The following is a 260,318-nucleotide window of genomic DNA, read 5'->3' as shown; positions in this document are numbered from 1 at the left end:
AAATAAAATAAAATAAAATAAAATAAAATAAAATAAAATAAAATAAAATAAAATAAAATAAAATAAAATAAAACACCTGCTGCACAACAGTAGCTGGGAGAGAAAAGTGAGAAGCAGCTCTGCAGCCCCCAGGTCTGTGCAGCAGGAGGGCAGGAGGTGCTCCAGGCATGCAGCAGTTCCCCTGTGGCCTGTGGAGAGGCCCCTGGTGGAGCAGGCTGTCCCCCTGCAGCCCATGGGTCCCACATGGAGCAGATCTCCACGCTGCAGCCCATGGAGGAGCCCCTGGTGGAGCAGGTGGATGTGGGCTGGAGGAGGCTGCGGCCCATGGAGAGCCCCCACAGGAGCAGGCCCCGGGCCGGAGCTGCCGCCCGTGGAGAGGAGCCCACGCAGGAGCAGGGGGTGTGGGGGGAGCTGCCGCCCACCCATGGGGGACTCGTGCTGGAGCAGTTTGCTCCTGGTGGATGGACCTTGTGGTATGGAGCCATGTGGGAGCAGTTCTTGAAGAGCTGCTGCTTGTGGGCAGTCCCCACAGGCTCAGTTTGGTAAGGACAGCATCCCGTGGGAGGGACCCTGCGTGGAGCAGGGGCAGAGAGGGACCCCGAAGGAATGGTGGAGAAGGATCAGGGACTGACCACAGCCCCCATTCCCCATTCCCCTGCACCACTCAAGGGGGAGGATGGAGAAGAGGGTGGATAGGGGGGAAGGTGTTTTTAGTTTGTTTCTCACTTTCCTATCTTGTTACCAATAGGCAATACATTTCTTTAATGTCCCTATGCTGGGTCTGTTTTGCCCTTGACAATAATTGTTGAATGACCTCCCTGTCCTTTTCTCAGTCCTTGAGCCTTTTGAGTTGTATTTTGTGGTGCTCCGCTGCCCAGCTTCTCTGGGCGACCTGTTCCAGTGCCTCCCCATCCTCACAGTAAAGAATTTCCTCCTTAGATCTAATCTAAACCTACCCTCTTTCAGTTTAAAGCCATTCCCCCTTGTCCTATCCCCACATCCCCTGACAAAGGGTCCCTCCCAAGCTTTTCTATAGCCCTCTTTAGGCACTGGAAGGCCACTGCAAGGTCTCCTTGGAACCTTCTCTTCCCCAAGCTGAACAACCCCAACTCCCTCAGCCCGTCTTCACAGCTGAGGTGCTCCAGCCTCTGATCCTCCATGTGGTCCTCCTCTGGACCCTCTCCAACAGGTCCATGTCCTGCCTGTGCTGGTGCCCCAAAGCTCAATGCAGGGCTTCAGGTGGGGTCTCACGAGAACAGAGCAGAGGGAATCTGATCCCTCGCCCTGCTGGCTATGCTGCTTTTTGTGCAGCCTAGGATATAGCTGACCTTTCACCTAAGGTACATGGCTCTTCTTCAGTACTTACAGGGCACATGGCAAGTAAATGAAAAGCATGTCTCAAGATACATCATGTAAAAACTTTTCACAAACAAGCAAAGAGAGACAACACAGAGCACAACAGCTGTGATTTGTAGATATGTGGCAAGGCATGAGAAAAGAACAAAAACCTGAAGCAAAATCAAAGTACTCTAAAAAAGCAATCAGTTTTAAGTCTCCTTAACTTCAACTCCATCCAAGAAACTAAGGAGCGTGTCTAAAGATAAGTCATTGTACAGTCATGTTCTTCAGTTTGTAGAAGACGAGGGTTATGGGACATCTCAGGTTATACTAATGCAATATAATCTTGTATGCCCAACATACGCATCCCCAAATACACCCCCAGACCCAACCAAATTCCCATTCTGCTTTCATGAAAACTTCTCAATAATGTTGAATTGGGTCCAGACACAGCTGAAGGTAGGGAAGCATGCTGTTCTTTAGGCAGTAAACAAGCTTGTGAATACTTGTGAGTGAGCATCATCAAAAGCTGGACTAGAGGTAGTCATAATGGCCAAGGGGAATGAAGGGAAACCGTGGAAAAGAATCTTGTAAAATTAAACACTGGTGGTTTTGGCTAGGCAAGGCTGAACATAGAGACTTCAGACTCAAGAACTGGGAATAAAAAACATTGCTAACAGTGAAGATAAAAAGAAAGAATGAAACCTAGGAAGAAAAAGACTGGATATAACTGAGAAGCAATTTTATGCTTGGGCCACATTAATCTGCAGAGAGTGTATGGGTTTATTCTCTTAAAACTAGCAGAGATGCTTAGTTCAAATTCTTAAAATACAGAAGCCACAGAATATAGGTGTTTGGTGAAGTAATATATTTTATCTGTCATGAATGACTGCTTATACTTGTAGTGAAGAGGTTGAGAGCACTTCAAGGATGGACTGGGACTTCAGTTGTAATCAGAGGAGTGAGATCTGCAAAAAAAAAAAAAAAAAGACAGTAAAAGGTATGAATTCAATGCATGGTGTATATAGTACAGTTCTATCAGCTGTATTGGGCTGACTTCCAGGCTAATTCTGGGGGCAAGTAAAGAAACAATAATGATTCATCCAAATAGCTCCAGAGGCCGCAGTAGCACCCAGTGAGGCAGCTGGGATGGAAAACTGGACTGGCAGAGAGCAGAAAGCATGTGTGGAGCTCCAGTCCGTGCCCTTCTCAAGGGGATCCTGGGACTGCTGACCTGGAGGAGACTGGGGTGAGAGGGTAGAGGGCTTGGGCCAGAGGTGATGTGAAACAGGGCTGGAAGGCGAGGAGAGAGGAAGAAAAGCCTGTTGTGAATTGGGAGGCATGGGGTAGACCCTCAATGGTTATGCAGAGACTACCTCCAACTTTCATCAGAGGGCACTGTAACACTGCCCCTCAGCTTGCAGGCCCCCTGGTGTCAAAACGAATGTTGAAAAGCAGACTGCACACTTACACTGCAGCATAATAGTTTTAATGTTTAGAAATTAAGCCGCACCAATTTGTAATTGGAGACTAAACAGTCTCCTAACAAGGCTTTCAATTTCTTAACTACAATTTCACCTAGCAGCTGCAAATGCTTTTGGGCACACTGGCACCCGTATCACGCAGAGGGACTGAACAACCCTCAGTGAATTGCTCCTGGTACAAAATGCTGTCAGGGAACATACAATGTCCTTTTGTTGTTGTTGCTAACAGCGACTTGGAAGAGTTGCTGGATGCCCTACATAACCTGCAGGCAGGCTGGACCCTCCTGCATGCTGCTTTATGCTGTAGCCTGCCCTTTGCATTTTTATTCGGCAGCACATGTTCCTGATTAAAGATTCACGGGAAGCAGCTTTCCCATTCTGCCCAAGCCTTTGTAGTTTCAAAAGTGTTTCCATTCTCTGCTGGAATGAAAACAAGAACTGTGCAGTTTTCTTGTTTGTTTGTTTGTTTTTGTGAAGAGCCAGGGAGAATCCTTCCAGAAAAGCCTGGTTTTCACAGCCTTTGGCCACCTGGAGTGATTCTGGATCATCACAGTGTACTCCCAGCTGTCTTCTCCTATCCAAGACAAGTGCTACAACCAGTGTACCAGGGTCAGATAAGATTTAATGTTTGTTTACTTATACACCATTTCCACTTTCCAGGCACTGATATTTTCTGAAGGAAAACTCTTCAGAAGAGTGTTGTCAGTGAGGGATCCCTTTGTATCCAGTGGAGATAAACGTATCAGGAGAGTGGTTAATCACAACTATCTTGGAATGGCCTTAACTGCTCTCCAGAAGTACCCATTACTCTCAAATGACCCACCAGAGAGTGCAGAAAGTTCATTTTAGACACCTAGAGTGAGGCAAGATGAACACAGCCGTCTGAGGTGTGGCTGTGTCACAGAGGATGGGCATGCACCATCCCTCTGGCCTTCTCAGAGGGGTACCTGCCCACCAGGCTGCTGCCTGCACTAGAGAGCTCTTTGCCTTCTTCTGCCCTTTCCTGCCTCCTTTGGCAGAGCAGAGCAGCTGCACACATTCCTGGCAAAAAAATGGAGCCTCAGGAGGAAAGCTTTGGATCAAAAACTCCTACCTATTTGTCATGGTCCAAAAATAACAGCTTCATTTTTCAAACCACATTTTTCTTAAATAGAAAGGGATACAGGAGTGTTTGCAAATAGCAACACCATGAAGAAAGATATCTTCAAGACATGGAAGTATAATCTGGCCTGAAAATCTTGATCTTTTGGGTTAAGAGAATCAAAATTATCCAAAGAGGTTTATACTGGGTATTCAAAAATCCGGTATAAAATCACTAGACATTTAAAAATTTAAACACTGAAATAACTAGACATTTAAAAGTCTTGTTCCTGAAATAGATGGCTCTAGAGATTTGCTTATTACCCTCATTGTTCATGCTTTCTGTATAAACAGAAGAGTATTTACTTACTCTGTTCCAGCTGGGATTCTAATAATATGATACTGTACCTTCAAAATCAGCAAAAATAAAAAGATCATCATTTTTGAGGAATTTTTTCCAGTGCAGCTCCCTGTGTGTCAGGAATGTATTCCAGCCAACACCTGGGCTCATGTAACAATTGCAGGCAGAAGAAAAACTCCCCGTGATAGATGGCTTGTCCCACTGCAGGGTATCATTTCTGCCTGTTGTGCAAAAATATACAAATAATTAAAACCGATCTCCAGTGAAACCAGTAGCGTCACATGCAGGACAAATCTGTCTCAGTCTCTCAGCTTTCAGCACGTTTCTCCAGCTTGACAAAACCTCCGTGTTTGCATGTTTCTCCCTGAAGCACTCTGACTTACCGTACACGAGCTGCTTTGGGTCTGTAGTAAAGCTAAGGCTGAGGGACATCCTGTGGATTACATCAGGGTCTTGATCCAGAGCAGACAAGATGACCTGTCTGTGGCCGGCCGGCCATTCCAGAAGGCCATCATTCTGACTGCTGCAGAGATGGAAAGTGATCCCCATGTAGTTCACGTAGGGCGATGAATTTCTCCCATGAGGATAGAGCTGCAAAGCAAAGGCGTAGCCTTCCGAACTGTAAAACACGGGGCTCGTGATGTAGTCGCCTTTTGATGTCCTGTTAAAAAGGGATGTGAAGTTTCTGATGTGCCAGATGTTGGTGGGGCAGTTCGTCTCCGTCAGGCTGGTGTCGTCGATGGCAATCCCGCCTGCAGACGTGGCTGGATCTCCTCTGATGCCCTGAAACCCATAGCGGAATTTGGTTTGGACACTGAAGGGAATGTTGGCCAATTTCCAGTGATGTTCTCCATCGGCTGGAGGGGAAAATAAATATATGTGAGAAAGGAAAGTCCAGGACATGGCCCTAAATCAAACTGTGTCTTCCTCAAGCTCCCTGTGATCTGTTTGGATGGTAAGCGATGCCTGGCACCCACACTAATGCAGGAATTGTCTTAAGGACTCTGCCTCTGGGCCACATTTTGTGCTCACGGGCACTAAATCTGGAGTTGCTCAACTGAAGTAAGTAAAGGTTGGATTTACACTGGGCACTTGAGCAAGCTTTCATATGATAAACCATGCCAGCATTGTCTTGCATCAATGTTTGCCAGCACACAAAAAGCACTTCCACTTACCTGTAATAGTGTGCAGCTTTTCCATCCTCCTAACATTTCCAGTTCCATCATCTTTCTTCACCCAGATAACTAGTTTATCCTGTGGGCTTCCATTTAACCTGTAGAAAAACTGAAGGCATTTTTCTTTCCTCCTGGGATAAAGGATGCGCGACTCCAGAAGAGCTGCCTGACCAGCATGTCCCAGTTTTGTATCGAAGCGCATGAAATATCCTCTATCTGGTAAGCACAAAAAAAGTGTTGTGAAAAAACTTTTTGATCCATTCAGTAATGAAATGAGTGTTAAATAAACTTTAGTGCAGTTTCCAATCGCCAGAGCTAGAAAGTTATTTTCAAAGAAAAAAAAAAATCAATCGAAAAGAATTCTCCCTACATTGCAAATCAGTATTAAAATGAAAATGCATTGAAATATGACTTGCAAAGTAGTTTGGTTGATTAGATAGGGTGCAAGTTTGGTTCTGCTCTTTAGAAATGAAGTGCTAACCATACATACGCAAGTCCTGTCAACGTGCAAATGTAAGTGAATGCACTCAGCCAGGGATTTTTTGGAAGACAAACTAGGAATGCATTGGAAGGGTCCTGTCAGGCCAAGGGCTTCATTCTGCAGCTTTCCTGGAAACCGTGCCTGGTTAGCCCTCTATTGATAGATCAGACTCCCCCATAAAAGTATCTAAAGCCTTATTTGCCTTCTATGGGTAAAGAACTGATAGTAATTATTTCCTCTCTTTCGTATTTAGTCTGCTCTTCTGTCTGTGGGCCAGAGCAACACCTCGTCCAACTCACTGATCTGTCTGGTTACAAAGGTTGGCCACCTCTGCATCAGTCCTAGTCCATATATTGCAATTTTAATCAGCTTCTTGAAAGTGCCTGAGCAACTCTGGGCATCAGCTTCACCTAACAGCCTCTACACGTCCCCTCCTTACAGGGGATGCATTTTCCAGCTGCACCACTCTGGGCATTTCCAAGTACCCTGGGGCTGTATGTATGGGTTTGCAGTTTTCCCTCCGGGAGCCAAGCGATGCAAGCAGCAGAGACCACATGGAGAAGGCTCTGGAGTTGCTGCCCGATGCTGCTGTGAGCTCCAGTGCTGATCCCAGCTGCGTGCCTGTGCCTGGATCTGCTCCCACCAGCACTGCTGGCCTTCTGCACTCAGTTCCCCTACAAATACCCAAGCAAGCTCCCCCTTTCTCACCAACTGTGACCCGTCTATTCTCAGGAAACTTGTAAGGCAGACTGCTTAGGCTCTAAACCTTCTTTCTTTTGCCTTCCCCCTGCTCGAAGCCAGGCAGTTAGCTGTCTGTCAGCAGCCACGAGCGGCAGGAAGCTGCTGTCAGCTCCTCTGCCACATGCTCCATCACACAGCCCGCACACTGTCAGCAAACCGCAAGCAGCAGCCCAGAGAGCAACAGCCAGCCAGACTCATTTCTCTAGAAAGAAGAAATTTCTCTTTCCTTGCCAGCAAGCCGATTCATTTTGCACAGTGGTTCTTCCAAGTGCTGGTTTTTGCATTCAGCCTTACAGCAGCTGCACGTCTGCCCTCTCGCCCAGGCTGATACAAACCCACATGTGGGATGAGAGCAGCTGCATGCCGTCACCCAGCCTGCTACCCGCCTGCTCTCCCTCTCACTGAGCAAAATTTCCTATAGCCACCAAATCTACAGGCTGTAGCCAAACACAGCGTTTGGCAACAAACATGATCCGTGACCTCCCAGAGCCATCTCTTGCTGTCTCCTCCCTTGGAACAAGTCCCACAGAAATGACTTTCACTTCTTTCTGGTGTTTTTTTTTTTCCTCTTGAACCACGAGGGACTTTTGTGAGCAACCACAACTTGCATTTTGGGAAGCAGATGTGCCTAACTGTGACCGCTTGTACCCAGACCGGATAGGCTCATGCCTATGACTTTCATAAGCTTTTTTGCTAGAGGATTTTGGGGACTGTCTATGTGTTACATCTCTGCAGTGTCTAATTTTTCCCCCTCTGCCTTTGAAAACACCAGACCCCTGCACAATTCCTGTATCCTGACAGCACACAGAGCTCAATACGCTCATCTTTGTTCAATACATGTTTAAGTGCAGTCAGAGCCAAAGCCCTGATCAAAAGGACCGCATACAACACTGTCCTCGGAAGAGGGGTAATCACTGCTGGATTGTTTCTCAGGTAATTCTTCAGCCTCCCCGTGTGGTGCAGCTTGAGCAGGCTTGGAGCAAGCAGCAGCTCCACCTTCCTGATGCGGCGCTGCATCACACAGCACACCTCCCTTGGAGAAGTCTCCTGGGGATGTTTTTTCCTGCTCCGCGACACACTGCTGAAAGTCAGCTTCCTATTTTGACCATCCAGGACTGGTTTCAATATCGGAATTTGTTTATAAACAAGGTCTGTGTTTTGTGATATTTGTCTATGCACAGACTTCTGCAATGATGCCTGAAGTGAACTCCTGTACAAAGGGGAAGTGTTTCTTAGCTTCAGTTTAAAAAAAAAAGAATAATAATCTCAAAATACTGTAATATATGCATAAAAGGAGGAGAGTCTCATCTGACTTAATTCTGTGGAGTTTCACTGAAGTCAGTTGTAGCACACTGGTGAGAATCCCTGAGTTTCTATAGAACTGCTACGAATTTGCAGCAGCTAAATCTCAAGCTCTCATTTCTTCATGATGTTATAATGTAGAGAGGAGATTTAAGGAAGGATTAAACATTTCATATGAAAATTATTAGTCTTCCTATCTGAAAATTCAGGGGTCATGTTTAGCATCATACATATAGTGATTAACATTAATAGTACGGTATTTCTAAACACTTAATTACCTCTGTCCATCTCACATCTTATTTTCACATCTTACATTTTCACATCTTTTAAAAGCATGGTGAATTCTAATGACAATCTAAAATATACATCTGTTACCTGCACAGTTTCCCAACAAAGTATGGTCTTCTTCTCCTGATTTGCCCAATGTGTGGTCCCAATCAGCATCATCTTGTCCACTTTGCACCATCCCACAGATATTGATGTATTCAAAGGAGCACTGGTCCAAGAAGGTGAGGCTTGAAGCTGCCAGGAACAGAGAAACATATGTTTTGTTCATTAATATCAAAAAAGCCTTGCCCTGTTAGCTCCATTCCAGAGTGCTTACATGCTGCACTTAAATTCATGAAATATGTTGTCAATACAACTGAAAACTACACAGACTTTCACATCTACCACTCTGTTACCACAAATAAATTATGCTTTCCGCTAAAAGAAGCATGTTATCTCTTTTTCCCACTCTAAGCTGGATATTTCCTTGCATGAACCACCTTGACCTCTGCATGCCAGTTCTTCCTTTCAGATATTTATCATTTTCTCTATGCCTGTTGGGACTAGGTTCTCTGTCCTGTTTCTCACTTCAGGGTGTAAATCAGAAGTAGTTCTGCTGAAGCTAGTGGAAATGTTCAGGTATATGTTAACAGTGAGTCAGTGCCATACAAAATCTGGAATGTTTACTTTCATGCTTTGCCAGTGAAGCTGGAGACATGATTAACCCAACTCATGCTTCTGAACATCACATAGGGAGAAAAAGGAACTTGAAGTACCCTGATTTCAGAAGCCCTAATTCCAGACTCTCATTGCTTGAAGATTTTATCATCAACAACAAGAGATCATCATCCATGTTACTATTACAGGTAATCTTACAGGAATGCCTGGTTGAACAAAATCTATTAAAAGACTCTTGATTCACTCAAATGGTGTTCTGTAACGAAATGGGGATCCAGCCACCATGGAGCTCGCTGCTGCATAAGAACTATAGCTTCTTTTAGCACTGTGAAAGGATCCCAAGAGGGAAGCGTTCTTGCTCCTCTCCTGCGACTCCATCCACGTTACCATGAATCTTGAGAAAGGGTTTTCAAGTCTATGTGTGAGAAGATGAACTTACTGCAGTTGTACATGCGATTCAGCTTCAGTAAATCGATCCTGCTCAAGTCCAACCTCTGCCCAATAATCTCATTAAACTCAGGGATTTTTGTTGTAATGGAAGGGACATTGCTGTTGATGTTGAAAGAATATGGTCCATAGTGCAGGACTGACTCGTAATCATACGGGGTATTGAGATCATCAAGGAAACTATCATTATGTTTGTCAAAGGCATATGCAAAACCTAGACAAAAACATATGCACATGATTAGGCAAGACCAGAAATAAAACTTACCACATAACACTATTTCAAAATGCTTTACCCATGGCTAAATAATGGTCCAGTTGTCAGCAACTGGGCAGTCATTCTCAACCAGAGATATCTGAAATCAGCATTTTGAAAAAGGGGCATGCATCTACAGATAATTCTCGAGCGTGTCAGACCTGCATAGTACCTTCAATAATTTCGTCCCACCATATCTGAACATAGTCGTCACGATCTGTCCGGGATTGCTCGTGGTAGAATCCCAAGGCATGCAGGAGTTCATGTTCCACTATAGCTTTATAGTCACACCTCTCCCCTATAGACACCGTCTGGCCCCTCTGAAGATCCCCCACATAAGACCAGCACCTGTAAGGCAAAGACTGAGATACTGCACCCATTTTGCATAATACCTTCTATGATTTGTATTTATATTGAATAGAGCTGTTAATCTACATGGGATTTCTAGACAGTAGCTGTTGGCCCCAGCTTCCTGATGGTCCCACCCAGCGAGCAGGGAGATCCCCCACCTAACTTCAGACTCTCACAGTGCTGGCAGCTGCTGCTGAGTTAGCTTCCCTGGCACCTTTACAGTCCCTGGCTGGTTACAGGCATTTGGGATGGAAGCTGTCACACCTATTTTAGACTTCTATTTTAGGCGAGAGGGTTTATGGCTTGGAACAGTCACCTCCTCCCCACTGAGTGCCAAGACAGCCTGCAGTGAGCTGCAGAGCCTGGGAGGTGCTGGGTTCAACGTTTGGTCAGGTATCCCCCAAGTTCAGCCCCTGAAAGCAAGGAGACATCCCCTGCCCCTGCCCCTGCCCTTAACAAACACCAGGAGAAACTTGATTGTTTTCCTGAAAGAATTCCAAGAAAGGGGTTCACTGCAGTAGCCAGGATGTGAATGGAAATAAAACATTATTATAAAATAATATATTAAATATATATTATATATAACATCATATATAATATATTTAATACATAAAATTTATATTATATATATATATATATGTATTGTATATATACATATATATTATCAAATATTATATTAAGAGAACATCAAATGCAGATAGCACCTTTGCCTGGTTAGTCTGTCTGCATTGGCTTCAGCATACCACAAATAAGCTCTGGGCCAGAAATGTGATTCAGGCATTTATGCCCTGTGTAATAGCCAGAATGAAAGGAAAGTCTCCTCATTGGAAGAAAATCAGATGGTACGAGCCAGGCCGTTAATACAAAATTACCCGTCCAGCTTCTCAAATTTCAAGTAAGTCTGCTCCCCTTCGTAGGGCTTGAAATCAATGCAGGACTTCAGCCTGAACATGTCTAACGCCTGCAGGACAACACCTTTAGCATTCAGATCTGAAAGATACAGCAGATAACAGTAGCAGTTGTACTTCTTTTATAAAAGTATAAATAGCTATAATTCTAAATACGAACAAGCATGCATTAGAAATCTGAACATGTATAAAAATATCTACTTGGATCAAAGAGCAGGAGGCTGTTAGCAGAATTTCCCAACTAGCATAATTTTGTAAGATCCCATAGGGAAAGATAATAATTTTATTATCTTTATTAGATAAACTGAGAGAGCTGGAAAACAAACAAAAAATATGCAGTCTTTTGGACATCTGAGGCATTGCTTGGGTTTTTCTAGGTACTTCTAGTGCATATCATTGTATTATCTGAGCTGTCAAGTATTGTAAACTTCGAACTTGGGACTGGCAAACACAGGAGAGATCCAAAGGATTTTAACACTGTTTTACTATTAGTTTTATACCTGAAGTGTTCAAACTTTTAAATAATACCTAAAATTAGATGAAAACAAAAAGGGAAAATTCTCTGAATGTTTTCATTTATAAAATATCTGCATTTCCCTGGACTGGGACTGGAGCCGGAACTGCTACGAAGAGATAAGGCATGAAGGGTACAGTAGATCAAGACACGTGTCCTTGTGATTAGGATTTCCTGACTCCATTATCTGGAGACCCCAGCCAGATACACCAATATTAGTTAAATTGGCTGCTCAATTAGCATCAGGCTCATTACTGGGACTGTCACATTGACCACAAGATGTGCTGGAGCAGAGTTACATCGCTCAGTCTGGCCAAGAGTAACATAACATTAACAGGGCATAATTCAGTAGCAAATGAAACAAAAGCAGCCCAGAGAGCTGTACAAAACCAGAGCACATATAATGGAAGCCATACAACCCTACCACAATAAAAAGACTTATTACCCAGGCTGTCAGCCAGGATGTAGGGGATGGGAAATTTCCATCTGTAGGAGTTGTTTCTTAGAGCATTCCTCTCCAGCTGTGGATGATATTAACACACTGGTGTTAACATTTCAGCCCAGCTCACACTCTTACTGGAGTTAGTTTAGATCAGCAATGCTTACCGGTAAGATAATATCACCCTCAAAAAGCTGCCTTCCTGTTTCTGAAAGGAGATAAACAGGCATTTTGGTTAAAGCAACATATCAAGAACTGCAGTATGTTGTGTTCTTTTTCAAAGACCACACAATTTATCATGAAACTGCCTCATCAGCCAACTCATCTCTCCATAAACAGCGACCACCCAGAAACAGGCAACAAATAACCAACACCACCCTACAGCATGCTCATCCGCCACCTGCAACAAGGAAGGATTTGGGGTTGAATGAAGATTTCCATAACCATTCCAAAACACCTGCCCAGAGGAGAATTTTACTCTTTTTCCTAGGCTTGTATCCTGAACCCATCATGGACTTCAGAGCATTGCAGATATTTAGGTAAAATGGGATTTGTCCAGAAGTTAGGCATCTAGTAACCTGATGACTTGGCTAACCTAGGCTAATCATCTGGGATCCTTATACGATCACAAGAGAAAGACAAGGATTCTGGAGAGGGAAGGGGTTCATCCTCGTTTTTCAAAGCCCTGAGCCTGAACTAAGCTCAGATTCAAGCAATTCAATCTAAATGCCTACCCTCGGTATGTGCTATATGTCTCAGACCCACATGCAGCCATCCACATGCAGGAGACTTCTTCACCTTCTAGAGGTGCCACAGGAGATGGATTTGAACTGGCAACAGGCACCTGTGATTTAAGCAGCTTATCCACATCTGCAGCTTATCCGCATCTTCCATGCTTTAAAAGCACAGCACTTGTGACTCTTATTTTATACTTTGGGTTTTTTTTAAGGTGACAAATTCCCTGTCCAAATATGAGTCCAAGCTCCAGCCACTGTATGGTCCTGTGAGTGCAAAATTAATTAATGTCCTGGTATAGGCACAATCCCAGCACAGACAGTTCATCCATAATCTATTTCTATAACCTTTTGTTATAGAAATTTCTATAACCTTTCGTTACAGAAATATCCTATTTTCTTCACATATATACAGAGAGAAGAAAAAAATAATTTAGTCCCATGTGCTCTGTTCTACCAGCAAAATCAGAGGAAAGCTACCCCAGAGCATAAAGCAGATAACAGTCCATGGCAGGAAATGAAAACTCTCTCAAGGTAACAGCGCTGAAGCTCTGTGGCAGGGCTGAAGGTACTTTAGATTTGTATCTTGGCCATTGGTGGTGTGAAACCCAGCAGCTCACTTAGGATGAATGCACATCAACAAAACAGAGGTTGAATTAGAAACACTGCCAAGGTTTTTCTGGTGGTGGTATTGCAGAAGAGTGCAGGGGTTGATGCAGGTTTGGTCCAGCACAGAGGCTGCTGAGCCTTGCCCAAGAGCTGTTGAGTATTTTTCCAAATTTAAGAGTAAGGTATTGGGCTTCCTACAATATTAGCCTTATGGAAATTTCCCAGCCTTAGTGATATGGTTTAGTGGAGGACTGGTTAGTGTTAGGTCAGAGGTTGGACTAGGTGATCTTGGAGGTCTCTTCCAACCTAGATGATTCTGTGATTTCCTTTCCTACACCAACCTTTGTGGACATTTCTGTCCTCTGCCCCATGCCCTGCTCCTGCCTTGCCAGCATCTCCTACTGCTACCAGACTATACAAGGGAGGTCTCCCCCCTTTTCCCCAAAAAGAGCTGGGGGTCATCCCACACATTTTTAACTGCCCTGCAGTACTTACACCTTGGGGACTTTGCTCCCATAGGAGGGGTCTTTCAGACCCCTGACATCTGCCAGACTTGTAGTCACCCAAAGGCTAGCTCAGATCTCTGTAAAAATTCAGCACTCTGCTTACTTACTCTCCTGACTTACCTGAGTTTATTTCTGGGATGTCCTTTCTAAGCTGCCCTCCATCAACAACATACACTGTCAAAAATAAAATAAAATAAAATAAAATAAAATAAAATAAAATAAAATAAAATAAAATAAAATAAAATAAAATAAAATAAAATAAAATAAAATAAAATAAAATAAAATAAAATAAATCCCTAAATTAGTCACTAAACGACATGAATTGGTGTAAATCCCCACTTGATGACTGATAATTTTCCACTAACATAAAAATATTGTGTCCTTACCTCTGTCATCAACAGAGTTTTGGATCTGAAACATAGAAAGCACAGTTTCAAAATCACAGACAAATGCAGTGAAATCTCACCCTGATCACGAACCAGAAAACAGAGGAGAAGATGGGAATACCGTAAAGGCAAAGGAGCAGGTAGCCAGTGCTGCGAAACAACATAACCTCCAGGGATCCATTTCAGAAGACAATCTGGTGCTGCCGGCCCAAGTAGATATAGTGTCCTGGGGGGGATTAACCTTCAGAAGAACTGATAAGCCATCAGAAAAGATGAACTTTGAAAGGAAGAGCAGATTTTTATCTTATATATAGCCATAAGCAAAAACTGATAAGCAATCTGCTTCCCCATAACAATCACACTTAGCACATTAACCCTTGTGGCATTCAGGAGATACCAAACTCGTTAGTATTTCTGTTACTTCTTCAGAGACAATCTCACTTTTTTTATTTTGCTGCTTTAAAAACTATCCTGGCCCCATCCTGACATGAGGCCAACAAAGCAGCTGAGAATGGAAGCAACCCTAAGAGGCTTAGGGTTTGCAGTATGAACGAATAATTCACTTTAACAAAATGGTTTGGTTGTTGGTGGTTTTTTTGTTGGTGTTTTGTTTTGTTTTGTTTGTATTCCTGAAGAAATCTTGATGTAAACACTTACATAAACACACTTAGCTTTTTTTTTTTTTTTTAGTTCAGGGTGAAGGGAGCACAGCATGGTCCCATCCCCTAAACTCCTCACATCACTCCCAGAGACTTTACTTGGCATATGGGTTTTAGAACCTGGCACAGGGACTCATCCTTATATTTACCCCTTTCCTTCATATGCTTTAGTTTAAGCTTTTAAAAGAAATTCCTCCTTATCCTGAACTGCCTTCCCCCTACCACGTGCCTGTTCACTTACAATTAAAGCTCTACCACGGGGAAAATGAAGATGGGTTTCGGTACCCAACAAGAGGAAAATGTCAGAACAGCACCTACACTGTTTGTGTCACCAAACACAGCTCCTCTGGGCCAAAATTCAAATATTGAAGATTGGCACTGATCCCAGGTAAGGGCATACCTGCCACATTTACATTCCTGCACCTGCGCTGCTCTGAAGAGGAGAAGCACCGAGATCTTCCCCCCCACCACAAGCTCTATAAAACTCCTCTTCCCAGGCGTGATGCTCAGGGAACAGCATCTGCCATCCTATGCTGAGCATCGGCACAGCAGCCTGCGTTTCCACCACCCGTTGTGCAGGATGGAAGCTTCCCACTCGCAGCAGCAATTTAACACCACTTCATACGATATCGCCATTACGCTCGTCATCACACTTCAGGCTTTTGCTGGCATGTGGATCAATGCTTTCATTGTGGCTGTGTCTTACCTTACCTGGGTTAAAAAGAAAAGCTTTAACTCCAGTGAGAAGATCTTGCTGTTTCTGGGATGTTCCAGGTTTTGGTTTTTGTGTGTGACATGGGCATATACCATTACTTCCATGATTTTTCACTGGCAAACTTATATCAGCGGGGTGACACCAATATTTTCACCTCTTCTGTGTATTTCAAATACTTCCAACCTGTGGGCTTCTGCCTGCCTGTATGTTTTTTATTGTGTAAAAATTGCAAACTTCAGACACATCTTCTTCATCTACCTGAAAGTAAAAATTGACAGGATTGTGCCATGGCTGCTCTTGGGTTCAGTGGTTTTGTCCCTGGTCATGTGCGGCCCCATCTTAAACATTACTGATGAACTAAGGGGTAGCAACCTCAGTTCCAACTCCCCAGGATATGTCACAAAAGTGAATGAGCAAATAAGCAAACAATATTCCTCTATTTTTTTTATCTGCAGCTTTGGGTTTTCCATAGCATTCATGATAGTCATGTTCTCTGCCCTTCTCCTCCTCTTTTCTCTCTGGAGACACAAGTGCAAGATGCAGACAAGCTCAGCAAAGGACCTCAGCATGGATGCCCACATCAAAGTCATGAAATCTGTGCTGTACTTCTTCATCATCTACGGCATCAACTTCACATGTTTGATCTTGACAATGATTTATACCAGCCCGGAGAAAAATCCTATGACGTTTCTCCTTTTAGTACTCCAGTATGCTTTTCCGTCTGTTCATTCCCTTATCCTGATTTTCAGTAGCCCCAAACTGGAAAAGATAGTGCTGAGGATTCTGCCCTGTGTGAAGCGCAAGCTTTGCATGTGCTAGGAAGTATAATAAGGGATGGAGCCCGGGAAAAATTCTCACTTTTTCTGCTTAAAACCAAGTCACTCCATCTTTAGTGCAGTTCTCCAGCCAGTGCAGGTGATGTCGATGTGCTAACTTCTCTAACTAAATTAAAAACATTTCATTGAAATTCTTTGAATTAAATCTTTGTGAGTTATATAAATTATTGTTATCATTTCATTTAACTAATTCTTTGAGTTAAATTACAGTCAATAAAATAATTTAGATCCGGTCTATGGGCTACCTGTGAAAGGGGGACAACAGTATAAGAGCACTGTGTACCTAAAAATGCTTCTGTATTTGCTGACTGAAACTACTTAGCTAAACTTATTCATACCCACTTTGTTTTCCAAATCATTTCTGCTGTGGCTGTGCACTCTGCAATATTATCAGTTGTACAGTTATCATGCACTGTGTGTGAATATGCAAATCACTCTTATTTATCAGAGCTGCGAGGGAAAAAGAGTGGCAGCGAGAGGTGAGGAGCGATGAGAGAGGAGCAGCCCTGGGACCCCAGGTCAGTGCAGCAGGAGGGCAGGAGGTGCTCCAGGCATGGGGCAGAAGTTCCCCTGCAGCCTGTAGAGGACCACATAGGAGCAGATCTCCACGCTGTGGCCCCTGGAGGGCTGAGAGGAGGAAGAAGTGGCAGAGACGATCTGTTATGGGCTGAGCACAACCATCATGCCACATCCCCTCTGCCACTTGGAGGGGAGTTTTAGGAAGAGTTGGGACTGAAGGAGTAAAGTTGAGCTTGGGAAAAAGGACAATGTGGGGGAAGATGTTTTAGTTTTGTCCGTTTCTCACTATCCTGTTCTATTTTTAATAAATGAAGCTAATTTTCCAAAGGCCTTTTTTTTCTTTTTCTCCTTGATGGCGATTGGTAAGCAATCTCCATGCCGTTATCTCCATCCATGAGCTTTTCCATCTCATTTTCTTCCCCCAGCCTGTTGAGAAGGGGGAGTGGGAGAGCAGCTGAGGGGGGTCTACCAGCCAGTGAAGGCCAACCCATCACAGCAGATTAGCTCAATGTGGAATAGGTGCAGCACAAGGAGAATGTTTTTCATGATGTTACACTTCAGGTGTTACACCTCAGGTGTAACATAATCCCAGCCGGACACGGATCTACTCAGTAAGTTATCAAGCTTTCCCTCTGCTGTGTTTTCTAGGATAAGATTTGTAGCATTCCTACTAGCAGAAAGCTTCTCAGACATTTACCCCAGGTAAAGGAGGTGTGGTCATCCTGCAGGACAGCAGTGTGAAGGGCTCATTGATTTCTACATGCTCTCTATTAGAAATTGGTCCAGAGGAGTAGCTCTCCTCAGGGAGCACTAGTGGTCTCAGGACACTAATATGAAAACATGAAATAAAGGACAAAAGCTTGGTTTGTAAGCTCTTTATTTTAAGGGTTGCTTCTTCCATGGGCAAAGAACATTCCCATCCCTCTTCCTCTCCACCCCCACAACAAGGAAAGGAGAAGACATTAAAAGAAAGGGTTTTTTTTTTGTTTGTTTGTTTTGTTTTGTTTTACCAACCATTAGCTTTCACTCTTTTCTGGCTTCTCCTGCACTAGTAAAGCGAAAAATTACATTGATCTTGTTCTGCTACATAGAAAGAAAGGGCCCGAGGCGTCTGATCAAAATTAGCCAGTCAGAGCACATGGCCTTTAGCTGTTTTCCTTTAGCTGCAATTGCACTTCTCAAATCAGATGCCAAACCCCACTGAGTCCAGTTCCACAACAGGACACACTGCACCACCCACATCCCCCAAGACAGGTGGGTCTGGAACATCATCTGGACACATCTCCCCACCTAAAGGCCTTTCAAGGACAGGCACCACCATGCCTCCCTTCTTTCCCTGATATTGCTCACAAAGTTGATCCTTTAACATGAAGTCCCAATCGCTTTCACCAAAAGGCCACAGAGTGTCCTTACTCCCTACAACCCATGTCACATCGCCCCTCAAAAGCTTGCATACCACAAGGCTCAGCTCCAGCAAACCACGCTGAAGATACCTTCTTCCATCTCTGAAAGTCCCAAAAGGGGAGGGAAAGCAGACACACAGGTGTCAGAGGTCAGTAGGAATGGCTGCCCAGTGCTAGCATGAAAAACTGCCTTGGATCAAATTCCAAATATTTTTTTTCTCAATCGAGAAATGAAACAATTCAAAAATGCTTTTACCACTTTTTGATAAGAGTAAGGGATGAAAGAGAGATAGCTCAGGAGTGGTTCCATGGATTCCTGTGAACACAGATATAAAAATGGCTGGGGGCACTGCTAAAAATAATGCAGTGCTCTAACTGTCTTGGCAGTCACAAATGGCTGAAACCACTAACGAGGGAGCACGTATTCCCTCCTGCTGGACTAAGGATGGTAGATATAGGCTGTTAAGCTCATGTCCACTAAAAGGTCAACGCCAGAGTTCCCTGCAACCAGAAGAAGCAACTATGTCCCACTGCCAAAGAAAAGAGACAGGCACCACCAGAGCCTACGAGCCCCTAAAAGAACCTCAGGCTGACTCAGGACCAGAAGCAAACAAGCAAAGGGCATGGACATCACTTCAGTGAGCAGAACCACAGTCTCAGGTGCTTCCCTCAGTCAAATAGGAACAAAAAGATTTCCCTCCCAGGCAATATGGGTAGATGCTGCCATTTCTATGACTATAGCTCTATTTCAGTGAATTACAGTATTAGTCTATCATACACCTTCTGTAGTTTTCTGGTATTTGAGGACTGATACATATAGACACACACATGGACAGAAGCTCTCACTCCTACTCCCTAAGGACATCTTGATGCAAACACTTAGATAACACTTAGATTTATATATGTGATTTTAGGGGTAAAACATCATCTTTAAATTAAAAAAAAAATGTGTTAACTTTGTAATCAACAGAACATTGGCCATAGAGTTCAAACAAAGCATCCTAGTTTGGGTTTCCTCAGGAGACCTCAAAGCTTTGTCCATCAGGTCAGAGGTGCCACGAGGGGTCCTGGCTTGGTCCTACTGTCGTGCCTATGAAGCTAACTGCTCCCACTGCTTTGCGTGGGGATCCCACCCAGAACTTTCTCTGTGGACACAAGCCACACAGGCCAGGGTGAAGCAGGACAGGATATGGATTTACTCATGCAAAAACATTCCAACAGGTTAATACTGTAGCTAGGTCTTAGTGAAAAAATAAATGCAAATAGAAGCATGTGATAGCAATACTCGGTGAGCGGTACTTGCATTTATATCCCCCAGAAGACAGGGGCTTCATTCTGAAAAGACCAGATGCTGGTGGTAAATTCCTTGTAGCTATAGATCTATTTGATGAGAATTAATTTTTTTTTCTACTTCCATCACAGCATCAGCCATGATCTGGTTGGTTATTGTCGTCTCAATGGGAAAGGCTCTTTACAAACCCAAAGTCTTTAGGAAGTCTGTGCTCTACAGAGCTTTACACAACTTGCTTGTTAGAAAAGAAAATAAAGGAAAGGAAAACAAACAAGCAAAAAAAAGAAAAAAAAAAAAAAACCGGTTTTCAGTACCTAAATACTTCTGGAAGCTTGAGAGAAGTTCAGGGTGAAGGAGCACAGCATGGTCTCATCCCCTAAACTCCTCACATCACTCCCAGAGACTCTACTTGGCATATGGGTTTTGGACCCTAGCACAGGGACTCATGCTTATGTTTGCCATTTTCCTTCATACGCTTTTAGTTTAAGGCTTTAAGAGAAATTCCTCCTTTATCCTGAACTGCCTTCCCCCTACCACGTGCCTGTTCACTTATGATTAAAGCTCTACCACGGGGAAAATGAAGATGGTTTTCGGTGCCCTCTGAGAGTAAAATGTCAGAGCAGCATTTACGCTGTTTGTGTCACCAAACACAGCTCCTCTGGGCCAAAATTCAAATATTGAAGACTGGCACTGATGCCAGGTAAGGCAATATCTGCCACATTTACATTCCTGCACCTGTGCTGCTCTGAAGAGGAGCAACACCAAGATCTGCCCCTGCCACCAACTATAAAACTCCTCTTCCCAGGCGTGATGCTCAGGGAACAGCATCTGCCATCCTATGCTGAGCATCAACACAGCAGCCTGCGTGTCCACCACCCGTCGTGCAGGATGGAAGCTTCCCACTCGCAGCAGCAATTTAATGCCACTTCATACGATATCACCGTTATGGTCGTCATCACACTTCAGGCTTTTGCTGGCATGTGGATCAATGCTTTCATTGTGGCTGTGTCTTACCTTACCTGGGTTAAAAAGAAAAGCTTTAACTCCAGTGAGAAGATCTTGCTGTTTCTGGGATGTTCCAGGTTTTGGTTTTTGTGTGTGATATGGGCATATACCATTACCTCCATGATTTTTCACTGGCAAACTTATATCAGCGGGGTGACCCCAATATTTTCACTTCTTTTGTGCTTTTCTAATTCTTCCAATTTGTGGGCTTCTGCCTGCCTGTATGTTTTTTATTGTGTAAAAATTGCAAACTTCAGACACATCTTCTTCATCTACCTGAAAGTAAAAATTGACAGGATTGTGCCATGGCTGCTCTTGGGTTCAGTGGTTTTGTCCCTGGTCATGTGTGGCCCCATCTTAAACATTACTGATGAACTAAGGGGTAGCAACCTCAGTTCCAACTCCCCTGGATATGCCACAAAAGTGAATGAGCAAATGAGCAAACAATATTCCCCTGTTTTGTATATCTGCAGCTTTGGGTTTTCCATAGCATTCATGATAGTCATGTTCTCTGCCCTTCTCCTCCTCTTTTCTCTCTGGAGACACAAACGCAAGATGCAGACAAGCTCAGCAAAGAACCTCAGCATGGACTCCCACATCAAAGCCATGAAATCTCTGCTGTCCTTCTTCATCATCTACGGCATCAACTTCACATGTTTGATCTTGACAATGATTTATACCAGCCGGGAGAAAAATCCTATGACGTTTCTCCTTTTAGTACTCCAGTATGCTTTTCCGTCTGTTCATTCCCTTATCCTGATTTTCAGCAGCCCCAAACTGGAAAAGATAGTGCTGAGGATTCTGCCCTGTGTGAAGCGCAAGCTTTGCATGTGCTAGGAAGTATAATAAGGGATGGAGCCCGGGAAAAATTCTCACTTTTTCTGCTTAAAACCAAGTCACTCCATCTTTAGTGCAGTTCTCCAGCCAGTGCAGGTGATGTCGATGTGCTAACTTCTCTAACTAAATTAAAAACATTTCATTGAAATTCTTTGAATTAAATCTTTGTGAGTTATATAAATTATTGTTATCATTTCATTTAACTAATTCTTTGAGTTAAATTACAGTCAATAAAATAATTTAGATCCGGTCTATGGGCTACCTGTGAAAGGGGGACAACAGTATAAGAGCACTGTGTACCTAAAAATGCTTCTGTATTTGCTGACTGAAACTACTTAGCTAAACTTATTCATACCCACTTTGTTTTCCAAATCATTTCTGCTGTGGCTGTGCACTCTGCAATATTATCAGTTGTACAGTTATCATGCACTGTGTGTGAATATGCAAATCACTCTTATTTATCAGAGCTGCGAGGGAAAAAGAGTGGCAGCGAGAGGTGAGGAGCGATGAGAGAGGAGCAGCCCTGGGACCCCAGGTCAGTGCAGCAGGAGGGCAGGAGGTGCTCCAGGCATGGGGCAGAAGTTCCCCTGCAGCCTGTAGAGGACCACATAGGAGCAGATCTCCACGCTGTGGCCCCTGGAGGGCTGAGAGGAGGAAGAAGTGGCAGAGACGATCTGTTATGGGCTGAGCACAACCATCATGCCACATCCCCTCTGCCACTTGGAGGGGAGTTTTAGGAAGAGTTGGGACTGAAGGAGTAAAGTTGAGCTTGGGAAAAAGGACAATGTGGGGGAAGATGTTTTAGTTTTGTCCGTTTCTCACTATCCTGTTCTATTTTTAATAAATGAAGCTAATTTTCCAAAGGCCTTTTTTTTCTTTTTCTCCTTGATGGCGATTGGTAAGCAATCTCCATGCCGTTATCTCCATCCATGAGCTTTTCCATCTCATTTTCTTCCCCCAGCCTGTTGAGAAGGGGGAGTGGGAGAGCAGCTGAGGGGGGTCTACCAGCCAGTGAAGGCCAACCCATCACAGCAGATTAGCTCAATGTGGAATAGGTGCAGCACAAGGAGAATGTTTTTCATGATGTTACACTTCAGGTGTTACACCTCAGGTGTAACATAATCCCAGCCGGACACGGATCTACTCAGTAAGTTATCAAGCTTTCCCTCTGCTGTGTTTTCTAGGATAAGATTTGTAGCATTCCTACTAGCAGAAAGCTTCTCAGACATTTACCCCAGGTAAAGGAGGTGTGGTCATCCTGCAGGACAGCAGTGTGAAGGGCTCATTGATTTCTACATGCTCTCTATTAGAAATTGGTCCAGAGGAGTAGCTCTCCTCAGGGAGCACTAGTGGTCTCAGGACACTAATATGAAAACATGAAATAAAGGACAAAAGCTTGGTTTGTAAGCTCTTTATTTTAAGGGTTGCTTCTCCTATGGACAAAGAACATTCCCATCCCTCTTCCTCTCCACCCCCACAACAAGGAAAGGAGAAGACATTAATAAGAAAGGTTTTGTTTGTTTGTTTGTTTTGTTTGTTTTACCAACCATTAGCTTTCACTCTTTTCTGGCTTCTCCTGCACTAGTAAAGCGAAAAATTACATTGATCTTGTTCTGCTACATAGAAAGAAAGGGCCCGAGGCATCTGATCAAAATTAGCCAGTCAGAGCACATGGCCTTTAGCTGTTTTCCTTTAGCTGCAATTGCACTTCTCAAATCAGATGCCAAACCCCACTGAGTCCAGTTCCACAACAGGACACACTGCACCACCCACATCCCCCAAGACAGGTGGGTCTGGAACATCATCTGGACACATCTCCCCACCTAAAGGCCTTTCAAGGACAGGCACCACCATGCCTCCCTTCTTTCCCTGATATTGCTCACAAAGTTGATCCTTTAACATGAAGTCCCAATCGCTTTCACCAAAAGGCCACAGAGTGTCCTTACTCCCTACAACCCATGTCACATCGCCCCTCAAAAGCTTGCATACCACAAGGCTCAGCTCCAGCAAACCACGCTGAAGATACCTTCTTCCATCTCTGAAAGTCCCAAAAGGGGAGGGAAAGCAGACACACAGGTGTCAGAGGTCAGTAGGAATGGCTGCCCAGTGCTAGCATGAAAAACTGCCTTGGATCAAATTCCAAATATTTTTTTTCTCAATCGAGAAATGAAACAATTCAAAAATGCATTTACCACTTGTTGATAAGAGTAAGGGATGAAAGAGAGATAGCTCAGGAGTGGTTCCATGGATTCCTGTGAACACAGATATAAAAATGGCTGGGGGCACTGCTAAAAATAAGGCAGTGCTCTTACTGTCTTGGCAGTCACAAATGGCTGAAACCACTAACGAGGGAGCACGTATTCCCTCCTGCTGGACTAAGGATGGTAGATATAGGCTGTTAAGCTCATGTCCACTAAAAGGTCAACACCAGAGTTCCCTGCAACCAGAAGAAGCAACTATGTCTCACTGCCAAAGAAAAGAGACAGGCACCACCAGAGCCTACGAGCCCCTAAAAGAACCTCAGCCTGACTCAGGACCAGAAGCAAACAAGCAAAGGGCATGGACATCACTACAGTGAGCAGAACCACAGTCTCAGGTGCTTCCCTCAGTCAAATAGGAACAAAAAGATTTCCCTCCCAGGCAATATGGGTAGATGCTGCCATTTCTATGACTATAGCTCTATTTCAGTGAATTACAGTATTAGTCTATCATACACCTTCTGTAGTTTTCTGGTATTTGAGGTCTGATACATATAGACACACACGTGGACAGAAGCTCTCATTCCTACTCCCTAAGGACATCTTGATGCAAACACTTAGATAACACTTAGATTTATATATGTGATTTTAGGGGTAAAACATCATCTTTAATTTAAAAAAAATGTGTTAACTTTGTAATCAACAGAACATTGGCCATAGAGTTCAAACAAAGCATCCTAGTTTGGGTTTCCCCAGGAGACCTCAAAGCTTTGTCCATCAGGTCAGAGGTGCCACGAGGGGTCCTGGCTTGGTCCCACTGTCGTGCCTATGAAGCTAACTGCTCCCACTGCTTTGCGTGGGGATCCCACCAAGTGTTTTCCCTGTGGACACAAGCCACACAGGCCAGGGTGAAGCAGGACAGGATATGGATTTACTCATGCAAAAACATTCCAACAGGTTAATACTGTAGCTAGGTCTTAGTGAAAAAAAAAAAATGCAAATAGAAGCATGTGATAGCAATACTTGGTGAGCGGTACTTGCATTTATATCCCCCAGAAGACAGGGGCTTCATTCTGAAAAGAGAAGATGCTGCTGGTTTATTCCTTGTAGCTATAGAGCTATTTGATGAGAATTAATTTTTTTTTTCTACTTCCATCACAGCATCAGCCATGATCTGGTTGGTTATTGTCATCTCAATGGGAAAGGCTCTTTACAAACTCAAAGTCTATAGGAAGTCTGTGCTCTACAGAGCTTTACACAACTTGCTTGTTAGAAAAGACAATAAAGGAAAGGAAAACAAAAAAAAAAACAGGTTTTCAGGACCTAAAGAATTCTGGAAGCTTGAGAGAAGTTCAGGGTGAAGGGAGCACAGCATGGTCCCATCCCCTAAACTCCTCACATCACTCCCAGAGACTCTACTTGGCATATGGGTTTTGGACCCTAGCACAGAGACTCATGCTTATGTTTGCCATTTTCCTTCATACGCTTTTAGTTTAAGGCTTTAAGAGAAATTCCTCCTTTATCCTGAAATGCCTTCTCCCTACCACATGCCTGTTCACTTATGATTAAAGCGCTACCACGGGGAAAATGAAGATGGTTTTCGGTGCCCTCCAAGAGTAAAATGTCAAAGCAGCATATTTGCTGTTTGTGTCACCAAACACAGCTCCTCTGGGCCAAAATTCAAATATTGAAGACTGGCACTGATGCCAGGTAAGGCAATATCTGCCACATTTACATTCCTGCACCTGTGCTGCTCTGAAGAGGAGCAGCACCGAGATCGGCCGCCCACCACCAACTATAAAACTCCTCTTCCCAGGCGTGATGCTCAGGGAACAGCATCTGCCATCCTATGCTGAGCATCGGCACAGCAGCCTGCGTGTCCACCACCCGTCGTGCAGGATGGAAGCTTCCCACTCGCAGCAGCAATTTAACGCCACTTCATACGATATCACCGTTATGGTCGTCATCACACTTCAGGCTTTTGCTGGCATGTGGATCAATGCTTTCATTGTGGCTGTGTCTTACCTTACCTGGGTTAAAAAGAAAAGCTTTAACTCCAGTGAGAAGATCTTGCTGTTTCTGGGATGTTCCAGGTTTTGGTTTTTGTGTGTGACATGGGCATATACCATTACTTCAACGCTTTTTCACTGGCAATTTTATATCCGCAGGGTACCCCGAATATTTGCACCTCTTCTCTGTATTTCAAATTCTTCCAACTTGTGGTTTTCGACATGCCTGTATGTTTTTTATTGTATAAAAATCGCAAATTTCAGATATATCTTCTTCATCTACCTGAAAGTAAAAATTGACAGGATTGTGCCATGGCTGCTCTTGGGTTCAGTGGTTTTGTCCCTGGTCATGTGTAGCCCTGTTTTTGACATTACCAATCAAGTGAGCTGTTGCAACCTCAATTTCACCTCCCTAGAATACTCCAGAAAACTGAATGAGAAAATAAACAAACAATACTCCTCTATTTTTTACATTTGTGGCTTTGGCTTTTCCATAGCATTCATGATAGTCATCTTCTCTGCCCTTCTCCTCCTCTTTTCTCTCTGGAGACACAAGTGCAAGATGCAGACAAGCTCAGCAAAGGACCTCAGCATGGATGCCCACATCAAAGCCATGAAATCTCTGCTGTCCTTCTTCATCATCTACGGCATCAACTTCATATGTTTGATTTTGACAATGATTTATCCCAGTCGGGAGAAAAATCCTATGACGTTTCTCCTTTTAGTACTCCAGTATGCTTTTCCCTCTGTTCATTCCCTTATCCTGATTTTCAGCAGCCCCAAACTGGAAAAGATAGTGCTGAGGATTCTGCCCTGTGTGAAGCGCAAGCTTTGCATGTGCTAGGAATTATAATAAGGGATGGAGCCCGTGAAAAATTCTGAATTTTTCCAGGAAAAATTCTAACTTTTTCTTCTCGAAACCAAGTCATTCAATCTTTAATGCAATTCTCTAGCCAGTGCAGGTGATGTTGATGTGTTATCTTCTCTATCTAAATTAAGAACATTTCATTAAAATTCTTTGAATTAAATCATTGTGAGTTATATAAATTATTGTTATCATTTCATTTAACTAATTCTTTGAGTTAAATTACAGTCAATAAAATAATTTAGATGCGGTCTATGGACTAGCTGTGAAAGGGGGACAACAGTATAAGAGCACTGTGTACCTAAAAATTCTTCTGTGTTTGCTGACCGAAACTACTTAGCTAAACTTATTCATACCCATTTTGTTTTCCAAATCATTTCTGCTGTGGCTGTGCATATATACACACAGATGGACAGAAAGTCTCCTACCTACTCCCTAAGACCAAGAAAATTTACAGTACATTATAAAGATGCATTGTTGTGGCCAGCTGCTTCTGTTGTTCTTCCATATTTCACCCTGCATCTTAGGTCTGCCAGTGTCTTTGCTCTGCACTGCAAGTTCTCAGTGGTACCAAACAGGCAGGGCACATTACCGCTTCCCCATTTTCTTTCGATTCTTCTTTTGAACAGAGGATGTGTAGGTCTGGCGAGCACATAATGAGTTTCTCTCAAACTCTTCTTTCTTGAGTTCCCAGTCTTCATCTGTCTGGTCCACAGGAATTCCTTTCATTGCAGCTGTCCTGCGGTAGTTTCTGCTCTCCACCTCTGCTCTGGGGAAGAAAGCAAGAGTTTATCTTCAAAAACAGAGCATGGCATAGTCACAACACCGCTCATGAGCAGCCCATCCAAAGCAACAGATCATGGTCAAAATGCTATTGCCAGCAATCCATGAGAAAACCCTCAGGGTCACCCCAAATCCAATAGCATTCATCACCCCAAGTGATCAGGTATTCATATGGATTGAGGTGAAAAACCTTTGGTAAGGATCTATGGTGAAATTCACGCTGTAATCATTGGAAACACAATTGTATTTTTACACAAATAATGCAAAACTCTCAGACCGATCTTGCCAGTTTTTGTGCTGTTAAAAAGACTTAAGCACATTGTAATGCAATTGTACACAGCAATTTAATTCACAACAACCACAACATTTCCATTTTTAAAAATGTTTTGTACTGCTCATTCATGGGTACTAGATTTTTTTTTTGTGCCAAAACATCAGATCTGAAGACCACTGGAATCTCGGAGAATTTGGACACAGTTATTCTTTACAGATGATCTTTTAACCTCACAAATGCTTTATGCAATTCAGTCCTAAAATTTTCCTAAAATTTGCATTCAAAAGCAGATTTAAACTTAAGAATTCATGCCTATATCTGTTTTTAAAATAATAACTAACATCAAGCAATGTCATAGAACTAAGGCTGTCTGTAGAGGTTCAAATTTTGCATGGAAAAACATTAATTTATGCGAAAGATACCACTTTCTCTAGCCCTGTGTCTCCATGGACAGATAATTCACAACTTTATTCTGTCTGCTAGGGGTCTCACATGTGTCTTTCAAGTTATTGTCATGATTTCAAGTGTGTGAAATATGGATTTCAGATATTGAGCCATCATCCACCCAAGCCCTGGTATTTCCAGCTCAGCAGTGAGCTGGAAATTGTCCTCTGTAATTTTTGTTCTCCATAAAAAGTTCTCATTTTTTCATGATACTCGTATGTTTTCTATCAAACAAACATAGTCCCACATCTTCACTGAATGACACTATACGGGGTGTCACTATATATATATATATATATATATATATATATATATATATATATATATACGTGCTGTCACTATATAGTGTCATTCAGTGTCAGACTGGAAGACTGAAAATAAGCATACTTCACTGTGTTTTTTCCTACAGTCTTGAAACAGCAGCTGATTTCATTACATTTTCCATTGCAAACAAGCAAAGCAAATTTAAAAACACTTTAATCAAGACCAAAATGAATATGTTTATCTGGGCAGAAAAAATATGGAATATGGTTTTATTATTATTATTATTATTATTATTATTATTATTATTATTATTATTATTATTATTATTATTATTATTATTATTATTATTATTATTATTATTATTATCATCTTAGTTATGGTTTTGTTAATCACAGCTTTCAAATATTTTTCCTATTAAGTGTTAACTTTATAATCTTGATACGTGCCAAGGCACTGACACAGTCAATTACCTTAGGAAAAAGTGACCCCAGCTATAAAACAGACAGCTACTTTCTGCATTTTGTAGGCAGTGAGGAATTTTAGAAGAATGAATATGCCTATCCTTCATGTCCAAAGGTAAAACATCTATCTTTCAGAAGTACCAAAAGAAGCAAATCAGACCTTTTCTTTCTCACGGTAGTGGTTAGCATGAGACAGTACTGAAAAAAACAGGAGCCGCTGTGGTGGGCTGACCTTGGGCAGCTGCCAGACACCCACCCAGATGCTCTTTTACACCTCTTCCTCTCCATGGGCTGCAGCGTGGAGATCTGCTCCATGTGGGACCCATGGGCTGCAGGGGGACAGCCTGCTCCACCAGGGGCCTCTCCACAGGCTGCAGGGGAACTGCTGCGTGCCTGGAGCAGCTGACACACTGACAGCTCACCCAGTTGTAAGAACAGAGTAGTTCTGGTGGCAGGGACCTACTCATACCATCGAGTCCGGATTCCTGACTGCTTCAAGGCTGCCCAAAAGTTGAAGCCTATTAACTGAGGGCGTTGTCCAAATGCCTGTTGAGCACTGACAGCCATGGGGCATCAACCACCTCTGTAGGAAGCCTATTCCAGTCCTTGACCACCCTCACAGCAATTTTTTTTTCCTAAATCCCAGACAGGGAGCAGAGGCCAGCACCGCCCTCTCCATTCCCCTCCTAGGAGGCTGCAGAGAGTGCTGAGGCCACCTCTCAGCCTCCTCTGCTCCAGGCTGGACAACCCAAGTGTCCTCAGCCTTTCCTCACAGGACATGTCTTCTAGCCCTTTTACCAACTTCATTGCCCTCCTCTGGATGCATTCAAGGACATTAATATCCTTTTTATCTTGTGAAGCCCAGAACTGCATGCAATAGTCAAGGTGAGGCCACAGCGAACGCTAAATATAGCTGTAAGGCCTGTCTTGTTGCTGGCAAACCATTTTGTCTCCCTGCAGAGTTCTGGTTTTGTAACGGTTTATGGAGCCCTGATGAAAATATTGCCAAATATCTGCAAAAACTTGTTTTTCTGCCATGCAGCAGCACCCTCACATCTGTGCTGGGGTGTCCCAGCTGAGAGCACAGAGCCAAGCCAGCAGCTCTGCACAGAGATGCGCTGCACAGTGTGGGTTTAGTACATATGTTTGTGCATATATATATATATATGTATATACATATATGTGCCCTGGGTTCATCTAGAGGGAGCCTCTGCTGCAGTTTGGACTCGGCTCTTTGCAGGCAGGATGGCAGCAGGCATAGGCCACTGGTCTCAGGGCTGCCCTGGCGCTGCTCCCAGCAGCTCCGAAAGCATCCGAGGTAAAACCGTGGTGCAGAAAAAAAAAAAAAAAATGATGCAAATTGTTATTCAGAGGCAGCTCTGCATTTGAAGGCTGGTTTCAATGCTTTGCATGTCCATGCAAACCTCAGTGAGTGGTGCAGATACTCTGTAGCAGAACATTCCTAATATTTATGTGTTAATAATATTAATGTGTTGATACGTGTAATATTTACATGTGGATGCAAACAGCCCTCAGCACGGAGCAGTCACTCTGGCCACATGTGGAAGCGTGTGTTCATGCAGCCAGCAGCACCACGGGCAGGCACACAGCGTGCAAGGTGCGTGGTGGTGGTGGCAGAAAGGCTGAAATGGGATCTAGGAAGGATTTGGGTGCTCCTCTCACTGTTTAGATATGCACTCCAGCCCTGCATTTCGCACAGCCCCTCAGGCTGTTATTCTATAAATTGCCTTTTCTCTCTTCATACTATTTTGCATGACAGGCAAATATTCAAGACTGACAGTGCTGCTGTGTAACAAAATATTCCTCACATTTACATCCCAATGCAGCCAACAGGGTGACTAGGTCTACTCTGCACTGCGCAGCATTAGCATACACACACAAACTTCATTTTGTGTCTGCAGCCACAGCAGTACTGCCCAGCTCCTGCCAGAGCCTCAGCAATCCCTGAAGATGGACATAACTGCTGGACCTTCTGCACATCTGCAGAAGCAGAAGGTAATTTAAAAATACCAGTAATTCCTCCTAGATAACTCTATCTGCTGATGTGAGGAGGTGGAACTGTTGCATGAGGGTGAACACCTTCACCGTGGCTGTAAATTACAGAGGTTGGGCTTATAAAAATGGCTCCCAAACTCCGTTGACAAAGTTTTGGCTGCTCTGGCTGCCTGCAGGCTGCATTGTTCCTGTGCAGTGACCATACATTGCAAACTGTCCAAGGCACAGGCATTCAAAGTCTTTCTGGTTTGTAAATTGTCACAGCCCTTAATCCTGCACCTCTCTCAGGTCTCCATGGTGGGAGATTTGCAGCCCTGCTTGGTCTGGATTCCTGAGTCCCCCAAGGGACAGACACTGGGTCCATCTCACTTCACTGCACTGTCACCTCCTCTGTGTCACGGTCACCGAACCTTTTGCAGCTTTGCTGTAGCTCAGCACAATAAGCACTCACACCCTTTCCTCCTGCGAGCCATGCTTCTGCCTGAGCTGTGCATGGCCACAGGGTGACTCAGACCAGCACATGGCTCTGAACAGCAACTATTCACTTTTTCTGCCCTAAATTAGTCATTCACCTCAGAAAACCAGTCACAAGCTACATGAGTCGCCTTAGGCTGTCGCCTCTCTGTTCATCTGGTGCCTCAGACTGGATGTCAATCATCCCATCAGTCCTCCTGTCAATCATCCCATCAATCATCCTGTCAATCATCCCATCAATCTTCCTGTCAATCATTCTTCCAGCTGCCTCCACCACCCATCCCAGCCATGCAGGCACCTCCACCTGCCATGGGCATTGTGTGATCCAGGCAACATCCCCCTTGCTGTCACCTCACCACCGTGGCTCTCAGGCACAGTCAAGTGTGGAGCAAATTCCACACCCTTGGCAGAACTCGATAAACAGGAGTTTGTGCTGAGATTCATGTAAACACGACAGCAGCTGAACTGGGAGTCAGCTGCTATAAATGATTCATTGAGGGGAACAAGTCTGCAGACTTTTCACTCTCTATGGAAGTATTTACTTGTTCGGATACAGAAACTATGCAAGCAAAGACCCAAGGACAGTATAAAGAGAAAATCCTCATTAAGATGAAAGCATTAGGATAGATGTGGGATGGGCAGGTAACATGCAAAGGTTGCATCCACTTCCACAATAACCAGAGCTTAGAAACATGAATGTGTGGCTCTCCTAGAAAGTTGTTTGCATGATAGTTTGGCACAGTTCAGGTGTCTGTACCTATGGGAGGACACTGATGCTGTGTCAAGAAAAAAGGGGGGAAGGAGCACTTCAGCAGGAACCAATAAGCTGCAGAAGTACAGTAGAAAGCTAACAGGTTTATAGGGTTCATGAAAGACGATGCTTGGAGGAAACTGGCCACCACAGATGTTTGCACAGCCTCATTTTGAACGTGGCAGCATCTGTGCTGAATTCCTTGATGATGAGGACGTGGCAACAGGCAGCCATGAGCCTGGGAGGTGGAGAGAAGGGGAGAGACCTTGCAAAAAGGACAGTCAGCACCAAATCTGCACCACGGACCTGTATATGTAGTTTGTACGTGGTCTTCAAGGCAAGCTGGAGACATTGGGTTGGATATGTGCATATAGGTGATTTCATGGTGCCAAAGCAGTCTTGATAACATCACAACGGTAAGAAAGATTCCAGTTACAAACTGCAGCAGGGCTGCAAAATCAGAGAAAACTTCAGGGGAGGAAAAAGCCTTTGGGTGCTCTCAGCCTTGGGACTCTCAGGGAAACACAAATGAGATCTCTTGCCCAGGGGCCCCTGCTGGGCATGTTGTGGAGTCCTGTAAAAGGCTCTGAAATCAAACTTATCAGAAAAACAAATAAACAATCAAACAAACAGACTTGTTCCAGTAACTGAAGTTATGTATGCCAAGACTGAGACTTGAGATCTATTTCAATACAGATTCACAATTCACACAGATGAAAATAATTTTGAGCCAGATCAGTGGGGATATGTCAGCTGAAAAACACAGCGGGTTATTTGGAACTATTAAAAGCTTAATACTAATTGCATACGATGGCACAATGATAACTGTAAGGGTTAAGACAATCAGGACTTTTCCAGAATTGGAAAGCAATACCTTCTAATAATGTGGCCACTTTACTAACAAATCAAATGGTAAAATTTTCAATAGTTATGTAAAAAATAAATAAATGTATGTCAGTTTTTACTACAAATCCTGAACATACACTATCATTACCTGCTAAAGGGCTGTTCTTACACAATTTAACCTGTGCAGTCAGCGGTCACCACTCTAAGAGGTTAATATTCGTGGCATTGTTAGTTCTTCCTTTCACTTCATTGCTCAATAATCGCTTTGTAACATCCTTACAAAAACAATGATGTCATGAAGTTGTAATGTTTTTGAAAACATAGCAAGGCAAACCATGGAAGGCAGTGCAATAAGAAAAGACTTCCCAATGGCTTCCCTGTGACAAAGAACTGCATTTGCTTATCTCTTATGCATTCAGAGAATCACAGAACCATTAGGGTTGGAAAAGCCCTCCAAGATCATGTGCTCAAACCATCCCCCTACCACCAATGTCACCCGTATGTCCCTAAGCACCACGTCCAACCTCTCCTTGAACACCCCCAGGGATGGTGACTCCACCACCTCCCTGGGGAACACATCCCAGTGCCTGACTGCTCTTCCTGAGAAGAAATGTCTCCTCATTTCCAACTTAATTCTCAACAGCTTTGACAGCTTTAGGCAGAAAGATTAATAATGCACTCATATTCATTCTGGCCCTATATATACCACTCAGCATCATCGTTGCCTACTGTGCTGGGAACAGCTATTGCTACTCACGTTTCTAAGAACTTGACACACTCCTTGTGTCCGTAGATTTCCGCGAGCCTCCTGGGAGTGTCACCGAAGAGGTCTTCTGCATCCATGGCCACGTGCAGGGAGTGAAGGGTGCGAAGCACACCCAGTCTGCCCGACTCGGCCGCAAAGTGAGCCGGGGTCCAGCCCACGTCACTCCTCAGACAGGGCCGGGCACCGTGAGCCACGAGGAGCTTAATCATCTCCGATTGCCCTGGCGTGGAGAGAAGAATGGGGAGAAAAGCACCAAAATGAGGCTTTATGCTTTCAGGCTGAAGGAGACAGTCACCGCACACTTGGTCATGATTCCCTCCAGTAATGTTTTACCTGTGGCCTAGCCATTTTATTTTTCAAATAAAGAATACTCATTGGAAAATGCTGATTTCTTTTTTTTTTTCCAAAGTAAATAGCTTCCAGAAGTATTTTACAAAAAGAACAGCAACAAAATCAAAAAGCTTTCTGCTGCTTTCTGAGCAGTACATCCCAAGTGGCAGGCTTGGCAGTGCTAGGCTAATGGTCTTAGAGGTCTTTTCCAACTTAAATGATTCTGTAACTGCAAGTAGTCCTTGACTAATTGTCCGTTTACTGTTCTATTTTTTCATTTTGTTTTTTAGCTCAAGCCAAAATAAAATTTAACATTAAAAAGTTGTGAGCAGCTTTAATTAAAAAAAAAAAAAAAAAAAGTTTGATATGAGAGAGAGAAATAACTTGTTTTATTTCAGCTTCACATTTTTCTAACTTGTGGAGTTGCCCAAAGAAGCAAAAATAAAGTTATTTCTACCCTGCTGAGCATGGCCTTTGCTGAGTGAGGCTGTTCCCAGTGGCATGCAGGCCACGCCAGCATCTCACCATCATCCCACAGTAACCCACCGCTGTGTACATGTGGTTTTCCCTGGGGAAACAGACTTCACTGCTTGTTGTTTTGGATTTATCAGAGGGCAATCATAGCATTTATCAGTCCTCCTTCCCTGATTTCACATTTTTACAGTTTACATTTTACAGTTTACATTTTTACAGTTTGCATTTTAGCCACATTAACATTTTACATATAACGGTTATGTAAATTTATACATAGATGAAACAGCTTTATGAAAATCACTCGGTTCCCTATTTTGTTGCCCAAATGAGAAATCCGTCAGGTGTAAAACTTGGTACCAGCTGCAAAGCAGCAAACTGATTTCTGAGCAAAGGCAGGCATCAGGATCCGAGATCCCAGCATATACCAAACACTGAAGCACACGTTTTACGCTGTGTACAATTATACAGCATATGATTGTTGTGTTCACATTTTTCCAGGGCTGTAAAGGGATATTTGACCTTAACTGTGTAAAGGGATAAGGGATATTTAACTGTGTTAAAGATCTCTTTGATGATAATCCCATAAATTATCTTGTGGGCACAGATCCTGTTCGAAATTATATTGTCTTTCTCTTTTTCCTCATTAAGGACAAAGGGATCTGATACAAACTGTGATGATCGCCAGTATTAATTGCTATCATAGCAAGACAACTGCAGTCGTGATGCCTTTTAGGACACGGTTTGCAGAGGTGACAGAGCAGGGACACGCTTACCCTTCGCAGCAGCCCAGTGCAGCGGGGTCCTGTCGTTCCAGTCCACATCCTTGTGATTTGGGTCGCAGCGCCCCTTCCTCAAAATCTCTTTCACCAGGTCGTAGTCGCCCACAGCCACAGCTTCGTGGAGCTCCGTCATGCTGCACACGTCAGAAAAAATCTGGGAAAGGGCAACGTCATTTAGTGCGTGCTTGTTGATGCATCAGCTCCTCTCATCTTCAAGCAGTTTTACTGGGTCAGGCAGTGTCTGGATTGAAAACAAGACGTGCACTGTAAGAAGCCAGGATTTATCCAGAAAAAAAAAAAAAAAAGAAAAAAAAAGAAAGAGAAATGAGAGAGGAAGAAAAAAAAGAAGTATTTATTATCAAACCAGCGATCAGAGACTGATGGTGACGTTTATTTTACAGTCGTGGAAATCTGGAGCAAAGTGCAGCCCTTTTTTTCAAGACTCGTAGGCAAAATCATGTTGCACTTCTCAAGAATGTTGCTAAAGAGCTGCCAGCTCAGGCCAAACATTGCCATCGATCTGTTGTCACGCACTTACCCTGGAAACTGGCTCCTCCCTTGCCAGTACTTCAGATTCGTTATTGGCAGCATTTTAGTGTAAGGAAAGAAATGTCTGGCGAGTATCTTCTGTGCTCTTTTGTGCAGAAAGCCTAGCTGTGCCATGTCACTTAAAATGCTCATCTCCATAGCTGTGATTTGCACTTTCCAGTCCCATAAAACAGACCCAAATCAAGACATGCAAGCAGATCTTCAACCCCTACAAGGCTGTGGGCTTCAATGAAAAGGGGAGACCTTTTCTAGCTGCTTTGCTGGCAGGGCACTGAAGCAGCTTGCAAAGATCCCTACAGGACCCCATCACCCTGCGGATGGAACTACTGCGATATTTTCTCCAGTCTGGCCCAATCAACAGGGACAAAGCTTTTATATTCCCGTACCAACACCTAGTCTTGAGCCAATTAGTCCAGTCCCCTTTAGAAACTGGAAGAGTTTTAGGACTTTATCCAGTTTCTGCTTCACTGACATTTACTTCATGGAGCACCATTCACAGCTTGCAGCTTGGAAGAGTGTAATTTCCATGCTGAGCACGTTATAAAGGACTAGTATCAGGGCTTGCAGAGGCTGATGCAGGGAGGTTCCCAACGCTAGGGGCTGTATCCTGGGAGCCAGAGGTAGATGAGGAGGACGCATACATGACAGGGGAACATGTGTACACAATAAAAAATATAATGGGTTTTGGTGCTCCTCAGTGGGTCACAGAAGTAATATTGGCTCGAACATATCTGTTACTTCAATCATTCATTCACCTCCTCCTCCTCGCCTCTCACTTGCCTTGAAAAACCTGTTCCATGATTAATCAGAGGTCTTCACATTAGTCCTCCGACACCTCTCATTGGCATTAAACCTACACTGAAAATGATACTGAAGCGTGCATCCAGCTCTTCACTGAAATGAGCATTGGACAAAAATACAGATTAAAAAAATAATAATAAATCATATTTTCACATACTTTTCTTGTTCCTTTCCAAGGAAATGCCAACAAAATTCAGCAAAATGTAACTGGAACTTCAAGAACCCATTTTTGGTAACTTCAGATCGTGCTGACACACACACGAAGGGTGAGGAACTAAACCCAATGAGCCCACCCCACGAGCTCAGCAGCTCTCCAAAGACAGTCCGTGGGTTCAGTTTCCTAAGCAATTCAGGCCAGTCTGAATTTTACCTACCCTCCATGCCTCCCTTTGCTAACCCTAAGGCTCACGGGGCCATTGTTCCCTCTGAAAGCTGACCTTTTGCTATCAGTGCTGGGTTTAGGGTTAGTTCCCGGCCTGCAGACCACACTCATGCACTGGGCCAAGCTGTCACCATCAAGGAGGCAAACACTGGGGCTGTTCAAAGAGGGATGGGGGCAGATCTGCACCATCGGTAGGGACCTGAGCTCAAAATCCACCTTAAACCACTCCAGCAGTGGCACCCAGAAGTGGGACTCGCTTCCTCAGGGCGCTGCTATCCCCTTTTTATGTGATTTTAAGATCGTATTGAGATTTTTGTGCAGAGACCTTGAGCCAAACGGAGCTGCTCTGACCTTCCCCATCCTCCCTGGGATGTCACGGGGGGTCCAGGTGCTGCGCCCAGCCCCTGTTAAAACTCATCCCTGACACACAGAGGGGACACCCAGCATCTGAACAACAGCGGGGTCCTCTTGTGAGTGCAACATTTTATTTTTTGGGAGGGGTTGGAGGTGGGATGGCTCCATGCGGGAGACTCGTTTGCAAGGCCTGAGGAAAGGTCTCTCCCAGGAAGATTGTCCCGTCTGGAAAGTAAGGCAAAGTTTGGTCCCTCCCCTTCGGGAAGAGCCCGGCAGCCGCTCTGCCTGCTATGGGAGACGTCCTCCTGCGGGATCAGCCACCAGCCACTGCACTCTGCAGGGCCACAGGCAGCCAAAGGGGCCTTTGAGCTTCTTCCCAAGCCATCAAGCTCCTTCCCGAGCCAGGGACAGGAGCAGAGGGTGGCCAGGACACCACACAGCAGGTACGGGGAGCGGCAGGCACTGGGGAAGGGGGAAAAAAAGAGCCTGGGAAGAGCGCAGGGAGGAGCGACGGGGCTGGCAGGGGGATTTTAAGGAGTTCTGCGCCGGACGAGGGCTCGCAATCTTCCTCTTATCTGACCCCAAATCCCCGCATGTCCCTGCAGGAAGGGGAGAGGGTGCGTGCCCTGCTGGCATTTAGGGTGTCGGGGTGGGGAGCAGCAGCGCCGGGCTGCAGCAGGGGAAGCACAGACTGGAGGGAAAGGGAAAAAAAAAAACCAAACATATCACAACGATTAAACGCTGCTCAGGGCTTCCGGGGAGTGAAGATAGCATTGAGATAGTCAAAACTGAGACAAGAAACTGAGCTCCCTGCTCCACACGTGCCCCGCTTGCGGCAGGGTTTGGGGTAGATGTCCTCCAGAGGTCCTCCCTGACCCAAGTTCTTTGGGGAGCTCAGTGCCAGCACCCTCCTCACCCCATCGCCTGTCTGCAAGGCCGAGCGCTAGTCCCGGCTCCTGCCAGGGCTGTCGGGGAGAGGAGAGGGTGTTTTGGGGCCGTGGATTCCCCCGGTGGGCTTTGACCCTGCAGGTGACTACGTGGTGGCTTCAGGCATTAGTCACAGCAGGACCTGCCCCGTAACCAGCCTGGACCTTACCCGGTGACACAGCACCTCCAGCCTGCACCAGGGCTGAGCCTGGGGGAAGGATTTTGGGGCAGAAACCAAGGGTAAAACACAGCCTGGGCTTACACCAACTGACTGGGGATGTGGTTGAGAGCAGCCAGCAGCTGTCAGGACGTCCTGCTGGGGACATCACCCTCCGACGGGCAGCTCTCAGAGTGGGCTGGAGATGCTCAGATCTCCAACTCTAGCATCATTGTTGGTGTCCCCCCCATACTTGAAGCAAAGAAAAATTGTTTCAATGACTAAAGGAGGACATTTAAGAGCAGGGGCCGGAACTGGGGCCCTCAGGCTAACGCTGTCACACTGCTTTGGGGTGTTTTTTCCCTAGCCCCAGTGATGTTCACACTTCAGTTTAGTTTTTGGGGCAGGAATTAAGAGGCAGCCCCATCCCTCAGTGATGAGCATTGCTTTTTGGTTCAATCTCCGGTGCCAAATCAGCAGGGGATGTACTTAAACCTCAGTGATGCCTCTAGCCAGTGGGGAATAGCTCGTGTGGCACTTGGCTATGGGGTTACACCGTCCTTCCCCAGCCTGTGGTGCTGTCCGTGCTCACAGCAATGGGATATCACTGGTTACTGAGGGGGACATCATCCGAGTAAACCACCCCAAGATGCCCGATTTGGCAGGCCACTTCCACGTGCAGTATTGCTGTTTACTGGAAAAAGCAGCTGAGATCAGCACATTTGCCTTTCAATGACAGCCTGGGCCATTTAGTCCCCGCGACACAAAAGGCAGCAGTGTGAAGGACTCCTTATTCCACGCTCCCACACATTCCCCGGACTCCGTTCCTCCTCCCCTTGGCAGCCTCCAAATAGAGAACGGGCCAAGGCCAGGGAAAAAAAAAAAAAAAAAAAGCAGAAAACAAAAGCCCAAACCCAGCGGCACTGGCAAAACCTCCCTGACCACTGCCTGCTCTGGTACGTTTCCTAAAAGGACCACAAGAATTTCATTTCTGAGGCCGTGAGAAGAGAGCAGGAGCGTTGGATGCTCCTGCCGCACAGAACGGCTTTGTAGGGGCCAATTAGCCCTGAGGCAATTAGTCACCATTTAACAACTTACGCTCTGGTGTCTTGTTTCTCTCCAGCTGCAGAAGACACTGGAGGCTCACGAGCAAACAGCGTGAAGCTGTTTTGGGGCCAAAGGAGGAGGGTGGTGAGGAAACACTGCTGAGGTTACCAGCCCGCCTCTGTGCTCGAGACCTGAGATTTCCTTTTCTGCTCTTCCTTCGAGGGGCGGACGAAGCAGCTCAGCATCCGAGCAGCAAAACGCCCTGCTCAGGCTCCTGGACAGCAGCACACATCACTGCGCCCTTACTGAAACTCTCCTGGAAGAGTAAAGCGGAGCAGACCCCGTTTTCACCCGCACCCGGCTTGGGCACCTCCTGAATTCCCCAAGACACGATGACTTCGTTCTGGACAAGGGCTGGCAAGGTGTTCACGAAAAGTCGTGCTTCAGGTAAGGAACATCTTCTCCATTTGTATTTTTTACCTGAGCAAAGCGTGTGCCCCAAGAAAGACTTCTTAAGGTGTTACAGGTAACGTTTTAGCAAAATAAATGTCAGCATAAATTGGAGTTGTTCATATAATCAAGTGTAGTGGGGAAGTCCCATCTCTTTTAGGGAGATGTGCCCCTTTCTTAACACTTATTATTGCTCTAAAAGCTAACACAGTTTAATACATCTGGCTTATGACACTGGTACAGATATTAACATTTATTTTGCTTTCTAAAAAACCTTCTTAAGAGGGTTTTTGGTCCTGCCTCGGCCCCAAACACCGCTCACCCAACGCCCCTCCTGCTCAGGGCAGCCACACCAGCGCGGCCAGACCCAGAGCAGCCACAGCTCCCACAGCTCCGCTCCTGTTCTGCTGCCAAATCCTTTGGTCGCCCAGGGTAACAGCAAAGAAAGCACTTCTAGAAAGAGCACTTTATAATTCTGTAATAGCCTGTAGCTGGAAAAAAAAAAGTTACGTAAAAGTTACATAAAAAAAAAGTTCTGTAAGATGACAAGCAGGGCTCACTGGAATGTTTTAGAATTACTACGAAGACTCAGGTAAACTCCATCATAAGTCAGCACACGCATTTCTTCAACACCATAAACCAACTTGGTCTATTTTTGCTCTTCTGTCCTTTTTCCAAAGGGGAATGAAGCTCCTGACAGCCCTCGAACTGCTCAGGTTTGCTTTCACCACAACCCTCCCCAGCCAGAGCCCCCACAGCCACAGGGCTCAGCCCTGCCAGTCAGGCTTCCCCTTGTGACTTTACACAAAAACAACATTAGCTTTTACTCATGTATTTATTCTGTTTGGGGCTACAACTTTTAACAGTCCCAGAAATTCACTCTTCGGCCTCTTTGCTGACGGCAAACCCCCCTGAGTTGCGCTGGGTGAAAGCAGAACCTCCCAGGACGAGGCTGCTTTTGGAAAGTGGCGTCCAGGTCACCAAGCAGGGTGGCATCAGCGCTCTGTCCCCAAACAGGAGGCTTAATGAAAGCGTCCTCCTGCTGCTTGGCATCTGAGGCATTGAAATGGCAGCGCCAGGCTCGCAGAAAGCTCCCTGAGTGCGCTGTCCTTGCGGGATGCATGGGGCCAGGTGTTTTCGGAGTGATGTCTGAGCAGTTTGTGGTGCTGTCTGCCCACGTGGCGTGGTGTTAAAGAAGGAATGTCGATGGTAAAAGCAGCTGTGCCGACAGTGAGCGAGTGTCCTCCTGGGCTTGTTTTGGGGGATTTCAGGTGTTTGGCGGTCGACGTCTGCCCCTGGTGCCATCAATTTGTGCGCTGTGGCAGTCAGCGTTCCCCCCAGAAGCCAGCAGGCCGGCAGCCACCCCCCGACCCACACATCCCTAGGCGGCCAGGTCGAAGTCGTCGCGCTCCTGGTTGTAGTCGAGGACCTTCTGGCGCAGGCGCGAGCCGTCGGCCCAGGTGATGAAGTCCTCGACGGCGCGCGGCACCAGCAGCGCCGGGTCGGTCACCACCTCGGGCCCTACCCGCACGTGGCCCTGCTCCACGAAGGTGACGGCGTGCCTCAGGTCCTGCGCCATGCGCAGCTTCAGCAGCACGCAGGGCAGGCGGCGGCGGCAGAAGGAGGCGGCCGACACCTTCTCGCACAGAGCCAGCGAGCGCCGGGAGCTCAGCACCCCCAAACCATACAGCTTGCCCAGCAAGGCGGCGGCGCAGCGGGCTCGGAAAGCGTCGCTGGACGGCCCCAAATCGCGGAGGCGCCGGGCTAAGCCCCGCACGGCCCGGGCTAAAGCTTTATAGCGAGCCCAATCCTCTCGGCGACCCAGGCGGTAGCGCCGCAGCGCTCGCACCTCGGCCACGCCGCTCGCCGCCTCCCAGCTCACCAGCGACAGCCGCCTCAGCAGCTTCTGCTCCGGGTAGCGCAGCCGCCGCACCATGGCTGCGGCACGGAAAGGGCGAAGTGGGGCGGAGACCGCGGCACCTTCCGGGGAGGAGCGGGTGGGAGGCAGCGGCGCTGGGTCTGGAGGGGTTGGGCCCGGCCCGCTTGGGCTGGGCTCGGTTCGGTTCCGCGATTCGCTTGGGCTCGATTCGGTGCAGGTCGATTGGGTTCGGCGCGATCCGGCTCCATTCGCTGCGGCTCGGCTCTGCGCGGCTCGCCGGCGCTGCCCCCGGGCAGATGGTTGGGAATTCGGTGGTTTGTGCGTGCTTTAATTGCATCCTTCTCTCCGGTTTTTAGTTGGTTCTTATTCCTAAATTAATTCTTATTTTTATTTGAAAGCCCCACCTCCAAGTTCAAATTGTATAATATGTTTATTTAAAAGCTTTATTTCGAAATTTGTTCTTATTTTTACGTCTTATTTTTAAGCCTATTTTGAGGCTTTATTTTTAATTTTATTCTTGTTTTGAAGTCTTGTTTTTAAGCTTGATGTGAGGTCTTATTTTTAAACTTATTATTATTTTTATGTCTTATTTTTAAGCTTATTTTGAGGTTTGTTTACATTAATATATTAGTATATAATATGATCTATGTAATATAATATGATCAACATATGTAATGTCAATATAATGCTATATATACTATTAATATCATTATTGTTGTATTAACAATTTAAGCTTATTTTGAGGTTTATTTATACTAAGCTCATTTTGAAGTTTTACTTTAAGTTTATTTTGAGGTTTTATTTTAAAACTTGTTCCTATTTTGATATTTTATTTCTAAGCTTATTTTGAAGTTTTATTTTGAAGTTCCATTTTTAACTTTAATTTTATTTTGAAGTTTTGTTTTGAATTTTATTTTCATTTTGAATTTCATTCCTGATTTTAATTTTATATTTCTATTCATTTTTATTTTATATTTACGTTCACCTTGTTTAATTTTCCAACATGCCTTATGTCATTGTCCTACCCTGCGGGTGGGATGCAGCCTGGCCCCCCAGGCAGGGGCAGTGCACCCATTGCCCCCCGCAGCTGCCCCGTTCCCCACCTCCTGGGTGCCGGGAGGGTCTCAGCCCCTTGCCCCAGCCGTGCAGGCCGGGCTTGTTTACAGGGAGCTGCAAAAACCCCAAACTTCCCCTCCTGCTTCCCGCACCGGGAGTGGGTCTTGGCGCAGGGAACCCGTTGACCCATGGCTTGGGCGCCCTGCTGGGCCCTGCGCTGCCACCTCTGGGTGCCCTGCGGCCTCTCCGCTGCTGGGTGTCGCTCTGCCTGGGGCCTGCCACCACCAGCACTGCCACCACTACCATGCCGAAAGTGTCAGATCAGTGTCTTGGGGTTTCAGAGCGCAGATCCTCAATAGCAGCTGCTGTTATTGGCCTAATCCTCAGTTTGATCAGTCCCGGTCCTTTAACACGCTGTATTTGTTTTATCTCTCAGGGCATACGGTCTGCTAACGGACATCACAATGAGTACAGATGCCACAAAGGCCCCAAATTCTTCTGATTTGTGTTTTTTTTTTCTTTTTTTCCTCCCCAGGCCTGTCGGCGAAGGCGCCAAAGGAAATGGGCAGCAACAGCGCTGAGAAGTTTTACAGGATCCCCGAAGGGAAGGGGCCGCACTCTGTGGGCTGCACGGACCTGATGACAGAAAACGCAGCTGAGGTAAGCACTGGGTTCACCCTCTTTTGGATTTAAGGCTCAGCGCCAGCCTCACGACTCTGGTTTTATGGGGGAATCGGGCAAAAGGTGTGAGCAGAGGTGCAGGATGCATGCAAGGCACGCTTGGTTGCCTCCAGGACATTAAAGGAGGGAGACACCACGATGGGAAGGCAGGGGCAGTGAATAGCCACCTGGTGGGCTCGCTTTCAAGTTTCTGTTTCAAATCCTCTTGGTTTTGAGTGTTTTTTGTGGGAAGACTGTGCATTTGCAGTACAGATTTGCTCTTTGGAACAGCTAGGTGGGATTTGTGGCCTGTTTGCAGTGCTTATTTGTAGGTTTTCCTCGGCTCTGCTGAGCTTCCGCTCTATTAGCACCCAAGAGTGATTAGCTTCTCTTTGCAATCAGCCCCCGTGTTTTTTGTGGATGAGCAATCTGCATAATGGCAATTCTCTCGGGGATAGGTAATGAACCTCTTTCCTTTCCTGGTAAACTGTCACCTGGAGAAATTCAGCAGGACTATTCTAGGATTGAATTGATGTCATTACCAGCCTGGTTGGAGGCTCCGTGGTGTCCTCCTTAGTGCTCGTCGTGTCAAAGGCTGATTGAAGCTTGATGAGTAAATGGAAACAAGATTCATTAAACAAGCTTTTGGTGCACGCTGTGTGTGAAACTGATACATTTGTGCTCAGAGGAGCAGACTCAATTCCAAAGCTCATGTTCACGCTGCTCTCCCTGGCTCATGCACTTTGCCTGCAGTTTTAGACAGAACGTATTTAAATAAAGCCACAGCAGGAGCCTGGTGGTGTGTTCAAGCAGCGTCTGGCACACACCTTGTCTGCTGGGAGATGTCCTTGAAGAGACCACGTTGGTACACTGCTGTGTAGGAAAAATACTGGCGAGGGGAGGACGGGGAGCCTGCGTGGTTCCCCCACAGACTTGGCGTACAAATGGCAAGAGGAGACCCAAGGCAGCGGTAAGAAATGGAGGCAGAGGAACACAAGTAATAAAATTGGTTAGAAAGATGGACTTTACAGGCTTGTAATCATCCTGGTGAGGAGATACTGGAGGAAGAACAGTAGTTACTGCACTCCTTTGCTGCTCTGCTGTCCAGATGCTTTGCTGATGGCAGAAGGAGCTGTTTGCTCGAGTTAGCTGGGAGCACGATGGCCACGTTGAGGCCGTGCCCCTGGCTGCCCAAACCTCATCTGCTGGGCCACACATCCAGATACTGGTCTCGGAGGAAAATCTGACCTAATCCAGTGGAAAACTGTACTTCTGGGAGGGTCGGTTACCTTTCCCCCAGGTTAGCAGGGTGAATGAGCTTGGTAGCAGCTCCATGAGACATTTGTGTGAGCATCACTGCCAGGATCCCAGCAGTTGTACTGCTTCAAGTCATTGTGGGGACAAAATGACAGCGACATAGGACTGCCATCAAAGCTCAGCCTGCATTGAATAATAATATTCTCATGAGATTCTCCAAATTCTCTTGAGCTGTTTTTCTTGCAACTGAAGCCCTTGACATAAATGTTTTTATCTTCCCTCTGTTTTGTCATATATTAAGAAATAAATATATATATATATTTTTTTTTTTGATCCTAGGGAAGCTTCTTACGCCTGTATTACCCTTCATGCAATGCCACAGATAACGAAGAGGCACCGTGGATTCCAGATAAAGAGTACTATCAAGGACTCTCCGACTTCCTTAACATGTACCGGGTTGTAGGAGAAAGGCTTTTCCAGTACTACGTTGGTGAGACTGGTTTGGGCTTTATTTCTTGACAAGGGCATGAGCTGTGTATGTGAGCAGCGTGTTTTTGACTGAAAACTAGTTTCTCCCAATGAGGAGCGTGTGTTTGGGAAGGGTTTGGGTGGTGAGGCTCAACGCTGGACATGACCCACTTTTGCAGGACCACGGTCCGTGATCGCTGTATGTGGGAGTGTCTGGGTGGTGATGGGGAAGCTGCCCCTATTTCAGGATTCAAATCACAAGGGGAACTTTGCAGACATACAAAAGTCAGATAGATGCAAAATTCTGAATACAAACAGAACTTGGATGCCTGGCTGCTCCTAGAAATCTGTTCCTGCAGGGTTTAAAGGGTTGGCCTTGTGCTAGGCTATGGACAGGAGAAATAAAACATCTTTTTGTAGAATGTGTTTGCAGAATTGTGTCTTCGTTTATCTTCTGCATTTTAAGATTTGCTACCTTAATCTTTAGATGACCTTTCTGAAATCACTAGGCTTGTTCCTGTGGGATCTCTCCCACAGGAACAAGTGCTGTTTCTCATTTAAGTGATAATGACACACGCTTCCATTTTTATGTAGGTTCTGTGACCTGTCCTGCAAAACCAAATGCTGATTTTAAGCCAGGAGAAAAATACCCACTCCTCGTTTTTTCCCATGGACTTGGAGCTTTTCGGTAATTCAGCAGTTTGTTGACAAACTATTTTTGTCGTCCGTGGAGACAACAGTCTCTAAGAATGGTTCTGAACAGATTTTCAGTAGGGGGGTGTGATCCCTGTGGAGTCAAAAGAGATGTGAAGAACAGGCTGCTGTGTATCAGCATGCTTCCACTGAAATCAATGCCAGGAAATAAAGGCAGGGTTGGTTTCTTTATTTCTGCTTCCCAGTTATATATATTTTAGGGGTGCAGGTATTTACCCATGCATAAATACATTGTGAGGACTAGGTAGTTATCTTTGGACAGCTCTTTGAAAATGCAATATGTCCCATGTGCTACTTTAAGAATTATTAACATTTTCTGATGAATAGGTACTGAAACAGTAACAGGGTGTAGTGCAACAAAAAGCACCCTTGGGTGACTGGCATACAACAGCCTGCTCTGCTCGTTAGCAAATTAAAGCAGAGAGAAGAAATACAGAATGGGGGCTAGCACATACAGGGTGCAGCGTTTAAGGAGCAGTGCAACTGAACTCGTTATGAGTGTGTGTGTATCACCAGTGTGGTTCTGATTGCAGGACAATCTATTCTGCTATTTGCATAGAGATGGCTTCTCAAGGCTTCATAGTGGCTGCAGTGGAGCACAGGTGGGTACATTGTGTGCTCTTCAGTTGGATGGAGAGACGCTTTCTCGTAATAAATAGTTACATGTAAAGATTTTTTTTAAAGGAGTAACTAGTATCTCACATTCAGCCCCAACCCCTTCCGTAGCTTACTTCCTAGCTAACCAAAAGGAGATAAATTTGAAGCCCTTTAATGCAAAGTCCTGTGGCACGTATCATTTGTCATTCTTCAAGCACACTATTTTTCTCTTTTATTGGTAGAACCTAGTGAACATAACGGTGGGGGGAGTTTTGGTGGGGCGGCACTGGTTGGGAGCTTGGATTTCTTGAAGAAAGTGAAAGCTAAGGCTTCTTTTGATTTCATCCCGAAGAAATGGAATACATCCTCAGAAATAACCTTCTGTCGATATTACAGAGATGAATCAGCTTCAGCAACATATTACTGTAAAAAAAAGTCTGTTTCTGAAACAGAGGAAGAGTCTACACCAAACATGGAGAAGGAGTGGATCTACTACAGGAAACTAAAATCGGGAGAGGAAGAACGTTGCTTGCGTCACAAGCAGGTACCCTCCTGGGGCTGCGATCAAGGAATTGAGGCAGGATCAGTGTGTGTTTAGGACTGACACTTGCAGACTTCTTCACTTTGGCCATGCCTGCAGTCTTCTGCCATGGCTCGGTGGATATCCAAAATAGCCTGAAGCTATATTCTTGAAGATGGCAACGCCAACAGAAGCTTTCTTAGCATTAACCACTTCCTTAACAAAGCTTTCCTATGAGGTTGCGCTGTCATTCTTTGTCTGCTGTGTCACCTGTTTCTCCTCTGCTTTCTGTTTCTCCTCTGTCTCCTGTTTTGCTGCCCAGCCCTGTCTTTAAGCGTTGTTTGTGTGGCCCTAGGCTTGCTGTAGCTTTTGTTTACTGCTACCAGCAAGATGAATTGTTGCTGCTCTAAGGGGGATGTTTGCTTCACCACCTCTGACACACTTTGACATGGATTATAGCAGTGTAAGCAGTGCAGACTTCCTGATTATAAGCAGCATCCATGCTAGATGTCATGTGGTCATGGCGATAAGCTCCTCCAAGCACAGACCTGACCTTTAAAATATGGGAGTGCTTTCTTCCACCCAGCACAGACTCAAACAGGGAAGTGTTTATCTTGCAGGGCCACACAGACAGCAGCATGAGTGTCCCTTCCTGTGTGCATTCAACATCCTTCTTGTGAGTCCAACTGCACAACATCTGAGCTTGCAAATAACGTGCAGGAGCTGTTGCCTGTATGTTTCTCTAGTAGAGAAGCCAGGAGGTTGAGATTTACTTGAAATTCAGTAATAAAGAGATGTCTCGCTGGCTGGCTACGCTCAGTTGTTCCCAAGGATGCTGCTGCTTGTTGGTTCTTTTTGAAGTTTTGTGTTTTGTTTTGTTTTTGTTTGTTTGTTTTTAACTAAACATGAAAATCCAGAACACTTCTTACATTGAAAACTTGTATTGGCAACAGCTATGTTACATTTTTTTAGTAATGTGTATGTATGTAAAATAGGAAGGGCTTTGAGGCAGTTTTTTGCTGTACATCCAGCATAAAGATGCTTTCAGAGCTATTGTGCAGATGGGACAAGTGGAGGATCTACACAAGAGCTTCAACAATTTGGGGCCCCCAAAATTCACATTTGATCAAAACTTCTCAATGTTTTGTTTTGTTTTATAGATCCATTCTACAGTTCAGAATAGTGCTTATTGTACCAGTCCCTTATATTTAAAAAAAAAATAAACTAATTTTTGTGTACAACAAGCCAGAAAACCCAGCAGTTGTCTGGTAATTCATTCTACTTCTGTCCCATCTTTTCTGTCTCCCAGGTGCAGCAGAGAGCACAGGAGTGCATCAAAGCGCTCAACCTCATTCTAAAAATCAATTCAGGGGAGGAAGTAATGAATGTGCTGAATTCAGACTTTGACTGGAATAAGCTAAAGGTGAGTGAAAGTTGACGACTTCAATCTGTTAACCACCTAATAAAGCTTCTGGGTTTCCTCTTCCGTTTCTAAACTGCTTCCTGTAGACTATTCTGAAGATCACACAGTAGATGAAAAACTTATTTGAAAAGAAAAAAAGGGGAAAGAAAGTCTCTTACAGCACCTGGATTTTTTTTAACAGGATTCTGTTGATACTAGCAGAATAGCTGTGATGGGACACTCTTTTGGTGGTGCTACAGTTATTGAGAGTCTCAGCAAAGAAATTAGATTCAGGTAAGTATGTGAAACAAAGAAAGGGACATTTGGCACTCGACAAGCCTGGAGTAGGGAGCCTTACCTAAGATCCCTCAGCTACAAATTTAGCTCTTGAAGAAAAAATGTTTGGCATGTCTCATTTTCTTCAACTTGTGCTTCCTTCAGCTTTGGGGATGCAGAGGAACACAATAGCTGTATTGTATTTTCCCATGACATTGTGGAACCTTGCAGAAGCTCCTGTGCCCAGCTGCACCTGGCAGCGGAGACCAACAAATGCAATAATGGATTAATCCTCTTCCCCCAGAGTAGAAAACATTATCGCTACAAAGTGATTCATTAACGCGTTTACCTGTTCAGTATCATCAGTTTCCCCATGTCTGCTGCAAACCAAAGCATGCTGAAAACGTCCGCACAAAGCTCTCTACCTGTGACAATATCCAGATGTTGTTTTTGGCAGGTGTGGCATTGCCCTCGATGCGTGGATGCTCCCAGTGGGCGATGACACTTACAAGAACAGTGTCCAGCAACCGCTGCTTTTTATCAATTCTGAAAAATTCCAGTGGGCCGAAAATATCTTGAAGATGAAGAAGCTTAGCTCCAATGACTCAAACAAGAAAATGATCACCATCAAGTAAGTGCCAGGGATGCACCATTTCTGTGGTCAAGGATGAATCTTTGTTTACAGAACTTACTCTCTTGTCAGAGCTGTTCAGTTACAGGTAGCTGCAGGACAGACAGACAGTCACTACTTCCTCAGGGCCCACGTTTGCACTGCGCATTTAAATTAGATAGCAATACGTCTGCTACAGAGGAGACTGAGACCTTTCTCAGTACAGGTGATAATATTAAGACACTGCAAGGTGTGCGTTCCTCTTCTGGGCACAAGTGTTGCTCCGTACCTCACCCATCTGCATTTGGGCATTTTAAATAGCCCTCTGGGTGCAGTTGTACACTCCCCTAATAAAAGCACCACGCACAGGGGAGCAGACACCTGTATAATGCACTTAGGGCAAAGAGACAACCTGTTGATCTCAAAGTTTTGCTAAGCCTTCTTACTGCTGTTGTGGTTATATAGGCTAAGCACAAACAGAACTTCCTCCCTTCTGTGGTTATGGCACAATTTACTGCTAACCTTGCATGCTCCTGAAACTAACCTTTGCTTGATAAGATAGCATAAGATGTGTCTGGCTTTCAGGAAGCCTCTGTCATCTTTTAATCTAACTCCTACATTCTTATGAGCCTGTTGATCAATTCTGTATTTGCAGAGGGTCAGTGCATCAGAGCTTTCCTGACTTTACCTTTGTGAGCGGAGAAATCATTGGAAAGTTTTTCAAACTAAAAGGAGAAATAGATCCCAATGAAGCTATCGATATAAGCAATCATGCTTCATTAGCCTTCCTGCAGAAACATTTGAGTAAGTATCTGTTGATTCATGTCATGCTTTGATATAAACATGTAACTCCTTTTTTTATAACCACCATTTACTACAAGTTAAATCTCAACTTACTCTTCACTACAAGTAAGTCTCAGAAAAGTCTAAGCAGAAAAAATGCAGACTTGAATAAAACTCTAGAAAACGTTACTTCTATAATATAAGCAACTCAGAGGAAGAACATCTGAGTTTCAGTACACTTGTGCTTGTATGTAAAAACTAGGAGCGTGCATGACTGCATCCCCTACTTTGTCAAGTTGATTCATGTATCCTATTTAATTTTTTGGTATCATTTTACAGAAATCTGACAACTTAACTCATTACCATTTGGGTTTTCTTTCCCCCTATTTATAGGTCTTACGAAAGATTTTGATAAGTGGGATTCCCTCGTGGATGGCATAGGACCCAATGTTATTTCTGGTACCAACATTGACTTATCTCCATCTCAAGGCGAATAAGGAATGCGAGGAAGTACTGTAAATACCACAGGAACCAGGACACTAATTTTGGCCAGATATTGCTCAGATGTGATTGCACTGGCCTCCAACACAGCTTCTGGGGTGCAGAACAACAACAAAAAAAATTATCCAAATGTAGAAAGGTTAAGTTCAGATGTGTTAGTGGGATTCTCAGAAATAATACCATAACAGGGTAATTTCTGCTTTATAGGCAGGGGGGAGGAGGGAGGAAATCACTTGATCGTAATTTAAATATTCTGTTTCTGACCTAGAATCAACTTTGCAGAGATAAATTAAACTACCAGGAATTCAACTAAAGTTCTGCTTACCAAGCTTTAAGTCAGTTTGCATCCAGCAAGCTTTTTTATTTTTCCAGTGTAAGAAGAAACTAATTTATTAAACTTAATTATTTCAGCTGTGCTCTGGGAACAGCTGGGAGTTGGGGCAGATTTCTGTTCCTTCTAGTTAGAGAGGTACCAGGAGGAAGCTCTTCAGAACTGTCTGCTTAAAAGAAGAGCTACAGTAAAAGCAACAGGAAATAGGTTAAGGTAACAGCACAGCAAGGAGTTTGTTCTGACACGTGACTTTTCATACAAACTTATCCCACTTACATTTTAAGATCTGTTCATGCTGCCACACTCAGAAGTTTCCATTCAAAAAGCTGCTGAAATGGTCAGTGTAGTAAGTGTAATCCCCCCAGGCAAAGCTTTAAGCATGGTCTCGTGTATTATTCTCTCTATTACCACTACTATCTCTATATTACTACTGTCACTCGGTGACATGTGAATGTAATTCTGCTGTAGATGAACCTGTGGAATAGCTGTGTCAGTTCTACCTGCTCCCTTTAAAGAGGGGCATGCAAGCATAGTTTGATCATGTTGTCCTGTACAGTTGTAATACTCTCTAGAGACTCATCTTTGTTCATTTTCTGGCATTGCTGTCTGTATGTGTCAGCAGAAAAAGCTGGCTGTGTGGGTGGCTGAAGGCAGCTCTGATTTTTAGAGCAGAACTCTCAAGTTGCCACAAGGAAGAACTATTAAGTGAATAAGCCTTGCAAGAGGGGGACTACTAACTGTAGCCTATTTGTTTCAAAATAAGGTTACAAACAACTTCATTGCTTGCTCCAGTTGTATTTTAACTGTAGTTAAATATTTATATAATCTGTGATCTTAACATGAGATTGCAAATGATATCTAAGGCCTGTTGTTCAGAATTTAATTAAATTCTTTACAGCCTACCACCGTGTCTTGTCTCTACTAAGGGGATCAATATACAAGTGTTTACTGAGCGAGTGCTAATGCTCAGGAGCTACTGTAATGCTCAGCAAGACAATTATGTTTGTAATTCACCGTGGCATTGTGAAAAATCCACAGGCCCAGAAGAGATGGAAGAACCTACGTTATACAGAAGCACAGAACAGTAGAAAAAAGAGCAACCCCTTTTCAACACATGAAGAGTGTGGTAAGCTGCAGCTGGGTGTAGAAGTTCTTACCACACTACACATGCAGCAAGCATAACCACACTGCTAGGTCTGCTCGATTTGGAGATAAAAGGCTTCAGTGTTTGTTACTGCCACTGAAGGCTATGTCACAAATACAAATTCTGTTTTGTACACAACTGTGGAGTGTTCCAAACCATTTGGCATGGCTCGTGGTGCTCTACAGAATGACTCTGGATCAAAACAGAAGCAGGAATTGCAGGATGTGCACAGCCACATGACCTGCAGACACAGTACCTGTGACAGTATGGGGTACGTGTCACACTGTATTGGGGCAAATGCATAGGGAAAGAAAGCCAGTCGTTAACAAAACCCTGAAGAGCATGCCCCAGTGTCAGCTTTATTCCAGCTTCTTCCATTGCTTTGTAACAGCACCAAATACAAGACTTCCAATGCTACACAACTGTTTCTCTAGAGAAACAAAAACTATCCCAATCCCCTCCCCATAAATACCCTGAACTTTTCTAGAAAAAAAAAAAGGAACTTTTCAAAAAGCAAACAGCAGAAAGCAGTGTTGTGCGCCACAGCGGCCTATACAGCAGTAACTCACAAGAAACTTTTGTTCAAGAAGAACCCACTGACAGTCAGGCATAAGTTAAGACACAAAAGCATTCAGTAATGAATGCCCACCAAGAGGCACATTCTTGTTTAATTAAAGACAGCACAGCTTTAAGATGCTAAGCAGACAGCACCGGTCTGCCAGCAACCACTAATTCTTTGACAGGGATTTATGGCAGTAACAGGCATTTGCTCAGTTCGGTAGAAGCAGCATTCAGTGTTTTGCTTGTAGTCTTGATCCCATTAAAACCCATTTTCATGGCAATGGAGTGTACACAGGTACTTGCTTTAAGCTTCACGTGGCAAACATCACTTTCAGGAATGCTGGAGAGAACAAGGATCTTCAGATTTTTCAGATTTAGCTGAACCGCAACTGGTTTGCTTTTCTATAGAGAACAAAAACAGATCAGATCCATCAAGATGTTTCTGTATACGTATGTAAATGACTTAATATCTGAAGTCATAGTTCTGTAAAAGCCTTCAGATGAACACTACCAACATATTAGACCATATTAAACACCTACTCATGAGAAGTTTCTGTAAAATGACATGACAGTTGAAACACCTGAACTGTCCAAGCAGATGAGGCAAGCAGTGCTCCCAGATTTCACTTGTGAGTTCAGAGGCACTCCATCCCTCAGTGGGCTTATAAACCTCAGTGAGAGTTTTTGCATCCTGTTGAACTGCAGGGCCTTTGCTCGTGTTCACTCAGCTGTTGCTAAGAGGGTGTATTTGAAACCACACAAAATACGCACAGAGGTCATATTTGGACTGTAATAAGGCAGCCAAGGAAGAAAAAGATCTAAATGAAGTTGTAGAAACTGCAAACATTTCTCTTGCTGTTTCTGGTTTTGATATAAGACGGCATCTGAGTGATGCAACTGAGAAAGGATGTGTAGGTTCATTAGCTTAATCAAGTTCTCTTCACTACCACTTTTATTTTTGCCACAACCCACCAGGTCAGTCAGCTTTTGGTAGGGTTGTACTGAAATACAGTTTCCAATCACTGAACACACAAAAACTACTTCCAGGCAAGCTTAGTTCAGCCTTTCTCAGGGAAACACAGGTCAGACACAGGAACAAGCTGCTCACAGCAGTTCTTCAATCTCCACCCTTGGATAAATTCCAGACCTGAGTGGAATGCCCCAACCAACCTGACCTATTCGGCCCTGCTTTGAGCAGGCACAGGTACAACAAAGGTCCTTCAAAAGCCCCTTTTGACCAGAACTGCTTCACAATTCCATAGATTATGGAAACTGTGCGTGATTTGAAAGCACCTGTACTATTCCCTTTGGTACACAGAAGAGATATTCACCTCTTACACTCCAAAATCTAAGTAACATTAAAGATGTATGTGCACCATTCACAAGTTATCCTTGAAACAACTAAGATAACAAAATTATGGATTTAGCTTCAGAGACTAAGATCTCCTCAGGAACTGGAGCACTGAAGAGCCAAACTACAATTCTTAGTAGAGTCTGACCAGCAGTCCCTCACCTTGCCTCCAAAAAGTGAAAAAAGCAATGTGTTGACAGCAAATGCCCCCAAATTCTACCAAAATCTGTACCACAGATAGGTATCCCACCCCAGTTTGCCCAAGAGGCTCAGTCCAGTAGGTTGAATAAATTCTAAATTGATTTCTAATCAAGACATCAGCAGCTTTCATCATTTGCACTCACTATAAGAAAATGTACAGCAGTATTAAAGGAAATACCTGAATAAAAAAAAGGTATTTAAACTGTATTTTCTAAAATAAAGCAATTATTATGTAATTAGAATACATCTAAATCCTGAGCAGACAACCTCTTTAGGAGCTTAATTACGGTAATCTTACCTTGAAGCAAGCATTCCTCCAGTGAGGACAGCGTGTTTTCTGCTGCATGGTTAATTGCCTAAAGAAGAGGATTCTGTTAGCAAGCTGGCACCATTGCCAAAATATTCCCCACTGAGGTGTTCCTTTTAATATTAGACTAACTTTTCACATCAGCACTGCTGGACTCTCCCCTCCCCTCCCCACATGAATCACTCAAGTTATCTTCCACTTTTTTTCTTTGATACAAAAACTTATGAATAATGAACTGGAAATTAAGTCTCCTGTCACCATCAGTAGCACAACTGACAGCCTTAATTCTGAGTTCTAAACATGAGCTTTTCATTGGTTGGTGCTTCATGAAGAATACTGTTGAAAAGCTTCTTATCATTGCCTAATCACTTCGTAATACAAACATGTTCCATGATTTGCCAAATCATGTTGCATGATCTGTCAAAGCTGTGTGGCACCAGCATTATTCTGTTTCTTCCAGCAACATTTCTTTATTCAAGCTTTTTTTTTTTTTTTAAAATTAAGCTATCACCAGACCAAATGGCTAATACTTTACATAAACAGGTTGCATAAATCATGGATTTAAGTTTTTATAGTCTCCATAGAGATTTGTATTATCTGTTACAAAAGAAAGGACAATACAATGTCTTAAAAACACTGCGCTACTAGCAGTTAGCACAAATGCACAGATTCAGATTAATGCTGTTTTGCCTTTCCATCCTCATGTTGAGGCAGTAAGAATGACAACTCAGAGCACCCTTTCCATAAATCCCCAGGCTTCCCCAGTCCCACAGAGCACCGTACCTTGGGTGATCTGTAAGCCCGGTCAGGAATAACATTCCAGACGTTCTCCGGATCCACAATCTCCTCACTGCCACTGGAGAGATTCAATACCTGCGTGGACAGAGCCAACATCTCGCTAGCACCGCTGATGCTCCAAGAAAACACAGTAAGAGAAAAACAACTCTAGAAGAGAAAATTCCTAGAGGGTTCCCTACCTCTGAGAAAGCTTTCAGTGTGGATCTTCTAAGGAAGAAGAAATTGACTGCCAGTAAACCTGAGCATCACTACTGAATCTAAGGCAAAGAATCGCTGCATTTAAGTATTTCACATGGAGTTCTTTCTACAGCATCCCAGGTTAAGCCTCTCCTGGGATTGTAATCCAAGTATTGTGAGAGGGAAAGGCTGGAAAACACCCAGTAAACCAGAGCGGACAAGAAACTCATAAATTGGTCTATCATTCCATACCTGACTCATCTCCTGAACGCAGCTGAACTAGCTTTAGATAGCAAAAGGAATCTGCAAACAGAAGACCTGGCTTCCCATAACCTCAGGCATTCAATCTTCCCAGGAGTTACTTTCATGAAATGATCTTTCAGATTTGCAACCTTAAATTACAACTCAAAGGCCCTTTTATTATCTTTTTAATGTCTCTATATATGTATACATTTATACACACCCCTAACTTGAGGAGGAAGCATTAATCATATAATCATTTATTCCATCTTAAAGAACAGCAATAGCACAAGGCAGCCCAGCATGCTGTAATCCAGTGTTTCAATTAACTTCCACCAGCCACAAATTCAGTAAAGACTTATTTCACAGACGTAAGAATAGTTGTACGCTACTTTTAATATACAATTCAACTTCCTTTCTATGTTTCTACTGTTTTTAGCAGTAACTCCCTAAAAGATCAGTAAAACGATGTCAAGATTCACAGGCATTAATGGCAATACAGCTCCATGGCAGAACAGTGACTGATAGTCAAGATAGAACTGCACACCAGGAGTGTTGTCTCAAACCGGAGCCAGACCTTTTAGCCCTCCCAGACTACTCAGGGAGATAAGATGAGAAGGCAGCATCAAGCACTGACATCTAGCATCCACTCAGTGTGAGACACCTGGTTCCATCTAGTCCCAAATCAGACCTCACAAGTAGCACACTTTTGCTAAATATTCCAAGTTTGGAAGAAATAAAAAAAAGGACCCTGTCTTACAAATAGAGAAAAAGCACTCAATTGTACTTACCCTGGTACCTTTTTCAGATACCTCCAAAATGCGAGCCTCGCACCATTTGAGGGACGTCCACACCACGCATTTTGAACCAACAGCAAAGCCTTTTAGGTTACAAGTGTATTCACTGCATTCTACAAAAAGGTTGACATGTCAGTGAAGGAGGAGGAAAACACGAACCAAAAAAGCCAAAAGATTCAACTCCCTCATAACTCTGTTCCCAAGTCCCCCTGTACTCCCCCACACTACTTTTTATTAATAAAGTCAAAAATCTGTCAATCTTGAAAGCACATTCATGTTTAGAATGAGATTTCCAATTGTAAAACCATTAACCTCTCAGATTACTTGCTGTTACCATCACATTTTTCACAGTACTACACATACTCGGATTTCCATAACCCATCGGTGCCATAACCAGTCAATGCATACTCAGGTTAACATCAAAATAAATCCTTAAAAGATAATTATTGAATAAAAATCTGTTTTCTACAAGTTATTCTTACATTTAAATGAATGAACATTCACTTAATTCATTAACATTTTGTGTTTAAATGAACATTTTTATTAGTTAGCTCCTTAAAATCAGACACCTTACCTGCACTGCAGTCAGCCAAGTTATCATTTTGTGTTCTTCCCGTTCCTGCATCCATAGGTTCACAGCCTGAAGACTGCACGTGTGTAGGAGCACTTCTATGATCTCTAAATGATTCAGCCAAGTCCTCTTTCATCCATTCTTCCACGTAACACTCATCCTTCTTCTTTTGCCACTCCTTATGTTTCTCAACTCTGCAGTCACATGATTTTATGGTGCAAACAGGCCTCTGGCTTGTTAAGTCTTTTGTAAAAAATGAGAATTGACTTCCACTATTTGCAGAACTTTGCAGGGCAGCGTGTTCCAGCCCTAAAGAGTCCTCCTCTCCATCCTCCTGAGAAGGCTGCACATCAGGCAGCACCAACTCCAGCAGCTGCTCAATCTCAGTGCCCAGCATCGACAGCATGTCATGGGTCTTTAGGTCCAGCTGCTTCTCAGGCCTACGTTCAGAAGAGGGCAGCATTAGGGGAGGCTCCACTTCTATCCAATCTTCCTGCAAAGCTTCTGCTTTATGAACCCTCGACAGATCCAGTTCCAGTGCCTTTGCGTTCTCTCCCAAAGGAAGCTGAACATCAGATGGAAACAGCTCCGCCTTCCCTCCATCGCTAACTGAAGGCACCAGGTTGTCTCTCTTGTTGAGCAAGGGTAAAATTTTGAGAGATTTCAGAACTGCCAACTCCTCCATCTCCTCGTGCACAAGGGGCAGATCAAACGCGTCCCATTCCAACACTTTCTCTCTTGCTTCGCTGCCAGCAGCAGTCTGCATTTCAGGTGACTCTCTTCCCAGTGCTTCCTTGCTTTCTTCATCAGCTGAGTGCACTGAAAGCGCATCCAGTTCCAGTATGAGCGCTTTTAAATCATCGTAAGAGTGCATTTGTACTTGATCCAGTTCCATCAACGCCCCTGCGTCACCACCTGCAGAAGGCTGTACCTGGAGCCATCTCCGCAGCTCTTTTTGTTTGCTCCCTAGGAAAAGGCTGCCTGGGGAAGCACCGCCTGTCTGCTCTGCTTTCAGCTCAGCGTCCTGTAGGAGCGGCGCTCCAGGCAGCTCCTGCACCGCAGGTTTCATCCCACTCCCCAAGATATGAGGGCTGCAGCTTCTTGCTGCTTCTAACAATAGCTCGACAGCAGGCTCTTCTTCAAGCAGAGGGACCTCTGTGTCAAAGTTGCGTTGAGTCTCAGCAGCTTCAGGTCCGTCATCAGCCTTCCCAGCCACATGCTCAACAGCTCCCACCAACGTGTTTGCTCCTCCAGCATTTGAACACCCAGAAGTGACATCCAAGAAACATTCAGAACGAAGTAAGGCACTTTCGCTTCCTTCCTGAGCTAATCCACAACCAGCAGTAGTTTCTCTTTTGAGGCACAGACCCGTATCACTGCTTGAACAGCTGCTTCTCTGTACGGGGCTCTCAAGGTCTGGGACAGCTTTGTGATCACTTCCTGTATTAGCTTTCCAAAAAGCTTTCATCTCTTCATTAATACTCTTCCCAGATGCTTCCAGTTTGACAACACACAGAGGGACTTCAAAAGCTTTATTGTCCTGAGTCTCTACTACTTCAGCTTCTAGTAACACTTCTACAGTCATATCATAAAACTTCTCTTTCGCTTCGCTAAGCCACGAGCCCTCTGAGGAATCGAAACCTGACAGGCAGCAAGCAAACGCTTGATTAGGTACTTTGAGCAATTCACATGGCATTTGTCTGAGCATCTCCAAGCCAACAGTCTCCTCACTTCCATAATCCACATGTCTAACAGCTACACCATCATCTGTTACGCTGGTGACTCTGGCCCTGTAGAGCTTCCCATCTTGACTGTACTTTGCTAGACAAGTATCACCACTTTTAATGCAGCTGTTCAGAGAGTTCAGTCCAAGGTTTTCAGCTTCCTTTATTTTTTCCTCTATGTAGTTTATGCTTTCTGTATCAGCACTGCAACTCCAAAAATATTCTGGACCTTTTACGACCATGACATAGATTTGTACAGTCTGACCTGCCTCTGGAAACTTCCAGGGGAATGATTCATTATCACTTACACTGGAAATTTCATTTAGTGCCTGAGAAGGCAAAGGCTGGCACGTATTTAGCACATCACCACTCTCCCTTCCATCAAGTATTTCAGCTGAATAAGACCCTTCTTTTCTTGCAAGATTTTCATCAGCTAAATCGACTGTTATTACTCCTTGATCGTCACTGAGTGTAACTGCCCATTTATCCCCAGCCTTCTCTACAAATTCACACGTGAGCAGCACTTCACTTGTTCTCTTGGTGAAGTACTCGATCGCTTTCTCTGTCCAGCCTGTACTTTTGCTGCATTGAAGTCCACTCAGAGAGCAGTGAACGGCCATTGCTGGAACTGAAGCCAAGTCTTCAGGGAGTTTGTGCGCTTGATCAACGCTGATCACTGCAGCATTGCCATAATCAATGTACTGTACGCTGACTGAGTCACCAGAAGCCTTCCCTTTTACTACAGCTCTATACCACAGGCTGTCCTCGGAATAAACAGCACTGATCAAGTCTCCGGCTTGCAAGAGTTGCCCGCAAGGGTCCTTTGCTGGCGTTTCACTGTTCAAGCATTCTGAAATGGTGCTCAGCTGACCCTCATCGCTTGCGAGCTGAACATAAAAATCTGAAGGATCATTTACATGGGAAACGTACGTTAACACTTCATGAACTGGCGTTATGCTCCGCTGGGGTAGGTCAGATACATTTTTAACTGGTATTGATCTGCCTTTGGTACCAGATTTATTATCCGACTGGGCACCCACCTTGACAGACAGCACAGTCTGTTTTTCTTCCCCCACTCTAGCTAACAAAGCACCTTCACTACTGCTCAGCTTCTCAGCAGCCTCCAGTAATTCACCTGGCAGTCCTCTCTTCACAGAAGGCTGGGGAAGGTTTCCACCTCCTGGCTTGACGTGTGTTTTGCTACTCTCCTCTCCTCCCTGGGCTTCAGATCTGCATTTCTTTTTCTCACGAGGCCTACCTGTGTTCAGAGAAGACTCTGCAGGCTCATTCCTCTTTTTCACATCTGTATCTTGTGAGCACAAAGTTTCATTTTCTACTTGCCTACTCAGTCCTGCCTTGTTTCTTAATCTTAACCCCTCCTTCAGTTTTGCATTCAGCTGAGTATTGCCATCAAACAACTCAATTAACAGCTTACCATCAGATTCCTTCGCTACAACTATTGCTTTTAATTGCTTTTCCAGAACAGCCTCCTTAAACCACCCAGTAGCTTCTTTGGGAACATTGGCTATGTCAGATAAGGAACACTTTATGGCCTGCATGGGCAAAAGCAAGACATCATAAGCATCACTTGGTATAGGAAGCAGATTATCGTTCTCTATTGTCTCTGTGTTACCAAAATCCACAAAAAAGACTTCCTTGTTGGGTTTCATTGTTGTAATTACTCCCCTGTACCAGCTGCCATCTGTGTACCTCGCAAGACACAGGTCTCCAGGCTTTGGCAAGGTTTCTAAGCTGGTCATTGTTTCACTGAGGCGCCTGATGTTATCAGTAAGCTGCGCTAAGACATCTGCACGTCGTTCAAGTTGGCAGTAAAACATCCACGGATCATCAACATGAGTAACAAAAATCTCCTCCTCACTCCCAATTTTGATGTCGTGCGTGGAAAAATAGAACGAATGGAGCTGGACACAGGATGCCAGAGGTTTCTCAGGTGACAAAGGTCTGGCCACACCTTTGGCTGTCAGTAACTGGCAAGCACTCTGGAAAGGTGTCATTAAATCTACAATGTTAAAGAGCTCCTTATTATTAACAGAAGCCAAGGCAAATATTGTGCACCTCAGCTCAAAGTGACACGATGAGGCATCAACAAACTCCTGGAAAGCCAGAACTGCTGCTTCATCCCAAACAAACGGGTCCTGGCCGTTAGGCTGGATTAAGTTGTACAGGCTGCACCTGAAAGCCTGAGCCTTTAACTGGAGGAAATGTTCAGGAATCGAGCGGAGACCCGTCAGAGACACCCACTCTCTGTTGCCATAGTCAACGTATATGACTTCTACTTTTTCTGCAGAAGTAATTTCAGCAACGATCAGAGCCCTGTACCATTTTTCATCCTCTGAGTACTGGGCTAAGCAGACTGAATTCGGCCAAGTATTTGGGTGGGATGAATTTTTGCAGTACTTCTGAATTTCAGCCATTAGTACAGTGAAGTCATCAGAATTTCTACTTAACTGACACCAAAAATAACCAGGACTCTCAATGCATGATACAACCACACTAACTGTACTTCCCACTTCCAACTGACCCCCGTAAGCAAAAGTCGGCCTCATTTCCACGTAACGCTGCCTGTGAGAGACGGGCAGGTTTTCCTTGCCCTCGTACACTTGAGCAGGAAGAGATTCAGTACTTTTAGACCCATGAGTGGTTGCAACAGGGCTCTCCTTGACTGTTACAGCTGCAGGACTAAGTGCTCTATCATTTTTCTTTAGACCAGGTTCTTCCCTGAGCTTTTTAGCTGCATTCATTTGCTTTTCTTCCCCAGCAGCCGCTGCAGAAGAGGCCTGCCTCACAGCCTTCTCAGAGGATTTTGGAAGAGTCTCAGGCATTTCACACCCCTGGTACTCAGCATACCCTCCCTGGGCCATGAGTTTACCCACGCTTTTCTCTCCCAGTTGGGACTGGTCAAAGATTTCAACCACATATTTATCACCCTGTGCACTGCGAAAATGAACTTTCAGTCCCTTGTTCAATACAATGTCTCGGAAGGCAGACACAGAGTCTTCACTCCAACTCCCCCTCAGAGGGGAGACATCTGCCAAACAACACTTCAGTGCTAAAGCTGGTAGCTCCCTGAACCGAGGCAGGAGCTCCTTTACCTTACCCCGCTCTACAGTTTCGGTGTTGCCCCTGTCCATCAGGTGTATTTCCACACCCTTTTCCAGAACCCTGGTGATTACTGCTCGATAAAAGGCCCCCTCTTTCCCACTGGCACAACAAAGGGATCCAGGCTGCAGGTCCCACACGACATCACCCAGCTGCGTAGCATTGGAGTAAAAATTCCACATGCTCTGCATCAGCTGCCTGAAGAGCTGGTGATGCTCGTGGAGCTGCAGCCAGAACTCAGACGGGTCTCGGAGATGGGAGACTTGCACGTCATCGAACACACCCAGCTTCAGGTTCACGCCAACTAAAGGAGCAGAAGCCAGATCTCTGGGCGTTAAAGCCACAGGAGGGGCTCCCGGTGGCAGTTCCAGTTCTCCAGCTGTGGATTCTTCCACCTCCAGCTGCTCCCCCGCCTCAGTCTGGCTGACCTGCAGGTGGCTGCTGACCAGGCAGCGAGCCTGCACCCCAAAGATGTGGTTCAGGTTGATGCCACTTTCCCCATACAGGCTCACGTTGTAGAGATGCTCAAAGGAGTTAAAAGCTTCAATGCGAGCTCGCACTCCTTTGCCCAGCACCAAAGCTTTCAGCTCATTGATCTGCGACAGGGACCAGCTACAACCCCCATCTGAGATGCCCTGAAGAGCACAGGGGTAAGTCACCACAGGCATGCGAAGACACTCGAGGGGCAGATGGCGCAGGCTGGCTCCCATCACGGTCTCCTTCCTGCCGTAGTCCACAAAGAACACGTGAGCCACTTGCTGGTCCTGCTCCCCAGCGGTGACCTCCAGCAGGAGCGCTCGGTACCAGCAGCCCCCCACGCCACGCACAGCACAGGGTGAGCCCACTTTGGGCAGTACATCTTGCTCCCACCTGTCATAAATGTGGCGCATAGTATCAGAAAGGCGGTGGATCTCCTTGGACAAGCTCTGCAACTGGCAGTAGATGCGGTGAGGGTCAGAGACGTGGGTCACTATGACAGGCTCTGTCACACCCAGCTGAAGCTGCGGGTAGAAGTAATCCAAGGCAGGTGACGCTGGCTGGTATAAGTGGAAAACTTGGAGAAGCTGTGGCACTGTTGTGAGGGAAGGTGCAGGAGGCTGCAGTCCAAGCTGGTCTGTTAACTGCTCGTGAATTAGACAGTCCTTGAGCACTTGGCAGAACCAACTCGGAGAAACCTGCCTGGCCAGGCCCAGGTGATGCATCTGGGCCACCAGCTGGGGCAGCTCCAGCACCGTGAGGTGCTGCGGCACCATCACCTCCCTCACCACGCCTGACACCTTCTTGCCACGCAGGTGACTGAGGAACTCCATAGCTTCTGCTGTCCAGGTGGAGACGGACGCATCCCCGCAGGCAGCTGCCATGGGGCCTCCAGCCGGCATCAGATCAGCCACAACGCAGCTCAGCACCTCAGGTGGCAGGCAGAAATGCTCCTTGCAGCCCCGTGCCAGGTAATAGGGAGAGACAGCCACTGTGCAGCCCTCATCAAGCAGGAACACACGGTACTCCCTGCCACAGCGACTCACCACACGGCAGCGGTACCAGAGCCCGGCCAGCTCCACCAGGCCCAGCTCTCCAGCACGCAGCTCAGCCCCACCAGCTGCCTGCACCACAGGGCCCGGGGCATTAACGAGGCGCGGCCCAGCCACTGCTTGGATCTCGCTGCGGAGGCGGCTGTATTCAGCACCGCGCTGGCCCAGCGACCCCCAGAGCTGCACGACGGGCACCTCAGGGCACGTACCCACAGCACAGACCCGCAGGGTGACGGCGGTGCCGGGCTCGGGGAGCCCTGAGGCGAGCCCCATGGCGCCCCCTCAGCCACCGGCCCCACACGAGGCAAAATGGCGGCCGGGCCTCCCGCCTCGCCCCCTCATACAGCGCGCGCCGCCCACGTGATCCGCCAGGCGTTGGCCCGGTGCGGCTGCCCCGCCGGGGTGGTCGAGTCCATTTTAATTACCTTGGGGGGGAACGAAAGGAAGAGGGATGGGAGCAGGATAATGAAAGGAAGATAAAAGGGAGCGAGACAATATAGCTGGCTGTTTGTGTTAGATGGAGGACGTCTGGAGGCGCTACGAGGGAGAAAGCTGTCAGCAGGGCTCAGCGCGGAGCCACCCCCCCCCCGGCGCCACCCTCGCTGAGAGTGGACCGCTCCATGCCGGCTGTGTGGCAGCGGCACGGCGCCGGGTGGAGCTTCGCCTCCATTGGGTGAAGCGAGCGCCGGGGGCGGGACCTAGGAGCAAGGCTCGGCGGCTATTGGCTGGTGGGGGGGCGGCGGTGTGAGGGCGGGACGGGAGGGGCCGCGGGCTCCTTCAGTACCTCAGCGGCGGCCGCCATTTTGGAGCGCGGCCGGCGCCGCTTCTGGCAGGGGCCGGGCCGCCTCTGACAGGGGCCGAGCCGCCTCTAAGGGCTTCGTGAAGCAGCAAACAGGAGCCGTGTCTGTCTGTTATAACACAGGAGAGCCCAGCCTGAAAGCCAGGGTGTCCTCCTCGGGCTGACTCTTAGCTTCTGAAACTGGTAAGTCCAATAAACACAGCCCTGTGCTTCACGCAGTAGAAGCTTCTGCTTGAAAAATCGTGAATTGCCACACACTAAAAAGTGCTGTGGTAAGTAGCAAATTTGCTATTCAAATATATTTATTTTTAATACTAGACTTTGGCACTGTTGTCTCTTTAGTGTGTAGTGCTCAAAATAAAAAGCTTTCTTGTGAGTTAAAACAACTCTTCACTAAAAGACTTATAAAATGGTTTTTTTAACTCAATAGATCAGACACCTCTGCATATCCAGCATCGTCTATCTGAGTAATGGGACTTCAGGAAGGGCTGTTCTGGATATGACTGAAGAAGCAGCCTTGCCTGCTGGGTTATAGTTGCTGGTGATGATGTGCAAAAAGGAAAGAACTCAGATCATCTTCTCAGCCTGGCAACTGAAAAAATAATATTTCTGAACAAAAAAAAAACCTTCTGATCACCTAATAGTGCTAAGATAAGTGTCTACACAGCATTATTTTCCCACCTCAGAGTCACACACCCAACCATATGCAGGCACAACAAACCCACAACCTAAGCAAAAATTACAAGTGAAGCCAAGAAGACACTCAAATTGGTTTTAATCAGAAATTGGCACATGGGAGGTACTGGTTGCAAAATCTAGTCTGGAAGAAATCTTGAGTATCTACTTGGAGCACAAGTTTTGTACTGTCATTTTATTGTTTGGTGTTGTTAAATCAAAGCCAGCTTTGTTCTGTCTACGTTATGATTTCTACTAGAGTGCGTTTTTGCCTCCTGAGAGACAAAGCCTAGTGACAAACAGAAGTAGGCCTCTTTCCTATAAAACGTGGAAAGCTTTAGATTAAAATATATATATATTCAAATATTCTTTGTTTGTTTGTTTGTTTTTAAAGGAAATGTTATATTTCTGCCTAGATTTAAAAAGGGCAGAGTGAATATTTCCATGGAAAAGTGGTACTTTAGTGACCCAACCTGCCATGTCAGTGCTGGCACTGTGAAAGGACGAGTAGTTCAACTTGTCCTGTGGACAGCACGCCTATTGTGAGCCCCTCAAGTGGCACAGAGTGAACTAGGCTTTTGATTTCCTAGGCTTTCCTAGGCTTTTCGATTTCAGGGACTGAATTTCACTTGTGGATGTTACTCCGTTGAGTGTAGAGGTCAAACAGACTCTGAAAAGCACGAGGAGCACAGCCCCTTCTGCCTTTTGTGCAAAGGGAATTGAAAGTCAAGTGAACTGTTTCAATCTGTTTCAGTACCTAGCACCCCGTACTTGGTTTGCTGAGGTATCAAACTATAGAGGTAGTTCTTTTTCTATGTGAGTACAAATGTAATAATAACAAAAATTCCCAAGTGATTTTGTAGGCTGGTAAGCCCCGTGTTCAGTGCTGCATTGTTCAATCTGCTCTTGTCCTTAATGATAGGAATCATCACTATTGCAAAACAAACAATATTGTATTTGTTAGATTTTTTTTTAACCTGTGTTCACTCTTCCAGAAAGCTGATGCCGGTGCCAGTTGAAGTCCTACTCTGACTTTTTTTTTTTTTTCTTGCCGATAACTTCACCTTCATATAGCAGTCTGCCAAGCAGCTAGGTTTCTTAAGTCATGGCTCATCCCACCCAGGAAGGACTGGATTTACGGCAGCAATTTATACATGCGATCCTACTCCAGTCTCCTAAATGAATTAGTTCCTTGAGGGGTAGGAATGCCTTGTGGAATGAAAATACAGCTTTCCTGTTCTTTGTTTTGTGGATATTGATGTGGTTTCATGATTTTAAAAAGAACTAACTCCACAGATCCTTCTGATTTGTTCATATGTAAGCCAGAATACCAGTGACCAAGGAGCCTGTGAAAGCAAGCACAGAAGTTAGAAGCTTGAAACAGAATTGACAAAATAATCCCAGTACATTAAACTGTGTTTGACTCTTCTTAAAGATACTATTCCCAAGCTTAATCTCATGTCTGTCATACAAAAACTTTGATGTTGTGTATGGTTAGGGCTGCACAGTCCTTGACAAGACACCACAAAATTTTGCAAGCTTGCCAGCCTGTAAATGTTTAGCCTGAAATGTTTCATGCTTGGGAGCTACTTAAGGATGAATGCTTCTTAATTTTTTTTAAAGGCTTCTCTTGTTCTAAAACCTTAATCAGGTAATTCCGTGGTTCTCCTTGCATAAAATAGGAAACTTGCACCCTTGTAGCTGACATGCTGTGCTGTCTGCTTTTTTAGAGCAATACACTGGTGTCGGGCAAAAGCCTCTTCTGTGCCTAGGAAGTGACACTGCCTGCAGTCATTTCATCCATGAGCAGCTATGCTAACTGTAGTTAAATAGAGAAACACAAATAACTCTGAAATGTTGATAGAACAAAACACTCCCTTCATTTTCATGCTACATTGTTCAACTTTTGCTAAAGACAGTGAAAGGCATTTACCATTCGCATCCAGGTTGGTATAAAGCCTTTGTATAGAGACATAAACCCTTCACCTTGTACCGTTTGAATCAAGCAGTCCGTGGAAGACTTATACAGCAGACCTCTAGCAATGTGCAGAAAACAAACAGTTAGGATTACAAATACAGAATTCACAAATAAATAAAGCCCTTCCCAAATAAGAAATAACCTGTATCAGCCGAATTTGTACAATTATTTTTTGCAAGCTCACTGGAGTCTTAATTGCTCTGAATTCCACTGAAGGAACTTGGTATGGCTGTGTGATCATCCCAACAAAACCCCTGAGACATGCAAAACTGAAATACTAAAAAGGAAACAAGATGAAGACCAGGACTTAGCACGTGGACCAACTCCCAGTGAAATCAGAGAGACCCAGGGTCTTGCTGTCCTACGGAGAAGTCCCCAGAGTGTCCGTACCTTCCCTGCTTGTCTCTCGGCTGGTTCATTATCCGGGTTTTGACCACATCAGCAGGAGTTCCCAGGACAGCAGCCACCAAGCCAGAACAGCCACTATCAATAACAACAGGTACTTAGCAAAAAAAAGACCACAATGATTTACCACAAGTTAATTTCCAATACTAAAGACACATGAAAGCAGGTATCATAAAACCATGAGTAATACCTCATAAATTAACATAAACCTGTTTAGGAGAAGGCTTGCTAGTACTGCTTCTTCTCAAATGTCCTCTCAGCGCCAGCTGCCCTCGCCTCTGTGTGTAGTCCTGAGGCGGGGATAAAGGACCATAATAGTTGATTTATGTTATTGCTTATGTAAAGCGGAGCTCTTCATAATTCAAGGGAGTAAAAGAGGTTGTTATGCAGAGGTTATATCACTTGTTACTGTTTGCTAAAGTTAAAGTAGATAAAATAGTAGCAATTTCAGAAAGGTGAATATTTGTGTGCTCTCACAGGTGTTATAATGTACTGGTAAGGCCCTTCTGGTGAGGGCAGTTTCCTAGCAATGGTTGCATCCTTTGTCTTGTGACTTCTGCACAGTGACATTCTCTCAGGCAAAAAAACCTCAAACCACTACCAGTATAAGGGTAGTTTTATCATCGATATCACAGCCAAAGACTAGGGGGTTCTGCTAGCACACAGAGGGCATGCTGGTCCAGTCAGCCAGGCAGGGAATGCCCCACAGTGGAAAAGAGGTAAAAAAGGAGCACGGCACCTGGCAACGCTGTGAGTGAGACTGTTGTCTGTGAGCGGTGTGTTCAGAAGCAAGAAGTGTTTCACTGAGTCGTAAGTGGTCAGATCTGTAATGAGAATGAGGAAAAAAACAGCATCAGAAGCAAATGGTGTTTGTGCTGTTTGTTACTGACAAAGGATGGAGATGTGGCAAGACCAAAATTTGCAGTGCAGCCCCTCCCGTTGGCACAGCTAGCACTCTGCCCCCGGTTTCTGATGCGAGTTGTGGCACGTAGCTCCCTTCGTTAGACATGTGAGTACCTGCTCCCTCCCACTGCCTTCTTCGCTGTTCTGCCCTACAAATGGCAGCATGGATCCCAAATGGAAAGTTCTGTAGAATAATTCATGATGACATTTACTATATAGCCCTCATTTAATACATGTAACTCCTGCTGCGACCATCCAGATGATCAGTCCAGTGATTCCTTTATTGCTGCTTAGCAAGGTGCAGTTTATGCCACCTCCAATTTTGTATCTCAAAAGACATTTTTTGGTCATGCTAACGTAATCCTGTGCCAACTGACCTAGGAAGTCGTACCCAGTGTGCCAAAGAAGATTAAAACATGCAAAATTAAAAAAATAGCCAAAGTAGTGCTGCAGGATATGCCAAGAACAGAGCCAGTGTTTATGATGGGAAGCCACAGGCAGTGCCTTTCAGTCCCAAAGACTTAAGATCTAAAGCACCACAGGCCAAGTTATTCAATTTACCTCCCATGTTTACCAGAGCAGCTCTCTGGACGTTTGGCACCCATCCAGCCCAAAGTCCCCGAATTCCTCCTTCGGACAGGATCTTCATAAATGCATGGTGCACTCCTCGAAATCTAAAATCAAAGTTTAATGGAGAGAGAACCCAGCTACAGAGACATCTTTGCATATTCCAGAGCTTTGCTGAGCCAGGTCCTCACTTAGGAGTGGCAGTTTATACCTGCGAGGATCTGGCCTCTGAATCCCTTTAATCTTTGACTTTCCTACCATGACATCTTAGCAAACATGAGTTTCCCTGGTATGCACAAATCTGGTCGCTAATGATAGGTGACCCCCTGATTCCACAGCTGTGTTGCAATACTAAATGTGTAAGAAACCTAACAACCTTACCAAAGAGTAACACAGGTGGATAAACGCCACCCTGGAGAAGAACTGACCGTAACGGCTTTCCTTCCAGCTTCCTTTTTCCTTCCATCTGCATCTGCACCTTCACCAGATCAGTTGGGCTGGCAAAAAACTGTCCAATGGCACCCGCAGACATGCCTCCAACAACAGCTTTCCTGCCGCACAGGGAAATCAAACACACTGCAGAATACACTGAGGAGCTTCACAAATCACAGTGCTAAAGAGTTTGGCAGCATGGCCCAAGTGAGACAAATGTGAGTGGCTCTTTCTTATACTGGCAGCCAAAGTTAAGATGATAATTGTGGCAAATGCAGGTAATTAATGTAGTCAGGAATAGTTCGGTTAATTTCAAGTTAATACAAAAATGGAGAATCTGCCACCAAGATGCTCTGCTTCCTCTCCAGGTTTCATTATGCTCCTCACTTAAGGTTTAAAGGCAGGATGGCAAGATACAAGAGAGGTTCCTGTATATATTATAACAACTGAATGTCAATCTGAAACTTGGAACTGCTTGCCAATACATAAAACCCTTTCCCATAGCACCAGGCAGTCCATACAGGTGCTTAATTACTTTATTTATCTTTACCCTCTTTAGGTGGGCAAGCCGTAAAGAGAAGACAGCTTTCTAGGGCCACATGCAGTAAAGGACAATACCCAAATAGGCACAAGCACACGTGCAACATTACCAGAAAGGAAAGCTTTCATCCTCAGCCCTTCCGAGCACGGAGTCACGCAGATGTTCATATGCAACCATCCGAACACCAGAATACACTGTGGAAAACAACAGCAGGAGGTAAGTCTGAGGTCTGCCATTCCTGGAGGTCACCGGGTGAGGAAAAGCTGAAGGGATCTGTTGTAAAACATTGTGAAGCTTGCCTGGGCCATTTGGTCACTGCTCATGTTCATGGTGAAAATGGGTAAAGGAAGGCAGTTGGCTGGTACAAATGCTATAGCCAGGAATTTTTTCACATCTTTTTGGCTGAGCCATAAATGTACCAAGAGGCAGCGTGGCTCATCCCAGCACATCGAGCAGACCCTACGGCACCTCTCCCCTCTCAGCTGGCTGCCAAGCACAGAATCTCCCACGAGTGCTTTTGAGGTTTGTTGATGTCACTGGCTCAGCAAGTAAAACACAGCAAGCTGTTACTTCTGGCCAGACCGTTAACGTGTTTCTTCATCCTAGTGTTTGCAACCTTGTATTTTTTCCCAGTCCATCCCCACTTCCCTCAGATAAAATACATTTATTGTTCTGAGGACTGCGAGTGCCTGTTAGCACAGAGGACCTTCCTGCAAAGTTGACAGGGAAATTATATTTTGTTTTCCTACAGGCCAGAACAAGGCCATGAAGAGAGGGGACTGAGCCAGATCCTCATTTATTTCAAAGTGGGATTGCAAAGCAGGCTGAAGAAGTCCTCGCAGCTACCTTTAAAGTACAACATGGTAGGGGAAGCTCGTGGCCCGAGGCTGCTGGCCACAGCAAGCAGGACCCGAACTTGCCGATAATCACCTATGTGCCGGTAGACGGCTGGCGTGGCTCCTTGCCAGAGCTTCAGTAAGCCTTCCTCCTGCACCACGCCAGCTGCCGTCCGCAGCATGCCACGGTATGGGACAGCCTGGCCGGCAGCAGTTCCGCTGCCCCGTGCAGCAGCTTCACCTTGGACCTGCAGGCGAGTTTTCGTGAGGTCCAGGGGGAACGTCACTGAAGAGAAGGAGCAGAGGACAAACGTGAGTTTGGGTCCGGCTGTGGCGGGACCCACCACGCTGGTGAAATCTACACCCGAATCCCAAGGCAGGCAGCAAGGTGTGAGCAAAGTGCAGCGACCAGTAGCAGGGCGGGAGTACTTGTGGGGAGCAGGAGGTGATTCACACCCAGATCTGTTCAAAGTGGCTTTGGGCATGAGACACAAGCATGCATCAAGCCCCAAGTCTTCTCCCTTTACTTCTTTTTCAAGCTGTCATGCCATACACATACTTCCCAAGAGACTCTGGGGTAAAAGCTCTGTTCCAGTTACTCCTCCTGAACGAAGATCAGTTGGATCTCTTACTGGGTGTCTGGCCTCTCCAGCTCTGCCCATCGTGGTGGCAGAACATGACTCAGCACCAGAGACAGCCCCACGCTGGCCGTGGTGTAACGCAGATATCCATGCAGGTGAGCAGCTATCCTACAAGCCACCCTAAACCACACCAGTGCTGCTTTGCTGGTGCAGACACAAAGAGCAAATTTCAGCTGTTACTTCCTTCACAGGATTAAGGAACGGCCAGGGAAGGTGGCCCACCTCCATTTTGGCACACTGGGGGTGCATTTTTGCTGCCCTGAATTTCAAAATCCTCAGCAGTCATTATACAGCTGGCGTAAAGGTGTCCTTCTGCATGCAGGCCAGCAGTGGCTCTCCAGGTGATGGGGCACGGTAACACAGCGCTCACATTTAAAGACCAGCAAAGACAGACATCACAAATGGTTAGCACACTGCGACAGGCTTGCACGTAGGAGTTTGTAGCAGTCATATACCGTAGGCTGAGAAATATTACAAGTAAGTTACTGAGGACAGAGCAATGCCATGCAGATGCCAGGTTTCCTGTGTTTCACCAAGCAGTTTGTTACCCTCCGTTTCTACGGACATCGCTACCATAGCCAGAAACATGAGATTTGATTTTTCTTTGGTTAACCTACATTAACTAGGAAAAGCAAATTCCTGCAGAAGCCAGCACCTTGCTGCTACCTTAGGCAAAAGACTGCCTCTAGTGTTGCTCCAGAAAACAAGCAAGTGCAAAGGTTAGGTTGGTCCCAACTGTGCTGTGCTAATTGACTGCTGCCCTTCAGTCTCAGAGGCGAAGATTTCCATGCAAAAGACCCCACAGATAGTTCAGGTAGCACAAAGCACTTGCAAAGCTTAAATCATGGAAAAGGGAGAGCGAGCAGAGTGGAAGGAGCAGATTTGCTGGAGCAGAAATGCCAGAACAAATGCCGAGCAGCGAGGAATCCGGGGACTGAAGTTCTCCCTGCCCCCCAAAATCAATTTTTGATCCCCTTCCCTCCAGCCAAACCACGGTGATTTGTACCTAGTTCTGCCACAGTGGCTGCACAGGCTGACAGAGCGAATTTGCTGGCCCGGGGCCATCTCTCTGGAAGAGGTAAGCTCTTCTCGTCTTCTGCAGGTACCATGTAGCGGGTGACATGCGGCAAGGCTAAGCAGCCACCGTGCACGGCTCTGAAAGAGGAGCGGCCCTGGCCACGCTAGCTCAGCTGTGCTCGGGGTTGGTTAGGAGGCAAATTTCTGAAGGTCATGTTTCTACAGTGCCAGCGCTCCCAAACGCAGCAGCCCGAATTCCTGCAGAGAGCTGCAAGGTCCTCGGTGAGTGACACGGGAGACAGCGGGCTCCTGGGAAATGTAGTCTGGCAGCAGCACTGCCCCCTGCCAGCAGGCTGGGAGCACACAATTTTGACACTTGTCTTCACGTTAAAAAAAAAAAAAAAAATCATTAACAAGGCGTCAAGATGATGAGAGCAGCTGCAGGGCTGTTTGCTTTGTGGGGTGTTTCAGTTTGCACCATCTTTGTCACCGACATCGTCCCCAAAGAGCGTCCCGGTGCCAAATGGCTGCGCAGGCACCGTCGCTGCCTGCTTTCAGACAGATTTAATTGATCCAGATCTGGTGTAATGAAAGCAAAATTAGCAGCAGCTACATACATGCTGAGCTGAAGAACAGGCTATCTAGCACTGTCAACAGTTCCCTGGGGAAATTGTGGGGGCTCGGCACGGAGCTGTGCAATTTGAACAAGGGGCACGCAAACCTGGGAGGGCAGGAGCTGGTCTCTGCCAAACCCCTGCATGTCAGAAGTTTCAAGCTTTTCCTGGATGAACACTGAAACCCCAGTGATTATGTGCCATTCTTAATTTCTCTTAGGTTAATGTAGGCACATTTTGTTCTCATCCTGAAAATGAATAAATAAATAAGGCACGGGCTGCTCAAGAGAAGCTCTTCATTTGCCATTAAAGCTCAGCTGAATCACTGAGTTAATCATTAGCCATTAATCACTAATCCTCACGCTGAGGATTTGAGGGTTTTTAGGACACAGAAATCATCCGAGAACCACCCCCCAGACCTAACTAACATTTTGGTATGCGTTCCAGGTCACAATAATTGAGACAAATGAAGGGAGCATTGCAGGTAAAATATCCAGGGCAAGTGAGATGAATTTATGTTGTGGGTCACCCATAATCAGTATTAAATTGGATCCCTCGTTGGGTTAGAATTCGTTAGAATCTGTGCTGTGATGGGACAAAGCACCGACAAAACACCCTGGCTGCTGATGAAAATGGGAGGAAGGTTGATTGCCATTTAACACAAACGTGCCTGGTTCCAGCTTATAACCGTGGCTTCTCGTCCTTTCAGATGTGCACCTCTGGGAACTGTCTCTCTCTGTCCTTTCTGTAACCATGCTTTAGGGACTGGAAGCCAACTAGAGCCCTCCTTAAAGTAAACCCTGTAGCCTAGCATGATGTTCCCTCCTATGGAGGGAACATCACTCCATGGTCATTTTTCGTCTGGGGAAGTTCTCTGTTTTTTCAACCAGGCTGATCCGGGGACAGCACTGAGGAACACAAATGAGTCTGAGCTGGAGATGAGCGTTTGCTGCAGCAGCTCTCGACATCTGGGTTTTATTTATCCCCAAATCCTGAGGGAAACAGCTCTAGGAAAGAAAACCCTTAGTATTTATTTAATTTGGCTTGTAGTGACACAGCAGTTTCTGATTTCTGTCCAAAGTCAGTTCAGGCTGCATGCAGGGGAAGGGAGCATGGGCTTTAGCTATGATGGAGGCACAGCAGCAGGGCCAGGGAGGGCTGGGTGCTGCTGCACAAGGCAGCCAGACTGCCCCACTCCTCCAGCCTGCCTTCAGCAGTGGGGACTGTGACACTTTCCATTGGAAAACAAACATGAAACATTATCTTAATCAGGACTAAGACCTAGTCTGAGGCAGCTTGTTAGTGACAATTGTGCCACCATACTGGCTGTGTCCTCCTCACAATAATGCTGACATAGGATCTCTTTTCCTCACCAGATCTTTCCCAGGAAGCAGAAGCTAAGCTAAACAAAAATGAAAACAAACACAAAGGCCTTCAATTAACATCCTCACAATGTGTTCGGGGCTTGTCTCGCCTGTGCATAGAGATCAGTTCACACTCACTGCTTGGGTTGTGCATGTAGTGAAAATATCCTCCAGTATTAGGCCAGTATACATGAGGTGGCCCTGCTTGAGCTGGGGGTTGGCCCAGATGACCTCCAGAGGTTCAGGAGCCTCCCTTCCAACCTGAACCATTCTGCAATTCCCTGATTATGAGGCTTACATCTCCAGCCTGATTCACATTGCCCTTGTGCGCTGACTTCATGTTGCCCTCTGCTGAACTTGATGAAGTTCTCGTCAGCCCGTTTCTCCACCCTGATGATGTCCTGGGTGACATACCCCCGGGCTGTCAGCCACTGCTCCTGGTTTTGTGCCATCTACAGACTTGCTGAGTGTGTTCTCTGTCCCATCACACAGGTCACTGATGAAGACATTACACCGTGGCGGTTCCAGCATCCACCCCTAGGGTGCACCATGCTTGCTGTCCGCTTACCTGGTATGTACTTGATCAATTTGGGGTAGGAGATGGTGTCAGAAGCCTTGCTAAAATCAAGGGAGACAGCATCCACTGCTGTCCCCTCTACCGAGCCAGTCACCCCAGCACAGAAGGCTTTAAAAGATGCCTGGGATGGCTGGGATAAATGGATGTGGGAGATCATGGAGCGTCTCATTTCCTTCTGCTAGCTGGCCCATGCTTCAGATAACACAATTTATAATAATGATGTGTCTGATAGTAATATATGTGATACTTAATAGTGTGCCCAGTGCCTGAGGAGCAGATAAAGGCTCTGGGTGCTGACTTAACGAAGCCCCTAAAGACGTGAGCTTGGCTGGGTGAGAGGGACCTTTCCTGAGGCTCATCGCTTAAGGAGATGTCTGCAGATACTCCTTGTCATCTGCCGTGTTGAAGGCTAAATGTCTGCAAGTCCCAGCCTCTGTTTTGCAATACTCTTATTGCTAAAAATATTTTTTTAATGGAGAAAAGTGACCTGCTGCTTTGCCACGGTGTCCCTGGCAGCGTCCTTGGCTGCCCGGGCAGCACTGCAGCAACCCCCCAGCACATCTCCCCAGTGCAAAGTGCAGGGATTTGGCACAGCAGCGTCAAAGTTTTGCAAACAGCAGAGCTGGTCCTCATCCCGGAGCGGTGGACAACTTGCTCTGCCTTTTTCACAGCAGGGGCTTGTTCCCCAGGCTGCTTCCTGCTTTGTCCCTGTGTCTCCGTGGTGGCAGCCAGCCGGCCAGGTTGACACAAGAGCCCTTATTGAGCGGCAGGGACAATCCTGGCCCTGCAGGGTGCTGCGGCAGGCGGAGCAGCCGCTGCAGCAGGCAGTGAGAGGCAAAATGGCTCTGGCTGTGCTCTTGGCAGCGCTCCTGGGACTTGTTGTTATTGTCAAGTGGTTTTTGTTTCAGCCGAGAAACCCGAGCTGCCCTCCTTGCATCGGGAGCTGGATCCCGTGGGTTGGAGCCGCGTTCCAGTTTGGGAAAGCTCCCCTGGAGTTTATAGAGCAAGCCAGAAGCAAGGTAAGGGCTGCGGCGGCGTGCCTGCCTCTGGGTGTGTGCGCTTCCTGCAGGGGGGAAGGCGAGGAAAAACTTGTGCTTGAAGTTTCAACCTGGCAAAAGCGATCAGCCCTTTCCTGTCACGCGTTGTAAGGTCGGGAGCACTGAGCTGGTGAGGGCTGGGCTTTGTGTCAGGAAGCCTGCTCAGCCACGGTCCGAGCTCTGTGCTGGGATCGCCCTGCTCAGACTCGGCTCCGCTGCTGTTTTGCTTGTGCAGTCTGGCTACGTGTTAATCGTGGTTTCAGATAATTCAGGCAGCCCTGTGGCAGATGCTGGGACCAGGAGCCTAATTATTTTTGTACCTTAACTTAGGGGACATTTTTAAGCATCAGCTAGCATCGCACAGCACTCAGGAGAGGCACAGGCATTCCTGGCAGGCAACTTTGTCCTCCTAACAAATGTACCAAAGATGGTTGTGAAGATTTACCCACGGAGAATGTGTCTTTCTCTCTGTCTGTCTATACAGCAAGAGCCTAAACAATTCATTTCGATTAGATACCTAAATTCTGGACAGCTAATATTAACTGACATAAAATCCACGTTCCTGTTTTCATGCGGTGATGTTGTCACCTGCTCCTGATGCAATATTTTCAGCCCCAGGTGTTCAGTACTGAAGGACCACACGGCCCACTACTTGCAAACACTATCTAAAAATGAAACAGCTCTAAAATCCTGAAATTTGACAAAAGCATTAATGAACATTGGATGTTTAAAATCTGCTTTCTTTTTTTTAACTATTATATTTCATATTTATAAATACTTCTTTGCAGTTGTGGGTGTTAAAAACTCAGAGTGTTAAATGGAAACTGAGGTCCAAGTATAATCAGCTGACTGAGGTGTAAGAAGAGCATCACGAGCTGTGAACATTGTAATAAAGCACATTGGGTGCACTGTAGGGTTGTATTAATATGTTCTTCTTACATCTTTCATCTGTGCATAGCATGATCAGTAATTTTCATTCATCCAAGAGCAGAAATTTCAGACTGAAACCTCATTCAAGTCCATTCTCCTACATTTCAGGAACCATGTCATATAATACTTTAAAAAAATGATCAAGCCTCGCTTGAAAAACTGTCATAGTGCTTCTTTGGCTCTTCTGTTACGAGGCTATTAGAGCAGATCCTTGTTCCATTGAAAACATATCCTGGTGGCAGCCAGATTAAACTGTCATTTCCAGTGCAATCCCCTTTGGGGACAGATATTTTGTGATGACATAAGCTTCCTTTAGTTGCTTTTTTTTTATTTTCCCTAGGAAGCTGTTAACAAAGTCTCTCAGATTAAATTTTTAAAACAAACCAGACAGAAGCGTCCTGCTTGAAGGTTCATTTACATCTTGAATGAGCAAAACTTCTGCACATTAAAGAACACACTGAAATACAAACACACACTTGGCAGCTCTGGCTCCTCTTGAGTTTGGTGTTGATCTCCCTGTGTTCCCGTAGGCCACACTTGGTGCTGTGGCAGCTCCTGCTGTGCAACACCTGCAGGACTTCAGAACCCCAAAGGTCAGCATTTGTAAAGATAGAAACTAGACCAAGAAACAATTTTAATGAAGGGAAGCTTGAGAGAAGGCAGAAAGAGAAAAAGCAGAAAGAGATAAAGCAGAAAGAAAAGGCTTTTGTTTTTGTTTTCTTATAGTCTCCTGCTTCTTAGCGCCTTTCTTTCAACTGTTTCCTTAGTCCAGCACCTCAACATCCTCCCACATGGTGACCTGCCTCCCTCTCTGTACTGAGGCCAGGACAGACAAGCCTTTTCCTGCCTGCTCCTTTTTAAAGGACTAAGCACTGCTGCACAGTGCAGCCAAATAAAACAGGTGCTGCCTGCCAAAGGGGTTGTTACCAGGCATTGCAAGGGTTGCAAAATACATCTGCAATAGTTTCAAGCTCCATAATGCTGCCAGAAAAGGGTTAAGTGTCCTTAGCACGAGCAAGCTGAACACGAACAAGTCTGTTCAGAAACAGGCTCCAGGCAGTGTGAAAGCTCCCCAGCTGCGTAGGATTGGTACTGTCAAAGGAGACTTTCACACTTAGAAGCTTACTCTCATAGATTAGTCCTTCAGCCTGCCACAATGGCATTCATTTCTTTTTCTGTCCTGAAGGGTTAAATAGTCTCACTGCTGTCTTATTTTTTGCCTCTCCTTCACTGCTTCTTCCCTCAGGTGCTGGGGCAGCACACCAGATTTCCTTTGCTGCCAGTCCGCGCTTTGCTTGAAGATTGCTGCCTCCATTTTCCTCCTATAGAAGAGTATGTGGGCTGGGAGAATTGTCACTTTTTCCCCCATGTGTCACGAGTGGCTCTAACAAAAGCAAAATTCCCTGCTCTAATAAAATATTTCATCTCTGGTCTATTAAAAGATACCACCTCTTCCTCCTGAAGCCACCCGGCTTCAATTTCAAACGCTGTTTGGTGCGGTGTTCCCTGTTCTTTGGGAGTGCCTCGAAGACCCTAAATGCAAACGGGATTTTCATCTTGCTTTCTCTGCCTCTGTGTAGCAGCAGGTCTTCTCCTCAAGCCCTGTTTCGCCCAGAGCAAGTAGGTGGGAGCGCAGTGGTGGCAGGCAGTACCCCTGCTCCATCAGAACCCACCCGTAATGCAACAGTGGCAAATCCAGAGCTGCTGGGCAGCTTGCTCCAGCAGCTGATGCTCTTACATGAGAAAATGAGGATAATTACAGCAGGACAGATGACAAGTCTGTCTATTCAGGTATCTGGCTCGAGCAGTCGCTCTTGGTAGATGCACACCCAGATGAGCGTATACCGCCTTCTGCTTTTCCCTCCAAATTTCTGGCTGTCAAGAGTTTAGGGACTTGATAGGCTGGGATTTGCATCCAAGTGATCTAACTACACTAGCCTAACCCCTTTTGTTACCCTGTGCATTTTGGCTTCCATAGCATCCCATGGCCCTGAAGCTGTAATTTACCAAGGCACCTCATGAAGAAAGTATTTTGTCTAGCTTTAAACCAGCTACCTTCTAATCGGTGCCCACTTGATTTTGCAATGTGAGAAACTTGGAATCATTACTCTTTTCTTGAAGTTTCCATACTGCTGTTCATCCTCCTTTGCATCCCTTCACATTTTCTATCTCAATATATCCCGTCCAAGACGGAATGGGCGGAGACACCTGTTAAATTAAAGGTGTGGGCACGAGGTTTAGATGCTTGCTGCCCTTTCTCCACTCCTTTCCTAGGAAGATGAAAGCTCTCATTATCACTTGCATAATAGATCTTGGAGTCATGTCAGAATGTGATTCTTCTGGTACTTCCGTGATGTTTATCTTCACAGTTTGCTCTAAACTCCCAAATATCTCCAGACTATCATCAAACTTTTCATTCCTCCTTGTAAGCTGTTTAGTAAAATGTTTAAGGCCACTTGTCTTTATCTCTTTATAGAGAGCACTGGGCTCTCCTCCAGTACATCCACTACCTATTCTGATCTTCACTAATGCTTATAAAAATTGGAGCAGTGCTGGAATGATTCTGTGAAGCTTCCCAGCTCCTCCCTCAGGAGCATTTTAGTAAGGTGTCATGTTTGCCTGTCGTTCTGCTGGCACTGGGGGTGATTTAACAGATCAGGTAGGTAGTTCTGCAACTGCATATGTCAATCCTTCTAGAAAATTTAATATTTATTACTGATTGACCTGGCACTTGGTTAAGTAATTGCAAGCCTGTTAGATTTAATACATTATATTTAATACTTCCTTTGAAAATAGTCTCAGTCCATCACCCCCAGAGAAAGGTTCCAGGGTGAAACTTGTCTCAATCCAATGCAATTGCGAACTGATGTTTCTCCCTCCCATGGTTTCTTTACACCTTGAGCATTTATCAGACTCTGCACCACGCTGGGAGACTCCTTGCACCCAATACGTTCAGAGCAGTGTTTAGTCTTGGGGGGACATTGCCATTAGCAGCTCAATCCTCAAACTTTTTTCAGTCTGATGTATTTTAATTGTACGTTTAAGTTATCACATATTATAGTTATTTGTGTTTTCCTGCATGACACAGAATTCTGCTCTCTGAAAGACGTCACTTTTAATATCCTCCATCACTGTGCTGTTCAACTAAGCTGACTTGTTCTAAGCTGACTTGTACAGGAGGTCCTGTATGGAGCTTTCCAATTTTAATTGTGTTTACTACAGGTTTAATTTGAACTATTTAAAATAAATGGCAGTAGACTGGATGGGATTTAACACCAGGTTGTTTGTGTAGGTGTTTACAGGTGAGCTTGGTGTCTAGCTTTACCAAGGGGCAGTGGACACATACCTCACCCTGTCCAGTGGAGCCTAAGGACAGTCCAGCTCACTTCATCATAAGAGGTGTGCTGTAGCTGGTTAGCTGAATCAGGCTTTAGGCTCCCCCCACCATGTAGACAATATCTCCATCGACTGCGATGGGAGCTTGGGCATCTTCCTCACCTAAAATACAGAAATGTGTCCCAGTCTTTAATAGAGTGTGACCGTAATTAAATAATTAAGTTTGTTTGGAGGTAGTTACTAATTCAAATTTTTTTTTTATTTGAAAATTCATTTAAATACATTTTACTGTACATTTTAAAGCTATAAAAATATCAAATTCAGAAAGAGACAAACACAGTGCAAACTCCTTGACTTTTACCAAGCCTGATGCTGTTATCCATGAAAACAAAAAAAACACTTAGCAAACTAGCTGTTATTAAAACAATATTTTATTTATTATCACCCAGAGAGTTTAAACATTCTTTCTTTCTTTAATAATTTACAGTTGAAGGACACAATCAAAATTCAAATGATGTCAGGAAGAATATTTTTCTTGGCTTCAAAGAGCTTTTGATGGAGCAGGCTTTCGAATACAGACCCAAACAACAAAAGACATGGTTGAAGTCAATGACATTAGCCATGTGGGCAAAGTGGATTCAAAGCTTTTCAGCACTCCAAACAGATAAACTGAAAACTTTTTAACACTCTTGTCAGCATTATAACCTGCAAGAGAAAATCGAGTTCCTTGATGTGGCTAGAGACTATGAAAGCCCCAAAACACTCAATTTGTGCAATAACTTTGCCAAAAGACTGCTGTGCAGACAAACATCAGTGCTGGGCTTTTGATTTCCATCCAAGGCTTTTGCCTCTGAGCAGAAATCACCTTCACTGAGGAAAAGACAGAAAAGATGCTTCATTTCCTAATTTTGATTTGTATGCCTGAATCTGACAGCCCGTAGATTGTGCAGACTTGTTTGCTAGTTTGAAGTATCTACAAGTATCGGTGATCTTTTTCATAATGGAAGAATTCAGAAGTAAATGTGTATTGCTGAAAGTTCTGAGAGGACTCTAAGATACTAGATTAAGGGAAGAAGTTTAAGAGAGAATAAAAGACCGTTTTATGCTGTCAAAAACCTTCCCTGAATATAAAGCTTAACAAACTCCAACTAATCTAAGAGTTTGTTAACCATTTTGATTAATCCTTAAGCACCTGTACAAGAAAGATACCACTGGTATTAGCAGACCCTTTAAACTAGGAAATGAAAAAAAAGTTAAAAGATGCAGGAGTGGGGAGTTTTTGTTAGGAAATCATGAACTGAAATAGATAGGATTATGGAGTTTGTGATGTGGGTACTTTGCTGTGGCAGCCAAGGGATGCTGTAGATATCTATCACTTGGTTCTTTAAATCCAGGTAGGCCATACTGTTTGAACTGTAGAATAACTCAAACGTGCCATACTGCTCTCAGGGAAGGAATCTCTTCTGCTCCTCAAGAGGTCAGGCAGGCACCTGTAATGTCACCAATCAGTGAGTCTGCAGATTTTGTTCTGATGCATCTTCATCTTCATGTGCTGTTGAGCCAAGGCGTGCAGAGAGCTGAAAGGAGCAGCTCCTCTCCCCTGACTTCCCCACAGGCCTGTCCCCTGCTGGGGCTCCCTTAAAACACGTTAGCAATAAAGTAAAAGTAACACGAAGTCTCTCTCTGTTCCAGCACGGGCCTGTATTCACAGTATTCGCTCTGGGAAAACGATTTACTTTTGTGACTGAGGAAGAGGGAGCTGAAGCCTTTTTTAGTTCTAAAGACTTAAATTTTGAACAGGCAGTGCAACAAGCTGTTGAGAATGCAGGTAAGCGAGCTCTTGCTCTTTTTTTTTTAATGGGAATCAAATCTAATTGCCCAGGAATGTTAAAGGCCCAGTCCAAAGCCCATCAAGTTTTGATCATGTCTTAAATGTCTGTCTTAACCCATGACCATGCTCCAGAATTCAGGGGAAATGGAATTCCTTCATGTAGCTCCAGCACTGCAAGTCTTCGAAGTGTTTTGGGTTCATTCACAAGGATTCAGAGGTTTCTGAACCAGGGACAATTCTTGTCTTATCATCAAGCAGCACCTTTCAGAGATCAGGTCCTATCCTGCAGCCAGACACCCCACCCATGTGTAACAGGTTTGGAGCAATAGTGTGTTGTTCTCTCACTTAATTTGCAAATCAGTTTATCGCAATGTTTAGTTGTTACCCTGTAGTACAACAGTCATCTGAAAGGGCTGTGGTGTATATCCCATTGTCAGTGGCATATTCCTTCAGCATGTGTCCTCATATCTGTGGAATTGCACTGACAGGAATTACTTTAACTAATTTGGTAATTCGGGGTGTGAAATGAAAGAAAAATGGGCAGAGAGACTAAATCACAGAATCCCTGAGGCTGGAAGTTACCTCTGGAGTTGGTCTAGACCAAGCCTTTGCTCGGGGCATGGTCACCTACAGCAGGTTGCTCAGGGCCCTGTCCAGCAGGGTTTGGAGCATTCCCACAACCTCTCTGGGCAGCCTGTTCCTGTGTCTGACCACCCTCACAATAAAAAAACTTTATGTTTCAGTGGAAGTTCTTGGATTTCCACGTGTGCTTGTTGCCTTTTGTCCAGCCAGTGGGCACTGCAGAGAAGAGCCTGGTTCTATCTTCTTTGCTGCCCCCACCATATATTCATATGATGAGGTCCCTCTGAGCCTGCTCCTCTCGAGGCTGAGCAGTCCCAGCTCTCAGCCTCTATTTGTATGACTGAGAGGTTGTGCTCTAGTGTAAAGACCCAAACTTTTTCTCACTGGGTTCATTTAATTTCCATTTCAGCTGGTTTTGTCCATGTACAGAGTGTGTGTGCATCTCTGCACATCCCCACTGAAGCTGGGGGGAGCTCTGTTGATTGCTGGTTCTGGGACTGAAGCCAGAGGCAGGAAGATACTAGACTGGTAGAAGCCAGGGGTCTCACCTAAATATTTACAGGGTGAGAACAAATGTTTCTGGGAGTTTCACTCCAGAAAAATGAGGGTTAATGCACATAGAGTCACAAATTGCATGAAAAAATTTTCATTCTTTTCTTTTGGTGAATACTTCCCAAACTTCTCTATTTCTTTTCGTATTTAGTTTCTGTTCCTGCAGAAGCCTTTTATCAGAATCACGGTACCCTGTACAGCATGATGAAGGGAAAAATGGGTCCTTCTAATCTGCACATGTTCACGGGCACTTTGTGTAGGGAACTGCATGAGCACATGGGACACCTGGGCACCAAGGGCGCAGGAGACCTGAATGACCTGGTAAGGTAAGGGAATTTACAGCTCTAATGCGTAGGCATCCTGTGTGGGAGCAGAGATGTTAAAATAAAGCAGGTGGAGCACAGGCTCGCAGGTCGTAGGAAATCTGTGTCAGGATGCTCATCGCTCCCAGCTAGGGGAAACATTTGAATTACTTACTTTGAAGAAATAGCAGAGCATCTTCCAACAAGTCTCGTTTCCCAAAAGATGGGATGAAAGCTTTACGTGTTCATGAAGAGCAGACAAAATGTTTCATCTTCAGCAGGTTAAAAACTTTCCATGTAAGCCAAGCCCTGCCCTGTTAAACAAGAGCTTTGGTGTTGACTTTGTGGTGCTGGAACTTCATCCTTCCTGTAAAAAAATTCCTTAATTGACAGTTTTGTGGGACAAAAACACAGCTTTTAACTCCTCCTCCTTCCTGAGCACCTTGAGGAACACCTGCACCTTGCCTGTGCATCAGGACTACCAGTTGAACATTGCCTCTGGCTTGGAGCTGTCTCTAAGACTTGTACTGCAGCTAAAACACTGAGCACCTGTCAGCTCACTTAATGCAGTTTTGATTAATGGGGGAAGAAGGTGGGGAAAAGGGTCTTTGAAACCTCCCATCTCTCCATCCCAATGGTCTCAATAATGGGGTGCAAACCTCCACATCCCGTGATGTTCCCCCTCTGAGATCAAAGTCAGATCTGTTTCTTGTGAAAAACTCAAATGGGTAGCGTGCTACACCACTGCTTGTTCTGCTAGCATTGGCTCACCTTTTCTTGTTATTCTGTGTTTCTGTGATTATTCGCCCGCCTGAATCCATCTGTGGGCTTTTCCCTGGGCTCAAGTATCTGAGGGCAGGGACAGACCTGTTCTGTGCCACAGCAGCACCTGCACAGCCCATGGGCCACAACAGTTGCAACCATAGAGCCAGCAGGTGGCTCCAGCTTCCCTGTGATCTCTAGAAAAGCAAGAAAGCAAAAGCTCTTGCCTGAAATACACTTGCAGAAGTAGCTGGAAGCCAGCAAAGACTGCATAAGGCTTTTGTGGAGCTGGAGTACAGATGAAGGGGCCTGGGAAAGGAGCTCGGGGTTTGCAGGATAACAAAGGAGCAAATTGGGAAGGGGTGAGACAAAAAGAAAACAGGAAAGTGTCATTCTGTCCAGCAAAACCACAGCCAAAGGAAGGATTTCCCTGGATGTCTGGTTGCAGAAAGGGTTGTGCAATGCCCAGGAGGTCCACACAGCTAACCTGAAATCAGAGGGGTGGTTACTAGGGAGAACAGGACTTCAGCTGCCAGAGCCTTTCTGCCACTGTTCAAGTACCAGGTGTTGAAGTTTGGCCACGTTCAGGGGACTTCCCTGAGGTCTGTGCATCAACCAGCCCCTGCTTAAAATCTGTGACAGCTGTGAGACCTGACCTAGGGCTGCTCCAAGAGCTCTCCCATCTCCTGTAAGTCACAGGGATCTCGTCCTTGCAGGCACGTCATGTATCCAGCAGTGGTGAACACTCTGTTTGGGAAAGGCATCTGCCCGACAAGTCAGAGCGAACTCAAGGAGTTCGAAGAACATTTTCAGAAGTACGATGAGGACTTCGAATACGCTTCTCAGATGCCAGAGTGCTTCCTGAGGTAAGGGAACGGGGCTGATAACTGTGGTGTGCCCATTGTGGGCATTTTTCTTGCTGGGATATCAACCATGAGGGACGTTCTCCTGGAGGGTGATGCGCTGTCTTTAGCAGTGATGCATCCTTGGCTCATGCAGGCCTTCAGCTGGATGCCTCAGAAAAGTCCTGGCCTGGTCCAATCTATTTCTCCTGGCACAAATTGGAGGCAGCCTTGCTCAGGGGGGCAGGGTCCAGGTGGACCTGGCAGGGAGCAGCACAGAACTGGGCAGAGGGGAAAGAGCTGAGCCTAAATGTAACTCCCAAGCTGAGGGCATCTCCAGTGAGGCAGCTCTCTGCTCTCTCACACCTTTGTTATTTTGCTGGCACTCTGCCCGCAGGTTACACAGCGGCACTGTGGCGGAGCTCACCTTGGGTAGAGGCAGACAAAACCCAAGGAAAGAGCTTGCAGAGCCCGTCAGTGCTCCTGGGGCCATGTCAGCATCTTGAGCACCTCGCAGTCACCTTCAGAGAGAACTGAGGATACTCTAAAAAGAGACCTTTGTTTTCTCAGAGAGGATTGTTCTTGAAAACATAGACCTAAGCGGTCTGTCCAAAGTCAGAATGAAACCTCTAGTGGAGTAACTGTGAAAATCCAGGGGTTTCAAGTAACAGGTCCTGGCTATGAAGGTCTCAGACGTGCTGTTCCTCACATCAGTCAACACCACTGCCAGGCAGACTGACCATTCATCAACTGGCTGCTGCCTAGGGGCTCTTGGAAAGAAACCAAGGAGTCCTTCTCATGGAAAAGGAAACGTTGGTTTGTGCTGCCTCGGTTAAGTGCTTCTTGTTTGTTGCTTTTCTGTACAGGAACTGGTCTAAATCCAAAAAATGGCTTCTAAAATTATTTGAGAAAGTAGTGTCGGATGCTGAAAGGACCAACCCTTCAGAGACCACGTCCAAGGTAAACATCCGAGGCTATGAAAAAGATGACTTTGCTGCAGATTCTGACTGAAGGAATGAAGGGCAGGATTTATTTCTGTACTGGGAGAAATGTACCAGACATGTCAGCCTTTATAGATATACCTCAACTGTCCAGTATTGCTGTTTCCTACATAGGTCAGAGCCATAATTCTTGAGCCCCACTCCTCAATTTAGTTTGCTTCCGAGGCTTTACATCTTCAGGGAATTTTACACCAAGGGATCAGCGCAATGACCCGTAGCTAGCCTCTGGTATCGCAGTTACAGCGAGCAGTTGAAAGAGGTGAGGGAAAGTCTCTTTGGTTGTTTCTCTGAGGGCACTGGGCTGTGAAATTTCAAAACCTCACATGTACTATTTTAAACCTTGGTGTAGACTGATTAGATCCTCCAGCAGCCAGATTAGTGGGGAAAAAAAACAGATAACTGGATTGGAAGCCAAGTACCCTAAATATTGATTGTGTCAAAGCCGTGATAAGTTGTCCCCCTGGTTATTCTCCTTAGCTATGGGAGGAATTCTGTCAATACGGCTGACAAGTGCGAGGGCGGACTGGCCTGGGAGTCTTGATCAACTGAATGGTTACAGAACAGATCATTAAACAAACCAAATTTTATTTAGACTTTAAAAGCTTCACATACTGTATTTTCTTATTTAAAATAAAACAGAGTGGTGGAAAGAAACTGGGGGCTGGAAAGGGAATGGTGGGAGGTAAGAAGGTGCAAGAAATAGGAAGCCCATAGCGTTGTAGAGAATTTGGAAAAAGAGTGATCATTTTTTTATTCAAGATCAGCCTTTTCCCTCTGAAAACCAGACAAGAAACTTTGTCTTAAATGAATGGTTGGGTTACATTTAAGGAAATACTATAAACAAAAACTGGAGCTAGAGTATTACACAGTCTCTATAATCTCAAAGCTATTAAAGTCCCTGGTTAGATTGCTAACAAAGCACCTGGAACTCTTTTATAACTCAGGGCTTTGCTGATAGATCAGACCATCTCTTCATAGCAGTCACCTCTTTGGCAGGAACAGAGAGAACATCTTCGTTTCCTTTCATTCAGTCTGTTCTAACCAGTGTGTAGGCTCTTCAAAAGACAGGAGCAGGAATTAAAGAAAAAAAAAATCTTTTTTCTTTCTTGCACATGCAAGCAAAAATGGAGAGTGAGGAAGTAAGATCCCCTGCAAACTGTAAGAAAATGGAGGGCAGGGCAAGTATTCAGCAGGGATTCACATGGTGCCTTGACTTCTTTTGGCCCTCTTCCTATGAGTCTCACTTTCATCTTTTTGCTTTCTGACTGCAAACAACCCATAACTAACCTTACTTCTCAGTGATAAAATAGTCTTATGTCATATCCTTGAATTCTGTTAAGCCCTGCCCTAAACTAGATTTTAATATGTTTTTGGAAATACTATTTATTTTGTAACAGACTCTACTGCAGCATCTCCTGGATAATTTACAAGGAAAACATCTGGCTCCCAATTATGGTCTCCTAATGCTCTGGGCTTCCCAAGCAAATGCTGTGCCTGTAAGTACATCAGCTAGAAAAACACCTTGCCTGTTCAAAAGCCTGCATTTGGGAAGCAAAGAGTTTGAACCAGAGGTCACACACACTGCATGTATTCCAAGAAGGGATTATCACACCCACATACATCTCTACAAACATACTCAGGTTGCAATGTCACAGAAGCAATGACAAGAAAAGCTCTTCCCGTACTTTTCCTAAATTATAATCTCCCTTATCATAACATTTGGGGAGCATGTATCTCATAGCTATTAAGGTCACAGTCTTCAGCTGTGAGAAGCATCTAACTCCATTTTGAAACACGGTGGCTGTATTATCTGTTTTAAATATTCTATGTAAAGAGTATCAGAAGCGTGATATAGGGGAACTTCACCTGTGGATATATCCCTGAGTGAGTTTGGGTCTTTTGCTTTGGGGGATGTGCTGTACAACTTCCAGCGTTGCTTCAGGGCAAGAAAAACAATAGTTTGATTTTACTGCCACTTACATGTAAGTTTTCTCCGCGTTAGATATTGATTTGATGGATTAATGACACAGATAGATCTATACTAACAAGCCCAATGTATCTAACGCAGCTTAAGCTGACCAAAGACATTTATAGGAATTTCTCAGATCAAAAATCCATAGCAGCAAACACATCCTTTATTTACCGTGACTACTAAGCCCTTTGCAGCACAGTTATGCCCTTTACAGATGTGACTTAGGAAAAAAATGATAGTGAGTTATTTTTATATGTACTTCTATTGGATATATCTATGGGTTTTGTAGGTTGGGTAATGCTGCAGTTTACCCCAAAGGAACCTCATCCATTTCAGTGAGGTTTCTGTAGATCCGCACGTTGGTACAAGTGCGAGGCGTAGCCTGCTGTCTGTTATCAGGATAACTGACATTCCTTCCATAACACTATCATTACTTACTTCTGTAATATTCAGCTCTAAATAGACATGCAGATATTTCGCTGTTTCTCAGAATAGTCACAAGCCACTGCTCCGGTGACGGGCATGATGAAAAGAAGCCTTTCACCTTCCAAGGGGATTTTTTAGAAGCAAGTTAAACCTTGTTAAACCCTCTCTGAAACAATTTAATTCTCCCTCCATGCAGTGAAGGCAGTGTCCAAGCTCTGTACATGAAAACTAAGCTACCAGATTTGTGTTGCAGAAGGAGAGCTGTGTCCACGTGGGGCTATTTGGGAAATAGCAGAGTTCTCAGCCCTCACCAGCACAGATGGCCCGTGACCAGGTCTACGTGCGGGCTGGGTCTCCCGCTGGCTCAGCAAGGGAGAGGCTCCTGGCAGTGCTACAAGGCCTTCTGGTTTCATCCTCCTTAAGAGGATTTACTCCTTTCCTAAATTTCTTGATTTTCAACTTCAGTGCACGATCAGTTAGCAAATTATTTCTAAAGGGGATATACTACTGCTTGTTTTGCTGATAATTAAAACTTTTCCTGTTTTTTTTTTTTCTTTATTATTATAATTATTACTATTATTTTCACTGTGACAATGCCCTGCAAACTACTGAACCTCATTTCTGTTAATCTTAGTAGGAATTTACTATTTTATTTTTTTTTCTGTTCATGCAGCTAAATCTAATCACACACAATGGTTTAATAAATTCATTGTAACACCTAGTTACTTGAAATTAATGAAAGGATTCTGTGTTTCAAAGCTCAAAGCCAGAGCTGTATAATGCTCACTGAAGATAAGTACACAGCAGATGACCAGACCTAATCTCCCAGGATCTGAGCCTGTAGATGTACCCTGTGTGCCCCAGCCACAACAGGCACATCCAGACATTGCAAATGTTGTCACCTGCCTCTGATTTGCTGCAAAGATACTGTAATTCTGTTCTGTATTCCTGAGTTAAAGTACTTTCACCTCTGTTTAGATTGCATTTTGGACCCTTGTTTTCATCCTGTCTTATCCTTCCATTTACAAGAAAACCATGGAAGACCTGACTTCTGTTTTTGGCAAAGCAGGTAATAAATCAGATTACATTTTTCTGGAACCTCAAAATGATTTATTCCAGGTTGGCCCAGCACATGGCAGGCTTGGTCAGTGACTGGGAATAGTGAATGTTGCTGCTCAGGGTACAACCAAAGACATGGGGTCCAGCTCTGTGTGTTCAGCAAATGCTCTTGACTTATTTTTAAGCAAAAACAGCTTTGGTGTTAGTAAGAGAAGGTAGAAAAAGAACCATGTACTTGTGTCTTCCTTCTACACCAATCCCTTAGGCCTAGTTTTGTATTAACCAGTTTCATGCTTTTATTGTGCAGCTCTGGTAGGGTCAGATGAGGTCTTTGATTCAGTTGCTTTTCGTTGTGTGATACTCACCAGCTATTCTGTGGAAAAACAGGCCAGGAACTCTTCTCTTTTCTCTTATCTGAGGCCAGTTTGTCCAGCATGATTCACTGCCACATGACTAATCTCTTTCCTTCAAAAAATAGTCACCTGCTGAGTGCAGTCATTCACACATCCACTCCCCTGAACCATGCTTAGAGTTTCTTGGAAGACTCCTAGTTGACATGGGTCAAAACCAAATTGGGTAATGTGGATAATTAAACAATAAGGACAATCATGAACTAGCCTGTCTCCTGGCTCTAATTTATTTTCTAGTGTTAACAGGCCAAGAGTTCAGCCATGGCTCCTTGTCTTGGTGCTACAATCCCTGAGATTTCCATTCAGTGTCCTACCAAACTACTAAAAAAGACTGGGGATGCTTAACTTTCAATGTGACCTTTGTTTGGCCTTTTCTGACCAGTGCCATAAGTACAGCCACCACAGATGCATTAAATTATTTTCAGAAGCTTTTGTTACCAATCTTGGGCTGTTTCTGTTTACTTAGAATCATAGAATCATAGAATATCCTGAGTTGGAAGGGACCCTTAAGGATCATCAAGTCCAACTCTTGACACCGCACAGGTCTACCCAAGTTCAGACCATGTGACTAAGTGCACAGTCCAATCTCTTCTTAAATTCAGTCAGGCTCGGTGCAGTGACCACTTCCCTGGGGAGCCTGTTCCAGTGTGCAACCACTCTTAGAAATGTAAAGAAATTACATTTACTTAGAAATGTAAAGAAATTTTTTGGTGAAAACAAGGTCCTAAAGTCTTGAAGTCAAAAGCAATTCATATCAGCATGTATCAAAACAAGCATGAAATACAGTTTTTACACAGAGTCTTCTTTTTCATGCCACAACAGGTAAAGATAAAATAGAAGTCTCTGAAGAGGACCTAAAGAACCTCCCTTTTATTAAATGGTGCACTTTGGAAGCCATACGGCTGAGGTCTCCGGGTGCAATCACCAAGAAAGTTGTAAACCCAATAAGAATTCAGGTGAGAGTTGGGGTTTTTGTTGTTGTTTCTTTGTTTCTTCAGAGGGTGCTTTGTGATTCTTCTAGAAAGATCCCTCTTAAAAGATCTAGATAAAATTAAGATAGTAGAGATATTCCACTGTCTCACATGATATTCTCTTCATCTTAACAAATTTATTCATCATCATTAATTTAAACATTATTAATTTAAGTGCAGTTTTGCTTTTCTTGCTCACAGTCTTACCTTCAGCTATGAATTAAATTTAAACTGAATTTAATTAAACCAAGAGATACAGTCAGAAGGTATACAAAACAGGAACCATATACAGCAAATACAGTAGAAGGAACCATAATTCAGTAACTGATAAAGCTCCTCTTCTGTTTGTTCCCTTCACTGCCATTCAGAAGGAAAGTGCCAGCAATCAAGCGTCTAACAAATAAATGCTTGAGGGAAAAACACTCTCTTAAGGAATCGGCACTCTTGCCCATTTAAGAAATGAAGTCCCACAGAGATCTACTGTCATACAACTCTTTCTATGAATTTCTTTGCATTTTGAAGGAGATGCTGAACAAAAGGTTTAGAAAAAAAATAAGTTCACGTGGTACACTCATACCAAGAAGCAGGAAAGATAGAAATAATGTTTCTATTATTTCCACACTTGAAAAACTAAATTAGAACAAAAATAGCCTTTCCAAATTCTCCGCTGTTTAGGCCTCCCTTAAGGAAAAAATGGCAGCAGCAAGAAGCTTCAGATGTGTCATATACCCACCGTGGCTCTACCACCTGCACCAGGAATTGCTGCTGATGGAAGAGATGTACTGAGGAGAGATTGCTTTGTGAGCTGAACCCGTGATTTTCTCTTTTCTTCAGGTTTTTTTCTCCTTTTCAGAATTTCACCGTCCCTGCAGGTGATATGTTGATGTTGTCTCCGTATTGGCTGCACAGGAATCCAAAATACTTTCCTGACCCAGAAATGTTCAAACCTGTAAGTTGTCACTTCTGATGTGGGTGTTTTGTCGTCTTTTCTCCTCTTCACCTATTTCACAATAAAAGCACAGGGACAAATTGGCTTCAAGTTGGGTATTTCCCAGCCGCTGGAGGGTGGCCTCATGTGCAGAGAATGTGTGCGCAGACAGGAGGAGCCTCTAGGGGTAAGCAAGACTTTAAAGTTCAGTTACCTGTTCCAGATATCACTTGGTGATATCATTTGTATCACTTTGGGCTCTATTCAAAGCCCACCGTAGAAGGACACCACTGACTTCAGTGTGGAAACAAGGTCCACGTCCTCTGCTCTCCCTGGCATTTGTTTGTGTAGCTCATCTCCATGTACTTACCCAGGTTCACTGGTCCTTCCAGTCAGATGATTTCTGGTACATATTAGCTCAGCTAATTTAGTAGCTCATCTAGAGTTTCTTGCTTATTATTCCACTCCAGGTGGCCGTGTGGGCAGGCCTGTAGCTGCTCTTTTTAGCACCATCCTCTACAGAGCAGTTTGTCTTTTTTTAGAAATACATCAAGGAGTAATTCAAACAAAATTCCCCTTCTAGCAAACTCTTCACCGATTTGAAATCCCTCATAACTGTTCCTGCCTCTTTGAAACCCCAAGCAGAAGCCCTGATGCAGTGACTTATTTCTCTAGTAACTTCCTAAAAAAACAAGTTGTTTAAAACTTGTACTTCTTCCACAAGGAATAGGGCAGTTACCCTTGGATATTGTCATTCCAAATTGTATTGCCTTGTTTCATCACCTCAGTTTTTTTCTTGCTTTTATTATATTTTCATGCTAACAGATTCCCTCTTCAGAAAGCTCTAAACAGCCCAAGCTGAAAAAAATCCAAGATAAACAAACAGAAGATTGCAGCTTCTTTAAGGGCTCCATCAGAAGCGTTAGCCACAAAAAACTTAGCGAAGTTACTCGAAGGCCTTGGTAGAGTTGTGCTGAGTTTCTGGAGGCTATCACCCAAGATTCAAAAAATGTGCTTCTGTCAGTGTCAGTCCACCCAAATTTTAACCCAATATTGCCTTGCTGCTCTTCTTATTTGTTTTTTTTCTCAAAACCCTCTGGAACAAGGAGCCCTCTGGGCACAGATAGGCTCTTTTTGTTAGTTTTGAACCATTTTCTCACATACTGGCTTGCACCTGAGAATGAAGCTGTGTAATCCTCACGTTTTTCTCATACACCTTGAATTTTCCTGTGCATAGCACCTGAGATACGGCTTGCCTGAAAGATACACGAGTCCTTTGTGTGCTGTGATACAGCTTGGTGGCTGAGGAAGGGCACTGGCTGAAGAGCTGCTTTGAATGTGTGTGTATTTAAAAGGAGGTCACATTTTTATAGGCATGTCAATAGCTCAAGAAGTGGGATTTAAAACAATGGGAATGTATAGGAAGAATGATTTTTTGGGTGGATTTAGAAAACTTCTCCAGCACTTGGAGGCAGCTGTGTATATTTCAGATGGGACCATCACTTGTTTCCCCGAGTTATTGCTGACTTTTGAATACAGACTCTAACGCTAACAGGTTGAACTCAAAAAATGGCATTACTGCAACTTTGTATTGAGGATTAGCTGTTCAAGGTCATTTTTAGCCTGGAGAAATAAAGTTAAGCTTTATTTATATAAGGCTGATTTGGAAAAAAAAAGTTTCTTCCCACAGGATCGTTGGAAAGAGGCAAATTTAGAGAAGAATGCTTTCTTGGACAGCTTTGTGGCATTTGGAGGAGGGAAGCATCAGTGTCCAGGAAGGTCAGTGAAACAGCTGGGGTTTATTTATTCCCAAACCCTGCAGAGAACAACCCTCTTGAACTGGGCTCCCCTTACACTTGGCGATACAGTGTTTTCATTGTTTTGCTTTGTCAATGTTCTAATGTTCAGTATTATCTGGACCTTATTTAAACTAATTTGAAAGTGGCTTCGTTCCTGGAAAAAGCAGGTTAAGCCACGATGCAAAAGCAGAACCTGAGACTAGTGTACCAAGGGATATTCCCCAGGGAGAAAAGCCTAACTCTGCTGCTGCTGGAGGCACCTTTTCATCAAGGGAGTTGTTCCATGTACAAATATGCCACTTCACAGACACAGCAGGCTTTTAAGTCACCATAAACCACTTCCAAACTAACTTTACATTTCTCTGGTCTGAGACTTTTCCATCCTCCATGCCATTGCCATTTTTGCTAATCTTCAAATGTCTTCAATGGCTCCTCTCTGTTTAAGTCTCTCGTCTTTCCATCAAGGCCCACGCAATTGTACGATGGCTTAAATTGCAGATCCTGTCTCCTCCATTCCCCCAGCAATGCCAGCCTCAGTGCTTCCTGCATTCCTTCTGCTGTTTTCTCTGTGGTCCCTCTTCCTGGAACAAATCCCAGGGAGCCAGCTGCTCCTTGTTTCTGTGTTAAAACATCGCTTTGCTCAGTTCTCTGCCTACAGAACCGGGTCTGCTCTAGGCAGCAAATAACCAAGATTCCTTAAAACAGGTCGTTTTAATCCAAGAGTCCCAACATGCAGTAAAGGAAGCCAGAGGGTGTTGGAAGGAAACAGAACCTTGAATCTGTACCCTATAGCAGGCTGGACATGAGTGTCGGATAAATTTTGTGAAGACTTTGTATGCATAAGTAAAATGAATAAATCTGCATCCACTCTTTTGGCTTAACAAAGTAAAGTCCTCACTCACTGCTGTACCTCCATGGCTTATCCAATATTCCTGAGCTAAATATGAGCTGAGTGTAGCCTCATTCCCAGCAAGGGCAACAGCAAAAGTCACAAGAGGCATCCACAAGTAGAGGACAAGCTGCAAAATAACGTTTCTGAAAGCTGCTTTTTTATATACACTGACCTATTTCTTTGTTCTGGCTGTTCTCTGGACTCCGATAACATCTCTAAAATAATTTTGTGGTTCAAAAGAAAATGATAACATTTCTACTTGGACAATGGATGGAGAGTCTTTCACTTGCTGATAGACAAAAAGTCCTTTCAAAGCCTTTGGCAGGCCACATGGTATCACACACCTCCACACTCTCTGGTGGTAATTCTGAATAATAATGTGGTAGTCCTGGAAGAAAGGAAATTAAATGAAGGGATGTATCCAGATCCCAGGTTGCAGATGTCCATGGTATAGCTGAATGAAACAATGTTATTTGAGGTTTCAGATGAGTTTTCATTTAATTCAGTACTGGTATTTATAAATGAAATGTATTAAACATTTCATTTTCTCCACATATTGCAAAATCTTATCATGAAATCAAAAGCTAATGTAATTGAACTGAAAGTTGGAAAATAACTTGTTAAATAATCTAGTAAACTACATGGGAAAAACTCCCACAAAGCCATTTCTGTACCAAAGGGAAAAGTGAAGCTGCTAGTCTAACATGACTTTTGTCTAACCAGGAGACTGGTTGCTGGTGCTTATCTTGCATGGATCCATCCATTGTCTCTGATCTTACACTGATGTTATAAACCCTTCAGCACAAGGGCTGTGATTTCATTCTCAGCCTCCATTTACTGCAGGATCTCAGTGCCCAGCTGGGCTCCTGGGTTGCTGCAGAACACAAGTGCACAGCAGTGCACTGGGGACAAGACTTGAGAAAGTGCATCTTGGTTGGCCCCCTTGTCACTAAATAAAGCAGGAAGGCATCTGTGACTCAGAGCTCCTAGAGGAAAACTGCTTTAGGACTCAGTTATGAATATGAAAGGCAAGCGGGGACTAAAGGGCATTCAGCTGCAAGAGAGCTCACGGATTGTGCTCAGTATGACATGGACAGGGAGAGAGGGATGCACTGGGACACTGCAGTCTTGCCTCTCATTCCTGGTTCCTCCTGAGCTCTCCTTCTGACGTGTGGTACCCTCCTTCTGCCTCAGCATCTCTGCAGAGGGGAGAAACAGCAGCAGCCTGTTTGAAAAAGCACTTTGAGATCTCGGTGGGCTGCAGGGGCAGGACCAGGAGCCCTGGAGCACCATCAGGAGCCCAGGGCAGCACCGTGCCAACAGTGCAGTGACTGAAAGGAGCCACTTTTGTTGGCATCGAGTTTGGGCCAGCAAGTCCTGCCTGGCCGGAGCTAGTCTCCATTCATGTATCTCTGCACTGCTCTCCCCTGAACTGAAGGTCACCAAGAGCTCCCCATCTCAAGGTGATTGCAATGTGAAATCACAGAGATCATTTGGGTCTCAAGCTACGCCAAAACAAACAAGCATCCTCCCACTCCGGAGCACGGGGCAGCTCAGTGTGCAGATCTGAACAGCTCTGCAGAAGTTATCTTGGGTCTTGTGGGACTTATTAGCTCCCTCTTCACACCTGCCGGGCCAAATCCAGGCAGACGCCACGTGCAGTCATGTGCTCTTCTCCCTGGTGAATTCCCCAATAGCTTTTTTTTCCCGAGTTTTCCAGCATCTCTCAGGTAATGGAAAATAAACTGTGTAGAAGAGTAAGGCAGTCTGACTATTTTAACTAGCTCTTTAAGACATATGGCTAAATTCTGCAAATGAGTAATCCCCTGACCTGGCACAGGTACACGCAAGTGGCTGAATGCAGAAAGTTCTTGTACGTAGTGACATTAAAAAATAATAGCTGAGAAGAGTTCATCTGTAGTTATCTGAAATCTTCTCTGCACTGACTAAGAGCTTTCCGAGCATGTTACAGAAAAAAAAAAAAAATCATGCCCTTGGGTTTCATGCTGCATTCTAATGCTGACACATTAAGTAATAACTCCCGCTGTCACATCTCCTCTGATGTCATCAGGCTCCCAGCTGTATTATATAACTTTATATAGCACAATTAGTCATATAGCCTTTTCTATATTTGACTGGCTTCTCACTCCTAGGAAGTTATTTCGAGTCAGCAAGTGTTAGAAGAACATAAATGTTTACACAGTGGAAAAAAACCCTAATGATAAGGAGCTGTTTTAAAATAGGGTGTCAGAGGGATAGAGTTGCTCTAAAGTTTCACCAGAAAGCAGGGGCAGCCTCTACATTCATGTTCTGCACTGAATAGTGAAGCTGAACAAAGCCACAGCATTTTTTCCTACTGCAGATAAACCTACAGGCGGAACTGAGACATGGAATGTAAAATGTGTAAAAGAGAATCTGTTTCTTATCTGATAATACCACAAGCGTGATCATCAGGCTGGATATCGAACATCTTTCTCTCTTTTCTTGCAGGTGGTTTGCTATCATGGAAATCCAGTTGTTCGTTGTGCTGTTCCTGTACAAATACGAATTTGTGCTTTTGGATGCGGTACCAAAGGAGGTAAAAGATCTGTGCATTTATTTAGCATTCCACACCTTTATATCCTTCATTCACCGTGCTCAGCTGAACAGCCATTCTTAACTGCTTATTTATACTGAAGCAAAATGCTGAGAGAAGCATTTAAAAACATGTAAGAAATAATTTGATCTTCACTTTTACTCAGAAAACCCAGAGTAACTCCAGTGATCTAATGGGGCTGTGCTGTCTGTACAAGAATGCACCCCTGAGATTGTTTTGTCTCATCATTGCCTAAACATTACAAGAGGTTTTATAATTACTTTCTGCTATTCACAAAACCAATGAATATGGAACTGGATTATTAATACGTGAAGCAGGCGTGAAAGCAGATGCAGCATTCTCAGTGCTCTTCCGTTACATATTGAGTGGTGGAAGAAAAACGATTAGGGTAGGGCTGAAGGAGCAAATGCAACACAGAGAGGTTTTACCATTAAGAGAGAGTGGCGTGGTCACTCAGCAGTAATTTCTTATCCCATTTGCAAAGTGTCCTTTCCACTTTCCAAAACTTGTGGTTCCTCACAAACACGAAGTGCTGTGGAATGAACGTGTCTGCTGTCACAGCCTAAGCATGACACGCGTGCCCTGTAGCTAAACTGCCAGGGAGAAGAGAGAGAAGTTAAGAGTGGTCTGGGCTTTGTTAGCATTGCCCTTTGGGCTAAAAGTTGAGGAATTCTTGAAGAGAGGTTGATCTCACATTCCCACCAGAACAGGGTGGAAGGTTGCCTCATCCTTACTGGTGGTGTGTTGCCATCCCAGCTCTCAGTGGAGTTGTTTGTAAATTGGGTCTGCACCCACAGGCAATTATGCTGGTGAAGATATCCCAAACCATTAGAGTTTCTTAAGATCTCATGTGTCATCCTCTGTCAGAGGAAGTGGAATAAAAGTTAACGAGTGGCTTCTGCAAAGCCAAGAAATATTCTCAGTATTTGGTCTTGACTCTTTGAGGCCAAAGCTCCAAGAATATGGTAATATCTTAATATTAAAACAAGATGATGGCTCCTTTAACTGAACTAACTTGATGTTTTTACTGATCCTCTTTTTGCAGAGCCCTCTACATTTGGTGGGGACACAGCAACCCATGGCACCATTCCGGGTCCAGTATAAATGCCGGGAATGAGAGCGGCCCAGTACTAACTCACCTCGCTTTGTCAGCCCCACTGAGCTGCTTCTCTGCCCTCCATGTTCAAATAGGTTCTCTGCCATAAAAGTTCTCAATTTCAATTTTGAATGCTGTACATACTCTGTGTATGCCATGACAGTACAGTCATATCTGGCCTCTTCTTCCTGATTGCCTGCCTCCTGGTATTTAAAAATCAAGCTCTGCTGCATTTGGAATTTGTGGGCCTAATTACTTGCATTCTTTGGTAGTCTAACTGATACGCTAAACTCACTCAGCAAACATTCAGGACAAAAAGCGGCTACATCTGGAAATCCAGCATGGAGGTTTTGTTAGAACCAAGAGAAAAACTGGTCCCTTGTGCCAGGTCACTGCTTCCTGTGGGTTTCTTCAAGCCAAGGTGAAGGTGATGCAGCAGGCTAAGAAATCAGTGGTAACTGTGGTTCCCAGGCTTTGCTGTGCCCAAAAGCCATGAAGGTGCTGAGCAGAGACCTCTCGATCAGATCCTTGGCCACCATAAAGTAGCATCACTTAAGTCCTGTTGCTTGTGTAGGTCATGGAGGATCTGGTCTACCCTGCCTACAATTGGGGCCAACGTATTGCAAATAAAATGCATTAATAACAGAAAAATGTCAAGCATGACAAATACCTGAGGTGTTGTTCCACTGGAACACCTAACATTTCACTGAGCTTTATTGCTCCACAGGATTCAGGAATGGACCTTCCGTAAATATGCAATGAAAGCTTGATCATGATGCTTGGTTCTCAAGTGCAGAGATTGCAAGAAAAGCCATCACTGTTCATCAGATCGCTTGTGTGAGCTCTAAAACATTTTTACCTTTAACATGACTTAACAGACAAACTTGCAGAAATCTAAAAAGATGTAATCCTATAAAGAACACCTAGTAAAAGTTGTTCAAGGAAGCTGTCAAATAAGTTCAGATACCAACACTTTAACTGCTGTCAGATTTCATATACAATAATAGCGGGCATGTATTTTTAGTCTTTGAAGATTATTCATCATTTGAGAAATATTTGTAAAAAAAACACAAATGGACTTTCAGAAACACTTAAAACTATGAGAATAACATCCATAGGAAAATAACTCGTATAAGTCATTCAATGATTGGCTTATCTCAACTACAGACACGACAATTTAACAAACTTTAATGATTTATGTGTCTGGAAAACGATTCATCCAATATCTAATTTGGCTTATAGTGCTTAACTCTGCAGGAGCTGCACTCTTAACTGCTGTTTCAGAATTGCTCTGGTAACTGAGAACTATTCCCTTGGTTTTCATCTATGGTCATTACCCAAAAGTATGTGTTTTAATTTTAACATTTGGAGATGTCCACAATATCTGCCCAGGTATCTTGTGGATTTGCAAATCTAAGCAACTATTTTCAATGTGCACTTCTTTTCATTTTTTCCATATACTGTATTTGTGGTTTTTTTTGTTTGTTTTTTGTTTTTTCCCAAGAGGGATTAACTCAAAAAACCAAAATTCTCTGATGGCAAATTTGACTAAAGTCAAAGGTCCCTAAAGGGAAGTATGACCTGAAGGTCAGCATCAATTTGGTTATACTGAATAAAAGGCACCTGAAGCCCTGTGTCCAGAGGTGACTCCCATGGGCACCAAGAGGAGCATCTAAATTGCACAGGAATTCTTGTGGGATATTGATGGGAGGAACCAAAGGTGGGCAAAGGAAGGGGTCTGGATGCTTTTGGGAGGAATAAATGTGGGAAAATGAAGGGATAAAGGGATGAAAAGAGTTGGTTGCACGTGAACAGGCTTCCGACTGTTAGTTTTGTCTGGCTATGCCCTGGTCCTGATCAGTGCAGCAAGAATCAAGCCTGCCAAGCTGGCAAGTAGCTGGAGTGGCTCTAGGGGTGAGCCAGAAGGAGTTGACCTCTGGAAGGACCGAGGCAACGAGGGAGAGTGAGGATTCAGGACCAGCAACTGGAGGGATCTGTGTTGTAAATAGATGTTCATAGATATATTTTGTACTCACAGACCTGCACCCCAATCTGCCAGGGAGGGGAGCAGGATGAGGCTAACGGTGCTAGTTGTGGGAATGCTGCGTGTTTCTGCCCGTGTTGATGTGTATGGCCATCAGCATCTGTACTCGTTACACACGGGTTTGTGCGTGTGCCTCCGGGAAATGCCCGCTCAGCCTGTCCTGGCTGGACCTGCGGGCACGGAGCTGCAGCAGCCTCGCTTCTGTCAGGCTGCCAGATTTAGCAACTCCCTAGCAGGCCATAATCAGTTATGAAAATAACTGTCTGTGAAGGCAGGGCTTTTTTTTTTCTCTCTCTTTTTTTTTTTTTTTTCCCAAGTTTAGGCTTTTGAGAGGAAAGGAGCACTACCTGCACTTGACACCTGGAAAGATACCAAAGAAGCACGCGAAGAGAAGTGGCTTTGACTCTGGAATCCCACTGCTGCCTGCCTGCTGTGTTGTGGATGACAGCTCCGTGTACTTGCCATACTTTCCTAGGTAGAAAAAAAGCATGTGAGACGGATTAGTAAAGCAATGTGGTAGTCAGGTGATAGAGCTATATGGGGTCTTCTACCTGGAAATAATTCAGAAGCTTCTGGGGGAGGGAGGGATAGCACTTTACCCCTGGGACAGGGTTAAATGCTATTAAAAGGTCATCACTCTGCTCTACTCAGGATTGGGTGAATGGTTTCTAAATTCTTCAAGTGCTTGTCCAGTCTGGTTTTAAAAATGACAACGCTCAAGTTCCACAGGTGATTTGTGCTCTTACCTGGCTATTCCTACTGTTAGAAGGCTTTTCTTCTTACCGGTAGGAGTCACAAGGAGCTTCTTATTCATACCACTACCACTAGGGTTAAGAAACAGGAGATTTTTAAACCCACAGAGAACGAGATGTATTTTCACCTATCTTTGTATTTCTCCTTTGTGTTTCTTCATACTTCTGTATGAAGTATGGATGTTAAAGGGAACGCAGAGGCCATGGTATCTTTGAAAATGCAGTTATTCCGCCTCAGACATGCCATACGCCGTATCTGTCTGAGCAAAGCCCACACCCTGGGCTGGCCAAGACTATATGTTGGTATTAATTTATATTGGAATAAGTAATTCCTGTTTCTAAGAGAGAAAATCTGCAGTTACAAGAAGTGAAAAATAAAAAACTATTTTACACTGAGTTTCCTTAAACACTTTTTGTACTTTGTTAGGTATTTAAGAGTTTCTGAAAACAAAACAAAACTCAGAAAATAACCGCATTGCAGAAACCCCCTTTTTTTTGATGTTTTTGAGGCAAGTAGAAACATCTTCACTGAAATCATAAATTTCCTGTGGAAATATACTATTTGACAGAAGACTCATCAAAACATTCTCCATTAAAATCGTTGACCTACTCCAAGTGAATCTTCTTCAGTCACAGAGCGAACAGATAACCCTCCGTATCAGCAGCCACCTCCCAGAATAATCGCGCCTTCTTTTATGTCTTCCCTCTAATGAGCCTCACTGGAGGCCCCTCTCATCTGTGCTTAGCAGTCAAGTATTTCAAGTGGGCTCTTTCTTTGCACTACTAATGGCATTCAGTCGTTTCTGTGCTGCTGATTGTCACAGAAACCAGAGGTTTAGGCTTAGCACATACATCTCCTCAAAATAGATACTTGGGGACCAAAAGATATGGCTGGAGCTATTGAGAGCTAAGCTAAAAATAATGACTTCCTTTCAAACAGAAATTAATTTGATGGCTCCGGTTCTGCAGTGTGCTTAAGTGCTGTGCCAAGCAAAACCCAAGCATTTATTTTGCTTTAAGCAAATGATTGGTTTGCAGAGTGAGACTGGATTTTAATTTAAGCACATGCTTAAGTGCTTTGCTAAGCCACAGTCCTGTTGCCTTTGTTGCTCACCAGTTTTTACAGTTAGTCTTGGCATCGCTGTTGTACTTTTTCAGATAATCAAGCATAAGTGGGAATACTGGGGTAGCTTTGCTCATGTTAGGGGAAACTGGCAAACGTTAAGCACTTCTAGGAAAAACATTTTCTTCTAAAAAACATTTATAGTATAAACCAGTAGGCTTAATGGGCAGCAAGCATCTTTCCCAGTTATTTGGTACATTCTAAATGTGTGGCTCATCACATGGCAAAAAATATTTCCTCTCCACTGGTATGCAGTGGAAGGGAATTAGACACAGGAAAGGCATTCAGCAGATAGCAAGCGTTTAATTGAAACAACCAAGGAGAAGCTTTCATCATGTAGCCATTCTGAATGACATTGAACGTGCGACTGATTGGCACAAGATGATTTATTTTTTTTTCACTTTGATCATAAAATTACTAGGAAAGGCTTAATGGAGTTATAAATATCTTGTTTCCATGAGAGTCCCGGGAAGATAATTATAGCACCGAAGTCTTTACAAAGATAGAGCATTTATAAAATGATATTATCTGAGGGCTCCGATGGATGAGGCAGGGAATTCTGCGTTCTATTCCCAGCTCTGCTATTGACTCAGTGCGCGATTTGGGCGAATCACTTCATCTCTCAGTGACTCAGTTTTTTCATCTGTAAACTGGGGTAATAATGATAATTACCCGCTGCTGCAAACTCTGTGAATTAAAAATTGTAAGTATTACTCACACTCATCAGAGCCCGCTTATTGCTAGCGATGGCTGGCTGCAAGAATTGGGGTAAGCTACGCGCTTCTCTGAATGGGAACTGTCACAGTTGTGTGACTGAGAAACCACATTCTTTGTAGAGCTGCAGTCAAAACATTCATAAGAAATACTTGAAATATCTTGGTTCACGCTTTTGAAGATGTTGATGTAACAGCTGTATCCCAGAATCTTCAGAAATATTTTGTGTTTCACGCAAAGCTTGGAAACTCAAGGCTTTGGGCACATTTCTTGTTAAGTAAAAATGCTGTGATAAAGCCAACCACTTGGTAGGAGCAATCCAGAAGGATGTCTAGAGCTGCCTGTGAGAAAATAACTACATTTGTACTCGAACTTCAAGTTCTATCAGGCTTTTCTACTTGTGTGCTGGCTTTGCTGTGTATCATCCTTCCCAAGTACCAACAAATATTGAAAGAGTTTAATGTGCAACTGTTAAATCTTTGCAGCTTTGAAAAAGACAAGTGAGGACGGAGGAGTTGTGGCAAATGAACAAGCAACTGGGCCTGAGCTGCAATGGGATATTACCCCTGAAAGGGATGACGTGGGTTTTGGACATGAAGACAAGAAGTCCTGTGCTGGAGAGGAGCTATAACATCTACTGATAGACATTTCCCCTATTCCTGAGGAAAATGAAGTTCAGTAATGGATGGCCCTTTGGAGCTTGCTGTACCTTTCTGCAGCGGGTCGAAGTGAAATCTAGCAGATTTCCACCTGAAATGCGGTAAAAATGCAGGTCAGAAAAGGGAGCTGTGTTATCCGAGGACTGAAATTACATTTCTATATTAATAGTTCTGAAAACAAAGTTGTGCGTTTCTCTGAAACAAAAGCTTCTGATCTGCCATCTCTGCACACCTGGGGTGGAGAGAGGCAGGAAAGGCAACCTGAGGGGTCTGCAAAACACAAATCAGAACATTCTGAAGACCTGAATTCTCTATACAGGCAGTCCACTGCCATAAAGCATCTGTTAAAGAGTTTACAAAGGCAGAAAACATCTTTCCTGAGGGTATGATACCGGTCAGACAAGGCAGTGTTTAGCAGACAGTTTAGATCAGGTAATCACAGCTGGCTAAAGAAGCCTAAGGCTACAGAGGATCTTGTTCTTTGCAGAGTGTGATTAGGGAGTGGCAAGATTTGGCATTCAATTTTTCTTGGGTCCTGTCATGGATCTGACCCAAATAAGTGCCAAACGAGGCTCTGAGGAATACCCTCAGCACGGTATTTCCAGTCTCCTTTAGTTATGGGGTCTTGCACTCGTAAAGCGTGTTCCAGGCTGAAGATAGGACTTTGTTACTCTTTTTCATGCCAAAGATCTCCATCGTAAGTGGACATGACTCTCTTCCACTAAATATAAGTTTCATAATGTTGGTCTTTGTTACTGCTGACACAGATCCAGAGGCAATTGCAAGGCATTGACCTTTTAATCCCATCCCAGTTCTGAAAACCATCATCGCTCAGAAGAGCATTAAGTGGCTCCTTCCGTTTACTTGATACCAAAAGAAAATGTTTTGGTATGAAATGTTTGCCAGCATCATGGCACAGCCACCTGGGCGTCATTCCCAGGGGTAAACGAGTAGTTGAGCATTGCAAGACACAAAGCATGGTGTGAGGGAGTCGTACACGTCAGGTAATTCATCACCGCTGAAGATGCTGCCTTTGGTGCTCTTCCTCTGTCCGAATCTTGGTATTACCGTTGACTATTTTAAGCTTGTTTACAGAACTGGAGTAATACACAGATATAAAAGGACGATGACAAGAGTGCTTTCAGGCATTTAAACTGAGGCTTGAAGTTCCCTTTTTTTTTCTGAAAAAATAAACCAAAGGATGTTTTACTGTCTGAAAGCCTGGCAACCGGTCTTCGCTGACCGTGAACTTAAATCAAGTAGCACTTCATTAAAAGCCAGTCTCATCAAAACATTCTGGTTGTTCCTTAAAATACCTGAAAGAAGACCCGAATCACCAGGAGATGGTCATGTTCTGTCCTTCAGGCATTAATCAACAAATCCAGCCCTGCTGTTTGGGCTAATCTTTTCTTAGAGACTTTGGCCTTTCCATCGGGTTCAGAGGTTTTGCAGGCATGCATTTCCTGGAGAAAAGGAGGCTCAGGGGCGACCTCCTGGAGAAAAGGAGGCTCAGGGGCGACCTTATCGCTCTCTACAGGTACCTTAAAGGAGGCTGTAGCGAGGTGGGGGTTGGTCTGTTCTCCCACGTGCCTGGTGACAGGACGAGGGGAAATGGGCTAAAGTTGCACCAGGGGAGTTTTAGGTTGGATGTTAGGAAGAACTTCTTTACCGAAAGGGTTGTGAGGCATTGGAATGGGCTGCCCAGGGAGGTGGTGGAGTCACCATCCCTGGAAGTCTTTAAAAGACGTTTAGATGTAGAGCTTAGGGATATGGTTTAGTGGAGGACTGGTTAGTGTTAGGTCAGAGGTTGGACTCGATGATCTTGAGATCTCTTCCAACCTAGAAATTCTGTGATTCTGTGATTTCGCACAGGTCGGCACAGGGGTCTTTAGGAACGAGCAGGAAACGAGTTCTCTACATACCCCTAAGCCTGGACAAATCCAAGTGAGAGAACAAAGCAAGAGCTGCAATCACTAAAGCATCTGCCCTGAGCTGCCACACCTGCCAGCACGGATCTGCCCATGACAAGATAATTTATCCCTCCACAGGGAGACAGAACGGCACCGGCATCTTTGGGAGGTGGTGGAAGGTGGAAACTGGGCACAGTGGGCTGGAGCTGTCCCGTTGTCAGCACCACACTAGATGTATGGCATCCTCTCTAGCATGGGCTCCTTCTGCAAGCATATTTATGTGACAAATTCACAGCAGGTTTCATCCCAGAGCTGGCACTGGAGCAGCCCCAAGGTAGAAGCTAGCCTAGAGGCCCTGCTTATTCTCTCCCTTCCCTTTTAGCTTCCCCTCGTTGTTTCTTTCCTTCCCACAAGCTTCATTAGTGCTCTTTTTTCACCCCTTTTTCGCCCAGCTTACCCTTTCCTCCAAGATTTTCAGAGTGCAACATTGAAAGGGGTAAGACTGGCAAACCATAGTGCCTGGAAGGACTGGCTGCCTCTCCTGCAGCTTTGTCACACGACACATGTTACATCGAGTGTCGAACCAAAACATGTCTTAGTAAAAGTGTTGAGAAAGGCACTAAGTCTTTACTTCTCTTCACAGTTCAGGAACAAAAATATAGTCTCGGTTGTTACTTATCTACTTGGGCGGCTTATTTTCTGTTAACTGAATTCTGTGTGGTGTTATTTGCTGACTAATAACTCATTATTCGCACTCCTCTGCTTCCAATGCTATAATTACGTCTTCAACAGTTGCCTAAAGGTGTCAGAATAACGAATGAAGCTTCAGAAAGAGAAGGAAACCACCCCCCTTTAAGACCATCAATCCCTCTTTCAGCGAATTAAATGTAAATAATTGTTTTATGATCTCACAATATAAAAACCAAAACCTCCTTAATCTGGCATTTTGAAGCTCATCTCTGTAATTAGGGACAAAGATGAATTAAAAACGAAGACACAAAGGACTTCTCTATCAAACCTGTCTGGCAGTGCTTCACAACTAGAGTTCCTAAATATCCTAGGGTTCCTTCTCTACAATTAATAAACAATAATTACCACACTGTTCACTTTATAGGATTAAATTGTGTCTTGCAGTTGATTACACTGTGTGGCTTGGTAATTAGCACATGTACAAATAGGATTTGTAGTACCTTTGTTTTCTTTGTTGTTTACGTTCTGAAGCAGATTGAATAATATATTCAGAACTTCGGTCTATATTTAGATACCTACAGAAGCATCCTGATTTTTCAGAGCACCTACAAATGCCAGAATTGCACAGTGCCTCTGCAAATCAGGCCATTCATTTAGGTGTCTATATTTAGGTATGCGAGTTTGCAGCGTTTGGCTTGAGGTCACATAGCTATGGCTCATTGCATTTTTTTATTTCCATTTGGGTCACAATGGGCAAGTCACTTCTAATAATTCTCATCACAGCCTATGAAATAGCAGGAGAGGTGGGAAGAGTCGCTTGTTACGTACCGTCACAGCGCTTTGCATGTCCTAAGATATGTAAAGGTTCCTCCCCGGAGAATTTCAGTCTAAAAAAAGATAGAAAACAGTGCAGCAGAAAGGTGATACGATAGGTTTAGAGCCTGAGCTTATGTTCTGGGTTAGACTGTGCTTATTTCCTGGGTTTTGTTCGTCTGGCATCTTTGTCATTCCCTCTGCAAGCTTATGGTCATCTTGACGAGCCAGATGTTTTGGCTTCCTGTACGTTGGGTAAATCCCAGAAATCAAATGCTTCTCTTAACAAATGGCAGCAAAATGTGGTTTATTCGTGAGGAATTTGAGCTGATGTTATCACCCGTGCCGTGGAATTGTGACTCCCAGATTGCTTTTGAGTCTGTGTGGTACCTCACACAGGCCTTGGCCTTAGCAAACCTGTTATAAAATAAACAGCAAGGTCTTTTCGTGTAGCACCGCAGAGACGATCACTGGGGAAAGGGCATCGAGAGGAAACTACAGGCTTTTAAAGAAATAAAGAAAGCGATCTCTTAACATCCTACCTCTGCAGCTCGTCACCTCCTTTCGCACCGTGAGATGCTCGGAGCTTGGGGAGCAGGTGTAGACATGATCAGCAATTCCCACAGCGCTGCCTCAGTTTTGTATGGGGATGATAGCTGCAAAGAAACAGGGAGCCCACAGGTGAACACCTCGTGTGTTTCAACAAAATTAAAATGCCCTTCTCTGGCTGTAATATTTCAGGTTTGAGAGAAAGAACTGTGCTTGTACTTCTTGTACTCTAAGGATGGTTTTTGTTACAGAACAAAAGCCTTTTGTTTTTTTTCTTTCTTGAAACGGAGATTGTTTTAAAAGTCGCTGAAACTCATCTTTCCCCTTGATCTATCATTCATCCAAGCTAAAAAAACATCTCTTGGTTAAAAATATTCCTTAACCAGAAATTGGGACATAGCATTTTTGTTGTCTTCAAAACTGAGGGCTAGCTGCAAAATAATAAAGCTCTGTTTTGTGGGACTTTTTTTGTTAGATGTGGAATTTTTGCAATGTCAAATCACAAAGCCTTTTTTTTTCAGGCACTCTCAGAAGTGGATGGAAAATATGAAGATTCCTTCTTGCTGTTCTCATTGCCCTAGAGCACACCAGCCTCCTGTCTGACCTCTGTCTGCCCCTGGAGATGCTCCGAAACAACAGGGATTTACCAGAGAGAGGGTTTAGGAAGCAACAGACCCAGATACAGGGGCTGTCCCACAGCAGTGCTGGGAGTTCAGGAGTTCACAGAGCGGGGCCACAAGTTCTTCCCACTCACCTGGGCTCCAGGTAGGAAATTTGGAGACAACCCGCATCCCTGAGCACAGCAGCAGCGTGGGCTTCTCGGCACCTCCGTGAGAATCATGCACAAGGGTATCACAGGCTCTGAAACTGTACAGCAAGTGAAGGATGCTCTCCCTTTCTGCAGGCACTTCTCATGGTGGCAATGAATCATTCATCTTGCCCCCACAGCCGTGCAGACTGCTCTGCAGATACAAGGCAAGGGTAGCTGGCCTTAGCTTTATGCATTTTTCTTTAACCATCTGCAATGCATTGTAGCTCAGCTGCTTTGCATTTGCTGCACATATTCGGAACGGAGCTGAAGAGGTGTCGAGGCAATGTTGTCTCGCTGCACTGAGTGTCTGGGTGATAAAACAGCAGATGCAGCTGAGCGGTGATAAGTGCAAAGCAATGCACACGTGAAAAAATAACCCCAAGTATCCGTGCGTGGAGCCTGGTTCGAGCTATCGCTTTTTGCTGCAAGAGATCTAGGGGTCAAAGCAGACAGCTCTGAAATATTTGTGTGGGGCTAGGGAGTCGTCAGAGAGGCGAACCGAGGGCTAAGAATTAGGATCTCTCCCCTTAGATGGAGAGGGGACCCCCAAAGTCACAGGACCCTATTGCTCAGATGATGAGAGTTCTTCTGAGGCCCCCAGCCACACCACTCTTGCCTATTCCAGCTAAATTCAAGTCGTTTTAGTAGGATCAGCATTTTAAAGAAAACTTTTGGGGGGTAAAATTTAGAAAAGAGAAAGAATGGCAATAAAGAATGGAATGGCTTTCATCTAGGAAATAGAGAAAAACACGTCAGCTTGGAAAAAGAGATAGCTGAAGGGAAATACAATTAAAACCTGCAAAACAATGATGGAGAGATGGTTAAAAAACACATTTCCTTTACTGCCTCTCATAACAAAAGAACATTTAGCAAAACAATCAGGAAGCAGGCTTGAAATTGTTTTTACATGGTGAAGAATTACCATGGCAAGGCACGTTGTGGAAAGCAAATTCCCAAAAGAGGTAAGAAAAGAGACAAGACAAATTCTCAGAGGACAGGGCCACTGGTAGCTACTAGGTACTGGAGCTTGGAGGCAACCCGGAGTTCCAGAAGTCTCTAACTCACCAGTTGCTGGGAAATTATAAGGTAAATAGGAGAAGAATACACGGTCTATTTTTACACTGTTTCACTAAGCCATCCACTCTTGGATGCAGAGACAAGATACAGAGCTAGATGGATCCAACTGTTTTTATATTCTAAAAAAGTAACAGAAACAATCAGGGGTATGCTAATGCTGATACAGCCAACATTAATTTGACTTGCTTTATCCACTCTAATCTCTGCACTCGACCATTCATAAGAAATCATAATCCATTTCTGGCCAAAGAGTTTGGGATTATCCCGGTGAGCAGAAATGTAAAAGGACTGCTCACTTCTTGAAAATCGAATGATTTTAAGACATTTCTTCTTAGTGTTGATGTTCTTGGTGGTCAGATGGGACCAAAGACTGCTTACACTGCTTCGGTTGTGCTTCGAGCCACTGTGATTGCTCCAGTACATTTGGGAGGCCATTTTTGCTCACAGATTAAATTTGTAGATAAGAAGCAGGTGCAAACTGAAGATAACGGGTGGCTCAGGATTTGGAGGAGATGGTCCAAGCCTGCGCCGTAAGATATCAGTAACAAAACTCCCACTCAGTTCTGCGGGGGCAGGACTGCAGCGCTGCTGGCAAATGCTGCGAGTGGCAGCTGTTTCATCACCTCCTTTGGTATTCTTTCCATAATTTCATCTTCCTCCAGGTTTTGGCACTCTGCAACTGCTCGGGGTGGGGGAAGATGCCCACGGCATTTCGGAAGCACGGGGTGCCCACGGAGGCTGCATGCCCTGAATAGCGCCGGGGTCCAAGAGGGTGAGCAGTGAGACTTCAGGAAGGAAGCTCTCCCCCTCTTATTTTTGCAGTCCTGCTTTTCCAGTCTAAATAACACAGTATTTGGTGATCTTTCCTGATAGAAAAACTTAATGCTGGCAACAGGGCTATTAAAAACCCTGAATTATTACCACTCTTGTTATTATTTAATCTGATGGACTTTTTATTGTAAAACGTGGAATTCTGGGGTTTTCTCCCCACTCACCTTAGCAATAACATCTGCATGCACACAAAAGCATTTCCAGAGAACTGGCTTAGGTGTTCCTGTTTTCTTTCTGAGTGTGGATTAGCTTGCTTTCATAACTGTAGAGATTCCTGTATTAATACAAGGAAAACAAACGTGGGGGAAACTTCATCCCAATGAAAATATTCTGCCCAATATGAAAATATGAGGATAAAGAATAAAACTTGAGACTGGTTACTGGGAACAAGAGACAATCGAGAGGTATCAGGACAAGGAAAGTGTACGACATAAAATGTGGGACAGAAGAAGCACTGTGGGTGCTCTTCCTACTCAGAATGGTAAAACAAGACAAAGGAAACGCATCTAAATGGAAACAAAGGAAGATATCTGATCAGGTTTATTCTTAGAAAAAAATAATGAGCATATCAATTGATTTATAACCTGATACAGCTCATATCGTACCAGATCTGTTTCCACAGCTTGCTTTCTCTTATGCGTAGTGCTTAAAGCAATAAGGTCACAGACATCATATTTTGGACACAAGAAAAAAAGAAATTATAAATTACTGCTATCAGTAGTAAAATAGTTAAGTGTTTTATATTAAAAAGTAAAAATAGAAGCAAAGAAGAAAGTCTGGAAGGTCTCTAGAGCAGTTATGCATCAGGGTATAAGTTAGTCCTTAGGGAATGGGACCAGGAGGAAACCCTGCTGCTGTAGGTCCAGCCACGCACACACCCTGTTCTCATGCGTTGCTCTTGGGTACCTGCAGAGATGAGGTGGAGTCATCCCAATATTGATCTCATTCTTTACAAGTTTCATCTGCTATTACTGGAAAGTGCTGCTATAAATGGCCTATATCTTTTTATATGCATTTAACGAATGGAGAATTATTCTTCCCGTGTATTTTATAGGATATTTATGAATTGTATAGAAGCCTTCTAGTTCTCCCTTACATTCTATAGATTTTCAAAGCCATCTTTACAGAAACCAATTTACGTTTCTGTATCACCCTATTGATTAAATCCCTTCGCATTATTACATTCCAAAGCAAAAGAGACCACAGAAAATCAGCATTAGCCTCTGAAGCTGAGCAGTCTCCCACGTACATCTGGAGCAGCGCAAATAGCCCTTCCTTTAATAAACCATGCCTTGGGGTCATCTGAATGCTTTCTCTTCGTTTTAAAATCACGACTGCCATCAGCATTTTTTTTCCATTGTAACCCTGATGTTCCTCAAGACTCCTAAAAATGCAGCTTCTGGCCCCGTCTGTAACAGGGAGATCCACCTTATTCGTCATTGCTCTGAAGATGAGAACTTAAAGGTATCCATTTCCAGATGGAGCTTGCTTCAAGGCCACTTCGCTTGGGAAGTGGAGGTTGCGAGCCCCATCCCCAGGGGCGTTTAGGTCCCACAAAATCACCATGGGGAGCATCAAGAGCTTTGTCACTGCCGAGGTGTTTTGGCACTACGTGGGCATCCGTCATGGGTGCTTTCCTCTCTGCATCCCACCCCACCTCACTCCACCCCATCCCACCTCACCTCGCCCATTTCACCTCACATCTCCACCCCATCCCATGTCACCAGCTCACATCTCATCTCACCCACCTCGCCTCACCTCCTCGTCCCCTGCACACCCCACATCTCCCTACCCCATCCCACCTCACATCTCCTCACCTCACCCCATATCTCCTCACCCCATCCCACCCCACATCTCCTCAGCCCCATCCCACCTCACCCCAACATCCCCCCACCCTACATCTCCTCATCCCACATCTCCACACCCCATCCCTCCCCACATCTTCCTACGCCCCCCGCTCCCCGGGCTGTGGGGACGAAGATCTCCCCCTTTGCCTCGTCCCCACACGAGGCGCCCCCATCCTCATCTTCCCCCCCCCCCTCGCTCCCCATCGCCAGGCGGCGGAGGGCGGGCAGCGTCCCCAGAGAGAGGAGAGGGGGGGGACGGACACGAAGGAGGCGGGGCTAAGCGCCCTCCTCCCATTCTTATTGGCCACTCCTCCCGCCTGTTTAGAGGAAGGGCGTTGCCGATTGGCTGTCGGCGTCCGCTGGCCGCCCGCCTTCTCCTCCACCTTCGCCTCAGCGGCGCGGGGCGGCCGCGGGCAGCAGCGGCAGCAGGAGGAGAAGAAGAGGAGGAGGAGGAGGAGAAGGGAGGAAGGGCGGCGGCCGAGGCCGAGCCAGCCTCAGCAGCAGGTAAGAACAGGGCAGGGCATGGCCGCTGCTGAGCCCTGAGGGGTTATGCAAGCGCCCTGCCCTCAGGGGGGCTCGCAGGGGACCCCCCATCTCCACAGGGGTCCTGCCCCCGAAATGGCGGCGGGGCTCGGGGCTGGGGGGGATCGCCTGGAAGCGCCCCCGACCCCCTCCTGTGGGCTGCTGGGCACGGGGGAGCGGCCCCTCGGGGGTCTCCTTGCCTCAGGGCTCTGCTGCCGACCTTAAAAAAGGGGTTGCGGCGTGTGGGGTTGGGATCCTCAGGGGATGGGGCGAGGGGAGGCGGTGCAGGAGGAGCCCCGCGTTGTGTCCCCATCTTGGGAGCCGCTGAGGGGGGTTTGGGGGTGAGATTTGGGGTGTGTGCGCTGCTTGGTCACCCCAAGGGGGGTGAAAACTTTGGCATGGAAAGGCAGAGCTGCTGCTGGGACCCTGCTTTGCCGGGATCCTTTATTCCGTGTCACGGGCAGGTGGAGGTGAGGGCTGTGGGGAGGTAAAACAATCACACAACATGCTGGCACCTCACATAAAATCATCACAAAACCTGCTGGCACCTCACATGAAACCATCACAGAACCTGCAGGTTGTCGCTTTTGGGAGCTGGTGACTCTTGTTCGCAGGAGCTGTGCAGAGGAGTCCTGTTCATCAGCTTCTAGGAGGGAGTTTGGGGCTGTGCGAGCTGGTTTCTGCCCTCTTCCAAACCTCACAGCCCGTAGGCACGCTCGGGGGCTTTGCTCATCAGTTCTTTGCACTGAAGATCTCTGTCACTGCACTGTGACCTTAACTTTTAGTTTCGTGTCACTCACCTGCACCAGCAGAAATCCATTTCAAGGCACTGAGATTTTATCCCGAGCTGTACCAAAGCATTTTTTTTAGATATTTAGAATGATTTTACAGCCTGAATGGCTTTCCTCTGGCTCTTCTGGAGAGCACTGCCTGTCAGAATTGCACCTTTCCCCGTGCTGGCTGCTTATGAGCTGAAGCGAGCGGCGGCTCCCATCCCGTGGGCAGCGCCCTGTGGAAGCAATCGCCCAGCCTTCATCACGCTGTGGCTGTCCTCACGGGGTCTGCCCTCTCCTATCGACTCTCTCCTGAGAGTTGAACACCGTGAACAGCTCCGGTCGCGTGCAGTCCTGGTACGTGTGATTTCTTCCTTTTTCCTCGCAGCAGGGCAGGCTGGTTTGGGTAAGGAGTGGGGTATGTTGGTGGGGTTTGTGGTAGGAGCTAGAGAGCTGTCGAAGTGACCTCTGTGTGAGGTGCCAGGTCTGGCTGAAGGCCAGCGAGGCTGTAATGCCGTGTGCCCTTTTTAAAGCTGGCTCACTTTTAATAGAGTAGCTCGAGGGGCGAGTAAAGGTGATCGGAAAGCTTGTTCTTTGGCGTTTGCGTGGATTTTGCCCTTTGAATACATTAACAGTGCCGTGGAAACTCTTGTGTCTGATTAATCCTAGCCTAACTCCCTGACCTTAAATCACAAAATCTCTCCTGATGTTGGCTCCCTAGGTGTCACCTTCCCATTTTGGTACAGGGCTGGGGTCTTGACTTAGTACGGCTCTTGTTCCCCCACGGCAGGGCATATGGGTTGCTTGGCAAGCCGGCACCCACTGAGCTCCTTTACTACATGTATGCAGATGCCCTGGCGTGGGAGGCACACCGGAGCCTTTTGAGCCACGTGCAGGTCTTGAACAGCTTGAGCTGGCCAGCCCTGCTTTAGATGAATAAAAGTGAATCGCCCCTTTGGATGCTAAAAGCCTCCAAAAATAGTTACAAAGGCTCAGCTAAATTTAATACGGCTCTAATGTCAATGGAAAGGATTAGAACATTTGGGATTTGTAACAGTTAGCATAAAAAAAAATAAAAATCCTCTTCCTCATAACTCTGCCCCTTCTGTAACAGCAATAGTGGAGATGGGCACTGTTTTTGTGTGGTGCCACCCAAAAGGGAGCTAAAATATGCCAGTAATTTGTGATGCTGTGCGGGGAGCCATCAGTGCCCAGGTGGGGGATGCAGGGGAGAAGCTTCGGGGAAGGGTGCCTGCAGTCTGTTGCTTTGTGACCTGCAGCAGTTCATTAGTGCTGTCTCACAAGGTCCCATTCTGCTCTCTAATTAAGTAAAATATCTCTATTTAAGTCCACGGGAGCGTTCTATAGTGACAAATTAGCAGCATGTAAAAATAATGCTAACCTCCAGCGTTCGTTTTGCAGAATGGAATGGAATTTCAGTAGGCTATTGCCATCTGAACTTCCCATTACACTCGTGTCTTCTCTGTGGGTCCAGCTGACTTCAACAGGCATTGCATCCATAAGCTAACACTAAGGAAACTGGTAACTCCTCTTCACTAACTCAACTGAATGCTTCAAGTAAGAAATTTTCTTTGTTTCATGAAAATCTTACTTGGGCAGCTTTCAGTTTATTTTTCTCCCATCTGTTAAAATTCCAGTAAAACTTGCTGATTTTTAGTGGGAGCACAGGCAGAATCCTTGCACTTTCCCTGGACCCTTCTTAAAAACAAACAAAACACAACTGCAAGTCTATTGTTTTGTTTTGTTTTTTTCTTCCAAATTGATTGCTTTTTTCCCAAATTTTCTCAATTCCTGTAGATTACTGTTTGCAGTCAGAACTCAATAATAGCTTTAGTTTATAGTGATTATATTTAAAGCTTCTATTTGTAACATTTTGTTTGCTTTATGCTATTTTTAGTCTTGTTGTTTGTCATGGCAAGCAGTGTTTAATAATAATAATAAAAGTAAAGTTTCCTAGCAATTTGAAGAGATACGTGCCTGTTTCTTGGTGTCCCCAAGGGATTCTTTAAAAAAAAAACACCTCTTAGGACAGGGAAATGGTCACTGAGGAAATTCATTTCCATAAATAAAGCGGATAAGTCTATACGTGTGTGGTCACATTTAAGCAACTGGTCCTTTGAAACACGTTGGGATGTGGTGAAAACTTCATGGGCTTGATGTTTTGAGCTACTGTAAATGACAAGCTCTTGCACCCCATGATCAGAGGAGGAGAAGTGGGGAATAACTTCTGCCAGCACGAAGTGAAGCAGCCTGCAGGTGAATTGCACAGAAGTAACAAGGAGATGGCCCATAGGATCTGGAAGGGGAGTGGCTCACGCAATTTCCAAAGGGTTAACAGAACTGCAGTTATTGGGATACTCCTATCCGTATGGCATATTTTCTGGTTTGAAGCTGTAGGGTCAAAACCGAACACAAAAGTGAGAAACAAGACTGAGGAACACGGATGGCATGCAGGTGAGCTTCGTTTGAAGGGGATACATTGAAGTGCTAAGCTATAAGCATTTCCTAAAGGCTGCGTGAACTTGGGTTCATTTTGTTTGTGTCCTGGTGTCTGGATTCTGTTGTGGCATTTACTTGTGTGGTCCCAGGTTGAGGTGTTGCTGACCAAATTTCTCATCGCTGTAGGTGCTGGACGATGCCTTAGCATTGCTGGATTGTTTATATGGCACTGCCATTTCTTTAAAATGCAGTGTGACAACTTCTGGTCCCTTAAGCATTTGAAAAAAAAATCTTGAATTGTAGAGGGAGAAGCAAAACTCCTTACTTTTATAAAGTAAAATGAGTGGTGTTTACCCTTCGTGACTTGGATGACATTCCAGGTTTTTGTGAAAATCTAAAAGGGACCACAAGGGAAAATTTGGCTTACTTTGTCAGAAGCCATGGAAAGGAGCTGGAAACGTCATCCAGTGATTGTACTATTGTTGCATATAGGATGACTCTTAATTGCGTTTATTTTATGTAGAGCAATCCAGTTCATGGAGTAAACACGAATTAGAATTAATTATTTTGGGGAATTTGAAATCTAAATTCTTTTGTTCTAAATTGGAATAATTGGAAAGAGTATTTTTGGCAGGACTTCTGAAGTGGCTGAGCAAACTCAGGGGAAAAAAAAAAGCCTCGAAATAACACAGTAACAGCAAAATACTAGAGTTTTAAGGTTTTTGATAGACAGTGAAGGCTGTGTAGTTATGACTTGTATTATATATGTCTAAATTTATAAATAATACCGAAAAGGTGAGAATTCCCACTCATGACTAGCTGAGAATAACTTATGATATGGTGACCTATTATAAAGTTAAGGCAAAGCTGCGAAAACTCAGATCACAACTTCGTGAATGCTTGGAGTAGATTTGCTGCTGCAAAATACAACCCTAACCTCTGCTGTGACCTGCCCATTCCCAAACCTTGGTGGCCTCTTCTATTTCTGTTGCATTTTTTTATTTTTTTTTTCTTTCAGTTAACTTCCCAGTAGGTTTATTGGAGTTATAAAACCAAACTTTTTTCCTTAGGCGAAGTCAGTAAACTTTGTGTTTACTGTGCATGGTTGTGCCACGAAGCGGAGCAGGAGATGCTTTCCCCAGCACAAAAGGTGGCGGGGAGCTGTCTCTGCGCAGAGAGCAGCTGGTGTTGGAAGCGGGCAGCCTGAGGTGATGGATTGTGTTGCAGCTTTTGGCAGAAGTGCTAGTTTATCCAGTTGGAAACTGAATTTACAGCCCAAGGGTTTGAAGTGTGCCAGCAAATGCTGTTGATTGAAGGATGTTTGTCCTCCCTCATTATCATTGGGCTCAGGCTCATTGGCAGTTTATTTCTTTTGGGGAGCATTAGCGAGATTTCTCTATAATTGTGGTGCTACGCTTGATCCTGTGCAGTACCCTCCATGCTTTTCACAAACTTAGCTGTATGAAGCTACTCCATGCACATGCTCTTAATTGTGCAGGACAGCAAATCTGTCTCGAGAACGGACTGAAAAGAGGAGTGAGCTTTCCTTTTGCTTACAGAGCTTCAGCAGAGCAAAGCTGCTGTCACACAGCGTGTTGGAAGAGTATTTGTTAGCTTGTAATCTCAGACCAACCGTGAAGCTGTATGTTGGAGAAGTGCCTGCTGTGCTGTGTACTTGTTTCCTTGTTATCAGCTCGGATGGAAAGGAACCTGAATGCTGCTGTAACTCCAACTTCACTGCTGTAACTCCAAATTCTCCTCTGTTTAGCAGCTTGCTAAACAAGTTGTAGCTTTGCTGAGTTCCTAACTTTATAATACGGCTCTCCCAGGAAAAAAAGCTGCTCAGTGAAGAAGCCTGGAGACTCTTCTGACTTCTGGCCATGTATTGAAATCCCTTACTTGTCTGCAAGCCCTAAGAGATTTGTCATGCATTGGGGATTAGGAACAGGATGCATGCAATTTGTTGGCAGCCATAAAGTCATCCTTAACGTGGCTGTCACACCTTTCAGTGAAACCGAAGATTATTCTTTAGCCTAAAAGTTAGATCTGTAGAACTAACTAGAACAGCCTAGGGAAAACAAATCAACGTGCTGTGTTGTGTCTGTTGCTGTACAAAGTCCCGTTCAGCCACCAGGTTCCTGTTTTGTCACATCCTAGGAGATTTCTGTGGACGTGAAACCTCACTCCTCCCGGTTGTTTCATCTCTTCCTCACCACTAGAAGGCCTGTTGGGTGTTAATTCATACGGGGAGTTTCTACAGCCCTCGAGTATCAGCTCCCATCCTCTTTATCCTCCTGAGTCTGTTGTGTAAGGTTGCTGTTGAAGCATCCCTCTGCTGAGTGGGCTCTTCCAGCTTAATGCTTGTGTCCGGGGGAAAAAGGGCTTGCCCAGTGTGACTGTAAGATACCCAGTGGCTTCGCTGACTGCAAGTAATTTGCCTGTTGGGAATTAAAGACCTTATGCTCATCAGGAGGTCTGCTTTCCACGTAAGTTGTATTTTGTAACATACAGAGCTCGAGGATTATTTTTGTAAACCTAAAAGCAATGAATGCAATCTTAGTCTGAGCTAGACGTGAGGCAAACAGACATAGATGTGACTGTGTTTGGAGTAGATGACCTGTTAATATTTCTTGCTAGAGTTGGGAAGTGTTCTGAACTTAAGTTTCTTCCCAAATAGTGGCTGCTGTGAGGGTTTCCTGAGAGCACTTCCCTGGGTGTGCTCCCACTGTCAGGCTGTGCTAGTGTTGGGCTGAGCTGGCAAAAATACCGGTGAGGATTTGAGAGCTGAAAACCTGTCCTCAGGGTGACACAGGACCAGAGGGAATTAACCTGAGGCTTTCCTAGTGCCCCAGCTTCCTTACAGCGCCGCATCCTTCTCTTGTTTTAAACCCCTCCCTCGTAAACTGCACGCACAGAATCAGGTCTAGGAAACTATTATGTCTAAGGAAGCCCCATGGCTTGATTTTTTGGGACAGAAGTCGTGCAAACTGTAGTTGACCCAATACTTAAAACTATTACTAGAGAGCAGCAAGCATGCAGTAGCACAAGGGCAGATCTGGAGCAGGTGAGCGTGCTGTGTTTATGTAACTCTAACCTCTTATGTTATGGGGTGAGAACAAAGCCACTGATTGCGTGTTGTTACTGCAAGAAACATCAGTAGGAGGGAGTTAATTATTCCTCTGCATTGCTTCCACTCAGCTTATGGGAGCTCTAGGGAGGTTATGGCTTGGAGCTGGTTTAGTACACCTGTACTGGAGGCTGGGCCAGTCACTGTAAATACCTGAATTTACGCTAATGAACATGTTGATGATTAATTGGACATTTTCATGCTTCCCTTGGTTGGTATGAAGTTTATTCCTGTACCAACAGTAGGGATGCTGTTTGATCTATGTGCCTGTTACTTCTCTACCCTTCAGTGTCTCTCAGAATGATTTTTCTACTCCGATGGATGTGGGGGTAAAGCCTCCAAGGATAGCAGGATTTTCCTAAAAAGCAATGAGAATTATCACTTGGGTGCACTCCTTGCTTACTTTGTTGTTTGCTTCCTAATGTCATTAGCAATTTTTCTGTTTGCATTTTAACGGGGATGGAAAAACAGGGTACGTTCTGTCCTTGAACTGCACCCAAAAATGAGCTTTTTTCTCCATAATGTGTCTTAGTTGTGCTGGTTTTCTTGATGCTTTTGTGTTAATGCTGCTTTTCAGCAGGGTAATCTTTTATTCCTTTAAGCTGAAGCTTGGTGTCATTTTCAAAATGTGTTCTTCTCATCCAGTGCATTACACTTTTTCTCCAAGCTGCCTGCAAGCTCAGCAGCACCAGCCTGCCTTCCCAGGAACAAATGGGACTTTCTAAAACCCAAATCCAACACAGTGTTTCCTTACAGGGACTTCAGTCACGCCTCCTTTCTGGATGTGCTCAGCAGCTTGTGCTGATACTGTTAGGCCTTTCCCATGCCAGTAAGCGAGACAACAGCAAAATCCCTCTCTAAGTCTTGGTGAAAGTGGAATATACTTGCTACAACTTAAGCCCCAAACTTAAAATCTCTATATTTGCGTATATACTATTTTAGAGTGTAACATAACCATGTCTCTCTTCTCCATGCTCCTAGGGATGAGGGGAGACTCCTACTTCTTTGGCATGAGAGGCCTCGGCCACTACGGCTGCATCCCGGAGGATGGAGGTCACTTCCTGCTCTACTCTATCAACGGCGACAATGACTTAAAGAGGTGTTTTACAGAAGAAGATTTCCATGAAATACTTGACTTCAATGATCTCCCGAATTCTCTCTTTGCTTGTAATGTTCACCAGTCTGTGTTTGAAAGCGAGGACAGTAAGGTACCGTGCCAGTTTCTGTACTTTCAGTAGAAGAGAAACATAGGACTTGTGTGATGTTTATGTTCAGTGCAGTATCAAGGGAGCAGAAATGAGTTGATTTGTCACATGCAAAGAAACTGGATTGCATATGAGTGTTTTTTTTTCAGGTGGGGAACACTGCTGTACTGTGATCTTTGTTGATTTCAAGAGCCTAAAAGCCTTTTTGCCAACTACAGTGAACAAAACTGTTTTTCTCCTGTTCAGGTTTGCAGAATACTGAGATGTGGGTGCGTGTCTCCATAGCAACTGTAGTCGCAGTCATGGTGGAGGTGGCAAAGTTAAACACATGAAAGCAGGTTCCTCTTGCTTGCTCGTCGCATACCGCTGCAACAGGAGGCTGCCTTACCTGTGTTTTCTCAAAGGTTTTAAGTTTTATCTTGTCTGGAAGACCTAAGATGAGTGCTAGTGGAACAAAGAAAAGAGAACCTGCATGAGAATATTTTCCAACTCTGCAATTAGTTTAAAAGAGAATGCCTGAAATGATATATTGCTGAATAAAACAAAAAATAAGAAATAGAAATAAGGATAAGAAAGTAAGAATAAGAAATAGCACAACAAAAAAAAAAACCACCATGTTCTGCAGGATGCCTTTAGGTCATGTTTGTAAGCCTGGAATTCTTCCTGATGGAGGTGTCAGGAATATCAGACTGATAGTTTGGGGGCATTATTGTCTGATGAAGTTAGTCAGGGCTAATAATTAGGGGCACACCTGAAGCTAATTAACTTTTTTTTTTTGTCCAGAATACTTAATTTGGACACAAGCAGGTGGCAGCGAGGGTGAGTTTCAGCTGGAACTGGCTGATAAAACTGCGGTTTTGCTGGGATGGACGCAAAGCCAGGAAGGATGAGAGACCTTTGTGATAGCAGGGAAATTACCACATGAAAGGAAAACAGAACAGGACTTGCAGGGAGGCAGGCTTTCTGTTAGAGATGCTGGAAGTGCTATTTGTTGGACTAGGCAAGTGCCATTGTTTGCAGTGTTTTGGTTTCTTTTTTTAGACGCTTTTGTATTCCGTAGTGATGTCTTGGGTATGTTTGAATAATACAGATGAAAAGGGAGTAAAAGTTGAGGTACAATCATTTTGTGTAGTGCTGTGATACTCATATATTAAAAAAAAAAAAAAAAGTACTGTGCTCTAAACAAAAAAAAACAGTACTTGGAACTGTCTTGGAAAACAGCACATCATTTTATTCTGTTGCAGTCCTCTTGCTCATAAGCACCATACATTTACGTTGTGCTATGTTGTGGAATTTAACAAACCAGTAAACATTTTCCACACTACTAAAGTTCATTATGCACGTTTTAGAGGCTTGGGAATGCCTTCCTAGGTATTTCTGACTTTAAAAGGCTCTGAAAGTACACTTTCAAAGGAAGACAGCAAAAGCCTGCCTAGAACTAGAGAATCTCTCTTCCCCCTGCAGAGATTCTATCCCCACACGCTTCTGAGCTTTCCCTCTTTTTGAGGGCTGTGTTCTGGCAGTGGCTTAGTTAGAAAATGGAATGGGAGATTATGTAAGTACGTGGGATGGCAATCCCCGTGGACTTGCAGGACATAAGGATTTGTCTTAAGAACAGCAGCTGGGTTGTGGAGGTGTCCCTTGTTCCATGTCCGTAAACTGTCCGTCGGTGACGTGGATCGAAGAGCTCTGTTTGCAGGTAAGTAGTTACTGTGCTAAGTCTATATTTAGATGGGATTACCTCCAGGTTTCTCATTAAATACAAGGACCTGGGGAGCTGATTATGCCTTTTATTATTCCTGTAGAACACATACTTGCGTTCCCAGTTGATTTGTACTCATAATCCTTTCTATTATTAACTGTTGCTACAGGGTAAGGGCACATGTTGTCAAGTTAAGACATTAAACATTTAAAAACCTCAAACAATCACAATTAATAAATACTGCTAACGATTACATCGTCAATTATATATTGATCCAATGAATACACAGTGGTACAATATACTTTTACTGCTGTAGTTTGCTCTTTTAAAAGAACGTACTATGGTAATTATTAAATCTGCAGGAGATCTATTTTTTTTACCCACTTTTCAGAAAGTAAAGTTTTTGCAGTAGCTTTGACTTTATATACTTGGAGAAAAATGGAGGTTTGATCGGTTCAGCAGTTGCAAGTTAGCTTGCAGAGAAACCTGTCGGTATGAGTGGTTATTTTGATTTGGTGTGTAAGCTTTGTTTATGCAGCTAGTTGGAAGATAGAAGCTTCTGAGCAGCAATATTAATGTAAAGGATTCACACTGACAGCTTTAACACTATGTTACCTGCAGTGTTACAGAAACTGAGCTGTCAAATTGAAGCTTTTAACACTTACATAACCAAGCCAGACACTTGCTAAAATGTTCTAAAGTGAGTGCCTTAAATATTTTTGTGTTAATTTTAAGGCATTTAACTACTATGTTTCACATCCAGGGTAAATCCCAGTTTGTGCTTCAGACAGCCTTGAGGGAACTTGGCTGCACGTACACCTGCGCTGTGGATAAGCCGATTTGCTTCCTCTGCCCTTAGTGTGTCCTGTGTGAGGTGCACCCTTCCAGCAATGCCTCATGGTCCTACGGTGCTTGGTAGGAAGCCTCTGCCCTGCCCGTGCACGGGGATGCTGGCAGCTAAAGGCACCTTCTTCCTCTGACCATGAGGAGTTCTCCCAGCAGTGTCAGGCCAGGCTTGAGTGTTCTCCTTGTTGGCATCCTCAGGTCTCTTCATGGACACAGGGACTATTTTAAACATGTATTCGTGGCCAAAAAAGTCTCCACTAGGGTCAGGGCAGTGCCTCAGACAGCTGTATTGGTGATATGGGTGTCTGAGGGTTTACACGGGCTGGTGTAGCAGCCTCAGTGCACTGACAGCTCCCTACGACTGAGGGGAGGCTGTTATTTTTTTTTATTTATCCACACAAACACCTTGCTGCTTCTTAAAGAAAGTCAAATTGTACGTTCTTCACAATGTGATTAGAAAATGCTGTGCTTTTCAGGTAGGTTTTAAGGCAAAATAAAGGTTTGGAGAATGAAATTAACAGGGCTTTTGCAGAGCTGGGATCAAATGTGTCTGTGTCCCTGTCGTTGTCTTGTATTCTTTATTTGTTTTGGCATATAACCAGTTAATGGAAGGGGTGGGATTTTGTTTATTTTGGAGCTCACAGCACTGCCCTACTTGGGTCACAGAAGTCTTATTTTTAAAAAAATTAAAAATAAAATTACTCATAAGTCCTGGGATTTGTCACATGTCTCTAGGGGGGAAAAACTGGTGGGACTCCTTCTGTTAGCAAGGTATGGCGAAATTGAGACTTATTTTTGGCTGACAGAGGGACTGCTGGGGGGGTGCTGCTCCTTTTATCTTTCCAGATAAAGCAGTCCTGAAAAGCCAAAGGGCAGGGCTCTGCTCCTGAGGGTGGAAACACGTTCATTTAACAGTTAATTGCTACATGCAGCCCTCCAGCTTTCTAGATAATAACAAAAGCACAGCGAAAGTGTTAAATGTACATCACCCTGCTGTAAAACCGTCCTTCTGTAACTTCGGTACTGTGGCTGTAACCTCCTCCGGGCTGAAAGCGGTAAGCATGCTGTCAAAGTGAGGCATCTGCAGCTCTGTAAGATGCTCTAATGCCTTGGGAGATGCTTACTCAAAAATGTCACTATCAGAATATGCTTACACGAGGGAAAGGCGCATTTCCTCGGGTTGTTTAGAGGCTGCAAGCTCTTCTTTTCTTGCTCTTCTGATCCAAGGTGGAAGCAGCGCCTCACTAAAGCCAAGAGTAATTCAGATAAAGAATGATTAATCAGTTTCCAAGCAACTTAGTTATGGTGGAGCTGCCTAGGAAATGAGAGCCGAAGTCCATCAAATGCTTTGTCTTGCCAGTTTAATTAAAATCGATAGGAGACATCATTACTATTATTATTATTTTTCCACATTTAAAAAAAAAAAAAAAAAAAAAACACAAAACAACGTGACCAAATGTGCCCAGTTCTGGGCTCCCCACTGTGAGAGAGACATGGGCTTACCATGGGGAGCCCAGCAACTGGCAGCTAAGATGGTAAAGGGATGGGAGCACCTCTCCCACACGGAGATGCTGAGGGCTCGGACTCTGCATGAGCAGAGGAGGCTCCGGGGGAGCTCCCCCATGGCCGTCAGTACCCGCAGGGAGGTGCGGAGAGGCCGGAGCCGGGCTCTGCTCAGCGGTGCCCAGGGCCAGGTCCAGAGGCCCCGGGCCCAGCCTGGAGCCCCAGTGGCTCCCCCTGCCCCTCAGGCAGCACTGCTGGGCCCAGGGGTGCCGGAGCCCTGGCACAAGCGGCCCTGAGAGGGGCCGGGGGCTGCTCCTGGGAGAGCTCCCTGAGCCCAGGGATGTGGGGCTGGGCACCCTGCTGGGGCAGTGGGGGACAGGGGCACCCAGGGGTGCTCCCAGCCTCAGCCATGCTGTGATGCTGTGTGTTGAAGCGATGAGCTCTCGTGCCTTTATTCTCCTGATGGGATGGGTCGGTGTGGTAATGCACAGCTGGGGAGCGAAGGTGATACAAATGCATTTCCTGAACTGTGAGCTTAATGGAGAGGGGGGAAAGGGAGTAGAAAAGTCAAACTAAGTCAATGAAAACAGTAGTCCTGCTTTAGTGGAATTAGAAAAGCAGCTAGTGTTTTCATGAGAGATTCTTTCCTGTTACAACCTTACTGACATCTATTGGATGACTTCCTGATTTTCCTACAGCAGCCTGCATTAGACTCCCTTTGATTTTACTTTAGCTTATTGAGCCCAGGCCTTGAAGAGGATTTCAGGTTATCTCAAGTGAGTGCTGGAAAATGTGTCAGAGGACGATGCTTTACGAGATCTCTGGCCTTACTCGGGGAGTTTTGTTCCTCTGTTCTTGCATTCAACTTTCTCAACCAAGCAGATCTTCGTGTTGCTATGGCTGTTTACAGCGCAGTAAAAGGCGTTGGACAGCTCAGTGGCCTGCTGTGTTGTCTTTAACTTTTATGTGTTACTCCTGGAACAGAAACTTCCTCCCGATGCTTGCTGACTCTTCTCACACACAGTGAAACGGCTCTGCCTGCTCAGTGCTCCTTCTAAACAAAGTGGAGCCGGCGTGTCTGCTGCCATGCGTGAGATGTTTCTTTGGTTCCCTCTTCCTGCAGGCTAATTTGGGATGATGCTGTCGGAGGCAGGCTTTGTTTCTGCAGGGGGAGACCTGCTCCTCTGGCCTTCGCTTTTAAAATCTAGCTTGTGAAGTCAGAACCTCTTTGGCCATATTACATCACTGAAGCCTCTAGGTGTTGAGTCATCATTATATTTGGAGGGTGGCACGCTTCTTTTTATTCTAACATTAGTGTTCAGCCTGGCCCCAGTGGAAAGTCACCCTAGCAAGATAAAGTCATCGCTCCAAGGCTGGAATGGAATGCAGCCTTTGTCCTGCCTTCCTGGTACACTTGCTGTTGCTTTGTTTTACTTTCAGTTTTCCTACCTTTTAAGGTGGCTGTCTGCTGATACGATAGTGTTATCAGAAGCTGCCACTTGATGCAGGCTGGGGCTTGTGCTGTGGAATCTTGACTTCATTTTGTCCTGCTTTGGACAGGGGACGCGTGTTACTCCCTGTCATTCTGTTGAAAAAAAAAAAACCAAAAAAACCAACTCTTTAACATACACTATACGTGCACCCAGTAATAATAAAAATAAATACAGCCTGCACCGAAAGGCTGCAGAAGCAGTGTCCTTCCTGACTCAGAGCTGCCCTCTAGGAATCGTGTCTTCCTCTCTTCTCTAGCAGGTGGTTTGCAGATATCTAAGAGCAATTTTTTCTTTTTCTGATGTGATCACAGAAGCTGTGATCGATGGGTCCCTCTTGGAGCCACATTGAATCTGACATGGGGCAGCTGCTGGGCTCTGCTCACAGAGACCACCCCTGCAGCCCACCGCTACCAGGCCCTTGCCACCCAAACCCAGTGCATTGAAAGTACCTTGGAGTACCTGTGGGGTGCTGCTCTTGCTCTGGGAAGTGTGCAGAATGAAACAACTCAATTCCAGTGGCATTTGTCGCTTACAGTGTATAATTCACCTAATTCATCTCAAATCCTTCATCTGTGATCCATAGCTGCGTTACGGTATTTCAGCTAACAAGATCTACGAGCTTTTTTGTTCTGCAGCTGAGGTCCCACCTAATTTATGTGCTGGAGTGACAGTCTTCAATCATTCAGCCCCATGATAAAAGTTCTTTCCTCAGTGTGACTGAATCGGTGTTTGTCATTTGTAAATCTTCCTTGGTTAACTTTTTGGGGTGCAGCTGCTGGACCTTTTAGTCAGTTAGTGACTGTTGGAAGGGGATCCTGGTGTAACAGCTCCTGGGTGCACCTCTTGTTTCTGTGCTTTACTCTCAGCTCAGTAGCAAGTGCTGTCGGGAAGCTCAGCTGATGTGGGGGTGGACGTTCTCTGCCCTATGAACCATCTGAACTGGACTGCTGCTAAGATCCCAAAGCTGTCCTGTACCCCCTAGGGCCACAGAACCACAGCAAGAGCAAGGAGCTGAGGTTTTACCAGAGAAAGGGCAGCAGGGAAGTTGGCATTTGGGGATCTAAGACATGTTCATTCTAATTCGGGGGAAGAAAATGAATTAATTGCTCTGATCAGCATGCCTTGCTTATTCAGTATTTTCACGTTTATTTATAAGGATGTTATTTAAAGCTGCTGTTATTGCTGTTCATAAGACAACTTGCTGAAGGTACTAAAGGAGCTCTTACATATTTATACACGTATATAGGGTCTGACACCAGCCTTTGAAGGGATCTGCAGAATTTCTAATGGAACTGTAAGGAGTCATCAGCCTGGTCTGGTTTGGGCATTCCTTCCACTTCCTTCCCTCTCAGGTGGGTCTCCTCATATAGGCTTCAGCACTTCTGTTTTTCTGGAGCACTGCATCAGCTTCCTGATTTGGTAGCCCTCAAAGAAGCACGAAGGCCACACTGAGACTGCCAGGGTACAGCAGCGTGGTCAGGCTGAATCTGGGCATGTGCTCTGTTCTTCTCATGGCAGCAGAAGGTATATTTGGCCAAAACTATTCCGTTGACATCCAGGAATTAGCAAGCTCCAAATATTCCCCAATTCAATGAATGTTTAATTCCTACTCCCAGAAATGTTCTATTAAAAATAAACGAATAAAATACAAGCCGTGAGTATTTCTGGACCCAAAATGCCTGTAATGTGGATGCTGTCGAGCAATTCAGCTCGTGCTTGGGGTTATTTTCCCATCTGTGCTCAGGGTGCCTGGGAGCAGAAATGCCCTTGCTTCAATGGGAGAACGTGCCTGGCACCAGCCCAAGTGGGCCGAAGGTAGGACCCTATTTGCTGCTGTTGAAATCTGGAGCAGTGTTTCAAAGCATCTAGCTATACTGGTTGTTTGTAAATCACTAAAATAAACTGATTAATGTTCTTTCCAGAGCACGTAATATGGCGGCTGCTGTCTGCTTTTTAAATTTGGAAACGTACTTTTCTCCTTAAAAGCAGCTATGGAAAAATTCTTCTAGTATCAGCTTTTTGTGGTCATGCTCTACCCTGCAGCCTAGAGGGTTATCTCAAGAAACCAGGGGGGTGGGTGGGAAATCTTTCATGGGAAAGGACCATTCATGGGACTTTTTAATAATAATAATATTAATAAAAATTCTGAATATTTTAGAGGATAATGAGACACGTTCAGGTAGCCGTTGGTAAATTCATGCTAAGGGTTAGGAGGACCTGCTGTTGTGTCATGAGAAAACATGGGGCTGTGAGAGCCACGGGGAGTTGCAAGGTCTCATCTGTAAGGCAGTAAAGAATTGTTCCCATTTTAACTACCCCTTTCACTCACACGATGGACACTATAGGATAAACCATGGGTAGGTCTGATCCAGACATCCCAAAACACCGAACAAATGTAGATTAAGATTCCACTCTGCAGTTGTCTGTCTCCTCTAATAGGTTGAACTAAATTCCTGCACTCAGATGCCTTTTGATCTCTGAGGAAGCCAGGGTCTGGCCTGGAGCAGCGAGGCCAGTGTGCCTTCCTCTTACCCTGCTGCCAGCACTGGCCAGGACGGGAGTTCAGCCAAGGACGTCGGCTGACAGAGAAGGTTTTCGTGTAGGTTTTTTATTCCTTCTGATTATCCCGTGCAAAAACATCTGAGATGTCGTGTGTACATGGAATTCAGTCTCTTTTCCCCAGGATTATAGCAGGATGCGTTGCTTCCTGGGATCAAGAGCAAGAAAACTTAGGAGCAATCTCTCCATGTGATTTTTATGTTATTTCATATTTGCCAGGTTTGAGAGGGTTTGATATATTATATAACTGGTGCTATTCTTGACCAGTTTTACTCCTATTTTTTTTTCTTTCTGAGGTGCAGCATGTTTCTTGTAAAGCTAGGAAGCTGGATGCCAAGCTGCACTTGGTGCAGTAAAACAGCAATAACTTCCACAGAAACATCCTTGCATCTAGTTGAAACTCGTGTTGGCACAATGCGTGGTAAAGAACCGAGTCAACTTTTCTGGTATCTACTGATGCAAGCAAGAGCTGCGTCTTTCAAGGAAAAAGCTGCCTTGCTGTAGTTTATAGTAAACTCCTTGGTTTGTCCCACTAACCAGGTCCTAACCACTGATGCCTGATGATAATAATAATAAAAAAGCAATTTTGCCTCTCTCCCTCTAGAAAACTGTCATTTTAAAGTCAACAAAAACCTGTTTATCTAGCTGATAGTAATCAAAAAGTGCAGTAAAGCCACCCTAATGTGGTTAGGGCAGCAGCTGTTCCTTATTTTAATGCCATCAGAGGGTCTAATCCATCCACAAGTTCGGATATCAGTTTTCTGGCCCAAGGAAAAGGCTTTTAAATGAAGGTCAGCCTTTATTACCAATGCATGAAGATATTGCATTCAAAGAAGCTATGTTCTGGCTTAATCACATTCAAAATAGTAAATTTACAATTCTAATTACTGGTTACTTAAGGGAATTTCTCAAATGTTTCATACAAAATAAATGTTAAGAACACCGCACCAGAGGTTGTTTAATAAATCAAATAATGCTTAACAGGGGTTGAAAAAAAAACATGCCTGAAAGGGAACGTAGTCTTGAAAAATTAGAGAGATTCTAGAAGGTGAATTCGGGTAATGCAAGGTGCAGAAGAGAGCCAGCAGCTTTCAGACTGCAGTGTTGCCTGAGACAAATTTCAAAGACAAATTTCACAACAGATCAGAGCAGAGAGGTGAGAGATCAAATTCCGAGTTGAATCAAGGTGAAAGGAATGCTCAATTACTTCTGTGCATTTCAAAATGTGTCTCCTGTGCCAGATCACTTCATGTTTCTTTCAGGTTGCTGGAAGTTAGAGTGTTCGCTGCCTTAGTGCGGGGATTTCTCTGTGGCTCTTCTCAGATCAGATCCTCAGGCAGTGTGAACTGTAACAGATCCGCTGATAAGCTGCACCGTCCTGTCAGCTGAGGATTTTGTTCCACTTCTCAGTTTCCTGTGCAGTATGAGTGCATGAGTGGTGTTAAAAATGAAGCATCTTGCACTTTTTTTATTGTCTTGCTTTAAGGTGATCACTTTTAACGACATTGGTTCATTTGCTATAATTTGATTGCATTTTATAGACACTTTATCCTGCCTGGATTACGTGACTTCTGTAGTGGGCTTTGAAACTTAATACAGAAGCAGAGGCGTTGCAGATGTGGTAGCTGCAACGTGTACGTCTCTGAGGGATGAGAAAAACCTTTTCCATGCAATAGAGACTAATGAGTTGGAAGTTTAGATGACAGTAGGATGGGAAAAAGAAATTACGATATCCCTGGCAATAGAGTAATGAAGGCATCTATTACATAGCAGCAGGGTGGATTCGACTCGGGGTATGTGTTGTTTCTTAATTGACTTTGCAATTAGCCTAAAAAGCATAGAGATTGTCAGACCGCTTCACGCGATCATTTAGAATTTTTGCATTTAATGTTCTTGTAAGTAATGTTATGGAGAAGTCTGATAGTTTCTCCTGCCTTTTGAGTGGCTTTTGAGGGAAGAACAAAACCAATAAACCTCAGAAGATGCTGAGGAAGTAAAGTGCAAGCCCCTTTCTGAATGGGAGTTGGCCCTGCTTCTAAGGCATTTAATTTGGGACCAGAGTTGTGTGTGCCATGGTGTCAGGCAATACGTGTCCTTTCTGTCTTCATTCTTCATGAGTCTTTGAAACACTGATGGTGTGTCCCTGTAGTATCCATGACTGAAATGCAGTCAGCTTGCTCAGAGGCTCAGCTACCTGTTCCTTTCACATCAACTTTAGTGGTATTTCACATGGTTTAAATAGTGTTACATCATGCCGTAGGGCTATCTGCATCAGGCTTCTGCCTGTTTGGAAACAAATGTGATTTTTGTTTGGTTTTCCCGTTCATGGGACTTCATACACAAATTGAGAGCCTTGCCAGAGCGCAGGCACTTGTCCTGAGGCTAGCTTCAGTGTCATTTCAAATGCACTTAATGTACTCCAGCAAGTGTTGCTTTCTTTAGGCACTGGCTATATTCACTTTCTTTCCTTTACAAAGCTTTCAGGTGCATTCTCCTAAGAACCTGTGCTTAACAAGCAAAGAGAAAATTTGGATCACAGTGATACATGCTCATGTAAGTAACTTCCAGACCCGTTCTGGGGGCCCATTCATACCCACTAGTGATCCAGTTGCTCCAAATAAACGTGAGTGGCTGCTTCTCACCATCTGACTTAAAGGCTTTGGTCATGGACAGTTCCAAATTCCTTTAATGTCTGCTGCTGATGACAGAAACAGCGGAAATACATCACCGGAGCAATGTTCTGCTGTCCTTATTCTTGTCTCCTGTAAATCCCCTTATCTCTTACAAATCTTCCTTGTTACTACAGCCAGTTTACTTCAGGTATTGCTTAAACGTAGTGCCTGCTCTACCTGCTGTGTGTGCTGTGGTGTAGCTGCTTCTGATACAAGGACTCTCATTGCTCCTGCTCCTCTTGCAGTTAGAGGGAGAAACACGTACCATGGATAATTATATGAGTGTTTCTGAGGAGGGAGATCTCTCTTCCTTTAGCTTATTTCAGTTTCAAATAATTTAAATAAAGCTTAGAGCTTCTCATAAGTCTTTCCCAAAGAAATGGTTATATCAATTACTGATGGTCTTAATCTATCACTCTTGCAGTTTTATAACTGAGTGTTCTTTTTTCTGACCCCTTGCTGTTTTATGACTTAAATATAACCGATGCGCTGAGTCCTGTGTATGTGTTCAAGCTGAGAAGTTTTTGTGGAGGTAACTGCCCCTGAAGCACAGTTCAGATGATCTGTTTAAAATCTTACTGCACTACAGTCTGGCTGTTCCAAACAGAACGATGTGATTGACACACAGTGGCAATGAAAGCAACCGTTTAAAATAGCTTGTGCAAACTGTTTGTCTGCCTTGGATGCATCTAATTCAGGTCTGAGAATCAAATCCTTATCTGGTACTTGTGGGAAACTTCAGCCGGAGATTCCTTACCAGTACCTTTACTGAATGTAGTACAAAATGAGATTTTCCTGCGAAACTTCCATTCCCAGAATATTCCTGTATGTTCCAGCCCATTCCTCCCCCCTAGCAGACTCTTGCACAGATCTGCACGTGGAATGAGAAGCATTTCTCCATGAAGAACAGAGCACAGCTACTTTCTGGCAGTGTATCTGACAGGGAGCACAGGCTGAACACAGACATCAGCAGCCACTGGAGCCTCAGAATTCCTCCTAAGCTGAACATCATGTGAGGAGAGTGACTGTTGTGGGATTTTCTGCTGCTTATATGTACTGCAAATAAGCAGTATGCAGTTTCTGGCTAGGCTGATCTCCTTGAAGTATTTAGTAGCTACTTTGCTTTTCCTTCCACTCTATTAGCAGCTACTGCCCTCCCTACTTATTTTGCTTTTGAAGGACCTTCAGCTATCCTTTATCTACTTTGTTGTAGCATATAGACTGCTGTTACCCCCAGGCCTCTAAAACATGGGTTGCTTTGGTATCCCATGACACTGATTTTTTTTTTTTTTAGGTAAAACTTCAGATTCTGGTTAATACCTTTTCTTTTCAACTTTGTGGTGCACCTGAATGTCATTTATGCTGTTCTTTTCTTTTTGCAGTCGTATCTTAGGCATGTGGAATAAGGTTAGGGGAGAAGATTTGAACGTAGGATTTTCACACAGGCCCATTGTGCCTAAAAAACAAGAAACACCAAAATTATGGAATTCAGGATGAATATTATGAATGTGAAAGGCACTGTTGCACTTCTTCCTTCTGATCTCTACTTGCAGCCATTCACCTTGATAGCGCAGTTAATCTACATAGTTATAAATTAAGATTATTCATATGGTATAAAGGAAAATCTGACTGGGGCAAAACCAAAGCAAAACAAAAACAAACAAAAAAAGCTGTCTATGAATGCTTAGTGCTGTGAGAGCTGAAGGACATCAGCAGATGTGTGCTCTGCTCTGACGGAGTGCCAGGGGTGCCATCTGCTGTCTCCTGCTTGTACCGCATGGCTCTTCAGCTCTGCAAAGGAGGGAAGGTAAAAATAAAGATACCACAGGCTAGTTTAAGGCATAGAGGATTAAATACCTTGCTACTTGAGTATCAAATACAAAATATGTTTTAATCCTTGCTGGTTTTGTGCAATACAAATGGCAGTGTTCACCCTAAATACGTTTCAGCCTTTGAAAATTACTTTACAGGGTAATTTTTTATTATCATCATGGTTCTTTTGCAGTGTGTTCCTCCTGGTTAATGGAGATTCAAATTTTGCAGTGCATTGCGGTTCGTTATCTGAGCTCAGCTTCTAGCTGTGCACCTTTTTTATCTTGCTTATCAACTTTTTCGCATATTTCTGAACTGTTTCCTTACTCCACTCGCTAGATTTCATCTGTAATTTCCTGTGTATAGCTAGGAAGTGAAACAGTGAAATTATTTATTGTGCTTGCTTGTAAACCTGGTAAAACAGATTCTATTTTTCAAGGGAAAAATAGCAGCAGTGCTACAAGGTAAAGCTGTGTAAATAGCTGGCTATATCTGATTTAGTAATAAAATGGAGAGAAGGGGCAAACTTGACAAGTACAATTTAACTAGACACTGGAGTAGTTTATGGCATATTCATTAGATCAGTTCTAAAGGGGAAAATCTGTTCTGTCTTCCTTGTCATAGTTTTCTTTAAAGTCTAAATTGATGTATTACTTTGGGTTGCTCAAGTGAATGTCAGTAAGTCTTTACCAAGAAGGAATTTGATCCTAATAAGCACGAAAGTGCAATATCTAATGCTGTAGTCCTAGGCTGTGTTGCTGCTGTAAATCAAATAACGTTCTGGCACAGCTTCCAGCGCTGTAATGTGAGATAATCTTTTCAACTGAATTGTTAAAATGGTCTGTGACGTGCTTTTGGCTGGGGACAAATAGTACTGTCCCTTACAACTTCCAGGGATGGCCTGGGAGTCTGCAGAGGCCCAGGGATCACTCTCCATAGCTGTTTCAGAAGGTAAGAGTAAGCTTTCTTTGAAACAATTCATATGTCAGTTAATAGGGTAGGGTTCTGTTACTGAGACCTGCCTCACTTTGTGCTTATTGGTCCAGGAGCTGTGTTTGAGGTCAGGATGGGGCCTTCGTTCCCAGCCTGAGCAATGATGTGGGTTCTTTTATGTCTCAAGTCCTATCCTCAGACCTACGCTGTAGTCTTGGACTTCTGTTGCAGCCTTTCCTGTTCTCTCTGTGGAGCATCTCCTGCTGCTCCTGACTCCCTGGGTAGCTCCAGGCCTTTTCCCATTGCTTGCTGGGGCTGGATGCTGTGCCCAGCCCATCCTGCAGGATTGGGCCCCAGTCCCTGAGGACACTGCCCGTGCTGCGGTCACCGTCTGCTTCCAGCTCACCCTCCTCCAGGAGCAACTCTGCTCTTTTTCTCCCTGACGGTTGGGAGGAATTGGGAATGAGCCTTGGCACCGCTTAATTTGCTTCTTGTGGAAGTAGCTCTGGTGTCCTGATACCAGCTTAAGCCTGCTGGATTAGTTGAGATTTCTCATGTGATATCTTGGGATCACATGCTTGAACATATGGCTGGGGTTTAGCTGGTTACTCGTGGAAGTACTGCATGTGAAATAGGGGCAATCATTCTAGAAATGCCTAATAGAGGCGAACGGACGCCTTTTAAAGGGTTGTGCAAGATCAAAGCCTGAGTGCACTTTCCTTACGAGCCCCTAAAGTAAAAGAGGTTTGCTCCAGAGACTCTTGGAAGAGCTGAATACGGACTGCAAAGGCAGGTCCTGATGTGAGGGGTACAACTTGAATCTTGATGGCCATCAGTGCCAGAGATGATGTGGTAAAGGTGATTTATTAGTGGCTGCACCCACATGCAGCGAGTGGGCAGCAACGCATTGAACTTGAAGCACAGGTAATTAAAAATGGGTGTTGGGATAATATTTGAGATAATATTTTTAATTGTCCCATGTCTTATATGGGACAATATTTTGGGATAATAATTGGGATAATAATTGGGATAATATAATATTTGAAAACCTTGGAATGACGCTATCAGGACCTCTGTATTTCCTACCATCTTTCTCTACATCTACCAAAACATTTATACATCAGAGTTTTCTCCTTCCTTAAAGGACAAAAGCAAAACTTCTGGAAGCCTTTAACCCCAAAATGGTGTCCATTGATATCTCATCCTAGCATCCTTCTAAGTACTAGGGATAGATGCTTGCATGCTTGGTCAGAAAGGTTAGAGAAAACATCTGAAGTGGGAAGTCACACGGTTCCTTTACCTTTGCTTTTCTCCTCTTGCTGTTTGCTTTCCTCTAGACAGCAGCCTCACTTCTCATGGGTTGCTGCTGCATGCACATTGTTATTTCATACTGTAGGACCTACTTTTCAAATTACCTTATCTTTAACTAAAACATGCATCTAGGAAAATTACATTTATTTTCTAAAGCCTCTTTGTGCAAGTTACCATGATAGCTCAAGTTCTGAGCATCCATCAAACTTGCAGGAAATTTCAGTTTGTACAGTTGCTCCTACTTGAATAAAATCACTGCCAGCTTGGACATTGCAGCTGAGCTGGAGCTGCTGAGCAAAAGCTGAGTAGGAATCGTCTGCAGGGTTTGAACAGCACATTTTATACAACTGGAATTTAAGTGCTCTGCAGTGCTGAAGGCAGTCTTCCAAAAAGCAAGTATTGATATAAGCACTGCGGGAAACCGATTGCTTCTTAGTGCTTTATATTAATAAATAGCTTTTAATACTTCTTAATTGTCTGCTGAGCTCAGAATCCTAATGCGTTTTTAAATATCCAGTGTTTCATCTCTGTGTGTATGTTCTTCACATTTTCATATTTGCTCAAGACTTTATGGGTCTCCTACTGTGACAGCTAACTTTTGATGAAATGGCTTCTCTGCTCTACTGATGGCAGTGAGCTGGATGTAGAAGTTTGAGAATTTTTAAACAAGCACTTAATAGTGGGTCGATGATGTTCTTTCTGGAGTTAACAGCTTTCCAGGGCTTAAATAAATCTTGTTCTTCTAACCAGAAATGAATGGCTGGTATGTGCTAGTGGATTCCTTCAGAAAAGGTGGATGATGCCTGGCTTGTGCTGGAAGGTTTTAGAACCTGGCCCTTAGCAGTGGTGCTGAATAAAAATACATAAATATAAAAGACCTCAGATACAGAAATTACTCGGAACAAAGGCAAAACTTATTCCTGGACACGTTGCTTTGCTATCCTCGTGTGCTCCTAAAGGTGTCAATAAGGAGCATGTGATTTCCAAGAAAGCATGTCAACCCTCTGCCCCCCTTGAGTCTGCAACATTAAATTGCTGTTGCTTATGTGCCCAGGAACATGGCTGTACTGCTGGGGTAGCTTCAGGCTCTCTGTGAAGCTTGCACTTCATGTTCCTGTGGGGTAGTGGTTTTACCCTGCTGGGCAGCCAAGCTTCACCACAACTACTCTCATTGCCCTTCCTTGAAGAGAAAGGGGGAGAAAATACAATGGAAAGGGCTCAAGGGTTGAGATAAGGACAGGGGACCCGGGGCCTGCTCCTGCGGGGGCTCTCCATGGGCCGCAGCCTCCTCCAGGCCACATCCACCTGCTCCACCGGGGACTCCTCCACGGGCCGCAGCGTGGAGATCTGCTCCATGTGGGACCCATGGGCTGCAGGGGGACAGCCTGCTCCACCAGGGGCCTCTCCACAGGCCTCAGGGGAACTGCTGCATGCCTGGAGCACCTCCTGCCCTCCTGCTGCACTCACCTGGGGGCTGCAGGGCTGCTTCTCTTCTCTCCCAGCTGCCATTATGCAGCAGGTTTTTTCCCTTTCTTAACCCTGCTCTCCCAGAGATGCAAACAGCATTGCTCTCTGGCCAGCGGCAGGGCCATTATCTAACACAGGGCAGCTGCTGGATTCTTCTCATAGAGGCTGTGCCTGCAGTCCCCCACTACCAAAACCTCACCACACAAACCCAATACATAAATAAGCAGTGAGTTCTGTGCAGCCTAGGAAAAAATACAATAGCTTATTTTTGTGAGGGGAAACTTCCTGTTTCCCAACATTGATAGAATGAATGTGAGCTCTTTTTTCACTTTCAGGATGTGTTTTCCCTTTCACTGCTGGAATCCCTGGTCTGTCTAAATAGACTCACCAGAAGGTGGAGATAAGGACCTTTTGAAAAGCTTGGAAAGGAAGCTTGGGAGCTTTTTCCTTCGTGCAGGTACTTTAAATTCTCAACTTGAAATATGCCAGTAGTTCAAACTGTATATCATATTCAACCAGTTGTGTGAGTTTGGTTCTTCATACCAGCTGATACAAGGGTATTTCTACCTAAATTATCTTGGATACATATTAAGTAGAAAATCCTTAGTGGATAGTTTGGAGTCCACGTGGTGGAGAGGAAACACAAATGTGCAATTACAGACCTGTTTGGGGCTTGAGACCTAGCTTCACAGGTTTATCTTTCTATCCTGGCTGCTTGCTTCATCTGTGTATCAGAGGGCTCCTGCCTAGTGTGCCAGGGATGTTGTTAGGGTAAATGCATCGTGGGGATTATTTAAGACATTTAACGTACCTTGCTATTACAGATAGCCCATGAATGTTGCTTTTTTATTATATTTTTTTTCTTTTTTTAAACACAGAGTGGTGGAAGGAAATATTGTTGCATTAAGACAATTGGAGTCAGATCCACATTTGTGCATGTCTGTTGTCTTATTTCACAGTCTTTCTGAAGTATGTAGGATTACTTGGAAAGCAAGGTACTGCATAAGATGGTTAAAGTAACAGCCTGGCTTAGATAAATGGGATCAGCTAAAATAGGCAGTGGTAAATGATTTATTTAAATTTACCGTGTGTTTGGAACAAAATGGGAAGATTGAGTATTTCTGTTCTTCAGAGACCAGACGTGGTAAGGAGACTGGGTTTTGTTTGAAATAACTTAATAAAATTCTAGTTTTGATTCTTTGCATCTCCTGCTTCCGACTTAGAGTTATATTACTTGTAAAGTATTGCATTTTATTTGGGGAGTGGCTTGGGGGGTGTTCCATGCATCCTGAAATAGTTGAATTACATCAGTAGCTTGAATATATTGAATATAAACATACAGAAATTTTTTCAAGGCTTGCAAATAGGTCTTATTTCTCTCTGCCTGATGATGTGATCATTGAATTGTACTTACCTATACCAGAAGGTGGTAAGTTCTGCCATTTCTAATTCCCTCCATTGCATACTTATTGAACCCTAGAGCAGAGGAACATAAAAGACATTGAGATGAGCATACATTTGGGGATATATTCACAGATGCTGTAGAGAAACATGTTTGATAAACTTATTCATACATGGGCCCAGGAGGAATAAAACAAAACAAAAAACAACTGAACTTCAATCAGGGTTATCACGAATCAGTTGACATGGCACCGCTTCCTACATGAGAGCATTTCCTCCTTCACAAAGAAGGATGTACATTCTTTATAGTAACTTCTGTCTTTTTTGCAGTTGATATATGAGATGCAGTTAATTGGAGAAAAGTATTTTTTGCTCTTTTAATTCTCTACTGGGAACTAGGTTTGGTTCCTGGAGTCATACTGAATGACGCTTCTCCAGCGTTCTGCTTCAAGAAGCTTTTAGAAGCTGATGCCCTTTTAGCATAATAAATGGAAGTCTTACCCAGACAAAAACTTTCTGATAAGTTATCAGCTAGAAAGTTAAAATGCCAAGCCAACGTCTTTTTTTTATTATTATTTTTTTATTTTACGATTGGTTCATTGTTTCACACGATGAAACTTTCCTTATCTGAATGTTAAGCTCTTTGGGAATATGACTGTTTTTCATACAATGAACAACAATGAACCTAATACAATGTACTAGACTCCACAGGGATAAACAAGAATGAAACAAATAATAAATACTAGTGATGCCAGGAATTCTTTTTTTATTTTTTTTTAGCGTAGATATGACTCGTATGCTTCTGTTACATCTTAAGTGATCTTGCTGATGTTATTTCATATTTATACATCTTTAACTTTTCAGTGAATGTTCAGCAAACGTTTAATTATAAACTTCCCTTTCCAGGTGGTATTTCACAACTGATTTACTGTGTGTAGAAGGAATTAACTCTGTATATTCACATAAACTGAGTGTGAAGAACTGCTTTTTTTGTATCTGTGTATGAATGGGAAGATGATAAACAGCCCCCTGCAGCGGTACGGGCTGACTGCCTGGGGAGCAGCTTGCCAGAAATGACGTTAAGTCCTGGTGGACACCAAAGTGAACGTAAGCCCCCAGACCTCCTGGTGGTGAAGAAAGTCAAAGACATTCTGAGCAGCATTAGGCCAGGTTGAGGGAGGTGGCCCTTCCCCTCTGCTCGTCCTGGTGAGACCCAGCAGGGTGCTGCGTCCAGTTTGGGGCTCCCCAAGATGAGAGAGACGTGGACACGCTGCAGAGTCCTGTAAAGGGCCATGGAGGTGGTTAAGGGACGTGAACCCTGTGTAAGGAGAAGGCGAGAGAGCTGGTTGCTTAACCCAGAGAAGAGAAGGTTCAGGAGGATCTTACCAGTGTGTGTAAATAACCAACTGGTTTGTGGGAGAAGCGAAGAAGCAGCCAGGCGACTCTTCTTGGTGGTGTCCGCTGAAAGGACAAGCAGCAGTAGACAAATTGGAATAAGAAATTCCCTTTAAGCATAAGAAAAAAAAAGTCTTTACTGTGAGGTGGTGAAATGCTGCCACAGGTTCCCCAGAGGCTGTGGAATCTGCAGCTTGGAAATATCTGAAGCTTGGCTGAGCATAGGACTAAGCAGCCAGCTGTGGTTTGAACCTGCACAGAGCAGGGAGTTGGATTGGGTGATCTCCAGAGCTGCCTTCTCCCTGCAAATCTTCTGTGATTCTTATTCATCCTTCTCCCCTTTCAATAATAATAATGAAAAATAATAAAAAATTACAGCTTAAGACTGTCTTATAAAGAATTCCTTAAAAAAAAAAAAAAAAAAGCTCTGTGTGAAGTAGAATATTTTTGGTAGACTCAGTACTTTAAACACGAGTGTTGGTGTGCTAGCATCAGCCTTCTGGTTGCCAGTCCGTGCCTCCTGTTATGTTTTGGTTGTGTGGCATGGTTGTAATTCCTGCATAGGCATGAGAACAGAAGGAGGATTAAAACTCTCAAGATCTACCCTACCACAGCCTGTTTGCACCCACGTAAATTAATCACTGTAGACCAATTAATTTAAAACGATTGGCTGCTTGTACCAATTTAACAGTCATTAGAATCGTTTTATTGTACAGATTTGGGCACTTTCTCGACTGGCACTTCTTGAAGTTTTTACCCAAATTAAAATCAGACTCTGTGGAAATAAAATAGCTTCCATTGTGTTCTTAGTTTAGGTTATTAATGAGCTCCTGTTAGACTTGGATTCGACACTGTATTCCCAATTTACTGATGAGACATCATCCATTGTTGCTCTGCCCTTTGTTGCCTCTTGTGGTAGGAAGCCTCTTTCAGTTGTCTTGGAACGTTTCCTTTTTTTACCTGACTTCAACTCCAGCTTTTATGCTACTGACAGAATCAGCTTCCCACTTGGTATCTGGCTCCCTGAATCCAGTTGGCCTGTTTTAATGGACTTTCATTTATGTCTGCTTTGCTGACAATGTAAAATTTGAGTGACTGGAAATGAATTCCTGCGCCGTTTCTGACGTCTTTTTTGTTCTTTTATGCTGAATATGTCACAATATCGTTGTCCTGATTCCAGGTGACAGACCTAGACAATCCATCATGTTTTATCTGTGCTCAGCAAACTTCAGCTTTGAGAACAGTTCTTCGCCTCCATCTCTGTGGCTGAAAGCAAGGTAGTGGCCACTGCAGTCGCTTAGCAGAGCTGACCATGAGCTCAATTTTTATGGTTTTCATCCTTTTTCATCATCAAAAATTGCTGTTAGGCTTCTTCCTTATGAATCGTGGTGCCCCTGATTCTGATGTTTCTGATGATACAGAATGGCATGGAATGGGAGTGTGCTCAAGCTTCTCCCCCTAGCACTGCCACCTTGACGTATTCACACTGCTGTTTCATCTCTCCATTCAAGATTTGCCACCCCTTTTGCTCTTTCAGATTAACCTTGCCCTTTTCTCCAACCACAGTACCAGTGCAGTCCTGTTAGTGTTCCCATAGACATCCCAGAGTTTGTCATTTCATGGCAGGTGGGTCTTCATTTGCTGTGCCACCACCAGCATTATTTAGCTCTCTTCTTTAAAATTTACTCACTGTGAAGCCAAGTTACGAATTCTCTCTTGGAAGAGAGAAAAATACAGTACAAAATACTTTTTCCTCTCTTTACCTGGAAGAATTCTGCTGCTGAAGCACTGACTCTTTGCAAACACTAATTACATTACCTTCCCAGCACTGCCAGTCTGTGATGAACTTGTAATCCTCATTTTCATCTTCCTTTGCTTTGAAGACACCTCTACCATTAAGCCACTGGCAGTTCCATGAATGTGTGTCTGCTGCGTGGGTTGTCATGGTTTGCGTGTGAATCTCCATTAGCATTCTAGATAAAATCACTGTAAAAATCCCATTAAATAGAAGCACTATTAATAGTAATAATCCCATTCAATGGAAGCACTATTAATAGTTCTCTTCCATTCTGGTACTTTCTAAGTCCTTTTTTTTTGGTGCCATCATCTGCACCTGGTGGTCCCTATACTTATCCCATCTGCACTGTATTACCAAATGATTTGCTGTCCCGTTCTATATCAGGTGATTTATTGCATGTTTATATATGTGATATAAGGCATGCTGGACAAATTCCGTTAAAGGTTTGCTTTAAAGAAAAAGAAAGAGCCAGTTGCTAAAACGTCAGTGAAAGTTTGAAGTATGTGTATTGCAATGTTCTCTTCTTTCAAAATCTGTTCTAGAAATATCTTGAAGTTTTGTAGGCTTGTTCTTGCCTACCACAATTGTGCCGATATTAAAAAACAAAAACAAAACAAACAAACAAACAAAAAAAAACAACAAACAAACACTTTTTATTCTTGCCCAGTCATATGGCATAATGGCTTTGTGACAAACTTGGACTCATCAAACTAGATGTTGACCTAAATTCACCCGTTGCCCTTGATTTGAGGTAAAAGATTGGGGTTTTATTACAACTTGTAAATAATGCACTAAAACAAAAAAGCAGTCAGATTGCCCTGAGGAGCTGTGGATGCCCCATCCCTGGCAGTGCCCAAGGCCAGGCTGGATGGGATTTGGGCAGCCTGGGCTGGTGGGAGGTGTCCCTGCCATGGCAGGGGGCTGGAACTGAAAGGGCTTTAAGGTCCCTTCCAGCCCAAACCATTCTATGAAATAATGAGATTTCAGAAGTAATATGAGGCAAGTTGTAAGAAAAGTTTATGCTGCAAAACAAGCAGTGGAAGAGGCTCATATTCATGTATATATATGTGTGTGTGTGTGTGTGTGTATAAATTACTAATTTTTCCTTCCCCCAGCCAAGCAGTTTTCAGTGTCTCTCTTGCTGCAGCAAGTTCTGCACAGTCACGAATGACAAAGTGCTTGTGATAGTGGGAAGAAAGGAGCTTGGGTTTGGTTTTCTTTTCTCTGCCATTTTTAAAACCGAAATCTCTGTCACACATCCAATTCCATTCTTACAATTAAATTTAAAGCTATATGGGCTGCAGAGCACTTTTTATTCATGTAAGCACCTCCACAGCGTTCTGTTAGCTAACACAGCCAGGCTGCAGATAACAGCACATCGAGTCACAGATTATGGTGTCTGTCTGTGAGAAGCTAACAAGCCATGTGGTTCAAGAGCTTTAATGTGAGCTAGAATGTGACCTATAGGATGCGCGTGTCGTATAGAAGTTACCAAGCTGCTTTTAAATCATTTGTTGTAAATGACTTTTTTTGCATTGATATCATGTGGGAGAGTTTGGCTCATTTTTATGCAGCAGAAACAAAGTCTGGCAAGTGTTTGGTTGCTGTTTATAAATTCAAGAGGAAAAGAAAAAAGAAAGATTGGCCTCAAGTTTGTCTGAAAATTAGTTTCTGACTAACAGCATTTGGATTTGGAGCAATTTCCAAGTACTAGTGGCAGGGCTAAAAACCTAACTGCTTAGCAGATTGAGCTGAATGCAATGATTACTAAGGCAAACAGATGCATCAGAAGGGATTATGAAGTCACTGAGAGACTTAATGAGAAGATTCCTAGATCTGATAGCAGGAAAAAAAAGGGAAAAAAAGATTATGACATTGCTCAGAAGTATGCACCAGCCTTCCTTCAGGATGCCAGCGACCTGCACTGCAAGTTACTGTTGTGGAGAGCAGGTGTGGAGGGCTGCTCACAAGTCAAGAAGGATGTAACACAAAGATTGTGCTTTGGGTCAGTGAGTTCTCTCTGTGCTAACTTTTTTCAGACCTGATTATGTCTTCAAGACATCAGCATCCCCTGCAGTTCAGTTCTGATCCTCCACAAGTTTCAGTCTGTGGGTATCTCTGTATCCGTAAGTCCTTCTGGGCTCCTTGAGGGGTCAAAAACCAGCACAGGGTCTGTACAGCACCAAGTGCAGCACCTAAATGTGACACATTTTTGTGATTTATAAAATTATTATTTCCTATTGAACAAAGGAGTCAATACATCTATTAGAGACAAAGCAACCAAGAAGAAGATTTTGTACATTAAGCTTGCATGAATGTTTTTTTTACTTCCAGGAATTTGCGTAGTGATAAATAAATCAGTGAAAATAATTATTCCTATTAATGTTAATAAAGTAAAGAATTCATTTAGTAAATTGAAACGCAGCAGTTACAGCTTGGGAATGGTTCAAAGGCTTTAGAGGAAAAGTCAAAGGCTCGGGACTGGGGGGTGGATTAGCAGGCCATTTAAAATACAGCATTTTTCCAGGTCTTAAAATGACAATTTAAATAAATGAAATCTTCAAACCAGTCAAGGCCTTGAAGATTCTTTGTGGTGTTATTTCACATTTGATAAATGCTCTGCCTTCCAGAAGGGCTTTTGCTATCGACGTGTTTTCCAAATACCAAGAGATATTTAGTAGGGATTTATTTGAACGTTATTTTACAGTTTTGTAATTAGCCTCACGTGTATGTAGAACTTAATATAATCTTTTTTTTTCTGTCCATCATCCACCTTCTCTTTCATATCTTTACAGTCCCTGCTTTGTTCCCATCTTTATGTCAGAATGAGCTTTATCAGCGAGTGTCTTCTGGTCCCCACTGGGTGGTGATGCTGCTGAGCTGGGCTTGGTGTAGGACAGTGGCTGTGCCTTGTCCCATTTCCTGGAGCTTCCTGGCTCACAGCGAGGTGGTAGGCTGCTGGGACTGTCTTTCAGTGGCTAGCAAGATGCTCTTTAAATCTTCTATCTGCAAATCCTTACACTAAGCCCATCGCTCCTGAGTGGATTTGATGCCTTGAAGACTTCAGTAACCTTCTCATAAGCCCGGCTCCTATGGGGAAGCCCTCTGCCATGCAGCAGACTGCATCTTGGTATAGGGATTGTATTGCAGGGGAGTTTGTGTTCTTTTTAAAATCTTCTTGCTGTATATGGCCTGCTACATACCCCTTCAGAAGTTTGGCTGCATTCTTTGGTGTATATAAAATATTTTGTAAATAGCAACCAGACATTACAATAATATTTTAAGTTGCTAAAAGAACATCGACTGAACTGGGAATATACAGCTCTTTCGGCTGCTCTGTCCAAAAGATAAGAAATTATTTTTTGTTCGAGTTCTAATTCATTCTCCGAGGAATGTCTCTTGGCTCATGACTCTTCAACTACTTCCTTATTTCTTAGAAACATAAACACGCGTGAGATGCACTTAGTAATTTAGAGTGGGAATAAATCCACATTAGCTGCTGAGTATGTCCTTTCCATGAAAAGTGGTTGCTATTATTTGATATCGCCCAGTGCCAGAATACTTTTTAGCAGTCCTTTAAGAGCTAATTTAAAGAGTTGTGACCTTCTATCCTTCCTCTGTTTATGTGCCTTTTGGAGCATGAATCTCTTCAAGTTCATGAAAACAGTGCCATGGATGCAAAGCAGTTCTCAATTCCTTTGAGGGCCACTGTTACATCCAAGATGCCTCTTGCTACGTACTGGAGTATTTGGGCCTGGTTTTATCTCTGTGGCCTGAAGAAGTGGAAATATAATTGGTGATGTCTCAAGTGAAGTAGAAGTTTGCTTGCCCGTCTTAAGCTGGGATGATGAGTTTGAAATTCTGACTGTAACTCAGCTTATGGCTGTAACGTATAGACACTAAGATATAAAATTGCAAATTAATACTTACACTTTTTTGTCTTTTCAGTAAATAACTGACCTGCCTTTCTATAGTAAGTCCTGCTTGTTTTTATGCTCACGGAGAGAAAATTTGTAGAACAAATAAGTGACCTCCAAACAAACACAATCTCAAATTCATGTTTCACAGTAAACTTCAAAGGGCATAGGATGGAGAGGAGTGGGTTATTCTAGTGAGACTTCTGCTACTTTGAAGTAAGATCAGTTTTGTGTCACTTGCTCGTGTTTTTTAATGTACCCACTATTTAATTATTGCCAGTTTAATCTTGAAAACACATCATAATGCCGTTTTTTTTTGGAGGGAACCAAAATACAGAGTGACAAAGTGATTTAGAACTGTCTTAACTAGGCATCTTCAAAAACAGAGCTTAAAAATTACTGAAATATTAAGTAAACCAAGAGTGCAAGTCAGAAGACTGGAAAACTGTTTTTGGTATTTTCTTGGGCTGGGTCAAAGGGGGACTATTCCTCACGTCCTGTTCTAGTTGGGGAAAAATGTCTGTCCTTTTAGGGAGAGGAAAAGGGGGGAAACTGATTCTGACTTTTCATACCCTCACATAGGATGCAGGCTCTTACAGGGGTCATCACGGTCCCACTTCTCATTGTGAAATCATGAGATCAGCCTGGTGGGGAGGGACTCAGACAAAGCCATTTTATGAATAAATTACAAGTTCACTGTTATTTGGGAATTACTCATATGCTATATACTGCTGGAGAAAGTTTCCTTAGCGGGGATTTTAAATTTCATTGTAGAGACCTTGGAGAAGCTTTATACTCCAATTTGCATCCCATACTGTCTAATTTCCAGTCATCATACAAATGTAAATCAATAAACAGTAGCAGGGAACGTAATTTATCAAAATGGAAGACAGTGTATTCTCTCTTTAATGAAGGAAAGAGCGAAGAGTCATACAGGGTAGATTTTAATTACTGACACTTCAGGGTTATTTTCGGCTATTTTATCCTTCTGTTGGGTGAGGGAATTTCACAGAAGGGGCTATCTGCTTTAAGAAAGTGTTTCAGCGAAATAAATGCCCACTTCCACCCTATAATATCAGGAGAAAATAGCAATTACCGAAGAAATCTATTATTCATTGCTTCATTATTTGCTGTCTGACCGCATGCTGTTTGACAGTTTGTTTTTTTCCTTCAAGCTGGACTGCTTTTGCTGGCTTGGCAGGAAGCGCCGTTCTCTCGCAGCACAGCCATTAAATCTCTCACCTGCGTGTCCTGTGCAGCGCTGCGCTTCGGAGATAAGGTTGGGCTCTCACAGCTGCGAGCATTGGTATTCCGGGCTCTTCTTTCAAGGGCATTTGGCTGTGATGAAGCATCTCAAATGACAAGAAAAACATACAGCCATGTTAAATACCCTTGCTGGTCGGAGACAAGGAAGGGTAAATGGAAATGATTCTAAAATGCATTTTGAAACCTTTAACTGAGTTTTCGGATGACAGTAAATCACATTTTTTAGGCAGGAGCTTTTCAGGCCTCTCCCAAACTGCATCATCTATTAAATGCCTGGTAATGGAGCATGCCCTTCACAGCTTACACTTAAAATCCAAATAAAATACAAGAGGGCTGAGCTCTTCTGAATGTGTTTTCTTGCATGTTTTGTCCAAGGTCACTTAGTAGTGCTATCAGGAGCTGAATCCATCTCCTTGGAGTCTTGCTCCCATCTTAGTCTAGGAGCACCAGAACCATCATCCTATGCGGATCAGGCCCAGGGAAGGGTTTTTCTTCATTCTGCTGAAAATGGTTACGTGCCCCGATTTCCTTCCCCCGCCCCTATATTTGGAAGCTGAGGGCTATGAATGATACTGCAACATGAAAAGTAATTGAACAATTCTGACTCAGAGCTAAAACTTGTGTGTTCCCAAATGAGACAGCAAAACGATCTTGGCTAAGTGACACACTCTTTTGCTCAGATGCTGAAGTATTTTTACATGATCATATGTGGTGCTCTGAGTGGCTTGATAGTTACCAAAGGAGGAGAAATATTCCATAATGTTTATGATTTGTCTTATTTTCTGACTCTCGGATTCTCAGACAATGAGACCTCTAAGCTTGAGCGGCAAAAATTTATTACTGACAGAAAAACAAAACATTACTTAGAGAAAAGTTTCCTTTCCAAATGTCGAGGGCAGCCAAGGCACGGTTCATCTAAAGGATTTTCCAAACTTTACCGTTAATGTATTTATGGGAAATGTATTGATTTAGGGTTACTCTAAGTTTAATTAAACTTTCAGTTTCTCGCTTTTTCTGGCCAAAATTCTGCACCTTTAAAAATCTTCAAACAATAGGAATGAATGTTTGCTATAAGCGGAAGTGACTTTGAGTCTGTTTTCTCGCTCACAGTTGTTCTTAATTCAGAATTTTTAGGAACTTTAGCTTGGGGTTGAAACTCCTCTTGGAAAATCAGTGGTCTTGTAGCCGTGGAATCACACCCTGAGTATGGTGTTCGGTTTTGAGCCCCTCACTGCAAGAAGGATTTTGAGTTGCTGGAAAGTGCAGAGAAGCTGGTGAAGGGACTGGAAAACAAGACATATGAGGAGCAGCTGAGGAGTGGAGGTTGGTCACTCTGGAGAAGAGGAGGCTGAGGGGAGACCTCCTGGCTCTCTACAGCTACCTGAGGAGGCTGCAGTGAGGAGGATGTTGGTCTCCTTTCTCAGGTGACAAGTGATAAGATGCGAGGAAATGGCCTCAGGTTGTGCCAGAGGAGGTTTGGGTTCGATATCAGGAAGAATTTATTTCTGGAGAAGGTGGCCAGGCATCAGAACAGGCTGCCCAGGGAGGTGGTGGAGTCCCTGGAGGTATTTGAGACATGGACCTGGTGCTTAGGGACATGGGTTAGTGATGGGACTCAGAAGGTCAGGTTGGTGGTTGGACTTGGTGATCCTGAAGGTCTTTTCCAACCTAGATGATTCTTATTTATCATAAATAACAGTTAAAATTTCTACCCCAAAAGATACTTTATTTGATGTATAGATGCTCTAGTACCTTTGAGGAATTCAAAGAAGTTCTACATGCTGTATTTTTAACTTCTGTATTTCTGTATTCACATAAGCCCTTTCTAGCCTCTGGAAATTCATGAAATTTTGGCAGCAGTTGAGAACCTGGGACCGAGTATTCCCATGCAGATAGGTTCCTCAGGCAAAATACATTGTGGTTGCAGCTATTGACTGCTCGTGGAGAAATCCATTAATGGATATTAATGGAATCTAGGGGGTTTTCATCTGTTTAGAAGGGTTTATTTCAAGAGTTTAAATTCTCACGGTGTTATAAAAAGAGGCATAACTGAGTAACCAGCGGTGTAACGTTTGATGGCCGTTCTGTTTGGGGAATTAAGAGTGGGAATTTTGTTATTTCTAGCTAGCAGTGAATTCACTTAGTGTGGTTTTCTGAGCATCATTGTGTTATCTGAACGGCTTTCACATCTCCCTTAACTTCAGACACCTCTTTCTGCATCGTGTCCTGAAGTGCCAGCCTCTCACCCTCGGCTACACACCGAGCGTAAATTCAGGCATAGCTACAGGTGAGGAAGAATCCTTCCCTTGGTGCCCGGTCCCACTGGTCTGCTGTGTTCCTGGTGCGTTCCTCTGGACCTCTTACTAATCTTTACCCGTTTACCTTCTATTTTTGTCTCAAAGAGCTAGGATTCTATTTGTGAATGTCTGTTCGTAACTACGTGTATATGAGGGAGCTTGGTTTAAATGCTTTTGACTTTTGTAGTAGGCTGCAGAAGATCGATGGAGATGGACGTTGTTAAAAACGTTTGAGACAGACAATGTGAATCTATTTATAGGGTGCCATTCAAACACCAATGGGGCATCGATGTGGGGTTTCTTTTTATTGTCCTGCCTTTGTGTAGCGCCATAAACAGCATGGTAGGCACCCGTGAGCAGAGCTGCTACGGAAATAATCCTACTATTCGTAGTAGTAATGAGCACAAGCTTTAGCTTGGGAGCAAAAAATGTCACTTTGGCTCCTGAATTTAGCTGATATTTTTTGTTCTAATGTGGCTGCTGTTACCATGAGGTCCACACACAGGGAAGTTTCCCTAAGGCTAAATCAGTAATGGTCTGCTTGCAAAAGGGGGTCAAGATTTTCTGCAATTGTTTTAACAACTTGACAGCTGAGCTTGGAAAGCCTAAATCATGGTCCTGTTTGTGTGCATCGTCTGAGCTGGAGCTATGTCTGTGGGAACACTGTAGGAAAACAAAAGCTACACACAGAGGAGTAAAGGTTGTAGGGCAGGGCTGTACAGTCCCAGGCACTGCACTGGCTGAAAACACGACTTACTTTCCTTCTGATTTGGGGAATTTTGCCTTTTTGCAGGGGATTGCTGATTCAAGTATGAGACTTGATCATCAAGCGTTAATCATCAGAGCTCAGTGCTGTTAGTGGCTGATGCTGGTTCTTGTGAAGAATGAGTATCAGCCTGAGTGACATTTAATCAGGATTGTCCTGGGTTCCAGGGCCTGTTTGGTGGCTGCACAAGTAACTAAAAGCTTTGTATGTCAGTGCTCAGCTTAGATGTGCAAGTAGGTCTGGGTTGCTCTTAACCTCACTCTGAAATGTTCCCCTGAATTATTCACGCACGGTGCCCGTTTAATTCCATGCACAATTGTTGTTATGGTCAAAACATTAAATAAATCAAAAAAACTTCCGCACGACTGTTGTTCCAAGTGCTCTGCTTGTTCTCCATCCTCACAATTACTGCTTGGGGTCTTAAGCCCAGTATAAAAGGGGTAGGGGGCAGCGAGAGAGTGGAGATGCACTCCTGCTGAATGCTAACAGAATGCTGCTCCCATTGGCAATGGCTCAGCTCACCGATGTCTGGACTGCTCTTCTGCTTCCTGCACCTTGGCTCCTGTTGCAGGGCACTTGGGTTTTAAGGGGTGTATGTGATCCCAAAATCCTCTGGCCAGCAAGAGAGGGGCTTCCCTGCACCAGCAGTAGGGCAGAGGTGGTGACCTGTAGCAGTCTTTGATCTGGAGAACCTGCTGATGGAGTAGGTTCAAGCATGCTGAAGTGCACGCCTTCTGTCTTGATCAGTGTTTATTAAATAGACTGCTTTAAGTCAGGCATGAGATATGCTTTTAGTTTTCCTGGGAGTTTGGTAAATTGAATTTAGCAAGACCATCTGTAGCCAGAGATCAGAATTTCTTGTAGGTAAATGAAAGAATCTTATTTCAGTTCGATGAAGAACAAGTCTCCTGATCCGGAGGAAGCAGTCAATATTAACCTGACAATGTAAAATGAAAAGTCAAATAACGTTTATTAACAAAAGGTGAAGCTCTGAAGAGTTGCAGAGTGCCCTAAAAAATCTCAGGTAGGATTTTATCTTGATTTAAAGTGAGAAGTGAGTAGTGACGTAGAATATAATATCTACTGGGAGACCTAAGCTGAAGTACTGAAGCACACTGTGGAGTTCTACAAGGTGATCTCTGGTTTCTCAAAGTGAACCCAACTGGGATGTCTGTCAGGAGCTTGCGAAAATGTCCCCATGAGCTGGAAGGGGCTTTAAGGGAAAAAGATGGGTTATGCGTAGGAGTAGGCAAGAGGAAACTAAAATAATTGCAAAGGGTTTCTTTACTGGGATGGAGTGGGAAAGCTGCAGTGATTCTGGTTTGAAAGGAGATGAGAAGCAGAAGCACGAGGACAAGCGTGAAGTGGAACAGGTCAGTGTGCACCCCGCGTCCCAGCACTCACAAGATTAAGCAGACAGGCGATTGAAATTGAGAGACGACAGATTTAAAAAATGAAAAAATGAAATTGTTAAAGGATTATCTGTCCAGCCTGGCTCTGGGCTGGGCAATCCTTTCCCCCTTGCTGCTGTGAGACCAGGCTTGGGCCGCCTCTCGGTGTTGTCTCATTCCTGATATATTTTCCTTTGCAGAGTTTGTTGCAGTTTTTGTCTTCTGTTGGTCCATGCTGCTAAAACTCTTGCTAGGCTCAGATACCCATGACTCATCTTTGCTTGCAGTGCTTCCTTCCAGCTCTTTGAAAACCACTTAGGAACTTTTCAGCTTTCTGATGACATGATTTTTCCATTGCTGCCTACTTAGAACTTCAGTCAGGCATCTGTAGGCTTTTTTTTTTTTTTTTTCTGTGTTATCTCATATATGTGATATTCAAATATGTGCATAAAAGTTCTTCCAAACACACACAGGAATGGTAACTTCAAATTCTTTGCTAAAAATCTTTTACTGTGGTTTGTGGGGGGGAAAAAAAAACAAGTGACTGGTGTAGAAAACAGTTGAACCCTATTCGTTCATTTGCTGCCTTGTGCTGTCCTATCTATTTCTGTTGACCTGTATATTCCCAGTTTGTAAAATCTTTAGTGCAGGGATAAGTTTCTAGCCTGGTTTTGGATCTTCCTTTGTGATTGCTGCTGACGGTGCTACTGTAAGTGCAAGTTAAAAAATGGCCAAGTAATTGAACCGAACTTGGGAAAGTTCTGATAATGGATGTCAGCTTTGCTGTATCAGCATCCAAATTTACTGCCAGCTCCCAGGGTAAAGAGCCAATTTCTCAGCAGAAGTTGTTCTTTTGTTAACTAACCTGCAGGTCCCTGTGCTTCCCCAACTTCTGGTGCTGGTGAAAGAGCAAGGCAGGAAGCTGGGCAGCTTGAGCCTGGTGTGCACCTTCTGCTTCCAGATGTCCCAACCACCCTCTTGGTGCAAAGAACTTGAGGCCTTTTCCCCAGGTCTCTTTGTTTTGAATTTCGTAGCCTGCAGCCCCACCTGAGCTAGTTTAAAGATCAGAGTCAAGTTTAAAGATCAGCAGCAAAGCATGGGCATCATCCCAAAGCGTGGTGCAAGCTGCAATATCCGCCAGTGAAGCCGAGTAAGCTCCGTGGTGCTGCTGCTGCTAGGTTTGTGTCGGCTGCCCAGCAAGCTGAGTGCATGGCCTGTGTTTGCTGCAGTCTGATGGGCCTGCAATAGTTAAAGGTTTTAATTCTGCCTGTAAATCTGACCTAGCCATAAATGTCATCTCTAGGACAGCAACAATTAAAAGTGATTTATGGATGGCGAGCATGAAAAATGAGAGGAAAAGCGATGTTGCAGCTCCGGGTAAAGATCGACTTTAAAATATGTACAAACTTGGGACTTTTATTTCTTGATACATCTCTTTCTGATGTAAAAAATGAACCGACAAAACACAACGAGACACACTGGGTTATTGGGTCTAAACAAGCCTTACTTGGTGCGTTTCCTGCTCAACTGTTACATTTGGGAAGAAGTAACTCTAAGGACAGTGGTACAAGGGTTGCTTAATGTGACATCCTCATTTCAGGGGACATTTTCTTGTTCTGTTCTTTGAAGGGCTGTTGACTTCCGAGTCACAGTCAGACATGCCTCTGATCTTCCCGAAGATGAGTCAGGGTGCAACTTGTGTCTATAAGTAATGGGGTCACATTTGCAGGATGCTGATGGCTTCTGCTGGTGGGACGAGATGTTCTCTAATCCCCTGCGCGGGGTCACGTAGCTTGCTGTATGGCAAAGAAGAGCGAGGAAAACAGAATGCTGACTTTTTTGTTGCTTCTATTTTATTAGCCGCTCTGCTGTGGATTTTAAGGTGTAATAAAGTAATGGATCGTACCGTAAGCTTGGTGGCTTTAAATGCTGGGTTAATTTACACTCGGAGCAGAGCTTTCAGTGTCAGGCGATCTTTTTTTTGCCAACATAAGCACTCAGCTGAAACAACAGCTATGACTCAGTTGCCAGCGAACGCTGCTTGAATTGATTTAGTCGGAGTTCAGATTTAGCACATAATCATGTTCAATTTGATCCACTGTGCTGCCTAGAGATAAAAGGGTTGAAAAAATAGATTTAGCTTATGTCAGTCCTGGTGGTGATGTCATTGCCATGAGAGATGGAATAGCGCTGTTACTATGCTCCGCCGGCTCAGTCGGTGGGTGTACGAGGGGAAGGCAAGGAGCAACTCAGTTAAGGGCAAAGAGCTCGTGGCGGAGGCTTGCGCTCGTTGTCGGCACTGAAACAGAATTTCGGACTGCTCAATAGCAATACCGAGCCGAAGATTTTTGTCTCCTTCCAGGCGTTTGTTACTCGGAGGTTGCTTAACTCTGTGTGCAAAAGGGGGGGATGCCAGCCCGTAGCATGGACTGTGATGTCTCCACTCTGGTTGCCTGTGGGGTTGACGTGGAGGTTTTTGCCAACCAAGAGGTTAAGGTATGCGCCTACTGTTCTTTTGTTGCAGATGCTTCTTAGAAAAGCCTGTGGGAGCGATGGGGATTTGTATGTAGCGATTCAGAATGAGATTCTGCTGCGGTAGTAAAAGGCACGCCGTTAAAAAATCTGTTAATTAGGGGAGAGAGAGACGTGGGAGAGAAATGTGCCTGCTTTTTACCGTGGTCTGATAAGCTGAAAGAACAGCCCGGTGTTTACTCTTGCCTGATCTAAGAAATGGGTTATATAACTGGCATCTGTGTATGTGCATGCTTCATCTTCAGAACAAACCATTCATTGTTAATTTTCTCGAGATATTTTTAGTCTGGTGTCACTTTTTTAGATCAGCCGTGCCGCGAATGTTTGTTATTTATCAATATTGACGATCTTCAGCTGTCTTTACTCATTTGAGCAGGAGCTGTTCCTTGGCTTCTGAACCCAGCCGAGTGGGAAATCTTTGCGAAGGGTTAAAAGTTTGGAGCGAGTGTTTTGGTGCATCTGCAATAGGGCAGAATACAAAAAGTTGTGCATCTTGCATCTCGTATGAATACCTCAAATGCTTCATTCTAAGATTTGATATGCTGGGCTCGTAGTCTCTTAATTAGACGACTGCTGTAGAAAAATCATTGTATGTAATTGCTTACTGTTGAAATCAATTATCTTTCTCATTTGTTATGATATTACTACAAGAAAATCGCTGCAAATTAAGTTTGAAAGAGGAATTTTAAGTATGCTTTTCACAGATCAGCTGAAAGAGCTCAGAGGCATAGCACAGTGACATTCAGCTGTTTATTTAAAGGACATGGACAGACAACATTAGTTTCTAATCTGATTGCTGTCTTCTTAGTATTAAAAACATGGGATGGGGGGGAAAAGGCTGTACAAATCTGAGGCCAAATTCAGAACCCCTGTTCTGTTTAACTCTGAGTCATACCTTGAGGCCAATGGAAATATCTGGAAAAAAAGCATTGCCATTCGCAAGAGTTTGTCCTGACTCTTATTCCCCTGTTGGTTTGTTACCAGGTGATATCACACACACACTGTGTACAAATGCTTTTATGCTGCTAGCGAGAGATTCTTGTTAATTTAAAAAGCTTTTTCTTCACAGTTCAGTAGGGGATTCAGAGATGGAACTGATGGGGAATAATTCGGAGGAGTGGTTCAGGTGGACGGTCCTGCCTGCATCGGGACATGCTTTCTCTTGTGCTTTGAGTAGAAAAATGTTTGTTGTCTTCTTCCCTTCCTTAAAGTACCAACAGATTTGTTTGTTTTAATTCTAAATTCAGAAATTGACCTGCATTGACATAGGCTCATATTGGAGTGGCTGTCTTTTAGTGTCTGGTCCATGTTGAATATTAGGCTGTGCAAGAAATTAAAGTTGCAGTGATCTTCCTCCATCCTTATTTATAAGGCAGTAGCAATGAAGAAGTAAAAACTGGGATTCCATAAAATCAGCAGGAAGCTCTCCAATGACTTTGGTGAGAGTTAGATGAGGCTGATTTAAGCTGCAGCATCTGAAAAGCACGGCTGAAGACCACAGGCTAACAGAACAAAAGGCTGACGGGGACATTGCAGGAGCTGAGTCCCTTTCATGTGCCACATCACTTGGACTTGCAGTGCTTTGTTTGCTTCGGTTAAACCTGCCCTTTTTTCCCCTGGCATCTGAATTCAAATGCAGCGAGTGCAAAGACTTTGGGTGTATTTACAGAGGAGACTGCACTGCAGACTGCACTGCAGCTTGGAAATGGTAAGTCGACTTCTAAGTTGCCTGTCTTGGATGCCAGAAGCAGACAGTCCTCGGCCACCCATGGCTCACTGCAGACCCATTTGCACGTCGGTGCCAACTCCAAGAATTCCAGCAGCAACGACAACAAAAAACCTGTGGGGTTCTTGTCTGCAAATGGGGTTCACTTCAGCTTTCTGAAGGTGGTGGTCTGTAGAAAAATGGTGACTTTAAGGGGAACGTCCAGGTTTCAGGTTGGAAAGGAAGGAGGTTACGGGTGTGAAAGTTGAAGAAAAAGAGGAAAAGCGAGCACAGAAGTCCCTGCCTTCAACTGGAAGGCACGAGTAACCAAAACCTGAAGTCCCAGGTTGCTGATGTGGCCAGGGGCCATTCACCAGGCCTGCAGCAGAAGAGCTCAGTGTGTGTTGGGGCTGTGGAGCAGGTGGTGATGATTGTGGCTCCTTGGAGCCGTGGCTTCTCCTGAGCTGGTGCTGGAGAGGCAGCGGCTGCTGTTGGGTGCCGGAGCAGAGCGAGCTGCTGGGCTTATTGCTGCTTTCCCACCCATGGAAATGACCTTATTCCGCAGGCGTTCTGCTCTTAGCGTCTGGCAGACGGGCTCGGAAATGCTCCATTTCCATTTGGCCTCCGGAATAGGAGAACGCTCGCTCAGTACTGAAGGCAAAGCTTTGTAGTTTCGGTGTTTGGAGCAGCTCATCCCTGCAATAAGCACGTGTGGGTGCCCTGAAGCTGGCAGCTGGCCCACGGCGCTGACACCGTTGGTTGGCCATCCATGAACCCATCGAGCGGGTCTTCCACTTTCTCGCAGCTGTTGCTTTGAGCTTGCCTTTTATAGCCCCAGAATTGGGTCAGGCTGATCAAGATGCTACTTAAGCGTGCAGCGCCTCTACGTCTGGAATCAGGGAACTTGAGGAGATACCCGTAGAAAGCATGTAGTGCAGTTCTGCTTCAAAGTTCACCTGGGTAATTAAGATTCTTCTTAATGAAGAATCTCTAGATGATGAATTTATGTAATGTTTGTTACATAAGCAATTAGTTAATGAATATTTTGTTTATTTCTAATCGAGATATTCCAGATGTTACTGAAACAGTGGAAGAGAATTTAAACTCATGCTTCTTACTCAAATCAAAACGTTTTGATGTTGCCAATTCTTCATGGTCTCTTCAGTTACATTCATGTGCCATGAGGCTAGGCAGCAAGGTATGATTGGGACAACCAGGCACTACGGCAACAGAGAAGAAATATTAATGATGGAGGCTGATTAAATTTGCATCTGAAGACAGTAAGGTAAAGTAACGCAGATAGGAACATTACCTTCATGCAGGGGAAAAAATAAGGTGGAGATGAGACAGGCAGCCAAGGAAGACGGTAAAAATAGTTCCTCTCTTTTGACCATACTGCTTTTCGGGATTAATCCCCACCGGAGCGGGATCTCCGTCAATCTGCAAACTCATTATTTAGTTCAAATGCTACTGTAAGCATATTGCTAATGATATTTGTTTGGGATGTATTTGGAGGTTACTCATGCCTTGTAGTTGCCTGTGAGAGGCTTAGCTGCCTAACACCATATCTAAACTTCTGAGAGCGAAAGAATATTTGGCTCCTGTGTTTTTTTTCATCCCCGCTTCAATTCTCCATTTGTAAAAGTGGCTCACTCGCTCCCAGAGATGTTCTGAGGTTTAAAGCTTAAGTGCTCTAAGCTTAGAGTGAAGTGAAGAAAGTGGTAGAAAAAGGGAAGTGTTGCTGCTCTCTGGGTACTGCCAGCTGCCCAGAGGTAGAAATCCTGCCTTGCCTGGGGAGTTTCAGGGCATCTGTTTTCAAATTCTTCTCCTTAGCCACACAGCCTTGGTTTAAGATTGTTGCACAGTCATGACTCCAAAAACTGGAGACACAAGAAGAAAACCAAACAACAGCGTGACCACAAAAAAAAAAAAATCCTGACAGCTGAAAGACCTATTTTATAATCTCTTGCATTAGTATTTTCTGTACTTGATAGTTTCTTTGTTCTCATAGTTCTTGTCTGCATGTAGTGTTACAGCTGTAAAATCTTTGATAGGCAAGTACCCAAATCCCAAATCTTCTGTTGTTGTGTTGTTGGGTTTGTTTTTCCCCTCCTCAAAATAAGTTTTCCCAAGTGAAGTTGTTTTCAGATCCATAGTGATCTATCTAGTGCAGTGTTTCTCTGAAGGCCTCAAGCTTTTTTTTTTTTTTTTTTTTTTTTTGTCTCAAGCGTTACTGATAGCTTGCTGGTTCTTAGCATGACTTGGATATTGAGCAAAGTTGTATGTTTCAAGGGAAGTGTCTCCACTAACCATGTTGCATGCATCTCCTTATTTTAATAAACATTTTAGCACATAGATGAATGGGTATTTTTTTTATAGTTGGACGCTTTTTCCTGTAATATTTTCCAGGAGTGATTATACCCAAGGCATTAAATAATCCACTTCGTTTTGACCGTTCGTGTGCCAAGCAGCGTGTTTGCTTTGGAAGACATTATCTAATCATATGCAGAATGCAAACAGCCATGACAGCGTGGTTTCAAGCAGCGAATTCTTTCTTGGTGAAGAGATGCTGAACAAAACGAGTAGCACAGTTTATCAAACACTTGGGTAACACTCAACTTGCCAAGGTTGGGAGGCTGGCCAAGCAGAGCGTCTGACCCACGCTCAGTTGACGCAGGGTTTTCTGTTGTCCAGCCGCACACTTCAAGGGATGCCAGGAGCGTGTGCCTGGGCTTTTACTGAAAATTGCCCCTGTTTATAGGGCTCAGTGGCAATAAGCACCTTCATCATCTAAGTGCCAACAGAATTCAACTTTTCCACAGAGGAGACTTCTGAGGCTCATGCCAGGGGACTGTCTGGTCCTCCTGTATTTATTGACTTCCAGCGTTGAGTCTTGACTCTTTTGTTTGGTTTAGAGTGTACTGATGACCTTCAGTTTCTACTAGCTTGAGGTGTGATTGCTTAGCTGCCCCCTGCACTAGCAGCAGTATAGGATATTTAACATTATTATTTGTCCAGAGAAAAAAAAAAAATAAACTTCCCCCTTTTTTTCTCCCTGGCAATGTTTCTCGATGCATACGCAGCCATAACGTTTGGCTCCAGCTGATGCTTTCCATCTGGGCTAGAGGTTGATTCCTGCTTTGTTCATGTTAATTCCTGACAGCACAGATGACTTTCTCATAACATCAGTGTTGTTAGGGTGCGTTTAGCTGCCCTCATTTGGTGTTGCTGTTGGTGCTCAGTCAAGGAAAAGCCCTTCACTGCAGTAGCTCTGACAGAGGAACCAGCCCCAGCAGCACTGCAGGATCCTGCACGGCAAACCCGCAAGGAGAAACCAGATCACAAAATCATGGAATGAATATCCTGGGTCAGAAGGGACCCACAAGGATCTTTGGGTCCAACTCCTGGCTCCACACAGAATCACACAAAACCAGACCCTATATCTGAGAGCATTGTCCCAATGCTTCTTGAACTCCGTCAGGCTTGGTGTCGTGACTACTGCCCTAGGGAGTCTGTCCCAGTGCCTGACCACCTCTGGGTGCAGAACCTTTCCCTTACCCCCAGCCTGACCCTGCCCTGTCCCAGCTCCATGCCATCCCCTCGGGTCCTGTCGCTGTCCCCAGTGAGCAGAGCTCAACACCTGCCCCTCCGCTCCCCTCGTGAGGGAGCTGCAGGCCGCCATGAGGCCTCCCCTCAGCCTGCTCTGCTCCGGGCTGAACAAACCAAGGGACCTCAGCTGCTCCTCACACGCCTTCCCCTCTAGGCCCTTTACCATTACCTTTGTAGCCCTTCCTTTGTACAACCCCTTCCCTCACCCAGCTAGCAATTCCATGCCTGATGCCACCCAGGGTATTTCTGGCCCTTCTGGCTGCCCGGTCATACCGCTGGCTCAGACTCAACTTGTTGCCAACCAGAACCCCCAGATCCCTTTCCCCAGGTCAGCTCTCCAGCCTCTCATCCCCAAGCGACTGGATATGGCAAGACCAAGCTATGTATGCACGTGTGAGACACGATATATTTTGTACACCGCCAAGATCTGTTCTCTTTTAATATATCTTACCCCTACCTTGTCCGTCTTCCTTCCTGCTTCATCTTTCTGGAATGCAAGAAGGAATTGTGTTTTCCCTTGTTGTTGTACTGTGTGGTAGATGATACTAGAAATAAGTAACAATACTGTATATATTGCTGAAAGTATCCAAACACTAAGTGATACGTTACAGCATGTTATGTTAAATTAGGAGAATGCTTTGGGGACAGACAGTTTCTCTTTCAGCAAATGGAGGTGGGTAATTCGTATCGGACCTTAGATTTCAAAGTTAGCAATGCACGGAAAAAATACTTCATGGCAAGTACTTTTGGGGAAAATGATTTTGAAGTGCGTTTTTCAAGTCAGGAAAGTCTGAGATTAGATGGATGAGGAATGTCATTTTTAAAAGTCATCTTCAGCAAACTCCTGGAGCCTGTGAATAGTGCCTCTTAGAAGACTGCTTGAGGGCTGGAGGGGTGTGAGGATTAGCAGTTAAAACAGCGCTTCTGAGTGCATGATGGAGATCATCCATCCCGACGCAAAGGATAGATGGGATGTGTGTTGAGAAGTTGTGGCTAGATCAGATACTCCTTTTGCTTTACAGCAGTTTAAGGGTTTGTATATGAAGCGAAAACCAAGTGTGCAACATCGTAAAATGAATTTCAGCTAGCAGTGGGTTTAAATGAGAACAAGAAAAGTTCTGTAATACCTAGGAAGGAGGAAAACAATATGAAAATCCAATAACAGCAAGAAGACAACACAGAGCAAACAATGCAGAGAGGGTTACAGGATGACTGGTTTTGTGTGTGGTTGTATAAAGAACTTGGCTGATCATGAGCTAACTTGATAGAAACAACCACCACCAACAACAAAACACACACAAAAAAAAAAGACACCTAGTGGTGGCCAGAGCAGAGGAGAAGTGCCAAAAATAGAGGTAAGGTAAAGTTATGCAAGTGTACAGGACCTGATAAAATGTACCAAAGCGCGCCTTAGGATATCTCGGATGCACACCTTTTGTCTGTAAAATGAGATTTAGTGTTGCCATCTGGTTTGCAGATCCTAAGAAGAGAAGTAGTGAAGTGTGAAAGGTACTACCTTTATCTAGAGAAGCAGCTGATTGTGTCACAGGATTTCTAGGACGGTGTGACCAGCCAGCTACCTGCGGGCTACTGCTAGTCCTTGAACCATAACCAGAGGATTGGTGAGCTGGAAAAAATTCTTATTAATTATGACAGCTGGGAGGGAAGCCAAATGCTTTGTAACAGTAATTTGTATGTATTCATAGTAATAATAAGTATGCTGCTTATGTTGGAAGCAAATTATTGACGTACTTAAAGTTTTAGAGATTTGGGAAGTTGATTTTTCTTTTTAACAGTGAATGAATCAAGAGGAAAGGTGTTCAGAGACCTATTTCTTGCTGTTGGAGCAGATAACTAGACTGAAACTGTTGAAAAACTGTCGTGATTTAAGCTCCATGCACACACGCCTAACTCCCAAAGGAGAGGTATTTCTTGGGGTAGGGGACAGAGCTTCATGTAACCAAGTAGTGCAGAATAAAACCATTTCCTTGACATCTAGTAGCAGAGGAACAGGTGATTACTCAACACATACTGCACCCAAGAAAAGAACATTTTTGAATGTCATTGGCTAGATGTTTGCTAAAATTGCTGCTTAAGCTTTAACTGCTTTATATAGTGTGAAACAGGCAGAGCAAGAGGACAATAAGGATTTTACACAGAGGAGGTTTCAAATGCCTTCGATAAGGAGAATTTACTTTGCAGAGAGAGTAATTGGTATAGATATGGTAAAACTGTAGTAAATGGGAATGTGCCACGGCTGTGTAAAATGAAGTAAGTAGCTGATAACAGCTGCAGATTATCTTGAACGGCTCTATTTTGAGACCACTTGTCTGTAGGAAGCTACCATTGCTTTCAACCTCTTTTGATTCATCTGCCCCAAAATGTTTTCCATCAAATTTGAGGTTTATCTATAGCAAGTCCAGGTCTATTGTGTTCCTGGTCTGTGTACCCTGTACTCGGTCCGAGGGCTGCACTGAGGGACTCAGAGAGTGGATGTGTTCACTCTTAGCTGATAATTCTAGTTGATAATTTGTCCTTTATAATTACATAGTAGTATCCCATACTGATTAAGGACACAGTACAAGCCAAGATTGAAACTGAAAGATGGAAATTCTGGTTGTGAGTCCCAGTGAGCACAGCCCCTGCAATGGGGACTTGCAGCTGGGTGCAGGTACCGTCCGGCTGCCAGGTTGAGACCCTCAGAAATTGCTGGTCCTGTGTATTTGTGTGTCATCTAAAATCTAATTGCACCAAACTTTAGTGCTTTAGGATCTTTCTTCAGAGTCAGACTCCTTGAGAGACACATTATGGACTTGCATAATGGCATTTGTGAGGCAAGTAACTTCCTTTAGGACACAGAGATGGCGTGAAGCTGTCACACAGCAAGAAACTGGACTCTGCAGGATACCAGCTATTTTTATATGTCCTACTTGTTTCTTTTTTTTTTTTTTAATAAAAAAACATTCATAAAAATAGAATCCACATTTGGTTACCCCTCTGGCCGCCAGACACTGGGCTCGCTGCCTCCCTACTGACTTCTCAACAGCTCTGCACACAAGGCCCTATGAGGAGCAGCTTCGGTTTCATAATGCCGGTCCAGGATCTTTTTAATATCATGCAGCTACTGGTACATTTTTCACATCAGGAAATGAAAATGATTTTGATGAAGAGCAGTGCTGTTTTTAGCTGTAAGATAGGATTAGTCTACTTTCCAGCTCTTGTTTCTAAACAGAATCCGTGCCAACTGGAAATTATCCAGTTGGTTGAAAAATGACATGGGAGCAGTTTGGTCAGGAATATTTGCTTTTTCACCCTGGGGTTTCTTCCATCTGCCTACTAAAACAATTATATCACTGCAAGACTGAAATTCCCTCGTCCGTATCCTGTCTGGTAGTGGTCAGTGCTAGCGGCTATTGAGGCAGATAGAAACCACTGCCTCTCCTCCCTTGACATAACTTGTAAGTAGCCTGGGCCCAGCATCTCCCCTTTAGGTGCTGGGCATCTGCTTACAGCTCCACACAAAGTCTTCTCCTTACCAGTCTGCACAAGCCCAATTTTCTGAAATACACTCTTTGATTTCATTAGGTTTGATAACGCTCTAAAGTCCTGCAGGCTAATTAGGCACTATATTGGGAATGAAAATACGCCGTCGTATTTTTCTTTTTTGATTAGCTGTGTGTTGACCACTACACGGCATTTCTCTGATATTTGGGCATCAATGCAGCTTCAGTTATTGGTGTCCTCTGAGGGCTGTGACCTGCCTCTGGAGATAAAACAGCCTCTCAAAGTGCAAAGCACGTTTGTTTTTTTTTTTTCCACTGAAGTTTATTCAAACCAGAAAGCATTGTCAGGTTTTTATAGGACAATGCCGAAATGGATGCTAGTGACAATATAAAAGCAGCTTAGAGGGAAGACTGTATAATCTCTCTTTATGCAGATGCTTCCCATCCATTTTCTACCCCAATCTGCAAAATCAAATTCACAGTTAAACTCTCCGAAATGATAACAGCATTACGCTCAGCTGTATCCAGCATATTATAGCTAATCAGAAGCTCCTCGGTGGGCACAAAGCGGGTGAGTGTGGGAGGACGCTACCCTCGCAGTCCCTTACGGTGGTCTCTTTCAGGGCCATGCATTAATGTAATCATGGTAGTTGGTGGCAGTTCCTCCATTTGAAATGAGGAGGAGCAGATTGCTACCTGTAGTTACCCTTCTCTCTTGTGCCTGTCTGTGCATACACTCACTGGTGTCTTTCCATTTTTTACATCGCGATTCCCGTTGTGAGGAAAACCTACATCCTATGTAATAATAAAAAGGAATTCATTTTTGTCTTCTCCTTCATCTAAATACATTAACCCAACCAAACCAGGATGCTGGGAAATGGCCTCAAGTTGCACCAGGGGAGGTTTAGGTTAGATGTCAGGAAGAATTGCTTCATGGAGGAGGTGGTCAGGTATCAGAACAGGCTGCCCAGGGAGGTGGGGGAGTCACCGTCCCTGGAGACATTTAAGAGATGTGAGGACCTGGCACTGAGGGACATGGCTTAGCAGTGGTCTTGGTAGTGTTACATCAATGTTGAGCTTGATATTATGGATCTCTTCCAGCCTAAATGATAAATTATTCTAATCAGAAAACGTTCAAGTTTAATTTTCTTCATAGTAGCTCATATCATAGAATCATTCAGGTTGGAAAAGCCCTCCAAGATCATCTGGTCCAACCATCCCCCTACCACCACTGTCACCCACTAAACCATGTCCCTAAGCACCGCATCCAGCCATGGTGCTGTGTTTTGGATTTAGGATGGGAATAGTGCTGGTAACACCCCGATGTCTCGGTGTAAGCACCGCTCAGCACCAGCCAAGTCGAGGACCTTTCTGCTCCTTGTGCTGCCCTGCTACAAGGAGCTCTCCCTTTGAAGAATTGGTGAAGGAAGCACCACAAAGAGTTAAGCAGGTTGCAAATGACATGTACATAAAGAATTGGTAATGAAGACACACTGGCAAGCTACAGAAGGAAACTTTCATGAATCATAAAAGCCTTTTCTGGAAATAATCTTGCCTAAGAGATTGCAGTAACTCAACATATTTTTGCTGGATCTCTCAAATTAAAAGAGATTGCATGGTTACTAAAGAAAAAAGAATGAAAACAACAAAAAAACACAACAACCCACAAACCAACCCAAAATAACCCCACCATACACATTCTGTTTGCTCGATTTGGAGTAGGGCAGAAAGTTTGCATTTTGATTCGCAGGAACCAAATTGGTTTTAAGATTACAACGCAACAATCTTTAAACAAAGCCTGATTTCGATGTGGATAAAACAAGTTTTGGAAGTGCTCGTATTTTAATTTTGGAGAGCCGGGGGTGTAACGCAGAGCTGAGCTGGTGCTGCGGTACGTATGGACTCGTGTTCCTTTCCCGAGGCACATCGTGTTCCAGTCCTGTGCTGAGCAGGGAATTACCACCTACGTGTGACCACGTTAGGTGTGACCCCCAACAAGCCTGGCTGAGGAGCAGCGAGTGATTCATCTAATGGCTTGCTTCTCCGTGGACACTTTCCGTGGGACCACTCTGGAAACATTAATATCATTTTCTCCTAAGGATTGCGTTGGCTTTCTTCCGCTATGTCCTACAACAAATGAGGATTGAACATCAAAAGTGCATATCGTGGTGCACGTCAATACTTGTAAACCTGCTCATGTTCTAGAAACTTTTTTTTTCTTTAATCACTGATTAAAATATAAAGTTAAGGGAGAACAAGACCAAGGAATCCATATTTCTTTCAATTTAGGAAACCTGATGGACCCTCTTGAGTGGTTACTGGACCAGACGCAGAAGTTCAGAAGCAGATGGTCATAGTTGAATCCAGTCTTTTGGTCCTTTTCAGCATCTCCTGACTTGAAACTCTCCTAGAAATTCACATATTCGCCTTTTATTGACCTAGATGATAACCAGAACTGTTAGTGGAGTCTGAGCCAAGCCTGGCCTGAGCCAAACTAAGCCATGAGGGGAGGTCTGAAGTGCCCTCATGTCCTGCAGAGGTATGGTGCATTAACCAAGCACAAAATGCAGAAAGGCATGCTCTGATGTGGTGTAAGCATCCCTCATGCATCTTTGAACCCTCAAACCCTTTTCTAGCCCATCAGGTGAAATCTGTTGGAATTGCTCGTGGCATCCATTCAGTTACAGTGGCTGCTGTGTGACCAGTTTGAGCTCTTTCTATCTCCTACAGCGAGCTGAATGGGCCAGGATGTCTGAAACGGATCCCGAGAGACATTCCTGTATCCCTCTCCTTGCTGTGCATGCAGGCAGAAGGCTTCATCTCTGTTCTTCTCTGACCCAAGCTGATTTTTTCTTAGTTTTCTTTTTTACCACATATTTCTGCTGAAAGGTGCCTTTATTGAACTCCTTCACGTAGCGTTGGCCTTGAAGTGCTGTTTACGTGGGATTTATGTGGGTTTGCTGCTCACCCAGGGGTAGCACAGTGCTGCTCGTGCTGTGTTTTCATTGTGCAGCGAGACTCCAGACGTAGAGGCTGCAGCTTCCAGGAGCTGTTCACATGTATACAGAAAGCAGAGCGGCTTGAGTAATTTACAAACGAAGTGTAAGACGGAATGACAGATGGGCCAGGCTGACTGGCAAGAAGAAGGAGCAGTAAAACAGTAGCAGGAGAGCGACAGACAGTGGTCACACTTCTGCCTGTTCTGCCCTGTGTTATGGGCTGCAACAGCAGGCAGAGGGGCAAGAGAGGAGGTAAGAGCTTCCTTCCTTCATGCTTTAGTGCAGGGGTGCAAAGACTAAGGCGTGGGTGTACGCTGCCTTCTACATTTTTGTCTCTGGTCAACTGCTTGCATTTGAAGTTAACTTTAAGCACAGATTTTCTTATTAAACTTCTGAGAATGGGCATTGCTGGGTCAATCATTTTCCTTTCTACCTTTTTCCCATTAAAAAACATTCATAAAAGAGATTCTCTTCCCCTCTCCTGCTTGTGTTTTTTTTTTTGTTTTTTTCTTCTACTAAAGGGTCGTCTTCGAAATCATTGGTGTCCTTTCTCAATCAAACCTTGCTGGAACTCTTATTTTGAGTTATGTTGGTGCAGTTTGCGTTTGGTTGCACTGAGACGGGAAGGGGAAAAGTATTCCCCGCGACTGTGATGAGAAACAGCTGAAATGCTGTAAATGTTGATCACTGCGGGCAAGCCAGTAAATCAGGAATGGGCAAGACAAGCATTTTATTTGTTTAAACCGTCCCACGGCTTTTTCTTGTTTATTTTTCTAGTTAACCGGGCTGAAAAAGACAGGGAATGAATAATATGGGTTTTATGGATGTTTTACAACAGTACATCTCCAAGCATATAAATAAAACTTCAGTTCTTCAGCTCTTTTAGTGTTTTCTTTCCTATATTTCATTCTCATATTCAGTGTTCTGGCCAGTGAGGTTCTGCTTCTGTGTCACTGGCACCAGCAGAGGTGTCCCCTGGCACTCCAGCACGTTTGGCAACAAGAGACTGAGCTTTCTAGATCATCTAACTAAGTAGATTTCTCCAGAATGGAAATGGAAAATGGTGCTTCTCCCCTCACAGCTCCCCTGCGTGGGCGCTGTGACCACACATATGTCCTCACCTTGCTTTTGCCACACAGAAAACAAAAATGGTCCACCTTGAAGAGCCAACAGGATAAAACTTCAGTTTTTCAGTCATCCCTGAAAAATAGCATAAGTGAATGAACATTTCAGGTTCTGTTTTTTTTTTTTTTTTTTTTTTACAGTCCCTAAATTTATACAGTGCTATGAATATTTTTCATGCTGGTTCTCCTAATGAATAACCTCGCAACCCTAGTTTCCTGCACAAGTTTGACTAGCAGCTCCTTATTTGTTAGTGGCCATTACATTTTATTTATTGCAGGCTTTTTCAGGAATGCCAGCTAGCCATCACCGGGAGAGATACCAGCTTGAGTCCACATCAGCACATTTTTCAGTCTGAGCTGGGGATTCTCATGGGGCAACTATCTCCATTAACTGGACTTCTGTTCGCATCACAGATGAGCCCATGGGCTGGATTCCTTTCAGATGAAATTACTCCAGGAGCGTGCCTGGTGTGCTCCAACTGCTAACGGGCATCCAGAAAGTCCTCAGCACCCCCTGTGCAGATCTGCTCCGACTCGAATGCCCTTGTTGGCAGAGACGGAGCAACTATTGGTAAAAACTAATTAAGGTTGTTTTTCTTCCACACCTTTGTTTGCTAAATTAAGGTGACAGGAACTTTAAGAGTTATTGATGCTGGCTACGAATATCCACAGCAATTTGGTGTGCTACCAATTAGATGTTGGGCGTAAATGTCTCCAGCAATAAGGCAGAACTGATAGCTGGTGTTGTGCTGCGTACATTCTTGAACTGAACGCTCCTTGGAGTTCACTGTATACATTACCTACCCATTTATTGTTTTAATTCTTAAAAAATAATAAATAATAATTAAACAAACAAACAAACAAACAAAAAAAACCACAACACCAAATGCTTACTTCAGGGCAGCTTGCAAGGACCTTTTCTTCCTGCATTCATTATCAGCATTATTTTCATCAGTCTCAAGCCAAAATGCAACACTGCTATTTGGAAATATAGGAGTTATTTTAAATGCTCCACAAACTTGCTCTTCCTTTTTTTTTTTCACAACCAAATGTGATGGGAAAAAAAAAAAGGATTGAGGAACGATACACAAAATAGCGTCCAGCATGGCAATGAACAGGAGCTTCCCAGAGACCGGCCTGATGTTTCTGCAGGGCACTCCCCAGGCAGGGGCAGAACTAAAGGATCTATTCCTACAACATGCATTTGGCCAGCCGGCTGGAAAGCCTCCTTCCCGTGTTTCGGGGATGTGGCATCTGCAACTGGAGGGCTTCCAATGTGGAGCGCTCAGAAAAGCTGTCGTGGGCAATACAGTAAAATAGCAGAGCTCCTATGAAAAAAAGAAATGTAAAGTGTGGCTTTTCCTTCAAGCTCAGTCGTTGGGTGTGAAATGGAATTGAGAAGTCTCCAAAGTATATTAAATCACCCCCCTGGCATTGCCACAGGAACGGTTTATTTCATCTTGAAGGCGCCTTTGGTTTCCAGATCAGTGGAGCTAAGCAGGAGGAATGTGCGTCACTTTGAGGTAAACAGGGATGTGAGCTGGTTAAAAACAGAAAAGGCAACGCAGCAAAATTCTGTGCCCCTGACATTTGTCAGCCGCTTCTGAACCGCGAATGCTGCTTCCATGAAGCTCTGGGGCAGATCTCAGCTCCGTACCTTTTGTTGTGCTGATGAATTGGAAGCAGGACATGCATTTGTGTAGCTCGCTTGGTTTTCAAGAGGCAAGTCTGCCTCGTTTTGCTCACCGGGAGGCTGGCGGTGCTGCTGCAGTGCTATCACTCCTGGCTGGACCGTCCTTCTGCAGGAGGACTGGTGGCGAGGGATTCTCTTACTGCCTCCGTCCCAGCATGAGGTGGAGCTATCAGGCTTCTTCCAGCTTGACATTTCCTTTTCCAACCTTACTGGTTCTATGATTCTCTTTCTTTTTTTTTTTTCTTTTTTTTTCTTTTTTTTTTCTTTCACGGCCATCTTTTGTGAGGTGATGAATTACCAATGCCTACCCCACATTATGTAACGGCTGCTACATTTTCTCCAAGCCTCTTTCTGGAGCAAGGCGCTGAATCTGCAAGCAGACAACCTTTTATCTACTATTTTTGCTGTTAGAAGCTAGCATGTAAGGACGGCAAAACCCTGGAGATGCAGCCTTCAGCATCTACAGGATCTGTGTAGATGCAGCCAAAACAGCACTGACCTAGGTCTAACACGGCAGAATGCCTGAGCCACAGACCAGGGCGTGCTTTAAGGCTACGTGTGTGCTGGCTAGCATCAATTCTCTGCACTAGGTCACTCGTTATCAGGTCTGGAACACAAAATGTGCATCTTTCTAACCACATAGTAGGACTGAAAGGTATTGAGAACCCCTTTAACATTAGCAGGATGGCAATAGTACAAGCAAATCAGTTTTGTTTTTAAGCAGAGAGAGCAAAATTTAATGTTTGTCATTGTTTTTTTGTTTGCTTGTTAGGGCTTTTATATTTTCTAACCTGTATTGTTTAATTTCATCTTTGGCTCACAATTTACCTGCCCTTACCAGAAAGCTAACCACAGAACAAGCTGCCTGAACTGGAGTAGGAAACTCGTGGAGTAGGAAACTCAGGCAGCACAGAAGGGGTGGCGGTGTGGCTCTCTATATTAGAGAGTCTTTCGATGTTGTAGAACTCGAGGCTAGGAATGACAAGATCGAGTCCCTTTGGGTTAGGATCGGCAGGGACAACAAGGCTAGTGTCCTGGTCGGGGTCTGCTATAGACCGCCGAACCAGGATGAGGAGACGGATGAGGAGTTCTACAGGCAGCTGACAGAAGTTGCGAAATCGTCAGCGCTTGTACTCGTGGGGGACTTCAACTTCCCTGACATATCCTGGAAGCACAACACAGCCCAGAGGAAGCAGTCTAGGAGGTTTCTGGAGAAAGTGGAAGATAGCTTCCTGACGCAGCTGATTAGTGAACCTACCAGGGGTGGTGCCCTGCTAGACCTTCTCTTCACAAACAGAGAAGGACTGGTGGAGGATGTGATTGTCGGGAACAGTCTTGGGCAGAGTGACCACGAAATGGTGGAGTTCACTATCCTTGGCGGGGCCAGGAAGGGAACCAGTAAAACCACTGTATTGGACTTTCGGAGGGCTGACTTTGGGCTGCTCAGGACACTAGTTGGTGGAGTCCCATGGGAGGCGGTTCTGAAGGGCAGAGGGGTCCAGGAAGGCTGGGCGCTCTTTAAGAGGCAAATCCTAATGGCGCAGGAGCGGTCTATTCCCATGCGCCCAAAGATGAGCCAGCGGGGAAGAAGACCAGCCTGGCTCAACAGAGAATTGTGGCTTGAGCTTAGGAGAAAAAAGAGGGTTTATAATCTTTGGAAAAAAGGGCAGGCCACTGAGGAGGACTATAAGGATGTAGCGAGGCTGTGCAGGGACAAGATTAGGAAGGCCAAAGCTCGTCTGGAGCTCAATCTGGCTACTGCCGTTAAAGATAATAAAAAACGCTTTTATAAATACATCAACACAAAAAGGAGGACTAGGGAGAATCTCCATCCTTTACTGGATGCAGGGGGAAACTTAGTTACAAGAGATGAGGAAAAGGCGGAGGTGCTCAATGCCTTCTTTGCCTCAGTCTTTAGCGGCAAAACCGGTTGCTCTCTGGATACCCAGTACCCAGAACTGGTGGAAGGGGACGGGGAGCAGGATGTGGCCCTCACCATCCACGAAGAACTGGTTGGTGACCTGCTACGGCACTTGGATGTCCACAAATCGATGGGGCCGGATGGGATCCACCCAAGGGTACTGAGAGAACTGGCAGAGGAGCTGGCCAAGCCCCTATCCATCATTTATCAGCAGTCCTGGCTATCGGGGGAGGTCCCAGCTGACTGGCGGCTAGCAAATGTGACGCCCATCTACAAGAAGGGCCGGAGGGCAGACCCGGGGAACTACAGGCCGGTCAGTTTGACCTCAGTACCAGGGAAGCTCATGGAGCAGATCCTCTTGGGAGTCATCATGCGGCACTTGAAGGGCAAGCAGGCGATCAGGCCCAGCCAGCATGGGTTTATGGAAGGCAGGTCCTGCTTGACGAACCTGATCTCCTTCTACGACAAAGTGACGCGCTGGGTGGACGAGGGAAAGGCTGTGGATGTGGTCTACCTTGACTTCAGCAAGGCTTTTGACACCGTCTCCCACAGCATTCTCCTCAAGAAACTGGCTGCTCTTGGCTTGGACTGGCGCACGCTTCGTTGGGTTAGAAACTGGCTGGATAGCCGGGCCCAAAGAGTTGTGGTGAATGGAGCCAAGTCCAGTTGGAGGCCAGTCACTAGTGGCGTCCCCCAGGGCTCGGTGCTGGGGCCGGTCCTCTTTAACATCTTCATCGATGATCTGGATGACGGCATTGAGTGCACCCTCAGTAAGTTTGCAGATGACACCAAGCTAGGTGCGTGTGTCGATCTGCTCGAGGGTAGGAAGGCTCTGCAGGAGGATCTGGATAGGCTGCACCGATGGGCTGAGGTCAACTGTATGAAGTTCAACAAGGCCAAGTGCCGGGTCCTGCACCTGGGGCGCAATAACCCCAAGCAGAGGTACAGGCTGGGAGAGGAATGGTTGGAGAGCTGCCAGGCAGAGAAGGACCTGGGAGTGATGGTGGACAGTCGGCTGAATATGAGCCAGCAGTGTGCTCTGGTGGCCAAGAAGGCCAACGGCATCCTGGCTTGTATCAGAAACACTGTGACCAGCAGGGCTAGGGAGGTGATCGTCCCCCTGTACTCGGCTCTGGTGAGGCCGCACCTCGAGTACTGTGTTCAGTTTTGGGCCCCTCGCTACAAGAAGGACATCGAGGTGCTTGAGCGGGTCCAAAGAAGGGCGACGAAGCTGGTGAGGGGCCTGGAGAGCAAGTCCTACGAGGAGCGGCTGAAGGAGCTGGGCTTGTTCAGCCTAGAGAAGAGGAGGCTCAGGGGTGACCTTATTGCTCTGTATAAGTACATTAAAGGAGGCTGTAGCGAGGTGGGGGTTGGCCTGTTCTCCCATGTGCCTGGTGACAGGACGAGGGGGAATGGGCTAAAGTTACGCCAGGGGAGTTTTAGGTTAGATGTTAGGAAGAATTTCTTTACTGAAAGGGTTGTGAGGCATTGGAACGGGCTGCCCAGGGAGGTGGTGGAGTCACCATCCCTGGAAGTCTTCAAAAGACGTTTAGATGTAGAGCTTAGGGATATGGTTTAGTGGGGACTGTTAGTTTTAGGTCAGAGGTCGGACTCGATGATCTTGAGGTCTCTTCCAACCTAGAAAATTCTGTGATTCTGTGATTCTGTGTGTTGGTTTGTTGATGTACCGAGACAGTTGTGCAATTTCAAAAGATTTAAAATAAATGAAAACAAATAAACGAGGGGGAAAAAAAGGCACAAAGAAACCCAACCTCTTTTTATGCTTGAATTCTCTAATCTAAATGTGGTTTTCTATTTAGGAAGCGCTGAGCAGAATGGTGCACTGAGTTCCGAGGTGAGAAATACAACAAAACAGCAGGGTGACCAGGCAGTCATTGCAGAGTACTTTGTAATTTCGGTTCCCTGGCAAAATACCCAGTCTGCCCTGTTTTTTTTCCCCTTCCTTTCAAAATTTCTCACATGTAGAAACCTTCCCATCTAAAACGTACCCTGGTGAACGACAGCTGGAAGGGCACATTTCACAATGGATGGGGAGAACCTGTGCCTTGAGGTGATCGCTGAGTGATTAATTGATATTTTAGTCTCCTGCCATTTCTTAAAGGCATGAGGATGAGACCATGGGAGCTCTTTATTGATCATCATCATAACTGATTTAAACTATTTCTGCCCTTTCCATCACTCCTGCAATTTAACTGAGAATCAGAAGTGCTTTCTCATACCCACTTCCAATGCTGCCTGGCAAATTTTACATTTTTAGAACTAGAAAATGTGATAGTTTTGATTAGGCTGCTGCTTACACTGGCTACTTTCATGTAACAGATTTATACACTTTCACTTGAGTTACCTCAAACTGCCTGTTTGCCTTCTGTGACTCGTGAAATAATTGTTAAAAGCTCCTGAGGTGAACTGAATTCTTCCAAGTTCTGTTTAGACACATTTTTAGAAATGAGCCCCTTTTTGATGGACTTCTGGAATTAGAGAAATGCGTATTGCTGTCCCGTCATCTTTTCTTCCTATCCTTTTCATGACAGTAATTAGCCTTTTTAATACTTCTGGGCCAGTAGTACTTCCAAATTTTACTGGTCTAAATGCTAAAGAGCCTCTTGAATTTGAGCCTAAAGCTCTTAATAGGCAGTCTGTTTCATACCAACACTGTTGGTTATTTTAATGCAGATAATTCCCATCCTTTCACAATATTTCCTAACTTCTTACACTTAGATGTAGCTGGAGATACTCTGCTTTGTACCCCAAGCAGAGGTCATCCACCTTTGCCTCCCGCTTTGGGCTCACCACTTTTCTGGCCATCCTTGCAGCCCCCTTCTTGTTGCTTTCCCAACCTGCCTTCACCTTTCATGATCTCGGATGACAAGAGCCATCCACATCCAGACTAGCTCGTTAGGGTACCCTTTAAGTGGCACTGACACATCGCAATCTTGAAATTACTTCCTAATGATATTTCCTAGCATCTCATATGTATATATATATTTATATATATATATGTGTGTGTACACACAGAAGTGTGCCACTTCAGTGACTTTCCATCCCTTTAGGATTAAGCTACCAGCCCATCCTCATTGCTGTAAACTGGGAACTTTCCATTGATTTTTCAATTTCAATTTTTCTTTTCTTTCAATTTTCAATCAATGCTTGACTTTGAAGAGCGCAGCCTCCGTATGTTCTGCCAATTTTCATCTTTCATCCGGTGCTCCGTGAGAGCTCTGTGGTGTTACAACCTGTGTGGCTGCACTGAAACAGAAGACATTGGGCTCCGAGATAGGAGTTTTTCTTCTAAGAAAGCTTATATCAAACGCAGAACTCATTTCAGGAAAAAAACTATTTCGTAACTGTAAATTATGTCTTGGTTGTTGCATACAATTAGTTACTTGGATTCTCTTTTATATAAATGAACAGAAAAATGGAAATTGAAAAAACGTTTGCTTTGTTTGCCTACAAAACTCCAGGAAAAAGGATTAGGCTGAAGTTTTAAATCACAACCATCTCCTAAATCAAATGTGTAACAAGGGTGATAATGCGCGTAAACATGCTGAAGAATAAAACGTAATTTGTGTTGCAGCTCTAGGGCTCGAATCCAGCGCTCACTGACGGCTGTGGAAAGACTTCCATTGATTTGAATTAGGCTTTGGCTTTTGTCCTGAGCGAGCACAATAGCAGCGGAGCTATTCATGGACGAAGTGTTTGGAAATAAATCACAGGGACACAGCACTGGAAGGAACTTGCCTCGGCACAGCCCCATTCACTTGCTAATTCAGGCAGCCTTGGTTTGCAGTGCTTGTGTGGATACTTTCTCGTGGTCCCTTGCATGAACTGACCGAACGCCATCCTCAAAAAGCCTTTCGCCACTGCTACTGTAATTGGAAGGCTGTTTCTGAGTCATTACTCCCTTTGCCTAACTTCCAGACTAAACCTATTCATGGCAATTGTTTCCGCTTGTTTTCTGCCAACACAGCCCTCCGGTTTCAATAGCTTTTTCTTTACTCTGCACCGTTCTGGTAAATTACGGATGGCAGTCATGTCTCCTCTCCAGCTTGACTTTGCTAAATAAACTAAGCATTTTAATTTCTTACTCGGTAAGTTGTTCATTCCTTTTATCTTGGTAGCCGTTACGGGAACCTGTTCCCATTTGCCTTAATCTTTGTGGGATGCAGGCAGCAAAGCCTGTAACCTTAATGAGGTGTAATGGGGCTTTATATAAACTTGTTAATGCTTCCCTTGCTTTGCTGGAAATACTTTTCCAGATGCATCCAGTGCTTTGTTTGCTTCCTCATGGCTGCATTTCACCAGTTGCTTCTGTTGTATGCCTTGCAGGCTCAAGTTCCCCCGGCAGGCTCCTGTTTAGTAGCAGCCATAGGTTTGAGTCCATGGGTGCACAACTTTGCCCTCATGCTCTGGGACTTGGAGCTTGGGCATCACTGGAGGAAGAAGGGGTCTTCTTCCTTGGATGGTGCTCTGCTCATCCTCACATCAGTTGTCATAAATCCCAGAATCATTCAGGTTGGAGAAGCCCTCCAAGATCACCTGCTCCAACCACCTCCCCTACCACCAGTGTCACCACTGAACCCTGTCCCCAAGCACCACGTCCAACCTCTCATTGAACACCCCCAGGGATGGTGACTCCACCACCTCCCTGGGCAACCTGTCCCAGTGCCTGACTGCTCTTTCTGAGCAGAAATGTCTCCTCATTTCCAACCTATCCCTGGCACAACTTGAGGCCATTCCCTCTAGTCCTATCACTAGTTACCTGCGAGAAGAGGCTGACCCCCAGCTCACTGGTAATCAGCAGCTGTCCTACATCATGCTAATTTTGTTAATAATAATAATAATAATAATAATAATAATAATAATAATAATAATAATAATAATAATAATAAAAAGCCCAGGAACTTCTAAGGATGCTGAGTGATGGGATACAGGAGCCAAGGTGAGGTTGCAGATGCAGTATGGGGAAGGGCAGCCAGTGCTGATGAGGGGGCACAGAGTCCCCAGGGGAGTGGATGAGAACTGCAGTGCTGGTCAAATGAACAGCACTGAAATTTGTCAGAGCATTAATTGGGTCCCCCAGAGACGTACTTTGGATGGATGAAGATTGCCAGGATCCAGGAAATAAACGCACAGCTTCATGACTTTCTGCATTTTGACTTACTTTCTACTCTAAGATAAGCAACGCTACAGCCTAACCTCAGACATTTCTCTCTGATTTTTCAGAAATTTAAAAAGTATTCGGAAAGTTTAGAGACTTAAAAGCATTTTAAAAATCCTGAATCATAAAAGTGCTTTAAAAGCCCTGAATTGACATGATTGAGTCCTAAATTATTTATCCAAAAGACTTGAAGGGGGAGAGAATTTGCTAAAGGTCTTTAAGATGTATAAGATCCATTCTCTTACAGACCAGAGTGGCTCTGAAGGACTTTTACCCAGCTAAGTGCATTCAGCAGCTACCAGAAGTCACAGGCCAGAGCAATGAAGGCATGAAGCTCTTGCTGGGAATTAATATCCAGCAGGGAGGAGCTGGGCCGGCTCAAGATGCAGCTGAGGGCCATTAGCTGCAGCTGGTGATTAATGACCTTTGCTGAGGTCATTATGATAATCAGCCAAAAACGCAGCAAAAGCGAGCTGTGTGGATCCCTTTGGCTGGTGCAGTGGCTGTGCTTGGTGTTGGGATGAGCTGGAGGCTGGTTCCCTTCCCTGCTGTCCCGCATCCTTAGGGGATGTGCTGTCCCCTAAGGGCTGGACCCCATGGGCTTTTTATGTGCTGTGCAAGAAGAAGGCAGGCGTGAGACTGGCCAGGGTGAAAAACCAGGAATCTTTTTCCTACTAAACAGCCAGCTGCAACAGGTAGTTACATCCCAAGTACTCAATATTATCAGTTAACTCTACATGTACGTCCCTCTGCTGTCCTGTTGCCTCCCTCCTCAGCCCTTTTTGCTCAGGTCCCTGCAGGCTGCACGGACGGCATCCCAACCCGGCCAGGGCTGTGGGGACTGCTGTGTTTGGCTGACCTTTAGCCGAATTCCAACCTGAGGCAGACGTCTGCTTGGGAAAATTAAATTGTGCAAAAAATGTTAAAAAAAAAAAAAAAGTCTTAAAAAAAAAAAATCAAACAAAGGTGTAAAATATTGACAATTTAAATGCTGGGTGCTGTGACTAGACCCGCTTGTGCAAACCCATCAGCTTCCTGCTGTTTGTGGGATTGCTGTGTGCCTTTCCTCGCCCCCGACCAAACCACTGAGCTCTCTTCTCTTCTTTTTTTTTTCCCCTTCAAAGTATCCCCCGTGGTGAGAGGAAGAGGTGAGCGAGGTCAGGCGAAATGAAATGAAAATCATGAAAGCTTAATAGACCATGGGGAGGTTCTTCTGAAAGGCTGCCAGGGACGGAATATCAGTTATGGGGAAGAAGACCACAGAGCTGGCAGGGAATGAAAGGAAGCGTGGAACATGCGCACCGAGGTTTCGTGTTCTTTGCCACGCAACTGGTTCGTTCTCCAGTTAACTCTTTCACAAGCCTCTGGTGCTGGCAGGACGCAGATCTGCTCATGGCCCCCTGCTGCCTGTGGTTCTTTGGGGTACATTTTTCAAAGAAGTTTTGTACTCTTTGTCATGTAGCAGATGAGGACTGAAGTATTGATCAGATTACACAAATTGAGTTTTCTGTTTCTTCTTCTGCAGCCTTTACCCGTTAGCCACTCTGAGAGATAAGAAATTATTTTCCTCCATGAGAAGTCACCTAAATACGTAAGAAAGTGCTTACTTGCGGATATATCAGAGCACACGTGAGGTTATTTCCCACCTGACATAATAGCCTTCAGTGGATGAAATATATCAAACAGGTTTTTTTGCTGGATAAAATGCTCCTAGTAAAAGAGCATGTTCTAGTTGATTCCCCATCTTCTAAGACTTCAAGTCTTGACTGCAGATGTTAAAATGCTAGGACTTCACGTGGTTCTCGCTGGATGGCAGCCTCAGGTCTGAGGAAGCACAAATGTTAGACTCCGTAATAACCACTCCTTTTTGGTCTTAACATTTATGAATGTTTGCTTGTGTGCATGAAAAGACCCGTGCAGGTATCAGAGTTAAGGTCATCAGGTTCATTTGATGATGTGACATTAGTCGGTGTGCCCGTAGCTTACAGAGAAAACAGAGGGAATCTGATTCTCCAGGGGTGCTACTGTACCTTGAATTCCTGCTGATTTCCAGATCCAGAGATTTGGTATTTCTCAGACCTCTCTCACAGTGTTAAAATATCCTTATTTGCGTCACGTGCTTTTGGACATGCTGTTCTGTAGCGCAACATTTTTAAGCCTGAAATTTGTCTTTGGGCCAGGTCACTGTTTCCAGCCATCGAATCATTTTTTCCTGCTGCTACGCTGACTCTCAAGGACTAGGTCTATATCTGCTCTAAGCATCTAAATGACAAAACACCCAGAAAAAAACACAATATGCAATGCAAAGCGAGACCACAGTGCTGATTTGAATGTAGCCCTCAGTTCCAGCAGGCCTGGCTGTGTCTGCTGACTCCGTTGTCATTCTGCACAGTGTTTGCTTTTGTACAGATGAGATCAGTCGTCTGGTATTCTCAGCCTTCTGCCCTTTTCAGCCTCATTTCATGAAGCGCTATGCCATCACTGTCTTGCTCAACTTTTATGAGAAGTTCAATAGCCGGTGGGTTCTCAATTTGAAAACTGCTTCCCTCAAACATTTTCCAGAGGTCAGCACTTTTCAGCCCGATGCTTTTCCCTAACTTATTTTCGCAGAGCCCTTATTCACCCGTGGACAGCCACCCCCAAGGCTGAAACCTGCTGATTAAACCGTCATCCCCAAGTTCCAGATCGTGTTTGAACAGACTGACGTGACAGAACACCAAATTAATCTTCACTGTTGTTTCTTTTTCATTTGCAGGAGAAATTTGAAGGCTTGTTCCGTGCCTACGATGACTGTGTGACATTCCAGCTGTTTAAGAGCTTCAGACGCGTGCGGATAAATTTCAGTAGTCCCAAATCAGCCGCTCGTGCCAGGATAGAGCTGCACGAAACACAGTTCAGAGGGAAGAAGTTAAAGTTGTATTTCGCACAGGTAATGAAATCTCATATCTACTTCTGTGTTAGTGCATAGCTTTTATAGAAATATTGTACAATAAAGCTGAATATAAGCAATAAAAGTTTTTCCCTTGCCCAATATTGGTGCTAAAAGATTACTCAAACATCCTTCTGTTGCGTGAGCTGTACTTGCCCTGCGGGTCTACAGTTAATTTAAAGGACCACTTGGGACCCAGGTTGCTTATTCAACACACAAGTTACATAGCTTAGAACTGATTTACAACATCTGGTATTTGCTGTGGGTAACTTTCTAGCCATAAAAGAAAAAAAATAAAAGGCAGTAAAGTATGTAAGGTCATAAAAGAAGTAGGGCTGAATTATCTGGCTGCAGCCCTGAGCCACCGTTAGGCTTTCTCCAACCATTTTTTCCCTAACTAAATAGATGCATGAATTTTCTAAAAGTAGAACTTACTAATTTCAAGATAGTAGGGAGGAGAATGCCCCCAGCTTGGGGGAGATAAGTGATCATATCCATCACTTTCTACTTGAAAGTAGAAAATGAATGTCTGATTCTTCTTGACCAAGGGAGAGAGTATTTGGATCTCCCAGCCAGGAACTAGAAAGATGAGGGAGCTTGAGAGCCCTGACCACCACATCTTCTAATCGTATTTTAATAAATAGCCGTGGTCAGTGTGGCTTGTGGGATACTCACCAGTGCCTATAAGTAATGGGAGCATGCTTTAAGCTGCCAGATAGAGGCCTTAGGTTAAGGGCAGGCTCATTTGAAGATCTTAATTAAGCGAAGAGGCTGTTAAATTTTGAGTCTCTACAGCTGGGGCAGGATAGGAGCTGCTTTGAGCCTAGGCAGAAGCAGAACCTTCTCAGGAAGATGGGAAACTGCAGCAGTGAAAACCCCAATATGCTTAACGGGTTAGATGGTTCAGAAGATTTTACAGCTGGATTTTGGTGTTGAAAATCTACCTCAATCCCATTTTAAAGGCCATTAACTCCTAGATCTGGCTCAGATGATTTTTTTTTTTTTAAAGGTTTTAAAACCTGCTGGTAAGCAGACTGGGGCGTCATTTCACTCTAGTTGAACAGTCAAGAGATTAACAGGAAATTTGAGATAACCCAAGAAAAAGAACAACTTGCATAACAATGATTCTTCTCCATATCCAAGCTGCTTTCATGCAAAACCATTTAGGTATCTGCACCATGTTCTCCAGTGCACGCAATCTTAAAAGAGCTTACTAGTTGTGTCCAGGGAATGAGTTTGTGGAAGCAGCACAGTGTCTGGAGCAGTGTGTGTTTGTATGGCCCTGAGCCAGAATGAATCAGCACTTCCAGACCTAGAAATTCTGGGGAACGTGAAGGGGAGAGACCCAAACTGGGCTTTTGCAGAATCCATTCAGAAATAGCAGGGTGTTTATCTTGAACTTGCTTTCATGCAAATGCAGTTCATTGCTTCTGGGCCCGAGTTGGTTTTAAACTTGCTCAGGTATGCCTGTAGCTGTGCTATAATTCGTGTATGCTGAGGTTTCTTTAATAGAAAAAAAAAAAAGAGCAAGAATTAAACTAGGGAAGTTAAGGTAGAAATAAAATGAGTATAATTAGTTGCAAATGACTAAGGAACATGATAGATTCCTTTATCACATCAACTAAAGAAACCAAATAGAAAAGTTTCCGAAACTTCTGCCTTTTTGTAAGAATTACTGGTTTCTAATCTGATGCCTGCTCTTTAGGACTGTAGGCAAGTAGATCAAACAATACCATTTTAGCCTCAGAAGTCTGTTACCGTGCAACTGTGGGTACCAAAGCTTTGCTCTTATTCTCAGAGAACATACACGATTGGCACAAACATTGTAGCTTTGCTCATGTAGCAGCCCCCCGCAGCATATTTACTGTAGAGGAACCATCTGTAAGGTTGAGGGGAAAATTCATCTGCAGGCCTTGTCTGCTGAGACTGATGCTGAAACCCTGCCTGGGTGGCATTTGGTATTAGAAGTGCATGATTTGAGTAATCATTCCATTTCCCCATCACAAACTAAACAGTGTATTTGTTATGCTTTAAAGATTCAGACCTCTGAGACAGATGGAGACAAGCTTCATTTGGCTCCGCCACAGCCTGCAAAACAGTTTCTCATCTCGCCTCCAGCCTCCCCACCTGTAGGGTGGCAGCCAATCGATGATGCAACACCTGTCATCAACTACGACCTCCTTTATGCAGTTTCTAAGCTAGGACCAGGTAAGCCTGTGGTCCTTGTGTGAAAAAAATGTTGGGCAAAACCAAATGAGAAATTGCAGCGTGGAGGATAACTCGAGGGGGCTGGGGTAAAGCCTGTAAACTGGATTACAGCTTTGGATTTAAGTTGACGCAGACCAACTGGTTCTCTGCTTGAAAATGAGCTTTACTTTAGGTACATACATAATTATATCTTATCTGCAGCTTGTAAGTGTTGTTTGCGTAGCAGATCAAACTTGCTTGCACAATTTATTCTAGTGCTTGCTCTTCTGTTTCGCTGAGACAACTGATGGTTTGTGTAGGGACTGGACAAATGCTTGTCCATGAGTAGAGTGTCTGCTTTAAATCACACCTGCTCCGTATGGCGTTTCAAGATGTGGAATACTTCATCAAGTGTTTAAGCATCACTGCATCACCAACAGAGTGGAGAATCTCTCATGGTAACAAGTCTGTAGAGAGAGGACTGCCACTCCCCAGCCCCAGCAGGATTGCTCTGTTGGGACTGTTTCCTCTTGAGGATGGTGTGCAGAAGGCACGGGATAAGTTGTAGCATCCATCAAAGAATGGATATAAACGGATAATGCAGAGAGACTTTGTTCTGTCTTCTGCTTATGCCAGGAACTGAAGCTAGCTGGGATTTCTGAGGCAGTGCTTCCCCTCAGAAAATGCTTATCTGATGAAACCAACGCTTTTCATTGGAGAGGATTACTTTTGATTTAGTTGTCATCTTTACAAAAAGTTCTCATTGAATGCTGTTAAAGCATCCCTTTTAAAATGTTCAAAAGGGAAAACGTCCCCGTTTCAGGCCCGAGTTAGAAATCAGTCTAATTTACATTCATAACCTGTAAGGAAAAAATGGCATGTTAAATCACCTTCATACTGAAACAAATACTTTAGATCCCACCTAATAACAGTTGTGGGGGTCAGCTCATGAAAAATAGAGTTTATTTTTGAAATTCTTGGGGGATATGAGGATTGGTTTCTCTCCAGCTGTATTAAAGATGCTGTGTTCATGTTTTGAGAGTAGCTGCCAGCTGCAGACATCTCATCATCTGGGCATTTGTGTGACTGCACCCACCAACAGAATGCATAGGGTGCAGGAAGATGCTTCCTGATTCAGGAGGTTTGCAGGATCTTCTTGTATCTTTTCCTGATGGGATCTCTCACGGGGGCAGAATAGGAGATTCCTGTATTTTATTTATTCCCCTTCAGCAGGAAAGCCGGTAGAAAAAGACTGTCAGGTCTAACTCTTTGTACTACATTGCAGATTATTGCTTCCAGAATTGATGCTTTGCTTCTAAACTGCTGAATAAAAGGAAAACAAAAAACTCCTTTTTTTCCTTTGATGCAGCGGTGTTATAAATGGAAACATGTAAACGAATTCCCTAGCTAGCTGGGTAATAAATCAATTGCTGTTCTAGAGCAGTGGAATGTGAAATATCACTCATTGTTCCACACCCTGGGACAGCTTTGCGTGAAGGTCATATTCGCCCTTATTTAAGGAGCCTGCAGGGAGCGATATGAAAAGTCATTGTGTGCTCTCTTCTTTCTATTTTTAGCACTTGTTAGAGAGATCAATTTTAGTTAACTGCAGTGGCGGCTTTAAAATAGTGTTGCAGTTCTCAGTCGTGCATTTGCTATGTTTAGAATTTCATTGAAAAACAAACGCCGCCAAAGCTCATTTCTCTGTATCACAGCAGTACAACATGCTGCTAGACATCAGCTAACACCATTAACCTTAGGTAAGTTCATTCTTTTCATTCAAACAACGCAATAAAAAATATAAGTGTGGCTTAACTACCCAAAAAAAATTGCTCATTGGCACAGTTGTGTGCGTAAGGCAGAATGCTGGAGCCTCAGTTCTGCGTCTGTAATTTGTGAGGAATTTTTAAAACACGCTGATCTGGTAAAATTAATATCTGAGGACTGGCGAAAAGCAGTTAAGCATCTAAGTAGTGAACAGATTTTTATGTGCCCTCAGCACAAGGTGATTTTTACTCTCCTGCATTGCTGGGAAGGTAAGACACACTGCTGGGACACGGAGCTGTACATCCTTACCTATTCCACGAGTACAGGTCATCCCCTTCCACAGTGCCTGGCCATAACCACCCTAGCCACTTGATCTATCCCTCGGTACAAGCCTGGGAAATCCACTCCAGAGTAAAACAACCAGGCAAGAATTAGTTAACAGCTTTGCAGAGTGCTGTTCTTTTCCTAGCTGTTTTTTGCAGGTGTCTCTTTGCAGCCTCGTGGCTGCAGCAAGGACTGTCTAGCACCTCCACGGTCTAATGGCAAGGATTTATTTTTCCTGTGCATCAAGAAAGCTTGATGTTGGTCCTCCTGCGTTAAACTGAGTTCAGTGAGGGTGGACTTAGGGAGGATCTTGGGATCTTAGGGAGGACCTTGGGGTGTTTATTTACTTTCTGGTTGATTGGTGTAGATTTTCACTTTCTGCACGTGTAGAGATTGAGCTTCAAGCGAGATACAAGCAGAGCAAACAGCTCGGTCACTGAGCCAGGAACCTCTGCCTGCTTCTGACTGCTAGCCTGCCATTTCTTCAGTACACTGCAAACAGAGAAGTGTGATCATTAATCTTCCTGATGAAAACCACGTCCGCTGTTGCGAGAACTTCCAGTAGGGGAACAACGATGAAGATGCAGAGCGATGGCACTGACCTGGGGTGGCAGATTGGCCCTTCACCTCGTGCTGTGTCTGTGCCTGGCCTGCTTTTGACCTGGCTCTTCCCTGCACTTACCAACCACCAATTTTTTTCTAATCTTGGCCCTCATGTGTTTTTTTTACAAGGTCTTAGCTGCTTCCCACTGTGAAACACAGGAAATAATTTTACATGAGAAATATTTGCAAGAGGGGAAACAGCTCTGCAGCTCTGTGCATACTACTTGTGCATACCTACCCGCCTCCCTACCCCCTCCCGACATGCGTATTTCTTCTTTCCTTCCCCATTACTGCTTTTTGGTCTCTTTCAAACCTGTTACCCCAAATTCTCCACAACCTTTTCCTCCCTACAGCTCGCCTTCACAGCTTCAAGCCCTGTTCAAAGGACACTGCAGGCCAGCAGCCCTTACAGACAGGCTGGTGCCAGGTTTGGTTCTTTCCACATCTCCCAGTCCTCCACCTTTGCACCTCCTAAATGCCCTCGAGCTACCCTCCAGGTGATGTAAAATACCTTTCATGCTCTGAAAGCATCATTCTGGGTGTGTTCTGAAGAGCTACAGGCAATGGCTTCTGCCCTGCTCACAAGGGATAAACAAGTTTACAAGTTCTATAAGCACCACCCGCTATCTGCACCATATTATTTGTAAAGCACGTGGATGGAGGGACTACAAAAAGAGTGTGTTTTTGTGCTGCTAATGACATATTTAACATGGGGTGGGCAGCTCTGAACCCATTAACCTCTGATCATGAGTCGGAATCGGGGATGAGTTAGCTGCACAATATCATTACCCGTCCTTCATTATTAATTAAGTATATGAGCGTTGTCTTTGCTGGACAGAAGAGCCTCATTAGACACGAGATGCACCGGCAATAAAAGGTCATAGTGCCGATACTCAGAGGGATAGGAAATCACCTGTCATTATTTTTTAATTCTGAAATATCATCAGTTGTTTTTGTGCTGTGCTTGTAGTCATCCTTTGTGCATTACCCAAGGCTGCGGGTTTGCTTCACGTGGTCACTGAAGGTCGTGCCAAGTGCCACGAACACAGGTAGACTCATTGTCAAAGGGAGAAATTTCCAACTCCTCTTTTTTTCTTACACCGAGCAAATAAACAGAGGAGCACCACTGCAATTTTCAAGGGGTTTTAAGGAATATTTTCAGGCAACTTAATATGATAGATGTGCCACAGCTTAATTCTTCCCTGCATCATATCCTGGAGGCAGAGTTTAGATGTTGGAGCATATTTGATAAATTTGGAGATATTTTTCTGAATAAATTTACTGGAGTTTCCATTATTATCTCAGCTCCACAAATATTTAAACAACTTATTAAGGGGTGGAGGTGGCTGAAATGCTGCGGGAGGAGAACGAGACCTCTTCCCCAAGAGTCCTTTGAGGAGTCCTCCAGGCAAGTGTGAGGAGCAGGAATGATGGGGCAAGGTAGGGCCTGAGAAAGCGAAGGATGCATAACAAACAGCATCAGACAGACAGCTGGATGAGAGCATCAGGCAGACGTTGCTGAGTCTTGACCATCTTGCTTAACCCAACTTGCTGCCCTTAGCTTGGGACAGCCCTGTAACTCAGAGGGAAGGAGTAATCTGGCTGTACCGGTTGGATTTGTATTTTTGCATTTATTACCTCAGTATTTTCCTGCAAGCAGCACGTTTAGGAACAAGGTTCAGCTGTGTAAGCGTCCCCTGCTTACTCTCGTCCTGTTCCCAGCTCAGCCACAGAAAGGTTTTCTGCATCTCGAGCCGCAGTTCTGCAGGCATGAATAACTGTGAGTAGAGAATCGAGTCTGCAGCTCGTTTATGCTCAGAAATAACTGCCTTAAAACCCCAATTTAGGAGTGCCTCACATTTTGATTCGCAAAGTGACATTAATTGCTGTTGCAGCCGCTTGTGCCGGAGGCATCCAAATATTTTCCCCTGCGCCTGCGCTTATTCCTGCTGCTCTTTCGCAGTGGTGAGGCTCCTTGCGGGAAGGGTCTGAGCGGTGAAAGGACGTGGCATTTGACCTGGGATCGTTCCCTTTTTAAGAGGGCGGTGAATCTGATTTCCTCCGCACAAGGAGAGGGCCCGGCTTTTGTGTGTGTGCAGCGCTGCGGAGCCGCTGGGAGCTGACAGTGACCAATGGAGCCCTCGGAGCCCGGCTGGCAGCATTGACGTCAGCCCATCGCTGAGAAATTAGCTGAAGCCCGCGGGGAAAATAGGCAAAGAAAAACCATATAATTTCTCATCGCAGCACAACCAAGCCATTTCTCTTTTTATATTTTAGCCTATCAGTGAGACCTGCAATGCTTTGCTCAATTTGGATTCGGAGGAGAGGCTGCCAAAAATAGAGCAGTTAAATGTCAACATTAATGGTATCACAGCGGTAAAATATTTCGCACAGCAAGATGCCTGACTTATAGCTATTATTCAGGAGCTGCCTCCTATTTTTTAGGCAAAAATGCAACGTGTTCTCTTGTCCTCTAGTCCCAAGCCAGTCAGTCTTATTTGGACTGAGAATTTTTCAGCACAAATAGCAATGATGACAGTCGGTGTGTGCTAATGCAAACCTGCAGCACCTTCCTAGCATGCATTGCTCTGCCACGAAGCTGGGGATAAATACAAGTCCAAATTAATAACACAAGCAAGCTCCAAGTGCTTTGAGGTAGGGAATGCCATCTCACTTTCATTGTACGCCACCTGGCACCATCAGTGCCTGCCTGTGATGCAGGTACTGGGAGCTGCTGTACCACAAGTACAGCTCAGCTAGATATATCAGGACCTTCCTCTGCCTGCAAAATCCTTCCTCATCACAGACTATTTTGCAGGCAATATGCAGTGGCTTTGGAGCAGCCTTATGAAAAAAATCCAAGCTGCCGGGTAAAATCCAAGCTGCGTGGTCATTGTCGCCCTATCTGAACTTGAAGCCAGCTTGTGGGGCTGGGAGATGAGATGACAAGTAGTCCCATTTATAACAGCACATTACCTGGAGTGGTTTCTAGTTGTCAGGGTCTGTCCCTTCTGAAAGAGCCGTGCATCCTGTCAGAAATGTTAGGACTTCTTTTTCCTTTACAGTCTTAATTCCTTGTCATTTAATAACCAGTACCGCTCACATGGACTGAATGCTGGCCTGAAAGTCCCGTGTCTGATCCTCATTTTCCTTTGTGTATTTATTCAGGTAACTGCACCCGTTTCCATTTTAGACATACTCAGCTTCCTCCTTGGAGTACTGGGTGCGGACTAAAAGAAGGAATGTAGGCAGTTTGAAAATCTGATTTCTAATGTTTAAGCCCTTAGCCTGGTAGTGACCATTTACAGTCTGTACTCTAATCTTATCTACAGAGACAGAATTTGTTAGAGCCCCAGGTAAGGAGCCTTGAATCTCTAAATCCATCTGGTATCTGTGTATATATTTATTTGTGGAGATCCCTTTATAGGCAGCTCCATTGGACCAAGTTTTGATGTTTCAGTCTGGAGCTGACAAGCTGCAAAATCCAGTGGACCTTCAGATGTTACTTGAGCCATTCTAGACTGAAAGAAAAAAATGTATCCCCACCCCAGCGGGTCTGACATACGGCTTCAGAGCAGATATTTGAGGTTCAGCCCTAGTCCCTCTTCTCACCCAGGAACTTCAGCGTTCTCTTTTCTCTCCATGCATTTCTTTCTAGTGCCATTGGCCACTACTACTGGTGCAAAACACCGGTGCAAACACCAGTGGTTTTTCACTTCTAACTGGTTTTCATATGCTGTGATAGTAGGTATGATGTAACCATGCCTGCCCTCACCTACGGGTAGGAGCAACCCACGAACATCTGCCCTATGTGGTTGTAGGAATCTGAAAATGCCACGATCTGTGCTGCTGCTCAAACTGTTGGCCTTTGATCTGTTTTTCTCTGCTTCCAGGAGAGAAATATGAGCTGCATGCAGGAACAGAATCCACTCCCAGCGTGGTAGTGCACGTCTGCGACAGCGACATGGAAGAAGACGAGGACCCAAAGAATTCTCCAAAGCCAAAAATCATTCAAACTCGGCGCCCTGGTCTGCCACCTCCTGTATCTAACTGAGCCTCTCCAGCAGAAGCAGCACTTCTCTCCTCCAGCACAGCTCTTGTGGTTTTCTGTTTGCTTTATTATTATTATTTTTATTTTTATTTTTGAAAGGCAGCCATCGCCTTTTGAGTACCAGGACATTAAGCTCATGGAAATCCCTTCTCAGTAATCAAGCCTATGTAACAAAAGGGCTAGGAAAAAAAAAAAAAGATCTTTGTAATATGTAACCATATCACACACCAACTGATAGGTTTGCTGGAAAGGACAAAACAAGGCTGAAGCAGGGAGGGGTTTGGTCTGAGGATTTTCCACAGCTGTAATTTGCATGCTGGAACGCCACCACCAGAGAGATTGGTCGCGGTGGGTGATTGGGCTGGTATCAGGCTTGATATTGAAACTCCCAGAATACTTGCTGCTGCCCTTCATCAAGGAGCCTGCTTCTCTGCCCTCAGTTCCCCAGCAGACCTCAGTTTGTTTTATTTTTTTCCCTTTTATCTCTTTTTTTTTTTTTAAGGGGAGAAGGCGTGAATTGTTTTTAATCCAGCAGTTTGTTGGCCTTTTGACCCTCTGTATTTTTTTTTAAGTAATATTTTCCTTGCAACCTTTTTAGAAACAGAAAAACGCCCTCTTCCACCAACAGCTGTAGAGTGAACCGGTCCTTGATGGTGGTAGGGATGCGACACCGAGCTCTCTGGGCTGAGGGGAGAGGCAGCAGCTTGCTGAAGGGTTTGGGGTCTTTCAGTCTCTCTCTGTAAGAAGGAGGGAGACAGAATATCGGTGAGGATTGTCATCTTATCTTCCATAAAGGTCTGAGTGGTACTTCTCTCTGAGTTTGAGGAAGAAAGAGAACCTGTCTGCTCATTTAAGATGGGATTCATTGCTCTCTGTCATAGCTGTAAGTTCCAGTAATGATTAAGGCTGAATGCTTTCCTAGTGGTGTGTTGAATAGCCCTGAAACGTAGTAATTACTTGTACATCCCTAACAATCAGTCCCTTTCCCTCCCCGTTTCCTGTGCTTTAAAGCCCTTCTTGAGCTGTATGCAGTTTGGGTTTGTGGATGTGAGGAGAGGTTAGCTGGTGTTCTTTTGTTTTTCTTTTCCTTTCCTTATTTTTTTCTTTTTTCTTTTTTTTTTTTTTTTTTTTTTTTTTTTTTAGGCCAAAGAAAACAGGACCATAATTACACACTTGAAATTAGACTGCATGCAATCGAGTCCCCTTTTTTCACTCTGTCCTGCATGTTTCTTTCACTTGCAATGTATACTGGGTTACAGAAATCGTTCTGTGTTTTCGTCATGGCCGACAGCAGACAGACACTGGATTCCCTGTCTGGTAGACCTTCCATGATGATTTTTTTTTTCATGTGTATTTGTCATTTTGAGAACATATTTTCTAGACATTTGAGCTCAGATTTTGCATATACTTAAGCATGCGCTTAATTTATGCACATGAGTAGTTCCACTGAAATTAATACTGCAGAAAATTGAGCATATGTGTACGATACAGTGGGATTTTTAAGCTAATTAGCTGCAGCTGTACTCCTGAAAATGACTGTAAAATGGCACAGTGAGATTCCAAGGTTTAAACTCTTTTGCAAGTTAAAATCAGCATATAAATCTTGGAAGCTCACTCTAGGATCGGAAAAGACAGCTTAGGCTCTGTAATCAAGTTTTTTCTCATAAAACCTAATGACCAGGGTTGTGAGGGAGGGTTCCTTCCCCCCCTTAGTGAGGCTACAAGCTGCGGAAAGGTCAAGTCACCCTTGTCGTGGTATTTGTTGGCTCTGCAGTACTTCCAAGAAGAAAAGTGTGTTGCTTTATCAGTGGAGACAGGAGATGCCATTCTCGATCTGCATGGGGAGGACATTTTGAGAAGTAAGGACTTTCCATTCTCCTATAGTTTGTTCTCTGACCACCACAGCCCCCTGAAATATTCCTGTTGAAGTTAGTGCTTTACTTAGCGTGTATCTATAACGTGATAACTGTTAATACTTTATGGACATCGTCGTGTGTGTGTTACACTAATAGAAGCACGTTAAATACAGCAGAGGCTGAACCAAAATGGGGCTTAAGGATCTCCATGATATCTGAGTAAAGTTGTCTTCAAGTATCTCCTTAGAGGTGTCACTTCGATTATTTTTCAGTGATGCACTTAGAGTTGATTTAAATAAATCATTTGTTACCCATTGTCCTAGGACTCGAATTTGATGTTCCTATCGAAGATACCTTCACAGGCCACCTGCGGTATTTCAGGAGTAACACCACTGTCTGGTTTGAGAACATACAGAATGCTGAACCATTGGTTTTAGACTAATATCAACAGGGAGAGTAAGATCTAAATGCTTAAGATTCTTTTGTTGCTATGTGCTGTATGACAGAAATTCTTGGCCACATCCTCAGCTGATGTCAGTGACCAGAGACCTCCAGAGTTGATGCTTTTGATTTTTTACATGTCAAAATGTCAGGGCTGAATCTAGTCCTTATATCCATCTACTCAGACTTTGGAGAGATTGGTTCTGAACTGTGGAATTTGGCCTCCAATGATGTAAAAGTACACTGCAAATAAAGCACTGGGTCTTAAATGTTCTTTCCTCAAAGTGCATTTACAGAGAGATTTAAAAACAGGTCCGATTCAATGACTGCTCTTCATAAACTACATAGCACTACCCAGGAGGGAGCAGAGCATAGCTTTATTGATTAAAGCACAGAAACAGAAAGGCAGTTACAAGCCTGAAAATGCAGAAGCCTGTTGTAATAATGATAAACATTTATATCTCACCGTTATAGTTAAATATGGTCATCGTAGATTATTCCACAGTACCTGAAAAAAAATTATGGCCCTATCCTAAAAGTAATAGCATTTGCGACTCTCCTAAGAGAACCTGGTATTTTGCTAACAGCTGTTTCTTGTCTGGTATGAAAGGCTTCCTTCAACAAAATGCTGACCATCTGGGAAAATAAACGTCCAATTTAATTCAGTAGTTCCCAGACACAGCCCCCGCTTCGGTGGGAATCTTCTTCAGTGTAGCATCCACCAGCTCAGCCCCTGTGACTTGCACTTTTCCTAGGGTGTCCACAGTGCTGAAGTACTCTCCTGTAGCAATATAAATAGGAGTGAAATCTGTGTTGTTACATTGCCGTTTGTGCACGGTGACATAGCTGACGTCCCTTTTATTGCCCTTCCCGAGCCTGGGCAGCGATGTGCTGGGGCCCTCTGCTGGGTGGCTGCTGCTGCTGGCTGGAAATGCAAGCAGGAATTACTAATGACTTCCTCAGTGCAGCTAACAGCACGGAAAGGTTTAAAATGCACGGAGAAAGGGCGGTTTGGAACCTGCTTTTTCATTTTCAGATCAGAAGGATATGGAATTTCTGTGGCCTTGATTTTTGTACGTAAGCTAATACAACGCTCCCCTTCCCAGCCCAGCTGTACGACTCACCTACACTTTGTTTTCGTCAAGAAAACACAGCAAGAGCATCCCTTCCTCAACCTTAGCAAGAATACAGGCATATTTACTGTAAAAATGTGCCCAATAGATATATTGCAGTCCATTTCTTTAACAGTTATTGGCTCTATATTGGCTTGGGGGAGGGGGGAGAGGTTGTTTTTATTCTGTTCTTTTTCCCCCCACACTCAGCAGCAGCGAAAAAGCTTTCTGCAAAAAGACTGTTCTTTGTACAGAGTAAGTGACAACCGACCTGCGAGACCTGATTGCAGTGGTACGTCTGAGCACTGTGACAAATTACGTTAGCTTTTCCCTTACGATGTACATACCATCAAAGTATTCCATTTAGTCATGTTTTGTAGGAGTGTTAAAAAGCTATTGGCTAATTAACCACTTTTACACCTGTGTAATTCAGAGCTTAGTTTCAAAAATACATGTGGCAACAGTATTTTTGTGTTCTGTTTGTGCTGGCATTTTGAAAAGCTGCACCTAAAAGATGTAAACCACGTTAAACCGACTGCGGTGATACATGCCAGTGCTCTCTTAACTGGTAGAACTGAAAATGCTGGAATGTTTGACAGAGGTCAAACTCTGTTTCAGTTGAAATTAAAAAAAAATGTGGACAAAATAACCCAGTGATTGTCAGGATATGCCAATTCCATTTTAAACTGCTGCAGTTTCACTGAGTGCTATGAACTTGCGCTGGTTTGCTGTGGGTTTGGCTGGGTGTATGCAAACAAAGACTATAGCATGGTCCCGGGTGAGAAAGCACATCTCTGGCAGACAAAGGCGCTCTTTCTGTGCTAAAGAATGATAAATACAGTGGGCATCAGTTTTTGACTAAGGAACATGGCATCCAACTAATGCCGAGGCTGTGGGAAAAGTTCTATTGGCATTAATCATTACAAAAATTGGAAACGACTCTTTGTAGTGTCTTGTGTTAATTTGTACTGGGTCTTCTAAATTATTGGAATGCAGGAGATGAGTTTGATGAGTAACTGTCTCATGAAGTCCTTCTATTTGATCTTATGACAACCTCCACTTAGTTATATAAAAATAAAGTTAAATAAAAAATCTGGGTGTCCAGCTGAAAAGACCCAGTTTCTTGAGGGATCATTATTCATGATTCTGAAAATTAGATTTCTTTAAGACATCTCGTTGGAAATGTAAGCTCTAAGCTCACTGATTCCTTTTGAAAAGACAGGCCTTAATATGTGTTTTGATTAGAACAAGTGTTAATAGCCATCTCTTTATGGAGTCTTTTAGAGATAAAAGGCACCGTAGAAGGCCTGATTATTCTTCACGTTTGAGTGACAGATGAGTTTTCCCCAACCACTGTAAGGTTCTGTATCGGATGGAGTTGAAATCTTGCATTGCCTCCGTGCTGATTGTGGCTTCTCCATCTTGCATGGCACTGGACACGACACCTGGAAATAAATTTTGAGGCTTCAGCTATAAGCAGTAGGGAGCTGTGTGGCCAAAAGGATCTCAAACTGAGCTTCGAGGAAATCATGGCTATATGCGTATGGCTTGGGTACGCACTTAATTTGTACCCACAGATAGGCAATATTTATTTCTGCTGGGCATTTGGGCATGCAAGTGATAAGGTGCAACCCAATCCTGCATGACACCGAACAATGGGAGCTGGAGGTATTTCTCCCAGCTGCAGCAGGCATGGCTCATGCCTTGACTGCTTGACAGCTGAAGCTCTGTAGACTTCATTACTGATAGTGTGGCTATTGCTGTTCCTTGTACAACCATTTATTTTATTTTATTGTTGTTCTAAAGTTAGAGTCAAAGCCAGAGAAGGGGTGAGTTCAGAATGCGTTGAAGGTCTGGAGTCCACACTACAGCTCTGTAATGGGGTCTGTAGTTACCAGCTCACCTCCTTATGAGCAGCCCAGCTTTTTCAAATGGATTCAGCAGCTCACAGGGGTCGAGTCCTTCATTATTTTACTGCCCAGCGATGAAATCTGTAGGTATAGCTACAAATAGGCTTACTGAAACAGCTTGCTTGAAGGGAAGGCAGTATCTGTCGTGGATCTGGGGGACTGGAGGCAGGTGTCTGTGGATGAGGGGAGACAAGAAAGCTATTACAGATACCCTGATCAAAGTCAGAGTGCTTTTAGATTGCCCCTCTAAGCAAGCTTTACTGAATTTTCTTTTGCTCCTTCAATGTGTACATTTTAACATGAAACATTTAGCCACTTTTTGCCTTCTATCGTGTATTAATTAGTATGAATTTAAGACCTCTGCAATTCCTCAATTCCCCTCTGCCCAAGAAATCACATTTAGTTCTGTTGTACCACAAAGCAAAACCAGGTATGGATTGAAGTCCCAGACAGACCCTCACACTCATCCTCATGCAACTCTCTTGAATAACTAATTGTGTTAGAAAAAAGATCCAAACCAAACCAAGATGTGGCTTTTCTTGTTCTAGCACATCTGGGAGGAAGTTCAGCAGTTTTCATTATTCTAGGCTCCTCTGAAAAGGAAAGACTTCTACAGTGAGCTGTGCTCTATTTTTAAATACATTTAGACTGCTGCATTCAGGGGTAAAATTACAAGGGAGGAAGTGTTGTAAAAGCTCTTTCCCACATGCCTTTTGACATGTCAGGTGTATTTGGCTTGGAGGGGAGGGGAGCTTGCACTGTTGGAGGCAGAATAGAGGCAGCAGTCCTCGTGCAAAGGCAAGAGCCCCGAACTGTCTTCACTGTAGAGATGCTCAGAAAGCATTTAAAAAACAACAACAAACAATCAAAAAAAACCACCTTAATTCATCTCTTCCCCCTTTTGTCAACTTGTTAGTTGCTACACAAAGCTTCTAGGGCTGCAGTATGAGTCACCTGTGGATCCTTTTAATGCAGGATTGGGCACTGGTGCAGTGGCTGCAAATCCTAGAATCTGGGACGTTTGTAGGTGAGATTCTTGCTAGAGTAAGGATGAAAAGTGCTGAGCAGCCTCAAAATTAATGGAAAATGAAGGCATTCAGGACCTTAGGACAGACTTCAGGATTTAAATCCATCTAATTGAGAGCTGTATTAAGAAGGGCCCATTGCTGTCCCTGAGCCAGGGGCTTCCTCACTCACCTCGGTAAGAGTATCCACCAAGCAGGATTAAAATTCTCCTATTATCACACATCAGAACAGCAGCCTTGTTTTAACAAATCATTGTAACTGATCATTAATCTTGTACGAGAAAGTTGTGTCCACATTAGTGTCAGAGAGATGTGTTCTCTTCACTGTTCGGTTAATGGAGGTGAATGTTCTGAATCCATTTTGGAGCAGAGTTTTTGTTCAGAAACTTTTGAAAGGAACGTCATCTGTAATGACGGATGGGTCCTTAAGTGTCGACTTGGCAACTTGTCCTACTGTGGGTAGCTGCAGAAATATTTCATGTATGTTGTTGTAGACCTAAAAACATTAATCATGTTCTCATTCAAGTGTCTGCATTTCTGACACAGATGTGACATATCTGTATATATTATAAATCAATACTATTTTTAACCACATATTTTGTACAAATATTCACATTAGCTCTGTACTTCAGTGAAAATCTATTATGGTATTAAACATTTTGGTGGAATTAGCAGACTCGTTGTCTATGCTTTATTTGCATTTTGTAAGTATTAAGCGGATGATTTATTTCTTGCACCCAAGACAAGTACTACTATTTCCAGGCATTCAGAACAACACCTTAAATCCCCATACACCTGTACCTTTAGCAAGTATTTCCAGCCACTGCCAAACCGTGCAGGTCACTACTGCAGCGTCCCAGCCCCCTTGATCCAAGTGATGGAAGGCCAAAATTCAAGTTGAGCTAACCGTGAATGTGAGTACAATTTTTCTACTTAAGCAGAGCAACGATGGGAGACATTGCAACAAGATTTCAATACACACGGTACACACAGGTGCAATTTTATAATGTCTTTTTCCTTTTTACTCCTTTCTCTGAAGCCTCTGGTGTCAGATCGCTGCCAGGAATCGGATGCTGAGCTTCATGCAACAGGTAGGGTCTAGTTCTTTAGCAAAATGACAGCAGTGAGGAATTAAAAAAAAAAAAAAAAGATATTTAGAAAACAAAAGATCCTTGTCCCTTCCTATAATTCCTAGAGCTGGCTCTCCGTGGAGAAAGGTATCAACCTTGTTTAAAATATATAGGCACAATGACCAGACATTGCCACTGCCCCAGGCTTGAGCGAGCCACTTACAGCATGAACCTGGCCAGCTCCACCATCGCACATTCATGAAGCCAAGCCCTAACTTTACACAAAAAGGAGGGGAGAAAGCCAGAAGCTTACCCAGATTACAGCCTTGTATGCAAACCTTTTCTGCCACGTTATTAATAACGTAGCATTGGAGATCAGAAGCTTCCAGTAGGTTTACCACCACCAAAAAAAGAGCAAGTTCATCCTGTGTGGACTAGTCAAAAAAAAAAAAAGACTCCTAACCAACCCACCACAACAGTGTCTTCTTTGCAATCTGATGCTTGTTTGCAGTAGAAAGGCATATAAATTAAGCAGTGCCAGCTATAAAGTGTAAAAGTATAAAAAAGTAAGTATAAAGTATAAAGAAGTAGAATGTTCCTATGCATGAGTGAAAAGTATAATAGTTTCCTACACCTGCTGTGAAACCACATCCTGCCATGAAGCAGGATGAGATCTACGTGCAGATACGCAAGGTATGGGGTTTGAACCTCTCCATAGCACAGATCCTCAAATAGTAAAGATGGGAAACCCCTTCAGTTCAGTTTCTAGAGAGATTAAGAGAATAAACTTGTGTTCCTCTACATCCCAGTGCATGGTTTATGGGTCTTGAACATCACAACAGCATGGAAAAAAAAGTATCTATCTGCTTGAACAAAACCAGAAAATTTGGAGCTCAGAACATAAGAGGAGAAAAAAGGCAGAAAACACCTGGATTAAAAACCTTATTTATTTTTTTTTTTCCTAACTGAAGAAGCACTTGCAGACACACAGAAAATGAAAGCAAATTTGCTCCTTGCATTTACAGTCGGTTCAAAGTACAGCTAGCCTGGGCTGGGCCCTTGTTTACTGAAAGTAATGCCATGGGACGTTCTGGCACCGTAACCCACAGTTTCCCTGCCTTTGGCTCTGTGCTGGCATTACGGAAGTCTGGGCTCTGAAAGGTGGAGAAAAACAAGACATGAGGACACAGCAGCACAGTGTGGCTGGGCAAAGCTGCCACTGCCTTGTGTATGGCCTGGCACAGCAGGCATCTTCAGAGAGGGGGGAAAAGAGGGAGTCAAGGGGTGAGGGTGCTAATTTTTACACACAATGGTGAATGACAGGGTGCTCCCTGCTCTGCCATCTTAGCAAGGCCACAGGGCCACTGCGCCGTCCCCTGCAGCAGTGTCAGCATGCTGTGAGCTTGTATCTGGGCATGGCTGAGACTGGGAGCACCCCTGGGTGCCCCTGTCCCCCCCCCGCCCCAGCAGGGTGCCCAGCCCCACGGCCCTGGGCTCGGGGTGCTCTCCCAGGAGCAGCCCCTGTCCCCCCTTGGGGCAGCCTGTGCCAGGGCTCCGGCACCCCTGGGCCCAGCAGTGCTGCCTGAGGGGCAGGGGGAGCCGCCGGGGCTCCAGGCTGGGCCCGGGGCCTCTGGGCCTGGCCCTGGGCACCGCTGAGCAGAGCCCGGCTCCGGCCTCTCCGCACCTTCCTGCGGGTACTGACGGCCATGGGGGAGCTCCCCCGGAGCCTCCTCTGCTCCAGGCCCAGCAGCCCCAAGGGGCCTGCGCTCCCCGGGGTGCTGGCACCTTGAAGTGGAAAGCTCGGAAGAGTGGCCCCAATTTCTCTTGGGAGGGATTCAGTTTGTGCCTGTCCTTCCCTAGAATGGGGGCCTGCAGCTCAGCCGTCCCATAGGCTTCATAGGGCAGGGGGAGGTGAGGGTGAATGGGCCCCAAGCATGTGCCTCCCATCCTCTTGGAGCTGAAAGAAGTCCTGCAGGGAGTGGGCCTGGGCAGTTCTGTCTTGCAGAGGCCAAAGGGATGAGGTTCACCATGGCTAACTGCTGGGTCCTGCACTTCAGCCGGAACAACCCCATGCAGCAGTACAGGCTCGGGGCAAAATGTCTGGAAAGCTGTGCAGAGGAAAAGGACCTGGGGGTGCTGATCGATGCTCCTCTGAACATGAACCAGCAGTGTGCCCAGGTGGCCAAGAAGGCCGTCAGCATCCTGGGTTACATCAGAAATAGTGCAGCCAGCAGGGCCAGGGAGGTGATTGTCCCCCTGCACTCAGCTCTGGTGAGGCTGCACCTCGAGTGCTGCGTTCAGCTTTGGGCCCCTCAGTACTAGAAGTACATGGAGGTGCTGGAGCATGTCCAGAGCAGGGCTACGAAGCTGGTGAAGGGCCTGGAGCACAAGTCCTGTGAGGAGTGGCTGTGGGCACTGGGGATGTTTGATCTGGAGAAGAGGAGGCTCAGGGCAGACCTTATTGCTCTCTGCAACTGCCTGTAAGGAAGGGGTGGGGAGCTGGGGTTCGGCCTCTTTTCACAGTAACCAGTGATAGGACCAGAGGGAATGGCCTCAAGTTGTGCCAGGGGAGGTTCAGGCTGGAAATGAGGAGACATTTCTGCTCAGAAAGAGCAGTCAGGCACTGGGACGGGTTGCCCAGGGAGGTGGTGGAGTCACCGTCCCTGGGGGTGTTCAAGGAGAGGTTGGACGTGGTGCTTGGGGACATGGCTCAGTGGTGACATTGGTAGTAGGGGGACGGTTGGACCAGGTATCTTGGAGAGCTTTTCCAACCTTTACGATTCTATGGTTCTGTGATTCTGTGATTCTGTTGCCTTCGTGTCTAGGGTGTGGGCCAGCAGCAGGGATATGCCCCTGAAGGGTCAGCTTGTTCTTAGCGGGGCTCCAGGCTAGGATTTTGGGAGACATGCCAGTCAGGGCATGCATGGGGGGGGGGGGGGGGGGGGGGGGAAGAGATTTAGCTTGGGAAATGAGAACCAATGGAGTATATCTTGTGTCCTACCAAAATGACAAACACTTTTCCATCTTTGTTGTAATATTGAGGTGCTTGTTATGCTGTAGCTTTTCATTTTAACCAGGATATGTATGTGCCCCGAATATTCATGCAGATTTATTGGGTAGCACACTGGTGTACTGGGTGGCATAGTCACCGATTTCTAGCTGAATTTCAGTAGTAACTGGTTCAAAGGATTACAAATGGGAAATTCAAGGGAACAGTGTGTGGTGTAAGTACAGTTCATGTGCAGGATTAGATGGAACAATATCTGGTCTTGTGGTTAAATGATACTGCTGAGCAAGAAGTAGGGAACGCACTTTCCATCAGTGTGAAATTATAGGTCAATTAGGTGGAGATCAATCTCATTGATAGGAAATTATGCATTGGATTATGTCATGCTATTTAGATAACGAGTGCCTATCGTAGGTAAGATTAGTCAATATCCTTGACTCACACGATAGGAATTAGTGCTGCATATCTATCTAGGGAGCAAATGCTTTAGGGTATGGAGTCTCATGATCATTGTACCCCCAGAGAATTTTCATCACTGGTCTTGTTACTTGCCGTGCTTTTCTTGCTGCTTTTGCCCTCATCTAGCAGTGGTGTTTGACTGGAACGGATGAATGATGGGATTTATGCATGCTTGAAAGATGTAGTACAGTTGTGAGCCATCTAAAATATTACTGAGTGTTTCAACCACTTCTTCCCAATCTATTTGGAGACCGAAGTGGTTAATTGTAAGAACTTAAACTGCACCCTGACTTGTATGACTTGTGTAGATTCTTGTTTGTAAAGCTATCTGTACTGCTACCTGCAGTAGGATAGGAAGCATCCAAACTAGTTGATCATGAAGAGCCTGGTTACACAGGGAAGCTATGATCAGGTTAGAGATGAGACGAAATGTTGGGAATATGATGTTCATGCTATTTCCTTGTCTAACAAACAGATCTGACACCTTTTAAGCCGCAAAATCCTTTATTTGCTATACTGTTGTATCTGAAATGAAAAGCTTGCTTGCTCGCTTCCCTGTTATAAATTGTACCATGCACACTTGGCAATCCCATACAGGGTGTTGGGGCAGAGAACCTGCAGTGGCTTCTAGCTGGGATCCCATCCTCCCTGATGGGAGCTGTGCAGTCAACATGTGCTGCTCCTGCCTGCTGTGCTACCAGGTGATGCTAGCGTGCCTGCTGCCACTTCTGCGGGAGGAGAAATGCCCCAAGGTTTTATATGAGGATTATAAAGTTCTGGTGGAAACGGACTTTGGTATTCTCAAGCTGAGAACTGCCCCTGTTTACATCTTGAACTTTTTCAAGCAGAAGCTTTCTCATAGGACAGTTTCTTTGGATACGGAAACTACTTTAGAATTGCCAAGTGGTAAGAGTGGGAGTTCTGGTATATTGGGAGCGTGAGGAAGAAAGGAAGAAGATGGGTGGTGGTGTTACGTAAGGAAGTTTCTTTGTGAATTGTATTTCATTCAGCAAATTATAGTGCAAATAAACCTTCTGTCTTTACCCAGCAGGTGCCATGTTGCCTCAGAAGAGGGGTAGAACACCTTCCAGCATAGCCCTGAACTGCTGTTGGAGAGTCCTGGTGACTTGCTTACTATTTCTTCCAAGTGCTGTCTCTCTCCAGCCAGACCAGCGCAAGGTGTTGTTGGTATCTTTTGATGGATTTCGATGGGACTACATCTATAAAGTCTCAACTCCCAATTTTCATTATGCCATGGAGAATGGTGTTCACGTTAAGCAGCTCACTAACGTGTTCATAACGAAAACGTATCCTAATCACTATACAATGGTGACAGGTCTCTATGCAGAAAGCCATGGTATAGTTGCTAATGAGATGTATGACCCTATTCTGAATGAAACTTTCTCTCTGAACAACATGGATATCCATAGCTCCATTCGGGAAAGTGGGATCTATAATTCCAAGTTCTGGGAAGAAGCCAGCCCGATATGGGTAACAAACCAGATGGAAGGACATAAAACTGGAGCAGCTATGTGGCCTGGAACGGATGTGAAAATACATGGAGTCCTTCCGACTTATTACATGCCCTACAATGAATCTGTTTCATTTGAAGACAGAGTTGCTAGGTTTATTGACTGGTTTAAATTGGAAGAACCCATAAATTTTGGTCTGCTCTACTGGGAACAACCTGATGAGATGGGCCATGTTCTGGGCCCAGAAAATCCACTTATGGGGCCAATAATTAGTGATACTGACAAGAAGCTGGGATACCTGATGTTTGAACTGAAGAAAGCGAAGCTGTGGAATGTAATAAATGTCATCATCACGAGTGACCATGGGATGTCACAGTCATCCTCAGAGCGGCTCATTGAGCTTGATCAATATGTGAACAGAGAGCTCTATCAAGTCATTGACCACTCTCCTGCAGTAGCTATTTTGCCAAAAGAAGGTAGGAGCTGTAGCACTGACATTCTCAGAAGGAAATATTGAGCGTTAGAACTTTACAGGCTTTTTACTTAACTGCAGTGGTAGTAGCAGCACTGCTGCTGATAGGGCATCACCCTTGAACAAGAAGTATTTGCAGCGTTGTTATTTTTGACAGCTCTGTCAAAAGCCTGGATTAACTTTCTAAAATGGAAAGTGAGCAAATCTGTCTCTGCGTAATACTGCCACATATCCTTTAGGTCTTACAAGAAGTAAGATGATCTCATGGTGTTATCAGGGATGAATGGCATTCCGGATGGATAGCTACTGAGTGTTACGTGTCTTCCCTTTCATCAAGATGCTGAAGCCATGGATGAAGAACTAGATTTATAACTCACACAGTAAACTGAGACCAGATGGGCACCTTCAATCAATAGAAAGCCTGTGTTAGCTATTTGATTGATACTTAAAAGCTATTGCAGTTCACTTTTTTTATTTTTTTCCTTTTGTCATGCTGAAGAGACAGGTACGTTCATATCATTTTTACTCTGATAATGTTGAACAAGAGCACTGCTGGAATCAAAACCAGAAGCCTGGCTGCAGTCATTGAAGGGTTGCTGAAGTGCCAGTTGTCTGTTTAATCTTGCTGATGTAGAGGTGCTGCTCTTTATTTTGATTCCAAGTGATAAGACAAAGGGAAATGGCCTCAAGGTGCACCAGGGGAGGTTTAGGTTGAATATTAGGAGAAATTTCTTTACTGAAAGGGTTGTGCAGCCCTGGAACAGGCTGCCCAGGGCAGTGGTTGAGTCACCATCCCTGGAAGCCTTCAAGAAATGTGTAGATGTAAAGCTTAGTATCATGGTTTAGTGGCGGACTTTAGCACTAGGTTAGAGCTCGGACTAGATGATTCAGAGGTCTTTCCCAACCTGCATTATTCTATGATCAAAAGCTATTACTATGTGGGGCTAACGCATTAGCCTGGAGAAGAGCATTTTTCACATAGGCAGGGTCAGTAATTTGGAAGTTGAGTTATAGGATGGCCTTCTGAAAAGGTGTGTTTTGAGATTTGTGTAACATTTGCATCACTAATGGACAGCATGCAGTATTTAATACACCAGCAGGGAGAGTACTTTGTGAACTTATGTGACCTTTCGATGTGTAAACAAGTGCCTGCTGTCATTTTTAGTTTGAATAATACTCCTTTACTAATGCAGACTAAAAGGTCAGTGTGGGAGTTTGCAAAACGAGATTCATTTGCAGCCTGAGTACACTCATGTGCTCGTAGCTGGGCGCTGTTTCTCTCGGTCGTGACAGAAGAGCAGAGTTTGAGAACTCCATCCTAGTGGACACAGACGTGGTAGTGCTGACCAGGATGTTCTCATTACCAAATAAAGGAGCTATTGTAAAAGTAAAGGTTAGTGCTGAAGCACCCCTAATGTGGTAAATGAGAACTTGAAGCTGCATAACCTGATTCTCCTATCCAGTAAAATGCCCTTTTTTAGAACAACAACAACAAAAAAAGTCTCTTTAAGCAACAATTAGATGACAGAATAGTGTATAAAAAACAAACAAACAAACAAACAAACAAAACAAGCCATTTCAATGGATTTCAGAAATTAGCTGGATTTGTTTCTTGCCCAGAGGTTCAGCTACACTAACAGTGAGCAAGAATTAGTTTTTAGCACAGCTCAAATTACTACTTTCTGCTTTACTAACTGATTTTGTTGTAAAACAGTACAATTCATTCTCACTTTAACTGTGAAATATACTTAAGTACATAGGTCTGATTTTTTTTTTCAATGCAGTTATTTCTTTTGCCTTGCTTAAACTAAGGGAATGATAAAGCATAGCAAGACATTCAGAAAAATTTTGAATGCTTAAAAACACAGAGATTTCTGCTACTGTAACTGTCTGGCTGCATACTTTTTCCCCAGGGAAATGAATTAAAACAACCATTTAACCATTCCTGTGTGTTGTTCTGTGCTGTGTTAACTACTTGAAGGTGGTACTTGTAGTACAGCTGGTGGTGCTGGCTTTTTCTTGCATCAAATATAAATATATTAATTCAAATAACTAAATTAGTGTAATAACACAGTTTCTTATATTTTGGACTTCTCCTCCCTATTACTTCATACAGAGGACTGACATAGGTAAATTTTGTTAGTGATGTAGTCCTGGAGGTATGAATATGGAGTCCTTTCCTCATTGCTGTAGCTAGTGTCTGTTATATCAGAAGTTATGCTGCCTCTCTTTGGCCTTTATTGCAGTTCTTAAGTTTGCTGATTCTCATTTTATGCCAGTTTGAGATAAGAAACCTTATATATTAAACTATTTTCAGTTTACAGGGCCCACAGCTGGGTCTGAAGGCAGGACTAGCTAGAAATGGTAGGTCAAAGTGGCAGGGTGGGCCTAAATCCCACTTAGCTGCTGAAAACATCTGTGTGGGTCACAGGGACGAGGTGGATGTCTCACAGCCCTGCTTCAGACCTTGAAGCACAGCAGCTGGCCTGCAGAGAGCAGCTGTGGACTCAGAGGTGTGGATTGTGCATGGGTGTAGCTCAAGGTGCTTAAATAGCACACAGCTGAGGTTCTGTGGTGGTATACAACAGGCTTTTTACTAAAACCACTGCACAATCCTCAGCACAAATCTAAGTGTTATGAGGCAGAAGGGGGAGAAGCTTGCTCAAACATACAGACTCCTGGACTTGTTTTTATGTTCTGGCAGTGTCTTGGTTTCTCCCTTCTGTGTGCTGGCATCCCAGCTTGTCCTGCTGCACCCTGCATGCTCACTGACTTTTACTGGAAAGCAAAGTTCAGAAAACAGAAATAAGCAATTTAAGAAACAATGTGGCACCTCTCTTTGGCACTTTAAAGACAGGGAAGTAACAGTGCCCTTTGGGGAAGTGCATTTTGTCCTTTTTTCTTTCTCCTGACAATTGTATTTAAAGTAGTGATGGTTTTAGTAAACATATCGATAGTTTTATCTTTTGGTGTGTTTTTTTTTTTGTTTGTTTGTTTGAAGGCAAACTGGATGAAGTATATGAAGCTCTGGCCAACGCTCATCCCAACATGACTGTTTATAAAAAGGAGCAGATTCCAGATAGATTTCATTACAAGCACAACCATAAAATTCAGCCAATCTTAGCTGTGGCTGATAAAGGATGGGAGATCGTATTCAATAAGTCCGATGGTTTTCCATGTAAGTATTCTGTCTTTGCAGTGTTATCTTCCTAGTCAGAAGCTTCACATAGTACTTTCTCTCCCAACCTCAACCAATGTTTTTTTTTTTTTTTTTTTTTTTTTTTAAGAGTGGGAGGGAAAACTAAGTATATATGATTTATATAGTTATATAATTACGTTTTTAACTTGTAAAGATAAATATATATTTTCCCTGATGAGGTAGGAAGTACACTGCTGTTCAGGGAGAGGGAACTGGACTTAGTCTTTCAAAAAGTTAAACCTAATGAGATAAGACCATTCACGTGGTTTAGTGACCACATAACTTGAGGTCTCCCTGTGAGATCTAGCAAGCTGATGAGCTCTTTCTCAGAAAATGAAAGAGGATGTAACGGAACTCATCGAGGATGAATAGTGTTCTGTCGTGTGCTGTTTATTTGGGAGTACTGAGCTACGTAGCCTTTTCTAAGAGAACTGGTCCAGTTGCAAAGTGAGCGTTTTTCCTTGACCGAAATTGAGGATAGTTGGGTGTAGGATGCCATTTAAAGTAGAGTTACTGCCATGTGAATTTTATTTACTTATTTATTTATTTCAAAGAGCTCTTAAGTTGTTTTTAAGGTGTCTCCTGTGTATGTGTCTATGACCTGATATTTACTAGGGGATATTTGTGCTGTTGACCAATTTTTTTCCTATTAAACCTCTGCAAGAATAAATGAGGCTGTTCCTTTCCTGCATTATGCTAGTTCTGGGAAAAGGTTCAATGCTTGCTTTGCAACGTTGGAATATTGACCTTTATCTCTCTTTCTCTCTTTTATTTCTAGTTGGTAATCATGGATATGACAACAACTTACAAGAAATGCACCCAATTTTTTTGGCAGTCGGGCCTGCTTTCAGAAAGAATGTCACCAGAGAAGCCATGAATTCTACAGATTTGTACCCCTTGTTGTGCCATCTCCTTGGTATTACTCCCCTGCCAAACAATGGTTCCTTCAACAATGTGAAAGATATTCTTGCTAGAAGGGTTCCTGTATTCTTGGGAGCAGACGTCTGGGCTACTGTTGTTGGAGTCTTTCTAGGCAGCTGTCTTCTTATGATTTTTTTGTTACTTTTTATTAAGCATGTAATCCTCATCCAAACAAGTACCATGCAAATGCAACATACTGAAGCTGCCTGGCCACTCTTACAAGATTTATAATGTTTGCCAGTGCATGTGCAAGCTTGTTTCAGAGTGATACTGAGCTTGTCACTGTGTGTAAAATCTGATCTGTTACCAGACTGCTTGCTGTCTCGTGCTTTATCTGATGTGTCTGAGTGGGGCCTTAGAGTTTGATATGATTAGGATTAAATACACAATTTCAGGAATGGCCATAAAGACCCTACTCTTAAATCTGAAGAAGCACACTTTGGTATGAAAGAAAGTACAAGACTGGAGTTTGTTCTTGCAGAGCAATGTCTTTGCCAGGGAAAATTGTTGATTCTGAGTCAATAAAAGTGTGAGTCAATACAACTATGTTTTTCTGAGTCTTTCGTGGGTGTTGCTGAAATTAATCTTGCCTCTGTTTTTATTTATTTACTTTGTTATTGTTGTTGTTCCTTTTTTGTTTGGTTTTGTGAGCTCACTTAAATGGTAGGTGAGAAGCTGCTGGCTAAGGTATGTATGAAAGATGTGATATGAAGTAACAGAAGTTGTTTAGTCATCAGATTTCTTTACAAACTGTTTTTGCTTTCCTCTGAGTTAGTTTTTGTTTGTGTTTAGCTTCTGAGCACAATGCCTGAAGGAGGGAAAAAAAAAAAAAAAAAAAAAAAAAAACTCTTTTAAAATTCGCAGTAATATTCAGTCTGTTATTTCTGTGAAAGCAATTTTATTGCTTTATCCACAGCACCCAGCAGAGGGCAAGGATGGGAACCTCTTGACCTTGGAGACACGCTGTGCCTAGCTAATGCTGTGCCTAACCAGCTCAGGCTGCAGATGGGAGGGTTGCCAGCAGGCCTAGCAAGGAGCTACAATGAACTAAATCCAAAATTTGTCTTGCTAAGCTTAATTCCTGACTAAACTAATGGCATCCAGGTGAGTTCAGAAGTGAGCTCACTGCCTCGGTGGCAGTTCTGCAGTGGCACACGACTTACTGCTCAGCCCACTGCCATGCAGTCGTCGCTTGGTTTCCTCAGCCTTTACAGGACACTTGCATGACTGGCATTCAGCTGTCTTGCAGATGTGGAAAGCTTCCAGAGGCCACAGCTAGGTGCAGGGAAGGCTTGAGAGGGAAGGGAGTGGAGACGCCAAGGCAAGGTCTAGCTGGAACAGCAGCTTTAGGAAGGCCGGAGCCCCTGGTGTGGGGATGTGAAGTGTTCTGTACCTCAACCTAACTCATCTCTGCTGTTCTAGTGTCACTGTTCTGTGTTCTCTCTTGTTTTACCATATCACCATTTTCCTATGAAAACATCAAAGGGAAACCTCTGGGGTAGCAGTGCCTGACATTGGAAAGCTGGCCCTTCGTGGAGCAGCCCCTTATGTAGGCCTCGGGTTTGGTTTGCTGACACCAACCAAAACTGAAGGATCATCAAGCTGAAAAACAGAGGCATTAGTGACGTTCTCAGTAGTTTCTAGAGAGGCTTGGAAAGCCTGAGAAGCAAACCTAGATTTCTAAATTGTTACTAATTCCTCCTTCCCCTACCTACTATCCATAATGGGTGGCAAATGACTGCATTTTTCTATATTTACAACTTGAAAACCAAATGCGGTGCAAACTGAGTGTGTGTTTAAAGATAGATCGACATTTTGGCTTTATGGGAGTAACGATGAATATTGGAGATGGACTTCCTCTCAAGGTGTCATAACCCCCCCCATCATATGCAGCTTCTTCAGTCACCCTGTTTGCAGCACTTTGGAACAAGCTGCTTTAACATAAATTGTCTTTATTGCAGTAGTTTCATGGTGATGCTTATGGCAAATGTGAAAATAACTGCGTTATTTTCTCAGTGATTTGTATTCAACCCTTTTCTTACTGTGACAGGCGCAGTCCTACAATAAGCCAAGGTGACCCTTGATTTTAAGGAAGGGGCAAGGTCAGCGTTGCTCAGCCCTGCTGGGATTTATTCCCATGACAAGAAAAGCAATAGCTCTCCACTGACAAAGAGTTTGGGGAACACAATATTCAAAGCAGGCTGGGACTGTGACCATGAGAACTCTTCTCAGTTTAACTGCCCTGTGTTGCACTGTGAAGCCTTTCTTTGAAGAGGGTAAAATGATAGTTTCTAGGAAACCAAAGGGAGCCTTTCAGCATTCAGTTATTTCAGTTTAAGTTTAAACATGTTCCCTTCACTGTTTGTGTGTTTGCAGATACCTCTTGGGCAGCTACCTTGTGAGGATGCCTGCCCAGACAGTGCTGAACACTGTTTTCAGCTCGTGTCTGTGCACTTACTGAAATCAAAAGCACATGTGATACCACTGGAGAAAAATGCCAGCTTTTCAGACTTGTGATGTGAGATGGATTCTTCAGGCTACCTTTTTGGCTGGGGAGGATATGGGATTTGGTTTCTGTGTATGTGACACTTCTTATGATGTATGAACACATCGATTGGAAAGTGGATATGAGTACACTGTGTACTACTTGTAGCGTAAGCTTGGGGACTGAGAAGCTTGCGTGCATGGTTTTGTCCTTCACTATTGACCTGTGAAGCATACTTTAAGATGCCAAATGCTTCTTTCCTGCTCGGAAATGTTAAAGCTGAAATATATCTTTGTAATAGTGCTATCAAGTACTGAGTGCTTGCTCAAAAAAAAAAAAAAAAAAAAAAAAAAAAGGCAAAAAACTTTAGTCATGGGGGATGACTTGGGGAACAATGAACTTCAATCATATGGATCTCAAATATTTCTTGTACTACAAATATTCTTCCAAGCTGCCTTGGTAGAGCCACAGTAATACTGTTTACAATAAATGCAATCTCAAAAAAAAAAAAAAAGGCACAAAAGCTGGCTTTTATAAAGCAAAGAGCTGTGCCACGTGACACTTCAGGCACACAATACAATCCTGAGCTGCACAGGGCAGTGACCACGAGGCAGTTTGAGTCCTGCTGTTCATCTTCCCAGCTTAAGTTATCACCACAGATGCTGTCTCGATCCTACCTATGCTGATGTAAGCACCTTTCAAGAAATGAAACGTCTGTAATGCAGAAAGGTTATTTTGAGCATTTATTAGAAGTTAGAATACAAAAATTGTTGCGAGCACAGTTAAAACAGTAAATTCAGTAGCAGAATTGCAAATGAATGGTATTTCTGTGATGCAGTCTCAGTCATACCAAGTTAACAAATGTCCATTGCCGCGTTGTTTTTCTCTTCAATAAAGACTGGCACTCCGCATATTAAAGCGGACATCTGTCCCCGTGGTCTGATCTTTGGTGTGAAATCATACTGCTTTTGAAAATAAGCCAGCAACTTCTGAATTTATCATAAAATTAAACTTTCCTTTGAAACAAATGTTCTGGACCTAGAGCTATTGAAATCAGCTCAGTCCTACAGCTGTGGACAAAAACGACAGCACTGCAGGGGGATGGGTGTTTTATGGCCTCTACACCCAGAGCTGAGACTTGGTTTATGGAGGTCAAACAAAGAAATGGAACATCAGTCCCTGTAAAACTTAATTCCCAGCAGTGAGCCTCCACTCCAGTGCCAATCTAAATACTAAAAACTTCCCCTTTCCTAATGAGCCCGGTATGATCGTAGCTGACTGTATGCAACCAGCCGTTAGGGTTACCACAACCTGTTGTGGGATGTCTCCTGTATCACAGCGTTCAGGAAGGGGGAACCACAGCTGCTTCTGATGGTTTGAATTCACCCTTCAGAAAGAAACGAGCAGCTTATTTTCACAAGCAGTAATTTGTACAGATTTTAAGTGTAAGGTGCTAAGAGTTTAAACAAATGACTGCATATACATTACCTTTGTCTCAAAAGAGAAAGGCCACGTTCTGGATTATCTGGCTTTGTCTGTAATCTCTCTGAAAAGCCTGGCTTTAGTGCTGGACATGGATGAGCTCCTTTGAAACTCACCCTGCCAGCAGCAAAGAATTGCACTAGGAAGAGCGCTCAGCGCTCCCACAGGGCATATTTCATCTTTGGGATTGAAAATAACAGGCAATGCAATCAGAATGGTTTTATCCTATTTCTTGAGTAATCATTAAAGCTCTCTGACTCTTTCCCACTGCACGCTGTAAGGCTTTATTCTCAGTGATAAAGGGAAGAGGAGTACAAGGCATTAAGGGTTCCTGCTAGCTCCTGCTGCTCACGTTCTGGTTTCACAGAGCTCAGTTGTCTGCAGCAGTTCCTATCCAAGGGCAAGCTGGAGCAACGCACTCAAGCCTCATTTCCTTATCTGTTACAGCAGTTAGTGGAGATCAGTGCTACCCGCTGCACATTTACGCTCCTGGTAATTAAAATCTGGGCGTTAACCTTGATCCTGGCCTGTCCTAGTGATGTACGTGGAGCTGAACGCATGTGGATCGCACGCTGTGAGGCTAACAGTGTGGGGCAGGAGGGAGAAGAGGAAGGACAGAGCGCAGCACGTGCTGAGATAATCTGTTTTAGCATCTAGGAGAATAACCCTTGTGGTCAGAGGACAGTACAGTTCGGTCTTGCCCTGCCTGCCAGCAAGATGAAGATAATTCAGCTGTCGTGGTTCTCCAAATACAGGCGGCACAAAGCAGCTCCAGCACCTCTACCACCCTCTGAGGATGGCAGCCTTTATTAGCAGAATTACCGGAATCCAACAGCTCCCTCTGAGGGAGGAATTCGAGCATCCTCCCTTTCACAACTCTAAGCCCACACTCTACCTTGCTCAACATTCACTTTGGCCTTAGGCATTAACCTGGTTTCTTACTGTATGCAATCAAGTATTTTGGATCTTCCAACAGGAGACAAAGCAGCAGCAACTTGTGTTTAATCCAGTTACCAGTATATCATACCATCTGTCAAACATCTAGTATGCTGTTAGAAACAGCAGAGACTGAAAAACCTCTGAAGGGGCTCCAGGGTCTGAGCCTCTCTCTGTTCAGATTAATCTGGAGTTTAAAAAAAAAAATAATGAAGTAGTAAGAATGATTAGTTTAAAAACGGAAAAAGAAAGCAGAATAGGTTCATTTTTGTATTCTGTGGTTAATCAATACACCAGAATCCTCAGACAAGAGGAGATATGACTTAGCAAAACCGGAGCACATTTTTAACTCTAGTTTATCATATTTTCAGTGGGCAGTTCAAAGTAGCTCTTCCCCCCAAGGTCCACACTTGGAGGTCCATTCAGTTACTAAGAGGATGTCAGTGGCTAACATCAAATTGCACTGAATTTGAGCTTGTGAACAAGAAACCGTATTGCATGCTACCATGTACCACAGCTCTCATTTCAGCTCACCAGCTCATGAAACTGTCAAACATATAGGAAAAGGACTTTGTAACTGCAGTTTTCTTTCTGGGTTAACGTTGACAACATCATCTCACATTCCTTCCTCATTGAAGGATGAGGTAACTAAGGTTATCTAAATCAAACTACCTTTTTTTTCCTCTTGTACGGGAAATTACTAGACTAAACGATTAAAAAGGAATCTAGAGGTTCAATTAGGAAAATTAGCATTGGTCTTCACCAGAACTTTGATAAAAGGTCATCCTAACTGAGAAAAGAAGTCATAGCCTTTTTCTTTAAATTTAGATTTCTTTAAGGTTAAAACAAAAGTTTGGAATCCTTGCTTGATGACATTTTCAACTTGTTCCTTTTCAGCATGACAGCCTTCAGAAGACAATCATCAGCCGGTACACAGGGCATCACCCACCTTTATTCCGTAACACATTCAGCAGTCCACACCTGAAAAAAAACTTTTCACAGTGTTTAGAAGCAGCCATTTTACTACTCCAGCCCATCAAGCTGAGTTATCCAAGCAAGGATTCTCAGATTAAATCAATGTCCTTGAGATAAGCAAGTAGTCCTGTCTCAGCTCTCCTAGTGCAGAAACTACAGAACTGAGTCATCCATAGACACACACGGAAGCTTCAGCATCTGCCCAGTGATCTAGCTGTTGGACCAGACACTTCATTGCTCAAGCTAGAAGTTGCCAGCATAGAAGTGATACGTAACAGCTCTTTCCTCACTGACTTCCTTTCTCCTTCTCACCAGTTACTTGTCATATTGCTGGCTTAAGGTGGAAACACAAGTATCACCCCTTCTCTTCACCCTTTCTCCCCAGATTTAAGAACAAATCAGAATATAGTGTCCAAACTGAACTAACTTTTTCTAACTCAGAAAAAAAAAATCTCTCCAATACAGGTACAAAAACACTAAAAGAAATCAACATTAATTTAAATTTAATACCAAAAACATTTATCACTTACAAACGTCAAAATTCATTTTGTCTATCCTTGCTAGTTCACAGTCTGGAATTTCATTCTGGAATTTCATTTTAGAAGCATTCAAAGTCTTGAATGAAAAATTAAACATCTTTATTTTCTTAAATCATCTCTTCCAGCAAAAAGCAACCCGTTCAGTATTTCTTTCTGAAAATATTTTTTACTAGTCAAGTAACACACACAAACAAGTTAACAGGTTCTGGCTGTACAGTATTTTACACAGATACCATTAAAGTGCATCAAAGAATGCCGTCCAGTGCAATCTTGAACTCGCCTGCTGAATCCACTGTTTAGCAAGCTAGGCTCAGCTCTCTGCATGCTATCCAATTAAAGGATCATCATCATCAGATTGTAACTGAAGTCGGGAAAATGGACGTGGAGGAGCTACTCTGTTCTTTGAGATTATTATAATGCAGGTGAAAGTAGTCAGTACCATAAGAACCCCAATAACTATCCCAATAGCTTCGGGGAGATTTATGCACCACTGGTCAGTGAGCAAGCACTTGGTGTTACTGAAAGTGCCATTGTGCGGCTGCGGGGTCAGTCCCAGGATGTGGCACATCATTGGGTAAATATCAACGTTGTTTATTGTGCTCTGCTTGTAGCCCCGATGAAAAGCAGGCCCTCGAGCAGCCAGGAATGGATGCATGCTTGGGAGAGCGTTGTCATAGCCATGGTCACCTACTGGAGAAAGGCAAATGCAAGAGTTAACATCGCCGTTACTGTTTGCATATAGAGCACTCCCCCCACCCCCAAAAGGCACGTATTTTAACCAAGGACTGATGCAGAAACTAAACGCAGCCCTTGGACCAAACTCTGAAGGAACCCAGAGCCCCTTCCCTCTTCCTGACTCCCCAGCAGTCTTTTCCCACACCAGCCTTCAGCCATGTTCCTTCCCCACCTCTCCCGGTTAATCTCTTTTCTTTCTGCTCACTGACACTTTCAGTTCCACCCCCCCCCACCCTCCTCATGCTGAAGTTGAAAAGGGTGTTACCATTCCACAAGTCCACAGAATGCAAGCTTGTGTTTCTTGGATTTTGGAAAGATACTTCCCCTTAAGAAGCACCTGCCTCATAAAGTCAAACACCCTTGACGGTGTTCACTTTGTGCATATTAAAGTCCTCTTAGATCATGCTTATCAGATTAGGTACCCAAATTTATCAGATTAGATACCCAAACAAATCCCTACATAATCAAAAGCAAAAACAGGCAAAGGATCACAGACACACAACAGAACTTTGTGGCTACAAGGTCACCAGTACTTGGGCATTTGGTAGATTTTTAAGAAATACTGTGACATTTTGTGGAATATAAACAGCTAAAAAGCAGCCATAGTCCAATTTCCTAATATCATGCCTGACAAACGTGTTCTACGTGCCAAAATTTCTCATAGCACCCTCAGCACAGAGTTTGAGCGACTGTGTTTTGGTTTACAGTTCATTTCTTAGTATCAGTTTAGTAAATCTGCCCCCAGAACTGTCTCCTTAACCACTTCATTAAACGGTTTCCGATCTGAAATGTCACAAGTCCTATTGCCTGAAGTCACACTTACCACTTTGGTATACTTTCAACGTTCCTTTTTAACGTTTTGTACCATTGTGTTTGTTATTATGAAGACACACCTGCACCGTTTATCTTGCTTGCGATTAGATTAGATCTAATCTAATTAGATCTGATTAGATTTCTTCCACTATTTACTCGTTTCGAACAGTGCTATTGCAGGAGGACGCACGTGTGCTAACACTGCTAGGAACAGTGTTGGTATTGGTACACTTGCCAATCATTGTGCTGCCACTTTGTCCACGAGAACAATAAACACTTATGGGGGCATTTAGGCTAAAACATCCCCGTCCTGCTTCTAGAAAGCTGTGGCTAGCAAAGTTCTTTTGACAAGTGACTCATTTCAACCAAGACAGTATTGTTACTTCTAAATATACAGTTATTAACTATTTTTAGGTACTTTACATTGAACCTAACCATGAAAACAAAGAGTTCTATTAGGAAGGAACTGAAGGTGTTAAACATTGTCAGTTTGAGGATGATTGCAGCAAACTTTTAGGGGAAATTCAAATACAAGCACGTCTTACATCATAAACAGTACTTCTGTACAAATAATGACAAAATTTGGACTTAAATGTGCAAAGGGCAGACAAGCTGGGTGAAACTGGGAGTTTCCACCACCCCACACCCAGTCATAAGAGATAGTCTGGGAACCATGCCACAGGGCTAGCTGAGTGCTAGCCCTGGCATACCAGCAGCTTTCTGCTGCTTAGAAACTTTCTGGAAATTGGTACCTTTGTATTTCATTTCTATTAATGGATTTCTCTTCCAAAAATTTGCCCAGTTGCTTTCTGAACCCATATATACGTTATTAGTAGAGCAGGAAGAAAGGGCATAACTTACCAGTGCATTGTGTGAAGTAACATCTGTCACTGGTTTTGAAACATGCTATTTGATATCTTCCTGACAGGAAGAATTCTGGCTTCTTAGCCATTATTATTGGGCTCCTATTATTTATAACATTTCCTCCCATTTCTTGTGTTCACTAATGTGTGTACAGTAACATCAAATATTTCCTTATTTATGTTTCTTTTCTGTATGGTTTTATGCATAAACATTTAAACCACATGCTGGTCAAAGCTTGAAATACAGACTTAGAGTTACCTGAGGCAAGTTTGCCAGCAAAGCGTATCTCAGGCTATTAAGCTGAACTTAGTCAAGTGTTGGAGCCAACAGAACATCCCCTATCTTCCTCATCTGTTAAAACACCCCAGGTTGAGGCTGAGAATATTCTGGAAAACATTGTCTGAGATGATCCTAAAGTGCAAAGACTCCACTTGCAAGCTAGGACCTGCTACAGATTGCTGGAATAAACCAAACAGTTCACCAGTGCAAGTCACAAAGAGCACAAACGAGGAAATGAGACTTACATTTTAAAAGAGACTCATTTTGCACAATTGTCCAGCCTTCATCTGCAACCAGAATTATGGGTTGAATTCTCTTATTATGCCGATAATGAAATCGTTCTGGAATCTCCTCCTTGAGATATACTTTCATATGATTGCCGCATTTTTTCAGTAAGTTGTATACGTGTTTTTTATCTGTCAAGAAAAAAAATGCATATGAAACAGTTGGAAATTATGTCCTGTTTACTGCAATCATCTCTCATTAAATCTAGATCTCTTCCTCCCCTCCGCCCCCCAATCAATCATTTTTTTTTTTTTTTTTAAAGACAGAGTAAATTATTGTTCTACATCCCTAGTGAAATGTATCAAGGTGGATTTCACAACTTGCACCCATTTTAAACCAGGCACTTTGTGTCTGAAACCTAAAATTCAACTCTGTGTTTTTGGAGAAGTGGGAAGTGGGTAAAAAATTCAAGCAGAGAGATCAAGAGAAAGCAATCACACACCAAAGTAGTCAATATTTTAGCCAAAGCAGTGAAAATAAACTTTTTGCTAATCTATAAATCATGTTGTTTGCTATAATTGCTTCAGTCTGGCCACAGCTGAAGAAACTGAGAAGACCAGCAGTGTCATGAGTCACACCTGTTAGAGACTACCCTGAGATACAGAAAACAAATTCACAGTATGAAAACTCAAGTTTCATTCACAGAAACGAAAGCTGTAAAGCAACCAACGTTGATTTTAGATTTTTAGTTGGAAGTCTCAACAATGACATTTTTTTTTCTGAATAAACCTGAGTGTTTATTTCATGCTCCATATGAATTGCAACCTTATAGAATACTTGAGCAACAAGAGAGCAGACACTCTAAGTGCCTAATTGCATAGGTAATTTGACACAGTGCTCCTCATCCCACTGATTACCAAAGCAAAGTAACTTCTAAACTGACTTTTTTTTTTTTGCTTTTCCATTAAATTATGTCAACGTTGTGCAGTATTAGCTACACTCATCCTGCAAAAGATGTGAAGGTAAGCAAGATTTAAATCTCAATGTATACTTAAAAACAACAACAACAAAAAAACCTCAATGTACAACTTAAAAAACAAGAACTATCACATACTCTTTTTTGGCAGCACTGCAGCAACTGGACTCTTGTCGATGAGAACATAGTTACTGCGATCAATACAGCCATCCAGGACAATCAGCTTCTTTGGAGAACATGTGGCCATCCCATGATCACTCGTTATGATGACATTAATAGAGTCCCATAAACCTGAGGCCTTCAGCTTACTCTTAAGGTAACCAACGTGATTATCCACTTTTTCTAACACTTTGCGCATGTTCTCAGTATCGTTCGGTCCATACTTGTGCCCGCTCACATCTGGTTCTTCCCAGTACAACGTAGCAAAATTGACTACTGGATCAGAGCTGTTCAGCCACGTAACAATTTTCTCCACTCTCTCCTGAAACTTTACTGAAAAATTGTACTTCATAAAGAAGTGGGGGGTCGCATTGTTAATTTTTACATCGGTACCAGGCCACATTGCAGCAGCACTCGTCCCATTTCCCTGCTGCTGATTTGTTACCCAAATTGGAACCGCCTCATTCCACCAGAAGGGATCTGAATCATTGAACTGCGAGAACTTTTTCTTGGTATCCGCATCATACATGTCATTAGCCACGATGCCGTGGCTTTCTTCATATAAACCTGTCACTATGCTGTAATGGTTTGGGAAAGTCTTGGTGATAAAAGCATTTGTAACTTGTTTTACAAGCACACCATCTTCAATGAACTCCTGAAGATGAGGAAGATGATAGGTTTCCAAGTAATCAGCCCTGAAGCCATCAAAGGACACTAAGAGTAACCTAGGCACTGAATCACCCGGGTGACCACAACAGGCGACTATTCCAGACAGGAGCAAGGTTAGCAGCAAGCTCATGGTTGATGCTTCAAAATATTTCCAGCAATTAAGCAGATGCACCTGAAAAATGTAAAAAGACAAGACTCAATTCAAAATAAGCGCGCTGGAACCAGTTTAACTAGCTATACATCACACACATCTTCCTTGTAGAGGTTAACTGGAGAACAAGTGGTGTAAACAACCACTGAGGCCAACAGAAAGTTTCCCTGCTGACTTCAGAAGTTTCCATATATTGCCATAGCTCCTCACGTATCAAAACAAATGAGCAGCGAGACATTTTTCATCACAGACTAAATGAAAGGAAGAGTCATTTTCTCTTCTTTTTTTTTTTTTTTTAAAGCAGTTATTCCATCATTTTGTCTCTCTCGTTAACATTCTGCACTCCAAGCCAAACAACACGTATTTTTTTTTGCATGTTCAAGCACAGGCACTAAACAGCTTTGGCTCCACATTCAGGACTCGTGTTCACACATCAGTGCTCAGCCCGGCAACCCATTTCCTTTTTCATCCCACCTTTCCTACCATCTGGAGTTGCTGGAAGGCTTCTGAGCCTTTCAACACTCCTCCTGACTTATTGCTTACTCAATACAGGGAACTGCCAGGAGCTACTTCTGCTTTCCTTCTGAGCTGCTATACATCGGCCGTAACAGCATTTAAACCTGTTCTTTGTGTGCCATATGTCTCTCTAAAATAAAAAGGGAAAAAAAAAACACATTAGTAACCTGTGCAGTGATAGAAGTTATTTCTTATCAAGGAATTAAAGGACAGTATGGATGCAGGGTATAATTTATGAGCTTTTTCCCTGTCCTTTTAAGTCAGGAGAAGCTGGCAGCAGGAAGGACATGCTCGAACTTCTTTCATGTGACAGGTGCTTGGGTCGGGGAGATGCAGCAGGATTTTAGAGGGTGTTAAAGAGGGAGGAAGCTCGGGGTTATTAATGAGAGATGTGAGATTGCCTTGCTCCCAAGGCAAGCCCTGCTCCAGCACTTTGCTCCTTTAGGGTATTTGCAAAAACCGGGCTGATCAGAGAAGGAAAAGCACAGAACTTCCTAACCGTAGCGGTGACAGATACTCCAGGGACAGACAGACAGAAATATTTTGGGTTTACCCTCCCATGCATCTCCTGCCCTACCCCTGCAGTGCCCCCAGCGCGCTGTGACCCCACTTTCTGCCCAAATACCCCTACCTCCCCCTGCACCCCCAGCAGCCAGAAGGTGCCGCAGGGCCGTGAGGCCCCCCTGAACCCCCCCAAATTTCCCCCAAACCACAGGAAGAGCTCCTGCAGCCCAGCACCGCCACCTCGGGGGCACCCCGCTATTTTGGGGGAAAAAACCCCAAACACCCTCGATTCGCTCCAAAACCCCCAGATTCACCCTAAACACCCCCAAATCCTCCCGTAAAAGCCCCCAGACCCCCCCCCCAATGCCCTCCCCCGGCGGTTTCGCCCCGTGCCCACCGTGCGGTGCCCGCCGAGGGGGCGCGGAGCGGCGGCGGCGGCCGGGGAAGGGAAGGGGAAGGGGCCGGGGAGGGGAGGGGCAAACGGCAGCCATCGGCCGGGGAGGGAGGGGGGGGCGCCGGGGAGGGCTGCGATTGGTCGGGGAGCCCGCTGGGGGCGGCTGTGATTGGTGGAGGAGGGGGGGGAGGGACGCGGGGAGGAATGGGGGGGGCGGCTGGGGAGAGCGGGGCTAGGAGGGGTGAGGGGAATAGGGGTAGGGGGCTGGTAGGGGGTACTGGGAGTACTGGGAGGTACTGGTTGGAAATGAGGAGACATTTCTGCTCAGAAAGAGCAGTCAGGCACTGGGGCGGGTTGCCCAGGGAGGTGGTGGAGTCACCGTCCCTGGGGGTGTTCAAGGAGAGGTTGGATGTGGTGCTTGGGGACAGGGTTCAGTGGTGACATTGGTGGTGGGGTGGTTGGAGCAGGTGGTCTTGGGGGGCTCCTCCAACCCTAATGGCTCTGGGATTCTGTGCTGAAGGGAGCTGATAGGGGTTGGGGGGAGCGGAGCTGGGGGAAGTCAGGAGTTGAGGGGGGCTGAGGGGTGTGGGACTGGGAGGTGTTGAGGGGAATGGGGCTGGGGGGGTGCTGATAGGGGCTGGGGGGAGCAAGGCTGAGGGGTACTGAAGGGAATGGGGCTGGGGGGGGCTGATAGGGGTTGGGGGGAACAGGGCTTTGGGGTGTGGAGCTGAGGGAACCTGAGAGCTGAGGGGAGCAGGGCTGAAGGGATCAGGTAGGGGCTGGGGGGAGTGGGGCTGAAGGGAGTCAGGAACTGAGGGGGCTGAAGGGAATGGGGCTGAGGGGAGCTGATGGGGGCTGAGGGAAGTTGAGAGCTGAGGCGAGCTGGGCTGAGGAGAACTGAGGGGAGTGGGGCTGAGGGGAGCTGACGGGGTGATAGGGGCTGGGGGGAACGGGGCTGAGGAGAATTGAGGGGAGCGAGGCTGAGGGGAGCTGCAGCAGGTGGCTGTGGTGACTGGGGGCCATGGTGTTCATTGTCACCCTCGGCTGGAGTGCCCGTGAGGGGGGACGCTGTGGGGTGGCCAGCAGCGGTCTGGCATTCCCCCAGGGTGCTGCGGCAACCCCAGGCTGTGGGGTCATCAGTGCGGCTGCAGATCTCCACTCTCCTCCATCGCCTCTCCCTTTCTGTCCCACAGCTCAGAGCTGGCTGTTCATGCGCTTGGCTGTGCGTGACCTCGTCATGCTCTCGTGACAACACCTTTTTACCCTAAAGCCCAGAATACACGCATAATGAAAGCATTACTGAATGTAGGTGCTGTGCACGCCAGGGCTGCTGGTAAGAAGGCAGTGTGTGGCGTGATGTGTTCAGGCCTGTTCTGGGTTTTGGTCAGTTTGCCTGAGTTCAGACAAACAATTTGCATTTTGTTGGTTAACCTTTTTATTATGAGAATGGATTAGTAATTCTGCAAAACCTGTTAAGTTACTGGTGCTGAATTACAATAAAATCATCTCTGTGTAGAGAGAGAAAACGTGTCCTTGAACAGAATACAGCAGAATTCATAACTACATTTCCAATTTCATCCAAAAAAAAAAAAAAAGAGAGAAAGAGACATGTCTATAGCTTCATGGCAGACTTAAGCAGAGGATCTAAATTGCATTGCTTGCCCTGCTAGCCTGTTTGTCCTGAATGCTGCATACATTTCAGCTTGTTTCTTCTTAATGGCTTTCACATATGTATGAGTCCAACAGGATATGCTACCTCTGTGTGCCAACTGTGGCGTGCTTTTAAAGTTATGGCTGCTGATTTGCAGGTGCCAAGAGAAAACTGCTGGACAAGGTGACGTGCCTCTCTGATTCACCTTGATTCATGGAATGTACTAAGTGTGGCAAAGCACAGGATTATTTAAAAAGAAAAAGAAAAAAAAAAGGTAAACATTTAAGACCTCGCAATTCAGATGTAAAGTTCAAGTCAAGGTTGTGGTGTGGGTTGTTTTTTTTAGCTATGCTAATTCAGCTCTGTCAATATGCACACGGCCACGTGGGAAAGGGCAATATTCTTTATCAATTACTGTACTGCATTTGCTTCTAAAGATTTATTGTGGGAGTGAATTAAAGGTCTAGGGTATACATAACATGCAATTTTTTAATTTGTCTAATTTTGATTCAGTTTTGTATATGACTCAGGTCTTGTTACCAACTTTATTGAGAGATACAGACATAATCATCAAAGGTCACTTGTTAACCTAGTTCGGCAGCATACTTACTCAGCTATTCAGTCCTCAAAGGTGTGAGTAATCTCTTGTTTACCCTTAGCCATATGCTTTGAAACCTATTTACAGTATTCACCTGTAATGCGTCCAATTTGACGCATCATAAAGGCAGCGTTCCTCACCAACTCTGCGCTTCTGAAATGTGCTAGCCAACACGTATCACATTTAATGCAGGTCTCAGTTCTGTGTACAGTGTATGCCAACAAGAAATGGACTAGTTATGTATACAGTTATATTAAGTAAAACTGGAAATGACCAAGATGGTTACGTTTCACCACCTTTCTCTCTGTATTGTATTTCACCCCACGTTTGTCTGCAGACTGTAGTTCTAAGCACTAGATTGTACTAAGTCCTGCCAGATGCTTCAGATGCCAGCTTTTTGCTGCTGTACTAGAGCTGAGTGGTTGCAGCTTGAAAACCATGATACACATTTGTTTGTGTCTGTGGAATTTACTGAATGACAGAAAGTAAAGGGTCGGCAACTACAAAACATTCTCAGTCTTTGGTTAGGTTTAGTAAAACGTTTGGTTTCCAGATGGGCAACCATATTCTCCTGTTGGTACTGGTGTGGGGGGAAAGCAACTCCTTTTTATTCAGGTGGAAACATGGGGTTGCACATGAATAGTTCAGGTATTTGTCTTAATTTCTTAAGAAAATGCAGGGCACTTTCATTACTTCCAGTTCAAGTAACTAGATTGAATATTGAAAGAGAAGCATTTTTCTGTATTCTTTTTTCCCCTCAGTTTTATCCATGACAGATCTCCATGATCAGTTTTTGCTGACTTACTCCGCTTGCTGAGTAGTTTTTTAAATCGGTTACTTTTAGTATTTTGATGCACTTTATATAGAAGAGATGAAGAAAAACGTGAAGACGTTTCATGAAACCATAAAAGCTGACAAAGTGACTAACAGCTGTTAAAATTTATTAGACTCTCAGCTTCTAGTGCCTATTTCATCTGAAGAATAGGTTGTATATGGAGACTATAAACAAAATGAAGCTCCTAACCGCACGGTTTCTCAAACTGTCTATGGAATGATATCCCTGAGGCTGTGTGGTGGGGTGATACAGAGCAGTGTGGTGTCACTGCCTTTTCTACTTCAGTCGCTAGAGCCTCTGCTGTATAAAAGCTTAAAGCTTGGTTGCTGGGCTTCCCATGTGTGCTTAGTTTCGGGGGTAAACAAGGATGTTGAAATGATGCCAGATTTTAAAGGCAAATAAAACTGTTTTCCTTGGAGCGGTTGCTTTGGGCGAATAGAACATCAATATTTCTTAGGCCATCAGGTATTCTAATGGAATTTCTAACTGTGGAGTTGGAGGACGAACCAGACAAAGCTTTACAAAAGGAACTGAAAAGGCAACATTCAGGGTTTTGGAACATCTGAATCAGTAATAATTGTTTAGGCCCTGCAGCAGGTAAGTTGAAAAATGTCTGTTGACAATGGCAATACCTGGTATTTTTAGCAATGAAAATCTATTTATAACACGAGAATCGAGTGTCTGGTGCAAAATTAATTTTGTATTGTTTGTCCAGTTCCTGGTGGGGAAGTGTTTGTCTTATGCAGAGTCAAATTCGTTGGTGTGCTGGCTTTAAATAGATCTGTTATACAGTGCTAGTAGCAAAGAAAAATCTGGGTGAAGGCAAATGACCATTATTACAGTGAGGTCCTGATTTTAGGAGCCAGCCCCTGAAGATCACAGAATCCAGGTAATTGAGCAGCAAATGGATTTCTGGAGGTCTCCTTCAAGGGCATGTTGACTCTTGTATAAAAAATCATGCAATGATCCAAGGCTTCTACCAGTTCTCTATCTTCTGAAGCGTTTTTTCTGTCTCTTTTCTTCCTGTATCTTAAATAGAATAGAGATACTCTTATAGCTGCATATAGCAACAGTTAAAATGAAACTGAAATGAAGTAAGTTTCAGATGATGAACTAACTCTATGTGCACACTAAAATACAGCTACATTTTCCAGAACATCTGTGCAACCTCTTGTCCTTCACAGTCATCTCTGTGATCTTCTTGGACATCCAAACGTGACCATCCCAAGACTGGAGGAGAACAGTGTTGTACTGAACAGCCTTGTTCCTCCTTTTGAACCAACCTATTCTCGTTTTGAAAAACTGTGGAGAGCTGAAGGTGCTTGGACCTGTTTTCCACAGTCTGTTCCTGCCATACAGCTCTGTGAGTGCTAATGGCTCTAGGAATAAGCGGTGCAGGATCTTGTGGCTCTCATTCTTGTAGAGAGAGAGCTTGGAGCCAAAGTAGAAAAGTACCCTGCATGGAGTCTTCCTAAGAGCTGAAAGCTACTTAAAGTTCTTTGCCTTGTGTTGTTCAATGTAAGATCAGTAGCAAATAAAACCTTACAGTTTGGGAACTGCAAAGAGATGAGGCGCTGCTGACCTCTTAAGAAAAAAGGTGGGACTGGAAATGTCATAAGAAAGTTTAATTGGTGGTGTTTTCATCCAAGTATTCCATGCAGTCAGGAGTGAGAATGAAGTGGTATGATTTTATTGTGATTTTTATTGTAATACGTCTGTAAACTGTAAACAGTCTTCCTCCCAGAACCCGTAGTGTAGCTGTGATAATGTATTGCAAAGCTGTGGGAATGTTAGTGCTGTCATAAATGGTGTTTTTTGGAAAACCAGTGTCCCAAATGGCCAGGAATATTCATGGGTTTTGCAGTGAGTGCTGCCAAGTGCAAAGGGCCCTTACTCTTTAGATGCTAAGATCCCTCTGTTCCTACAGACTTTAAAAAGCATTGTTTACCACCATCCTGTTTGGGTCCAGCAGCTTCCAGCAACTGTGAGTGTTTTGGTTTATTCCATTGTCTTGCCCCTCTTCTGGCCGGAAAAAGATACCATAAAGCAAGCAAAGACATCTCAATTTGCTTAGGTTATCAAGAAAGATTTGTAGGTTCTTGCTTAGACTGTGTAAGTACCTGGAGAGCCAATAAAACTGAAGGACTCGGTAACTAAAGCGTGAAATTGTAGTGGGAGCCAGCTGGAGATGACTTCCTGAGAAACTCCAGTGGAAGCAGATTGCTGTTCCTAAGCAGGACTAATAATTAGTGGAGGTACTTGTGGAACTGATGGATGAGGCATCTCTTGAAGCTTCCGGTACTATGGCAGTACGATGGCATTTCTAGAAGATGTGCAAGTTAGTGGTTTAGATAAAGGGGTACCCAGGTAAAATTCTTGTTGTACTGGGAATTTAATTAGACAGTGTAATGTGGCTTTTTGTGTTTAATTGTTAATCTGTGAGAAAATGTGAGGTACGCTACGGAGTTTAGGGGTCTGGTGTTGTTCTTACTGTTCCTTCTTCACATCCTCTTCTTCTCATTGTTCTCTTCTTCTCTGGAGGTGAGGGATAACTGACTTTAGCAGTGCAGGAATTTCTTTATAAGCTGGTCTTCAGCTTGACATTTTCAAATAAGCCAAGGCTGGAGGTGGTTATTTCTGTTAGGATTACAAGGTGAGCACATACAGTTTCAGTAGCAGCTTCAGGGGTCTGATTTTAAAATGGTCTTCTAAGTCTGTCAGGGATATAGTTTATCATTGGGATAAAACAAAGATGGTCTAAGCAAACAGCTTAAATACTAATAAATGTCTGTGTGTGCTTGGGTTTTTGAACTGAGCTCTTGGCATCTCTGCAGAGTGAATTGAGGTTCCTACTGTGAATTTTGATGCCCAATGCTAGGCTCCTAAATGTGGGTGAATTCCAAGCTTGCTGTCTTTTAGACAGCTGTTTTAGGGAGCTCAGGTGACTGAGGAATTGCATTACTAAAGACCATCAACAGAATATACTTCATCTTCTGACACCATTCATTCTACTGTTGGACTATAGAAGGAATCAGTGATGAGCTTCATCTAGATGCTGAACAACAGATAGATAAGCTTAGTAAAACCAAAGTTTCTAAAAATGAGACCTACTAGATTTTACTGGGTGACAGTGACTTGTGTTTTATGCATACTAACTGAAAGCTGTAATCAGAATCATGTTAATTCTCACTATCTCTTTTTTTTGTTTGTTTAAGAAAGAATAAAAAGAAAGAGTAAAAAGGAAAAAAGAAATTCAGTCATAAAGTGAAAAAAAAAATATAGAAAATAAATACTTCTGTTGCTTGCATACTTGCATTCTCCATCCTTATGTGAGCTTTGCTGCTTATGGTTTATGTGGTTATTTCTATTTTTGCAAAGCAAGTGACCAGTGTTATCGGATGGTTCACGTGAGTGCCGATGACACACATAGTGGTAAGTGACACAGTTTGAATTACGGAACTAAAAGCAGAAAGTATTGCTATGTTAATTTAACGCCTTCTAGATTTGGGACCAGAGGAATTTGGGAGATGGATGAAATTGGTGATCTCTCTTCTTTGTAATTTTCCATTCTGGTGGTTGTGGGGCTGGGACGGGTGCCTGGAGGGCTTCATTTTTCTGTAGAGAATGGAGTGCAACGTGCTGAGATTTTTAATGCTCTCTTACCTCTACAGAGTGCAGAATCATTTGCCTTATACACCTTCCTTCTTCTCATTTTCCTGCAGGAGAAAGGTGCCTTTTCACTGCTGTTCTGCCCTGCTCCTTTGCTGAAGATGAAGATCTTTTTGGCTGGGGACTGGAGGGAGCAGCACTAAGGAGAGCAGGCCACAACTCTAGCAGTGTCCCAAGGGCACAGTGTGGGCACCTCAGTTTCAATCACCTTTGTAGTCAGGTAACTTTTGAATTGTGGCACTAAAATTCTTTCTATCTTCCCTGCAGATGAAATGTAAGGGTTGTAAACTAGCGGCGGGTTCATATCATGTAATTCGAAACACACCTGGTTTCCACCTGTGTAAATTCTGAACGGTGGTTGTGCGCCCTGTGGGGCTTTATTGCTGGCACAAGAATGAAGTCTGGACCTTGGAGCTGAGTGGTATTTTCCTTTGCTCTTGGTAGGCATGCAGGGTAAAACAGAACACAGCTAACTCATGTTTGTGACTAATGAAATCAACACCAACTCCTTTTTTTCTTTTTTTTTAATACTTGTATGTTACTCTTTTTTTATATCTTTTACCTGTGATATTTTATACCCTCCAGCAGGTGCTGCTGCATCCTGCTAATGTCTCTGTGGAGGAAAAAAAAAAAAAGTCATTTGCTGTAATACCACACAACTGTCCTTTGGTCTTTGTTTTGCTCTGAAGGAGTTGTGTGTCCTTATCCTTTTCTTCCTCAGGTGATTTGCCACCACGAGTAACTAAGAAGGGAATTTTTATGATCCCAGAATATTTAACCCTGAAATTTAACCCTGGGTGAGAAAGATTTGAAAATCAGTTGGAGTCACTTACCAAGGCCATGCTCAGAAGAATTTGACCAGATGCAGATGGAAATACAAGTGAATTTCTATAAAATGTGAAGAAATGCCAGTGCTTTTTTAAAAGCAACAAATATTAATTGAAAAAAAAATCAGTTATAAAATCAATGAACTTACTAGGAACTTTTTCCCTAGGTTTCTTGAAATTTACATTTCTTTACTATAGTGACAGATTGTAGACTGTACTGAAAATAAAAGACGCAGGAAAATTTCAAGACTTCTGGACTGGAACAGTTTTCTGAAGCAGCACTTTCTAAGCTCTGAGCCAAACATGGAGAAGAGTGCTACAACCTCAGAGGTCTGCAAGGTTACTATTAAAATAAAATTCTTTGCCTCAGTGACAACTCTGGGGAGCTGTTTTCCTTCTTTGCTATCTGTCTTTCCTTGAGTTACAACTTGAATTTTGCATGCTAACACTGGGTTAAAAGCACCTGATCTAAGAATCAGTAAGAAAAGCAGAAGAGGCTGGAGGTATAATTCTGTTTAATACTTTTAGTCAGCAGTTAGAGAACCCCAAATTATTGGAAGGGTCATATGACACAGTGGGTTTCTGGTTTTCCCTAAAGTTTCTCTCTCTGACAATGCTGTTGTATGTCTGTGATCTGTAAAGGGATGACTGTGATTCTGATTCTGTGACTGTAGGTTTAGTGTCAGATCTTTCAGTGCCTGTCATTTAGGTATTTGCTCCCTTGCTGCTATGCTGAAGGCCCCACAGCTTGCTCCTCAGTGCAGGTCTTTGCTCTGGATTTCTCTTCCTTCTGCTGCATAATTTCACTAATTCCACTGTCACTGGGACTTTCCTATTTCAGATAAGGGAACTGGATTTGTCCAGGAAAGTGCTTTTGGATCTCCAGCTTCCTGCTGGGAGCTGTGCACAAAGAGAATCCCGTAAAATCCCAATTTAGACTACACACAGATTTTTGTAACATTTTTGTCTCTAATACTACTAAATTTATTTTCACTTGATAGCAAAAATCCTTCCACAAAATCAGAATGTAACCTCTGTTTTATGTAGAGCACCAATTTCGGGATATAAATCATTCTACAGGCATCTCATGTTAGAAAAGTTAAGTCTGTAAGTTTGATTAATGAAACAAATGTCATGACAGTAGTAATTTAAATTCATTATTTTTACAGTTTTATTGGTAGCCTAATAGCTGACTTTTAATGCTGGAAGTTTGCAATATGGATTACACAGCACACATTTCAGAATCATTTAGGTCTCGTGCACTCATGAGCGACAAGATCTCATCAATCTCTGATGCTTGCATCTTTCTATGGTATTGCTGGTTCCATGTAGAGAATTCAAATTCTGCTGTAGTGGTTTTCCTCACTGTTACGGTGATTAAACGTGGATGTGAGTAAGATTTTGGTGCTTTCCAGATTATCTAAGAGCCTTAGAAGGTGAATCCAAGTTTAATAAGCTGAATTATTGGTTTGCTTTTGATATATCAACTTTATTAGCAATCTAAAAAGTTCAATGTAAGAATAATGACAGTAAACTACAGTCGTAAATTGCAGGCAGGCAGCAGCTGTTACTCTATCACGTGAAAGGACATGCGTTCCCCTGGTTGTTCTGGTTGGAGATCGCTGGAATCACGATCTTTCTCTTTAACCTCTCTTTTGGGTTACTTTTAGAAATCCTAGCTGTGACAGTTGCATCTCAGGAAGTTTTAAGGATTTTAAGTCAACATGATGGGTAAAGAAAATGCCCCCGGCGCCCCCTACTTTTTTATTATTTGTTTTTGGCTCAAACCCATAAGATTAAACATAGTTAAATTTGTTAGTAATCTGCATAACTGAGAGGCAGTAAGCATATAGATAAGAAATCTTTAGATAGTAAGATCTGAAGCTCCCATAATTCTGGTGAATTCAGATCTGGGTCTTTTAGAGGTCAGATCATCCTGCCCCAAAGGCGGTTGTTTTCATCTGCTGAAGATTCTGTGGATATCTGTGAGTGTCTCCATTCCTTAGAGAAAACAAAGGTGGAGAAATAGATTGCAAAAGTCAAGTGGAACTAACCCAACGTTGGAAACTTGGGTTTGTGTTGTTTATGTTTTATAAATACAGAGATATGCAAGGTAAATGTGATTAGAAGTAATAACGTATTAAACTGTACGTGATAATAGTTAACACTTACTCAGTACTTTCTTTTCCTAGACTTCAAGGCTCACAAGTGTTTTACAGTTTGGGCCATAGTTTACAGATGAGAGAGTGAAGGTGATAAAAGCAAAATGACTGGTTCAAGGTCCTAAGGTGAACCCATGGCAAAACTGGAGAGAGTTCAAGTATGTTGCCTGTTCTGCATAGAGTTTTTTTTTTTTTTTTTAATTAATTTGTTTTATTTATAACGATCATTCATTATTTGTTGATGATACTGATGATGTTGTAAGTAGCCACTGAAATATTGCACAATTTTGCCTTGCTTTTCCTTAATGCTAGGCTTTAGTGTGTTGTGATGAGTAAATGAGTGAAGTCTGCATTTCTACCTCCTTACACAAGTGAAAGAATTTTTATCATAGCTTTCTAATACTGTTAGGTGCTTCAGTTTTCTTTTCACTATGCTTGGTCAGGAGATAAGACAAAGAACAAAAAGTGATTCTAAACCCTAAGATATAGTTACCAGCAGTCAGATCAAGAAAGGGGTTAACAGTGAGACAACCCTATCATTTACTTCAGCGGAAGTGTAGTTGTTGATTTAAAGCTCTTAGTAAATTATTGTTGGAGATCTGTCATGTGTAGCAGAGCATTCAAAAAGCATACCACAGACTCTGCTTCCTCCCCAAGAGTGTTTATCTGTCAACACCTCACTTCAGTTGTAGTCTTTTAAGGTACCAGAAGGCAGGTAAACTCACCAGCCAGCAGTCATGGAAGATGAGATCTCTGCCAGCACTGATCAAAATGTTAATGACACCAGTATCTTTGAGATTCCAGACTATGAGGAAGACAAAGGGGATCATCTTTACAATCATGTCCCTGAAGATCCAGCTTCTCCTTCTTCCACCACTACTGAGCCAGAGATGATGGATTGTAGTCAGGAGAGCCAAGAAAACAGCCGCAGTAACTCTGTGGCTTCTCAGCACGAGGCTGATGGGGAGATTGGATCTTCCTCAGAACACAGTGCTGAAGATGACCACCCGTACCAGAGGATGAATCAGATGAGCCCAACGCAGGAAGATAAACATGTGGAGGACGGAACATTCGAGAACAACATGTTTTGTCAATTTTTGGGCTTCCCGTTGCGTCGGAGCCAGAGCACTTCTTCCAACTCTCCAACTTCCCTCAAGTTCCCCCATAGCAGTAACTTGAGAGAAATTTACAACTCTGAGGAAGATCATGAGATTTTCTTGTTTGTAAAGGTAAGAGCTTGAATGATTTTCAGAGTCCACTAGCTTTAAATCCCAAATCGGTCTGTGTGTCCTCCAAATCAGTAAAACACAGCTACCCACAGCTTTGTTCCCAAGCCTGCTGCCTGCATGCTTCAGGAGGCCAAGCCAGTCTTCTATTTTTTAAATCTTAAGACACGTGAAGAGAGTACTTGTGTGGAGGTGCTTGGGTTTTCTGAAGTTCAGCTGGAAGTATGAGTATGCTGGCAGTATTCTGGTTGTGGCAGCAATTCATTTATTCTGTAAGATCTCCCTGCCATTACAGCTAGACTACTACTTGAACTGATTCAGTTAACCTGGTTCAACTGTCCCCCTGTTTTGCTATCTAGTAGCTCAAATGTCATAGCTATTAGTGCTATAGAGAAAATGAAATATATAGCTTAAATAAGGGCAATAAGGGCAATAAAATCTCCTGACATTCTCATCCCTGAAAGAGGTATTTCTTTTATTTCTTTCAATATTTAGATTTACTTATTTTTGTGATTGGAGAACTGTTTTCAGGGTTCATCCTTTATGGTGGATTTAAAGACCAAGATGCAACATGCTCAAGCTAACATGGCCATAGCTGGAAATGACTAATGGAGAACAAATAGACTAAAGAGATACTTTTTTTTTGGATTGTTTTAATGAAATTGATGAAAGTTTTTCTCTCCAGATAGTCTTATTATTTAATACAGTTTACAACTACAATCAACTACAGATATACTACGCTGGAATATCAAGTGATTGTATAATGTGACCTCCAGCCTTATCTAGACTACCTCTAATAAATGGTTTTATAACTTTGAAAACATTCAGAGATGCGGATTCAGCGGTTACACTGATTAGTTGCTGTCAGAGTTCCCCAGTACAAGAGGGACATGGAGCTACTGGAGCAAGTTGGGGGTGGAGAGAGGGGGGCACTAAAGTGCTGCAATTTTCCTCTTTTCCTGGGAAAAATATTTTCCTTTGTTAAAATTCTCTTGCTCTCAGCTATGCTATTTTTCTTTTTAATAGTTAGGTCCTTTATGTATTGGAAGACAGATATCATATTTCCTTTTTTTTTTTTTCTTTCCTAAACTAAACAAATACAGTTCCTCCAGCGTGCCTTCAAGCATGAATTGTGATTTTGAGGCTTTGAGTGGTTAGGTGTGGTGTGGGGTTTTTTGTTTGCTTGACCTCTTCCAGACTCTCTCCAGTTAATCTATGTATTTCTTCAGTTCTCGCTTTCAGGTACAAGTAGTGTATTTAACAGTGCCAAAAAAATACTCCAGAAAGTGCCTCTTTAATTCATCATTTGCCCAAGTCTCTAGTCAGGATGCTTCATCTGCTATACTTTAAGCATATTTATTTATCCTGAGACATTTAGGATGACAAAGTTCATCTTCCAGCCCTGGAGTTTCCCCAGTCAAGGTTTCGGTAACGACCTAGACCATGCAGTGCTTGCCTGTTTGCACGTAGCTGTAATGCAGCGCTATCGCACGGATTGTGTCGTCTGACTTCAGGAGCATTAGGTTTCTCTTAGGGATGTGATCTGACCCATCAGTGAAAACGGCGTGTTTTTGAAGGCAGAGAGTTACTCTGGTTTAAATACAGGGTGAAGAATACTATCACCAATGCCTTCGCTCTACTAATGCATACAGTACAATGCATACATACCTTCACCATACCATGCAGACATAACGTGGCTTTATGGCTACCTTGTAGACCCTGCCATGGACAGGAGACTGGTAAACTCTTAGGTTTTAACATGTAATCCTGGGAGGCATGTAACCTTTATTTCTGAGGAGAAAAACTGTGTTGTGGGTCTCTTCATGGCTTGATTTACACTTACCTAAATTATTCTGTCCATGAAAAGCTAGCGAGTGGCGGTTCTGTTATAGATAACATCCAGCTCCCTGCCTATCAGTCATGAACAGAGCGTGTGCTTTAACAGCAGTTCACTTAATCTTTTGGATACAAGGGTAAAAGGTGTTGCTTCTGACCTCTGCCAAGCCCCTGCCTTGCTCGTGCACCCCTTTGGCTGGTGGAAATGACCGTGAGCCAAGGTGCAGCCGCCCCTCCTGGGCCACCTTCGGCAGTGACCGTGGCAGGGTACAGCCCAGTAACGTAGCAACAGCTTCAGAATAGGGACCCGAATTGTCTGGGAAATGTAACTCTGCAGTGATTTGATTGCAGCCAGAGCAAACACAAAGCACATATGTAGGTCATACGAAGAGAAAATTAAAAAGGGATCTATTTACTGGTTTCTTGTTGGTGTCTTTTTTTTTTTTTTTTTTTGACTCTCTTTTTGATGTTCAGAAAAATAAAGGTTGTTATCCAAGCCCCTTTTGTCCTTTTCTTTTGAAACATTTTGTCCTTTGTTACATTTTAGGAGAGGAAAATGATTGGATTTGCGGATTGATTACTTTTTTGCTCATACCACCCCTGACAACTAACATTACAGTCAGCTGTTAAATGGCTTCTGTCCAATATAGAGTAGTTTGTATTATTTTTAATTGTTTATTGCAGAAACAATACCCTAAAAGAAACTCTACTGAGACTGATGTTCTACAAGGATGAAGTAATAGATAGTCCCAGCAGAGCAGTTGGTAACAATATACGTAAAAAAAAAAAAAAGCTGCTTTTCCTCTTTGCTCTTTGTTTTCTTTAGGAACAAAGGATTGGCTTTGGCTTACTTAACTTAACTTCAGGTGTCTGTAAGCTGTTAACTGTGTCTCAGCAGAGTGTCTAGGCTCCTTTTGCAACACAAAGCTTACTGAAATAGTGCAATGGGATGTTCCTTCGTGTGTAGGCACTAGCTGTAGGGTAATGTTAGTTGTTCTGCAGACTCTGTTAGCTGTATCAAGTGGTGACCTAATTCAGTTTGTTGTTTTGGATGCCTTTTCCCTCCTGAGCTCCAGCTGCCCCTGCAGAAGGCCACGAGTGTCCCGTATATCCTTTCTCATATCTGTTTATGGATGTCTCAGCTCTCCTAGGGCCTCTCAGATGGTGCTGGATATTGAGATTGAGGCAGCTGAATTGAGCCATAGGCTCCTCTGAATACAGCAAGGTGGCCACCTGAAGTTAAGGAAGCTGAATGACACCATGTTAAATACAGAGTTTGGATGACCAATTAGACTAGAAGCTTATTCTGGTAGTGGGTATCATTAAGGTGAGATATTTCTCATTGTAATCAGTCTGGAAAAAAAAACTCCACACTGATTTTTTCAGGCTATTTAATTTTCCTCTTTTGATGTCTATACTCAGCAATGGTTAAAGTGCAACAGTAAACAAATATCATGATGTTGGATGGTTTGCTGGACAGTCTAAGGGAGAAAACCTCAGTCATATTAGCCTCTTTCCAAGATGGAGAAACAGCACTGTTTTTTAAATTTATTCAACTCTTATCCTTTTTATTTACTTTTTAACAGCAACCCCCATACATACTTATTTCAACTATCTTTGTTTTATAGTTACATTTCATTTCAGACACCAGAGTAGAAGAGAAAAGCCAAATGAGTTTACTAGGTTTGCTCTCTTAGTTATCCGTTCAAATGTAGCTGAAGAATTTAGTCATGAAAAGAAAATCTGTTTTGTGTCTTTGGATCATAAGAGCCTGCATTAGAGGGAAAATTTCCACTGTTCTGTAGCTGTATTTACTGGTTCTCTCAGAAATATTTTCAACATCCTCTTATACACTCTCATAGGTGGAAAGGTACACCAGAATATATTTCTGTATCAATGTCAATTTTTTAAATACTTACAAGTGCCTAGTGGAAAATGTTACAAGCCTGTATGAATCTATATTCTATGGGAAAAAAAAAAAAAAAAGAGGTGTATTTCTTTAACATGAGTCATTGGCATGTTATCTGCAGGTATGGTTTTCTTATTTAGACCTCCAGGTATCACATCGATGAGTGATACAACTGTGGTTGACATTTTAATGTTGGTATAATTCTGATAATGTTGCCAAACATCGGTGAGCTTCATGAAGATATAACAACACAATTAGAAATAGATGAGAAGTGAATAGCTTAGTGCGTAGGTCTGGTTTCAATATAGGCAAACAGTGTTTGAAAGCAGAATTTTGATTTGCAAATTAATTGATTTTCTGTTGCAGTTTCCATGCAGTCACCTCCAAGCAGTCCACAAGTGTTAATGAAGTAAAACTCAAGAACACGTATTCTGAGAAAGAAATATAATTTCCCCGCTTGCTTATAGGTATAAAAACATGAGATACAGAAAGGAGAAAATCTTTGCACAATCACCAACACAATTTTTGATTCCTGATAATCTGAAGACAGTTTCTTGTATCTGGAGGTGACCTTTTGGGACACAAAATTGAGTTCTTTTGTGTCACAGGCAGCCTCATCACATAATACATAACTCATAAACAGATCAAGGTCCATCTGCAAGCTGAGTGCCCATTATTACTCATTTTGGAAGGCTGTTTCAGAATGTCACTGCTCTGGTGGCTTGACACCTTACTCTAATTTCCAAATGACATTTATTCATGTGCAGCTAATGCATCCTTGTTCTTGTGCCAGCATGGTCTAATAACATTCCTTCTTCCACTGGGCACTTCTTTTGTTAGTTTAGACTTATATTTCCTCAGGTGTTTTTGGGCTAAACATGCCAATCATTTACTTTTATTTTTTTGGACAGCCACTTCTGCTAGTCATAGCAATTCCCTTCTGCTCATAAATTCTTTCCACAAAAGTGCCTCTTTTCACAGCTGCATCTTGTGTCAGGTTGTTTCTACTTTTATATCTAGACTAAACAAGAAGCAAAAAAAAAGATTATTTTAATAACTTCCTTGTTTAAGATATCCACCATCATTTAAGTAAATACACCATTCTAGTTAAGTGAAATGTCCTGATGTAAACACATTAGAGTCAGTCAGAAGAAGCCTCATTAATTTCTTGGTGCCTTTCACACAGTTTTTCACTTACCCTGACACCTGTTTTCCTTCCAGCAGCAATATATATGTACATATATTTCGAATATCTCTATGACATTTCCTAGTCTGCCTACAGAGCACCAACAAAGCCTAATTTTCACTTTCCCATTGGTGTACTCACAGGTACTGGTCCTGAACTTTGACTTCATTAGGTTCAAAGGGCTTCTCTCTGGATCCTTAATTGAAATCCTTATGCAGTTGTTTCCTTGTCTGTAATACTGCTTTTTAGGAAATTTAGCATCTCTGTGTAGAAGCTCAGAGCTTTATCCCTGTAGCTTGAGGTCTGTCTGGGAAGAAAACAGGAGTAGAAGCTTATACGCGAATATATGTGTATTTCATAGAATCATAGAATCATAGAATATCCTGAGTTGGAAGGGACCCTTAAGGATCATCAAGTCCAACTCTTGACACCGCACAGGTCTACCCAAAAGTTCAGACCACGTGACTAAGTGCACAGTCCAATCTCTTCTTAAATTCAGACAGGCTCGGTGCAGTGACCACTTCCCTGGGGAGCCTGTTCCAGTGTGTAACCACTCTCTCTGTGAAGAACCCCCTCCTGATGTCAAGCCTAAACTTCCCCTGCCTCAGCTTAACCCCGTTCCCGCGGGTCCTGTCGCTGGTGTTAATGGAGAAAAGGTCTCCTGCCTCTCGACACCCCCTTACGAGGAAGTTGTAGACTGCGATGAGGTCTCCCCTCAGCCTCCTCTTCTCCAGGCTGAACAGGCCCAGTGCCCTCAGCCGTTCCTTGTACGTCTTCCCCTCCAGGCCTTTCACCATCTTCGTAGCCCTCCTCTGGACACTCTCCAACAGTTTCATGTCCTTTTTATACTGTGGTGCCCAGAACTGCACACAGTACTCGAGGTGAGGCCTCACCAGCGCAGAGTAGAGCGGGACAATCACCTCCCTCGACCTACTAGCAATGCCGTGCTTGATGCACCCCAGGACACGGTTGGCCCTCCTGGCTGCCAGGGCACACTGCTGGCTCATATTCAACTTGTTGTCTACCACGACCCCCAGATCCCTCTCTTCTAGGCTGCAATTTTTTTTTTTTGTTTTACGAGAAGGCCTTTTTTACGAGATATTTGATCTCTCTTCTGATTTCTTCCCACCTGCATTTATTCTCTTTGGATTTATTTTAAAATGTATTTGAAAAAAATTTGGAAATTGCTCTTTCTGAGGTGTTGGACACGACTTGGGATTCAGATGCTCTGGCAGGTAGGAGACCTGCACCCTGCAAAACAGCAGCTTTGGGGCCAGGCACCTTGCATGGCCTTAGGGGCTGGGTTTTTGTGCTGTAACCCCACCATCACAGCCCCAAACCACTGCAAAGTCACATTTCTGTGGAAAGACCTAAACACATATGCCAGAGAAGGGTCGGATATCAGCGAGGTGTGATATGCCCAGGCACCCGCCCTCCTTCTCTTTCCATGGTGATGGATTTGTCAGTACCCAACAAGCAGTTTCTAGTTACACAGCGCATAGTTCCTAAATGACATAACAAAGAACACCTTAGCAAAACAAAAGGACAGAAAGGCAGGGGCTGATTTATTCATCCATGTATCATTCTGCAGGACCGCATTCCGCGCTGGGCTTTGCGAGGCAAACAAAAATCTTTGTGTTTTCACCAAATGCAGGCAAGGAGCGTCTCCGTTGACTCAGCAGCTGCCTCCTGGTCCTAACTACTCATTTACTTTGGCGTGTGTCGCCGTGAGTTAACGAGACCACGTAGCCAGCAGCACAAGTTGGGAGCAGCAAAATCACGGTCATCGGGCTCCTCCCCGTGAGGCTGCGGAGAATGAAGTTTGGACTGGAGCAGGGTTTCTTTGAGGCATCGGGCGCTGATTGGCCCCAGGCCCCGCAGCTGATAACAGCTAAAAATAGCAGAGTATAAAAGCAGAGCCCGCAGCAGGGCTGCCCTGGCCTTTCTTCTGTGGCTGCCGGCCAGGACGAGCCGGTGCTCCTCTTGGGCGACGCAGGTCGCCCAAGAGCATTCTCTGCTGCTTAATTCCCCTTAACAATTAACTCCTGGAATAAAGGCGCACGCTGGGCTGTGTGACTCAGGGAGGAAGGAAACAAGTTCTAATTTTAAAGCTAACAAAATACACCAAAGCTTGGGTTTTCCAAGCGCAGCAGGACAGGTGGGCCAGTGGTAAGGCTTAGGGAACATGCTGGCAGAGCACCTGTGCCTCTCTGTGTGGGAATGTTGGATGCACACACATAGCTGCACAGGGAATGTTCTCTAACTAGGGGATCCTGGATATTTGGATGTGTTTTTATTGGATTTTTATTTGGCACTAGTGGCACTGAGGAATTCAGGAGTCTGTTCTCAGCCTTGCTGCTGACCAGGGGGGAATCGAGTCACATTCTTGCATTTCTGTTCCCTTTCAAGCTTCACCTCTTTAAATGTAGATGGTGGGACTGGGAACAGTGGCTTCAGCAGCTGATTGCATTCCAAGAGAGACCTTTGGATGTCTGAAGCGCTGTGCATAAGTAAAGAAGGCAGACACCTGTGTGAAAAAAACTCCCCTTCTATAGTATGGCAAAAGTTATATGGAATTGAAAACGTTGTAATCAGGGAAAGCATTAGGGAGACTTAAAAATAGGTGGCAGTATCAGCCCTATCAATAATAAATCATTCCCTCCTGGATTAATTCTAGTTGCTGTGAATCCTCCTCTGTGATTTTATGAAGCTTTGCACTATGGAATTTATATGGGTGGATTCCTCTTCAGTGTAACTATAGGGTGTTTGTTTTTTTTCCCTGTCTATAATAGGTTTATAATATCCTGCAACCTCAATAGATGACCTGGCCAGCTTGCCTTCAGTTTTGATCTGATACACTTAATTATCTGAAAAGGTCACTTATAACTGCCTAGTCATTTTCCCTAAGAACATTCAATTGCCTTTTAATTTATGTTTTAATTGAGAGATCACTCATAGCAAACAAGATAATTGCAGAGGATGCTGGTTTGATAATTCTGTAGAATGAAGTCTTTCTTTTGTGCTCAGGAAACCCAGCATGAGCAGTGCTGGTAGGAGCTCTCATGTGGTCCAGATACAGAACTGAGAGGAGTCACTCCTGGCAGCACACCTGAGTTTCCCTTTCTGAACTCTTTGCCTTTCTTCTTTGAAGGATGTTTTTCAGTGTCAACCTGAACCCAAAGGAGAACCTGAGAGTCTCTTACAGCTGCCTTCCTCTGCAGGGGGGTTTAGGATTTCTCACAACATCACAAAATGCCTTTATGTGTATTTATGAGTATGTCTGGCATCCAACTCTCACTTGCTGCTTGGCTAGGAATGGATGGAAATTGCTAATAATGAGTAAAGGGCTCCATATATCATTGGCATTTTTCTAACTAATGCAGGTCTCCCAGGAAAAGCTAGTCCATTTTCTACAGAGCTATATCATAATTGTCACCAAGCAGTGAGAGTGGAATATCACAGCCAGCACCCATGGGCCCACATGTTCCTTATAAAAGTGATAGCTGCCATACACATTGTGGAAATCTTGAGATTTAGGGAATTCTGACAGGCTTAAATGAGACCCCATTACTTCAGACTGAATTTCCCACTAGGATTTACCTTCAGATTTAAGCTAAACTCGTTAAGAATTGCCACCACCTTCCTTCACCTAGGGATGTGATCTCAAAGTCCTCATAACCTGTGTGTGGTGCTAATTTTCACCAGGAAAATCTAATAACTTGTGAGTGTCACTGCTGAAGAGGGGTTCACACTGTGCTCAGCTAACCTCATTGCTCTGATCCATGCTGTTGCCTGAGTTAACAGGGCTGTGAAAGGGGTCTCTAAGCAAAGAAAAAATAAAATGAGATCTTACAATGTCAAGACATTGAGCCTTTGTGTGGAAGAAAGAAAAGACCACACCGCCATTCATTTCATAACAGCTTGAGGTGATGCACTAGGGAAAGTGAGCTTGATCACTGGCAAACTTTATGGAAACTTTAGCACAGAAGTACCCAAAGGTGAAATGAAAAATGAATGAGCATTTTCTAAGGAGGATGGAAGGGTTACACAGTCCACTGGAGGCTCAAGGTCAGCCAGCAGCACTTAACCCAGGTGCACAGCACTGCCATCGACGAGATGTTGACCTCTGCTATTTCACAGTGATCACGGATGGGTTTATTGGGGGGCCAAAAGCCAGAAGCCCCTTTCTTAAGCCAAATAGTGCACACGCCATGGAGGATGCTGTAATCTGCCGTGCAGATGTGTGCACGTAACCTGCTGTGCAGGTTGGTTACGGCTCCATCTGGCACAGCTGAAGGTGGCTGCTGCCAGCACTTGAACCCCAAGGGAACTGCTTTGAGTCACGAGTAATTTCAAACTGAGCTGTTGAGGCTTCATCTTTTAGAAATAATGCGCATCGATACGGAACGTAATTTCTGCAGTTAGCCAAATTGCTTGCTAAACAACAGAGTGAAACACAAATGCATCCACCAAAATCAGCAGCAATTGTGCCTTCTTGGGGCCTTGTTTACTGGGAGCAATTGAAACCCAGGCTGAGATCTGCATGACATGAACATGCCATTTCAAACCTTTTCTCTGCATATTCAATAATCAGGGTGGGAGCAGTGCATTGTGTGCTGCATCAAATTATATGCATCAAGTTATAATCAATTTAGATTTATTTTGTAATGAGAAGTGCGCCAAGAAATGAACAGAAATAATCTAAACAGGGACTTGCACTAAGAGCACCTGTAAATTAAGACAGAGATATGCGTTATTTCCTCTGTTGCAGAGTTTTAAGTAAAATTATGTGGTTTTAGTTGTATGACAGCAATGAGTCAACAACAGTGGGTACACCACATTTACCTGGTGTAATTTTTCTTCATAGCACTTAACATTATGGAGCACTTATTTTGAAAAACAAGGGCTGAGGATATCCATATTCCCTTCTTCATCGGCTATGTTATTGATATAATCCACAGATCTGGACAATCTGTGATGCTCTCCATTATATCCCCTGCAATACTGCTTTCCAGCACTGTCCTGGTTGTGTATGGAAGAAATTCATGTTTTTTAATTGAATTGATGGTTTGGGAGATAATGGTAATTAAAGAAACCTCTGTCCTCTAGAAACCTCTCTACCTAATGCAGCATTAGGAAATGATGTTGTACCTTTCAAGTGCCACTTCCCTGTGAATGGTCAGCTCTGACTGTCTCGATGCAAGTGGAGAGATGATTATCCATAATGAAATCCTCCTTTACCCTGAACAGCAGTGGGTTTTCCTCCTGAAGCTGTTAATGCTCATTAACGTTACAATGAGGTTTGATACTGCATCCATGTGAAAACATAAGTATATAGAAAAATCATGTCATGGAGCTCACTTTGAGAAACTCCCATCTGAGCTGACGCTACTGATCTCCCATTTTGTTAAGCAGCTGGGTTTTGTCCAGAGACCTTCAGAGCTAAAATCATGCATTCTCACCGTATGGTGAAAGACAGCTGCTGTAGCTCATGGCTACAACAGATTTATAACGTCTAGGGGATGGCTGTGGAGGGGAATATCTAAAAAATGCCATTTAAGGGGAATGCAAAGTTTTTCTGGCCCAGCGTTTGCCACCTCATCCATTTCTTGGGACAATCAGGCTGTGCAGCTGTTGTATGGCTGTCTTTTGTTCCACGCCCCTGAGTGTGGCACAATTTAGAAGAGGGAACAAAATCACAGTTCCTCCTTGCTCCATCAAAGTAACACATTTGGAGGAACTGTGCATCTCTGGAACTGGGGGAAAATGTCTGCTCACCCAGCCTTGCTCTGAGGCTAAGAAGTGCTTTGTACATCCTGGCATGCCTTGTGCCCCTGGGGAGGTGAACAGTCTGACCCCAAATATCTGAGACAAATCTCTTTTGATTTTTCTGAAGATCAAACAAGAGCTAGATAGAGATGTTGTAATTCAAAAGAAAATTAAAGCTATTCAATTAATCCCTTTTATTTTTGGCTTCACAGTTTCTCACATGTTCGCTTGTTAAATAAATACTATGTCAAAGATACCAGCATGCAATAAATGCAGTTGCAAATTACCGTAATTCAGAACTGTCCCCAGAAGCTATATTTTCATAACCTGTTCACACATGCTGGTTTAGTACCTGGGTCTGCACTCGCTGCTTGGTTGGTTTCCTTTTAGGCAATTAAGCAGTTAAATAATTCCCAGGTAAAAATCGTAGCTCCCAATACCATTCACTCCAGCTGCACCAAGATTTTGCTTCTTTTGTTATTCCATAGCGGAAGTTTATTCCCAACATAAAAAAGAAATAAAAACATAATGTTTCTGCCTTCCAGGAAATATTCTCTGTCACACAAGACTTGTGATTCCTTGCCCTACCGGGATGAAATGGGCAGCGGCACCACGTGCACGCCGCGGGATGCACTCTGTGCACTGATCCTTCTTGGTAGCTCAGTGGCCTGTTGGAGAGCTCCACGATAGAATTACATGCTGGATGCTTGGCCTCTGATTCACCCCCTCGGGACAAATCTTTGCTGGAAGTGAGGCTTGGATCAGGCCCGTGAAAGCTGATAGTGGTAGAGTGCACCTACAATAGAGGTCTTACGTGGAGATGTGACGGTTCCTTTTCTGTAGCTGGCCTCTTCTTTTATTAATGGCACGATGTGCTCATATTCATTTATATGTCTCATAAGCCTCAAACGATAATGACTTGGCTTATGAAGAGTTCATAATTCAGTATCTAATGTTCTTGTAGGTAACTCAAAGCCTCTGCTACTTCTGACTTGCGAGAAAATGATAGGCCAAACGAAGCGACTCATTCTTCACAGCAGAATGAGAGCGTACTAATTATTTATCGGTATCTTACCCTTCATTTGACTGAAGAAAGAGCTGATTTCGTAACACAAAATAGAGCCAAGTGGACAATAATAACCATTATAGTCAGAAAAGTTCCACCCAGATGTAAGTGATAAGTCAGTTTTAGATGACAGCAAAGCAGAAAATGCATGATTAGATTCCTGAAGTATTACATATATATAAATATAAATATATATAATATACTATATATATATTATATAGTATATATATATTTCCTCCTACTCCTCACTGCCTCTTATAATGGTTACCTTAAACCAAGCTTTTAGGATCTATTTAAAAAAAAAATCCAACTCAGCATTTACATGAACAAGGACTCTTTTTTTTTTTTTTTTTTTTTTTCCTGGATCTGAGCAACTTCTTTAAAGATCTAAGTCCTGCTTTCTCCAAAATAACTCTTAGGAGTGGGAAAGTGTTAAGCATTTCACAGAATGTAGCTGTAATAACTAAAGACAATGCTCTACAGCAGGTCCTATGCTAGAGTCCTGATAATCCTGTTCCCTGCTCTGTATCTTTGCATTCACTCCCATTTAATTAAATGGCCTATAATCAAACAGGCTTCCTTTTAAGCTTTGATTTTGTCATGAACATTCAGGGTGATGCTTTCTGTTAGCAATAATAAACCTGAGCTGAAGCAGGGAGCCTCTTCTTGGGATTCCAGAGGGAGATTTGTGAAAATTGGAGTTATTTGAGGTGGGCTGGATTATTCTCTCTGTGGCCCACCAGCAGCATGAAGCCCATGGGGCCTGACCCGTTCCTACATTACGTTAAATCTGGGATAAAATGAAAACAGTTTCAGGTTTTCTTATCTTTCTTTGGACTTTATAGTTTCCTTTCTACTTTGCTGTCCTTCAGTCTAAAAATCCTTGTCTTACAAACTAATTACAATGCATGACTAAACCCAGACAGTAACTGGGGAGGAAGGATTTAAATGTTTTGATATGTTGAGTCTCTGCAGAAATTGCTGCATCTGTAGCTGAACTTCCAGAAGAGCACAGCATGCACATCGCCTGAAGTGAGAGATGGCACGTGTGTAGAAATCAGGCACTAATTTCTGTTACTTAATAGTTACAGTGGGATTTGTCTGGTCATTGTAACGCCTTCCATCTGAGGCTGTTACCCTGGGCTCCCTTTTTTACCAGTGGAAAAAAAGTAGGCACTTCTAGGGCATGTTTTTCCGTTCTAAAATAGAAATCTAAATAGGCCACACAAATCTTTGTAATTGCTGATACCTTGAATGCTGATTTTATTTAAACACTTTGTTTTTGCATTACCAGTACTGTAGCTGGCAATATTTTCTTCTTCCAGAGCTGATATATACCCTCCTGTGATACAAACCCTGCAAAACACTTGCCAATATCCAAACAGTTTTTGCAGTGAGGCTGGAGCTACAGGTGACCTCAGTCAGGACAGCCCACTTGCCATCCTTATCAGGAACCTTCAATAAAGGGAAATTATAGTGTTGCACGAGATGCTAAAGCAAAGCAAGTTTCCAGCAAAATTTATAGCCACGTAGATGATAATATATTATTTATGGATGCATTTCAGAGATACGGTGACTGTACTTACATATTTGGCTGACTTTTATAACTGTAATATGTAATTACAGTGCAATGATTCTTTGTGCTACACACAAGTACGCTTAGCCCATGTCCTTGGAAGTTTGCCTGTAGGCCTATGAATAATTATACTATAAATGTTTGGTAATTAATGTACCTAGTCCAAAAATTACATGTAAAAATTTGAAATCAAAGGAGTAATAACACTTAATTCTCTTATAGTTAACCTTCCAGTTATTTGAATGAGTGCTAATTAGATCTAAAAACCATAAGCGCACTTTTACACTAATTACGAGGTTGATTATGTTGTAATTACAGTTGCAGCAGCGTAACGAGATTGTTAACCATTTGAGTGCTTCGGGGAGTGCATGCAACAGCTGTTGGTAGGCATTCCCAGAGAGTTTCCCCAAAATGCTGCGGAGATGTTGGCCACTGCTTTCCTGGACCTGTGTCAAGCGCCTGGAGGTCAGGGGAGGGAATCAGAGATTATCGCGATGACTGGCAGCTGGGAACACGTATAAAAAGTCGACTGTTTGATCATGTCAGAACAGTTCCCGACAGCCATGTGGGTGCCAGTAGGGGAGGGTAAACCTGTGCCGCAGCCACGCGAAGTCAGTTTTGATCCTGCTATGCCTGGCTTGCCCCGCACACGGGAGGGAGCTGCTGCGGTCCTGAAATGGGAGCACGTTTTGTGATTAAAAAGTCAGGTATTGCAATTAAAATGTCCCAAAAAGGGACTTTTTGAGGGCGTGAAGGTAGCCGGTCCCTGCTGACAGTGATGGCAAAGATGAGGATGTGCCACCCGGCCCCTCCACCCCTGGGCGCAGCCCTTCCCCGTGCCTTTTTGCCCTGTCAGTGCCCCGCGCCCCGAGCCACCTCTTGCTCAGGATTTGTGCCTGGTGACCTCTGAGTCATGCTGGGGTGAGGGAAGGGATCATAGGTGTGTCAGTTAGGAGGCTGAAGCCCTTTAAAGAAGTTTTCTTCCGTGCTTCAGCGTGCCATCACACACCAGTCCCCACTCTGCAACCAGTCCAGCAATAGTTGGCCCCAAATATTTAATTTTATTTTCCCAGGCCCTGTAGCTCTTCGCTCTCCTGCTTAACCCCGTTCCCAGTATTCAGGGTTTTCCACCTTGTGCAGAGCTCTGCCTTCCTGCACACTCCTTGCCCTGACACAGCATCCAGCCTATGGGGTGAAGAAATCGGGCTTCTTTCCCCTCTCCATCCTCAGCAGTGACAGCATTAGGATTTCAAACAGCTGAGCAGCAGAACAAAACACCTTCAGAAGAGAAGGAAAACCACCCCCAGTGCTCAAAGCAAGGAGCCCAGCCTGTCGTGGAGCTTCCCTCTGCCCGTCTCCCTTTGCTCAGAGACCGATCCTGCTGTAGGTACCAGGAGCTTGTCTCCTCCCCTGTGAGTTAACCCCACCCTCTGTTTTTATGCTCCGGGCTATTTTGGGCAGGCAGCGAGAAGTGCAGCTCTGACAGATGAGGATTCTGTACCAGAGCACAGCAGCACTTGTTGCTCTGAAGAAGTACAGCCCCGCGGCAGGGACCGCTCCTCCGCTGCCTGCAATTTGCCTCTTATTTATTTATCCACCTGCAAACTTGTCTTCACCGCCGGTTTCGGGTTTTATTGTTGCGAGTGATGTTTTAAAAGCTTGGCAGAGCTTTTCCTTTGGAAGGGAAACCCACCCGCTGTGGGGCTGAAACCTCCTTTTGCCACTTAATAGCGGGAGATCAGCCAGTGGCCTTGGGGGTGAAAAATGACAGACTCTCTTCGTGCTAATGGGGAAGGGAAGGACCCTGAAATCGAGCTCTTTGTCAAGGTAAGCTGCTCTGTGAACTGGACACTGGTGTGGCTCTCGGATCACCTCGGCTTCTATTTAATGATCAAACTTTAATTTTCTGGCGCTGAGCGGACGCGGTGCTGTGACAGCCTGTTATCTCCTGCAAACACGTTCATGCTGCTTTCTTTTTCATGACATTAGAATTAGGTAATGTTGCAGAGGGAGAGCCAGAGTTCCTTGATTTTATTGTTATTGCTCTCCTTGTGAGTTTGTCCTGTTATTCTTAGCCTGCTGCCTGCAACGTGCTGGGTCCCAACTTTGGAGTGCCAGGGTTTTTGTTAGGAATCCCAACTTCCTTCTCCATTTTTGGGAATTAAGAGCAAAGAGCTGAGGGGCACCACAGTTCAGTACCTCGGTTTGAAGCACTGACAGCTCCGGAAACACAAAGGGTAGAGCTAAGCTGGCAGACTTCTGATTATATTTCCTGGACTCTTGGTTTCTGAAGCCCAGTTTGATTTTTTTACAAGGGTGACTAATAAAGAAAACTGATCTAGTGATTAAACAAAGAAAAACAAGTGCACCCATTATATGGTAAGATTTTAGAATATTTCAAACTGGGTACATCTGTTGGTCTTGGGATAGGAAAACCTTTTTGCTAAAGTCAGTGGCACAGTTCAGCCCCGTCATGCAAACAACTTGAGTAACAGCAAACTTCACGCAGGCTGTCCCACTGGAGAGCTCAGATTTTTTGATGTTCAGAGCATGTTTTAAAGCCTCTGCCCATGTCAATCCACCATGCCCATGTAAAACCCAGGTGTTTGGTCTCTCTGAACCTAAACCATCCCTGGTTTGGATGGGATCATTATTAATATGTGGGAGTTATATAGGCCCCTTTGCAAACAGAGTACCAAATGATTGGGAAAGCAAATTCCAGCTCCTCCCTTCTGTCAAGCTGAGGGTACATAATTGCTTTGTACTCCCTGATGGATATTTTGGGCTATAAGTTGAAATGTCAGCCACATACCACAATGCATGTACATCTTCCAAAACCAGTCATTTCAGGTGTGGCCTTTCTGACCGAGCCAGTACAGAGTTTTTGTCCTTATCAGACAAAGATTTTACAAGAATTCCTGGCTTGTAACTGTCCGGTACATCCCTTGTGTGGACCTTAACATGTTAAAAGAGACCTGCCTGGGTCTGTACATCCTGATACCTTTCCTCTGCAAGTTGTTTCTACCAAAGTGAGTTTAATAGAGAGGTTTGTGTGCTAAAAAATAGGTTGGTGAGATTTTCTGGTGTTCTGTCCTCACAAATGTGTTCTGGAAGGCAAACCTGTAACTTGTGGTTTGTTTTAGTGCCCACCCTATTTTGCTGAGGCTGATACAGAGATTTGTGTTGTATGGTAATTTAACTAGCATCAGCTGTGAAAGTCAAGGCCACTTTTCAGTGTGTGAAGCTCTGGATCCATAAGTGAGTGGCAAATTTTTTTCACTGTAGTCAGTGGAGCCACGCCACCACCTGAAGATTTATAACTCCAGAAAGAACATTTTTAGCAACGTGACTTCCTGCATAATGCATGGTACTGAGCTGTATAGAGACTCACATAAAACTCATCATTTGCTGAGCTGCAGTGAAAGGATTAATTGGTATCTTCCTGGAGACTTTCCGTTTGGGTTGAAAAATTGCAGTTCTTGAAGTTTTGGAAAGGTGCCATTAATTTAATTAAAAGTCTAAGAAGTTGAATAGCAAAGCACGTAACCAGAGTATTAAACCAGACAGCTCAAAAGTTGAAAAACAAATAAGAAGATCCAAACAGGACAGGAGCGAAAAGCTGAAAAATAGGAGTGTGTAAGAGAAATGTGAACAGGTGAAAACTTATCTGGAGTATGAAATTTAAAAGGATAACTGGATAAAGGGATACTGCAGAGGAGGAGGAGCAGGAGGAGGCCCTCATGCTGTTTTAATTTTGGGAAGAAGAGCAGAAAGGTGGCAGTTTCCAGGTGAGTATAAGATGCTGGGGCAGGTGGAAAATCTAAACATCAAGGACCACACTCGAGGGAAGTGCTAAGATCAGGCAGTGCTGGGGTCAGGGAGCGTTTCATCGTTTGCTTTTGCAGAGCTGACATTTACTCGAGGGAAAGAGTTCAGCCATGCACCCTTGAATGAATACGTGGCCAGAAAACGCAGAGATGTAAGACAGCAGGTATGGCCTGGAGAAAACTGAATCTTCTGCAAGCACAAATAAAGCAGAACAGGCTGTTGTTCACCAGCCAGCGAGCCTCTAATAAAAGCAGTTGGTGTCTCAGGTTAAAAAAAGAGGTGTTACACAATTGCTCTATTTCCTTTTTTCTATTTAACAAGTGGTAGAGCAGGAGCCCTAGAAAGACAAGCAGAGGGATGACTGTAAACAAAAGAGCTGTGCTGTAACCTAATGCAGGCCAGCTATCTCCCGAGCCATGCAGATAGGCTGGGCACCACCGTGCTGCTTCAGGACACGGGCATTTGAGCTGGGATGGCAGAGGCGGGTTAAGCGGTTATCATGCCTATTTGTTATCATCCCCATTGATTTTACTCCTTTTTCTGTTTTTCTAATGGTGCCCTAACCTGGATCTTGGAGATGGTTTGCTGTTAAGGAGCGTTCCTTTCTGTTCCTTTCCCCAAATCTGGGCCGGGGCACAGGGGTGGGAAGATGGGGCACTGGGCAGAGAGGGGAGATGCTGCTGGAGCTGAGTCCGCAGGTTGTGTAGGCAGGCCCGTGGCAAACACCGAAACTCTCCAGCAGCAAATCACTCTCTGAACTTGTTTGACAAGGACTTGGAAGAGGCTGCTGGAAAATAAAAGGCTTGCTATATGGCAGCGAAGGATGCTGGCAGCAGCAGCGTTGGGGAAGTAAGCATCAGGAGGTAGCGCTTGCTCTGTGCTTAGCCCAGCTGGTTGTAACTCAGGTTAATTTTATTTCTTTGTATGCTGGAGAAGCAAAGTGCCTCTGTATAAATGACACCCTGACGGAAGGTATATTTAGCTTTTTTTGGCAGTCTCGCTCCTGTACACTTGAATGTAATGACTAAACCGAACTGGTGTTCTTTTGAGAGACGTGCAGCAATACCGACTATTAAACTGCAGATGGGAGGAGCACTGAACTTTTATGGTTTCTTTTTGTTTGCTGTGTAACCAGGTGTTTGGATGTATGTTCCTTGCATTTCAGAATTAGAGTACTGCTTAATATCTGGAAAGTTAATTTGACTGCAGATATGTCTTAAACGTGGAAAACCAAACACGATGCAAACAAGACTCAGAAGTGGAGCTGTCTGATTGCATTGCTCAGGATGAGCACAGTCTAGAGAGCAAACAAATCACAGAAATTGTCCAAAGTGCGTTTAATTAAATATATCTTCCTGATTTAGAAATATCTATAGTAAGATACATAAGAATCTGTATTTCTGATGATCAAAAGGCAGTGGTGTCATCGTGGCAGGAGGAGGACAAGCAGTGAGCTGGCAGACAGTTATTTCTGCAGCCAGTCATCGCTGTGGCATTGGGGTGGATATTCTGGATACGGTCATTGGTCCAGGTTTGCAAGAGCTTTTGCTGAAAAGGTGCAAGGCTTTACTTCACAGAGCCTTCACCTGCAGTCATGACAACACCCATCTACTGGAAGTGCTTGAAAAGCACAGAGGGAGACCTGTTAGAGACCTTCAACTCACTGACTCAGCCGTTGACCGGATGCTAATTGAAGGCATAAAGTCATAAACCACACCAAATGCTCTCAACCTGTCCCACCCATTAGGAGCAGAGAGCGTTGTGCATGACCAGCCATGGTGAAGGTGTCCTTGCAGCATCTCAGGGATATGGCAGCAGCCAAAGTAAGGCTCAAGGACTAACAGTGGTGATATAATTGTAAGGACTCCTCCAGTCATTGCTGCTAGAGGCTTATCATAAAGAAAAGAGGTTAGTTTCGGTGTGGCTGTGGTCTGCTGGAGGAGCAAGCAGACATGCTGGGAGCCTACAAGCCGTTTGTCACCTCCAAACGTTTCATTCTGAGGAGCTTTAGGTGTCTATTAGGAGTATGCTTAAAAGCACTGCCAAGATTCGGCCAGGGGCGAGCCCGGATGTTTTTAATTATCTCCACCATAGGGTGATTTCAGACTAACCCGGTCAGGATTTTGGTGAGCTGTTCTAATATAACCCTAAAGGAAGATGCAGATAAAAAGGTTACTCTCAGTGCAATCATTCCCCATTATTAAAGCTTTTTGTGTTTTTAAGGTGATGGAGTCATTGAGATAAGAAAACTGGTTTTAGTTACAAAGTTTGGGGCTTCTCAAAGCCAGTAATGGCCTTGCTAACTGGGTGAGAGAGCTTGACAGGCTCCTTTTAACCTATTATAAGAATACAGGCTCTGTAATTTATTTGATTCATAGACTGCCCTCTAGAAACATTCTGATGATGACTAGAAATCCCAACCAGATCTGGGAGGCACAAAGTTCATTCCTGTTTCTTAAGAAGACTGGATATTTTATCAGCTGCTGTGGACTCAGCTTTTGTCTTCCATAAATAAAATAAAATAAAATAAAATTTCTACCTTTAGCAGAACTTTCTAGGTAAAGAGGAAATAGTAAAGAAAAGTACCAGGAAGAAGAATAGTGATACTGAAACAGCTGGTCCAGCCTGTCTGGCAGTCCAAGGAGGACAATAACATATTGTTGGCAGCTGCCCTGAGCATGGGTGTTATTGTAAGGATCCTGCATTTCTCGTCCATTCTGAGCTGCCGAGCAGATGGTGGGCTTCATAGGCCTTGTCTCCTCCAAACTTTGTTTGGTGAGGTGGTGCATGAGCAGCAGTCTCCTGTCTTCCAGTGTGCTGTCTTTGTGCACTGGTATCAAGGTTTCCAAACCATACCAAAGTCCACTGGTAGTCCAGACATCAGCATAAGTACTGGGAGGAAAATAATTTTAAAGCTTTGTTTGCACTTATATAATGTTGCTTCATGAGCTCCGTACAGGAGATTTCAAGCATTTCAGTGTGATTCTGGCTCAGTTCCTTTCTTGCTCAGTTCTTTTCAAGACAGGATTGACCCTGTTGAAGCCCACAGAATTTATGCGTGTAAAATGAGCAAAGATAGTTGGGCCTCCTAAATCTGAATCACACTGTTCGAACAAGCAACTTAATAGTAACCCACTGTAGACCCGGTTAGATGGGAGAAATACTACCTGGCCTGAGACTTGCTTCTCTGGTCTTTGAATTCAGCATTTACCATGAAGTAATCTAAAGAATAAAGTCAAGTAAAAAAATCCACTTTGATAAGATCTAGTTTTGCTTTAATTTTGTACTGCTGAAAAAACATAATTCAATAAATTAAGAAATAGATGCTTAGCAAATGTTTTAAAGTTGCAAGTTGCATATTTTTCCTTGTGATGAAGAAAAGCAACATGCCAAAAAAGCTTTAGCCAGAGTTATACAGGCCAGAGTCTGTGTGTCTGCGTCTCTGTTTTCTCTCTGAGCATTTGCAGATTTTGTCTTGTACAAAGACAAGTGTCTCATTGGTGGGAATACTGGAGACAGACAGTGTACAGTTTAAGCAGGCCAAATGTACAAAAGGACTTGGCAGGGATATAATCACTATCCATGCCACCTTAAACCTAGGCTGGAACACTTTTATGATTGATTGGGAAACTGGATCTCAAGTTAAGAAGGGAATTTCATCTCTGTCTCCTGCCTGCATACATGATGTAATCATTAGCTAAAGGTGAGTGACATCCTTACCTGCCATTTTGCTTTTTTTTTTTTTCTTTCCCTTAGATAAATAGGCGTGACTGCTGGCCGTTTATTGAACTTGATGGCATCAATCTATGTTAGATGTGACGAAAGCATCTGATTAAAATTAAACATTCAAATTTTTGTTGACTATGCATGGACTTCAATATTTCCTCAAATACCTTTCTCAGTTGAACCCATAATTAGAACAGATAAGACTTTAGAGACATTCAGGATGGGTCATATCTTGTTGCCATAAAATCCAGTGAAGCTTGCACTGCTGAGTTCAGCAGCAGCAGTTAGACCAGCCTGTGTGCCTTTGAGAAATCTCACCTTAAGCATATCTGAGATTTTGTTTAAACTCCATCTACTAACTCCTTCCTTTATTTCATTTTTTTGAGCTGCATAACCAAATCAGGTAAATACGGTGTTTTAATTCCACCACAAAGAGCTGGTGATATTCATAATTGGTTTTGCCTGTATTTAGAAATAGCCATCGGTATGCTTTGGGCGCTCTATGTTTAGCTGCAGATAGCTTGTTTTCCATCTCTGGCAGCTGACTCTCTGGTCTCTCTGGTCTCGTCAGAATCACAGGTTGGTGTGTCACAGTTCAGTGGTGACAGTGAAGCTCCAATAAGTGTCCCCAGGAAACTTTTATCGGCAATATATGGCTCTGCTGCGGCTATTCCAGAACAGTAAATGTCACAGAGATCGGTTGACAGAGCATCCCAAAAATATACAGGGATCCTTTCCAAGAGAGCCAGTAGGAAGTATGTCTGTGCTCTGTAGTTACACGCTAGTATCAGTTCACCTGGCTATGTCAAATATATTTTGATGGAATGCTGTGTGAGGATCATTTAGAATAACAAAATGATCATTACAGTAACTGTGTTACTTGTATTACTAGTATTACCTGTATTACTGGTGCTTGTATGACACCTAATTCTTCAAAACCTGACAGATATCTGTAAACCAATCCTAGCTCTGAGAGGTATCATAAACACTAGTATTTCCATTTGCCAGCTAAGGGCTCTAGTAGAAGATTTTTCAAATGATTCTTTATTTAATAGAGTTAGACAGCTGTTAATTGGCAGAGTTTATGTGTTAGGGTTATAAATGATTAAAAGATGTCAATGACACTTTTTCTCAGTGAAGGCTTACTCAAAGTCATAGGGAGAATCAGTTGGCATAAGGAAGGTCTTAATTTTGTGCAGGATTCATCCCCTGTCTTTTTGAACTAGGAAATCAGAGCAGGTGCCTGAAGTGCTGTAGTATGTATTTAGAAAGTAAATTCAAATGGTTCATTTGACAAAGCAGTGTTTAACATTGACAAAGTCCAAAACAGATCCTCATCTCATTCCCTTTCCTTCTTTGACCCTTGCTCTGCCCATTTGTACTTTGTATTGCTGACCTGCAATAAAATTCATCTAGGTGTTATAACCATGGTATATATACACAGCAGCTGTGAGTGAAAAAATCCCCCCCCCCTTTTTTTTTTGGTAGGTATAATGAATTTAGTCAGCATCATGTTCTCCTGGCATGATCTTTTATATTATACTTAAGAGCTGAAAATTATTACAGTGCAAAAGTAATTCAAAATGTATTCAGTTGTGTTTTAAAGTTCCAAAGTCAGTAATATTATACAGAATCACAGAATGGTTTGGGTTGGAAGGAACCTTAAAGCCCATCCCGTTCCACCCCCCTTGCCATGGGCAGAGACACCTCCCACCAGACCAAGTTGCCCAAAGTCCCATGCAGCCTGGCCTTGGGCACTGCCAGGGATGGGGGACCTACAGCTCCTCTGGGCAGCCTGGGCCAGGGCCTCACCGCCCTTTGAATACAGAATTTTCTCACAACATCTAATCTAATTCTCCCTTCTTTTAGGTTAAAACTGTTCCCCCTTGTCCTATCACTATCTGCCCATGTACAAAGTTGGTCCCCATGGCTTTTACTTTAAGGTAGATTTTTCTGTAACTGAAATCTACTTGTCATTGCTCTTTGCTGATAAACTTGATAGCAAAGTTCACGCATACATGTGGAATGACTCCATAAAATGTTTTATTTGACTGTTAACTTAAATGACTGTAAGAGAGTATTATTCTGTCTCAGTAATCATAGAAGAATCATCTAGGTTGGAAAAGACCTTCAAGACCACCAAGTACAACCATCAACCTGCCCTACTGAGTCCCATCACTAACCCATGTCCCTCAGTGCCATGTCAACACGCCTCTTAAATACCTCCAGGGATGGAGACTCCACCACCTCCCTGGGCAGCCTGTTCCAATGCCTGACCACCCTCTCCATGAAGAAATTCTTCCTGGCCTCCAAACTAAACCTTTCCGGCAAAACCTGAGGCCATTTCTTCACATCCTACCACTTGTCACTTGAGAAAGGAGGCTAACACCCTCCTCCCTGCAGCCTCCCTTCAGGTAGCTGTAGAGAGCCAGGAGGAGCCTCCTCCAGACTAAACAACCCCAGTCCCTCATCCCCTCTTCATACATCCTGTTTTCCAGTCCCTTCACCAGCTTCATTGGACTTTTCTAAACATATCCCAGGAACTCAAACTCCTTCTCATAGTGAGGGCCACAAGCTGCTCACAGCACTCAAGATGCGAGCTCACCAGAGCCGAGCACAAAGTGGCAGTCACTCCCCTGGCCCTGCTGGCCATGCTGTTCCTGATGGAGGTCAGGGTGCCCTTGGCCTTCCCGGCCACCTGAGCACACCACTGGCTCGGTGTTGACCAGCACCCCCAGATCCTTTTCTGCCAGGCAACTTTCCAGCTACTCTTCCCCAGATCTATATCACTGCATGGGGTTGTTACAACCCAAGTGCAGGCCCCAGCACTTACCCTTGTTGAATGCCATGTAGTTGGCCTCAGCCCATTGATCTGGCCTACTCAGATCCCCCTGCAAAGATGTCCTGCCCTCAAGCAGATCAACAGGCTTGCCTGACTTGGTGTGGTCTGTAAACTTTCTGAGGGTGCACTTGATCCCCCATTTGATAACATCTTTCTGAGTGTTTATGTGTTTACTCTGCTATATATATAATTTTCTTTAATGACAGTGCTCCCTGGATGATATATCTCTTCCATTATACAAGATTCCTCCTCTATTCAGCTACCTTGGTGCACCACAGAAATTGTGTAGCTACAGTGTCAGAAGAGAAGGTGTGCTCAGAAAAAAGACTGGGACACAAAGCACCAGAGCTATACTTCATTCTGTATGATACTACTGCAAAGATTTGCCATGTTAAAGTGGCCCCAAACGCTGATATTTTTGAATTTCCATCCTATGAACAAATCAGTGTTTGAGCTCTTTATCTTAACACAGAGCAAAAGCAACAGTTCTCACCAGGTTGAAACTCCTAATTTTTATTTTGATCCACCTCTAGTCAAAACGTGAAAAGGTCCTGCCATGCACATTCTGCAACATAAGGTCAGTAATATTGCTAGGTTACCACCCAAATTCTTTTATGTACTCTTTTGCTCTTCTGCCTTCTTTGGTGACCTTGGACAAGTTTTTCAGGCTCTCCTGGTCTCAGTTCCAGCTTTGTAACAAGCTGATTATAGTCCTCCACCAGAAGTGGAGGCATTGTGGGAGCAGGGAGTATTCTTTGCTCTTTCCCAGAAAGGCATCCTGAACACCACTGAAAATGTATGGTGGGATCAGGTGTGTGATGTAGAACTGTCTCCTAACAAAGTATGTTGAAAATCCTGATTTCCTGGACATAAAATAAATCAAACTAAACAGAACTGGACATTTGTCTGCTTTCAGGCAGCAGTTGAGCCGAACTCCTTCTAGTCCTCCTTTTTTCCTTTTCAGGGTCTTGTATCTTCTGTAGTGACTTCTATTCCAACATCTCTGTTTTGTCTGCTTGTTCTCACAGACTCATAAATTTATACCAATAAGTGTCTTAGTTCTCATCATTTCAGTGTTGGTCCCCTAAGTCTCCTGGTTCAGCTTCTACCAGTGAAGTATCACGCTTCTCCAATTTTCTTCCATGTGCCTGATTGCCAAATGAAGTTGAAATAGCTTCTATGTACGTATTTCTGGTAACCATGCATAAACCTCAGATAAAGCACCAACTGAGGCATATTTCAAGAGACTTGTGTTGTAATGACTAATTAATGCACCTGTGGGACTGTAGGAGTTAAACCTATCCCTGCTATAGCTTCTTCAGCAAAAATAATATAACACTAAGGATGAAATTGCTGAGATAGTGATAGTTCACTTTTCTAAATCCTCATTCTTGGTAGTCCCTCATTTTGTGTACAGGGCAGATGACAGAAGACCATGGTATTTATCTGTGCAGGCTTGATGTAAAATCTATTAAGAATGGTCAAAACCTATATTCAGGACTGAAGCTTACTCTCTTTTGCTTTAAATTCTACCAAATTTGAATTTCATATATATAAAACTTGCAGAGATTATATATGGGAATAGTCACAATAACAGTAAATTATTTCTTTCCTCTTCTTGCATATGTTGGTTTCTTCTGGATGAAGAAAAAATATCACAACTCAATTCTCCATTTGCCAATATTTCATATGTTAATAGCTGGTCATTATACTGGGAATGCAGTTTACATGCAGAAGGAAGTTTGCTTGATTTATGTACTGCTTTAGTTTCCCTTTCTGTTAACCTTGAAGATGCCAAAGCCCATATAAAATGTTCCAGCTTCTACTGCTAATAGAGACATCTGAGTACAATATTGTGCTGTTTGGAAAAGGACTTGTCTCCATGGAGTGTGTGCTGCTTCATGCTAGCAGTTGAGTTCAATGCATGATGAACTAATCCAGGGAGATAGATGGTCCAGCTTGAAGACAGTGCTGTCCTTAAGGTGGTATTTCTCATTCATGTAAAAAACCAGAAATCAATCATTCATTTATTCAAGAACGAATGAATGTATTAATTCTTCTAGTTCAGAGGAAGACTACATATGATGTAAAGAAGCGCATATAGCTAGAGTCAATACAGGAATAAACATGCCTTAATATCTGAAAACCAAGTAGACATTGCTATGGATGATGTTTTGGCAAACCAGAATAGAGCTTGGTTCAAGCACAGAAGAAAGGTTTGGTGTTCTGTGCCACTGAAATGTGGCACAAATCTGGTCGAAGCCACTCTGACAGAAATAGTGTTCAGAGGCCACTTGCATGTCTTAAAATGTATCTTGGTGTCCTTAGTGCAATATTATAAAGGGATTTGTTCAGGTGTTGTTTAAGTAAGGTTTTTTTTTTTTTTTTTTTTTTTTTTTTAATTTAAAATCTTTCTCTGGGTACTCAAGGGCCAGCCATCATAGAATCATAGAATCATTCAATGAATGAATCATAGAATTCAATGAATGAATCATAGAATTCATTCTATGAATGAATCATAGAATCATTCAGGTTGGAAAGAAAAGATCTCTAAGATCATCTGGTCCTATCTTTAACCTAGTACTAAAGTCCACCATGAAATAATGTTACAAAGCTCTACATCTGCATGTTTCTTGAAGTCCTTCAGGGATAGGGACTTAATCATTGCCCTGGGCAGCCTGTTCCAGTGCTGCACAACCCTTTCAGTAAAGAAATTTCTCCTAATACCCAACCTAGACCTCCCCTGGTGCAAGAATCTAGACTTCCCCTGGTGCAAAAAGGCCTTTGAAGGGCCTTCAAAGATGAAAAAAGGCAGATGCTGCCTTGGCCATGTTCTGAACATCCATGCCAGCGTGGGTCAGACCTTGTGGCTGAGAAGTAGGAAGAGCTAAATTGGGAGCTGCAAGAGCTGAATTCTTTTTCTGGCTGTCCTGGAGCCATTCCCTAAGTCATGCCATCTCCATGTCCTAGTTTCATTATGTATGAGACATTTACACCAATGTACATTTTCATCTCTAGCAGCACAGCACCTTTTCTAGCTAAAATCACATTCCTCTTTTTCTCTTTACATAGATCAATGGCTATAAATCTACTCTTGCTTTGTGGTTTACGTCCTCACAAAACACTGAATTAATTCTCAGGTCGGGCAGGTTCCCCTCTATATTAATTGCCAAGTTTCTCTTCCCCATAGTATTTCAGCACCCAAATAAACACCCTGAGCATTGCCACCCAGCGTGTCTAGCTATTGTGGTTTTGGGTGCTGGTGCACATCTGTACCTGTGTATTGTCCGAAACGAGTGGAATTCAGAGAAACCGGCCTCTGATGGACCGCTGCTATTGTGGACGGTGTTTTTCTAGATTGTGATTCAATTTGTGTGGGTCAACAGGCACGTTGTGTTACTGCTTTCCTTTTGCTTTTAGCTGCTGAATGAGCAGCTTACTTTAAACAGATACAAATGCATATCATGGGAGGAAATGATTTTCTTTCACCGCCCCGTGTTTTGTGATGAGCTGTTGTTGCTGTTTCGTTGTGCAACTGGAGACCTGTTTGGTTTGTTTGTTTTATCTGTAGTATTTTTTTAAAAGCTGTTCCTGGATGAAGAGGAGTTGAATCACAGAATGTTCCTGCAGGTTGTAGGACCTCACTGAATGGCAGTTTTAATTGTTTTACTATGCCCAGTTCTTTCCGTTTTCAGGACAAGACAAAAGGATACAGTGTTCCTACCTGCTTCCTTACTAAGCCTTGTTTCAGACTTCCTCTATCACTTCAATCATTTTCATTTTCTCCTCTGTTGACTTGAACATTCAGTTTCAGATTAATGATATATTTGCCTCAGTTTACTGAGTTGCCTTTTATAGAACTATAACTTTACTCTAACTTTGGGTTTTTGGCTTTGCTTTAATGTCAGTAAATCCCACTCCCCAGTTAAGCTCTAGAGCCAGCTCTAAATCTGGGTCTTGTTTGAGGTTCAAAACTATTTACCCTGTTTGAAGATGGAGCCAAGAGCCTTTCCTGAGAGTGCATGAATGTGAGCATTTGGAGTTCTTCTTATTTATAGAACCATAGAATATCCCAGTTGGAATGGACCCACAAGGATCATCGAGTCCAACTCCTGGACTTGATGTTCATCATTTAGTTCATCATCAATGCAGCATTTCTCTGCACATCTCAGAGGTCACACTTCTCACTACTCACTCCATACAAAAGGCAATCAAACCTGGATGCAGGAAGACTTATTTTGGAGTGGGAATTTCCTACCTGTCCATCTCAATGATGAAACCAGCAGCCCTATGGCACGCTTCTGTGGGGAAACCTCACCCTCTTTCCCGCCGAGTAGGATCTAGGTCTGAAGGCTGCGTTATTTATCTCAAAAGAGATGGTTTTCTAAGAATAATAATAGTAATAAAAAAGTGCTGATTGCACACAGCTACTTGGGTCCAGCCTTTGTGATCCTGGAAAGGATGTGGTTGGGAAGGGGATGTAACCTTGATATGATGATTTTCTTTTCCAAGGGAAGGAAATGCCTCTTTTCCCCGACCTTGGCTGGCATCCCAGCACAATTTGCATGTGTCAGCATCTTGCTTCAGCTTGCATGGACAAAAGTGCTTTTTTCCTGATTAAACCCTGGGCATCTCTTCTACACTGTGCACCAAGGATCTGGAGGAACATTTAAAGAAATAAGACATTTCCAGGACTGTTGAGAGAGGTGCAATTAGTAACAGTCATGTTGTGCCCTGCTGTCAGAAAAAGGTTTTTGTGCTAACTGATGGTTCTCTATTCAATGGAAATGTTATTTATAGAATTTCTTTAGATTTGGTATTTTTCAAGAACCGCCAGTGCACTTGGCATTTCACATTCTCTCTTTCAGAGGGAATTAGTAGTGAAAAACATGAAAAAATGGCTATTTTTTCTGAGCTTATTTAGATACTTGAGAGATTTGGGGCTTGCTGTACTCAAATATATATAAAAGGATGAGAAATTCTCGCAGCAAATACTAGTTTTTCAATTATCTCATTAACTTGGATGTTCCAATGAGTTTTTCTGGTGGTTGCTTGGTGTATGTCGTTCAAATGACATTCTGCAAATCGCAGTCATCATGGCAAACAATTCTCTGACAGCCTACAAAATGGAAACCTCTGCGCTCTCTTTCCTGGATCTACCAGGAGCCTAGGATGAAACAAAAATCTGCCAGGGAAACTTCTCAAATGCTAGCGAACATTTTCCTGTAGAACACACACTGGCACCAAGAAGACACTGAAAGAACAGATAATGGTGATGAGAAGCTGCTGAGAGAGACTCTTAAAAAAATCACCAAGAAAGTGATTTGTTAATTGACGAGGAGACCGAGGAAGAGAGATGTGAGGAGGAAGATGTTGCTGACTGCTTCTGAGTCCCACCATGCATGGCTGATCTTCTTGGAGAGAGGTTCTCTTGGAGCATGAGGGGCCTAAGAGAGGGGACTCAATGATGGTGAGCATAAAAACTGCCAACACTGAGAACAGGCATCATGGCCAGGGATACCAGAAGCAGGAGAACAGGAAGGAGTGAAGAGGTGCTAGGGAAACTGCAGTGGTATAAGTGAGATTTTGTACCAAGGGAAGAAAAAGAAGAATTATAAGATTTTAAGAAATAGCATTTAATTAAACTTGATTATCTAAGTTTTTCTATTATGCTGGATAATAGAATAAAATGAAATTAGAGGAAAGTAAGCCTGAGCATCAAGTCAAATTGTGTTTTGAGAAGGCTGTAAAAGAAGCATGCTATGGGAAGTTTTCAAAGCAGCATTTCAAAATGACCCAAACAGCATAGACACAGAAGTTTTAAGAAATAATCCTGCACTGAGATAATAAGAAATATGATCCTAACTCTGCTCACTGATCCATCAGATTTTCCCTATTTGCAACAGTCATTATGCATTAGTTTCACACCTTCATAAGATACGTGTAAATAATACTTTCAATAACACACACGCTCGTTCAGACTTTCTCAGCAGCTTTTTGGAACGCATCACTGTTATTCTCTTGAGTGTTTGATATTGAGAACACAAATTGTTTTGCTTTGAGATGAGTAACAAGGAACATTTGCTTGCTGTTTGGGTCTGTGTCCTTCTTAGGCTTTTGTTTTCATTGCAGGTATTTACATTTACAAACTCAGAACTTGCTCTCTGTTTCTTGTTTAATAAAATATTCAGGGAGCATTGCATTCCCCTCCTTTGTAGATGGCTATCAGAAAAGGCTACCTTGTAGAGTAACAACCCCTTTAATGGCTAAATTTGACTGTATGTAGTGTAAATGACCAGATGAACAAATACAGCAGTTTGGGAATGTAAGTAAATATTAAAGGTGAAAAAATGTTCCCTAAATACTAAATTCTGTAATGAGTTATCTGTGAGTAGCTGGAAACCAGAAAATTTGTTTATGCTTTATTTGTAACCACACAACTTCAAGGTTCAGTCCAAATGCTTGCAGTGTCATATTGTACCAGTAAGTATTTTACTGAAGATATTGGGGGCTTCTTTGGGAAGTCATGCTGAGATGCAAATGCCAAATCAAATTCTATCTGGAGCCTGCGATGCAGCGCTCCTTTGCAATGAAACTTGATCTGGTTTCAGTGAAAGTCATAACCATTGCTCCCATCTCGATGAGGTTTGTCTCATACCCTCTGCAGCACCGGTAACTTCGGCAATGCCACCAGAGGCAGGAGGACCGAGTCCTGGACACTGCAGAATAACTCTGCAGAGCTCCTGATGGCTCTTCCCTCCCATTCATTCAGAAGTCACCAATGAAGATATTTATATGATGCTAAATAAGATACAAAATGAGGCCATCGAGGGCAGATTATGGCTGGCACGGCAGTCAGCTGGTTCAGTGGTAAATGCCCTTGTCAGAGGCAGCCCTTCATTCAGCCCTGTATTCTCAGGGGCTGCAAGTGCCTCTCTCTTCTAATAGCACAAATAAAGTCCTGGAATTTCAATAAATAATTCAGCCCTGGATCTGATTTCAGGTTCAGCATTAACTTTCAGCACCTGGCTGCTGTTATTATTTGTTAGTCTGATATGCTGCTTAGAGGCATGGAAATTTGGCTGCAATTCATCAGCGTTTGCAGAATGTACTATATGACCAGATTACCATCCCAGGCTCAGAGATTTTTAACAGACATTCAAAATCCAGATGTGCACGGATTTAATTCCTACAAGAACAACTGCAAGCAGGATTCTGGTACTGGAGTGGGAACTGGAGGTCTCTGCACAGAGCTTTCTTTAAAGAAATGACTCCTATATTTGCACCTGATCTCTACCAGAAACATTAATAATTTTACTATAATTTGCATTGCCCATGCCAATTTCTGACAATGACCTAGTTCTCACTTTATTTTCTACAAGCTTTCCTGGGAGAATAAATTTTTTACATCTCTAATCAGCTCTTGGGATATTGAATCATCAATATTTAAAACAATCGTAATTGGTGATCTACGGATACCTAAAACAGATTCATTCCCAGTTTTTTTCTCCAGAGCTCATAAAATCACTTGTGGTTTTAATCACTTATTAAAAAGCCACTGGTGAATCTAAAATATGATTCTGCTTTCACTGAAATCAGTGGATTATCTATCTTTAGTAGGAATATTTTCTATGAATATTGACTATTATGGGAGCTGAATTATATTGTCTATAGTCCATTAATAGCTCTGGAAATGAAAAACCAAAATCAGAATATGGCCCTATAGGCATATGCTTCCAAAATGTAGGATTTGCAGCCTGTATGTGCAGAGCATGGACAGACATCCAGTACGAATACATTGCAGGACAAGTTTACTTGTCTTAAGGAAAGACATCTTCTTAGGAGATACAGCCTGGTAGCCACAGTAACCAAGCAGTAGCTGATGCTTGAGCATCTCCATTGACCTTTACTAAAATGGTGACTATTTTCTGAGTACTGCACTGGCCTGATCCTGTGACTAAGATCCCTTCCACCAGTTAATCCCACATACAGAAATGCAATCGTTGGAAAAGAGAGAAAAAGAAACTATATATATAAGTGATGGGGAAAGTTAGTTATCTTTAGGAAAATCTTACAGATGGGAAGTTTGTAGTCGACTTCAATCGGAGCAGGAACTTCACCCTGCAACGCAAACATAGACCACTAGAGGGGATTTTACTACCACTCTATGTCTAGCATACGTCTCTCCTCAAAAACCTTTTAAAACATATGTTCTAGTTCAACCACAAGATGCTGGCTACAAGCTGAGTGAAATCTATGGTTTGTATTATGCAAAAGGTCAGGAAAGATTATTATAATTGTCCCTTCTGGCCATTAAACCTGTGAGTGAAATTCTGGTCCCGTCAAAGTCACAGGCAAAATTCCCATTGACTTCACTGGGGCCAGACTTCATCCTGTGCAGGTCAGAGGAAGGCAGAATTCTGCACCACCTAGCACTGAGAGCAAGAACAGCTTTGTTGTCAGGCACGAATATATACTGTTAGAAAGCATTTTAAAACATCGTATGCAACCTCCCTTCTCTGCAGCAGAATGAAATAAAGAGAGACCAGTTTTCACATCCTTTTTTTTTTTTTTTTTTTTTTTCCCTTTTGATTTCTTCAAAGCCTCCACCAATGCAGATTATTACACAACCTCCTTAGAAAGCCTGCTTTGTGTTTCATTTTTCATATAATTACACTGTATTTTTTTTCCCCCTAAAGCTTTATTGCTGCAATTAAGCAAAATAATAATCCTATACTCTGTGGACATGAGCAACAGTGGATCATCATCCTCTTTGTAAAATAGTTTTCTATGTGCTTGAGGACCGTTATGTTGTCTGATACGCCTAGTAAAACATCACACATACATCACATTATCAGGTTGCTGTTGTTTGTGGACGCATGTTCTGGTGATTCATACTGTTTGTGATTTACTTAAAACCTCCTTCGCTGTTCCCCATCCCACACTTGTACAATGGATTTTGCTCTTCTTACGTTTTATACCTTGTGGTTTACTTCACTAAATTCCATTTAAGTGACTTCAGACACTGTTCCAACTTCTCAGTATTGGTTTGGAGTCTACTTCTCTCCTGGGAAATACCAATAACCCCTCTGTGCTTGTTGCTGTCAGAAAATTTCATCGGTCTCTCTCTGTTCCTTCACTTTGCTGATGGAAACATTAAATATGACTCATCTTGTCACAGACCTTTATGGTAGCTCTATTTGTTATGTGTATCTAAACTAACAGAAAATTTGATTATTATTTTTCCAAAAGTATTTTTTCAACTACTCATGCAAGCACTTTGCAGAAATTTTATGCACATCCTATTTCCCTACTTTCCTTATGAAAATATGATCTGGAGCTTGTGTTAGAAACCTTACAGAAGTCACCTTCTAGATACCTTCCACATCCTTCCTACTCACTGTGCTGGATACCTTGTCAGAGAACAAAATTTGATA

The 260,318-nt window shown here is 43.8% G+C and overlaps 14 protein-coding genes and 2 long non-coding RNA genes across 26 annotated transcripts in view; 9 read left to right on the top strand and 7 right to left on the bottom strand.

Annotated features, from left to right (window-relative positions):
• Nucleotides 1-2,185: 2,185 nt before the first annotated feature.
• LOC137854868 (meprin A subunit alpha-like) lies at nucleotides 2,186-14,293 on the bottom strand. The gene is made up of 13 exons (XM_068678824.1): nucleotides 14,176-14,293; nucleotides 14,055-14,079; nucleotides 13,789-13,842; nucleotides 11,987-12,027; nucleotides 11,826-11,901; nucleotides 10,831-10,948; nucleotides 9,780-9,955; nucleotides 9,347-9,568; nucleotides 8,338-8,484; nucleotides 5,439-5,654; nucleotides 4,647-5,120; nucleotides 4,311-4,484; nucleotides 2,186-2,306 (listed from the first exon to the last, which is right to left on the bottom strand). Exons 1-13 carry the CDS (start codon nucleotides 14,233-14,235, stop codon nucleotides 2,263-2,265), a joined length of 1,827 nt encoding a protein of 608 aa, XP_068534925.1. The 5' UTR covers nucleotides 14,236-14,293; the 3' UTR covers nucleotides 2,186-2,262.
• A 687-nt stretch (nucleotides 14,294-14,980) lies between these two features.
• Nucleotides 14,981-16,247, top strand: LOC137853105 (taste receptor type 2 member 9-like). The gene has a single exon (XM_068675127.1). The coding sequence runs from the start codon at nucleotides 15,216-15,218 to the stop codon at nucleotides 16,245-16,247; it is 1,032 nt and encodes a 343-aa protein (XP_068531228.1). The 5' UTR covers nucleotides 14,981-15,215.
• A 4,034-nt stretch (nucleotides 16,248-20,281) lies between these two features.
• Nucleotides 20,282-21,392, top strand: LOC137854872 (taste receptor type 2 member 9-like). Its single transcript, XM_068678833.1, has one exon. It carries the CDS (start codon nucleotides 20,288-20,290, stop codon nucleotides 21,317-21,319), a length of 1,032 nt encoding a protein of 343 aa, XP_068534934.1. The 5' UTR covers nucleotides 20,282-20,287; the 3' UTR covers nucleotides 21,320-21,392.
• A 275-nt stretch (nucleotides 21,393-21,667) lies between these two features.
• ANKRD66 (ankyrin repeat domain 66) lies at nucleotides 21,668-36,982 on the bottom strand. Its single transcript, XM_068678834.1, has 3 exons — nucleotides 35,048-36,982; nucleotides 33,462-33,690; nucleotides 21,668-27,160 (listed from the first exon to the last, which is right to left on the bottom strand). Exons 1-3 carry the CDS (start codon nucleotides 35,184-35,186, stop codon nucleotides 26,980-26,982), a joined length of 549 nt encoding a protein of 182 aa, XP_068534935.1. The 5' UTR covers nucleotides 35,187-36,982; the 3' UTR covers nucleotides 21,668-26,979.
• Nucleotides 25,417-26,370, top strand: LOC137853104 (taste receptor type 2 member 116-like). Its single transcript, XM_068675126.1, has one exon. The coding sequence runs from the start codon at nucleotides 25,417-25,419 to the stop codon at nucleotides 26,368-26,370; it is 954 nt and encodes a 317-aa protein (XP_068531227.1).
• Nucleotides 36,983-37,400: 418 nt separating the features above from the next.
• PLA2G7 (phospholipase A2 group VII) lies at nucleotides 37,401-51,676 on the top strand. 3 transcript variants are annotated; one of them, XM_068678820.1, is made up of 12 exons: nucleotides 37,401-37,582; nucleotides 39,347-39,717; nucleotides 43,191-43,315; nucleotides 44,912-45,062; nucleotides 45,635-45,728; nucleotides 46,288-46,356; nucleotides 46,748-46,895; nucleotides 48,181-48,294; nucleotides 48,476-48,567; nucleotides 49,007-49,180; nucleotides 49,815-49,963; nucleotides 50,336-51,676. In XM_068678820.1, exons 2-12 carry the CDS (start codon nucleotides 39,663-39,665, stop codon nucleotides 50,437-50,439), a joined length of 1,275 nt encoding a protein of 424 aa, XP_068534921.1. In that variant the 5' UTR covers nucleotides 37,401-37,582; nucleotides 39,347-39,662; the 3' UTR covers nucleotides 50,440-51,676. The 3 variants fall into 3 exon arrangements, with proteins under 3 accessions (XP_068534921.1, XP_068534920.1, XP_068534922.1); XM_068678819.1 differs by lacking the exons at nucleotides 37,401-37,582; nucleotides 39,347-39,717 and adding an exon at nucleotides 41,655-41,913; XM_068678821.1 differs by lacking the exons at nucleotides 37,401-37,582; nucleotides 39,347-39,717 and adding an exon at nucleotides 41,782-41,917.
• Nucleotides 40,537-41,656, bottom strand: IMP3 (IMP U3 small nucleolar ribonucleoprotein 3). Its single transcript, XM_068678822.1, has one exon. It carries the CDS (start codon nucleotides 41,654-41,656, stop codon nucleotides 41,102-41,104), a length of 555 nt encoding a protein of 184 aa, XP_068534923.1. The 3' UTR covers nucleotides 40,537-41,101.
• Nucleotides 51,677-52,252: 576 nt separating the features above from the next.
• On the bottom strand, nucleotides 52,253-63,661 carry TDRD6 (tudor domain containing 6). The gene is made up of 5 exons (XM_068678818.1): nucleotides 56,925-63,661; nucleotides 56,345-56,463; nucleotides 55,122-55,211; nucleotides 54,330-54,387; nucleotides 52,253-52,881 (listed from the first exon to the last, which is right to left on the bottom strand). The coding sequence occupies exons 1-5, from the start codon at nucleotides 63,565-63,567 to the stop codon at nucleotides 52,811-52,813; spliced, it is 6,981 nt and encodes a 2,326-aa protein (XP_068534919.1). The 5' UTR covers nucleotides 63,568-63,661; the 3' UTR covers nucleotides 52,253-52,810.
• Nucleotides 63,662-64,851: 1,190 nt separating this feature from the next.
• Nucleotides 64,852-72,384, bottom strand: SLC25A27 (solute carrier family 25 member 27). The gene is made up of 9 exons (XM_068678817.1): nucleotides 72,078-72,384; nucleotides 70,525-70,716; nucleotides 69,704-69,788; nucleotides 69,050-69,172; nucleotides 68,616-68,728; nucleotides 67,891-67,975; nucleotides 67,137-67,229; nucleotides 66,702-66,804; nucleotides 64,852-66,114 (listed from the first exon to the last, which is right to left on the bottom strand). The coding sequence occupies exons 1-9, from the start codon at nucleotides 72,178-72,180 to the stop codon at nucleotides 66,043-66,045; spliced, it is 969 nt and encodes a 322-aa protein (XP_068534918.1). The 5' UTR covers nucleotides 72,181-72,384; the 3' UTR covers nucleotides 64,852-66,042.
• A 2,845-nt stretch (nucleotides 72,385-75,229) lies between these two features.
• On the top strand, nucleotides 75,230-101,373 carry CYP39A1 (cytochrome P450 family 39 subfamily A member 1). Of its 2 annotated transcripts, XM_068678814.1 has the most exons (12): nucleotides 75,231-75,662; nucleotides 81,639-81,774; nucleotides 83,063-83,237; nucleotides 84,692-84,841; nucleotides 85,684-85,777; nucleotides 87,216-87,314; nucleotides 89,195-89,285; nucleotides 90,508-90,641; nucleotides 91,510-91,605; nucleotides 93,275-93,363; nucleotides 96,766-96,853; nucleotides 97,917-101,373. In XM_068678814.1, the coding sequence occupies exons 1-12, from the start codon at nucleotides 75,483-75,485 to the stop codon at nucleotides 97,986-97,988; spliced, it is 1,404 nt and encodes a 467-aa protein (XP_068534915.1). In that variant the 5' UTR covers nucleotides 75,231-75,482; the 3' UTR covers nucleotides 97,989-101,373. The 2 variants fall into 2 exon arrangements, with proteins under 2 accessions (XP_068534916.1, XP_068534915.1); XM_068678815.1 differs by lacking the exon at nucleotides 93,275-93,363 and having other exon boundaries at nucleotides 75,230-75,662.
• On the bottom strand, nucleotides 91,522-109,387 carry LOC137854864 (uncharacterized). Of its 3 annotated transcripts, XR_011095423.1 has the most exons (5): nucleotides 107,976-109,387; nucleotides 107,215-107,328; nucleotides 106,688-106,746; nucleotides 100,359-100,482; nucleotides 91,522-91,656 (listed from the first exon to the last, which is right to left on the bottom strand). It is a non-coding gene; the product is annotated as an uncharacterized lncRNA (long non-coding RNA). The 3 variants fall into 3 exon arrangements; XR_011095425.1 differs by lacking the exons at nucleotides 91,522-91,656; nucleotides 100,359-100,482 and adding an exon at nucleotides 103,214-103,350; XR_011095424.1 differs by lacking the exons at nucleotides 91,522-91,656; nucleotides 100,359-100,482 and adding an exon at nucleotides 103,388-104,440.
• Nucleotides 109,388-112,132: 2,745 nt separating this feature from the next.
• Nucleotides 112,133-193,547, top strand: RCAN2 (regulator of calcineurin 2). Of its 4 annotated transcripts, none has more exons than XM_068678811.1 (5): nucleotides 112,133-112,291; nucleotides 119,651-119,877; nucleotides 177,424-177,597; nucleotides 179,634-179,805; nucleotides 186,372-193,547. In XM_068678811.1, exons 2-5 carry the CDS (start codon nucleotides 119,653-119,655, stop codon nucleotides 186,530-186,532), a joined length of 732 nt encoding a protein of 243 aa, XP_068534912.1. In that variant the 5' UTR covers nucleotides 112,133-112,291; nucleotides 119,651-119,652; the 3' UTR covers nucleotides 186,533-193,547. The 4 variants fall into 4 exon arrangements, with proteins under 4 accessions (XP_068534912.1, XP_068534913.1, XP_068534911.1 ...); XM_068678812.1 differs by lacking the exon at nucleotides 112,133-112,291 and adding an exon at nucleotides 113,422-113,439; XM_068678810.1 differs by lacking the exon at nucleotides 112,133-112,291 and adding an exon at nucleotides 115,376-115,557.
• Nucleotides 193,548-196,919: 3,372 nt separating this feature from the next.
• Nucleotides 196,920-204,005, top strand: ENPP5 (ectonucleotide pyrophosphatase/phosphodiesterase family member 5). The gene is made up of 3 exons (XM_068678809.1): nucleotides 196,920-199,357; nucleotides 202,355-202,531; nucleotides 203,331-204,005. The coding sequence occupies exons 1-3, from the start codon at nucleotides 198,466-198,468 to the stop codon at nucleotides 203,702-203,704; spliced, it is 1,443 nt and encodes a 480-aa protein (XP_068534910.1). The 5' UTR covers nucleotides 196,920-198,465; the 3' UTR covers nucleotides 203,705-204,005.
• A 5,832-nt stretch (nucleotides 204,006-209,837) lies between these two features.
• On the bottom strand, nucleotides 209,838-216,292 carry ENPP4 (ectonucleotide pyrophosphatase/phosphodiesterase 4). Of its 2 annotated transcripts, XM_068678806.1 has the most exons (5): nucleotides 216,179-216,292; nucleotides 215,305-215,407; nucleotides 213,921-214,782; nucleotides 212,827-212,997; nucleotides 209,838-210,580 (listed from the first exon to the last, which is right to left on the bottom strand). In XM_068678806.1, the coding sequence occupies exons 3-5, from the start codon at nucleotides 214,738-214,740 to the stop codon at nucleotides 210,216-210,218; spliced, it is 1,356 nt and encodes a 451-aa protein (XP_068534907.1). In that variant the 5' UTR covers nucleotides 214,741-214,782; nucleotides 215,305-215,407; nucleotides 216,179-216,292; the 3' UTR covers nucleotides 209,838-210,215. The 2 variants fall into 2 exon arrangements, with proteins under 2 accessions (XP_068534907.1, XP_068534908.1); XM_068678807.1 differs by lacking the exon at nucleotides 215,305-215,407 and having other exon boundaries at nucleotides 216,179-216,282.
• Nucleotides 216,293-216,890: 598 nt separating this feature from the next.
• Nucleotides 216,891-224,123, top strand: LOC137854859 (uncharacterized). The gene is made up of 4 exons (XR_011095422.1): nucleotides 216,891-217,508; nucleotides 217,984-222,691; nucleotides 222,982-223,148; nucleotides 223,650-224,123. It is a non-coding gene; the product is annotated as an uncharacterized lncRNA (long non-coding RNA).
• Nucleotides 224,124-226,531: 2,408 nt separating this feature from the next.
• The window catches only part of CLIC5 (chloride intracellular channel 5), a 74,695-nt gene continuing 40,908 nt past the window's right edge, over nucleotides 226,532-260,318 (top strand). The window contains exon 1 of one of the 2 annotated variants that reach the window (XM_068678804.1): nucleotides 226,532-227,146. In XM_068678804.1, coding sequence (XP_068534905.1) covers nucleotides 226,655-227,146 — 492 coding nt within the window. In that variant the 5' untranslated portion in view covers nucleotides 226,532-226,654. Of the gene's footprint in view, nucleotides 227,147-241,950; nucleotides 242,313-260,318 lie in introns of those variants that run through there. The other variant, XM_068678805.1, reaches the window with a different exon arrangement.

This window comes from Anas acuta, chromosome 3 (genome assembly GCF_963932015.1).
Source record: "Anas acuta chromosome 3, bAnaAcu1.1, whole genome shotgun sequence".
NCBI lineage: Eukaryota > Metazoa > Chordata > Aves > Anseriformes > Anatidae > Anas > Anas acuta.
The sequence above is the reverse complement of the archived record's forward strand: the minus strand, read 5'-3'. Positions and strand labels throughout refer to the sequence as shown.

Bases quoted from the DNA above. Each gene is read 5' to 3' on its own strand.
- LOC137854868 (XM_068678824.1), bottom strand. From the start codon at position 14,235: ATGGATCCCTGGAGGTTATGTTGTTTCGCAGCACTGGCTACCTGCTCC. The intron at 9,569-9,779 runs GTACTATGCAGG...GTTTTTGTCTAG, and splicing joins GTGGGACGAAATTATTGAAG to GTTTTGCATATGCCTTTGAC. The intron at 4,485-4,646 runs GTAAGTCAGAGT...TTTGCACAACAG, and splicing joins CCCAAAGCAGCTCGTGTACG to GCAGAAATGATACCCTGCAG.
- LOC137853105 (XM_068675127.1), top strand. From the start codon at position 15,216: ATGCTCAGGGAACAGCATCTGCCATCCTATGCTGAGCATCGGCACAGC.
- LOC137854872 (XM_068678833.1), top strand. From the start codon at position 20,288: ATGCTCAGGGAACAGCATCTGCCATCCTATGCTGAGCATCAACACAGC.
- LOC137853104 (XM_068675126.1), top strand. From the start codon at position 25,417: ATGGAAGCTTCCCACTCGCAGCAGCAATTTAACGCCACTTCATACGAT.
- ANKRD66 (XM_068678834.1), bottom strand. From the start codon at position 35,186: ATGACGGAGCTCCACGAAGCTGTGGCTGTGGGCGACTACGACCTGGTG. The intron at 33,691-35,047 runs GTAAGCGTGTCC...TCTCCACGCCAG, and splicing joins GCACTGGGCTGCTGCGAAGG to GGCAATCGGAGATGATTAAG. The intron at 27,161-33,461 runs GTGAGTAGCAAT...TTTCTTCCCCAG, and splicing joins TGTGTCAAGTTCTTAGAAAC to AGCAGAGGTGGAGAGCAGAA.
- PLA2G7 (XM_068678819.1), top strand. From the start codon at position 41,655: ATGGCTGCGGCACGGAAAGGGCGAAGTGGGGCGGAGACCGCGGCACCT. The intron at 43,316-44,911 runs GTAAGCACTGGG...TTTTGATCCTAG, and splicing joins TGACAGAAAACGCAGCTGAG to GGAAGCTTCTTACGCCTGTA. The intron at 46,357-46,747 runs GTGGGTACATTG...TCGATATTACAG, and splicing joins GTGGCTGCAGTGGAGCACAG to AGATGAATCAGCTTCAGCAA.
- IMP3 (XM_068678822.1), bottom strand. From the start codon at position 41,656: ATGGTGCGGCGGCTGCGCTACCCGGAGCAGAAGCTGCTGAGGCGGCTG.
- TDRD6 (XM_068678818.1), bottom strand. From the start codon at position 63,567: ATGGGGCTCGCCTCAGGGCTCCCCGAGCCCGGCACCGCCGTCACCCTG. The intron at 54,388-55,121 runs GTACGGTGCTCT...CCTCTTCTTTAG, and splicing joins GGGCTTACAGATCACCCAAG to GCAATTAACCATGCAGCAGA. The intron at 52,882-54,329 runs GTAAGATTACCG...TGTTCTCTATAG, and splicing joins GGAGGAATGCTTGCTTCAAG to AAAAGCAAACCAGTTGCGGT.
- SLC25A27 (XM_068678817.1), bottom strand. From the start codon at position 72,180: ATGGTACCTGCAGAAGACGAGAAGAGCTTACCTCTTCCAGAGAGATGG. The intron at 69,789-70,524 runs GTGATTATCGGC...TGTTTTCCACAG, and splicing joins AGCCGTCTACCGGCACATAG to TGTATTCTGGTGTTCGGATG. The intron at 67,230-67,890 runs GTGCCGTGCTCC...TGTTATTGATAG, and splicing joins CTCACTCACAGCGTTGCCAG to TGGCTGTTCTGGCTTGGTGG.
- CYP39A1 (XM_068678814.1), top strand. From the start codon at position 75,483: ATGGCTCTGGCTGTGCTCTTGGCAGCGCTCCTGGGACTTGTTGTTATT. The intron at 87,315-89,194 runs GTAAGTACATCA...ACCTCTGTTTAG, and splicing joins CCCAAGCAAATGCTGTGCCT to ATTGCATTTTGGACCCTTGT. The intron at 89,286-90,507 runs GTAATAAATCAG...ATGCCACAACAG, and splicing joins TTCTGTTTTTGGCAAAGCAG to GTAAAGATAAAATAGAAGTC.
- RCAN2 (XM_068678810.1), top strand. From the start codon at position 115,386: ATGGCCCATAGGATCTGGAAGGGGAGTGGCTCACGCAATTTCCAAAGG. The intron at 115,558-119,650 runs GTGAGCTTCGTT...CCATGCTCCTAG, and splicing joins GGAACACGGATGGCATGCAG to GGATGAGGGGAGACTCCTAC. The intron at 119,878-177,423 runs GTACCGTGCCAG...TTTCATTTGCAG, and splicing joins TTGAAAGCGAGGACAGTAAG to GAGAAATTTGAAGGCTTGTT.
- ENPP5 (XM_068678809.1), top strand. From the start codon at position 198,466: ATGTTGCCTCAGAAGAGGGGTAGAACACCTTCCAGCATAGCCCTGAAC. The intron at 199,358-202,354 runs GTAGGAGCTGTA...GTTTGTTTGAAG, and splicing joins AGCTATTTTGCCAAAAGAAG to GCAAACTGGATGAAGTATAT. The intron at 202,532-203,330 runs GTAAGTATTCTG...TTTTATTTCTAG, and splicing joins TAAGTCCGATGGTTTTCCAT to TTGGTAATCATGGATATGAC.
- ENPP4 (XM_068678806.1), bottom strand. From the start codon at position 214,740: ATGAGCTTGCTGCTAACCTTGCTCCTGTCTGGAATAGTCGCCTGTTGT. The intron at 212,998-213,920 runs GTATGTGATAGT...TTTTCTTGACAG, and splicing joins TGCAGTGCTGCCAAAAAAGA to ATAAAAAACACGTATACAAC. The intron at 210,581-212,826 runs GTAAGTCTCATT...GCCTTTCTCCAG, and splicing joins AAATGAGTCTCTTTTAAAAT to TAGGTGACCATGGCTATGAC.